The following is a 220,701-nucleotide window of genomic DNA, read 5'->3' on the forward strand; positions in this document are numbered from 1 at the left end:
TGTTTAAATGAAGTTTTTTTCCTCGTCTTTGTCCACAGTCGTCCTAACGTTTCAAGAAGCATAGTGACTTTGAGGAACAACTTAATTTGCTGCAAAACTGCTATTGCGCTGTTCTACGAACATTTTCATCATAAATGCAGCTCTTAGATGCAAAATCAAGTATTATGTGACTGAAAAGATATTATTTTGCCAAAAAGCGAAAAAAGGTACTTGGGTCAATATTCACTGTTATAATCCCCTCTTTTTGGCGAGGTACTTAGACCAGTAAGTGTGCTTACGTTGTTGTTGAGGCTTGCGAAGGCTATAGGCTGGACAATGTACCACATATTCCACTAGACCGGTGCTTTGGTTTTGAGTGGACCAACCTTATATACAGTTCAGGGTGCTTTGAAGTCTTTCGAGCATATCCTGGAAAAGGTCGTAAAAGCTGTTTATAATTAAACGGGCGGTTCGTCTTTTTCAAAGTTAAACCTTTGAAATAAATTTTAAAGCCTGTTACGAGGGCGATCAAAAGGACAGAAAAGTTAAAATACAGTATTGAAGTTTATCCCTCGAAGATTACCAATTGCGTATTTTGTCTTTTTCTGGGTGTACAGACTTACATAACGAACAATGATGAGCTAACTGTCATAAATTACGAAACTGTAAGTTAAAAATTGATCTTTCGATTCTCGCCAAGCAAAAGAATGTCTGGACAAAGAAGAAGCTTTTCTCTCCATCCGGAGGTAAGCGTTGAATTTTGTTGAACGTATGTGTGTGGGTAATTAAACCATTTGAGTTGGTGGTGAACAAAAACAGAAGTTAAGGTAGAACGTGGTACATTGTATGGATTTTCGTACGCGTTTTGTTTGTTATTTGTTTAATCTATTATTGATGAGTGGGTTGAATGCGTTATGGTCACAATGCCATCGAGCTCCCATTCTTTGCAAGTCCGTCAAACAATTATCGTTTAAGTTTTTTGTCTAAGAGATTTGGTGATTTGAAATTTGTTTAACCTATCTGGCTCTACTGACTACTCGGCTATCTTAGCGAGCACTGCAACATGACAGAAACCTGAAATGTATAGGTCGTGTTCCATCTTGCAATACCCGTACATAAATTCTCGATAAGCTGAATAGGTAAGCATTCAAGTTCACCCAGAAATCAAACAATCTGAAAAGTAAATACGCCTACTCCGTTTCTCCAATAACGCCATTGTCATAAAATGTGATGATTTGGCGTTTCTACAGAACAGTTTATGATTGCTAGATCAATGCATTAAAACGTCTGTTCCGAGTGTTGTTTAGTTTCTTGCCACATTTATTTTATGTTGTTTAAACAAATGTTAGTTTACACAATTTACTAAACTTTTTGTGAACTTCCGTGTCAAATCAAGTTTTGATATGATCATACATTTGGTATCTAGATTATCGACACTAGATGGAAAACCGAAAATGTGGACATTTAAAATGTTGTCCTTGAAACAGTCAGAACTGTAAAGCTAGGTATATTTCTATTGCCCAGCAGATGTCCCACTCGAGCAAATGCCACAATTGCGTAACTTGGCAACCATTGATAACATCAACCAAAATGCCGTAACACTGTAGTTTGACAATTGGATTTAAAATGCACGTTCGTGTATCATTTATTTTAACAAAATCTATCCACGGCCACAAGTAATACGTACTGACCAAGTTTCAGTACAGTTTTTGTTTGTTAAGCTATACCAACTTTGTCCTTTGGCATAGCCAAGGGGCTAGGAGTAACTTGGCCTCCCACTCTTTCCCCCTAAAAGTTGAGACTGCACATCTTTGGGACCATAAATCGACGTTTTAACGAAACTTGTACCTTTTTGGCCCCTTAATATTTTTTTAGGTCGCGATACTAACTTTCGCCATCAATTACAACTAGTAGTTGTTTGGAATTGCTTTACACCTGTTCTACACGTAACAAGTGTAGTGAGTTTTACAACTGACATTTAGTGTTGCATAGGGAATGCCTAAACACCTGCCAGTGATAATCCAAGCCCAATCTTACACAATTCAAGCATGAATATTTACTTTACAAATCTAATCGCGCCCAAGTTAACAACTGGTTCAGTCTCTTCCTATCGTTGCGCCAACACAAGTGGTTGCTGGGCAACGTTGTTTGATCGCCTGCCAGTGACAATATCCAATGTTTGGTAATAAGGCTATTGGCAAACATATCCACCTACAGACAATAGGACGAACACTGCTTGTGGCTATGGGAGACAGGCAATAAAATGACTCAAAACTGCGTATTAACCAATCTTCAGACCAGGGGTTTGCTAGACGCTTCTTTTGGGCGAGTATTTATGTCTATGGAAAGTTAGTGCCGATTATTCTACTTGTCAGGAATTTGCAAATCTCATGTTTATCGTATGGTTATTTGGTGTGGGTTTTTCTCTGGGAGAGTAATAAATATTACACTGTATAAACCTAACCTTTATGAGGATATACGTTTGTAGCTTTTGCTTGCTTGTTTACTGTGTTGAAAAGGTTGACTAAGCATACACTTTCATTCAATCTAAAATCGATACTGTTTGTGAACGTAATTTGCGCTATTGTGAATAACAGTGAAATAAATATATAGCCTACGATACAAACGCCAAGGCTGATTTGATATAGTTGACTTTGCCACGTCAAGGGTGCTTGATAAATTGTCAATAGGCCGTATACTAGTGGTAGATAAAGCACTTGACTCATCTGTGGTGTTATCAATCTACGAATGACAGTAACCTACCTGCTGGGACATAGGTTAAAATCTGTATTTCAAAATGTCTGACAGAGCTAGTCTCAACTCTCGTTCATCAACAAAGAGTAGAGATCGAAAGTCAAGCTCTTCTTCGTCTAGCTCCTCGGAAGACGAAGAATCAAAGGTTAAGGTAGAGGAGGGAAGCAGTATAAGCGAGGGTGCTGGCACTGCTGTAGATGTGGTAGAAAGTGGAAAAGTTTCTGCTGGCCCTCCAAGCAAAGCAGCTACGCCAGTGGAAGTGAAGAACGTTCCGTCAAGTCGATCATCTTCTGTAAGATCGACAAAGTCATCGGTCGCAGACAAACATGGAGATAATCGATCGACATCTGGCTCGAGAACATCTTTGCAGCAGTCTCGTCCTGGATCTAAACATAGCGTGGCTAGCCTGAAAAATGAAAGCTACTCAAAACCAAGTCGCGAGTCGTCGAAACAAAGCATCAGAAATTCGTCTCCAAAGTCGGTTCGCTCAAATCGTAGCAGCATTACATCTCACACTTCTTTAAAGCAAGTCTCGCCGCAAACGTCTCCTAAACCTGTACAACGTGCTGGATCGAAACAAAGTGTGACTTCTAATACTTCTAGAAAGAAGGAATCAACAAGCAGCAGCCGGCCTTCTTCCAAACAGAGTATCGTTTCACAAAGATCACTCAAACAAGATTTGCAGGGTTCACCCAAATCAAGCCGCCCCACATCGAAGCAAAGTAATCTCGAAAAGGCAGCGGAAAATAGTTTCGGTCCGCAGATTGTTATTAATGGAGAACAGCCAAGTTCTCCTGATCGTCCGCCTTCAGTGGACTCCAAAAAAGCAGCCGAAAACATTGAAGAACCCAAGGCTAGCGACAACGTTGCTGGTGATAGGGATACCACTATCAAGGCAGAAACCGAAGTGCAAGGGAATGGAGATGTAAAAAGTGACACAAGTTCCTCGAATTCTAGCACTAGTGATGATGAGGAAGAAAGGGTGAAGAGTCGATCCTCATCTCAACGTGCCATGTCAAAATCTGACTCTCGTAGCTCTGGCACTCACCGAGGTGAAGAAATTCAAGCTTCACAACCAGATTCTTCGGACAAACACAGCAAAGAAAACCACGTGGCAGCAGCTCCTCAGGATGACAAGGATGGCGAATACACTCCTATATCTTCAAAAACTCCTGTCCGAAGCAAACGCAGCGGAAGCAAGAAGAGATCAGATTCCTCATCTTCTTCAAGACCAGCTTCTTCATATAGCTCTCACTCCGAGAGGTCCATCAGTCGAGCAAGCACTCAAAGCTCAATGTCTCTTCCAGACGTATCTCCCGGCTCTCAACGAAAGTCAAACACGCCGTCGCCAACCTTTGAAGCTCCAGCACATGCTTCGCCAGATGATAGCAATAGTGAGCATTCTGTCCACTCAACTTTAGCCGAAATGCCAGTGCTTTCTCCTAGAAGCGCAGCTGTTAAGAGTGAAGTCAAATCGGAACTGAAGGACAAGTCAGTTGACGGGGCGTTTGTCGACACTGAAGACAGTGATGAAGTTAAGTTGAGTCGGAGGTTAAGCTCGACGGTAAGGCAAGTTCTTCTTGGTCAACATCTTCCAGAACACCTGAAAGCGCGCCACCAAGCGAGCTTGTTTCTTTCGTCTGTTGTAAGTACCGTTTTGTTGTTGTCTGAAGATCATATTTTCAAAGCATTAGTATTCAATCCGCCGTTACAAAACTTTTTTTAACTTGTTAACCTCTGTACAAATGGAATATGTGTTAAACATTTCAGTTCAATGCTTTATCACAAAGACAGTCTCGTTGTATAACTTGGTGGCGCCTCTGAGACGAAACCTAGCGTTGTTTTGGTTGTACGGATTATAGCGTTGCAGTCGACATAAAAGGGCAGCGTCCTTATTGGGCCATGTGAGGCCTTCGAACCGCACGTATTTTATACACTCAGTTAAAGCATTATAGCAGGATACATTTACACATTTTGTATATTTTTGTTCGGTCTCTACATATTTAACACCAAAATCAATCGCGAATGCTCAGATATTTCAAAAAACGTTACATTTTCTGTGTTCACACCAATTTCACCATGCAACTGCCATGGTATGTTGTCGAAATATTATGTTTATATATTTAGTTTCTTGTCACAAAGTGCGTTCCTGCGTTGCAGTTTGGCCATTCGTTACAGTCCGCAAAACGAATTCATTTCCAAGCATACAGAAAATTTCAGTTAAGCACAAAGGCGCAGATACAGCGATTGGCATATTTTGAGCCGCACAATAAGAGCTTTTGTCGAAATAATAGACCTGCAACAACACTCCAAAAGAAAAATCAACAAACACCACAAAGAGTTGCGCGCGGCGCGGACTAAGGAAGTCAATTTCCCCGTATGTGTATCTTTGCGCTAAGGGCAATATTCAACTCGTCACAAGAAAAGCTCGCGAAAAAAGGAAAACTGTCGGTCCGTCGGTTGCCAATAGATACTTTGCCTTATCAGTAGCACCAGTTGAGAAACACAGAAATGTCGTTAGAGAAAGTTGAGTGAGTTGTAAATTCTGCCGATTTCCTTGCACCAGTTAAAGAGACGTTTTTCAGTGGGTTCACTTTGCAAGTTATTGTAAGATGTTACAACTTACTACTATGATTTACTCGTTAACTCTGGTAACCTCTGAATTTAGTGGTTTGTTGCGGTTGTACCGCTATTATTTTGCCGCCAAGTGACTGGGGTGGAATTTAAGGTTTAATAGCTCGTTCTAGATACGTTCAATACCTTTACGTATATATTTGACTGCATCTTATCTATGTCATGTTAAACTCTACGTTGCTTCAGTTGTTTGTGCGTAATGGGTACAGGGTGTACACAAGTGTCTACAATTGCGATGACTCGAGACAATATAGGCTTTTAAACTAAGATTGGTTTTTCACAAGAACCAAAACTATGTCGGCTGACAGCGGCCAGAGATCAAGCAAGTTTATTGCTGTCAGTGGCAAATACAGACAGAGCACACACAATGTTGTTGAAGCTTTGGTAAGTTTTACAATGTTTTAGCAGATGTTATTTTGTTGTTGGTGAAGTTGATGTCAGTATCATGGTTTGAGCATTGTTATACTCGGCTCTCTTGTTTGGTAGTTAAGGCTAATGGACGCAAAGATTCAGTTTTTAACCACTTCAACTTAAGTGTGCGATAATATGACACAGGAATACAGTTTCGGTCTATTTTAAACTTACATCCATACACTCCGAGAATTTCTAATCACGATCCCACGGTCTGCCTTAATGTGTTCACTAAATTCATTTTGCCAGTTGAAGCATAAAGTCTGCGGTCGCATATTTCTTCTTTTGTCGTGGTGAAAAATCGTCTAACCCTTTGATCTTTGCTCTATTACCGGATTATCCTTCACCAGCCGACTTATTCGCACCATTCTGACGTGGCCGTTTGTAAACCGCTCACCACTCGAAACACCAGAAAACCGCTAAAGGACACTTGACAAATGCTTAAAGTAGAGCGTGACGAAAGTGTGACCGCGTTACGTCACAATTCAAGTACAGCTCTAATCTGAAACAAGTTTAATTGTAAAAACTTACATTCTGTCCATACTTCGTTTCTTTATGCCGAAATGTGAAATTCATTTGTTGCATAAATACATGAAGACAATACATAATAAGTAACCTACAGGCGGTGAACACTGTTTTGAAATGTGTGGTTTCATCAGTGCAACTGGTGACAAAGCATTGACCGCGCAGGCTAATGTATAGCCACATTACGGCAATCCAGTTTGTGACGAGTAACGCGTTGAAAAACCATGTCTTACTAAATCTGTTCGATGCTGCGACTGAGCATAGATAAAAATATGTTTGTTACTGCAACATTTTAACCCTGATTGGTTGATATTTGCTTTATAACACTTATTTAACGAACGTTCCTCAACAAGCATGGCCTACATTGAAAGATACTTCAGACTGCCACTAAAGTTTTTCCAAAATTGTTTTGACAAACTTATTTCACGCATTTTAAAGTGTGCGATTTAAGTTTTTTGTTTTGTTATGCAGCAAAAGATGAAGGAAGAAAAGGAGTCAAAGAGAGCACATATTGATGCACGTCACGAATACATCATAGAAGCTGTCGCCAGAAGCTTGTCGCTAGAAAGGTAAAATGAATATTCATCTCACTATTTCCATGATCTATTTTAAACATTTATCTTCCTTTCTAACATATTCTTTCTAAAGGTATTGGTCTAAGCATATTGCATGTATGTGAAGCGATTGTTGAGTCAACTATAAAAAGATATGTTTTCCCAAACCAATTACTTTATTTGACACATAAGCAACTTAACGGGATACAAGATTAAAAAGGCCTTGGAACAAAATAGTACCCCTTACAAGTGATGAAACATTACCCCCTCGCCACCGAGTGATTATAAAACAAAATATTTGAACCATAATCGTTTATCAGGTCGGAAGTGGAGGATGCTTTTCTTGAAGGTTCTCAACTGATGTTAGCTGATAGTTTTTTTGCTCCTCGTGGATCCAAAAAGCTCATGTTCTATTATCAGGAGGTGGAACCCCATCCAGAAAGCGGTAAGCTACTCAACTACTAACGCATTACCTAAACTTTGAGTTGAGTTTTTTTCGGGTTGTGAAGAAAACATAGCAGCTAGAATGCACTGGAACAATCACCAAGTCAGAAATAGCTTTATAAGGGGCAAAAACTTCGTAAGCTTAGCGATCTTTTATTGGATCAATTTACAAAATTTATTTTACAAGACGAAGGTAGTAAAACGGTAAACGGTCAAACATGACGCGACAAAATTGGTTCCTTTGCTGAGTCAATATAAAACGGCCTGCGTGACTTTAGATTGCAATGGGGGCGGGGGCTAAAATGGTAAATAGAGGTTAAACGAGCTATGCCATCAGTACAAAGCATTTTACTGCGGGGGAATAAATATCATCATAGTAAATGGAAGTTAGGACAATTGCGCTTTACTGTTGTATTACAGACAATTATAGTTAGTAGCAACTCGGTCTCCGAATCTTAAACCTTTACACAGCGTCAGGAAAATGTATCAGTTTATCACATATTCCGGTTAGTCGTACGTAAAAAATTGACAAATTAGAGCATTGGTTCGTTCATAAACGCCGAAAAAGTTTTAAAGGATTTCAGGCGAGCATAGCTTTCTGACATATCGAACGTAAGTCAGATTATGAATTGCTACTCAACTGAAACAATTGATCAGCCCAACCTTACCGAATAACCAGAATTGATTTATTGACACTTTTCTTCTAGCCGTCGCCTACCTTCAATTGGGAAGGGGTGAGAACAAACCAGTGTCTCCACGTTCGACAAGAATGAAACTGTTTGTGACTGATGGGACGGAAGCTGCTCTTACTGGACAGTGCGTTTTCTTTCTACGCACCAACTCAGAGAAACCTGTCACTGCAGAAAATATACATAGGGTAATTCAGGCTTGATATATAAAATTAGGTTTAAGGGCCACTGTGTGCGCTGTTTGATTAAGATATTGTTCCTCTTTATGTAAACTTGACAAAATTTGTTACTTTATATGTTAAAAGCTGACAGATTCAGGAATAAAAAAGCAACTAAATGTCAAAAAATATCCAGAATTTGTTAAAAATCCGAACGCTATCTTAAGTACTAATATGTTTCGAAAAAGATCATGAACAGTTATGCAAATGTTTACATTTCGGTTCAACAAATGGTCTGGATATTCTCATACGTTTTCTTGCAATACGTAAAAATTAGTTTACGCTAAGCCCCACAATGCTTTTGCCGCTGACCTTATTCAAATAGAAAAATCTTTATTTTTTTTTCAGGAGATAAACATGCAAATGATGGACGCAGCAGATGGAGGTGTATTGAAGGCCATTGAACGAATGCTTTCCGACATTTTTATTCCTGCCCTCAAAGCCAACAAAACTGGCTGGGGTGAGCTGTCCAAATCACAGAACGGCGAAGAGCTACAAAAGCAATTTCTAAACAACCTAGAGTCGTTCGTTGGTGTTCTATCAGGAGCAAGGGAAAGTTTAGATGAAAAAGTTATGCTAGAGGTAATTATTATACACCTTATGAACACATTGTTGAGCAAAATAATATATGTCACATGTAAATACAAAACAACTGTTGGTGTATACTTTTTTGTGAAACGTATCAGACAAAATTGCCTCATGACTCGATTTCTTCTGAGCTCCCGTAACATAACGCATTACCATATGGTGTAGCTGCAGCGCGTACAGCCATCCAACTGTGCCTTACACTATATTGTATTCCATAACGTTTTGACGTTGAGCACCTATTTACAGCTTGGTGATGTTTAGTGCAATTGTGTCGATATGTTTTCGTTCACCAATTTCGATATAAACTCAACAGATAACCAAGTGTCAAATAGGATATTTTTTCTTGTTCTGTATTGCCATTTTCAAAACAACGTCGACATTACTTTATGAACTATTTTAGCTTTTTCTGGTTGTACCTAGTACTTTTGGAGTTCAAACATTTGCAAAATAGTTTTGGTTTTCTGCAGGAATGTTACATTAACAACTTCGAACAGCTTCGTGGACCAAGCGATTACCCTGCGGCAGCAGCTTCCACTGAAATGTTGGAACAGGTTGAGAACTGTATGAGGGTTTGGATCAAGCAAATACAGCAGGTAACAGCTTGGTTTTCTTTTGACTTGTGTGTTGTTTCAATATGTTCAAACAAAACTCAAGCTTCACTTTATTAAACGTCAAATTTAAATGTATACAACGGAACATTGATTAAACGTTGTTTGTTTGGTATTTCATAGTGTGCCAGGCCTGTTGAACTGGCTGATTTAGTATGACGCCTTCAATATGCCTGGCGTACTGTGATTTATAAGTGATTGCGCCGTGATCGCTGGTTTGCATTGACGCTTCACGGCTGATCCCAGTATTGAGTTAATTTTTGTTTTTGAAACACCACTTTGAATGTTTCGTCATAGATGTGTTTTGTGACGTATTTAGGTGCTCGCCGAAGGGGAACAAATCAGAAAAGAGGCCGACAACATTGGACCACGGGCTGAACTTGAACATTGGAAGAAGAGAACTTCTAAATTTAACTTTCTCCTGGAACAGCTAAAAAGCCAAAGGGTTCGGGCCGTGATGGGAATTCTGCTTGTTGCAAAATCGAAACTCCTCCCGGTATAATGACGTCACTAACTATGACGTTTTAATCTGACGTCATGTGTTCTTTTCTTATACCGTTGATTTTTGTGTTTTTTGTATTTTTCGAAAATTTGTCTGTTTGTTTGAGTTGTAACAATAATCATTGCGTCATCCGTTTGCTACGTAATATATGACGTCATGTTGCTTCCAGATTTGGAGGGAATTGGATGACCGTATTACAGATGCGGCGAACGAAGCAAAGGACAATGTCAAGTATCTTCATACTTTGGAAAAGTTTTGCGATCCGCTGTACAACTGGTAAGTTAACAACCAATGTCTCCCGTAATACTTTCGACAAATGGCTACAAGCGCCAAAAATTATAACTCATTTGAGCTCACGACTTGCTACCATACTACAGTGACGTTCCTTGCTTATTATTGAACTTTAGAATTCGTTTTTTTGCTGACAACGTTTACATAACCGACCTTGGATTTAATTGACTTGTTCAAATACTCAATCTTTACCATTATGTTTGTTATTTACTATAGCGACCCTGTTGCAATGGTCGATGCTGTTCCCCATCTCATCAACGCAATTCGGATGATACACAGCATCAGCAGGTACTACAATACGTCAGAGAAGATGACCTCACTCTTCGTCAAGGTACTTTCTAGTTTGAATGTAAACTAGTATAGCATGCGCATCCAACATTGAAAGGAAATGGTTAATTATTATTATCGAATCGCTGATGTTGCGATCAGGGTATTTATTGACGCTTGTAATATTATGTCAACATATGTTTGATAAAAAAATGTTAATAAAGTTGCCTTCAGTGGTCCGTTTGAACGAAAACACGTAGTATTAACTCCCTCAAGTTCTATTTGCATAAGGTCAGAATTTCTTAAATGTAGCTTTAAACTGAAAACATGGAAGTCTGTAAACATGTCTGGATATAATAGATTGTTTGAATCGTAACTTCCTAATATCCAAAAGCAAACGTCCTGTAGATGGATCCGATATTTGATTGGTTGGTTTCAAACTACAGGTAACCAATCAGATGGTTTCAACCTGCAAGGCTTACATAACCGACAATGGAACTTGCACGATCTGGGACCAACCCCGAGATGATGTGATCAGAAAGCTGGAGGCTTGCATTAAGTTAAACCAGGTATTCTTTCGTAACAAAACATACCACAGTAAACAAATACAATGTATCACTTGTTGTATAAAGTGGGACAACCATAAACTGTTACTTTAGTCGATGTAACTTATGTAATGGTTTTTAAATACAAGTATCAGTTAAAAGACGCTGTCATTTTAATTAGATGTAAGGGATTTCAGGGCCTTATTATAATCCTAATAGATGTTGTGTTGGTATGTATTGGTAAATAGTAACACATTTACGCACTAGTGGTCTTTGAATATAACGTTATGGCAACTTGCGTTGAACTAAAAGCAAAAGCGCTGGACTGAATAATGATTTCAAAAATATAGTCAGTCCACAAATCCAACAATTTGACCATGTAACAAAAATATCAGCCAACGCTTTCCATATGTTTCAATATTAATCCTCCGTAATACGACGCCGAGGCATGTTATTAAAGCGAAAACATCGATTCCCGAAGCTGGGTCGTGTTTGTGTTGTCCCTAGCAACGCACAAAGCCGTCGCGCTCGACTGATTCGCTTAAACTGAGCCCAGCAGAGCAATGGCGCTTTTAAATCGTGTGGGCTCGTCATACCAAGGTGCGTTGACTTTGTCCCAAGGATATGCCTGGACATGTTGCCTCTTAACGATGTTTTATTCGAACTGAGTGTTGTGTTGTTGATTTAGGCAGCGAGTTAACTACCCTCATAGCGTTTTGTGTTATCGACTTTTATGGCAATGTGTTCTGATTTGTGAGTAACTAACTCTCATTTGGTGGAATGAACGAGTCAACACAAGTTTCGAAATACTTTTTTCCAAGCCGATGCAAGCAATAATGCTTATTTATAAAACCTGTTTTGCCGTAACTTGTATTTCATTCGTGTATGTTATAGTACGAAATGCATGTTTGCGCTTTAATGTCTGTGCAACCGGGCTTTTCACACAAACAGTGCTTACGCTGATGGAAGTAAAGCAAAACGACTATTCAAATTATTAGGATCGTTTCGTGGCAATGCAAAACATTGCGTAAAAATGTGTGGAAACGCACAAGGTACAGACATCGACTTCTGAGATGAATTTCGTATGAAACAGCGTATTGAAAAAACCTAATAGATCTTGTGCGGTACCTAGTGTCGAATACAATGCTATTCGTCATGATTTAAACTGGGGGTGTAGATCCTTTATCTCTGGTAGGCCCAAAAGAATTCACGTTATTAGATGACTGATCGAACATGCATATGAATCAAGTTCATTTTATTGCGTACCAAGCAGGCTTATATTAACGGCTACTAAAACTTGCATATTTGATTCTATTCGCATTTATAGGTTAAAACATGGCACCAAGCGCATTGATCTGCCCAGAAACAAAATAAGAATTGAAATCACTCGCATGGGGATTGGTGGAGCCAGCCACTGAAAGAAACCCTGTAGGATAGTTTCTTTTGGAAACTAAGAACTGTTCTGTTTGCGCAGGAGTACCAGAAATGTTTTCAACGTACCAAGCAGCGTTTAGAGGAATCGCCGAACGAGAGAAAGTTTGATTTCAGCGAGATGTACATCTTTGGCAAGTTTGAAGCGCTCGAAAGGAGACTGAAGAAAATTCTGAGCATGTTTGAAACTATCCGCATTTATTCAGCTCTCGAAAGATCTAAGATTGAAGGAATCGAACCAATGGCTGGAAAATACCAGGTCAGGACCTATTGAAGTTGTGGAAAAAGTTTTTGATAATGTTGAGAACAACAAAGGATTGAGAACCACAATTTAAAGAAATGTAATGTTAACGCGATTCTGTGTAATAAGTTAGTTATTTAAGTCACATGAAAACGAAATACTTCTCTATGTTATGACTTTTTTTTGTCTTAACCAGGTTATTGTGACGAATATGCGGAAAAAGCCTTACAACGCCTTAGACCAGAGACATGTGGACTTTGACAGTGATTTTGAAGATTTTGAAAACAATATTGCTGACCTACATTCCCAGATCATGATTTTCATGGATCAACAATTTGACAAATTGCACAGCACCCTCCGAGCTGTTCTGCTTCTTCGAAAATTCGAAAGGTAACATGTAGTGATTAGAGTTAAGTTGAATTGATTTGGGTGGGACTTTATAGGTTATAACTTGATCATCCAAATCTACAGAAAAAGGTTACAGTCTCCTTGTGCTCACAAGGCTGTGGGTTTTAATCCTGTTTCGGCCACTTGTGTTTCCCCTGAGCAAGCAACTTAAGCAATACTGCTCTACAACAGTGGAATCTAATGGGTTGATATAAATTGTAGTCACGAATTTCCGTAAAAAGTTGAATAACGTAAAAAATGATTTGTCGGCCTTGAATAAAACAGGTAGCTCGACGGCGAACTCTTTATGGGACACACAGCGTTCTTGCGTTACTGCCTGCCGAGGATAAAAATAAAACAATTAACAAACAATTACCAGGACTTTTTTTAAAGTATGGAACTTCTATATTTTTGGCACAGTAGACTAAAGCAGCAATTTTAAACCCGTTTATGCCTTGGAAATCCACAAAAATCTACAAATTGGAAATCTGCAAAAACTTTAACTTCTGTTTTCGGCAGTAATTTTCACCCCTGACTTTTTTGTTTTAAGGTTGGAAATTCCTGATCTTAGTATTGATGCCAAATATGAGAAGATCCTGCAGAACTACGGAAAAGATGTCGACGCAATATCCAAGATCTACAACAAGAATCGTCATGATCCCGTCATACCACGTGACATGCCCCCAATTGCTGGTAAGTCAAACCGCCATTATAACTCTTTGAATGTGTACTGATGTTTTTGGCAAACAAAGCTGGCAAATTTAAAATGCAGAATTATAAGACCGGAATAACGGAATAACAACTAACACTTGCAAAAACGGCTCAAAATTTATTTTCTGTTGTCACACAGTTGTAAGTGGGCTTAAATGCAAACCCAAAAGCCCCACCTAAACCCGTTTAATAGACATACCTACAAACAGAATGGCTGTACAGAAAATAATAAAGCAGACGCACACAATGCACAATAACAATGGCCCAAACACGATGTTTTAATGCTGTTTGGCATTAGGTTGAGTCCAACGCATCGCTACTTAGGTGGGTAATTTTATTGCTTTGAAAATTACGGACACAGAATGTGAAGTCAGGTCAAAATCGAGCCCGTTTGTTTAAAAAAACTAAGACCGAACCCGACCCTTTTTTATTAACTTAATATTTGTAAGTCTATCAACAAAAGGTCTCACGCACAACCCCAAAATACAAGTTCTCGAAACAACAACTGGTATTTTGTTTAGCATTACACCAGTTGAACGAAAAATTTGTTAAATTACCAATTGGTGAAACAAATTTTGATTTTACACCTATCTCTCTTTTTTTACAGGAAAAATAAGATGGGCCAGACAGCTATTCCGGAGGATTCAGGAGCCGATGGATCTTCTCCAGGAAGAAGCCCCTCACGTGCTGAAGAGCGCAGAAGCGAAACGTATCATCCGAAATTACAACAAAGTCGCTAAGGTTCTTCTTGAATTCGAAGTTTTGTTTCATCGTGGATGGCTTCGTCAGGTTGATCTCGCCAAAGCAGGTTAACAGTGTTTGCATGTTAAGTTATTACAAAATTTATAATTGATCTTCTTCATGAAGGCATCAAGTCATTAAATGATAAGTAGAGATTTTATTTGGATGTAGGACGATTTAGTCCATTATTTTTTTATGGGCGTGGATTAGTTTTAGGTTGTTTGAAAATCCAAAGTGCTTTGAACGCTTTTGTACAGTCTTTCATGTTGCAATTTATACACGTTTTGACTTCTAATTTAAGATAATTGTACCTTTTTCTGAAAAGGAAGGTTAATTGAGGGTCAACGAAGAACCTATACTAAATATTTTTAATCGCATTATTTGTTTTTTCTTATTGTAAAATTAACTATTTTTAAACACTTCTAGAAAGCATCTTGCTACTATATAGGACATCTGGTAATTTGAAAGCTATACTGACCTTTTTGTTCATGAATGAGTTAAAAACGGGAAAATAGGAATATTTTACCAAAACCTTTTTTCCAACAGGACTTCAAGCATCATTGCTCGTACGCCATCCAGAGACGAACGCGCTGTACGTGAACTTTGACCCGCAAATCCTCACACTGATTCGTGAGACGGAGAGCATGGCAAAGATGGACCTTGAAATTCCACTGACAGCAAATAAGATACGCCTTAAACAAAACGCCTTCAAAGAGCTGAACAACAACCTGAAGGTAAGCTAATGTTTTGTTTGTTTGAACGTAAACAACCAGGTTTGGGACAAAAAAATTATCATTTTTGATTGATTTGAATCATTTTTCCGACTTAACTTAACCTGACTAATATTGCTTCGATGTTTAATTCAAACTCTGCTCATCAATCACTTTTAACGATTTTTGACAAATTTTGCGTGACACCTATTGAACATATATGTTTCAAATACTATATAAACAGAAAAAAACAAGCGTTTTAGTAACAAACCCTTACCACACCAACTGATACATGTTGTTTCATTTTTTGCAGCCCTAAAACCGAAATTTTACTACACAATGGGCGAAAAATACCTTTGCTTTCGCACTAAACGTGACATGTCTTGCGAATCCAATTTTTGATTCTTACGTGTTTCTGACTTATAAAGTTACCTCAAAAATCCTAAGAACTACACTAGTATAAATAATAAAAAACTGTACATTTTACAGTTCCTCTTAAGTGAAAACAAGCGAGTACGGGATAAAATCACTCCAGCTATCGAACCTCTCATGGGACCACACGTGTCAAAAGTGGATGATGCCTTGGAGCCAGGCCTAACCGTGCTAAGTTGGACGAGCATTAACATCGAACAGTACATCGAAAATGCACATTCTGCACTTGGTAAGACTTTTTTTTGTGATACTGACTCAAAATTCAAATGTTGTTTTTTAAATTTGGCAGTTTGCAGATAGGCTGCTTTTTTAGGTTGTTGCCAAGGAAAGATGTGTTTCCCATTGTTCATTTATTTGATTCGCATGGCAACGCCAGAATCTTTTTAGTCAATTTTTGACTGCATGAAATGTACAATACCACCTTTTCCAAGTCAGAGTGGGATTAAAACCCACAACCTTGTGCCTGGTAGTTAAACTTATGTTTTCATGTCAAACGCGTACCGCACGACTTCGCGTGACGTCATAAATGATCGGTTGATTCGGCCGAATTTATTCGGCAAAACCGCCGAACATTCGGTTTCGGCCGAATCGAAATTTCGAAATTTCGCCGATTCGGTACATCACTAGTTTTACTCCTGTTTCGGCCACTTGTTTGTCCTTGAGCAAGCAACTTTAGCGACATTGGTCCACAACAGTGGAATCTGATGGGTTGATACAAATGGTAGTCACGAATTTCCGTAAAAACTTGTGAACACAAGGAGTTGTGCTAACCACCCTGTCATCTTGCCGCTTTACGCTTTACTAGAAAAATCATAAAACTGCTCTCATTTTGTTTGAAGGCGAGCTCGAACTTCTACTTGACCGTGTCACCGACCTTATTAAGTACAGAATTGACGCCGTTTTACTTGAGATGAGCAAGATACCACTTCTCGAATTGCCTAAAGATCAACCTATGCCTGTACAAGACTTTGTTGAAAGGACATGGGTGTGTTATAATATGTAACCAAATGAATAGATTAAACTTTATAAATCATTTTATGCTAAAACGTGTTTAAAGCCCTGTGTTTGTCTATAAGGGTAAAATTTCAGGTAGTTTTCTCACATCATTCCTTAAACTTAAACTACGCGGTTTATTATAATGTAATGCTTAGAATTACAATATTCGTTAAACTCATTTCCCAGTCTTGACTGTTTACATTTCACTTCTTAACGTGTTGACTTGCCTTTGTCAGGAACTCTGCACAGCTGGCGCCCAAACCCTTCAGGCCAAATCACGATTGGTGGAAGAGGCTGCCAATGAGCTGATTGATATGCTGCTGGATTTTACACCACAAAAAGCTTATCCTGAACAGGTAATATACAAAATCATACAAACCGTTACCGTTAACCGTGAATTTTCTATTTTTTACCATAAGATTGTAAAAAATAGGGTTAGTTTAAGTCCTTACAGAAGTAATTTTATAGATTTGGCACAGATTAAGTGAAATAGATTAACGGTATTTCTGTACTTGGCCTGTCTCAATACCAGTCTTTTTTTACAAGTAAACCAAATGTTAAGAAATGCTTTACATGTAAGCTCATATATACCTAGACAAAATAGCTCTACGTTTAACCAATGTTTAGGAAGAACAACCCGTCACCAAGCCGCCACCAAGTGCCCAAAGTCAGCGTTCCACTTCAACCATTTCACTGTCACGTGCTGTGAGTGCGCGAAAACGCAAGAAGAAGGATATCATGCAAGTTATGGAAGAAGAAGCCAAGTAAGTTATGTAAAAAGGCGAAAGGTCTTGGCACTGCAAGGCATTAGTATCGAATGTAGCGTACTTCTTTGAAAATCCAAGCAAAAACATAAACGTATGTTTTAACCGTTTTTCATGAAAAACTGTGCACAGTAGTTTTTTTTCTCAAAAGGCGGACGGCGACTAATTCCGTTATGCGCTTGGTTTTAAACGTTTTTGTTTGAGTTTTCGCAGTTTTACAAAGTTAGTGCCTTTAATTTAGTTCTTATTCCGCCGAGTTAAAGCAATGTTGCTAAACTTTCAAGGCTTTGGGTCGTTAAATAAGTTTACTTGTGTTTTGAAGGGAGCTGCTTGCCCATTTTAACCACCGCAACATGGAGGCACTGATGAAGGTGGTAAAAGCGACACTAGAGGCGCTGCGTAAGAGGATAATCTCTCCAGGACTACTTAGATATATACGTAAGAGCTATAGAGTTATCAGTTTATAAACGTGGTATTATTTTAGCAACAAAAATCGCCGTATAAAAACGATTTATAGAGAATTCACTTTAAGAAATCTTGATATGCGCTTAAATCGACAGAGCAACAACAATTGCTTTATAATATTGATATATAAGAGAGCAAGATTTGAGCTTAAATCCATAGATAATTTCTTTGCGAATATGTATTTGTAATGGCTTTAAATTTAGCAGCATTTCTCCAAATAAAACAGTTGCTTAGTTTTATCCCCAAATGGAGCAATTTTAGCCATTGGTTTTGTATGTTATGCCTGCTCATGGATTCTCACAGTTTTTTTTTTCTTTTTAGCTGATGAATCTAAAAAGGGTTCCCGCTTGGTGCCGCTGTTGAGATCAAACGCTGTGTTGGCAATTCCACAGATTGGAATGAACCCTCGTCTTGAGGAAGTGCAATACGGGATCACCCGGGCGTCTGATTATGTCCTGCTCGTTATGCGCGGGGTGGCGCAATGGAGCAAAGACCGACTGGCCTCAGTAAGTTCATGTAACGCATTTGAATTAAATAGGTTGTAAGTTATAACTATGTTCAAAGTATAGTACGCCAGGCCTATTAAAGGTGTGTACCGAATCAGCTGGTCTCCCAAGCATTCTCATATGGCAAGGCACGCGCTAGAAAATCTAGCCTGCGGTGGGATTCGAACCCCCCTTAACAATTGAATACATTCTCATTCCTCCCCAATAGACTACACAGTAGATGCTAAACAATACAAATATCATTTAACATTGGAATCAATTGATTGAGCAATTCCATATTTAGAGTAATTTAAACCGCTGCTGTAGATGAACAATTTCACTTCGAAAAATGCAATATCTTTATTTTATTCAAACAGAACCAACGTGGGTTTCATCGTCTTGAAGAACGGCGCAACAGCAATGAGAGTATAAGTGGCCTTTCCGACTCTTCCGCCTCAGCAGTCACAATCGGTTCAATGTCGGCTGTGACGTCACACACCCAGTCGAAGACCATTATGACGTCAACGACTTCGGCCATGCGTGCGGCTTCTCGAAGCAGAGTGTCTATAGTTGAGATTGTACAGCAACAGCCCACTCTAGGTGTTGTAACGCAACACAGGAATTATTACAAAGTAGTCAAGGATAATAAAGACGTAAACAAGCTGTATATACAGCTTTGCAGCTGCATCAATTCAACTCGAAAGGTAAAGTTTAAGCTGTTGTTTTTTTAGGGCAAATTTTGTTGAAGGTTTAGGTCAAATTAATTTTGTTTTGTCAACTTTTATCTACACAAACTACATAATTGCATTGTGTTATACTGGGGCAACTGTTGGGACGTAATTGTGTTTTTGTGTGTGTGTGTGTGTGTTTTTCACACAGTAAATGTAAAAAATTGCAAGAACTAATAATGTTGCCCGAACGAAAGTTTGATTTTAATTTATACATTTTGCAAAAGTTGCTTTTGTTACCACCTAGGTCTACACCTTTGAACAAGATAAAAAGCAAGTTTGCAAAATGCAGTGCAAATACTTATGCACCTAACTTTGGAACACTAGACACGGATCTGTTCAAACGTTTAATGACGAATATAAAGGCCCAAAAAGACGTAGAAAGCACAAACTTTTTTATTCAAACGTTTAGGCAAATGGCAAAGCATGGAGCTTTTTACGTCAAAATGGGTCGTTATATTCGCATTTGGGTCGTTACCAAGTTTTTTTTCTTATCGTGACCTTGCCAGAAATTAGGCCTTGCGACCAATATTTCAAAGCCTTGTTTTTTTACAGGAAGTGCAAAACGTCTTGGCTGAGTTTGAACGTTATCACCACGTTTGGAAGTTGGACATGGACACCGTTAAAGAGGATCTAATGCAACGATCACCTACTGTTGATGAATTCGAGCAGAACATTCTGTCCTACAAAGCTCTTATTGATCAAATCAATTCGGAACCGCTTTACCTGGTTGTCGGCTCGATTGCTCTTTTTACAGGTAAAACTTGTGGATTTATGTTTTTTGATTTTTTTAAAATTTAACATGTAGAATTTTAGCGTATGGTAAAACTAATTTAGAAATGTATTTTGACTCGGCTCAATAAAAAGTAACTTTGTTTTGTTCAGCCTGGAATTGAGGCTGGTCAGTGTTATAGATCTTGATTTTATACACTTAAGTTAACCAACAAAATTGTAAAGTTAGTTTCGTAAAATGAAAAAAATACGAATTTCGAGTTTTTTTCACAGGAATGTTGAAAACATTGTATTGTAATTTTACATTTTAAATTTTTTGTTGTACAACATTTCCATATCATTTTCAAACAACAAAATTCCATTTGAAGGTTTATTGATTTATAAAAAGAATTCCCATTTGCAGAGGAACTCAAATTAGCTCTCACTACCGAATGTAAGAACTGGATGGCGTTCTACGGCAAGCAATGTAACGTCAAGTATCGAGCCAAGATGGAGGAAATTTTTGCCTTCATCGATGACGTCACAAAGAGAATAAGCCGCCCCGTGAAAGATCTCGATGATATTCGAATCGTGATGGGAAGCTTGCGTGAGATTCGTGAAAGGCAGATCGACATTGACATGATGATCACCCCGATTGAGGTAATCGCTAACAACTAAATTTCGATATTTTTTTTTTATTTTTTTTATTTTTGGTTAATCGCATACCGATTTTTTTAAACTCGTCTTGCACGGTACGTGTTAAACCGCATTCGTTTACGCCGCAATTTTTTGCTTTAGTCAAATACACAATTGAATGTTCTTGCGTTTCTGAACTAATTTGTCTTCTGCAACTGATTACTCTAATTCTGGCGTTTAAATTACTAGTTGATATTTTGCTTTTTCGAAAAGTTTTTTTTTTTTGGGTGCGGGAAAAGTTGCTTTTTATACAATTTTTGAGTCCGCTGTTATTGCAAACTCCTTCTGATTTTTTTTCTATGTCATGTCTCATTTTTGGAAGTATAATGTCATAACAGACTACCTGAATCAACCTATGTAACAGGGTGATGACCGACGGCGTATAATTTTGAAGTTATCATATAATTAATTAAAAATATAAGTGGACAGACAACCTTCACTGATGATGGCAACAGCGATTGTTGAAACGTCTGCACCACGATGTATTCTAAATACACATGTTGTTCATATATCATATATTTATTGTCCAAGGGTTTGTTTAACGTTTTTTTCGCCATATTTCTTCCTAGACGTGCTACTCGATTCACAACAAGTTCGATCTCGCTGTAGCGAAAGAAGAGTCGGAGAGGGTCGATACGCTTCGCTACACATGGGAGAAGGTGCTGAGTCAGGCTACAGAGTATCAACATCAGCTTGGTGAAATCCAACCAAGTTTCAGAGGAGGCCTCATCAGCAACATTGCCACATTCCAAGTCGACTGCAGAACATTCTTCGGTGATTATGAAGAGGTAAATTCACCAAACGGATATCCAAAACTGTCATCTTCAACGAACTATTTCATTTAAAAATGTACTAGTATAAAAATAATAACGAAAATGAGGAATGAAGGGGACACATAATGTTTTCGTCCGTTCATTTTTTTTGTCTGTCTGTTACGTAAAAAAGATTGGGTTAATGCTCTCTCCTTTTGGAATCTAAATACATTCACACCATACTAATATCGTTACGAATTTGCACATACAGTTATATGGGGGTCGTTTTTACATGCAAAACCCATTATGTTAGTTTTTTTAATAAGAAACGCTTTACGATTTTGCGAATGGTGTGAATAGTAAATCGGTAAATAGGATATAGAATACATAAACTGGCAATATATAGGAAAGCCACATTTCTCTATGCGTCATCACGTAAACAATGGCGTTTTATTACAGCTTATTTCAAATTTGAATGTTGCATTTCTGCATTATTTGGGTCAACATCCCTGTTTAAAATAGCTTTTAGTCTTATACGGTGAAATGTAAGTTTCACGCATTTTTACTTTTACATTTCCTTGGCAGGATGGACCAATGGCTGCAGGCGTTCCACCACAGGAAGCAAGCGATCGTCTTATCATTTTCCAGAATCGCTTCGACACTATCTGGCGCAAGTACATCACTTATTCAGGTGAATTTCACAGTTAAACTTTCCAAGTCGCTTTGCGTACCCATTGAGGGGTTTGTACAGTGTTAGCGTACACCATCTATATACAACTAATTTATCAGCGTTTTAGAAGAATAGAAAAATATTTGTCCAGGAAAAAGGCTTCATTACAGCAGCTATGATCTGTACGGAAATCATTGCTTTGTCAAAAACGCGTCACATGCGAGTAGATAGTTTAGAAAACTTCTGACCTAAGCCATACGTGTGGCACCTTTGTTCACGTGTGTATCAGATTGTGTTTTTCAATCTTGGCTAAGGACAAGATGCTCTTTTTATTGGTTTATAAATAATGTATGTATATGTGCAAACAAACTAATCTATCTCAATTTAAAGAACGTTGCTAATTGATGAAAACAGGGTATAGTATTCTCATTTTGTGATTTATTTTACTGTCGATCTTTGTGGGCTGGATCTGTAACCGTTATGGGTTACCCATGCATATCGTCAGCCAAGCGGTGCCAGACAAAATCTGTTGGTGCTACTCAACTCTGCTACTAAGAAATGACATGCCTATCAATTCAAGTGTTATGTTTTTAGGCGGCGAGGAGCTATTTGGTCTGCCGGTCACCCCATATCCTGAACTACACGAAATTCGCCGTCAACTGAACCTGCTGCAGAAACTGTACGGACTTTACAACAACGTGATTGAGACAGTGAACGGCTACTACGACATTTCTTGGTCTGAGATTAACATTGATAAAATCAACGACGAACTAAGCGAGTTTCAGAACAGGTATATTGGCCGAAATTGTTGTGGTATAATATAACATATTGTTTTACACAAGGAAGTCATTGTTTGTATTCAAGACTTACTGTAACGTAGTGGCTTGTACTTATAACTAAGGTACTAGCAATGTTTTGTAATAGGGGTACCACGCCGCCTTTAATTGAATGCTATTTCGTAATTTAGGGATATCGCAAGCTTTCCATGTCGATTCCTGCTGTGTGCAAACGTATACCAAACGGTACCAAAAACATACTAGGTTTTCCGGCCCATAAGTATATTTTTGAATTGATAAAAAACAGTACAAAACGTGCTCAACGATGTATCCCATGTCGAGTACTCGAGTCATCATTAAAAATTGTTTTATTATTATTATTTAGATGCAGAAAGCTTCCGAAGGCGTTGCGAGAGTGGCAAGCCTTCCTTGACCTGAAAAAGACAATCGACGATTTCAGCGAGACTTGTCCATTGCTTGAACTCATGTCTAATAAAGCAATGAAGGAAAGACATTGGGACAGAATCGCCAACGTAAGTTTAACATCAATGTAAAACCACCAATACTCCATCAATGTGTTTTTATACAACGAGGAACTTATCATTTCACTGTGTTGAAATTGTGCCATATCACATTTTGACAGAAGCCTCTATTTATGTGTCCATGCAAAAGAAATTTTGGATTTTTGTTGCCGGTTTTATATTTCTTCAATTTGAACACGCAAAAAAGCTTTATTTTTAGCAGTTAGGCAAGCTTACTTGACCAAAATGTGCAGAAAAGCGACTTATTACTAGATGGAAATTCATATTCAACGTTTGCCTAGTTTCGGAAAACAAACAATCGCCTCATTGCAATTAATTGTTTTAATTCAACTTATGTTTTCTTTAGGTTACCAAGCACGAATTTGACGTGGAAAACGAATCATTCACTCTTCGGGGTATCATGGAAGCTCCGTTGCTCACTTACAAAGAAGACATTGAAGATATTTGCATCGCTGCTGTCAAGGAACGAGATATTGAAGCCAAACTCAAACAGGTACCACATTATTGTAAGAAAATCAATTCTACAATGCTACAACGAATAGTGGATGGCACAATTGGTTGGGATTAGAATCTAATCAGCAGTGTTACGTTAGGTTTGACAGGAAAATAAACCCTGTCGGATAGTTTTAAGCGCCGGAAAGAAGAGCACATATCAATTTTAGACAGGTGTACAGCGTCACTTTCTTTAGATTCTTTGTAAAAAAAATAAAAAAAAATAAAAAATATTTTACAATCGCAAAATTACTAAACCCCAGAAAAAAAGTCGAAACTGTATGAAAGGACACAGTCAGTGGCTTTTAACTAAATGTGCTGCAGTCACATCGCCACTATAAAGCATAACATGACTAAGTATTATTCAAACAGAACGTTGTTAACTGACCACACGAGAAAAACGTCAGCGAAACGTGCCCTCGATACCGACTTTTTTAGGATTTTTTGAATTTTTGATTTTTGATGAAACCATACATCATTTTAACCGTTGCCGCTTTTTTGCATCGTAATCAGTGTTGTTGTAATGAGTGTTGTCAATAGCAAATTATATAGCATCAGACAAAAAATACTCTATTGCAACACTTGTCTAATATTTAGGTGATTGCTGAATGGGATAGCCATGAGTTTGTATTTGCCTCATTCAAAAACAGAGGCGAACTCTTATTACGTGGAGATCACACCGGAGAAATTGTAATGGCAATCGAAGACAGCCTGATGATCCTTAGCTCTTTGTTGAGCAACAGGTAATCTATTATGTTTTGTTGTTTTTGTTTTGAAAGTTGTACCTTTTTACTTTATAATCTTGATTTCAAGATGTACTAACTTAGTACAGAAGTAGTTCTGAACCGAGAATGCAGAATAAATTTGACTTATGTAACTATAGTTACATATATTCCGTAATACAACTGAAACTTACAGCGTAAAATCGTAAATACTATGATAATTGCTGAAAAATTCGATTTGCTTGACAAAATAGCACAAGTTCTTTTTTTTATAATCCAGGCTTCTTTTTCGCTTATCTTTTTAACGTTTGACGAATTAATTGCTTCAATACAACAAAAAAATTAAGTTGTGTTTTGCGGCAACATTCCTAATCATTTTATATTCAAAAGATTTAACCTTGTTTTAAGCTTACGAGATATCTGTTTTCAAAGATGAAGTGTCTTCTAATTGTTTAGTTAAACGAAATCAAATGCTGAATGTGTAGTCAACCTTGTGCATTTCAGATACAACGCACCTTTCCGACCCCGCATTCAAAAGTGGGTTCAGAATCTGACCAACACCACAGAGATCATTGAAAACTGGATGACGGTGCAAAATCTGTGGGTTTATCTTGAAGCCGTGTTTGTTGGTGGTGACATTGCCAAACAACTTCCGAAGGTAAAGCATCTCAAGTAACTCACAGTTTATCCGCCCTATCACATTTACTAGATAACAAGTGTATGTATATTTCTTTGACAAGTAACTTGTCTTGCTAGTCTACTAGTGTAGATAAGCTTTCAACGAACTTGACATCTGTGAATATATAAAAGAAAACACAGAAAACCTTATCGAAGTTAAAAGTAATACCTGTCGTCGCGCACAATTGTCCATCTTTAAGATTTGGAAAATCTACTAAAATCCCTCAAGTCAGCCGCACATTTAGCTAAATTTCGATAGGTTTCGCAAAGAGCACAAATACATGTTGCAACATGTATGTCTCATAAAATTCTTATGTTTAGGGCTATCAGGGTTCGGGTAAGGTGTTTTTATTAAAAATTTTATATACATGAATTTTTCAACATCTTACTGCCAATCTTACCCTCTTCAGCTGCGAAATTAATAATTTTAGGTCTGTCGTGAGGCATAGTGTAAGTAGTCTACCTTAAGATTTAACCAAGTCCCTAATAGCTACAATCCGCATTTCGGTCACCTTAACTTAGCCCAACATTAATAACTGGGCATTAATATAACTTGTCTGCTTTTCAGGAAGCCAAGCGGTTTTCGGGGATCGACAAGTCATGGGTTCGAATTATGACTCGGGCACACGAGACACCCAAGGTTGTACAGTGTTGTGTCGGGGACGAAACTCTGCAGCAGTTGTTGCCACATTTGCTGGAGCAACTTGAACTCTGTCAGAAATCTCTCACAGGGTAAATTTTTTTTTTAATTTCTGGTTTCTTTTTTTATATGGTTTACTTTTGGTAAAAGAAAAAGTATGTGGATTAGTTATAGCACGTAGTAAATTATTTTTTATTTTAATATAGGTTAAATTAGTCTTTTTAAAGTTAAATAGCAGATTCATGTATAGCCTACTGTTCCAAGGCAGCTTTCTATTAAAACACCTACTTACTTAGTATGTGCATAACAAATTTGTAATTTTCAGGTATTCCCTTTTTTAAAGCACGTTTGAAACTATGTATGTACACTAAACTGTACCACTTGGTATTTTTTGTTGAAGCAAGGTGAAATTTTTTAGCTGTAAATTTAACATTTTTGTTTAGATACCTGGAGAAGAAGCGTCTACTCTTTCCTCGCTTTTTCTTCGTCTCTGACCCCGCACTGCTTGAGATTCTCGGTCAAGCAAGTGACTCTCACACAATTCAAGCTCACTTGCTGAACGTCTTTGACAACATTAAGACTGTTCGATTTCACGACAAGGTATTTATTTGATGTCACTAGCCATGTGATTTCGTTCTGACCTGTCAAACGAGTAAAGACGGCAGCGTTAAAGTTGGCTGTTTTTACTACATTCTTCTGTTGTGTCCGCTTTTGTTCATTTTTACTTAGTATTCCGGGATCCGATATACAGGTGTACAACAGCAAAAACTGTTCACTAACAAGCCAGATCAATATTCCTTATTCAAATAGAATTCAATAACCGAACCTTGAGTTGAGTAGAGTCGTTTACTCGCGAGTCTGAGTTTTGAAGACTTTACCTATTTGCGTATTAGAACAATGTCGGCTAACTTGTAGGTTACTGCTTTTTTGTGTTATATGCGCCAAGCAGGTGTCTGGGCTAGTTTTATTTACCTGAGAATATAGGCTATTAAAACGCTCTAATGTTTTTCACAAGCGTATTGGCCTTATTTTTTGGCGAGAATGTTACAACCGTAAACTGATACCAAAGTGGCTAGTTAAAACACACTCTCTTGTTTTTCGCAAAAACATGACCATGACTAACTTTATAGCCTAATTGAGTAAAACATTGCCTCAAGAACTTCTGAAACATGTATGTCTTTTTAAATTTATTAATGAGCATTCTACCTTAAAACCAGTAACATTTTGTCGTTTCACAAAGATCTACGATCGAATTTTGGCGATTTCGTCAAAAGAAGGTGAAACGATTGACCTTGTGCAACCGGTGCTCGCTGAAGGAAACGTGGAGATTTGGTTACAACACCTTCTTGACAAAGCTCGTCTGTCAGTGCACGGAATCATACGCACTGCGTACATGGCTATTCAGGACCCTAGCTTCAATCTCATCGATTTTTTGAATACTTTTCCTGCTCAGGTATAGTACAATTAGTAAAGTTTTTTAAAACGTACAAATGCCTACTGAAAGGTTAAGCGGGTAGTTATGCCACAACACTATTTATTTTAAAACTATTGTAAAGCTTATTAAAATTACATTGAAAAATAGGAAAACTTAAAATGTTGTTTTGAGAAATTTGGTCATTTATGAAAGACTAAAAAAGTTCTAGAAGCACTGCTCGACAATTAGGAAATACTGAAAGAAGTTTTCGAATAACTGCTTGACAATTAGGAAATACTAAAAAGTTTTTGAAACACTGCTTGGTAATTGGGGAACAGTAAAAAGTTTTTGAAACACTGCTTGGTAATTGGGGAATACTAACAAGTTTTTGAAACACTGCTTGGTGATTGGGGAATACTAAAAAGTTTCATAAACAATGCTCTACAATTAACAAACAGTCAAATAGTTACGGAAACACTGTTTACCCACTGTGGAAAGTCTAGAATAGTTTCAGAAACACTACTTGACAATTAAAAAATACTAAAAAGTTTTTGAAACACTGCTTGGTAATTGGGGAATACTAAAAAGTTTCATAAACAATGCTCTACAATTAACAAACAATAAAATAGTTACGAAAACACTGTTTGCCCACTGTGGAAACTCTAAAATAGTTTCAGAAACACTACTTGACAATTAAAAAATACTAAAAAGTTTTTGAAACACTGCTTGACAATTAAAAAATACTAAAAAGTTTTTGAAACACTGCTTGGTAATTTGGGAATACTAAAAGATTTTGTAAACATTGCTCTACAATTAAGGAAACAGTAAAATAGTTACAGAAACACTGCTCGATCACTGTGGAAACACTAAAATAGTTTTAGAAACATTGCTTGGCAATTAAAAAACAATGAAAAAGTTGCACTGCTCGATCCCATTTTAATTCCCACGTTTTTTAAGGTTGGTGTTTTGGGTCTTCAATTGCTGTGGACTCGAGAATCTACTGAGGCTTTGTCGAACGCAAAGTATGATCGCAAAATCATGCAATCCACCAATCAAACTTTTCTGAACCAACTCAACACGCTTATTGGCATGACAACCAAAAACTTGAGCCCGGTGGAAAGAACGAAGTACGAAACTTTGATCACGATTCATGTTCATCAACGTGATATTTTCGACGATTTGGTATGTATTCTTTGTTTTCTGAACCATCGCCAGTTTTTGGTTGCGTAAAGGGCGATTGGTTTAGCAAATTACTTTTTCCATATAAAAGCTACCATACTAAACGAATACGAAAGCTAACTAAGCGTTTTTTCTCATATTTATTGTCATGATCATAATTAGGCCCAAAACAAGTTCACGAAAAATATTTTACTTTTCTTGGTCTTACTATAATAGTCCAGGATAGTAATACAAAAATTTACCCTTTGTGAGTTCTAAGTTTAAGATATTTACGAAGAAATAACGGTACCTGTTTTTTTGTATTGTTTGCTTAAAAGGCTGAAAAGACCCACAAAATCTGTTTAAAACAGTTTGATAATCAGGATTAATTCAAACTAGTGAGTTTTATTTACGTCACGGCCGCCAGTACATCTTATTCAAAGATTCATGTTCACGGCCGCACAAACTCGTCTCTTCGGCCGCATGTAGCCTTACGGCCGAAGTCCAATCGTTCTCTGAATGTGACCCCAGTTAGATAAAGCGCATAATTTTTTTTAACTTAACCTTTGTAGGTAAAACTTCACATCAAAAGTCCGACTGATTTCGAATGGCAGAAACAATGTCGATTTTACTTCGACGAGGACCGCGACAAAACCATCACCTCAATCACCGACGTCGACTTTATTTACCAGAACGAGTTTCTCGGTTGCACAGAGAGACTTGTAATCACTCCATTGACGGACAGGTAAAAATATATAAATTTTCTGTTGCTAGCTACACAATTGAGTGTTTTCGGTCAAACTTTTGTGTGTTTTATGTTGTTTGGGAATACAGTTTACAATTTTAGTTTCACACTTAGTTCACAAATAAAGCAGCACAGTTTTAAATTGCTATCAAACGTTTTTTTTAATTTAAATGTTGCGTTCGAACATTTTTATCGCTCCCAACTTCGTACGCATGCGTTTATTGTTATCAATACATTTAGTTGTGTGAACTGTTGTTTACTAGACGAGTTGAGTTTATTTCGTTTGGATAACGAATTTGCGCTGTAACGTATTATTGTATTGTTGTTGTTTTTTATAGGATCATAAAATTCCTGTTTTTTATCTGTAATCTGTGGTCATAAGTGTACATTTTTATGAGCATACTTCACCATTTCCTCTCTAAAACAGATTATCAGTATGTGGTAAGATTTAAACACACAACCGCAATACTTTCGCGTTTTACCTCTAGTCTCCTAACTATTAACATAACATTTTTAACGTTTACAATCCTTGGTTTTGCTTTAGATGCTATATCACATTGGCTCAAGCCCTGGGCATGAGCATGGGTGGAGCACCCGCTGGACCAGCAGGAACAGGAAAAACTGAAACGACCAAAGATATGGGAAAAGCTCTCGGCAAATACGTGGTTGTGTTTAATTGCTCCGACCAAATGGATTTCAGAGGTTTAGGAAGAATTTTTAAAGGTTAGCATTGAGATCATTTCTGTAGACTAAAATTTAGATGGTGCAAGCTAGGGATGTGCCAAAACTGCAAATGCTCTGTTTGGTCGAGCACCGAGCATCTCACTTTAATGCTCGGTGCTCGGCCTAGCACGCTCGGTGCATTATGACGTCACAAAAAATCCCCTTTCTACGTTTTAGCTCTACAAGGCCTCTTACGTCACCGGCGGTGTTTTATTAAGCTGTACATGCCCATAAAGTACGCGTTTTCCACCATCTAGTCCATTTGAAAAATCATTCGTTTTTGTTTAAGACACCCTTTAGAACACTAGTTACATATGTTAGCAGTGCATGAATATGCAAATTTAACGCTCGGGTCAGTTTGTGCAACTGCTCGGCCGAGCACCGAGCATTAAAAACAGCGATGCTCGGTACCGAGTACTCGGGTTCTGGCTCGGCTCGGCGCATCCCTAGTGCAAGCATGAAACCGCATTTTGTCATTCAGAACAGTTTGCTTCTTTTAATGTAAATTTTAGCACCTAACCTATTCATGTGAGTGACAAACAATATGTTTTAACTAAAATAAATACTTAACTGACATTTAGTAACTAAGTATAGTTTTTTTGCAATAAATAAGTTTTTGTCAAAACTCTTTGGTTTTAGGTTTGGCTCAATCCGGATCATGGGGCTGCTTCGACGAGTTTAATCGAATCGAACTTCCTGTTTTGTCCGTGGCGGCACAGCAGATCGCGGTGGTGCTTCAGTGCAAGAAAGAGAGAAAGAAGAAGTTCATATTCACAGACGGAGACGAGGTAAAGTAAACAAATATTTTGCCCGATTGCTAAATCCCAGTAAATCTTAAAATCAGCGTCAGTTTAAAAAAATTAGTTGCAACCTAATTGGCTTTAAAAGGTTGGATTTTTAATGAACATGTACAAGTTTGCTAAAAATCTGATATTTGAAAAATACCATAAATGGCCGTGTTATTGGACATTTTTTGCAGGTAAATATGAACCCAGAGTTTGGAATCTTTCTGACAATGAACCCAGGATACGCCGGAAGGCAAGAACTTCCTGAGAATTTAAAGATTCATTTCCGCAACGTTGCAATGATGGTCCCTGATCGTCAAATCATCATCAGGTTGGTAATTTCATAAAATTGTGTTTTCCCCAAAAGATGGACCGCGTTGATCCAGGTATCATAACCAATATTGGTACTGTTATGTAAGTCCAATTAAAGTGCTCGAATTATCAAACCAGAGTTGCAAGTCGGGCCAGGCTTTTCGAGTCAGGTTAGGGTTCGGTGTCGAGTTTAGATAAAATCGTACCTAAATTTACACTCAGCCTCGTTCGTCCCTCAATTGTACCAACCTTCGGGCCTATATGGTGCTTTGTTTTAAATGAAGTTGGGTTCGGGTTTGGTAGCGGTTAAGAATCTTGTTTCAGGCCAGCTTACAGTTACAACTCAACCTATACTTCCTGCACTGTCATTTGTTCAACTATAATTAAAACACAGCCATTGAAGGCGCTATCTGAATTTACTCTGTGTTGATGTGTAGGGTGAAGTTGGCAGCCGTCGGTTTCATCGACAATATCATCCTGGCGCGGAAATTCTACATTCTCTACACACTGTGTGAAGAACAACTGACAAAACAGGTAAATGAGATCGGCGCATTAGGCAGGGTAAAAATTTTGAACACACTTTTAACCATTTGTGGATTTTTATTGTAAAATTTGTGACACCAGTATAGATTACCTCCTAAGCAGACTTTTATAAACACGTTTCACCCTTTTCTGAAACGCCAGATAAAGGTGTGTACAAATATATGTGTAAATTCTTTATGGGAATAAAACTTAGATTCACTTTCTCAACTCCTGTTCAATATTTCACAAACTCCTATTATTATTCCTTTACTAACTATGACCTTTTTTATGTACAGGTCCATTACGACTTCGGATTGCGCAATATCTTGTCCGTACTTCGAACACTAGGTGCTGCCAAACGCGCCAATCCCAACGACACAGAAAACATGACAGTGATGCGAGTTCTCCGCGACATGAACTTGTCGAAACTCATTGATGAAGACGAACCACTTTTCCTCTCACTTATTGGGGATCTCTTTCCAGGCATGTTGAAAAGAATGGTTGAAATTTTTTACCAAAGTTTTTTGCTTGCTTGTAACCAAAGTCTATGACAAGTTGTCCAACCTATTGTTATACGATAAAGCCTCGTGGACGCAGTTTTGGGTCCAAAACAATACAGCGGGTATGGGTCAATACACATTTGTAACTGAAAAATTTTAATTAAAAAAATAAAATTTTAGTTTATAATAAAATTAGACACTTGTATGTATTTCCCTAAAGAAATGACGCCCATGGGGCCAATAGCTCTATGCGTATTTATTGGTTGGAAAATTGGTGTTTTACGAAAACTTTTCTTGTAACTTACATGTAACTTTTATACCTTGGCCTATACGTGTGTACTGTGCAGTACGTACTTAACAGTGTAGCTCTCCTGTGAACCTAAGTGCTATTTGTGACGTCATCGATGATCAATTGATGTTTTATTATATTCAACAAAATCGATTTTTGCCAAAATAAAAAAATGGATGTGTACATAGAAAAGAATTTCAGTACAAGTTTGGTTGGTTTTTACATATTTTTTATAAGCAATATGATTTAATACAAATTTATTGGCTTTTCTCTTTCTTGTGTTCGAAACCTTAAATTGTGTGCATTTGCAATAAAGTTTACTTTAACAGAAAACAAGAATGTTAATATCCAAACAATTCTTTCCTTTGCGCAGGGATCAGTCTTGACAAAGGTGGTTACCCTGAGCTGGAGGCAGCGATCAAGAAGAGAGTGGAAGAGGCGGGTCTTGTCCACCATCCTCCCTGGGTTCTCAAGGTCATCCAGCTTTTCGAGACACAAAGGGTAAGACACGGGATGATGGCGCTAGGCCCAAGTGGAGGAGGAAAGACTTGCTGCATTCACGTTCTCATGAAGGCTATGACAGGTTTGTGAAAAGAGATGATGTTTTTGTTTGAGTTTATCCCAGTGGTTTCTAACGTAAGTGAAATCTATATTCAAGTGAGAAATTTAAAAGAATCTACTTGTCCAATTAATCTACTTGTCCAATTCCCCTTTTTAGTTTTTGCTTGCAGCTAGTACGAAACGTTGAACATAAATTCATAACTGGGATCAGCCCTGAAGCGTTTATGCAGACCAGCGATCACGGCACACTCATATATAAATCATAGTACGTCAGGCTCATTGAAAGCGTTGTACCGAACCAGCGGGTCACCAAGCTTTCCCGCATAACCCATTTGATATAGTGCGAGTCCCGGAAAAACTCCTGTCGTGAGTTCTAATCCCACCGCAGGCTATATCATGTTAGTCTGTGCCTTGCCATATAGGCAGGGTTGCCGACATGAAACCAAAAATAAGACAACCGAAAAACAAAATTTGCATACGAAACAAAATAAAACGTTTTTGAACAAATCTTTGCATTTATATGAGCCATGACATATCACATGCAATATGTTGGCCAGAAACAATCTGTTCCAGCAACCCCTTGTGCATAGAAAATATTTTGTGCATCTCACAACAGCCGGGATTGTAGCAGGGATTTGACTAGTAATTGTTGAAAATAAGACAAAAGATGGACTCAAGTCAAAAATAAGGACATTTCTTATAAATAATGACAATAAACTTTTCTAAGACATAGACCTTCAAAATAAGGACAAATCTTAGAAATAAGGACGGTATAGCAACCTTGCATATATGAATGCTTGGTGACCGGCCGATTTTGGTACAACGCCTTTAATGGACCTGGTGTTTTATGGTTGGTACAAAAATATATTCAGACAACACATACATATGTTTATCCTAATATCCCAACCAATTTCGCGTCACAGTCAAGTTTGTTTTAAATGTATTTCTGAAAAACGAAACACTATCGGTATTAATTATCAGATGTTAAACACAGTTTCGCAAATTCCCCACAAGGTGAACCCCCTTAAAATATTTCCCAGACTGTGGAGAGCCGCATCGCGAAATGAGAATGAACCCGAAGGCCATCACCGCTCCTCAGATGTTTGGTAGACTTGATGTGGCAACAAATGATTGGACAGACGGGATCTTTAGCACCCTCTGGCGGCGTACTCTACGATCTAAGAAGGGCGAACATGTATGGCTGGTCTTAGATGGTCCTGTAGATACGATTTGGATCGAAAACCTAAACAGGTAAATAGATATGACAACAAAACTTTGTCAACCAAAGTTTTAGGGGGAAAGCCCGAAATCTGGACAAAAATAAAGCCAGGATTGCGCCCGAAGATTAGATTTACTAAGGTGATGCGAGACAAATGAAGCTTTGGTCTCTTGGGCCAGTTTTCCCTATCTCTCTCTTTCAATAGAAATTCATTACATGTTTGCATTGCGCAGTTATAGGTAATAGTTAAAGTGTAGTTTTCTTGCTATGACTTTTTTACCCAGCATCATAACTCACACGGCTATGTGAAATCGTATTATGAAATGTATGCAACTTTTCAAGCAACTTTTGTTAAATATTACAACGTAGGGTGAATGATTTTACTAAGTTCGTCTTAAAAAATATTCAGTGTGTTGGACGACAATAAGACATTGACTCTGGCGAATGGAGACCGAATCCCGATGGCACCCAATTGCAAAATCATTTTCGAACCCCACAACATCGACAACGCATCACCAGCCACAGTGTCGAGGAACGGAATGGTTTTCATGAGTTCGTCTGTACTCGATTGGAGTCCTATACTCGGCGCCTGGCTGAAAACTAGGACACCTTCAGAGTCGGCGGTAAGTGTGAAGTATTTTTTTAAAATCTCATTCGAAAGCGTTAGAGAGTTATTTTCTATCAGGTGGCTTGAACAACCAATTTACTAAGTTACGAGTTAAAAACATATTCACTTTCTGAAAATGTAGAATGCATTTATCTCTAATCCCTAAATACGTGCAAATACAGACAAATGGGGGTAAAATTTGGGAATAACCATTTTTCCAATCTTTTGTATGCAATTAACTGAAATATTAAAATTTACCTCCCTATGCAGTTAAACAGATTATTCAAGTAATATTCGTTAACAAAGTATAGTAGAGTATAGTAAAACGACATTTTTGTACTAAAAATAGAAATATTGTCATTTTAACAATCAGCGTAAAATACCAAGAAGCTAAAAAAGTTGCTCCTTGTATTTCTTCGTCGCTACCTTTAACTTGTATTACCTTTCGAACAGATTATTCTTGACTTGTACGAGACTAGCTTTTCGGCGATCTATCGATTTGCGACTCAAAACCTCGTCTTCAAAATGGACGTCTTGGAAGCTTTCATCATACGTCAGTGCATCGGTAAGCTGTCTAACATTTATGGGACTGCAAATTGTAATCACTTTGCTAACGCGACATGGTCGTTTAAAACGTTATCATTCCAAAAAGCTAATCGCATTACCAATTTGGCAAGCTTTTTTATGCAATTAACCGGAATATGTAATTAAGCTGACGATTTCTTCCAGGCCACAGTTTCACGAATCCTATGCAATTAACCAGATTTTGTTTCTAGCATATAATAAGAAATTGACTAAACTGATCGGAGCATTCAATAACGTTTATCGTTTTTTTATATACCCAATCAAAAAAACAGATAACAAAAAAACAAACAAAAAAACTGCTCAAGACAAAATCTGCTCAATATTGTGTGACAATGAGCAAGACCTTTAAAGTCCAATTTACGGTACTGAGATTATCAAACGCTTCTTCAATGTATTTGATCAGTTACACCTTTAAAGCAGAGTTCTAAGAACGCTCGAATTTCAAAGTCCGAACCTGAAAGTAGATTACCCAAAACCGACTAAGACAAAAACAGACGTCAAAATAATGGAATTGCGGCACAAGTTAAGCCGAGTGTAATTGCAGGCTTTAATATAGCCTTTTTTCATTTCAACTTCTACTCATACCCGACACAAAACGCCCGGCCCGACCTAACACATTTGTCGTTCAACTGTAGTGATGTTAAACAAAATACTAGTTGTTTTTCAAGAACTTGCAAATTTGCTGACGTTTCGCCCACCAGACCGGTAGGGCTTCTTCGGAGCAATGAGGAGATATTTGCGAGCACTCGAAGTGAAAACGCAAATTACATTGTAGCATTCTAAACAAAATTTGACGTGTACCGTGAAATGAAATACATGTCTTTAGTGTTGATGGACGGCCTGATCACACAAGATAAGCGAGACGCAAATAGAGATCACTTGAACAAGATGTTTGTGTTTGTCATGATGTGGAGCATTGGGGCGCTTTTGGAACTGGAAGACAGAAGGAAACTACAGGACTTTATGTCAGGTAAAAATCGAAAATTTCTTTAAAAATCTTTCCTTGATTTTGTATCTTTGTTTAGCTAGAGTTCATTAAATGGGTAAAATATACACATATTTGTATTTTTTGTCTATATACTGCTGGTTTAAAGATTTTTTTTTCCTTTTGAATTAGAAACTACTGAGTTAGGCCTCGATTTGCCCCAAATTGCCGAAGGATCCGACGACACCATCTTTGATTTTATGGTGAACGATGATGGAAAATGGGTTCATTGGTCCAGCAAAGTATCTGGTGAGTTTAGGTTATGTTTTTTTGATTGGTTTAGGGGGAACCAACTTAAAGGTTTAGCAGTTCGCATAGTAATAAAAAATAGCACAGTGCTTTCTACAGTTATACATTTTTACAGTATTTTAACAACGTCACATTGCTCCCTAAACCTAAAAACTAATCCACTAGTCATGCGATAAACTTGTCAAAAAACAACTGAATCTAAAACAAACCAACCAAATGACGACAACCAAATAAGGTAAGCAACAAATCGGTTTCGTTTTGCAATCGCCTTGGTTTTAAGTTCGAATCATGCCGCAAGATACGCATAACCCTAAAGTCTTTGGTTCACAATTAACAATTTTAAATGTACAATTACAAACAGCTGAAGTACAAAGGAAACTTTGAAAGTGAAACACAGAGAAGACTCGAATTTATTATGTAACAATAGAAATATTGCTCAACGAACCTTGTGGTGAAATTGTTTATTTTTCGCTTTTAAAGAGCGTTTCTGTGCACAAAAATGTATTGTTAACTCAAACGTACTCTGTTCATTGCAGAGTACATCTATCCGCCTGACTCGACACCAGAGTACGGATCCATTCTTGTTCCTAACGTGGACAATGTGAGGACAGATTTTCTAATCAACACTTGCGCCAAACAAGGACGCGGAGTTCTTCTCATTGGTGAACAGGTATATTTGATTTGGTTTAATTATAAAAATAAAAATTACGAAAATTTTCAGGTGTATTTTCATCATAACTTTAGCTTTTGAGCAATAAAGACGGGTCTATAAATTCTAGTTTTTAGCTTTGGTTCATACAGACCAATTTGGATAATCGCATATTTATTTTTACGAACTTTGTCGGACAATCAACTAAAATTTACAATAAACCATTGAGAATTTTTATGAAGAACCGAAATATGTCATCAACTAGTATGCAATTAACCAGATTTGTCCGTACCTTATCCCAAGTATAAAATCGATGTAAAACATTTAACATTTGTATGCAATTTTGTCTAAACACTTCTCAAAGTTTTGTTGATAAAATATTCACAATTCCGGCTTGGTGATTGTTTTTAGTGCAATTCTGTCGCTATGTGTTCTTTCACCAAGCGAAATAAACTCAACTCAAGTCAATTTATCTGATGTAACTTTTCATTTTAGGGCACTGCAAAAACAGTTATAGTGAAGGGCTACATGTCCAACTACAACCCTGAAGAACACTTGTCGAAAAACATGAACTTTTCGAGTGCCACAACACCTATGATGTTTCAGGTAAAATAAAAACCTGCAAAAATATGCAACTTTTATTTAGCGTAAAATGTTGTTTTTGAATTTCCTTGTAATTGTTCATGTAGCGAACCATTGAGAGCTACCTGGAAAAACGCATGGGAAGCACTTACGGACCTCCAGCGGGCAAAAAGATGACAGTTTTTATCGATGACATCAACATGCCTGTGATCAACGAATGGGGAGATCAGGTATTTACGTGTTGCATAACTTGATTGGATAGGTTTGGGCAGACAAAGTGGTTTGAAATAGAGCTTTGTTTGTGCACTTTATATACATGAATTAAAGTTGTTTGGGTCTTAACTAAGAACAGAACTAAAGTTTTGTCGTGAAAAATTGTATCAATTCCCCCCAAAAAACACAAAATAATATATTTCAATGGTACACGGTAATGACAGTTTTTTTCTAACTTATTTGGTTTTAATGAAATGAAATAGCTAGCTATTAGTTTCTCTGAAAATACAACAAAAAATCACTTTTTCAGATTACCAACGAAATAGTGAGACAACTGCTGGAAACCAGTGGTTTCTACAACTTGGACAAACCGGGAGATTTTACCAACGTCGTCGACATGCAGGTGAAAACGACATAAAAAATCCTTTTGGATCCCAATTATGAAGTAAACATAAAGATTAAGTATACTGTGCAAAACAGCATTAATGACAAATTATATGTAGTTTGTAGACTAGCTGGTGTCATTACTACCCAAGATTTCAAATTTGTTTTAGTTTATTGCTGCGATGATTCATCCCGGCGGAGGCCGCAACGACATCCCACAGCGCCTCAAGCGGCAATTTGCAATGTTCAACTGTACTTTGCCTTCCAACTCATCCATTGATAAGATCTTCGGTGTGATCGGGAACGGCCATTTCTGTGCCCAGCGCGGATTTAACGTAAGTTAAGAAACATTGTTTACCGACCTGGTGTATTAGAACGGTGACACCAAACACCGCATGGTACCGCATGATGCTTAGTACCGCATTAAGCAAGTTTATTAAATAACATTAAATACACTTGGAGAAGCATCAAGTCAAGAAATGATAAGCAGCAGACAGTGCACACAGTACAGCTGGTGACAAGAGGTTGACCGTATTGGCTAGTTTAGCCATCCAACGACACTCACCAGCTGCACTGATATGACCTCATGTGGAAATCTATGAATTCGTGGGCTTGTGCAACGGTTAGGGATGTTTGGGTTGGGATGAGGATTTGTAATTAAAATAACAATATAATCTGGACTCAGATCCCCTTTTGTGGTTTATATAGTAAGGTTTTGTACCACATGTTTGAAATTGCATTATTCAACAGCAAACGTTATCACAATACTATTGCAATTTTACTTGATTTTTAGGTTGAAGTTAGAGAACTTTTATCCCGCTTGGTACCGCTCACCCGAAAACTGTGGCAAGCTACCAAAGTGAAAATGCTACCAACACCAGCCAAGTTTCACTACGTCTTCAACCTTCGGGACTTGAGCAGGATTTGGCAGGTACGGTATACGCATGTATCACATACGCTGCAAAGACATTTTTCTTTATGGAAGTGGAGCAAAAAATAAGTGTGGTTGCTTTCTAGGATAAAGAGCAATGTGCTGATACAATAATAAGTAAACTGCAGACTGTTCACATTGTTTTGACCTATAGTGTTCTATCAGTGCCGCTGGTGACAAGAGATTAATTGTAAAGGCTAGTGTAGCCAGGTTACGTTTGTTGGGCCTTAAAAGCTGACTACCCACAAACAAATCCCAAGACCTTTGAAGGGATGTTGTCAAGTTTTTCTATACATGGTGTTTGTATTTAGTAAAATTTCTGCATAAAAACACGATTAACGTTGAAGTTTCTTTGGTGAAAACAAATTAGGCATGTGTTTTAACGATTTACAGGGAATGTTGAAATCGATCAGTGATGTGGTTGAAGGCAGCAACCAACTCATTCAGTTGTGGAGACACGAATGTACAAGAGTGATTGCGGATCGCTTCACAAACCAAGAAGACAGATCATGGTGAGTATATATGACGTGCAAAAGTTTTTAAATATATTTCATAAAGATTTGAAGGTTTAACAAACAAAGTTATGATTACTGACATACCACAATTTCCTCCAAGTAAATAAAGTTAAGTCTGTTTATTTAATTTGTCACCACATTTTTTTTCTGTCGAAGTAGTGTAAAAGTGCATTTAAAAATTTTGTTTTCTATTTCCTAATCCTGTCCTGTTTCACATTCCTTCAGATTTATAGGAAATTTTTAACACCAAAAAAACTAAACAGTTTTAGACAATAACAAACAAAAACAACAACATTTCAGGTTCGACAAAGCAATGACGTCCGTGGTTGGGGAAGAACTGGGCGATGACTACGTCACGATGATGTCACAGGAGGAGCCATACTTCGTGGACTTCCTGCGTGAGCCTCCTGAGCCAACCGGTGACGAACCGGAGGATTTCGACTTTTCCGCTCCAAAGGTTTACGATCCGATTCCATCATTCGAATTTCTCCGTGAAAAGTTGATCGGGTCAGTCACGTGAAATTTAGATTATTATAGGTTTTTAGTTAGCACATTGATACTTGAACTGTGTGTAGTAGCAAACTAGTGGGCGGCGAGAGATTTTTAGGTGAGCTGCGAAATATTTGCTATTTTAAAGTTAAAACATTCTCTGGTGTAGTGTGGTGATGAAATGTCGCATTCGTGACAGCGTTTAAAGCTTATTTTTTACTTGTGTCATAAAAAAACAATTTTATCCTGCATACTAAAGTTGCAAATCAATTTAGTTTGTTAATCGCCCACATACTTAAAATGTTCGAGAACCACTGATTTGGTCCATAATTGTTGCAGGTGTATAAAACTTATTAGTGTCCTATTAATACATTCATTTATACGTTTTATCTCAAACTGGCAAAATTTGTGAAAACATTACATGTACATATTTTACGTAATATTGGTTCCAAAAGCTGCAAATTGTTATAATTGTTGATTATTTACTTAACCTTCAAGTCACGTTTGGAAATGTGTTCAGATAAGTATATGTTTGTGCATGTGTTTTTCGTAATTTCTAATTCTAGAAATCTAGAAACTCAAAGATGGACGTAAACAGAATAAAAAAATGTGTCCTATAAACAAAAATCTAGAATTAGATGCAGGCTACTGGGTCGCAACAAGCCAACTAATATATCGCTTAAAATAGAGAACAATTTTTTATGAATAATTTTAAGCTGCTCGTATCTTTTTAGTAGTTTTCTGTTCGTCCTAAGTTTATACTTGGTAATATGTTTCTTTTTCATACCGGTTCAGGTACATGGAGAATATGAACGAAACCATTCGGGGTTCCAAGATGGATCTCGTCTTCTTCCAGGATGCGATGATTCATTTGGTCAAAATCTCTCGCATCATTGCTACTCCGAGAGGAAATGCTCTTCTAGTAGGAGTAGGAGGTAAAAAAGTCAATTTGTATGAGCAAACTTACATACAATAATAACTCAAAGTTTATGACTTATTTATAAATTTTTGTTGTAAAAAGTATTTTCTACTTACGATACAATCTCGAGGTTAAAAGTACCTAGTTTTTCTTTTATACAGAATAATGTCTAAAACAGTCGAATAAGATTAATGGCATAATGCGCTTATTTGCATCGGAATCGTAAATCCCATCCGTACAGCCACTTGTTAAGAAAATCGTCTGGTTAATTGCATACTCCGGGTAATGGCATAAAAGAGGTTGACACATTGATTATCCTATTAACCGGATTCGTCTGTATAGCAACTAACACTTTTTTCACACATTAGGTTCCGGCAAGCAGAGTCTCACAAAACTTGCTTCATTCATCGCCGGCTACTCCAACTTTCAAATCACATTATCCCGTTCCTATAACACCAGCAATCTTATGGATGATCTCAAGATTCTGTACAGAAACTCCGGGCTGCATGTAAGTTTTCTCCTCACAATATGGCTAACATTTTGGTTTCGCCCTTGCTTAACTTGATTACTCTTGTGCTGTCAAAACACTGTATGAAGACAATGTTTACACAGTAATAACAGCAATTTATGCGTGTTTGTAGCGAACAACAAACTGAAAAAAAAAATAACATTCTTCAAAGTAAACAAAAACTGCTACACACAACAATCAAATTACAATTGATCTGCTACTTAAGGGTAAAGGAGTGACTTTTATCTTCACTGACAACGAGATTAAAGATGAATCCTTCCTGGAATACATGAACAACGTTCTCTCGTCCGGGGAAGTACCCAATCTGTTTCCTCGTGACGAAATGGACGAAATACTGCAGGTAAAACATTTATAAATAAAAGCGGCATGCTTGTATTTTAATGTATTGAATGTTATTAAGTCAACTTTTGTTTGTGGTGCGTAGGAGTTGATTCCGGTGATGAAGAAAGAGTATCCACGCCGTCCTCCTACCAATGAGAACTTGTACGAATATTTCATGACGCGCGTCAGGCAGAATCTTCACGTCGTGCTTTGCTTTTCGCCCGTCGGTAAGTCGATCGAATATTAACCCAATAAAAAAAATCACGAAAAAATGTTAACACAATAAAATTATTTACGAACAAACTTTGTCTTAAAACTTCAGAATATCTTGAATTTGTAGGATTTTGGGGCGCTACTTGAACTTTGCTAGGATCAATCATTTATTTTTTTGTTTACAGTGCCAATAATTATTCGTAATAATTCAGTAAACAGAACAAGTCAAAGCGCTAGGAACAACTCCTATAGTCTGTATACATATTAAATACTGATCCATTTCATGAGAAAAAATAAATGTACTTAACTCTGCAAACCGAGCACAGCTTCTCCGAGAACGACCACACATGCTAAAAACTAAAAACTGAGAGTGATTTTACTTAACAATATCCCTTCAACAGACAGCATGGTCATTGACGAACATTGTTTATGACAGTAAATAACTGAAAATAGAAAATTTTTCAAGTAACAGAATCAGTCAGTGAATTTACATGGAATATATATTTTGACTAATTGGCATTTTCAGTTCCTTATTCAAATAGAATCTATTAGAGAAAAACTAAAAACGTTTGCATTTTTCCAGGCGAGAAGTTCCGAAACCGATCTTTAAAGTTTCCAGCTCTTATTTCCGGTTGTACTATGGACTGGTTCCGACGATGGCCTAAAGATGCCCTGATCGCCGTTTCAACGCATTTTCTTCACTCTTACGAAGTTGAATGCACGGCCGAAGTCAAAAAACAGGTTTGAAAATGTAAAAGCATATGAGCCAATAAATGATAAGCTGCAGACAGTGCACACTGTTTCGACCTATAAGGTCTCATCAGTGCAGCTGGTGACGAGAGATCGGCCGCATTGGCTACTGTAGCCATCAAACGGCACTCCAGTTTGTGGTGAGCAACAGGGTACAACCCCATACATCACCCAGTCTGTGCGATGCCACAACTGGGCATACAGCACAAATGAAACTGGCTCACAGTGGCTTGTTTGAAAATACTAGACTAAAAAATAAGGGAATATTAATTGAAACTGTGTATAGGAATTTCCGATTTTTGTATGGTACAATAAATCATAGGCCTTATTGAATTTTTGCAATACTTGTTTATTATTCTAATATACTTGTTTATTAAAAACAAAACTATATGTCAGGTTCAAGAAGCAATGGGAACTTACCACGACGGAGTTGCTGAGAAGTGCACGGACTATTTCCAGCGTTTTAGAAGATCAACACATGTCACACCAAAGTCGTACCTATCCTTCATACAAGTATGTTATGTAGTTATATAGCTAACACTACAAACTAAAAGGGATAAAAACTGATGTCGAAAAAGTGTATGAATTGGTAATGCTTGTTTTTTATCTCAAAATATACTGATATTAACATAGGCTTACAATTTATTACATAGTTTTGTGGTTTGGAAACTTTTAGGGTCAATAAAGGTCCATGAATGGGTCCATGGAATACAGAAGGTGTAACAACCACTTTGTAAATGCTTGAAAACCTTTAACTCGGTTAAACTTGTTAGTTGGCTAGTGTTAACTAAATACTGTCTTATTACAAGTAGCACTGATAAGACATTATAGGTTGAAAAGCGTGAAGCGTGGACTGCCTTCATTGTTGGTTTGATAATTAATTAAAATGTAATTTTGGTCACCGCACTTGTTCCTAGGGCTACAAAGAGATTTACACCGACAAGAAAGTGGAATTGAACGAGCAGGCAAGTCGCATGCAACTTGGTCTTGAAAAACTTCACGAAGCTGGTGAGTCTGTTGGAATTCTGAGCAAGGAATTGGTGGAAAAGGAAAAAGAACTCGAAGTGGCAAATAAAAGAGCCCAAACGATTCTAGAAGAGGTATGGAAGATCTATATTATACTGAATCATGCACTATCATGGATGTCAAACACATTTTTTTTTCTAATTTGTTTAAAGTAAGTTTATGTCACATTTATTTATTGAAAAAAAAGTGTTCCCCTAAAGAAGGAAAAAAGTTCCCACAGATTTCGCATTGGCTTTAATAATAAATACTTTAAACAATATGATAATGGTCTGCGCAGGTTTACTCCAGCAAAATGTTTTGTTGAAAGTGCCTAACCTCTACGTATAAACACTTGATAAAATTAATAAAAGCAATTTTCTGTTCAGATAGACATAATTCATATGTGAGATCAGCCCTGAAGCGTTTATTATGCGGACCAGCGATCACGGCATGCTTATATAGAAAGCAGAGTACGCTAAATGTTTTTTAGTTTGTATGCCTTGCCTTAAGTGAATGCTTGGCAGACTTAGTTTCGTTCGGTTTAACGCCTTCAATAGACCTAGGGTGCAACGATTTATACAGGTAACTTTGATTTAAAACCTGCGCAAAACTAAAGGGTGACACTAAAACGCGGAATGGGCGGGACGGGCGGGAGATGGCGGGACGTCGTGAAAACCGCTGAATATCGGGTTAAATTGCTGACGGTTAGTGCTATTAAGGCTGTGATAAGGTTTTATAATAGAAAATCATTAAAAATAGTTCCCCCGGATACCTTCCGCGACCGAGGGAAACATTCAGCGGCCGAGGGAAACATTCAGCGGCCGAAGGAAACTTCCCGCCCAAGCATTTTTGCTGAATGTCAGGATAAAGCTGAATAAGTTTTAGGCAGGGACATTTTTTAATTCATATACTTTTATAAAACCTCAACCCAACCCTAATAGCACTAACCGTCAGCAATTTACCCGATATTTAGCGGTTTCCGCGACGTCCCGCCCGTCCCGCCCATTCAGCGTTTTAGTGTCACCCAAACTAAATTGTTATTTTCAGGTGACAAGTCAAGCACATGCAGCCGAAAAAGTCAAGCAAGAGGTGCAGAAAGTAAAAGACAAAGCTGAGTCGATCGTGAACGCAATCGCCGTCGACAAAGCAGCTGCGGAACTCAAACTCTCTGCAGCTAAACCTGCTTTGGAAGAAGCCGAAGCTGCCCTAAAAACGATTCAACCTTCGGATATTGCCACTGTCAAAAAGTAACGTGTTTTTTCTTTGTTCAAATGTAAGTTTGGTTTGAGTGGCAAAAATTTGTGCCCCGCTTTTAAAATCGAGTTTTGATATGCTATCGTTTTGTGTGCCGAGTAAACACGAAGTGTCGTAATTTAGTGAATCCGAGTATATGCTGAGCAAACAATACTTGAGCAAACAATACCGATGCGTAAATGCTTCCGTGTTTGTGTATGATAAGCAACTGGTTTTGCACTGATATTATTGTCACGATAAACATCATGATTGGGCTCATGTTTGAACTTTTGTACATTTAATGATGTTTGGACAAAGATTGCAATCTTTGGTTTGCAGCTAACTTGTTTCATTTAAAAAAATTCGTTGCAACATACATTATTTGCTGAAAATATACACTTGGAGAAGTTACGTTTTGGTTTTTGCAAGCTAATGCAAAACCCAAACAATTTACGCTTAAACTTTAAATTCAGACTACCGCACCCCCCTCATCTTATTCAACGCATCATGGACTGTGTGCTGATTTTATTTCAACGTGGTATGGACACAGTTTCGATGGACTATGAAAAAATGACAATGAAACCTTCGTGGTCGGAATCACTGAAAATGATGACTGAAAGCGGATTCCTCAATAAGCTACAAGACTTTAACAAGGATTCAATTAACGATGAGGTACTGTTAAAATGTGTAATGTCAAACTGGTTATAAACATCAATGATGATACTTCAGTCCTTTCCAACTTTTATTGAACAATTCTTTACATTTTTATTTCTCCCCAATAAACTTCGTAATATATGCTAAACCACCAAAAGATCATTTAAAATTGAGTATTTTACCGATTTCCCACAGCTAAATAGTCTATGTATAAAATGTAGAAATTAAACAAAAATCCTCCCTGAAGTTTGATCTCTGCATGCAGTTTGGTGCTTCATGCTCCAAGTTACCTCTAAAATGCTAATCAGTTCACGTTTTCAACGGCCTTTTGGACTAGTCTAGTTCAAACCCGGATTGAAAACCGTTATCTATTATTTTAGGTTGTTGAGTTGATGCAGCCTTACTTTGACGCCCCTGACTATAACATTGACGTGGCGCGAAGGGTTTGTGGGAATGTGGCTGGTCTCTGTTCGTGGACGAAGGCCATGGCCAACTTCTACGTTATCAACAAGGAGGTTCTTCCTCTAAAGGCCAACCTAGCAGTACAGGTAATTATGGGACCCCTAACCTGAAAGGGACACATATTGTTTTGTGCTTTTTTTGTCTAACGCTGGTTTGTTCCAACCGTATGGTTAAGAAAGAGTGTTTTAAACTAGTGATGCACCGAACCCCCCATAAAAAGGTTCGGGCCGAAACCGAATATGAGGCCATGAGGCCGAATAATTTCGACCCAATCAGGCCGAACCTTAAATCCCCTTTCTTATGGACGTTTTCAATTGAACCTTGTGTTGTTGATGCAAGTAAACTCAATAATGACAAACCAAAATCACTTTCACAATTCGGAAGCTTTAGTAAATTGTAATATTGTGCTGACAACATGGCTCGTATTTTATTGATACCACAAATAGTTAATTTAAGATGTTTCGTATTGGCGAAAATGAAAGTTTAGGTATTATTTCCATGCAATCAAAAAGTTCGGTTTCGGTCGAATTTTCAAAAAAGTTCGGGCCGAAACCGAAACATTAGAAAACAGCATATTCGGCCGAAATGTTTCGGCAAGCCGAAACTTCGAGGCATCACTACTTTAAACTTATTCAAACTTATAACTGTGTTCAATAGCTATCTAAAGTCGAACCTCCTAAAGTTTGATATCTGTAAGCCCACTGGTTAGTCCACATGCCTCCAAAACGTGAAACTATATGATATTTAACATGTCATACACAAAAGGTGCTATTTTAACCATTTGGTAAACCTAACATCAATTGGGTAACCGGTTTAACTTGGCATTTGTAGGAAGGCAGGTACACACACGCAATGCACGACCTCAAAAAAGCCGAATCCGAATTAGAAGAAAAGGAAAAGGAATTGGCGGTTGTTCAAGCTCGATACGACGCGGCTATGAAAGAAAAACAGGTAAGATTCACGTTTTCGAGTCTAAAACTATCAACAGCAATTTATATTCGGTGGATACATCGAATGGGTTTTATAATATTTAAACGATCAGTCGTATCTTTAAATTTGCTTAATTTATTAGTTGTTCTTGTATTTATGCCCGACTGATTCTGTCCAAGTGGCAACTTGCATGACCTTGCACTCAGTCTGTTTAGTTGCAGTTGGCATATAGTTAAAGTTGCCTTAATGTTTAGTTTAAACATGTTTCTAAGTCATCTATTGTATGTGTATTCTACGTTGATGTTTATTAAACATCTCAGCATGACTCTATTTAAATACGGCTATGCAATAAGTATATCCAAGAAGGTAAATTTTTAATAAATTTTAAAGTAAATAGCAACGACTAAAACAGACATGTACATTAATTTTAGCAGTCACATAACTACATATTAATGCGCAAACTGTATTTGTTAATAGAGCGATGCAATTTAACGCTTTACTGTTCGGAGTACCACAACAAATTTGTTTTTTCAGGAACTGGCTGCGAGCGCAGAGGCTTGTCGCAGGAAGATGCAGACCGCTTCCTCCCTTATCAGTGTCCTCGGAGGCGAGAAGGAGCGATGGACAGATCAGAGTCGGGAGTTCGCTGCCCAAACAAGAAGGCTCGTCGGTGATGTCCTCATGGCAACCGCATTCCTTTCATACGCTGGGCCCTTTAACCAGGAGTTCAGGAACGATTTGCTGTCCGGTCAGTAAATACTAACGTTGGTTAATGACCTTTATTGTGTGCTGTAGCAATATTTGACATGGTGATTTCAATAAGGACATTTAAACCGTGATAGCTAGTAAACCGTATAAAGTCCGTCAATGTTTGTCAACTCAATATTGAAACCCAAAAATGTATTGCTTTTGGTTAAAACTTATTGCTTCTGGTTCATAGGTTGTAAATGTTAGCATCATGCAGGTACATTGTGAAGCAGAGTTGCAAGTCGGGCCGGGCTTTTCGGGCCGAGTTCGGGCTTAGGTATTTATGAGAAAACGGGCCTGAGTTTACGTTCCGTGTCCGCCATTTTTTAAATAAAATCACTCAGCGAAGTAACAAGTCTCTGCCTTTGACCTAATGCCCACCCTACTCAAAAACATATTGTTTACGCCAATTGTCTACTATTGTTCATTGTGTTTGTTGTCTTTCCCTTTTTTATTTCTCATCCTTTGTTGCAAGGCTTTCGTGGATAGGCTTGTCAATCAAAATTTCGGGCCTAAACGGGCTTCTCAAAAGCGTTTCGGGTTCGGGCCGGGCTTCGGGCTTATACTTTCGGGTTCGGGCCGGGTTCGGGCTCAGATTTTGGGCCCGCTTGCAACTCTGTTGTGAAGCATTGTTTGTAAAACAAATCTTGGAATTTTTAAATTTTACTGACACTTTTTACCCATTGTCAGATGTTTGTACACATACAAATTCAACAAATCAGAAAACATTACGAGATCTGTGTAATAATTTTCCTGAGAGAAAATAGTAGAAGCGTTTTACTATTTATACAAACGACACAATGGTTTGGAAGTTTATGTGTCTTTCTAATTCCAGAGTGGCAAAGTGAAATGAAAAAGAGAAGAATCCCATACAGTGACGGATTAAACCTAATCGAAATGCTGACAGATTCTGCAACAATCACCGAATGGAACTTACAGGTTGATTAAATTTTGTACGACATTCAGTGTCTTAATTTACACAAAAGTCATGTGTTTTTTAGTAGTAAGTAGTAAAGGTAACAACACTTGTTGAAGTGGTAATAAGAATACAATTAAAGCTAAATTCATTATCACCTGTGGCTACGGGCATGTTTCGAAATTGTATCAACATTACCGTTAGCAAATGGTTGAGTTGATTTTGAGCAAATACTAAAGAGTCTTTGTGCCTATAACTCACAAAGAACGCAAAAGCAAGGATTTGTAGCAGGTACCAAACAGTCTATGTGCCTATAACTAGTAGAGAAAGCAAAAACCTTGAACGCTTGTAAAAAGAATGTACGTTGCCCTAACGTTGTCGTTAACCTTTTGAATGTAGGGTCTTCCGAATGACGAACTTTCAATTCAAAACGGAATTATAGTGACGAAAGCAGCTCGCTACCCATTGCTGGTTGACCCACAGGGTCAAGGAAAATTGTGGATTAAAAATAAAGAACAGAATAACGATATGCAGGTGGGTTATGTTTGTATTCTTAAGCCAGTGAACAATTGTAAAAGCGTTTCTATGCAAGAAACAAAATACGACGAAACATTAAATTAACGACGAAACACAGGAAAAAATACTAAAACAAAACCAAGGCATGACGCATAAATTGTATTCAAGCCTGATGTGTATGACAACAAACAAGTAAAGAAACGTAGCAAACGAACCTATTAGTTCTGGGCGGCGGGGTGAAACGTAGCTGGTTGTATATTAACGCGCTCAACAAACGGTGGCTTATTTTTTCTGTCCTTTGCCTTAACCACAACTGCACGTGATCCGACGCTATTACGTCAAATAGCGCAGCTCATAAGCCGAAAACACTTGGGCTGCCATATAGCCCATAATTGTTTAACACAAAAGATACGTATCCAAATCCGTTGCTGAAGTTGTTACTTATTTAGATTACCTATCTCAACCACAAATACTTTCGTAACCACTTGGAGGATTCTTTGTCTATTGGGCGTCCTTTGCTTATAGAAGACATTGGAGAGGAACTTGACCCCATGTTGGACAATGTACTGGACAAAAACTTCATTAAACTTGGATCAACTCTCAAAGTAAGTTATAATTTTTTTGTTCCTTTTATTCGCGCTGCCGTTACGAAAATTAATACACGACCTTTAAACTTAGAGAGAGAGAGAGTGGTTAGTGTAAACTTAGAGAGTGTCAGCGAGGTGTTAATAGCAAAACCTTTAACCACGAAGTTGTTACAAAGTTTAATTGCTACGTAAAAACATATTTGAAAAGGGGACACAACAACGTCAACTATTTACCTAACTAACACAGCTTTTCTAATGTAAATATCAAATAACGAGAGGGGATTTTAATGCGTTTCAAAAAAAGTCAACACGGAGAGGCACGTGAAAGCTAGAGTCGAAACAGCATGGGGTTGGTGGATTTTAAAAAGCTACGGTACGCCCATTTACTGAGTTAAGTATGAAAAGCGTTTTCTATTCAGTGCAAGAACATTGTTGGCAATACAGAAAGTTGTTGTTGTGTTACAAGTAGATTGTAATAACTAAACATTGTAAAATATAGATGAATTTGGAAAAAATGAATCAAACCCATTTTAGGGTGAACATATATGACGAAAACAGAAGGCAAAAGACAATGTAAAACAACACGTGAAAAATTACCAAAACCTTGTGTTATTAATTAAAAAGACTATGTTATGTACACTGATAATGGTACCAACGTGTAACAATTGGCAAAAAAATCACACAAAGTGTCTTAGTTGTTTTCTAAAAATGCCCGAATTCGCTGTGAAACCATAACTTCGCCGCTCCGTGTAACCACAATCCTCACTTCGAAAACGTATTGGTTTTCTCCATTTGTCACTAACATATAGAACTCCAAAACTGAATCCGCCATCGCTAAGATACTTGCGCTGCTTTTGGATGATTTGAACTGAAACTTCAGAAGGTTGCTCTATGTGCAAGTAAAAGCATAAACTTTCTTGCCTTTATATCGTTTATAAAAGTCAGACCAAATGCTTATCATCCAACTTATACTTTGTCTTCCATCAACTACCAAATCGTGCTGTTTCCAGTGGTGTCGACGAGTTGCAATGGGGGCTGAGGCGTCTCAATGAACACGTTACTTCCCAAACAAACCTTTTTTGTTTAATCTATCTAGATAAACATTGCTCCCCCTGATCCGTTATGTGGCACCATGTGTTACGGTTCTGACTTTCGGCTCCATGCTTTGACCTTTAGCTACGCTTGTGTCATAGCCTACGTCAGGGGTGGGCAACCTTTGTCACTGTGGGGCCAAATACAAGAAAATATAATAATTGGACTTGTTTGCCAGGACATTTGAAATCCAAGTGTCTCTGCGGGCCGCACAACCTTTAAACAAGTGCCGCATGTGACATGCGGGCCGTAGGTTGCCCACTCCTGGCCTACGTGTTTTGGCAACTTTCCGCCTTTTTGTCCAACATTAACAATGTACTTTGTCGATTGGACTTTAAAAACATTTCTTTTACTTCAAAATTTTGGTGTGAAAGCATTGTTTAAAGTTTACTTAGTTGGTCATTTTACTCCAACCTTTGAAAACTGATTATCATTTCTTTTTGCATTATATCAAAATGACAAATATGAATTTTTGATAATATGAAACCGAATTGTGGAATAACAATCAAGCAAACCCTTTTTATGTAGGTCAAAGTTGGTGACAAAGAAGTAGATGTAATGAAAGGTTTCCGTCTCTACCTTACCACCAAACTTCCCAATCCGGCTTACACGCCTGAAATCAGCGCCCGTTCGTCGATTATCGACTTCACGGTTACAGTGAAAGGATTGGAAGACCAGCTGCTGGGCCGAGTCATTTTGACTGAGAAACAGGTGCTTTTTAACACATTTTGCCACATGATAAAATAAGCAACGTGTGTTGTCAATGGTAATGCCTTGATTAGTATTGTTGTTGTTTTCCTGTTGACATAATGCAGGACTTTTACAGTTGTATTCTTAAATATCGACGAATCATAAAAATTCACACAACGGTACATTAAAAGGGGGGCGGTACATTAGTTGTTTGTTAAACTGTTTTGTGATGTGTAACGCATTTAATTTGATTGACAGATAGTAAAAAACCTTAAAAATCATTTTGTTTTTGTTACTTATTATTGCGTTTTTTTTTAATTTTCAACGCAATTTAACAGTAAACTTAATAGGCGCACTAAAAGCGACTGTCTAAAGATTTTTTAATGCAAGAAGTCATTACTTAATGCGAAGAACTAACGTAATATTTACTAACAACGAATAATCTTTTTTAGGAACTCGAAAAGGAACGAAACGACTTGCTAAGCGGAGTGACCTCTAACAAGCGTAAGATGAAAGAATTGGAAGACAACCTGCTATATCGACTCACATCCACCAAGGGAAGTCTTGTGGAAGACGAAAGTTTGCTAGGCGTGCTCCGTATTACGAAGCAAACTGCTGAAGAGGTTGGTGTTTTACACTCTGGATTGATGATTTGTGATTCTGAAATTAAAAACGATCATGAAATATTGACCTAAACTTCGTAGCTGCCAAAAAATGGCCTAAAAATTCAGAAGAATAAAAGTAAAGAATTGTATGACGTAAATGTATAAACATTTCGAACAATTTTGTGCATAGAACAAACATAAGTACTTTAAACAAGGTTTTCTTTTATGTTTATGAACTGATAAAAAACTGTGTGTAAGCATTGGTGTTTGCTATAGCCATACCTAGTGTTTGCAAACCTTGTGGCAGCCAAGAGATCTAGTTTGATCAGAGTAAACAAAACACTACCATTAACCCTTTAACTGCGGCGGGCGCATAAATGTACCCCGACACATGCCTGGTTCTGAACAGCGATAAAAATCTGTTCGTATTAGCGCGAATATTTTTTACAACTTGGGTGCGTTTGAATGCTTATGCATATTAGCTTTAATTTATTCGAAAAAAATTGTATGTTAGTATTTGAAAAAAATTAATTACACTAAGGAGAAAGTCAAAATTCAGAAAAAAACGTGTTTTTTTCTAATTTATGTTTTGCAGCCATTTTTTGTTATTTTACGCTTGGTTGATTAACACACAGCTGTTTGGAGTTCGTTTCAGGGCTCTGTAAGGGCGTTGTGGCGATCTTTGTTTACAATTTGATGTGTGTTCATCTGAATTGGGCTTGAAAGTGGGTAGTTCTGGGCAGTAAATTTGCCTTGGTTTGCTTGAATATACTGCTGTATCAGTCAGTTTAACTTTACTGTTCGTGGTGACAGCAGTTATTTATCTAGAAAACAACTGTTGTAGAAGCATTTTGACTTAGGAAGTTTGTGGTTGCTGACCAATATTTTGATTATATCTGGCCCTCAACTGCATTTACATTGTCAAATGGTAGGAGGATTTGGCCTCATGAATGGACAACAAATACAAAAGAATCAGTGCAAAGTACCTTGGGAATGCTTGGAATTATGTTTTTTCTGCTAACTTCTGTGAACTGTGTTTCAAATTTGCACATGTTGTGGTGTATAGATACATAATAAACATCCCATGTACAAACACTTGTAAATGAATTATGTGTGTACAGGTATTCAGTAAACGTTTGAATAAGTCCGTAAATTGTCAAGATTGCCAAAAATTATTATTGAAAACAAGTTTCATACGCTCAAAAACATTAATTTTATCCTTTAGCCTACTACAGAAAAATAAGAAACTAAAATTGATCATTATGACGTCATGAGCTAATTAATGACGTCATCGAAAAAACACACATCAAGTTTTGTAAGGAATTGTTTGTAAAACAACTTGGAACTAATAATTGCAACGAAAAACACCGATAAACTGCAATTTTATGGAAAAATAGAATTGAAATGACGTAATTTCGTAACTGATGACGTCATCGAAATTTTTTTATTTTTAAATTGTAGAAAATTTTATACCCAACAACTTTCCCGGAGAAAGTTTTTGCCTATCTTCTATCGATTTTGCATAAAACCCTAAAGAGCAAGAGCATGTCTAAACATTAATTTTTGTCAAAAAGAATTCAGCAGTTAAAGGGTTAAGCGTTAGGTCAGTGCTTCTCAACTCGTTTTAGGCCATGGACCACCGGCCCAGTTAAAATAAAATCGTGGACCATTTCATTTTTGAGCAAGTTTGAAGTACGTATACGAAACAACCATTTGAACTTGAAACATAATTCTTGTAAACCGATTTTCGAGAAGTGAGATACAATTATAAACAGCTAACATTTTGATGCTCTTTTCAACATGTAATATGCAATCATCTCTAGTTTAATACTTAATTTAGTGGACGTCTTGTGGACCACCCAAAATGTCATGATGGACCACTAGTGGTCCATGGACCACCAGTTGAGAACCACTGCGTTAGGTAAACTTTGTATAGGTGGTTTTTACATTTAAAAAAAAGTCTTCCCCGACTAAAGTTTCTCTCTTATTAAACCTCCTCATCTATAAAACTTTAACTTAATGCCATGCAGTCAATCGTTGTAACTGGCCCTTTCTCAGCACCCCTGAACGCTAAGTTCATCTCCAGCACCCGCAGTTTATCAACCTCATCCCATAGTTATGAACATATGCTTGTTTTTGTAAATAAGGTCACACAGAAACTACAAACAGCGGCGGAAACAGAAGTTCAGATTAACGCTGCGCGTGAGGAATACAGACCAGTGGCAACCCGAGGTTCTATCTTATACTTTCTAATTGTGGAGATGTCGATGGTTAACGTGATGTACCAAACTTCACTGAAGCAATTCCTCGGTCTCTTTGACCTATCCCTGGCCAAGTAAGTACTTTATCTACACAGAGCAAATGGTATTTTTGGCACCAATGTAACGCCCGTGGGTGAAAGGAGAACGAAGCCTAAAGGTGAAGGGTTCGAATCCCACTTAAAGCCAACATATGGTATTGTACGTAAGATGTGTTAAAGCGCATCCTCTTATTTGACACTGTGCATATCTCGAACACTGTATACAGACATGAACTCGATGATTAAATTGCGACAACCGCAGAACGCATATCTATACCTTTTTGCCTTCTTTTTGTGCTGTTAATCTCCACAGTGAGGCAAAAAATAGAAATACTTAAAAGTCGGCTTATTTTGGTATAACTTCTCTTTTTGGGCTGTTTGTTAGCCTTTAGTTTTAAAGCAAACTCTTCTAATTACCAACACTTTTTTAACGTATACTTAACACTTGCATCTTGTGTTTAACGTTTAGAGCTGGTAAAAGTCCCGTCACCAGCAAACGAATTCACAATATCATCACCGTGATGACGTACGAGGTTTACAAGTACGCCGCACGTGGTTATTACGAGTCGCACAAGATACTTTTCACACTTTTAATGGCGCTAAAGATCCAACTCACGTCCAAGGACATCAAGCACAGAGAATTTCTTACTTTTATCAAAGGTATGTGAAAAACATATATTTAGCAAAATTCGGTTATTCGCATATTGCAAGCCTGGAATCATCTATCATTTCGTTGTTTGCTACATTGCATAGAGTATTAAAACTTTAAAATAGTGGCACGTGTAATGAAAACCCAACCCTGCGTACTAAGTTCTAATACAAAAGTGGATAAAATTACTGCTTGTTTTTTGGACAAAAGATAGTTAAATAGACATGCAGAAAAAATGCCTTATTTTCGTGATGTACATAAGCAGTGTTTTTTTAAGGGGTTTCCCAAAATTTGCCAGTAGCCTAATAAATAATTCGTTTAAGCAACTTTGGCTATTTTTTGGTATTTAAATGAAACACTTGCGGTCTCTTAAAACTACTTAGCGGTCACCCAAACCAAACCTTAAAAAAAACCTGTACATAAGTATTGATAAACTCCTATTTTAGTGGTTGATGTGGCAATGACCCTATGATAACTAGTTTAAACAAAGACTCAAGATTTCCAAACAAGTGGTTCTTCAGAGTTCAACCATGGGTTCGCAAATCCACATTTCTGTCGACCAAAAACATCAAATATGTGATAATAAGCATATTTCGTTCTAGGTGGAGCTTCACTGGATCTCAAAGCCTGTCCTGCTAAACCATGCAAGTGGATTTTGGATATGACATGGCTCAACCTTGTAGAGTTGTCGAAACTTCAACATTTCCACGATATCCTCAGACAGGTATAAACCAAAGAGTCATGTAGTTTGTACTCGGTGATTCGATCAACAGACTAGACTAAATTATTCAAGCTTACTTTCTCTACCTTTGTTAAAGTATGAATTTTGATGACATTTGATCCAGTGGACATTTTGACTTTTTTATCGCCTTTTTGTTTGCAGATACAAAACAATAAAAAACAGTGGTAACAGTGGTTCGATCAATAGACTCATTTTTTTATGTTTATATCCTCTACCTTTGTTCTAAATATTGCTATTGATGACAGTTGATCCAGTGGATATTTCGACTTTTTTATCGCCTTTTTGTTTGCAGATACAAAACAATGAAAAACAGTGGAAACAATGGTTTGATAAGGAGGCACCCGAAGATGCCACCATTCCTGATGGTTATGAAGTGTCACTTAAGATTTTCCATCGCTTGTTGCTTATCAGATGCTGGTGCCCAGACAGAACTATGGTGCAGGTAAAGACCCATTGAAAGACGCAAAAATTTGAGACCAAATGCGTGATACGTTTTATATCACATATCCCTCTTTTCCTCTAAACTGTTTATGTAAATACAAAATTTTTAGCCAAACGAACGAGTTCTGAAGTTTCTAAAGGCATAAATTCGAATAGTTCATCATTTTTTTATTTGTTTACAATAGCTTACTTTGATTAAGCTTTTAATATGGATAATATAATTCATTACAATCAAATAATGTGAAAGTAGAATTCATTACAATCAAATTATAATCCCGTAATCTAACTTTTCAAATTGTTTATTTAACCAACACTTCATAAAAATCTTTTTTTTTTCGCAGAGCCGCAAATACATTGTAGAGACATTAGGGCCAGAATTCGCGGAGGGTGTCATCTTGGATCTGGAGGGAATGTGGAGAGAGAGCAATCCCCGGACTCCTCTCATCTGCTTCCTCTCCATGGGATCTGATCCCACTATCCAGATTGAAGCGCTGGCAAAAAAGATGAAGGTGGACTGCAAGGATGTGAGCATGGGACAAGGACAAGAAGTCCACGCAAGGAGACTGATTCAACACTCAATGAACAACGTAAGAAACCTAAACTTTTGTACAGTACTACAGTACGAGTTTACCTACGCGTTTGCTCCGCGTCCGTTGACTGCCTTGTATGGTGCACATGTCAGCTTCGTTGTAGGGAATCGCCTGTTTGACTATTGATTGGTTAAAATAAACAGGCATACTTAACTGGGATCGGCATGTATGTTCATCTTATATTAAAACGGTACTAACTTAGGTTACGTTACTTAAGGATGTTGGACTTAAAGATGCAAAGTTTCGCTATACTGATTTTGTAGGATTTTCAGCAGACCCGTGTATTTATTTTAAAAATAACATTTTGGTTGGTCTTATAATTTATGTCTAATTAAGTATGTGTAAATTAACACTATATTATTGGTTACTTACATATTTAGGCAGTGTCTTCAACCTTTAGAAATAAGCAACTAAATGCGTTTCAACAAACTTGTTTTGGCATTTTCAGGGAGGATGGGCACTTCTTCAAAATTGCCATCTGGCACTCGACTTCCTGGATGAACTTTTGGTGACTGTGACAGAAACGGAGGAAGTACACTCCTCTTTCCGACTCTGGATCACCACAGAAGTTCATCCCAAGTTCCCGATCACTCTTCTCCAGTCTTCCATCAAGTTTACGAACGATCCTCCTCAGGGTCTTAAGGCGGGGTTGAAGAGATCCTACACCAGTAAGTGTTGTCATTTCTTGACATATGCTGCTTATTTGCGCAAATCCAGTTTCAAATAGCACTGTCCAACAGATCAAAAAGAGTAGAGAATGTGGGAAAAAGACATGTTCCTCAATGGGCGAATTTTTGATAAAACAAGCTTGATTTGGACCTGACTTAACATTCAGCCGCATTTTCACCAAATTTCGGACCTAATGTGGGCTTTGTTTCTGAAAAAAATATTGTTCAGTCGGATTTTGGGTTTGTACTGTTGGGTTCTGGCCCAAACTCTAGGCCCTGCTATAACTCAGGTTGATGTAATTTGACTTTAGACAAACTATGGGGCATGTGAAGCTGTCCTTCTGTCGTGGCCTCAAATCCCACCGAAGGCTAACTATTTTGTCCCATGACTTGCCGCATGTAGGGAATACTTTAGTGAACGACTTAATACGCTACAATGCATTTAATAGGCCTGGCGTACTTGATTTTAGAGGCACTTTATACATTACGAGTATAAAATTGGGTATTTATGAAGATACGCCATAGAACCCTAAAAAATCGAAATCACAACCTATTTGCATGTGCTTGCAGCCATTACTCAAGACCAGCTCGAGATTTCCAACATGCCTCAATGGCGCCCTCTACTGTACGGCGTTGCCTTCCTGCATACAACAGTGCAGGAAAGAAGAAAGTTCGGTCCAATAGGATGGAACATCCCGTACGAGTTCAATCAGGCCGATTTCATCGCAACTGTCCAGTTTGTTCAGAATCATTTGGATGATATGGACATCAAGAAAGGAGTGTCATGGAACACTGTGAGATACATGATCGGTAAGGTTACGAAGAAGTATCTGTTAAAAGTTGTTGACAACTAATTTGCATAAAAATTGTTGCTATTTGATTCGATTATATTATTAATTCTTAACCTTTTCTGTACTTGTTATTGGTACTTTTACACTTTTTCGTACAAAGTTATCGACAAAAAATCAATGAGACTTTTTTTCACATTTAGTGACATAGTAAGGAAAGAGTTATTCAAGAAAAATTTACTTTTTGCTTGGATATTTTTTCTGTTTTATTATTAACTAAAACGTTTCATATTAAATCACGTCGTATTTTATGAAGATCTGAACCAGCCTATTTTAACTTAAATCATGTAATATCTCATTGTGCCCTTTTCTTGGCCAGGCGAAATCCAATATGGCGGCCGAGTGACAGACGATTACGACAAACGGCTACTGAATACCTTTGCACGTGTTTGGTTCAGTGAGGCGATGTTTCAGTCTTCGTTCAAGTTCTACAAAGGCTACGTGATACCGCATTGCAAGACCATCGCACATTACCTGGAGCATATACAGGTTGGTTTTCAAATATTTATTGTGTTTCAAGGTTGAAATAAATCACATTCCTTCAATTTTTATGAAATATATAAACGTTTGCGATAGGCTACTTAGATGCAATTTGGCGTCAAGGTTTAAGTTAAAAAGCAAGCAAGGCTTTAATTAACTGAAACCATTTTACAATATATTGTCATCTTTCTAAAACGTTATGTTAATTACCCTACATTGGGAAATAGAACAGAAAACTGCACTGTGAGGGACCATTTCGTTTACATCTTGATTTGAGATTATGTTCTTTGGTGATTTGTGTTAAACTACATCATAAGACAAAGATTAGATACGACAAAAATGTCACCACATGAAAGATTTTAGGATTTTTTAGAAGTTTTGGTGGAGCATGGGCAAAACATTTGGGAAACACTAATTAATTGAGTTGTTGTTTGTCTTCAGGCGTTGCCAATTTCTGACACACCTGAAGTATTCGGCCTTCACCCAAACGCCGACATCACGTATCAAACCAACAGTGCGAAGCAGATATTGGACACTGTACTTAGCATTCAACCGAAGGACAGCAGCACTGGCACTGGAGAAACACGTGAAGATGTGGCTTACAAACTAGCTGATGATATGTTGGAGAAATTGCCTGCCAACTATATTCCATACGAGGTAAAAAAGGGTGTGTGCTGAAAAACAACGCAGATTTCTATCTTTTAGGGGCTTCTATAATTATACAGTAAACTTTTTATTCGGTATATTACAGTCAAACTTCAGTAGTTTTAGCAATAAAAGCTTTTGTGTAGTATAACCAATGAAAATGGGTATATTGCTGAAACTACCGAAGCTATGCAAGCGCTGAAAATCGTAAAAAAATTGTCGTTTTTGATGTTCCAAGATATATATTTTAGAAATTTAAGCAAAGCCAAATAAAAAATGACAGTCTGCATAGAGGGAATAAACTTACGTTCTGTTAAATATACTAATCTCAAGACATAAACCACGATAGGTGAAAGAACGTCTAAAAGCGATGGGAGCTCTCCAGCCAATGAACATTTTCCTTAGACAGGAGATCGACAGAATGCAAAGGGTAAAATATTTGTTACGTTCAATACTTCTTAAATATTGTTCCAAATTTGAGGATAAAAATGTCTATATCATGCTACGACAGGTCTATTTAAGGCGTTATACCGAATCAGTTCTAGAATATACGCCTTCCCAAATAGGTATGCTTGGTGACCGGCTGATTCGGTATAACGCCTTCAATAGACTTGGCGTACTATGACATTGTGGAGTATTATTTTTATAACAAGACCATTTTGCAAACGACCAGTTCTTTTCATACCATTTACCAACAAATTGCTTTGTTGAATGTTCCTGATCAAGGATGAGCTTAAATCTATGATACTTTTCCATCTCTTAGGTGATCAGCCTGGTACGCTCCACCTTACTGGATCTGAAACTGGCGATTGAGGGAACAATTATTATGAGTGAAAACCTTCGCGATGCACTGGATTGCACGTATGACGCAAGAATCCCTGCAAAATGGTTAAAAGTGAGTAAAATTAAAATCCAACTGTTTTGTTGCACTTTTAAAAAAAAGAAAGTCAAAAACACGTCATTAATAGACCAAATTGTTAAAATCAAGAATAACAAAAGCAGCAAATATTTCTCCTAAAGGCCTTTTTTAAGAAAAAATAGCCCTAAAATTGATTAAACATACTGAATGAAAGACATAACTGTATGCACACGTGTTTTAAATACTTTTTTAAGAAATTTTAGGATTTTTGTAAAATAAATGTGAAATATAAATGGAATTGAAATAAAGCCTCTAATAAAAGCAATACATTTAAAAAACGTTTTCGTAAAATTTATACAATGCAACATTTTCGAATGATTTTAGGTTTCATGGCCTTCAAGCACTCTTGGCTTTTGGTTTACCGAGCTGCTGGACCGTAACAACCAGTTTCACACCTGGTGTTTCGGTGGTCAGCCTAAGTCCTTCTGGATGACTGGGTTCTTCAACCCACAAGGATTCCTAACTGCAATGAAACAGGTGTGCTTTCTGATTCATTTTTGTATAATGGCTGTGCAGTTTGCAATACTTAATTGGTAACACAGTTTGTGAGTGTGGCCCTCTATTGTTTTTTATGGGTGTAAGTTCCAAATCCCACCACTTAATACAGTAGTGATATAGGGTTCCGTTGGGAGTGTTGCGTTACTATTTCAAAGTACAATTTACAAGTGTGTTTTTATGACCTTTTCAGAAAACGGGTACATATTGTTTTTGTACGTTTTCATTTTACATACGTTTAAGCTCATTTCTTGAGTTTTTTTAAAGTTTTTATTTGACGAACGCATAGTAATATCTTTTAACATTTACTGACCTGTAAGTCGGGCCGAGCTTTTCGGGTCGGGTTCGGGCTTAGGTTTAGTAGCCAGTAGCTGGACCTGACCTAATGTCAAACATGCAGACCAAAAACGCCTTGTTCAAGACCGATCGTCTATTGTGTTTATTGTCTTGGCCTTTTGCGGGGCTTTAATGCCTGTGAATCAAACTTTCGCGTCTATACGGGCTTCTCAAAAGCGATTCGGGTTCGGGTAGGTTTTGGGCTTGTACTTTCGGGTTTTGGCCGGGTTCGGGCTTCAATTTCACTCCTGTTTACAACTCTGATTTACTGTAACCTTTAAATGCATTATTAGGAAGTAACCAGATCACACAAGGGCTGGGCATTGGACAGTGTTGTCTTGCACAACGAAGTCACCAAGTTCATGTCCAGCGATGATGTCCAGTTTCCACCACAAGAGGGCGTGTATGTGTACGGATTATATTTGGAAGGGGCGGCTTGGGACAAGCGCGGTCACAAACTGATTGAATCCAAACCGAAAGTGCTATTCGAACTGATGCCAATTATTCACATTGATGCCGTACAGAAAGGTGAGTAAACGTTTTTGAGAGAATATTTTTATTTTTCGAAACAAGTAAAAACTGCGGGTTGATTTATCAGTTACATAGGCTGTGCGTGTTGTGCAAACTGAAAGAAATGTTAGGCGGTTATACAATATTCCTTGAAAGCAGTTTAAATTTTACAAATTTCGTCTAAATTTTACAAATTTTAAATGAAGTGGTATTAAGAGAGAAAAAATATTTACTTTGTGTTTGTATACATGTTAATTATTTTGACGTTTAGGCAACAACAAATCCAACATTTGTCGCCCTGAAATCAATTTCTGAAATTTAGGTTGCTTTTATTTTCATTTTTGGTCACATGTTTACCAAATTTATCGAACAGGTTTAAGTAATGCCAAGAGAAAATGTGCAAACATCTACCATTAACACTTTGGAAAAACACCTTGTTAAAATAGAAATGAACAATTAGGAAAACATAAGGTTTTTAAATAAACTGTTGCTGCAAAAAAAGTTTTTAGAAGACCCTTAAGTCATTGTGAATTAAACAACAACGGAACGAACTAAGAGGCTTTGTCATCTTGAAAAAATCGGAAAAACAGACAAAAAAATAACTTTTGGTTACAACTACATTGTTAAATTACCTTTCCGAAAAGACGTAATACTTTTTGATTCTGGCCACAGGAGGAAAACAGGACAACAGGAGTTACGGGTGTCCGATCTACAAAAAACCTTCACGAACTGATCGGAATTACATCGCTGAAGTTGATCTTAAAACTACTGTGAATCCAGACAACTGGGTACTTCGTGGTGTTGCCCTCCTATGTGACGTCAAATAGTCGTCATCATGACGTGTAATGTAAACTGTGACGTAGTAGTTTTAGTTTTTGTGGGAAAATGCGTGCTCGTAATATTCGTACTATGTAGTTTATTTTTAATCTAGATGCCAAAATTATGTTTTTTTAAAAAGTGATTTAGTTTATAAATGTTTTATATGCTTAGTATTAGAATTTATGATGTATTTTTCTACAACTGATGCTTTATATATCCGGATAATGTTTATAGTGAATATGTGACTATGTATGAATTTCATACTTAATTGTTTATTCCTAAATGTAATTGTTTTTATCATGTAAAACTTGTATTACGTCCATTCAAATGCAGTAGTCAACTTTAATAAACAAATTATATTTTCTCTTCGTTGTGGGTATACTGTTCGAAGACTAGACATAAAGAAACATCAAAGCAGTTGCTTTTTGGACCGCTTGTTTCTGTATTACAATACTTCTGGAATCTTTTCATATAAATTTATTTGTTAGATTGTTTAAAAACTAAAGAGCTCTTAGTCAAAAATTAGTTGTGACCCTAAAAAATTAAAAAGAAAAATATGGTATTCAAAACACAATGCAAAAAAAGAGAGCAAAATCTGCTTCTGTCTACGATGTTAACCCAGCACAAATTTAAGTAGCGTTGAAACTTTTCCAAAGACTTGGCCTAGCGACGCTTAAATTTGCCTTTGAAGCCATCCGTCCCGATTTTTTTAACTTTAACCAACTGACGCCTGTCATTGGATTTACGTCGCACATACAATAATATAACAGCTTTATTTCACAAGCATCTAGTAAACAGGGAACAAACCAAAGTCAACAAGTGAAAATATAAAGATTGTGTAAAAAGTTTGTGTTACATCAATGCTTTCTAAAGATAGAACCGTGAGAGGAAAATATACTTTCAAAGAAAAAACCAGCGTCTTAAAGCCACAGTAAACAACAAAATGTCTTCAAAAAAGGATAAGTTTCATTTTTTTGGAGACAAGTGTATGCTATTATAAGCGCTAACTAACTAGCAAGCTTAATGGTGTAGGAAGAGTGAATGTTTTAAAAACGTGCAGAAAACACAAAAAACGCTTTATTTTATTCAATCCAGGTCACAGTATATAATAATTGGGTTTAAAAATACACAAAACAAAACGTAATACTTTTTTTAAATAATTAAAACAAGCCACTGCTTTCCAAAAAAATCTAAAACAACGTTTTCTGACGCTACTGACCAAACGAAAATTTGTTTCAAAAATCTCACGTAAGTTACAAACTAAAAAGCTAGTTTTAATTCCTGCAGTAAAGTATGTTATTGACATTAATTTCAATTATTACATGTTGGCAAAAACTCAACACTTTTTTCTGAAAAAGCAATCGTTGAAAAAGTCACAGACGAATAAACTGTTACTGGACAGTGAAAAAATAAATAACTTAGTTGTGAGCAAAGGTTGGGAAATGTACATTAGGTCTGCACAGGATTAGAATACAAAGCGATTTACACAATACAAAGCATATCTAGATGTTTTAAAGCAAATAAATATTCCTTTTTCAAAAATCACCAAATCAAAATTATCCTTTTAAAACAAAAAGTTAATACCAAAAATATTTCACTGTGATTTACTGTCAAGTAGGGTAAAAATAATAAAACCATGTACTAACAAAAACACAAAACCTAACTTGCATGTTTTCCTAAAAAAAAGTATTCAACAGACATTAAAAAAACTGCCCAAACAATATTAACTGTCAAGTGCACGAAATCACGGTGACTTCTCCGAAACGATTCTCCCTTGGAACTTTTCTGCGCAATTGGTTGAGACAACTTTAGCTTTTGTAATATTTGTTGCAGAACTCTTCCAGTCTCCCGCAAGCCTCTTCGGTCTGGTCTTCAGGAATTGTAAGAACGACACGAAAGTAATTCGGATATTCGAAACACTATGGGGAAAAACAGATGTCAAGATATCAGTTTAGAAAAGCTGCATTCTGTTTCAACCTATAGGGTCTCGATTTAGAAACCTTGTGAGTTTGCAAATGCCAGTACCGTGGTTGTAACCGGAGTGTTGCGTAATGCAACATGGTGCCATTTGCGACCCATGGTGTTGAAATAACACAGACAATCAATCATTTCCGTCATGGCACAAATAACAGGCGAACGGCAGAAGGATGTGACATGGTTTGTTTCTTTTAACAACGCAAGCCTAAACGTTTCCTGTCCCATCCGAGCAAACCGAGCAATATCACATCCTTCTGCCGTTCGCCTGCTATTTGTGGCATGACGGAAATGATTGATTGTCTGTGTTATTTCAACACCATGGTTAGCAAATGGCACCATGTTGCATTACGCAACACGGAGGTTAGGCCAATATTTTACACATAGTTTACTTATGTGGAAAATGCAACTTAAGGGAAATTTAGCGTGCAAAAAGTGCAGTTAAACCATGTTGTTAAATTCATGTTATTGATAACATGTACTGTTTTAAGATTATTGAAAAAGGTTTCATGTCAAGAAAGTGAAGGCATCAGAATCTTAGTGGTAATTAGGTGGGGAATTCTCTAAAAGAGTTGGATATCCTTGCCCTAACTCAAATCAGGTTTTAAAACAAACACGTCAAAGGCTATATACTTGGACATCAAAAACACAAACTGGGCATGAGGTTTTTCTGGTGTTTCCATTTGTGAAAATTTCTAATTCACACGAAACACTCGTTGTTATTAAAAAATACACAGTTCACATCGGAAAAATGTTTGCTGAACACCAATAAGTGGCGCTTAGCGGTTTGACTATGTAGATTGGAACATTTATTGCTACATTGTGTGTACCTTAGCTGGAAGACAGAAGACACTTTGTTCGATGACGAGTCTCTCTGTAAATGCCACGTCATCTTTTAGGTCAGGAAATCGGTCCCGGTCAAAACCAACCTGCCAAAAAACGTAGGGTTTAATTTAATTGAAGCAACCAACAGTTTAAAACAGAAGTTAACTAAAGCCTACCGCGCATGTGTAAACCATAGATTAACCATGTGTTAATATTCCAATAACTATACATCAGCTAACATATTATAACATTTATTATGTTTGAATACGAGACAGCATCCGTAATCGTAATTCACATCAGTTAAATAATATTGGACAAAACGAACAACTCATTTTTTTTCTGTACCAGTTTACGTCAGTGGTGGTTAGCGTGCAGTCTGATATTAGATAAGAGAAGGATTCCATGAAAATCACAATCAGTGCTGCCAACATTAAAGGTACATTATTTATCGTATTCACTTCTTACCATCATATACATGGCCGCAGTTGGTTTGATAGGACTTAAACCGGGAATGGCTTTGATCCTTTCATACAGGCATTTGGCGTTGACTTCGATTTTAGCGACTGTGTTGTCGTGGAAAGATTGAGGGGTGCTTAGAATGGCTGGCAGTGCTGCCTGAACGAGAGTGCAAGGTCCAAGAACGCGCTGTGAAAGTTGTACCAGACCGGTTCGGATCTAAAAAAGTGAAAAAAATGTGAAAATGTTTTTTTTTTGTGGTAGAACAACGTTTCAAGGCTATTTTTGCTTCTTTTAGCATTTTTTTAGATTATTTGTCTGTTGCAACATTTTAGCAATTGTTAATTTTGATTTCAGCAACATTCCGCAGCGTATTTATACAGAAGCCATTTCGCAAATTAGGAAACGCTTACATAACGCGCTAACCAACAGACAGAAGACGTACACATACAACCACCCGTACAAATATAAAATTTTCATAAAAAGTTCATATAAACGACATACACACATCAATACTACTCACATCTTTGCCGAATATCTCATTCCGGTCATGAACCACAATCCAACCTAACCTCCAGCCTGGGGCAAGAAATCTGCAAAAACGGAGCGTTTTAGCTATTCGCTTCTAAAAACTATCCGACTGTTTGACCCAAACCCTAGAATGCCACTAAAAGGTACATTTTCAAGCTGATTTTTGGGTTAAAACTTACGTTTTGGCGATGCCTCCACATGAGAGAATGGGAACGGTAGTGGACTCTGACGCACAGGAAATAAACGTTTGGCCGCTGAATACCTGATAATACAAAGTGCATATTTTCCAAAAAATACAGTTGATATCAGTTTCATTTGCACAGAAAGAAGTGTAAAACTGCTGCTTACTATTTTAGAGTAAATTTCATCAGCGATAATTGGAACTTTGTTTCTTTCCGCAACTGCAAAACAAAAAATCAAATGTTTACACGTGACCCAAATGAAAACATCTTAAATGCCACAAATTTGCACGTAACGAGCATTGAATATTTCATAATCCAAAACCCAGTGTATAAAACCCTAGGCCAAACAAAATCAACCGTTGTACATATTTTTTTCACAGAATATATATTTCACTAAATGTTTTTGGCATCCTCAGTTCCAATGTTGTATTCGCTCACGTGATATATTCTGTGAAAATACTGTGTACAACGGTTGATTATGCTTGGCCTAGGGTTGTGTAACATGTGTTTTGGATTATATTGATGTAGAGAACAGTAATTAGTGATGGGACAGGTACCCGGTACTCGGTATCGATGGTATCGAACGATTTCAGTGGTATCGATACTCGTACTCGGTATCGAAATATTTTGTCTCAGTTTTCGATACCAACGTGCGAGTACCGAAGGCCGATTTACACCATAAGAATACGGGCAACTTTATGCCAGTATTTGCTTCGGACAACACAAAATCGGGAAAAAGTTCCGCCAGTTTACGTATATATTTTTTGCTATCACTTGGTGATTACATTTTTCGGCGTGAGTGTGTGTGTGCACGTCTGTACCCCGACCATGGTAGATAAATTAGCCAGTGATATACAACTAAGTACAAGACTACACTTAAGTACTCGGTAATCGTACTCGGTATCGAAGGTATATACATGTGGTACTCGTACTCGGTATCGGTACTCGCTTCAAAACCTGGTATCGTCCCATCACTAACAGTAATCACTGGAAAATTGCTACTGTAAGGTTGATTTCATTTCAAACCAGACTTTACTTTTGATTATTTTATTGAACGCAGGTCTACTTAAAATACTTCCTGATTTGGTACCTTGGACAGCAGTTTGTCAAACCCCGGAAAACAACGCGGTAATTTCATTTCGCAATATGTCGCACAAAATATATGCTGTGTTTGGTGAAACTTGATACCGTAGCCCATATTATATTCACTTATTGTTTGAAACCTGGTTTAAATTTTACAATACTTGGATAACAGGTGGTTTGACCTACGTCAGCACCAGATTGATTTCCAGGTACAGTATTACGATTGAAACACAAATATCTGGCTTTATAAAAAATTTTGTACAGATAACATGATAGTACCTTGTCTGCAAACACTAATAACGCTATTAGCTTAATTGTGTTATAACTGCTTAACAGTAATTGTCATCGAAATTCTTGTATAATTTTGAATGTGAAAATAGACTTAGTTCAATACGGATTTGTGGTTGCCCTTTGTCGGATATACATAAGTAGGTTTGCCATACCGTTCTTATTTCTAGGATCAGTCCCGGCTTTGATAGATTTTTGAGCATAAGAAATGTTCTTTCGTATTCGTTTGAACGAGGTTAAATACATTTTTTCTAACTCACCGTACATCAGAAAAGACTTGATCTCATTCCAAACACGTAGTAATACATTTAAAACAAAATTTCACACCAAACTAGCTAAGAGAGTTGATAAGCTAACTTTGCTCTGAACAGTAGGCACTTTTCTTGGTATATTATAAGCAAAGTGCATAAATCTAAATATTGTTACGAGAAAGTTTCCGAGAAAGATTTTACAAAGATTTGAATTTAAATTACGAGCTGTTTCCCATTATGCTTATTTATAGCCCATGAAGGATGGTAACCGTGTACATCGGTAAAATGTTAGGCATTAGATTGGGTTTACATATGACCGATCAGGGACAAGATAGAAATCTTACCACTTAAAATATCGCGGATGTGTTTTTTGCTGAAATTCGATCCACAGGGATTGGACGGATTGACGACAACAATCGCTTTTGTTTTTTCGTCAATCAAACTCTCCATGTGTTCGAGATCAGCTTCCCACTGCTGTGCTGGCTGCAAAACAATTCAAGAAACCGCTATTTACCGAAACAATAGCAAGAACTGTTTTCTATTTTAATGAATTGAAGGTTATATATATATATATCTACTGCCTTTAGTGGATGTCTAAATCATTTTTTCTTTTACTTCTAAATACTCTTAACCCGAAGGACTGTAAATGGAGTAATTTCTACCAAAGTATTCTTTTTTGGGGATCATAATTATAAGAATAACGCGATTAGCCGAAAAGGAAAAGCAGGCGATGTACCACAATTATTGTAGTCGAAATCACTTCTTGGGATATTTAACACAGAGCTTATAGCAGGAACTACTAGCCATTTGTTTGTCTACAATTGGTTTATACCAGGAGTCGCCAACCTTTACTACTCAAAGAGCCACTCGGACCAGTTTCACGTAGTAAAAAACAACACTGGGAGCCACAAAGTCGTTTTAAAATTAAAAATAAAATGCAAAACATTTTTAGTCTTATGAATTTCGACTTTTTGTTGTTAGCTAGTGTTTCATTGCATATTAGACACACTGGTATACTAGTCTCGTCAGCAGAGAAAACAACTTTACGTAGCGTTGCATATTCTGTTTTTGCAGATGTGTATTCCTTTGTTAACGCGTTTGTTACGTAACAATTAACAAACAGCTATTGTTACGCGCGCACACACACTGCAAACAAAAACAGTATTGTCTCATATTGCGTATTAACTTGCGCGCCGCCAGTTTGCCTCTTTCAGACTTCACGTTTGATGGTATAGAGATGATGTTGCAGGTAACTACAACAAGCGAGTACAGTCATGCTACTGCACTTCAATTTTCGTGTTCGACTTTTGTGTTCGGCCTAATCGTCACATAATTTTTATTCAAATGTACAACATTTGGTAAATTCAAAAACTGAGCCGCATCAGAGGGATCAAAGAGCCGCATGCGGCTCCGGAGCCGCGGGTTGGCGACCCCTGGTTTATACGATTGGATCGGGTGGTGTGTTTGAGATACTGCAGAAACTCAGAATTAAAAGCAATATTATTTAGCAACAAATCATATTGAAGGCGTTATACCGAATCACCTGGTCTCCCAAGCATTTCCATATGGCAGGGCACAGGCTAGAAAAATGAAGCCTGTGGTTGGATTCGAACCCACGAAAGGCTTCTTTCCGGGACTTGCGCTCTACCAACCGAGCTAATCCCAGTATGCATGTATTCATAAAACCAATATTGAGAACAACTAAATGTGGGGGTCAAAAGTTTGCTTTCTGGTAATTCAAGTGTCATGACGCCAATGACTGCCAACACCGTTCAAGTGTCACGAGGTTTTCTTGAAACAATTTGCATTTTAATATCATTGCGTTGATTTGCTGTGCACGAATCTCGCCCAAAATAGAATTCAAATAACAGATTTAGCTGCTCTTTCTTAACACGTAGAAATACATTTAGTATTCGTTTGCTATACGATTATTTTATTAAAAAAATACATTCGTTTACAAGATAAAAAAACCTAAGTTAAAGGAAATGCAATAGGAATGTAAGTATTTAAATGGGCACAACGCACAAGCATACATTCTAGGCACTGATCAACCATTCTTGATTGTTATCCCATCGAAATGTTAGTTAATGTGCTGTAATTAGCCTACTTTCAGTCGGCGATCAATTTAAATCATTGCCATTAAATACATTGAAAGATAAGCACTTTGAGGTATAGCCAAGCCTCCGGGCTTTCGTCTAACAAACCATGACTTTGTAATATCGTGTAATTTGAATTAAACCATGTAGCTAAAAGGCATGGAAGAAGCGCTTTGGGGCAAAATTGTGGAATAAACATTCACAATGCTTTCAAAGAATGAAACGCAACCTTCAGAAACGACCGGACTTCGAATTTACGATGTCAATGTCAAAAAGATGGATGTTAAACATATAGTTTCCATTAACGTTTGTACATAAGGCCCAAGTGCGAATTTTTAACAATGTGCAAGTGAGGCATCTAATTGCGAACTAGGGGCAATAGGCATACAAACTATTTTAAAACACTTACATATCACAAAGGGGAACCTTAAATAATAATTAGGTCAAAACTATCTAAGTCAGAGCTTTTTTAATTAGAAATATTTGGCATTTGGTCGGCATGTACATTTATTATTCGGTAGAGTAGAGGTCTTTTAAAAAATTGAAGCAAAACTTACAGGTGTGTGCTTATAAATAGGCCAGGAGATAACAAATGTCGTCTCTGGGTGGCATGGTTGGGCAATTGGACACCTTTTAAACGTAAAATACGCCAACGCAAAACGGTGCTGTGATTGGACGCCTATACGGGCGTGCCTAGGTCGATAACGAAGCCTGTAATGAAACAAAGTAACCGGAGGGTGTGTGCTATTTCAGCCAATCACCTTTCAGTCAGCTGATCGAACGACAAAGACTCAAACATACCAAGTAATAACCGCAAAGCCTTGTGTAAACCTATGTTCCAGTCTTTTGAACGGGAGGATAAAATTGATGGTTTGATATGGAAGAATTTCAATTCATATAATATTGATAATATTATCATTTTTGGCTGCACTCGGCTAATTTTGACACGAGGAATTACAACGAAGTACTTTTATCTGCAACCAATTTTACCTTAAATTCATCAGACAATAAATTTATACAAGAATACATGCAATGCAAAACGACTCATAACAATTGCTCGAAAATTTCAAACTATTCGTAATGAGCTAAAGTCAAAATCATGTAAGGAATACAAAAATACGGTTAGATCTTTGAACCAATAGGTAGGTACACAATTTTTGAATTAAAAACGAACACCTATAACTCACCAGACAGTCATAAAACTTGACGCCAATGCCTTGAGACAGAGAAATGGTTTTGTAAAGTGAAAAGCCAGGCCTGGGAACGATTATGTTATCTCCTGGACTTGCGAGGACAGTAATGGCCATCTGTATTGCATCAGAACAACCACAAGACAGATATACATCCTGGAACAAGAGATAAATGTTTGAATTGATCTTGTGCTGTTCTGGGAAAGGCAGTAATCGTTGCATAGGTTACGGTTAGGTAATGTACAGAAGATAAGTTATTTGGAAGAAAGGTCAGTAAACGCCCGATGACACTATATTAAACCACACACTGGGACCCTTTTTGTATGCACTATTTTTAGCGAGTAGATAAAGCTAGCGAATTCAACATGACATTTCATTATGTCGGTGACAAATATCAATGAGGTGACCTTTAGTCTATCATTACATGTGAAAGCATACAAGCAATAAAGTTGGATTTGTCGTTGCATCCAAAAAAAATTATGTTTTTGCTCACAAGAAACCCGCTAAAAGCGAATGCAAAAAAACGATTACTCAGAATTGCGGATACGTCGAATTACACTCAGCGGTCGAACAATTCGCAAGAACAAAAGGCCTCGAATGCACTAAGCGCATTGTAAACATTTCTTGTGATATTTTGCAACCAACGCGTTAAAGAATTTTTTTGAGTATGATTAAAGTGCTTGATTTGTTAAGTCATGGTCTAATACTGAGAATTGACAACGCAACTAGAGTCACTTGCGAATATTTCTGGCGCTTCTATTCAATATAAGTATGCTACACAACGAAGTAACTTGTGCTATCCAAAGGTATTGCCCTGCGGTCTCGTTGTGGTAATTGTATAAGCCCATGAGGCAAATTAGGAATAAATCTTGCACAATCCTGCTGTGTACCATTTTTAGCAGTTTTTAGGTAATTTCACCTTCATACGAACGATGCTGCGTCATAACTCCCATTATTATGCCACTTGGAAACGAATTTCCCGTAATTTACCGCTGGTTCTTGGTTCTCAAAAAAGGAGCTGACTCAAAAGTAACGCAGCACAAACTCTAGGCGTAAAATTTTCCGATTTAGGTAACTTACCCCTGCATTCACAGTAGCACTTTCTGAAGAAACGAACGAGGCCACAGCAGTCCTTGCACTCTCATGCCCAAAAGACGGTGAATAGCCGTTGTTAGTTCCCTTCGATACTGCATCGATGATGCCTTTAACCGCTTGCTCGGGTGGCTGAAAGTTTCCAAATACCGTGGGATCGCCTGTATTTAAAATGATGTTGAACATAAGGATAAGTTGATGCACAATTTATAGTATACAAAAGGCAAAGAAAATACAGCATTAAACTAGAAGGGTGGCTTAGCACATATTGCCATTGCACATACACTGTGACCTATTTCTTAACATATATTTACATCCGACACTTATTTTATATTGGGTCCCATATCATCCACCATCTTTTATAACCTTAGTTGTTTCTGCAAGCAGAAACTCATGGGTCCCCACACATGCAAAGTTGTAAATAATACATTTTAAGAGATAACAATGAGAAAGTTTGGCATTGTAACGTAAAACACAGTGATTGGCACTGTGCATAAATAAATATGCTATATGGAGTACAAACTATTTAAATTTATTCCATTCATACATTTATTAAGGTTTTTCTATTTTATGACTATTTGAGAAAAAAGTGTTAAATAGTGACAAAATAGGCCAAAACACAACAATCAGCTGCTATTAATGGTGAATTGCACTTGTCTGTAGGGGTCTAGTGGAGTAAATCATAGGTACTACAGATTTTAAAACAATAACCAACACCTACAAATTATACACTCTACTAACTGTCCAAGTTTAAATTAATTCATACACTGTTTAAAAAATGAAACCATTTTGGGGGGCTAGTGGGGTAAATGTTGGAGCGACAGGGTTAAACATAACAAACAACAACCACAAATAGCACACTCTATAAGCCAGTGGTTCTCAAAGTATGGGTCGCGACCCAAACATGGGTCGCGCAGGGGCAAAAAATGGGTCGCGCTGTGGTCATGCAATTATGCCCAAACGAACTATTACTGCATTAAGTAAACACAAACGAATTAACTTAATGTAGAAGTAAATTCACCACACACGACTTCGTTGTACCGTAAAATTAACCAATCATTACCACATAGGACAATAGCCTTCCAACTTTACTGTTACGCACAAGGCGATTGTAACGTCATAGCACCGGAAATAATAGGACAAGTTAATCATGCGAAACTGAACTTGGAGATATAACAGTAAGCGTTTAAGGATGAGTAAGTATTCGTACAAGGAAACATTTTTAGATTTGGGATTCACTTCTATCAATGATCATGGTGCTGCAAAGCCACAATGTGTGTTGTGTTATGCAGTGTTGGCGAACGAATCGACCTCGTTAAGCCTGCAACCATTTCGACATGGGCAGACTCCTATGCGGCGACGGTGTGGCCTCGAAATTGCGTCTCGTTAATACATTTTTTGTGTTTGAGGCTTGGGTCGTGAGATGTTCATAAAACTCCGATTTGGGTCGCAGTCAAAAAAGTTTAAGAACCACTGCTATAAGCTGTCCAAATTTCATCAAATTCGGACAATGTTTTAAAAATTTACCCTTTTTAGGGGGCTAGAGGAGTAAATATTGGGGTTACAGGGTTAATCACAACAATTGACACCTATTTCACTAAATTCCGACACCGTTTAAAAACTGACCCTTTTTAGGGGGTCAGTGGGGTAACTAATGGGGTTTAACACCCAAAAGTATAAAATATGAAACCACGATGACCCAATTAACAGTCATGTAAAATTTTATCCATATCCAACAATGTTTAAAATTCTGACCACTAGAGGTGTTATTAGCAACGTTCCTCAACGCTTCTGACGTCATAAGGCTGTTAATACCCCTCTGACTTGCATGTGTGAAAACGTCCGCTAAGTAATGCACAAACACAAGTACCATATGTACTGGTGCCTTTACTATACCATTACACCACACAAATCTTTCGTTTGTGGTGCATAGCAACACACAAAAACGTTTTACATTTTGGGTTCTAGCGGGGTAAATACTGGGGCTGTCAAGTCAAACGAAACAGAGGACACATCTGCATGACCATATCTACCATCTGTGAAAGTTTCATCCAAATCCATCAAAGATTTGATGCCAAAAGTGCATGGACAAACTTCGGCGGAAAAAAAAAAAAAAACTGAGTGAAATCAATATGCGTCCCCTTCAGGGAAGGGGACCCATAATAAAGTTACATGTAGTATATATATATATGCTTAAGCCGGTGGCTTCCAACAGGGTAGGAGTTCGTCAGCAATTTTTAAAACTTCAGGGAAAATTTGTACATGTAGCTTTTAGAGTTAAACAAACACTTTAGGCATATAGCTAGTGAAGTCAATAAAAGACCCACTTTTAATTAATCTTTGTACGTTATTTAGCGTCTACTTTGTAGTCCAGGGGGGTGGAATGAAAATGTTTTAAATTGTAAGGGGAGGAATTCGTCGAAAAAGTTTGAGATCCACTGGCTTAAGCAGTAACTCTTAACTGCGCTATAATAACCGCCTCCCACAGAAAAGCCAATTTAGTACATGAGTAAAAATCGTATATACTAAAGGCAATTTTGATTTTTTCCTAATGATAGGGGATTCCCCATAGCCTAAGACCCCCTTGTGCTAACAGAAGCACTAAGGTAAGACTATAATTCTCAACGAGTTAGAGTAAAAGTACACAACACAAACAGACATGTAAAATGTACTGACCTAGTGACAGAGCAATCATGTGTTTGTTCGGGTTTGGAGAAAGCTTCATTCCGTCGACGATGGCACGGATTGGATTAAACGTATTTCTGGCCGTTACTGAAGAACTAACTTTCCATTTCGTTCGACTACTCGTATCGTTTTTTCTGCAAAAGATCGACAAGTTTTTACTTTCTAAACAAACATTTCTAGAAATTATTGGATATCTTAAGCCTGGCATTTTTACTGGTCATTTTGATCAGTTATGATAGAAAAAAACTTTAGATGTCTTAAAGTACACATGTAAGTTGTACGTTTTTTGCCACGTTTGCATTAAGAGGTCTACCTTCCAGTTGTGTTTGAACAAGTCATGCACACATAGCAGCTTGCCCAAAGTATAATAGTAATGACATAATTTACTATTTTGCCTGTAATAAAAGTCATATAACCTTTTTTTGAGTTAAATTATCAAACTATAAACGGTTGAAGGCTTGTTTATTCGTCGTTGGGACGCGAATTTTCTAAATAGGTGTAAATTTGCGGGGAAAAAACTATTGGAAACTTAAACTGTAAACTTACTGTTTACTAGAAACAATTTGACTTACTGTTGATGAATACCGTTTCCATTCCTTTGAACTTGCTCCATTGCGAGTCAGTGAAACAGACGTTACAAATAGATAAACAATATAAATTTTCGCTGCTGTATATTACTACTAAATTCTATGACGCAAAAAGAGATGCGGTTGACTTGCATACAAGCATGTTGTGGCAAGAAACGGGGGATAATGAAAGAGACGATAAGAAAAAGGAAAGAGATTCATGCATAATTCACACGAGCGTCTACCCGCAACAACATACTAATTGTGGCAGAAAAAATGCTGATTCTTTGGTTCCAAAATTTTAGGTCGGGCCAAGCTTTTCGGGCCGGGTTCGGGCTTATTTTTTTTTTGGTTTTCGGACTTTATTCGGGCCTGACTTTACACTCTGTGTCAGTTTTTTTGATTAAAGTAACTAGCTAAGTAGCTAGTTGCTGGACCAGACCTAATGCCCAATAGTCCTAAAACGCCTTGTTCACGGCCATTGTCTATGATTGTCTACTGTGTTTGTTGTCTTTGCCTTTCCAGAGGATTTCGGGTATAGATGTATAAATCAAATTTTCGAACCTGAAGTTTCGCAAAAACGATTTGGGTTCGGGCCGGGTTCGGACTCACATTTCAGGCCCCGTTACAACTCTGGTTCGTGCTATTTACACACCTTCACTAAGGTAATTTTTGTAAAAATAATACGTAACGTAGGTATTGTGTTGTAACAAGAACATTTTTTACTAAGTATAAAAGTAACTAAAATTACGTATTTGGTTGGCTAAGCCAGGGGTCCGCAAATACTTTTTGGTGCGACCCTAAAAAAATGCTCTAAATTCTCGCGACCCAAGCATTTTGTTGCATGTAGTTTGTGGAATATACTAAGCAACTAGATATCAATATTAAGACTGCTATTAAGCTATTGCCAGTCGCTATTTTCTTGCACAAAATAAAGCGAAAGTCAGCACATAGAACAGTAGGTAAACGAACGTTGCTGCTGCTAACCTCGCATTGCAAAATGGAAACAGAAAAGCATGACCGTTTGCGCAGGTTCGCTTAACTTATTGCATTGTTACATAGACTGTATGTAACATTTACGTAGTCGTATGTAACATAATTAGGAGGTTGAAAATATGTGAAGTTTATTAAAACTATAGATACTATGATCATGTTCATGGGAAATTTAAAATATTTCGCGACCCAGACTGGAAGGTCTCGCGACCCAAATTTCACTATTTGCGGACCCCTGGGCTAAGCAACAATCACATGAAATACATATCCTATCCATGAAACAAAAAGAATTTGAGTTCACCTGTTAAACAAATAGCTGCCTTAATTTCAATTTATTAAAGACAATGTCGTTTGCGAATAAACAGGCGGGTGTTTGTACGTCAAAGCTAGGAAGCTCGTTTCAGCAACATTTTACGCTTGTAGACGTGCCTTAATTACTGCTTTTAGACAAAACTACAAGTTTGCACATTTAGCTGCAATACGAACAAACGCAACATATTTTGACCGAACAGACTGGCAGTCAGATAAGGTGTCAACACGCTTTATCACTCAAGCAGAACTGTGGCATGGTTTACCAAATCATAACCCACTCAAATTTGGGACACCAGTTTACAAATACTGTATGAAGAAAACCACGCTTATAGTCATGGCGGGAAAAAGTGGGGAAATGGGGATGCTCCATCCCGGGAAATCGGTCACCCTCGCGGGAAATTTTTAGCTCTTTGTGTAAATGCGAACACAAAAGTCGAAAATAAGTTTTGCGGTGGAATAACGCAACAGCACCTTGTGTGTTGGCCTATGTGTCGCAACTTATTATTGGTTACATCCGGCGACGCAACGAAACGTGATGTAACTAAAACGCTGCGACACATAGGCCAACACACAAGGTGCTGACTGCTGAGTGTCTTTGTTCGCATTGTGTGTGTGTGTGCGTGTGTGTGTGTGTGCGAGCACGAGCACAACAATACGCATTTGTTTCACAACAAGTATAGCAATGGCGCGAAACAAAAACAAGCAGCAACATGAATGAAAAACAGGTAAATCCAGACGAACAGTAGTGATAGTACACATCGTTGTAACGAATTTTAATCTTTACTAATCGGCTGGAGTAATTTTTAGAACTTGACAGACTAATTATTGAGTTTAAAAATATACTGCATCTCAGTGTTTTGTTTTTTGAACACTTACGAATAGCGTAGTAGAAAGCAACGAAAGCGCATAAATAAGTTTGGAATACTCTTTGTGTGCGAAAATTACAACGTTGCTGCGTTAGTTTAGTGCTCCTGTTGCAGATAACAACTTGGGGGATTTACCTAAAAACGGCGGGAAATTTTGGTGGCTTCCCGGGAAATTTGCATTTTTTCTAGCTCTGCTTATAGTTTCACCGAGCTTAAGAAATATGAAAACTAAAGGTTAAGTTTATGTCATGTTTGACTTTTTGGCTGGTCATAACTCACAACATTTTTATTGAGGAACGCTTAATAAGAAGGCCAACACTGTAGTATACGACGCCAGCACAACATACAGACAGTTTCCAGACCAAATTTGTTTTTTTGTAAGACCACTTGGTCGTAAACGGACAAAATACAAAACTACAAACAATCATTTGCACCAATTTAGCCACTGCGACACTCAGCTGTTTTTTCAAATACGTGGCAAAAAATCAGATACATCAAATGATTTACGTATGTTGATGCATACTAGCTTCATTTAAGCATCATTTCCGTTACGTTTTGTGATGCAACAGTGGCAGGCTACACACCACTAGTGATTGTAAGGCCATGAGTTGCCCGTTTTAATGTAGTAATAATATGTAAATTAATGGCTGTGCGGTAACACACTGTTGATAGTGGCCTAAAGCATGTGATGCGTTTCAACAGACGAATTTTCTTATAAGCCATGCCCAAATCAAATAGCCAAAATGCCTTTAAAACTGGATGTTGCAATGAATGCTAAATTCAACTGGTGCCTGTTTAAACACAAGTGTAAACTTTAACGAACTTTTCTAACCGTGGCTCTAATTCGTGCTATTTATCACCACAATTGAGCATGAGTTTAGCTTAGGACCAGCATTGTGCCGAAACGTAATATGACACCGAATTTATGCTGCGACTTTAAATCACTTCCTCTCTAGTTCCATGTATGTTAGCATTATAACATCTATGTTTTGCCTGCACGTCCAGTCCAGCCATCAATTACCACTTATTTTTGTAAAGACTGATAATAGCCTGTTGCAGCGGTGTTTTCCTCTAAAGTCAATCAATAAGTTTGAATTCTCCCACACGTTATTTTTATAATTATGTTTTGCTTTTTTAAGACCTTCACACTTTTACTGCCCATAGTAAGAAACGTTTATCTTTGTTCGCAAACAAAAACCACTCGAAAAGGCTTCTCTCAATATTTACACACTTGTAGTAAACCGTAACCTATCCTAATGAGTGCTTACCTGGCAAACAAGCAACTGACCGTTACTAGATGACCAGTTGACCAGAGTACACACTTAGGCTACACAACTGCTTAAACTCAAACCATTATTTAAAAACCATAGCGTCAAGCTACACTCTACAGTGTACATAAAGATAAACGTTTTGATCAAACAGACAACGTCTTGTTACAAGTCCTCAACTGCAGTTCTTACACACTGCAGTTCAGATAAACACGCTAAATTTGTGACGCAACAAAGGCTATTATTGGTCACTATGTCGAAACACCCAAGTGTTTCAAAACTCGCTGCTGGGACAAGGCTAAGCTACCTGTAAGGAACTAGCCATTCATAATTTGACACCAGTGGTTTACAATTTCGAACGGGATTCGCGACGCGTGCCTAAGGGGGCGTGGCCTAGACGCCCACTTCGAATGAAACCAGCAACGCGAAAAAAAATTCCACGCGTCGCGACAGCTTTCAATGGAACAAAGAAAATTCCAAAGTTAGTAACTGACTGACTTTCAATCAATACTACCCAACTGAATTCATACACTAACAGTTAGCGATGTCAAAAAACAAAACGTTACTTCGACGCTTATAACTGCTGTGTGACTGGTAATAATCGATAACTGTACTACACAACAAGGCAGCACGTTTTATCAGAACCGCGTGATTACAATGCCGTGTTCTCATTGGCTAACGACGAAGGCGTGAGTCGGCGCGGACAATGAGGCCGCGTTGCGAAATAGCATGACGTAAAACGTGACGTAGTTTGTTATGTTGATGTATAGCGGTATTGCGGCTAGATAAGGTCGCTTTGAATGTCTTGGGACATTTCAAGGACACAAATAACCTGTTTTCATCTGTTTTGAGAGTTATGTGATAATATTAACAGTTCTAATTTTAACCCAGCACACGGAACGCGACATAATCCGTATCAAACTATTGTTTATTTATTCAAGTTTGCTGAGTATGATTGTTTCCAATCTTTCCATACCAAATATGTAATGTTATTTTGTAATTAACAATTCAGGGAAAGAGTTCTTAAAAATGCGATATAACTATAAGTTCTTAGAAAAGCCACAACATACATGAACGTGTGGCCAAGCTATGCAAATACCAACTGGTACTGTATTAGGTAATGGAAATTTTTGACAAAAGCTTAAAGTTAGGCCTACCATACGCGTTAGAATTGTAAAGGTAGCGTTTCTCCTTTATTGAATCAAGACAATTTTGGGAATATTTACCGAAACAATTTGCATTACAAAATTATTCACATGTTGAAGTAAAATGAGTCGTTGGAAATGACAATTCTCTTTAATCAATCCAGTTTGATAGTGGATTCTCCTCATAATTACCAGGAAGCTATAGAAACTAACCGATTCATGTCAACGCCACCGGGGTCCAAGAAAAAAAGGAGAATTAGATTGTGTTTTTATCAGTTTAAACTTTAAAGCTATAGGCTAATTAGGAGTAGGGCTACACATGTTTTTGTAATAATTTTGCTGAGTTAAAAAATTCTATATATATCTTGTTGGCGTGTACTCGGCCGATTAATTTAACGCTGTTTAGACAAACCATTCCAATGCCTTCCACCTATGTTAGGTGATTTGTGTTGTACGCAAAATGCAAACGAGAAATGCAGAATAAAGAATCCAATCAATCTCACACAATGGCAAAATCCAACAAACAAACACAATAAAATATATATTTTGAAGCACAGAAATAAGAATGAAGCCATTTCATGATTTTTTCTAAAAGCAAAAACAACAAATGAATTTACTACTCTGTTTTGTAGAAACTAATTATGGGCTCTCTACTGCTTCTATCCCTGCAGGAAACAACAAACACATTCGAAAAACTGGTCACAAACTGGGGTGATTGAAAATCACAAAGCGAAGGCAAAACGTCACGAAATTTCACAACGGAATTCTTGCTCTGCAGCGACATTACGCGATTTGATTTAGTAGAACATCCGACCACTGGATAACTTTGGCTTGTTGTAGTTGCTAAACCCTGAACTCCCTCTTGAGTCATAAACACCTACAAAACAAAGGGTCAAAATCAATAATAAAAATCGACTATAATGTTTTGCCGGACGTAAAAAAGAAAATGTGGACATGTTTGCATGCTGTAACAGACCCACATAAAAAGTGGGACATAAATATCTATTTTTTTATATTATGTAATACATGTGTGTCGTCAAAATACCAAAATAACATTAAAACACAAAATACCAAAATAAAAAACAAACATATCTTATTTGAATTACCCATCAGTTACTTACGCTTGTTTTTAGATCATCAACTGTGCATAGTAAAATGATACTGTTGACGTAATCAGACACCCATAGCTTGTTGTTCGCATCAAAACAAGCCTGTGAAGCGGCAGACAAACGTTTAGTATTCTCGTCCGTAATTTCTTCAAAAAATTTAAATCCCCCATCGTTCTCCTTAAAAAGGTGGATACTGCCAGAGACAGCGTCTACAACAGCTAGTTTAGTTTGGTTGGGACCGCTTACAGCAATTCCTGTAGGCCTAAATAACGTAGGGTGCTGAATTTTGCCACAGAACTCCACTGTTGGGTCTAAGGATTTCAAGTTTAGTTTTAGGTAAGCCACACAGCTGTGGTCGGGTAAAGAAACACATAGCCAACAAATCCCTTTTGCAACTTTGCAGGCCAATCTCGATTTTATATTCATTTCGGGCATAGTTATGGACCCTAGGTAGGAAGCTACTTTGCCATCGTCCAAGTTAATTTGCCACACCTCAATGGCAAAGTCTTTTGCGTTGCAAAGAAACAAATAACTTTTCTCGCCTGCACAAGCTGAAGCTAAACAGGGCGTATTAACTAAATAACCGTTTTGATCGTTTTTAAGAGTAAAGTGTCCAATGGATGAACAAAATCCAGTTTGGGTTGTTTGAAAGTCGGATAGGTTGGTAGTCCACTGATAGCTGCTTGTGACATCCTTCAAAAAACTCCAGTTTTGTTTGGTTTCCATTGGCAAATGCGGTGCAAATTCTGTGTCTAATGATCCACTATCCCAACAAACAAAAACACACAATAACAGCAAGTATAGTCAAATAAAATACAAAGACACAGGCACATAAAACAAATGTTGACTATACCAAACACACATTAACAAGTATAGTTGACCAAAATACATAGACACAGGTACAGAAAACAAAACGCTACCTATACCGACCTCCTTCACCTTGCAATACAATCAACATACTGTTCGTTCTGCTCAAATGCACTTAATATAACTGCGGAAATGATGCGATTGCCTTCGCTTCATCTGCCAGCCCAAACTCTGAATAGTAAAAGGCTTCGACGCAGGCCATTGTTATATCACAATATCCATTGTACCCGAAACTTGATGCTGATTTTGATGCTCTTGTGCTGGTGGTTTCAAATTTCTTCGAAAGGATTAGAAAGGTACAACATAACTTCACTTTCTAACAACAACGAAAGTAACTTTACAAACTGAAGCTACAACTTGTATCTGGTCTGTTGCAATTACAATATTAGGCGCTGCTGGGTTTGGACACGCCGTGTTGGTATCAAATGCTGATGTTTTGCTTTCAGCACTACAAAGCATTTTGCGTTTTTTGTCGGCGGAACAAAAGTATCCACTCACGCCGTAGCAACGCCTTGGCCTACACTTAATTGAACTTCGTCAAACACAGCTAGACCTACTGATATAAAAGGGCCCTTTGTGAGAAAAAAACATATACAGATGCAAAACATTTATTGACGCCGTTTTAAACACTAGGCATGGACAGAATGATGTACTCTACTGACCAATCATCACCACCATTTTTCAACTTCAGAGAAACTGTTAAATTAAAATAACACCTCCCCTTTCGTTAGGCCCGCCAGTAAACTAAAGTGAACTAATATAATTATATATTTTGTATGCAAAGAATGGCATTACGCATGTTAATCACAACAATACTTAGCATTTGGTAAGGACACAATAACGGGCACAAGATCGGAAGACAGGGTAAAGTATTTGAACTATTCGTTGTGTAATAGCTTAGATACATTTTGTTGACAAGTATTATTTCACCCCAAGAAACTTTACTTTGAACATGGCATTCGCGAATAAGAGACACAAGTCAAAAGTCAGATGATACTTTATTATCAATCTAGTTATTGTAGACTTTACACATAACACTGTAAATTGGTACTTGATAACCTAAATCACTGCAGATGATTAATCTTGGAAAAGAAATTTATACGTTTTGTAACACAAGATGCAGCATACAAAATACAATATGCCAAAGTGCTTAGGTCTTTCCTACTTTTACAGCTGTTTCCGAAACGGCTATTTGTTCCATGGGCAAACGGTGTGAGTGCCAACTTACAATACCAAACCATCGCGATGTTTCTTCTCTATCTACCATTTGGAACTGATACTGACGTTCTTTGGTTTGCACCCATAGCTCTGTTTGCAATTCCGGGTTAATGGAAGTGCCTTCACCTCGAACTTGAATAAAGCCACGTTGTTGAGCGTCTTCACTGTCAGATTTGTACCAAGAAAGCCGCCCGTCGGCTGAAAGACGTAAGTGCCTTTCTTCAAAGATTTTTTTACTGCCACTCAACTTTTTACACCAACCTAGAAATGTTAAATACACTCTGTGAACATTGTAACATTTTAAAACTGATAATAATAATTTGCAAATCGGAAGTAAGTGTAGGCCAAAAACCTTTAGATTACATTTAGCCTTTACTTGCAGGCCATTTCATAAATTTTACTTACAAATTATATTTTTATTCAAGTAAAACCCTTTGCGCCCAAAATTATTGACATGTAATATTGCTTGGAGACAAAAAAAGAAATTTGTTGTTATTTGAAAAAACGTGCAATTTGAAATCACGATGTTTGAGCCCGTACTTACATTCTCCAGTGGGAACAATCTTGCTATGTCGGGCAATGACACAGAACCAGCGATAAGCAAGAGCTTCTGATGCAGCTCTGAAGACGCGAACGCCGTTGCTTGAATCGACGCGAATCTGTCGTTTGGACTGGACAGAGACAAAGGCATTACCCAGCACAATTTCAGCCACAGCGTCCATCTTTTCTTCACGGCTGTTGTAAAAACGAAACTTTCCTTCCGCCACTTCGACATATTTCTTTACCCATCCACGGCCTCCTTCTTCTAGAAAATTACGCTTTAGGAAATGGAAAATCTACTAACATCATACCGCACGACAGCCCCACATTTAGCTAAATTCCGATCAGTATAGTACCAAGAGCACAAATGCCTATTTAAACCATATATCTCTAACAACGCTGACGGTTAAGGCTTCTTGGGTGGGGGTAAAGTATTATCTTACGAAATACAATAAAACTAATTTTACTTGGTTTGCAACATACGCCTCTTTGGGTGCTGATTAAATATTTCAACTCCTTGCCACTTATCGAAATCCACCTAAATCTAGGTCTGCCGTGAGGTATGGTGTTTGTGGTTCTGACTGAGGAAATTCTTGATATTTTTACCGCATTGTGACGCTAAAGAGCAGTTATCAGCAAGAGCTTAGGCTGTCACTCACTCATTAAAATTAAAGGAATTTTGGTTTTGATTAAATAAATGTTACACAGCATATTGACCTGTAGTGCTTTTTTCCAAATATCCGCTAATAATTGGGTCAGGTATCGGAGGGGTTGGGGTGTATTTGGGAGGTGGAGTTTGGGCTGGCTCCCGTGGCAACTAAAATAAAAAATGCAAATATTTATCAATTTATGCGCCAATATCACTATCAACTATAAAAACAATTAGCCTGCTTAAAAAGTTTACGTTTAATATATTCAACAATGGATGCACTGTTATGCAATATTGTGTTCATCATATTGTAGTGTTGCAACCGCAATTATTTGTATAACAGCATTATTTGTATTACAGCCTATCGAAATCTAAAAATACCTGTCTAGTCGGGGTCGAAGGGTGGTGCTCAAGGGTCTGCGAATGATTACCTAGGGGCACCCTCGGAAGGGGTAAGGGGGGCTTTTCGGCGATTCGTGGACGATTGCTTTTTGGCATATCATATGTATCCATTGCAACAAAGCACTACCACTACTTATGAAATCACAAATATGTTAAATAACCATTAGTCGTATAGTCCCAATGGTACATGGTATAATTTTGTTTATAAAGGCCACTTAACAATACATCTTCTTTCATGGGGTCCGCATCGACTATATTTTGGGTTTGTTAATTCTGGTCATAAGCCTTGGGGAGTTAAAAATACGTTCCTTTACATTTAGCTACATTAAACGCCATTGAAGGCTGCACTTATAGACTCAACCCCCTGCGGCTTCCGACCCTGTACACTTACATTGTTATTAGGTTTTAAACTATGCTTGCACTAAGAAATGCCTGTAAATAAGTCTGTTAATTTATTTCATAACAAATAGTTGTTTGTTGACAAACTTTTTTTCTGCTAAAACAGACTTATAAAGCATAATTTGGCAACCATGCCACTCTGATTTTATTAGTTCTGAAAATCCCTAATGCTTTTGAAAAAACAATTCCTGATGCAGAATAAAAACAATCAGTTATACATTCCTGCTAAATATAATAAAGACTGGGCGCAGAGCATCTTAAACTTTTAAAGAAGACAGTTTGCTACTTTATAGGCATTTAGCAAATCAAAATGTAATGATAATTCGATCAGCTACTAACAACAAGCAACTTAAGCTAAAGAAAATGAAAGCACTGACTGACTGACTTTGCTGGTCAAACATTGCACAACCCCTTTACAGTTTGTTTGCGGTGGCTTATTGGGCGTACGTCGGACATGCATGCAGGTCACCCAACTACTTTCTGTTTAGCAGCAATTAAAATCTGTACCTAACGCAAACTGTTTGAGTTTTAAACGTTTAACCGGAACTGCCGTGTCTGTTGCGTACAGACAAAGCAAAGATCCATCAGAATACCAGCACGGTACAAGGTTAAATCCGTTATCAATAGCAAACAATATAACTTTATGCACCAGAACAAACACTTCGTCTCTATGACGTCATATTGATTGCAACATAAACTTCGTTCTTTAAAAAGATGTTAGCAATGTCAGACGAGCGACCTGCGGGTCTTTAGTTTAAAACGATTTCAAATGCAATGGCGTAATATTTCGCTTTACAAAGCTAAGAAATACTTTTTAAAACTGATTTACATTCCAGCACGCCCGAACAACCGCTGCTGGAATAAAGTCCAAATATCAGCTGTTGTAAAAACAAACATTTTTACCTGTCCTGGAGCACTAGACCCTTTCAGTTAAAAAAACGTTGGCCATAAAGTTTTCTTCTGTTTCTATGAACATTACATTACGTGACCAACATACGCCATGTTGACTCTCTGAAGGTTTTTTTTTACTACAATACTGAGGCCATTGGCGGTCATCTAAGCCAGCATGGTCCAACTGCAGGCCCGCGGGCCAATTGTGGCCCGCGAGATAATTTTGTTGGCCCGCGAAAGTCCAATGTTTTATTGACAACCTTTAATTTTTGTTTTCATTGTTTTAAAATGTGGAATTAAACAACACAAAATGCTGCAAATCTCCTATTGTGACGCATGACAACGCACTGTGATGTGTAATAAAGGGTCTGTGTAAACAGACCTTTCAGGCATTTTTGCCAGAGAAGACTACTAGCGTCCCGACCAATCAAACGAACCATCAGGGTTCGGCCTGCCTCGGCGGGCCTGGACCCGCCTGAACAGGCTAAGAACAGGGGTGGGCCGCTTTAGATCATCCATGTACAGGTGGGGTCTGGCAACTTCTGCGGAATGTGAGTGTGGCGTGGAGGGACAGACAGCCGACCACATAATATCACGGTGTCCCCTATTCCGTCCACCAAGTGGAAAGAGCGGTCTGGCGGCCTTGGATGACGAGACAGTCCGCTGGTTGCTCGATAACTGCCCCGATATTTGAACGACAATAACATGTCCAACAGAAAGAAGAAAGCCAGAGAATAAACTAAATGTTTTTAACGGCTGCTACTTGGTATATAACTATAAAAAACAAAAAACAAAAATTATCTAGTGATTGAAAACGGTGTATATTTACCCTGCTGTTTGCGCCAGAAAAAAGTTAACCTGCAAAAAATTTAGACCTTGGCCCGCGGAGTAAGTTAACGATTTTAAATGGCCCGCAACAAAATAAAGTTGGACCACACTGATCTAAGCCATTGGTCTTCAACCTTTTTTATAGGCGACCACAATTTAAGGAAAAATGAAATCAGAATTTACATGCGACCCCATTTTCCTTTGGGTATTTTACTTTAAAGCAGTTAAAAGAAATGTGGTTTGTTGCATTAGCTGTGATGAATTCTTCCGCAACACTGAGAGGCAGTTTACGCAAATCTACGATCTACGATTCTGGAGTCACCTTGAATAACACAAAGTTAATCTTACAAAGTGATGAGTCTACATAATACACATGTGGTCCAAACCCATTGTTAATCGATAAAGCCATTTTTTGTTATTCCACTACCACGATTTAATTGTAACAAGAGGTAGCAAGCTGTACTACAAAACAAAAGTTGCGGTCTAAAAGAAAATATGTTTAATTGTTTTTTGGAAATCATTTTAATATGAAATGAATTAAATTCGGTGACTTATCGCGACCCCAGAAAAAGTTTAGGCGACCCCACTTGGGGTCGCGACCCATAGGTTGAAGACCACTGATCTAAGCGGAATTTGTATTTGTGAGGTAAAATTTACAGGCCAGCTGTGGTTTGCAACAGTTTTTTAAGGTAGCAGTATTTTGAGGTTGAGGTCGCGTAATAATTCCAAGCACTGGATGGTCGTGTGTGTGTGATGCAAATAGTCAGCAAAAAATGTGTCTGCTTAATGCGTTTATTTGGTCCTTAATACGAGTAGAAATCGCACTCCCTGCAAATGCTACTTCTTACGATTTACAATAAATTTAAGTACTTTGCAATAGAAAGAAAAGGCACAAAAGTATTCTCAATGTTCTGTATTTGGCAAAAATCTAAATTAACATCAAGTAAAAGAAAAACGCCGTTCGCACTTAACGACATTTTATCGTTAGATTTATTTCTAAAGATAAAATTTCGTTGTGTGCGAAATGCGCACGAAAACTTCAGAACGCAATGCAACTGTATTTTATTACAAAAAAATACTTTGTATGCTGTACACCTATACATGGTCCATTATACGACTTTGGTCCACAATAACAATCAATAATATATTTCGGTTAGAATGAGACTTGTACATAAAATGTAAGGACTATTTCTTCAATTTATTACGTACGGATATAGCGGTGTTAACTAGAGGCTTTCGTTTTGAATGATATCCAAGGATAACCATCCATTCGTTAGCTTCGTAAGAGTCGGAAAATTTGAACTCATATTTTCTGTCTTGTGTTTGCAGCCAAATTTCTGATGTTTCATCCGGATTAATGATTATTTCCTCTCCCCTGATCTGTAGCGCACCGCGTGGATCTGTGTCGCTCTCACTTTTGTACCAGGTCAGAATTCCATCAGCCGAAATGCGCAGGTAACGTTCCTCCAAGGTGTTCTTGCTTCCGCTTAGTTTTTGACAAAATCCTAGAAAAGTTAGGTACAATCTCAATTACAGATAAACACGGCAAAGCAAAAATGTTATAATTACGCTGAATTAACCAAAACATGGTTGAATTCAAGCATTACGATATAATGTGGTGTATTACAACTCTCTATCTAACTCCAAGCAAACGTCATCATGTTCATTGTGACAAAACAGTGAATACCCGTAATAAATATAGTTCATATGGCAACAATTTTGACATCCCAGGTTAAAAAAGAGTGGTTAATTTTCTTGTTCAGTAATATCAGCAATTTTTAGCAAAACGCTTAATACTTATATATTGATAAATTTTGTTACAGTAAATTGTAATCCGAAAATCGATGCAGCTAGGCGGGTTTTATAACTCATTTTTACAAAAGTCAGCCAACAACTAAGATCATAAACCCTATGGCAGTTTGGTGTTGCAAAAGGTTGAACCATGTTTGGTTTGCATTAAATAAATAAAAAATAAAGATATTGTTCTTTAAATAAGTATTAACAATTTGAAACTAAAACATTTCACTTTGCAATTAGTTAAAGTAATATGTAACAATTTGTACCTTCAGCTATTGGTGCAGTCATTGCGTAGCGGGAAATTACGAAGACCCATTGCTGGGCACGGGCCTCGCTTGAAGCGCGAAAAACTCTGATTCCGCTTTTTGATTCCAGTCGGATATATTTTTTCCCTTGTACAGAAACAAAGGAGTCGACCAAAGGTACAACCACCGCCGTATCCACTTTCTCCTCGCGACTGTTGTAGTAGCGAAGACTGCCTTCTGATACTTCGACAATGCGTTTCGCCCAAGTCTGCCCCTTATAACCTAATGTAGCATCGCCTGACGTTAAGATTGTAAAAATTTAGTGTTTGTTTGGTACTGAAATAAAGAAACCCTTTTATTTGCGAAACAGTGATGGCTTCAAACAACAATAGATTCAGTGGTGGGATTCATTTTTTTGTCAGCCGGTTCTATCACAAAAGTCACATTTTTCACGTGAGCTACTTGGATGAGCAACTTGGATCTCAAAAATCGGTGTATCAAATAAATTGAAGAAATCCAATGACAGTAACCAGTAATGCTAACCGGTTTGCTGATCTCATAAAATTTCGAGAGACAGTTCTATAGACTCGGTGCAAACCGGCTGAATCCCACCACTGAATAGATTTGATTATCACATGGTATTGTATTATCACATGGTTAAATTACATTAAACGCCAATCCTGAAATAGCCCTTGGCTTTAAAAATTGCCAGTACCTCATAAACATTTTGCAGGACGCTTTACTATTGAAGGTTTTTGTTTGCCTCTGGTTACCAGCGTGTTAGTGAATAATATTGTATGTAAAAAGCCAACAGAAATAGCCTACAGAACCAAAACGAATTTCACTAATAAACCTTATGTTCATTATACTTTGAAACGTTGACGTTAAAAAAATCGTAAATTGCAACAGTATTGACATACAGGTACCCAGCTGCTGTTGCACAACCACAAGCAAGTAGTTTAAACAATGCAACAAAACATTACAGTCAACATGGCATAAGTACAAAGGCAATTTAAAACATACTTGTTGACTTTTCCAAGTATCCGCTCATAATGGGGTAAGGTACGGGAGGTGGACATGGAGCAGGGTAAGGTGGAAGGGACGAACTGTGATTTCTTACCTGTATTATTGCACTGTATTTAGCATTATCGTACTGCATTGTAAAGCATACCACACGTTTAGACCTTGTTACATGCATGGCTTTGCGCTTCATATAGGGGAAAGCGGGGTATAATGGGACACTTAAGCGGAAACCGTCGTAGCTTCGTTAACACTGGTAATATTGAACCCAAACTTACCTGACAGGTAGTTTAATCTATCTCCTACAGAAACCAACCCAAATAGCCAAGCTTTACTTTACAAACAACAAGTTATTTTAAATTTCCCAAGGGTCCATTTTTTCCCATTTTGCCCCATGGGTGGGGTAAAATGAGGTTTTGTCAAACTGCACTAAAACGAAAAAGAACAAAACACACAAAATAGCAACAAATTGTTTTTTTGCATTTATAAACAAAGTATTTGCGAAAAACAACAACAAATCCAACCAATGAACACTTTTTTTCAGTAACAGGCCTAATCACTGACATAAATCGCAAATATAGCGAATACACCTTTCACACTCATCAACTCCAGCACACGAGTAATGTGCCCACCTATGACAGATACAGCAACAAATCCATCCTTCTGTAGAAGTGGAATATAATTCCTCACAAAATAAGCAGGCTGCATCTTCTTCCTGATCAACTTTCACATTGTTTGCAGCTTTTTTATACTTCAAAGACTTCTTGCAGTGTTTTCCTTTTTTAGGTTGTTTTTCTTTGTTTGGTGTTTGCAACTTCAGCTTTGACAGGTAAGGGGAGCTAGTTAAAATACTTGTTGAACCTCTCTTTCTTTTTTTTCTAAAAGTTGTTTGTTTGACTTTTGGAATTGGCATCACATCACAAATAGATTGGGCAAATGACAAATCAAGATTTGATGTAGTATCAGTGATACTGGCCGCATTGTCCATGTTTGGCTCAGCATTTAGCACTAGGTTATTTGAAGGCAGATCTTCTAGAGGTGTTGTGACTGAAGGAGTGGTTATCGTAGATGGGATAATATCAGTGGTTGTCGAGGGGGCATAATCTGCCTCATCGAAGACATTTTCATTTACTGGCCAAATACCGGTTGTTTTGAATCCATTAATAGCAGTACGCATAGTTGCTGCTTGCAAAAATGCCTCACTGACCAGCTTTGCTATTTGAAAAGCAGATACTACTCTACCCGGATTGCTTCTTAACCACTGTTTGACCATTTGAGCATAATAAGTGCTCAGTGGCTTCATAAAGCTCACATCAAGAGGCTGCAGCCGATGAGTGCAATGCGGTGGAAAACAAAGCATTATGACTCCATTGTTCTTAGCCAAATCAATAACGTCAATGTTCATCGTATGTGTGGAATGACCATCAAGTAATAACAAAACTTTAGAGTTCAGTGAAGCATGACTAAATATAATAATTTTTTTCATCCATTCAACAAATAGATCTGACTGCATCCATCCTGAGGGGTGGCATGTTGCCCATGCCCCAGACATTGCACCATCCATAAGCTCTGGTTTCATCCGCTTTCTGGGGAATATAAACATGGGTGGCATGTACTTTCCATCTGCGCACATGCATAATTCCAAGGTAATGGTTTGGCCTCTTTCTGCTGATGTTAATGTACCGACTTGGCGTTTACCTTTAATTGAAATTATTTTGGATAGGGACTTTGGTACGCTTGTTACACCTGTTTCATCACAATTATAAATTGAACCAGCCGTTAACTGATTTTCTTCAATAACTTTAACTAACAATGCAAAAAATTTGCCCACAACTACTTTGTTGAAACCAGCAGCACGAGCAGCAGATGTAGCTTCAGGTTTACGAACAGAGAGGCTTTGGTGTCTTTTTAAAAATCCTCGAAGCCAATCTTTGCCGGCTAAGCCAGTGTTTTGATTAAATTTGTTTTCTATGTTGTTTCTTTTAGCAACTTGAAATGCTAGTCCACGAAGTTCTTTTGGAGTAAGACCAAACAGTGATGCTTCCAAAATTTTGACATATTTAACCAATTGCTTTTCTTGTACAACAGAAAAAATTGGTCTGTATCTTCCAAGTTCTGCAAAATTTTAGTATTGGTAAAATTTAAAAAACACAGTGACAGTGAAAAGTAACCTAACATTAATCGGTAAATGCAGCTGATATACTGAAAAATCTGGGACAAACTTTCTGATGCCTCTCTGTAGCTCATATGTTTGTTTGTCACCTCTAATACTGCTGATTGCATGGCTTGCTTGGACCAGTTTTGCCTATTAGTTTTTCTTTTATATATTCTTGCCATGGTGGTTGTCTAATAAAAATACGAACTGCAATAGCTTACATTTAAATAAAAAATAATACAATTTCCAAATCCTAAACCAATTCTTTGTTTCTCAACTGTTTAGCAGCTAGCCAGCTATGCTATACCAATAAAAATACTACATTGCTTGCCATTGTAATAGCCGAAAACAATAAATATGGGTTAGTTGTATTGCAATACCACAGTGGGGTAAAATGAAGTGGGGTACTTCATTTTGCCCCCCGCCTGTACTGAACAGAAAAAGCTTTCACAAAAAATATTAGTAACTGGAAAACTTTTTGATTCATTACCAATTATTTTGTCTCAGCACTAACCAGTCCAAAATAAAGAATTTTTATTTCTAAACTGTGTATGTCTTGGGAAAAAAAGGATCAAACTTATGTCACTCATTTTAAGAAACAGGCTATTTTTAATTTTTTTGCTCCAAACTTTTTAAAGAACCGCCTAAATCAAAATCTTTCCTTGACAAGATTGATACTCAAAATGGCCGCCTAAACACAGATTCGGCGCACGGTGGCGTAAGTAGGTCGCCTAAAAACGGTCAACTTCATTTTACCTCACCACCTCATTTTACCCCGCTCTCCCCTACCCCAGGATGTCTGCTCAGTCAACCATAACAAAGTTTATGAAGTTATATAGTAGATTGGTAGCTGCTACAAAAGTAAGTTTTATCAAACTGTCATAGAAGAGCTGCCACCACAAGTCACTTTACAAATGTTATCGCTCCACAAAGGGAAACAGTTTTGAATCCTGGTTGTTTTCCAAAACAATTATTTGGCCTGCTAAAACGGACACAGCTTGGCTTTTTAAGATACTAGATTTAATTCTTACCATTTCCAGGTCAAAGCCCGATTGCTTACGCCTAGGTTTAGGCAACGGAGGTCGATCATCATTAAATTCTTCATCTGTCTGAAGGACTACAAACTAAAACAAAAATTAAGCGCTGTTTCGGTTGTCTTTTAACAACTTTTATGTTTGTGATTGGGTAGGATACGTCTTCACTGACAACATCACATTGAAATAGACAATCAATCGAATTAGTAAGGTGGCAATCAAAAACTGCAATCAAACAATGTTTCGCACAAACAGACTGTAGTATAATTTTGACACAAAAACACTTTTCACACAAAAATCTTACATTTAAGTTTTGTTCCAATTTCGACATTCCATTTTGACTCATTTTTATCAATAAATGCTAACTTTCATCGAATTGAACGCAGTAAGCTTGCAAATCCTGTTACACATCAACTGCGGAAAGAACAATTGCTTAACTTATGACTAACAAACAGTCGAACGAAAGTTGGTTGCTGTCTGCGTGAACCGACAACTGGATGACAGCATTGATTAACTAGGCCAGGCCGTGCGTAGGTAAACCAGTGGTTTCGCAAACTAAAATCAAACAGGTTGATTGACGTTGGTGTTAACACTGCAACAAGGCAATCAAACTCTTGTTAACCCGAATTAAAGTCTGTAAAACAAAACGAAACAGAAAGACCGCGTCCTTCCTGAAAATATTTTCCTGAAAATACGTACATGTAAATGTAACATATATAACAACGCAGGTTAGCAAATACTTGAAATGCGAAATATGTATTTGTGTATTCAAATCATACAGATGGGATTTTTGCTAGTTTAATATGTAAATACGTGCAATGTAATAAGACCATTATGCCATATTTGCTTATCTCAGTATATATTTTTTAAAGCCAGAAACTGTTGATGCATAACGGTAATTTCCCTCCTGTGCGAAAAGCATGAAAACTTTTACAGAATGAGGCCTGAGCCCTGAGGGTTTAAAATATAAATCCAAATGCCCCATAGCCGAAATGGGATCATTTGTTTGAAAAAAATTAATAAAACAACAGTACAACTTTCGTGCAAAAAACTCTCATTCAGATACAAGAAATTAAGAATCAAAAGTTTAATTCTGATACGATTATTTAAGTTTTTCCATACCCTTTGCAGCTTGTAAATACTAAATAGAAACATGCAATGAAGCTGAATAGCTGATGAGATAGAAAACAGTAAAATGGTGTCAAATATTGTAAATAGGACTGCAGTAGAGGTAAGTTCGTATTTATCAATACTTTGATAGATTATTGTAAAAGTTAATAAGAAACAATTGAAACTTCATGTTGATATGTTAACATCAACATTAAACATTTTCTCCCCAACAAGTTTAATATAAATTGGGTACTGGTTCAAGTCAAATGCTTATATTTACATATTTACTAAACACCCATTTTTGCTGTGTTTGAAGGTTCTTAAATTATTGCAAGAGGGAACTGTTTCCTTGCCTGAAGTGTATGCAGCATGTACAAAGCGAATGCAACAAGTGAAAGACCTCAACGCTTTTATAACTACAACAAACCATGAAAAAGGTCAAGACATTTCTCAGTAAGTATGATTTTCATAGACAACAATATTATGATGAAATGCCCATACAACAACATAATAAAATCAATGCAATATGAACTATTGCTGTTTTCTTTTAGGGTTAAGCTAAGTTAATTGAGTTAAGATGGTAAACCATACAGTTTTCTTTGTTTTTTGTTGTACAATCATTAACACATTCCTTGGGCAGTTCTAGAAAAGTAATACACAACATGAATATATTATGATGAGGGTGGGATGTTCTGTATTAAAATGAAACTATGATGTAACAAACAACAGCAGAATAATCTAAATTACAGTACATTTGCTAGACCATACAGAAAAAATATTTACATAATGTGTATTTTCATTCTGCATAACTTGGAATCTTTTTGCAGAGGTTCCTTGGCTGGATTGCCATTTGGAGTAAAAGATAATTACTGCACCAAAGGTGAAAAAACAACATGTGCATCCAATATGTTGAAACAGTTTGTTCCCAGCTACAATGCTACTGTTGTTGAAAAACTGTGTGCTGCTGGAGGTACAATAATGGGTAAAACCAATATGGATGAATTTGCAATGGGGTAAGTTAGTTTTGATTAACTTTTTTTGTCTATATGTGTGTTTAGTAATTATTCAAAATAAAGGATTTAATATCAAAGTAGCTGATTAGGTGTTGCAGTCAAGATATTGTTTTAAGCCCTATTTTTTAGCCAAAGATTGACATATGCAGTGATTTTTATGTAGATCTGGATCTGTTGATTCAGCCTTTGGTGCAGTCAAAAGTCCTTGGAAATACGATTTTGGCAAATCAGAGGATGAAAATGATTGGTACATTACAGGTGGAAGTTCTGGTGGAAGCGCAGTTGCTGTTGCTACTGGTTCATGTTTTTTGTAAGTGGTAAAAAAGTTTCTTATCAACTCACCTGCAAACTAAACAACTAACTTTGTATAGTACATGTTGCTCTCTGTTTGCTGCAGGCAGTTGCTTAAAGACATTTAATTAGAATCATGGTGTTTCTTATATTTGCGCTTATCATGTCATTGTTTGCGTTTTGTTTCCATTATTTTGAGTTTTCTAAAGTGTTATTACTTTGACAAAGGGCCTGAATAGGTTGTTAAAACGTCGGTTAAAACAATAAATTTGTAACTGATTCTGTAGAACAGTGCTCTTCAACCTTTTTTGGTGTGGTGAACCCTTAAAGTTGTTGTGACGAACTCATGCACCCTGTTTCCTAAAAGGTAAACTGAGATAAAAAGCGATATGAAAAATCATTATGCATATCATCTTGTCAACTAACTCCAAGCATATGTTTATGAATTTTCTATGAAACATCGGCGAAAAAACCAACACTCAATATCCTAACATCACCCGAATGTAACACAGCAACTATAGAACTAGACACGGGGATAAACCATTGCAAAAGTTTACCTGGGTTCATAGGCGCCGAGTTTTACAAAAATGCAAGGTGGCGGACGTAAATTATGACGTCACATGAAGTGACGTCACCAATGCGTACAACCACACAAGCTCCAATTAGAAAATAGAATGCAATGTTCGTCAAAAATTTTTGAAATATTATTCATTTGAAACACTTTGCTTTAACGTTATTTTTGGTTCAGCAACGTTTAGGAAACGTTTCGTCAAGTTGTTGCTCTCGTATCACCAAAATATAACTATTTATTACAGTACAATAGCATTGAACACAATACTGGCCATACATTCAATGCCAACAATTGTGTGTTTGACGTCATAAACAAGACACTAACCAAAACATTTTGCAGTTTCGGCACGTTTTGATGCTTTTTCGCCAGTACGCTTGTTTAAATACCAAAATGCTTCTAGATTTTACAATGTTTCATACGATACCGCTACAAACAAATCAAAATATCCACGGTGGCCGCCACTGTGCTTTACAAATCCAAGGTGGCGGCGCCACCCCGCCACCGCACACTCGGCGCCTATACCTGGGTTATACATAAGTTGAAACCCACATTTTTTTTCTAATATCTTGAAAGTCAAATATCAATGGTTCATTAAAAGTTTGTGATGCACCCTTGTATACCTTTTGGTACTGGCATCCCATGCATATTTTGGTGCACCCTAATGTCCATCATGCACATCGGTTGAAGAGCACTGTTATAGAATACTTATGCCTTGATTTGAGTCCTATTGTTACATACTACCAACAAATTTTTGTAGTGCATTAGGTTCTGACACTGGTGGGTCAGTACGAAGTCCAGCAGCACTTTGTGGAACTGTAGGGCTAAAACCCACTTATGGAGCATTGTCAAGACATGGTTTAATCAGCCTTGCAAATGCTATGGACACACCAGGGATATTTACAAGATCAGTGGATGATGCAGCATTATTTTTTAGTGAGTCAGCAAACGTAGCTGAATTATGTTTGCCACTACTGAGGTGACTAAAAGTTTTCTGTTATTAGATATTATGTCCGGACATGATCCATTGGACTCAACCAGTGCACAACACACTACACCAAATGTTAAATTAGCAGAAGTAGAAAAAGTAAAAGATCTTGTAATCGGAATTCCGAAGGTTTGAATTTTTTACCTTTTTTAGATTTATTTTCTATATTATTACATGAAAAAATATACACAGTTAATGGAATACTCTGTTTTATTTCACTGCAAAATCCATGCTTTAGTCTATTATCAGTAAAGATTTTAAGTTAATTGTGCAAAAGGTTGTTGTCTGAAAACTTTTACACTTTTATTCTATTTGTTCTATTTCACACTGGTTTATTACATATTCTGTTTTGCAAATTTTAGCCTGTTATCAAAAAAGATTTTTATTTGAGTTAATTGCTTACAAAAGGTTGTTGTCTGTAAATTTAACACTTTTTAGTTGTGGTGTTTACACTTTTAACATACATATTGTATAGTTTTAATGTTTCAGGAATATCATGGTCCTCAACTGTCTCCAGAAATACTTGATGCCTGGGATTGGATGGCTGGAAAATTTTCTGATGCGGGGGCCAAAGTTGTATCGGTATGATGCCTTGTAACTTTTCTAAACAAAATACACCAGTCAATGGATGTGGCACTTTTTGTTTATTTTCTAATTATTAGACCCTCAAACTCATAATTTTATTTTATTTTAAAAAAAATCTATACATAGTTTCACTTGTATGATTTTATTAAATGCTAATTTGTTTTGCATCAAATTGTTGCTAAATTTAAAGAAAGAGCCAAGCCTGGCCATTACCTGCGATTTTGTGTACCGTATTTTACAGACCATAAAACGCACCCGATTATAAGGCGCACTGTCAATAAATTGCTTTGATTAGTTTTTTGTTTATACATAAGGCGCACCGGGCTATAGAACGCAACGTATTTTAAGGAGTATGGGTTATAAAAGTTTACTTGTTATGTAATAAATGTAAGCAAGTCACAATAGTACAATGAGCAAAAGAAAAAATGAGCCTAGTGAATATCACAGTTGCTAGTTGCTTTTACCGTAGTTTGTTGTGTAAGACGGTGGTTTATTTATATAATAATAGTATCGGTACTGGAGTGTAGGCAATAAAGCACTACTTGATCCATACATTAGGCGCACCGGCTTATAAGGCGCACGATCAATTTATGAGGGAAAAAAAGGATTTAAATTGCGCCTTATGGTCCGTAAAATACGGTAATAAACATATGGTGTTTTTCTGTCATTCGTAAGTTTTGTCAAATTATCAAACATTGAACATTTTTATGCAGGTGAGTCTACCCAATACAATGCACTCCATTCAGTGTTATTATATTTTGTCAAGTGGTGATGTTGCTTCAAATATGGCAAGGTGGATATTTTAGTGTTTCTACACATTTTAACTGTGTGGTGCTTCAGCTTATAGACCAGTGTAATTTTTTTAAAATGGTTCTAAATTCCAAAGTGTGGCCTATCCTTACTTTAAAAAAACAATCTGGCCAATTACAAAAAGTTCGGGACATAAGGGTTGTCAAGTTTTAGAACAATGGTTATTGAACTTTTTGGTATAGTTTCCCTCTCATTTTTATGAGCATGTTTTGTGGCATAAATAACAATAATAATCTTTATTCGATTGAAAATGCTTAACTTTGTAACTGAATATTCAGATTTATGACCTTGAATATACAAGTAATACTTTAAGCAACAGTTCAGGTACCATTGACTAACACAATTTCCCTCTGCATGTGCACAATTCCCCACCAGTTAAGAAACACTGTTTTACAATATATGTCTAATTTTTTTTTGTCTTGGATCAAATATATGGATCAAACTAGTTCTTATTTGTAAGGTACGATGGCATAGAGTTTGGACATCGGGGTTCTGGTTCAAGTTTTAGTGAAATGCTTGCTGATGGAAGAACCGCTGGGTTTGGAAACACTGTTAAGCAAAGGATTTTGGCCGGCAATTACTTCCTATTAAAACAGTGAGAAAAATTCCTTCCTTTGTAATGGTAGTGAAAGTTTAAGCTTCGACCTATATAAAGTATCATCAGTGCAGCTAGTGACAAGAGATAGGCCGTTTTGGCTAATGTAGTATTTGGGAGTAGCAGGCTAAAAAGCCTAAATCATATAGTTTCTAAAAACGTTTACCGACATAAAGTTTACCAAAAAATGCTTACTTTTGAAACAGTAAATATTTTTTTCTTCTGTAATGAAAGAATAAATTAGGTGAAAACAACATGCCAAAACTTTGATTAATGAAATACCAAGAATTGATTGCATGTTAGGAGTGGGTATATCATTACATGTCGTGAATTCCACATAAACATTGTATGTACCAAAACTTTTTTTTCAGAAACTACACAAAATACTACGAACAAGCGCTTAAAATCCGACGTCTGATCGTCAACGACTTTCGAGCCGTATTTGCGGGAAATTCGACGGGCGGATCCGGCGTAGACCTCCTTCTCACCCCGGTGTCAATCTCTACAGCAGCCCGTTACAGTGATTTCATCCAGGCAAACAACCGTTCTAGATGCGCCGAACACGATATATACACACAGCCTGCCAATATGTCTGGCGTTCCTGGAATAAGCGTGCCGATTAAGATTAGCAAAGAAGGTCTTCCAGTATCCTTGCAACTTATGGCAGACAATTTTAACGAACAGACGTTACTGCGCGCTGCAAAGTTTATTGAGCAGGAGGTTGCCTTTCCAGGACTTCAGCTAGACTTTACCTCATGAACTGTTTGTTTCGTTTGCTTTTTTTGCTGAAGTTTGCACTAAAAATAAAATGCATAATACACAAACATTTTTTTACCCAGTTTGTCGAACAATTTTCGCAGAAGCATATACTGTATTGACTGCTCGGTGAAACTAAAGATGCATTACCGAATAGCAATATTCAATTTTGCCTTAAAACAATTAGAAATATTCGGATTCTGGACCAGGTAAACCCTCTGACCATACATATTTTTCGAAAAAAATGATTTTGGGACTGGCTGGCTAATTATGTAAATGCAGACACGAAGCCACTAACCGTTTGACATTTGCTCCCACTGCCTGCCCTGTCGGCTGTCTGAACCGAGCATTGTCAAAAAGTACCGCTGTCTAAACCGCGGGTTCTCAATAGCCAGCACTTTGGCCTGAGACAGAGGCATACCAAGCGGCGTGAACTGAAAAAACGGTAAAAAGATCAATAGTAATTGCTATTTGACACAATCCAATCCATATATTAATTGACAAGTAGCAGTCAGATACATCCTGGTCATGTTTTAGTGTGTTCATCATTTTTTTAGTGAACTGTATATCAGCTATTAGTAATGGGCTACGTACCTAGTCTAACTTCTTGTTGTCAATAATTTTAGTGCAAACGCCTTGTAAGTCGTCAAAAAAATAATAGTTATCCATCAGAAATGAAAGTTATTGTAGCAGGTATGCCAAAAACTGGCACAAAATCAATGTTCGCTGCTTTGACATTGTTGGGATATGAAGTTTATGATTGGATGGAGAACTTTTACTATCTTGGGGACGATTGGTTGACGATCAATGAAAAAGGAGGAAATATTAGCGATTTTCGAAGAATGTATGAAAACGTTGATGCTGTAACTGATTCTCCGCCTTGCATGTACTGGGAAGAATTGGCTGAAGCATTTCCTGAAGCAAAAGTATGAAACAGATTTTATTTTGTTGTTTAAGGCAGCGGTTTGCGATATTTTTGACTAGACTCAACTATTTCTAAAATTTAGTTTCGTGGTTTATGCACATGCATAATTTTATAACAGATAACACAAATTGCCAATAACTTGGATAACCTTTTTTCGCACTGAATATCCGATACATTGTTTGCAACTAGCCTTTTTCCAATTTAACACAAAATATAATCAACGTCATGTGGACCACCCAAAAGGTCATTATGGACCACCAGTTACGACCACTGGTTTGGATCGATGTGCATATAACTGTTTCACTTTTTCGTGTGTGGTTTTTTCAGAAAAGCTTTTAAGTTGATTTTCAAAAAAAATTACTACGCCCGTAGAATTTTGGCAAAAAAACGGATTTGTACGAGCTCAAAACACTATTAGCCTCAAAACACGTAATTTGTACGAGCTCAAAACACTATTAGCCTCAAAACACGTAATTTGTACGAGCTCAAAACACTATTAGCCTCAAAACACGTAATTTGTACGAGCTCAAACCACTATTAGCCTCAAAACACGTAATTTGTACGAGCTCAAAACACTATTAGCCTCAAAACACGTAATTTGTGCGAGCTCAAAACACTATTAGCCAGACAACCAATAGCAGGGAGCTAACACATAACATATGATGTTACAAAAAAACAGATTTTATGGAGTTGAATTAAATCGTTATGTAACTAATATTGCGCAACAGTCGCGAGATAAATATTTCGAAACCAGGTTAAAACTAGACGATTTGTTACAAAATAGGCGACCCAAAATATTATTTCAGCGACATTGCCTAGAGAAGACCTGTCCTATGTAGGAATTCGTTACCGGGCCGTAACTTTTTTAGGTTAAATGCTATATAACATTTTGCCCCCTATCTTGGGAATAATAAACTAATTTTAGCGTTTTTATTGCTAAATATTTGTAGATTTTTGAAGACCGGTCCGCGAAAAAATTTTAGTTTCAAAAACGGTCCGCAGTGCAAAAAACGGTCCGCAGTGCAAAAAAAGATTGCCGACCCCTGCTCTAAGGGACCGCAGACCCCAGTTTGAGAACCGCTGTGTTAGGGCCTATTGGGCATTAGCTAAAGTTCTGCAAAAAAGCAAGTTAGCTGGGTATATTTTTTTCAAACAATTACGGACACAGAAAGTTCGGGCTGAATCAAGTGCGTTTGTTAAAAGAAAACCGAATCCTGAACCCGGTCCGACATAGAACGCTGCTTTAAAATTTATATTTTTGCTAGTAATGTACTCAGTCGAAAACTGAGGCACTTTATAACATCCAGGCAAAATAAATATTGTCAACCAATGCTGTTTACGTTAAGCAAAACGTACAAACCTGCTTTTAGATTATTCTTACCATACGAGATGAAACCAAATGGTACAACAGCATGGTGGGACAAATGGAGAGTCTAAGCAATGATTATTTACTAAAATGCATGCTTGCATTCACATATACAGGCTGGAAATGCGTCCAGTATCGAAAGTTTGCATGTAAGTGATTTTAGCATTATTTACTTGCATCTTATTTGAAAAATGCATTCTTGGGTTAAGATGATTTATGTATGAATGTTATTGTACGAACAACAAACTACGGTACAAAAATACCAATATACTGCAACATTCTATTTTCCAAAGCCTAAAAAATTACACTTTGCCAATAATTAAATCTTTTACTCGTACGTTCGGTGGTCATATTGACACATATACTGTGCATTGAAACAAGATGTCCACATCACATTGCCAGTGCTCCGCAACCTTCTGCACTCAGTGTGCACAAACAAAGCATTTAGCAGTTTTTGTTCTATAATAGTAAGACACTGTAAAACATCATCCTTACACTAGACTAAAGTATGCAGAATAACAAAAAAACATTTTTAAATACAACCCTAAAATTTGATCTAAAACTTGGGCCGAATTTTCCTGACTTTAGTAAAATAAATTAGACAGCACTTCCAATTTTTTTGTTGCACTGCTTTTAAAATCACTTAAAATCAGTTTTGTTACGCAATGCAACATAAACGTACCGCAACACATGTAAGTTGTTATGATAGAATGTACAGTCCCAACACTTGCGTATTGCGGCTCAACTGGAAAACATCGAAACATTACACTCAATGTCATGATTGTGGTCATTTTAGTAACTTTTAATATTACCACATGTAGTAACAAACTTTAATAAGTTTTTAAAATTGCGACGGTAAGAAGGGTACACTGCGACAGAGCTTTGTTTCATGGAATTCTTGTTGTGGATCACTGTGCTAAGTTGCGGCCGCCTAATAGAACAAACATGAAGTCATAGACTGACTAGTCAAGTAATTAATCATAAAACAGCCCACGGTGATATCATCTGGTAACAAGTATTTCTCACACTTTTTTGAGTACGTAGCCTATCAGTACGTAGCCTACATGTGTTCGTTCTAAAAGACAAACAGCAAACGTCCGAAACCGAACGAAAAAGTTGTGTCAAGTGACTATTTGCAAAATATCGTGGCAGAAACTACAGGCTAAAGCACGTAAAAAGTATCTGTGTTTAGTCCCAAAGTATGGTACGAGAACCGATGGGGAGGGGGTCGTAGCTTGCCCACCCCTGCCCTAAACAGATTATTAATTTCAAACTGCACCCCTTAACACACAAAACCTGACGATAATTAAATTGGACATCAATTGAAATTAGCTTTAACAGATTCCGTTTCATCCACCTTCATTATTATATTTTTAAGTTGTTTGTGAAAGTGATATATGACCCAAATCCCTAGTATTTTGTTCTAAAACTGGATGTTAACAGCTTTGTGTGATATATTTCCAGTGGGCCTATTGGGAATCCGAAATGTTTGGCCCTGGACTCGACTGACGTTGTTTAATGAAGAGGCAATGCGAAGAATGTTTCGAAAACACAACGACGATGTTCTAAAGGTAAGCATATAAAAACATGAGACTATCAGTTCTTAATTGCCTTTGAATAATACCATGAATATATTCATACTGGGATCAGCCACGAAGCGTCGATGCAGACCAGAGATCGCGGCATACTTGTCGATAAATATATACAGTTTGCCGTTTGAAATGTCTTCGCATGTTAGAACTACTAAATCATGTAGGGTAGATTTCAAAACGTTATAAATGTTGCATTTCTTACTTTAATTCAACTTTTTTTCTGTAGAGAGCTCCAAAGGATCGCTTGTTGGTTTACAGAGTGAACGAAGGTTGGGAACCATTATGCAAATTTCTTGATGTCGAAATACCAAAGAACATTCCTTTTCCGCACAAAAACAAAGGAGCTAGCCTCGTAAAAGAGTTGCTAAAAGAAGATGACATTATGATCTACATGGAAAGACAGCTATATGTATTCTTTGCTATTGTGTTTTTCGTTTTGGCAGTGGTTTGCGTAAAGTATTTTTTCTAAATTGGTTTTAGACTTTTTACTTTGCAATTAGGTTTTATCAGAAACGCTATAGCACGCGTTATTTCACAAAATATGAACGATAAGATATCATGATATAGCCTATTCATTTTTGTTTGGAGGAATAAAGTTTTCAGCATCTACCCTACTAAACAACATGAAGTATAGTAACATTTTATACAAATCGTTGACAGTGACAAGTGCAATGCTAGTGGTCTTGTGTGCACAGCAATTTATCAGACAGCCGAATACACAGCTTAGAAAAACAAATGGTTTTGTTCATTCAATTATAACTGTGGTAAACACTTATAACACTAAGTTTTCTGTCACTTTTAAAACAAAAAAGAAAGTATTGGTGATCTCTTGCAAAAAAAGGTGGGATGCAATCTTCTGCCTAAAGGGTGCAAGGCGTAGCCGAAAAGGGACAAAAGATCCGCGGCACCATAGAGCGCCGTTAACTCCGGAACAGAAGAAACCACACTTTGTAAGTGACGCATATCATTAACCAGTTCGAATTAGTCCCCAAAGTAATGTAATTTCACCGTGCATGTCGTACCCCCTGCTTTGGTGCTTCGCACCCCCAAGGGGTACACGTACCCCTGGTTAAGAACCCCTGCCCTAATAACAGCATTCCTTTTTATATCGAAAAACAGGTAAAACAAATGGGGCAAGCCCCGTGAAAGTGCGGATGTGTGTACGACAACGCCACCGCGCGAGCTCAAGTTTTATGTTAGTGTGAACGTTACTACGCCAGCAGGGCAGCTCGTGGTCGTAAGCTAAGCCGAGGAGAAATCCTATACTAGGCAGCGGAACACTAAAGAACAAGTTAAATATGAGGGGATGTTTACAATGCAAATAATGTGTATAGTATTAAAGCGAAATATTATGATGACTAAAAAGCGTTCAGAGTAAAAGAAACTACCAAGTATGAGATCATTCATATCATACACAGAAGTAAGCTAAGCAAATAAATAGACCTGGCCAAATGTGATCATAAAAACAACAGGCAAAACCAGCATCCACGATCAAATCATTGATGCCTTGACTAAAATTAGGACATATATTGTTGTTAATCAATGCCTGTCAGGTGACTTTTTCGTGGGCCACAATGACAGTGATAGAGAGAATTGAGTCAGCTCTTTTTGACTTGATCAGTCGAGTCTCAGGTGTGAAAAGATTTACTTGACTCTGAGCTCGTTGCACTAGAGCAGGGGTCGGCCACAATTTTCTTACAGCGGACCATTTTTGAAACTTATTTTTTACGCGGACCGGCCTTTAAAAAACTATAAATATTTAGCAATTGAAATGTCTAAAATAGTTTATCATCCCTGGGACACATGGGCAAAATGTTAAAAAATTTAAATCTGAAAAAGTATACGGCCCGTTAACGAACTGACAAACTGCATTTGTCAGTAAAAAAGTGTAATGTAGGTGACGTTAGAAGTGTAAAAGTGGTATAACCATCTAATGCAGTGTTTCTTAACCTTTTTAGCGCTCGTACCCTTTGAGCTTTCATAAAATTTTCTCGTACCCCCTGTTTAAATGGCCGACGGAAGTAAATAAAATTGTAATAATAGGAATTAAACTCAGTGTATTTATAACTTGCGTGTTGAATGCATGCATTAAAACAGTATGCAAGTAGTACAAAATTAAGCCGTTCTAAAAATATATAACAAAGTAACTTGGTACGCTCATTGACAAATATGACTAAATAGCGGATAATTTCACCCTGCATGCCGTACCCCGCTTTGGTGCTTCGTACCCCCAAGGGGTACACGTACCCCTGGTTAAGAACCCCTGATCTAATGGCACCTAAAAAGCCTAAATTAATTTCTTACTTGACACAGATTGACAGCCTTAGTTTTTATGACGTCATAATCTATATTGTGACGCTTGTGGTATCTGCTTTTTCGCATTGTTTGCACACAATAGGCATAAAAAGTCTGGCGCATATGGCTATTAGGCTGGTAATACTCTTTTAAGTTCTACAAAATGTGTTTGGAGCAGTTTGCATACACGGGAATTATGTTTAATCAATAAATGTACGCACGTATACCATTTATTGTGACTGACATAATAACCCATAATGTTTCGCGACCCCAAAATTATATTACGCGACCCCAATTGGGGTCGCGACCCACAGTTTGAGAAGCCCTGCTCTATGCTAGTGCGCCGCAATTTTAGCATTTACTGCATAATCTTTACCAACGTAAACTAGAAAAAATGTTGGCTTATATTAGGCCAAAGTCTTGAGCCATTTTATCTTGGCTCAATTTCGAACAAATAAAAATGGCTTTTTAATTGTGACCAGATGTAAGACACTTGCTTGGCTCGAAATAAGCATTCTTGGCTTAAATCAGTTGGCATGGAAAAAGTCGAAAACCAGTTCATGAACTGGGATTGTCAGGATCCCATACGGCAGTGGTTCTTAACCGGTGGGTAATTACCCACTAGTGGGGAATTTGAGGATTTCAAGTGGGTAATTTGAAGTTGGGTTTGTTGTTCCATGTGTACTCCACTGGTTCTTAACCGCTGGGAAATTTCCCACCAGTGGGAAATTACTGAATATCCATGCAGTGGGAAATTCTTTCTGGTCTGGAAGTGGGAAATTGTTTTAAGTTTTACTCGAAAATCCAAGGAAGTAAATCTGATTAGTTCAGTGGTTCTTAACCGGTGGGAAATTTCCCACTAGTGGGAAATTTAATGTTTTTAGAGGGAAATTATGTGAGTCAGAAGTCACCAAACTCGGGCCCGTGGGTTGAAATCAACCATTGAAAGTTAATTTAATACAATATTTTCCGCAACAACATGTAAGATTAACTTCACCTAGTTTTACAAGGCGCATAAAAATCCAAAAATCGTTTGTTACGTCACAGACATTACTAAAAGCATCAATGACTTTGTTATTGTTTGCGAATAAATGCATTTGGTCTGTTGATTGTGGTGCGATAAATGACTGTTGCAAGCACATGAGATTTTTCAAAATCCCACACAATTTTACTTACCCACGAAATCACTAAATAAGATTTCAGTATACCTTTAAGGTGCCGACCAAATCGCTTCACAAAATTATTTTGATTAAAGAATCATTTTTTGTTGGACACAAAACATGATTATAAAATAACAGAGTGGGAAATTCGGACTTGGTGATTTACTTTAGTGGGAAACCACACCAAAAAGGTTAAGAACCACTGCCATACGGCGTTTCTGAAAACAAAGCTACGCAAGTTTTTATCTTATTTGTGAAAGTGGATTAACCATGAAACGTTTATGCAGGACAGTGACATATTTTTTTACACTATCTGCCCATTTTCAGCAACCTTATTTATTAATACAAACGCCTGAGAGGAGCGCTGGCCCCCAAAACAAATTTGTATTTTATTTTCTGTTTAATTTTTTCATGCAATCTAGCCCATCGGTTCTCAAACTGGGGTCCGCGGTCCTTTAGGGGAGGCAATTTTGGGGGGACCGCGAAGTAGTTCTATAATCTTACTTAGCGTCAGTTTGTGTCACTGAATAAGTTTAAATCAAATTAGACTTGATAATCGACAGTCTGTCTTTGGATCATTATTATGCGCAAGTTTGCATTAACTAGCTAAAATCCTGTAATCAACTTTCGTTTTCTGAAATACACGTTTGTGCTTAACGACCGCGAGCCCTCGAATTAATGGCAAAGGGACCGTTTTGAAAAAATAATAAAAAAGTTTGAGATCCACTGATGTAGCCTATAGTTTGACTGCATGACGATGGTATTAAAACCATTTGTAAACGTTATCTTGCTGAGTGTAAAAAAACTTTGCGCCACCCACGAAATTCATAAATGGCACCCAGCAGAAAACAACTAAGAGAAATCATATCGTTTGTCAGGCACGACTACTAAACGTGATACAATTGTCATTCATCCAGCTATGGTTGATTTGCTGTCGACAGGTAGCATTTAGGTAAAGGGTAAATATTCCGTTGGCAACAACTATTGTGAGCTAAAAAATGCTGTGCTGTTTTGATCACGATTGGCACAACCTAATTAAGTTGTATTTTTTGTTTTATTCAATTTAGAAGTTTAGGTTAAGAGGAAGACCGATTTAAGCATTTAGAAATATCAAAGTTTTAACCATAGCGTTGAAATCTTCGAAAAAGTGTTCAGAAACTGCTCGAAATCTTGTTTTCAACAGACTTAATGCAAAAGCGTGCACTTGTAAAAATACGCGTTTATTTGTATAGCAACGTTTAATAGACCGGAATAAAATGAAAGTTATAGTAGCAGGTATGCCAAAAACTGGCACAAAAACAATGGGAGCAGCCCTGGCGTTGTTGGGTTGTGAAGTTTATGATTGGATGGAGAATTTTTACTATCTTGGGGACGACTGGTTGAAGATCAAAGAAGAAGGGGGAAATATTAGCGACTTTCGAAGAATGTACAAAAACGTTGATGCAGTAGTTGATTCACCTGCCTGCATGTACTGGGAAGAATTGACCGAAGCCTTTCCTGAAGCAAAGGTAGGAAGAATATTTTTATTGTGTTATTTAAGGTAAGCCTATGTACTACATATATGTCTTTATACTACCCATTTGTCGTAGTTTATTGCCTGCGTAGTGAGTATATTGATAACGAATAAAAACAACGGTTTTAGTAATGAATTAAAACCACCAACAGCAAGGCTCACGGTTAGGGCTATTAGGGTTGGGGTAAGGTATTAGCATTTAAAATTCAACAAAACTAGCAAAAGAATTTAGTTTCAAAAGTAAAATTTTCAAAAACTTTGTTTCCAACCTTACTCCTCATTAGCCGCTAAATAATAATTCAGTTCTTTGCGCCACTTATCAAAAATTAGCTAAATGTGGGTCTGCCGTGAGGTATGGTGTAAGTAGCTTTAAAATAGGCGGACAGGTGTTACATTGCAGTTATTTCATGTGCACATCCTCTCTTCTAGGTCATTCTGACACTTCGGGACGAAAACAAATGGTACCAAAGCATTGTGAGACAAGTGGAGAGCCTAAGCAACGATCTGATAATGAAATGTTTGCTTGCATTTACACCTATGGGCTGGAAATGCCTTACATACCGAAAATTTGCACGTAAGTCGTTTGTAATTGTTTAAACCAGGGGTGCACAACCTTTTTGCTAGGGCCGTCGCATTGTAAATCCTTATTTCACCAACGGCCGCCAATATCCTGCTTGTTTTTGTTTTAAAATTACTGAAGTAAATATTACTGAAGTGTTTTGTCATGTATATATATATTTATATGTACCATCTAATGGCGCTTAAAAACCAGAAAAGGTCTAAGTTAGTGCAGTTGATACACAGATTGATCTAAATTCTAAACACCTATCTGAAGATCAGTCTGTTTATGACGTCATAATAAAGATTGTGACGCTTGTGGTGTATGTTTTTTCGCATTGTTTGCACACAAAAGGGGTACAAAAAGTCTGACCCATGGCTACTAGGGTGGTAATACTCTTCAAGTCCCACCAAATCCGTTTAGAGCAGCTTAAAAATGAAAATATTTGGAGAAATAGATTTCATTTGTCACGGCCGTCAGTACATTTTAGTATACATGTTCGCCGTTGCACAAACTTATCTCTGCGGCCGCAGGTTGTGCACTCCTGATTTATAAGTTAGTGCAGGGGTCACCAAAAACGTCCCGCTAAGTTATTTTATCTGACCCGCGAAAATTTGATCTTGATCTTGATATATATCTCATAAAAAATAAAGCTTGAGGTAACTATTTCTTACAAAAGTATTCCCGCAATAACATGTAGGAAAATTTTGATGATAATTGTGATGTAATAAATGAGTTTTACCCGCAGAAAAGACTCAATACGCCACATATTTCTAGGGCTTGTAACGTATGAGGCCCTCACGTGTAATTTTAATGTTATCCGACCCCTTGTAAATAAACTTTGGTGACCCCTGCTTTAGTGTAAGATTGACCTGGAATTAACTTTACCACGCACATAGCGAAATGGCTTTTAACTTACTTACGTTGATTAGTTGTAATTGTTGTGTATTAGTACAAAACGTCTCTTCTGTCTTTAGAAAAGTTACATGTAAATAAAGTAGGTTGCGACATAAGTAAATGTCAAAATTTGGATAAACTGGGACTTTCCTTACTGAGTATGGTGCGGGGGATAAAGTGATCACGCTTTTTACCTTGGTGCAATTTTCACAGTCGGCTTGCTAGGAAACCGTAACTACTGGCCATGGTCCCGAGTTACGTTGTTCAATGAAGAGACAATGAGAAGAATGTTTCGAAAACACAACGATAGTGTTCTTACGGTAAGCATATAAACATAAAAAACATTAGGAGATGAAATCATAAGACTCTCCCTTCACAATTTATTGAAGTATGTTATCAGTTTTCTATTCAGAACTGTCGGTGACTTTAGTGACTTTTTTAGAATTTCGAAATACTAAGTTGTGTCTATTTAAAAAAAACATTACCTTTGCAAAATTTTTTTAGTTAAATTTCTTTTGTGTAACCCACCTTTTTTTCCAGAGGGCTCCAAAGGACCGCTTGTTGGTTTATAGAGTCAACGAAGGTTGGGAACCGTTATGCAAATTTCTTGATGTCGAAAAACCAAAGGGCATTCCTTTTCCCCACAAAAACAAAGGAGCCAGCGTTATAAAAGAGTGGCTTAAAGAAAATGCAGTCATGAAGATAGCGGAAAGGCAACTATACACATCTTTTGCTATGATGTTATTGGTTTTTGCTATGGCAAGCGTGTATTTTTTCTCGTTTTTTCGTATTTTTTGATACACTGTTGTTTAACATGTAAGTATTAAGCTGCTAGTGTGTGGTTATGCAAAGTGTATAAAATTTTCACAATCTCTAATAAAAAAAATGCCTCTTTTATCTCAACTTGTGCGTATACCCTTAGAAAAACTGCGACATTGGTATTTGTGGCAGAGCTATACTAACATAAGAACTCACAACTGACAAAGTTTGCTAAATACCGATACAAGACGTAAATAGCACAAACACTAGGACTGTAAAAGAAACTACCAAGTATGTGATCATTCATATCATACACAGAAGTAAGCAAAGCAAATAAATATACCTGGCCAAATGTGATCATAAAAACAACAGGCAAAACCAGCATCCACGATCAAATCATTGATGCCTTGACTAAAATTAGGACATATATTGTTGTTAATCAATGCCTGTCAGGTGACTTTGCAAACAAAAAAGCATCAGCTTGAACCACACGTGGTTATAAGTTGTAGTTGATCCCAAATTTTAAAATAATAATCTCGATTTGTCGGTAAAAAAAGAGTAGTAGGTGACTTAGTTTAGAAATGGTATTGCAACTGTCGTATCGACAAATAAAGTAACTATTCATGAAGCACTGTGAGTATAAATCAACCACATGATGAAAAAAAGAAACAAGCACGAAAGTGTAATATTGCAATCAGCAAAGTTTAGGCTTCAGGCAATTATTGCGGGCTACAGAGAAAACAATCATTCGGCAAGGGTAATCAAAAAGAGCATTGGAAGAGATATAGGCAGTAATTAAAGGTATACACTTTGGTGTACAATATACCCGGTTGTAAAGCAATAGCCTACTAGATCATATCGTCCACAAACTACAAGTTTTTGTAGGAGTAGTAACGTGCAACTTACCCATGGTGTAACAGTAGACAAAAACCAAGTCTAGTAGAAACAAAAAGACAAACATTCAGCAAATTTTCGGTCCAGAAGTCAAGCATTTAGATTTGTGTTCTACTGTGGTAACACCATCTACCATAAGATGTGCAACATTCCGCATGACCAAGTGCGCGAAACCACAATGTATTTGCCCCATCAGGCATGCATTTGGTACACAGTAAAAAAAGCATAATGTTTTCTTCACAGCCGTACGTGTGGGTTGTGCACTGATGTATGCTCTAGGCTAGTGCTCCGCAATCTTTAGCATTTACTGTGCAATCTTTGCCAACGTGCACTAGAAAAAATGTTGGCTTATATTAGGCCAAAGTCTTGAGCCATTTTATCTTGGCTCAATTTCGAGCAAATAAAAATGGCTTTTTAATTGTGACCAGATGTAAGACACTTGCTTGGCTCGAAATAAGCATTATTGGCTTAAATCAGTTGGCATGGAAAAAGTCGAAAACCAGTTCATGAACTGGGATTGTCAGGATTCCATACGGCGTTACTTAAAACAAAGCTACGCAAGTTTTTATCTTATTTGTGAAAGTGGATTAACCATGAAACGCTTATGCAGGACAGTGACATATTTTTTTACACTATCTGCCCATTTTCAGCAACCTTATTTATTAATACAAACGCCTGAGAGGAGCGCTGGCCCCCAAAACGAGTTTGTATTTTATTTTCTGTTTAATTTTTTCATGCAATCTAGCCCAGCGGTTCTCAAACTGGGGTCCGCGGTCCTTTAGGGGAGGCAATTTTGGGGGGACCGCGAAGTAGTTCTATAATCTTACTTAGCGTCAGTTTGTGTCACTGAATAAGTTTAAATCAAATTAGACTTGATAATCGACAGTCTGTCTTTGGATCATTATTATGCGCAAGTTTGCATTAACTAGCTAAAATCCTGTAATCAACTTTCGTTTTCTGAAATACACGTTTGTGCTTAAGGACCGCGAGCCCTCGAATTAATGGCAAAGGGACCGTTTTGAAAAAATATTAAAAAAGTTTGAGATCCACTGATCTAGCCTATAGTTTGACTGCATGACGATGGTATTAAAACCATTTGTAAACGTTATCTTGCTGAGTGTAAAAAAAACTTTGCGCCACTCACGAAATTCATAAATGGCACCCAGCAGGAAACAACTAAGAGAAATCATATCGTTTGTCAGACACGACTACTAAACGTGATATAATTGTCATTCATCCAGCTACAGTTGATTTGTGTTTAAACCAAATTACTGTCGACAGCTAGCAGTTAGGTAAAGGGTAAATATTCCGTTGGCAACAACTATTGTGAGCTAAAAAATGCTGTGCTGTTTTGATCACGATTGGCACAACCTAATTAAGTTGTATTTTTTGTTTTATTCAATTTAGAAGTTTAGGTTAAGAGGAAGACCGATTTACGCATTTAGAAATATCAAAGTTAGTTGATTTAACCATAGCGTTGAAATGTTCGAAAAAATGTTCAGAAACTGCTCGAAATCTTGTTTTCAACAGACTTAATGCAAAAGCGTGCACTTGTAACAATACGCGTTTATTTGTATAGCAACGTTTAATAGACCGGAATAAAATGAAAGTTATAGTAGCAGGTATGCCAAAAACTGGCACAAAAACAATGGGAGCAGTCCTGGCGTTGTTGGGTTATGAAGTTTATGATTGGATGGAGAATTTTTACTATCTTGGGGACGACTGGTTGAAGATCAAAGAAGAAGGGGGAAATATTAGCGACTTTCGAAGAATGTACAAAAACGTTGATGCAGTAGTTGATTCACCTGCCTGCATGTACTGGGAAGAATTGACCGAAGCCTTTCCTGAAGCAAAGGTAGGAAGAATATTTTTATTGTGTTATTTAAGGTAAGCCTATGTACTACATATATGTCTTTATACTACCCATTTGTCGTAGTTTATTGCCTGCGTAGTGAGTATATTGATAACGAATAAAAACAACGGTTTTAGTAATGAATTAAAACCACCAACAGCAAGGCTCACGGTTAGGGCTATTAGGGTTGGGGTAAGGTATTAGCATTTAAAATTCAACAAAACTAGCAAAAGAATTTAGTTTCAAAAGTAAAATTTTCAAAAACTTTGTTTCCAACCTTACTCCTCATTAGCCGCTAAATAATAATTCAGTTCTTTGCGCCACTTATCAAAAATTAGCTAAATGTGGGTCTGCCGTGAGGTATGGTGTAAGTAGCTTTAAAATAGGCGGACAGGTGTTACATTGCAGTTATTTCATGTGCACATCCTCTCTTCTAGGTCATTCTGACACTTCGGGACGAAAACAAATGGTACCAAAGCATTGTGAGACAAGTGGAGAGCCTAAGCAACGATCTGATAATGAAATGTTTGCTTGCATTTACACCTATGGGCTGGAAATGCCTTACATACCGAAAATTTGCACGTAAGTCGTTTGTAATTGTTTAAACCAGGGGTGCACAACCTTTTTGCTAGGGCCGTCGCATTGTAAATCCTTATTTCACCAACGGCCGCCAATATCCTGCTTGTTTTTGTTTTAAAATTACTGAAGTAAATATTACTGAAGTGTTTTGTCATGTATATATATATTTATATGTACCATCTAATGGCGCTTAAAAACCAGAAAAGGTCTAAGTTAGTGCAGTTGATACACAGATTGATCTAAATTCTAAACACCTATCTGAAGATCAGTCTGTTTATGACGTCATAATAAAGATTGTGACGCTTGTGGTGTATGTTTTTTCGCATTGTTTGCACACAAAAGGGGTACAAAAAGTCTGACCCATGGCTAATAGGGTGGTGATACTCTTCAAGTCCCACCAAATCCGTTTAGAGCAGCTTAAAAATCAAAATATTTGGAGAAATAGATTTCATTTGTCACGGCCGTCAGTACATTTTAGTATACATATTCGCCGTTGCACAAACTTATCTCTGCGGCCGCAGGTTGTGCACTCCTGATTTATAAGTTAGTGCAGGGGTCACCAAAAACGTCCCGCTAAGTTATTTTATCTGACCCGCGAAAATTTGATCTTGATCTTGATTATATCTCATAAAAAATAAAGCTTGAGGTAACTATTTCTTACAAAAGTATTCCCGCAATAACATGTAGGAAAATTTTGATGATAATTGTGATGTAATAAATGAGTTTTACCAGCAGAAAAGACTCAATACGCCACATATTTCTAGGGCTTGTAACGTATGAGGCCCTCACGTGTAATTTTAATGTTATCCGGCCCGTTGTAAATAAACTTTGGTGACCCCTGCGTTAGTGTAAGATTGACCTGGAATTAACTTTACCACGCACATAGCGAAATGGCTTTTAACTTACTTACGTTGATTAGTTGTAATCGTTGTGTATTAGTACAAAACGTCTCTTCTGTCTCTAGAAAAGTTACATGTAAATAAAGTAGGTTGCGACATAAGTAAATGTCAAAATTTGGATAAACTGGGACTTTCCTTACTGAGTATGGTGCGGGGGATAAAGTGATCACGCTTTTTACCTTCGTGCAATTTTCACAGTCGGCTTGCTAGGAAACCGTAACTACTGGCCATGGTCCCGAGTTACGTTGTTCAATGAAGAGACAATGAGAAGAATGTTTCGAAAACACAACGACAGTGTTCTTACGGTAAGCATATAAACATAAAAAACATTAGGAGATGAAATCATAAGACTCTCCCTTCACAATTTATTGAAGTATGTTATCAGTTTTCTATTTAGAACTGTCGGTGACTTTAGTGACTTTTTTAGAATTTCGAAATACTAAGTTGTGTCTTTTTAAAAACATACATTACCTTTGCAAAAAAATGTTTAGTTTAATTTCTTTTGTGTAACCCACCTTTTTTTTCCAGAGGGCTCCAAAGGACCGCTTGTTGGTTTATAGAGTCAACGAAGGTTGGGAACCGTTATGCAAATTTCTTGATGTCGAAAAACCAAAGGGCATTCCTTTTCCCCACAAAAACAAAGGAGCCAGCGTTATAAAAGAATTGCTTAAAGAAAATGCAGTCATGAAGATAGCGGAAAGGCAACTATACACATCTTTTGCTATGATGTTATTGGTTTTTGCTATGGCAATCGTGTATTTTTTCTCGTTTTTTCGTATTTTTTGATACACTGTTGTTTAACATGTAAGTATTAAGCTGCTAGTGTGTGGTTATGCAAAGTGTATAAAATTTTCACAATCTCTAATCAAAAAAAATGCCTCTTTTCTCTCAACTTGTGCGTACCCTTAGAAAAACTGCGACATTGGTATTTGTGGCAGAGCTATACTAACATAAGAACTCACAACTGACAAAGTTTGCTAAATACCGATACAAGACGTAAATAGCACAATTATTTTGTTTAACATTAGGACTGGGATAAGGTTATGGGAATTACGTTTATAGGTTGGATTATTTGTTATTATAAACCTGTGGTGTTTGTCAGTATTTTGTTTTTTCTCATACAGTGTTCAAACTGCAAAGTGGTAGTTTATTGTTTTAAGCGATGATTTTGCTTGTTTTAAATATCATTTTCTTGCGTTGCTTATGTGTACTGAAAAAGGCTTTTATCACACAGTGGCTGAAAAAATACCAACTTTCAGCCGCTGTGAAACATACATTTGAAATGCCTTAGAAGTGGAATTAAAACTTTCTACATAGGTCAGCTAAAATATATGGACATACATTCTGGGATCAGCCCTAAAGCGTCCATGAAGACCCACGATCACGGCACACTCATATAGAAATCATAGTACGCCAAGTCCACTGAATTCAGTACGACGCCTTCAATGTGCCTCGCGTACTTTAATTGTTTGACATAGGTATTCTTCATCTGACACACAAAACAAAGAAACAAGCTTACCAGGCGTTTATTTTCGCGAACATTTATTGCCTTTGAGAAGGGAAAGCGGCGAAACAAAAGAGAAACTACAAACGCCAACACTTAGCGCCCTCTGATAGCCACGGCGACAACGTCAGCTTGGCCGAGTATTTCTCTGTTTTGCCGCGGTTTTGACAGCACAGTGAAGAATAAAATTTCCAAACGCGCTGCTGCACTAAGGACAGCGTGCATGCGGAGTGTGACATCATCACTATGACGTCACGAGTGTGTGACGTCAGAGGTGACGTTTCCGGGAATTGATAGCAACTTGTTTCGCTTTTGGTTTTGGAATTTGTTACGTTAGGAGGAAATATATTGACCTTTGATGAGGAGCGACTCCTAGTGGCAAATATTGCAACGACTAAGAAGAAAAAAAATATAGAAGAGCAAAAAACACCAAGGGAAGTTCTATAAGATTGAGACGAAAAAAGCGGGCGACCCAATTGAGGGCCAAGAAAACGCATTATGGCAGCGCAGTGGCAAAAAGTATTAGTTTCTGCCGAACGAAGTCATGTACCATTCGCCAACTTTGGTGTGACTAACAACAGGGCAAAACACGACTGTCATAAAAAGTAATATCATTCCAGCGATTGAAACACGCCGCTGGATACCAAACAATCACTAGGTCAAAAGTCAAATGATAACCCAATTGTATATGTCGCCCAGAAGTTGGGGAAAATCATAAAGTTTTGCAGTCTACCAAAAGGTTAAGGCAAAGTCCCATTTAAATTTCCTATATAATCCCGATGGTCAACGATTGGCTAAAGTTTTTTTGAAAAAAGATAAAATCCCAAGAAGTAAGGTACTATACCAAAAAGGAGAAAAAGGTTTTGCGAAAGGTACGGTGCCCCAAAACCAAAAAAACGCAACAACTTGCAAAAATGCTGTGAAGGGCATCATCGAGTAATAGAGGTTACGACGACAAATCAGCACTATCGGCTATGACGGCATAGGTACGTCACCGGCGCGGTGTTTCATTGCTGGCACTTGATGCAGGGGTGCGAAAAAATTATGGCAAAAATTGTTCGGTCATTATTTTGAAGCCGGGTCGAGCAGCCAACAGCAACCGTTGATGAAAGTATAAGGAAAAAATAATAAGACAATAATCTGAACAGTTGCATGCCAAAGGCCAAAACCTTGGTCAGTCTTTAATATGACCTGGATAAGTAAATGTTTAAAATCCATGGCCAAAATGGATAGGTAATTATTTGTTTTTTGCTGATTTGATCAAAAGCTTTTCTGAAAAGGGCCATTTATAGCAGGTGTTATAAAACGAAATTCAGTCATAGGTCAGCCCAAAGTAGAAAATACCTATATGTAGCTTAATTTATACTCATTTTAAATAATAGCTGATGATCAATGCAAAAACTCCCGTTGCAAGGCGTTGTAACTGACGACACTTAAGTCTGCCGCATTGCGTGTTGTTTCCACACGTACAGGCTCTTTCTTTGGGCTATACCGCACCAGTGGGTCGTGAATGTCGTGTTCTTCACCTAAATCCAAGTCCAAGATGCTGCGTTGTGTGTCGTAGCTCACAGTTTGCGCTTTGCGCTGAAAACGCACGGTTTTCACGGGCAGGGGCGGTGCCTGTTCCGAGCCCGAATCTGATTGGCTGGAATGCTGGGGGCGTGGTTTAGGCGACGGAAATTTCACATCGAACGGTGAAGGTTCGTCTTGTGGCGTTGTGTTCGGGCCGTGATGATGTGAAGATGTAACTAACGGACTCTGCTTGGGCAGCTGGTACACCGGGCCGGTCCGGGGTGGGGTTCCGCTGTAGGGGGTAAACTGAGGCTGGTAAACACTACTCGGGGCAGACTGGGGTGGGTAATACTGGTCAACATAGGGGGCTGGGTTTGGGGCCTGGGGTTCTCTGGGGAGGTCTGCGAAGCGTCTGGTGCCGACCGGGGACTCTGACCCACTCGAAGGGGACGACAGGTGCCGGGGATTCCCACTGGGTCGGGGCCGGGTAATAGGGAGATTACTGGGGCGTTCTGCGTTGCTCTTTAGGTCGATTCCTTGGTCGCTCTTTCTTCTTGAAGAGTTGGTCGGAGCAGGGAGACGACAGAGTTCGGGGTCCTTGGTTGCTTCCATAGCTAAAGAGGTAGAAAGATTTATTTACCGGGGTCATTTTTTGGGGGTTGTTAGTCAGGGCGGGTTCGGGCTTGGGTTTCTTCAACTGAAACTTGCTGGATTCGGGACTGACTTTACACTCTGTGTCTGTATTATTGTTATTATTACTGAATAAATTTTAACTAACTAAGTAGTCAGTTACTGAACTTGACCCCAATGTCAAACAGCCCTAAATAACCCTGTTCAAAACCAATTGTATGTTATAGTCTATTGTGTTTGTTGTCTTGGTCTTTCCTGAGGCTTTTTTTAAAGTATAGGCCTGTCAATCAAACTTTCGGGCCTAAACCAGCTTTTACAAAAAACGATTCGGGTTCAGGCCGGGTTTCTGGTTTGTACTTTTAGGTACGGGCACCAATTTCAGGCCCGTTTACAACCCTAACAGACAAGAATTATATCATACCTTTTTCAGCAGGGGTCTTATGGTGTTGCAAAACCTTCACGGCGTTATCCAGCGACGACTTAGGCAAGCGACCGTCAGAGGGCGTCCTACGGTGGCCCCTGGCTCTTGATGACGTCACGGCTCCACCGGTCCCGGTGTCGGACGTCATTCCGCCACCCATGACCTCTGTAGGGCCCCATGACGACCGCTTTCTCGCAGCTGAAGGCAGATCGACAGCCGAATGGGAAAATACTGGCGGTTTTCGATAGACTACATTTGTTGAAAATGAACTAGTTGAAATCGGTTGGACCAATGATACAAGACTGTCCGGTTGTCCTGGTAAAAAAAAATATTAATCTTTTTTAAGTAGTTTAGGAATTTAGGTGGAACCGACCCGTGAAAAAACGGCAAGATTTGGGCTTTCCTTAACACTTTGCAACGTTTGTTTGGAAAATTTACTTTTGTAAATAACTTTTGGGCCTATCACGAGTTCGTTATCGCACTTAAACAATGATAAATCTAATTTCACGCTAAATAACAATACGACTATCATCATACTTTTTAAGTTTAAACTATTTCGGTACTCATTTTTCGGTACTAAGTCCCAAGAAAATACTTTCAAGGCCTAAATATCAAGATACTTTCAGGCCTAAAAAACACCAAGAAACTTTTAAGTCCTAAAAAATCAAAAAACTTGTACGTCCTAGATAACAAAAAATCTCACCTGGGTTAGAATCGACCGAAATCTGAGCAGCGTAGTTTACCCGTCCCTTGTCGACGTCATCATCACCACGGAAACCCTGATTGGTACAATCGACAAGGTTCGATGAAATATGTTGGCTTACGACAGGGGTGGACAGATCAACGATATCTGGGGAATCACTGGCACTGGGAATACCCGGCGAATATACGGCAGTGTCAGGTAACCTAAAAAAATACAAGTTGATGTTGTTTGTGCGTGTCAGATGTATAATGTGAAGCATGGGCCTTGTAAAGCTACAAAAATAGAGTAGAATCGGGAATGATTTTGACGTCACAATGCAACGAGCGTGCTTGGCCGAGCATCGAGCATTAACGTGAGATGTTTGGAGTTCAACCGAACAGAACATTTTTTATTGGCCCATCCCTTGTAAGCAGTGAGTAAATAGTACGTGAGTGAAACAAATCTGGAAATCACTACTTTACCAAAACAGATTTTTAATCAAATACAAACCGTAATGATATCGGTGGCTTCTTGACCGGTAACACAGGTTCAGGGGTCACTAGGTCACCGGCCGCCTGGTACGCTGCCACCGCTGGTGTGACGTGGTCAGCAGTGGTCATCGAGTCCACTGAGGAAACGGACAAGAGAGTGGCCGAGGTGGAAGGTTCACTGTCCAGCGATGTCCGGGATATCCTATTGCCCTTTGTTTCGGGATGAGATTGTCTCTGTACTCGAGTTACTTGTTCGTTGGAAGGCTGCAGAAAGTGATGGAATCAATTTACTACTACGCTATAGGATTTTTTTATGTAACATAGTTTTTGGTCATATTAAGAATGTACTTGTAATATTTGTACTTCAAAAAAATACCCAGCTCGTTGGTTGGTGGTTTATAACTAAAACGAACCGTACGTTCGTAGATTTAAGTTCATGAAAAACACAAAGTCATTCGCTTTAAGTAATTCTTAAGGTTAGATAAGTCCCTTTTATAGCATCAACAGAAAAATCATATTCAAGAAACCGTAAGCATATTTGTAACATACGAAACAAACGAACACTTTTTGAAAAACAGTTTTAGATTCTTTCTACAACCTTAAATCTTTTACATTACAAATTAGATGCTGTAATATAAAAAATGAAATGCTGCAAAACACAATACGCCAAAACGGGTGATTTTTGTAACACTCAAGGTTTTTGGATTAAATTTTTATTGCTTGGTGGCTTATTACTACATTCCTAATATATACGTTTTTCCACAAACCAATAACACAGTACATACTATACAATCCCAGTCCTAATCCCCAAGATAACCCCTGTTCAATTACACAATAAATTTCAGTGCATTAAAAGCCCATTCCGGTGAAAACCTCCAAACCACAAACAAAACCTCGATCACTTACTTTTGCTTTAGGGGAACCCCCCAAGATAGCGGTGTTGTGGTTTTTTCCGGCGCTGGACTTTGACTCCGCGGAACCTGTGCTCCCCGAGTCGTCTGATGCCGGAAGCGGAAGGTGGGCGATCAGTTGGGCCACAGAGCACACGTCACGACCGAGGGCCACTGAAGCCAGAATCACTGCGGCTTCGATAAGAGCACGGTTCAAATTTTTCTGGACCCGTTTCAAGCTAAAAAAGAACATAGGTTTAGGGACGTTGGCTGTGCAAGTTTTCACCCACATAAAACTCAGTTAAGATTTGTTTTTATCAACTCTGACGATTTTCAAAATTAAATGCTTTTCAAACGAATTTTTTCAAACCAGTTGTTAGGACCGTGAGAAAATATGGAAGAAGATTCAGGACTTAACAAGCATAGATCGGAAAAATGTAATATATTATACACTTAGATTAAGCCGGTGGTTATCAAGGATGCCACCTACAATTTTCATCTATCTTGTGGTCTTGGATATTTTCGTTGCATTTTATCTGTAACTTTACCAAACATTTTTTCATGAAAATTACTATGTCATATTATTCAGTTTTTTGACCTAACATTTCCATTTAGCCAGAACCTGACAATGCTAAACAGTGCACTAACAACGTTTTTTTAACAAGTTACAATGAAATTAACATTAAGCGGCAGTTTAAAACTGCGGAAATCAAAAATGCAACAAAACTTAGTTAGAAATTCAGGCAAACCAACACTAGGGTATGACCCATACTTTGGAAAACAAATCATAACGTAATTTATAGCCTATAGACAGGGTTGCCATACCGTCCTTATTTCTAAGATTTGTCCTTATTTTGAAGGGCTATGTCCTTATTTCTAAGAAATGTCCTAATTTTTTACTGTAGTTTTTTTTAACAATACATCACTACCACATTTGTTTTGTTCAATAATTGAGGACCAATCAACCAGCAAAAGGAGATACAGGTCAAGTAAAGACATCCTTACCTATTTTCTCTGCTGCTTTGTGGGGTTGGTCTGGGAGTTGAAAACTCATCACTGTCACAACTGCCACGATTTGCTTGGACATGATTTAGGCTTGAAACAGACATTGGTGATGGTCCAGTAGTAGTTGATACTGGTATAAATGGAAGTTCTGTTGGCCGAAGAGTTTGGTCGTCATCGGTTTCTGATGCCTCACCATCAGCTATGAGCAAAATACATTTTATTAATTTAAAACATATCCGCCAGTGAACTTGTGTAAATTGAGTTCATCTTGTAGACATTTTAACATTTGCTGTTGTTATTATTAGTGCAGGTTGGCAACTGTCCTTAAACTAGGATGTATATAATAGTGATGGGACGAGTACCCGGAACGATTTTAGTAGTATTGATACTCATATCAAAATAGTGTTTTGCCTCTGTTTTCAATAACTAAGGCCGGTTTAAACTATAATATAGGCAACTTTTTGCCAACATTTGCTTCGGACAGCACAAAATCAGGAAAAAGTTCCGCCAGGTTACAAATATATGTTTTTCACTATCGTGTGGAAATCACATCTTTCTACATGCTTCTGCATGTGTGCGCATGCATACACCCCAGCCATGGCAGATAAATTAGCTTGTGAATGTGATACGCAACTAAGTACAACACTATATTTAAGTACTCGGTATTGGTACTTCAAAACCTGGTATCGTCCCATCACTAGTATATAAGCACTAAATGCATGTGGGATAACATCACTAATAGCACAGACTGTTGGTGGTAAAGTTTTCGTGTACAGCACAATGCTAAATTAATCTTGACATGTGTAAACAGATGTAACCTTTGTGTAAAGATACAGTTAGGCCATATAAGTTTATTCTGTGGTAGCTTACACAGTTAAAACTAACACTGCCAATCTGTTGCAAAAACAAAGATGAGTTCTCCATGGAATGTGTATGTGGTAACGGTATGTGACTTTGGCATAGGCATGACATTTTGAAAAACCTAACATGGTTCAAATCAAACCCCTAAAGCATGTTAAATTCACCCTTGTTGAAGAGCCTTGGACTCAGGCAGGAAGAACATCTTTAACATTGTTTTGTCACATTTTGCCAACAATTTAAATATTTAAAAATATGAAATTTCAGCTATGGTACTGGCTTCTTCCAACCCATTGTAACACACTTGTATACTTACATGCTGATTTTCCAGGAGATAAAACAGCCTTCTTAGTGGCAATTAATTGTCTTGCAGCATCTAAGGACATTGCATCATCGCGATTGGCTGGATCTGTAAAAAACAATAATATATGTAATTCAAATTAAAAGATTGCATACATACTCGCTTTATCCAAAATCACAGTGTTATAATTGCTTAGTTTACATGTATAAGACCTTTTTAAAATCATTTTGTCTAAAAGGCAGGAAAACACACACATGACATTGAAAGTCGGGGTTCATACTTTTTATTGTTTGCAGTTGTGGAATAGCAGGTGATGGACTTGGTGGAACAAACGGATTATCTGAATCATGTTCAATCATGCTCTGTAGCACACTCGTGTGGGTTTCTTGATTCACTGAAGCTTTCACAGATAGCTTGTGTTTGAAGTCTGAAACACAAAATAACAACATAGTGTATGTATGCATAGCGTATTTATAAACTTCATGCTAAACTTGCTAGTGATGGGACGATACCAGGTTTTGAAGCGAGTACCGATACCGAGTACCACATGTATATACCTTCCATACCGAGTACGATTACCGAGTAAAAGGATAGTAGCTTGAAGAGATTATATCAGTTATTCCATCAAACGTAATCAAGGTAAATCAGGATGCGACTTAACTAAAACTAAGCTGTAATTGACCCAAAAACTCTTTTTTGCTATTAAATGTATATTTTTAAATGGGAAATTGAGCTAGAATGCAAGTTACAAAGTTTTATGCAGCACCATAAGTTTAAGCCTGTTTATATGTCGGTAAAAATAAGCTATGGCACCAAAGGTCATATAAATGTTGATTACACAGCGTGCCAAGTAGAAATTGTGTGTACTGTGAGTCATTGCAAAATCCCCCTGCCTGCAACACATCATTGCAATGATGTACTGTTTAATTAACCACTTCACAATACCTTACCAAACTAACACCAAATGCTATATGTGGCTTTAAAAGCCAAGTTAAATGTACAAACAGGCTTATAACAGAAAACAGAAACGAGTCCACAAAAGGCACGAATTTCACGAAATTTGTTTACAATTTATTGCTTTTTATAAGTTTTTCTAGTTGATTGCTATTGGTTAAACTTTCATATTGGGGACATCTTTGAAAAACAATATTTCTGTTTCTGATAAATCTTTATTTAAACTCTGACTTGAAATAACCTCATGTATGTACACTTAAGTGATTTATCAATGATTTACAGCAATATCCAGTATTGTAACCTTCTCAAAGTTTTCCTAACCAAGCCTTAGCTAAAAAGTATATTCTTACAAATGTATTAAAAAACAAAACTTCGTTAAGCACATGTTTTTTCCTCACCTGTGGGTTCGCTGATGTGAATTTTTTGTCTCTTGAATTTGCCTTTCCTCTTTGCAGGGTGTGGCTTGTCTGTTACAGAAGGGGTCACAAGGTACATGTTCAACTCGCGCTGTACAATATCCAGTTCTCTTTCGTGAAGCTCCCGTTCACGTTCACGCAAGTATTCCTCATGCAACTTGTGCTGGAGCGTGGCTCGAGTCAATGCTTCCTCTCGACTGCAAAGCTCCTGTAAATATACAAACATTTCATTCATTAGAGGCACAATTATTTGTTATCGTGCAGTGTTTTCGTTGCATTGTGGCTCGGCTTACGTTTAATTCGTTTTTCGTTTGTTTATTGTGCACTGTACTACACATTCAGTGTTATTTACCCTGATGGAGGTGAACTGTATAGGCCGTCGCAACATCGGAATAAAAATACAATTGCCAAAAGAGCTCTATAAACTTGATTTCATTCATATTACACACCATGGAAATAAGTTAAAAAAACATGGTGTATTGCAGCGGTTCCCAACTGGGAAGGAATTTTGAAACTTGAGGGGAGGAATTTACATAAATGTTTACATGCTTTTCACTTTAGCTGTGGGAATACAACCTGTATAGTTGATAAAACACCCAAATTGAAATGATCTTTGCATTGTTTACCATCTACTATGTACTGTAATGGGGATGAATGCGCATGTTTTAATTGTTAAGGGAGGAATTGGTCGATAAAGGGTGGGAATCACTTGTGTACTGCAATAAAGGGTGAACAACATGTAAATCAAACTTAGAGTTACAAAATGGTGTAATTCTTGGCAATGCATAACCACAAAAATATTAAATTTGGAGGTCATAAAATCTAGTAAATACAAATGTATAGATAAAGAATTCATTATTTTGTGGGGCCCTTGGGTTAACAGTTATGGCAATCTAAGTCAAAATTTACATTGCACTTTGGATACCTAGCAATCAAATACGTAAATATCAATAATTTAAAGCAGTTTTTCTTGTCTAAGCAAAGGAACAAATGGACATTAGACAGTTAAGAACATATATGCTTAACTTGAGTGGTTAAATTTAAGTTTGGGGTCAAAAACTTGGTGAAACTTAATATATTGCTGAGATGAAGTGTTTTTTGGAAAGTTTGGTCAAGGTTTAGTAGTAGGATTGGTGAAACAGTTTTTGTTTTAGCATAACTATTCACATATAGCACCCTGTGGACTAGACTGCTTTTCAATTTGGGCCTAAAAGTTTTTCTCAAAATTTGTATTTTAAAGATTAGTATTGGATCAAGTTTACAAATGGTGCTCATTACACTGTAAAAAATATCATATCTAAACCACAACAGAACAGGATACAAAAAATGCCAGTTATGTGTTGGTAATTAACACATAGCCTTGCATTATATTGTTAATTTGCAGTGAAGTGGTAGATGTCAAGAAATTGATGATGAATCAAAGAGGTCGTGCACCCCTGATCTACACGATTTAGACAACCTGTCCACAAACCATGCAACCTTTTAAATTCAAATGTGACTTATGGACTAAAAATGTTCAAAAAATTGCTGAAATACTTTTTATAATTTTCAAAAGTGTTAATTAAACCAAGTGTAAACAGTGTTTTAAAATCAGCAACTGTGAGGGCTGGCTTTAATTCATGGACTGCCTTGGCAGGGAAGTTAATGTAGGCATAAAAAATTTGCATATTGTGTGTCAGCTCAAAAGTCGGAATGTAAGTTCTTGGCTTACAGGTTTAACCAACTCCTACTGCAAACGGCAGAGCTACTAACACAGGAACTCACAGTACAAAAGTTTGTGAAATTCCAAAAAGTGGCACAAAGAGCGTTCACAAATATTTAAAACGTGTAAAAAAAGTGTGTAAAAAACACTGACAGTTACCTACCGGTAGTTCATTAAGTTAAATTTAATCGCTAACCCTATCCCAGTCTCACTGTTATTTTAAATAACTGTGCTCTTTATGCCATCTATCAGTGTTAAGCAAACCGTTTGTAGTACGAGTTCTTGTGTTAGTAGCTCTACCCTTCGGCAAGGCATGGGTTTTCCAGTCATAAACAATATACTTGCAGGGATATGGCGAGTACAGCACCTAGCAAACATCATTCTGGTCCAATTTCTTGAACAAACAATGACACATGCAAGCACAAAGCATCACATGCATTTGCTTGCAGTTTGTAGTGACAGTTGGAGCAGTCAGTTGCTGTGGGACCAAAGTTAAACAATCCTGTTTGGACAGCCAAACCCACAAAGCATGGGATGGCAATAACCCTGTTTCCATTTTAGTCTGGCAGTTTTGGCAATACCAAAGTGCAAATGGAATACAGAGGTAAGAATTGAAATACACAAAAAACTCCCAAAACAAAAATCGACAGCTTATCAATGGGTATATATATATGGTGGTGGGATTCAAATTTTTTGTCAGCCAGTTTTATGACAAAAGTCATATGTTTTAGCCGGTTCTGTTACAAAAAGATTATTGCCAGCAATGCTAACCGGTCCGCTGATCTCATAAAATTTCGTGAAATGGTTCTATAGAACTGGTGCAAACCAGCGGAATCCCACCACTGGGCATATATATATTGTATTTGGTTGCTGCAGGAAAGGTTATGGGCAATTTGCAAGAAAATTGTTCTTAGTGCTGACACTGTTCAAAAAGATTTTCTAATGAATAAAAATACATCAAGAAATTCTAAATTGTGCTATTTCAAAATTTTAAACAAACAGATTCATTTTGTACTCATCATAAACCTGTGAAAATTAATTAAAGTGGTAAAACACAAAGAAATTACTAAAAAGATTGATCTTGGTGCAGGTAGTATTCAAAAAAATTCTAGGTTGTGTCACCCCAAAATTTTTAACAGAAGATTTATTTTGTACCATTCAAAGTTGAATTAAAGTGACAAAGCATAAAGAAATTCCATCTAACCAAGCATACAAAATAAACGTTTTTAACATTTTGGATTTTTACCACAACTACGTGAACAATTTTAAACCACTTGTCTGATTCATGGCAACTCAAGCAACACGGAAGCAAATACCACAAAAATACAATAAAACCAAAATGTCACAACAGTAAATTTCAAATTTACCAAAGTAAGCAAATATTTACAATTCCCAGCAGTTTCTACTTCAAGTATTAAAACCAGACACGCACCTTTTCTTTGGCTCTCAAGTCATCAAACATAGCTTGGATTTCTAATCTCCAATCCTCTTGCATGCTTTTAAAGGAGTCATCATCTACCGATGTAAAATTGGATTCCGCAATGGCCTGGAGACTGGTCAAGATGGAAGGAAATGTTGGCCGAGATTGTGAGTTTGACGCCCAACATCCTGTAACAGCATTTGTAATGTAAATATGGAACAAACTATAGCAACATTGGTTCACATAAAGGTCACTGTCAAAAGGTTTGCAGTTTTTTCGTGACAAGCCACTTCTGAATTTTACAAAAACATACCCTGTTCAATTAAGGATTTTTTTACCCGCATTTTACATTTTTGGTTATTTGGTTTGAATCATTAATCAACAAACGTTACTCAAAACATACATAAACTGAAGACGACCTGAATAGGATTGGTTAAAATAATACATTTGCCAAAGAGCATTATTTAGTTTATGTATATAACTAAAAACTATTTGTTAACATTTTAACACCTATTTCTTTTTTGCATTAAGCCATTTTAACACCAGCATGTGTTTTATATGAAGCCTGTTTCAAGATGAATAAATTGTAATGGTTGTGTTTTCAATTTTAAAGCCTTGTTCAAATATAGATTCCATCTAAACAAGCAAGTTAATTTCGACTCTGAACTAATTCAAACCAAACAGACTTAAAAAAGTCCAAGCAACAAGAACACTGGTATGCACTGAAATTAAAAGTGTTCGATTTGACTTATTTAAAGTCAGTGATTCATAACTGTAGAAAATTTCCCAATAGTGGGAAATAATGTACATACAAAGGAAAACTGTCAATGGTACTTAAATTGTTATTTGAAGTTTTACTCTGTAAAGTCAAATCTGATTATGGTAATCTGAGAATAAAGACCATTATTGTTAATGTACTGCATAAAACATGATCATAAAAAACATATGGAGAAATTTAAACTTGGTGACTGACTTTAGTTGGAAAACTACACCAAAAAGGTTCAAAATCACTGTTTTAAATCATGTATCCAACTTTAATGCATTAAAACAAAAACAAAACTTTTGCTGAAAAACTTACGTTCTAGAAGGTCCTTAAACTCCTTAGGGCATGTGGAAGGAATAGGTAAAGTAAGCTTGTTGACAGCTACTCCATAAGCAACAGCAAGGCCATCAATTCCCCTGTAAGGCTGCTCCCCAGTAAGAAGCTCCCATAATAGGATTCCATAGCTGTTTAAAATTATAGCAAATAAATTTTGGGTGATCTTGTCCTGTTGACCTTAATTTGTATCCCCATAAATAAAACAAAAATAGATTTGCAAGGTATATAAAAGTAGGAATTACATGACACTACACAATATTATGTCAGTGAAGATGTCATACCGAAGTAGTAAAAATTGTCATCTCTCATAATAGTTAAGGACCTTTACAAATTTAACATTCTAAACAACATTACTTTTATGGCCAAGCTTTCTTAGTAACACCACTAAATATTTTTTTGAGAAATATTGTAGAGATTAAACCTTTATGTCAAACTGAATAATTCGGATGTATTTAATCACTGTTAATAAAGTAAACCGCAGTTAATCTAGACCCGTTTAGACCCAAAAAATTGTCTGGGTTAGGCGAAGATCTGGACTAACCAATGTCTATTAGTTCTTATCACAATTTAAATCATTTGTACAACAAGTTTTGTCCGACTTGTAAATCAGAATTAACCGAATCTGTTTTTACCGATCCGATTTACTGTTTGAATGAACTTGATTTTGTTCTTAAAATAATTTTTACCTCCAAACATCGCTTGCTTTGGAATAAGTTGATGTTTTGATCACTTCTGGGGCCATCCATGCGTAGGTGCCAGCAGCGCTCATGCGTGTCGTCTTATACATCTCTCGAGCCAAACCAAAATCAGAGATTTTCATTGTCTTGTAGAAAATGTCATCAGCAGCACCCAGTGGCTCTTTGATAAGAACTAAACAACAAAAGGCTCAACGTAAAGTACTGAACCAGGTTTTCTCAAACAAAAATTTCCCACGGGTGCACAAAAGTGACCTGCTTTTCAGGGTTTACATTTTTAAAACAAAAAATTTTTCAGCTTTATTACTTAAGTGGTCTAAATAAAGACTAAGACTGTAAAAAGTTGGTTTAACACCAGTGGTTCTTAACCAAGGTTCAATCGAACCCCAAATACTGCTGAATCAGAGGTTCGATAATGGCTCGGCCACTGTTTTACACCTTAAAAGCAAATTGAGTTGCCTGATTCAATATATATATACTATTGTTGACCAGTTATCTGCCAGTGATTTGCAATTTTAAGGTTAGGGAATGGATTTTCCTCAAACTTTAACAATTATGAGTGTTAGAATTAGAACACATAAAATGTTTTCACTCCCGAAAAAAGTAAATTCAGGTCTTCAAGTTTAAGGTTTGTATTGGCATTTTGTTTTGGTATGTAACTGATCACAGACAGGCCAACAGAAATTACGTTGTTTATGTGAGAACACACCACACTACAAATATATATAGATAATTTTAAGACACCTAGTTTAGAATAATCAATCACAATTACAGCAAAAGCATTTTGGATCAATACTTATTAAATTAACATGCAGTACAAAGCCTTAATATAGGTCAATCCTAAGATATCACAAAATATACAGCGCCAAAAATAAGGTGACAAAAAATTAAAGAGAACTAAGAAAGATGTGGTCTTTTTGTGGGAATGAATATTACCTTAACAAATCAAATTGATTTGAAATGAATATAAAAGATGAAAACATACTCACACCCTAGTAAATTTGTATGCATAAACAAAATGCAAATTGCTATGCATGATATATTGTTACTAAAATACCAAGTGATTAAGGGAGGTAAATAGAGATAAAACAAAGAAGTTGCAGTTTTCACAAACTAAGGGTCAGGTTTGCTGAATTGTACAAAATATTTTTTCAGGCATGGTGCTTAAAGTTTATTTGCCTACGAAGACCCTTTGATCAGTGAATACAGTGCATTTCTCCACCAGAACATATAAATATGCTTAAAAAGGGTCGTAAATATGACAGTGGCTACTTTAAGACCATGGAAGATATGTACCAATGTACACAAGTGTGCCTTCTTTGTTGCTGGTGACCCCCCCACCCAGACACAAATTTGTAAGACAAATTGCTTTGCATATGCTGTAACAGGAAGTGCAAAACAAGAAACTTTGACCATCCCACAGAACATGTTTGGACCAGATTACAAACCCACCAAGGGTAAACATACACATATATTTTACATTCAAATCTATCCACTTCTGTCGACTTGCTATTTAAGAACTCATTTTAAGGAGGTAAGTAAGTAGGTAGGTATATTTGCACATAAAACATTCCATGAAAATAAAAAAAATTGAAAAAAAAGTGTAGGGTGGTGACAGTCTGCGGTAACCGTGTCAGCTATCCCCAAAGCATTTTGTTCTAAAATTGTTTGGAAGCTTTAAACCAGCGGTTCTGAGCAGGTGGGAAATTTCCCAAATTATAAATTAAATATATATATTAGAATGTATATATGTACGTACACACACAGAGGAAAACTACATGAGTCAATGGTGCCTAAAGTGTTATTTTAGGTTCTACTCAAATATATATATCTAAGATTATAAATCTGATTATTTAGTCACAAATTTAGGTATTTTTAATCAAGAAAAGGTCTTCATTGTTATGTACGGCACAAAACATCATCAAAAAATGTCGAAGGGGAAATTCTAACTTGGTCATTAACTTTAGTGGAAAACTACACCAAAAAGTTCAAAACCACTGCTATAAACTTTCAGCACAAATAGATATATAAATCTCATGTTAAAAAGAATTGTTTCTGCAGTTTGAACAAAATTGCAACACAAACAAAATCTTACCATTGCTTGATTTCAGATCACGATGAATTAGGGGCACAGGTGCTTCATAGTGAAGATACTGCATGCCTTGTGCTATCTGCAGAGCCCAGTCGACTAGAACCTGTGGAGGCAGTTTTCGTCCTTGTAAGCAGCGATTCAATGCACCACCTTGAGCGTATTCCAATACTATGCAAAGGTTAGGCTCCTGAAGACAGACACCCTCAAGGGCTATGATGTTCTTATGTGACAACAGGGAAAATGACCTGGCTTCAGATCTAACGCTCTCAACAGTGTTGCGGACGTCCTCATCAGGATCAACTTTGGCAGCTTTTATGGCTACTTCTTTGTCTCCCCAAAATCCATGATAAACTTTCCCGAAACCACCTACTCCTATTATTTCTTGTAGTTTCAGTTCATTGAAGTCAATTTCTTGGAGGTTAATGATGGGCTTTTGTGCAATAATCCCATCTTGCGCTTCAACCTCTGCCGGATCAGAAGGTGAGTCATCTTCACAGAGCTTATGATAAACCCGAGTCCTTGGCTGTGCTAAATGCTGTAAATTTGCTTTAGGTTGCGCAACATAGTTACTTGGAAACACACCAAGTCGATTAGCCACTTTCCCTGTCCACCAACCCTCGTCACCAGACACACCGGCATCTTTTGATATGATCTCCACTGGCTGCCCGGAATGAAGCGACAACTCATCCTCTGCTTTGGCATCATAATCAAACATTGCATACCAACATGGGTTGGCATAGTTTCCATTTCCCAACTGCCACTGGTCCGGATGGTTAGTGGTGTTGATTTGGTTGGCATTACTCATAAAGTTCACATTGTTTTGATACATGGCCATTTCCATCGCCCCAGGTGCAAGACCCATCTGGCCAGCATTGTTCATTAAGGAGGCATTAAGTGATTCGGGCCCAAGGTATGAAGCCTGTTGCATAAGTTGATGCTGAGAATTAACTGTATTGACCTGTGCTGGACTGATTCCATTTTGATGTGGACCAAACATCACTTTGCTAGTCCAAGCTTTTGCCTAATTTTGCTGCTCAATATGTGCTCATTTTGATTTCTGGGAGCACATCCTAAAAAACAGTTATGTACTTTATAATTTTGAAAAAGTGATATATAACAACTCGACTATAATGTTTTCATTTCGGTTTGCATTTTTCAAAACAATACTAACACCCAGGGGCATATCTAGAAATTTTAATGGGGGGGACAACAGTTCAATTAGGAAATTATTCTAATGGAAGACATTTATTCTGCTTCGGGAAATTTCCCTTACAAATGTGCTGGGCTGCGCTTGAATACTTTAAGTATACATCAAATGGTCAGTAGTTGTTTTGTTGCCTTTTCGGTTTCCTAATTTATAACACCGCATTAGACAGCAAAGTTTTTGTCCTGTCACATAATCACAATGAAGAACTATAACATTATTTAATCTCTATGAAACTTCTTGTACACCACCTCTTTTTTTTGTATTTTTCGACAATCAGGCGGCAGTCTGAGAACTGAAAATTGCCCTTTGTCGTTCACGGGATTCGAACCCAGGATACTCCCGGGGACGAAACCCGATTAGGTTTTGTATGTGGGTCAGGTGCGCCAGGCCATTCGGCCAAGTTTCCTGCCCATATGGAAAACCTCTAACACCACCTCTAATGTCAGTCAATAATGGTAAGCAACTTAGAAAGGGTTCAGGTATAGGAGTTTATCTCCAATGATGATGCCTTTTTACACTTTACATTCAAACAAATAGATCCAATCAAATCAATGATAGGGTGTAGTAATTACTTTCTTATCATTGAAATCTCCTTGCAAGTAAAACAACCGCGACAATTTCAGGGTCAGTAAAATCAGATCAAGAAACAAATAAAACACAAATAAATTACAGCGACAGATTTAGTGGTTTTCAGTTTTCACACAGAATTTTCTTCAATGATAGGGTGTTGTTATATAACAGACTAAACTTCCAAAAGAGAAAACATAACAGAAAACGGAACTGGTACTTGGAAGGGACAAATGCTGATTGACATTTCTGTCCTTAAAAACCTGTATGCCTACTATACAAAGACAAAAAACAGCTGCCTTTATGGTGATATTTTAAAAACCTAAATAAAACCAGTTTCAAGTAAACCAAGCGACAAAAGACACAAGGGTAGTATGTTTACAAAGTTAAAACGATTTGCTAGACTTTGCTGATAAGTTTTATCAAAACACTAAAAAATGTCAAACTATACAATTTCTCTTTTGTTCGTCGTCACATCATATATACACTCATAGCATCAGTAGATTAAATAAACACACAAAAGTAACCTTTATCACCTAAAACTAGACATTTCAATTTTAATTTTCTGCCCAGACCAAACACAGCGTTTTTTTCCAGACAACTTAACAAATATGTTTTGTCCCACAGTTCAGCTGATGTCACAAATTCACACGGACTGGATTTCGCCCAGTGCATTACAGTTTTCCCAAGATCGAATCGGTTTGAAACGCAGTGAAGTAAATGTAGCGGAACTGGTGCAATTCTGATTTCTATTCACGCTTCTTTGATAAAGAACAGGGTTAATCGAGGCGTATCGTTTCACGTTTCACATGTCGCAACGTATATGAGTGACCGCAGAAAAAGTAAAAGAGTTAAATAATAATAAATATTTTGTTAAAAAATTACAGTTCATGTTTATTTAGCTACGCTTTTGTAATTTGTGTATCATGTGACTTACCGGCACAAAAAATTTACATGATTACTTGAGTTAAAATTTAATTCCATCGACTTGAATAAACTTAATAAACTGAATATAGGTTTAATAAAATGTGGTACAACCAACAAGTAAACTACTTACTAACCTATTTGTTTCAGATATAATAAGATTTTTTCTTGTTTGGCAACCCAATTTGATTTTTATGTTAAATTCAACTAAATGATTTCTATATTTGAAATATAGGCGCTGTTGTCGCAGTGCTGGCCACTCCTGTTTTGCTAATGTGTATTCTTAAAGTTAAGTCACAAACAAGACTAGCTTCTCAAACAAATTAGGTAGAATTGCATAAAGTTTATCAGCTCAATCAGCGAAAAGTAAGTTTATACGGGCAGATTATAAAAAAGAGTAAAATAGCCATAATCTTTCTCTTGGCGAATAAAATGAAAAATAAATTAAAGAATTAGTAAAAAACGTCTCAAACGCTGTTAACGAATCAATTAAATTGGGCAGCCACCGCCGTTGGCAACCATATACTGAGCCATGTTTTTACAATAGTCCCAATTCAAATTGTAACTTTTCTGCAGTTTGCGGGTGAGCAATGTCGTCATGTCTTTTGGTAAACGATGAAAGTTTGTGATTCTAAAAATAGCACTTTCTCTTTCTCCGGAGAGGTAGAATTTGACTTTATGACCACTAAGGTCTTCGAATTCTTCTTGATATTCATGTTTTCTTTTCTCTGCAAGTGATCGCCTCATCGAGCGCAGAGTGGTGACGTCACGATCCATTCGTTCACGTCCATAGGCGTCAATTTTTCGCCATAAGGTGTCGTTAAAGTGCCGATATAGTGCGGTATCCTAAGGGGATAAAATTGTCACTTATTTTGCTTGTGAAACACATATTGCATTTGTATTATTATTAACAAAATCAATACAACTTAGTTCCTTGTAAAATTTGTAAAAACTTATTACCAGCCCTACCCAACTATCGAAATTTAGTTAATTTTGTGGCTGCCATGAGGTATGGTGTTAGTAGTTATACCGTGTTTGGTAGGACGGTCTATTCATACAGCTATAAAATTGTTGAAACACTACCTAGCAATACATTTACAGTAATACAACTTTTGTTTTACCAATTTGTAAAGTTTTTGAAATATTTTCTCGGCCTCCGGAAATTGTCTAATGTCAGTGAAGTCGTATTTATGCTTTTTGCCGTCGTCGTCTGCATTCAACAGATCTGCCCACTCCATGCACAATAACTCCTAAATAAAGAATCAACAATAAAAGTATGGGAACAAGTGAAAATAAAACGGGGACTTCTAAAATCTTAATCTCTTACTATTTGTCACTGCTTGGCCAAATTAAAACAATTTTTTTACAAGACGTGTCAAATTTGACTTTTAATATGCAACCTCTGGTGTCTAAGATTGTAACCGATTTTTAACCCAATAAAAGCGCCTAATCGATGCCTTCATTTCGTGTTACACCAAACCATAGACTTTTGCATCAACGCCCTACTGACATTTGTTGAATCCTGGATTTTTTTCTTTAGCTGCTTTATGAAGCTTTGATGGAAATTGTACTAAAATACACTTGTAAATAATAAAGGCAGAAAAGAGAGTAATTTACCTTTAAGAGAATAAGGGATTGATCAAAATAGTCGGTGATTAAAACCAGATCTACATCAAGTGAGATTTTGTCAACTGCCACCTTGATTTTCTGGTCGTCATCTATCATCGGATCAAGACCCAAATCGAACGACTGATAATTCCGGCTCCTAAATAAAACGACAAATGCGAATGTTTTTTTCCTTCACTGTTGCCTATACTGTTTCCTCCGCTGACATTACTAGTACACCAAGCATTTGACTTTGAAGACAGCACGAATTTGTTTTATTATCTTGGGATAGAGAGCTAATATTAAGATAGTTTGCTGAAACCCAACCTTTGAATACTGAAGCGGGCACTTGAAAAGTTATGATGCAAATAGGGACTAAACCCCCTGACCAAACTAATAAGCGAATATGTATTAACACGTATTTTGCATTAAAACCAATACTCCACAGTGTTTGGTCGATAGTTGTATACACTGGTCTACGGATAAAAGATATATATATGTCTGTTTAAAAGTGGCATAATTTCTACAATAAGCCTATATGTTCATGAAATAAGCTATTGCTGCCAGGCATAATGTTAGACCAAGTATTGCTCATCCAGCAGTTTTTATTGTAAACAATCGACGTTTCGACGTCCTATACAAGACGCCTTCATCAGGATAATGACATAACTTGCAAGACGAATGTCATTATCCTGATGAAGGCGTCTTGTATAGGACGTCGAAACGTCGATTGTTTACAATAAAAACTGCTGGATGAGCAATACTTGGTCTATATGTTCATGTCCACGTTTTCAGAGTTGAACATACTGTACGATGAATCTTACCTAAAAAACCATGGTACAGAAGAGTTCAGGTTTTTCTCGGTTTTGCGGAGATATTGAATAATGCTGGTATTGTGGTGACCTTCAGATACCTGATAAAACGGGTACTTGAAACACGTTTCCTGAAGCTCAGTGTTGTACGTTGCACTTCCGTAATAGTAGTGGAACGCTGACTGAAAATGGCGCCACGGGTCTCGTATGATCGTAAAGTACCTGGATAAAGGTAATAGTTAATTGTTTCAGTTTTTACCTAATCCAAACCAGTGGTTGTTTTATCATCGTTATTGGGTGTACATCCCCAGTAAGTGGTACAACGGTTACATGGGTGCATGAATAAGGGTGTTTAGAGTTTTGCCAAAAAAGTTGTATACCAGTGAGCAATTCAGAGTACCACCGTGTTGTTGTTTTAATCATAATTGCGTATGAGGGGTAGAACTATAGTACTAACACCATAGCCTTCAGTATTTTTAGAAATACATCGATTTTAATATGTTTGTGCTCTTTGCACCACCTATTGAAGTATAGCCAAATGTGCGTCTGTCATGAGGAATGGCGTTAGTAAATTTCCCATGCATGGTATCGCAGCTTCAGTTTAATTGTACACGAGAAAACATTTTACCAACTTTGTGTTTTTCGGCATCAATTTCTTCATAGAATGTGTGTAGCGAAAGTGGTCCGAAAAAATAACGTTGTCCATATCTTTTTGTCGGTCTATTGGTCTTGGTTGTTTATTTTCCGAGACTACGACAAATCGAAGATCCAGATGACCGGGGTAACCACCTAGAAAGGGTCGGATATCTTTTCGTGCCTGCAAAGTTTAAAGAGTGAACATGACTGTCCCTTAATTATTTTTTGTTTATGAGTTTACCTATACACTGACTCTCTAGAAAATACTTTTTATAATATTTTTTTATATTTTTTGTTGTTGAAAAAACGAGAGCAAAATCGAAACAAAAAGACAATTACGAATAAAATTACAACTTTATTAACAAATTTTGCTCTTCCAGAAGATATTTATTGTAAATTATTAGACGTTTTATAATTGTCCCATACGAAGAGCCTTTATCTGGATAATGGCACATCGTAAAAAATAATACAAAGCATCGTAAATTACAACGTCGTTGGTTTTGACAGTTGTGGATAAATTCAAGTTACCTTTTTTATTTTGTGTTTGCGTACAAAGTTTTCCACAACTTTGTATAAGGTTGTGCTGCCGGTTTTGTGTGTCTTGATGTAAACGAAATGCCGCTCTGGTGAACACTGAAAATAATAATTGCAAACTGTATGATACTGCTGTAAGACTATAGGCCTATAGGCTTATTAACTATGACTACAATACACACACTGGGCAGGAAAAGCAATAGTCACGAACTAATCTTTAGTTTAATTCCGGTTAAAACCAGATGAATAGATAATTGGTTGGTTTAACTAAATTTGATCACGATTCCAGTGTAGAGATCCAGATAACTATTGTTTCTGGGCAACTAATGAGAATCTTAGTGGAATCAAATAATTGAGGCCAAAATTAGTTGCAAAGTTTTCTAATGCAAATTTCCGTGTATCTGGTCATACATTTAGCTAAAATTGGTACCACTATAAGCGCTATATAAAATCCGCCTTTTGCCACAGACTATACTATGGCATGCGTAGCACGAAATGTGTTTTCGCTGAGAATGGTTTTGCAGTGACTTTCGACATTTTTTAAATACCGAAAGTGGCGCAAAATATAGTGCATAAGTCGATTTTTAATGAAATGCAAAAGGTAAAAGTAATGTACCCGTTTTCTAAGAGCTTTACACAAATATAAAAAGATTGTTAGGACCCAATATCAACTTTAATACAAGTGTTCTTTTGCGCCACCTATCGATGTTTACAATACGTCTGATTTAAGTTATGATGATAGCAGCTCTTGTAACTGATTAGCCATGTAACAAAGGTGGAACATTAAAAGTATTCAATGACAGGATCTAAATTGCAAGCAAACTGCCATTCAACCGAATTGTTGCCAACGAGGACGGTTTTCATTGAAAACTTGTATAGCAACTTGAATATACCTCTTGGTGATCTTGTTGTAGCTGCATATTTTCTGAATTGCTGGCAAAAGAAGGTTTCGAAATTCTTTGTGCTTGAAATCTTGCTTTTACTGTGTCATTGTCGGTAGAGTTTGTTACCATTGCAAACCAGATGACAAAACAAAACGTCGTCACAAGACAGATAAATTTGAGTTTTTTCAGGATGCTCATCATGTTACACGGTCAAAAATGCAAACCTAACCCAGCTGTTTTACTATGCACAGACTAATAATAAACAAACAATCAAGGAAAACGTGTTGTACAAACGTAAACCGCCTTTAGCGAGTGATTATACTGAAGTATCTAACAGACAGCATGGTTATTGATGAGCACCCATTCTGTTTAAATAAGGAACTGAAGATGCCAGTTAGGGGAAATATACATGGTTCAGATAAACTCACTGTCTGATTCTGTTAATTGGAAAATATTTTCCATTCTAACAGACGTAAAACTAGGCTATGACTTCCAGACAAATTAAGGAATGCACATGGCAATTTAGTTGAATCAATTCTTTTTGTTTGCCCGAGTTTAGAAAAACAATAATTTGTAATATATTGTTTTTTGATTCATCGATTTTGGGACTTTTACCATAGCGTGGGGATCCACAGACATAATGGATTAATAAAGGAGGTTCATTACTGCAGAAAATTTGAAAACCTACAGACACAGCTACCTTTGACATGCTTCAACCTAGCACCAACGTCACCCAGCTATATGCTACCGGAAAAAGAGCAGGGAGTATTTACCTCTCCGCCGCATCACCAGCTGCACATTTTCCCTTTAACAATACTTGCGCAAGTAGCTTTATGTCTATACGCCCGGGATCACCAACATTTTTTGTACTGCGGACCGTTTTTGAAACTGAAATTTTATCGCGGAGCGGCCTTCAAAAACTACAAATATTCAGCAATTAAAGCGGCCAAATTAGTTTATCATTCCCGGGATACGCGGACAAAACGGTTTGAAGCATTTAACCTGAAAACGTATACGGCCCGGTAACAAACTCCTCGCGGACCAGAACCACAAGTGTTTTTCACACATTTGGCAATCGCCGTTAACTTTCTAATCTTTTTTGTTATTTTACAACGTTCTTTTACTCTTACTCCAACCCTCTTTACCCACAAGGAGCCGAACTTATTGTTTCATTAACACTTGACTGTCAAAAATGCTTTGGAATAACATACTACAGTTGGTCTACTGTGCGTTGAACCCACATATATCAATTGGTCATTGCTTGCACTATGTAGCCTGCTTGATTGTTATTTGCAAAATTTCGCTGTGGTTTCTGCTGTCGCCAATCAAACTAAACTCAACAGCTTACCTCAACCGAATTTACTGTTTGCTGCTGGTTTTCCTAAATACTATGTATAAACCATAAATATGTAGGCTACTCTTATAGCCTTCTTGGGCATAGCTAGTAAACATGCAACAAAACGTTTGACAGTATTTGAATGCGTGATTTCGTATAGCGCGATTTCCAAAGGTTGCATTGGATTTACGAAAATACAAACGGCTTGACTAAAGACAAGCGAACTAAAATGCCGCGGGCCGTTTATGGCGATTATTGTGTCTTTTTTTCGTACAAACCAATTGTTCAATTTCTGACCTTTGAGCTAATCTGCCCGGACGGTAGATTATGCACTAGTGTATGGACTAAAGTGTACAAAAATTTTGTATTAACATGCACACGCTACTTTACACTTCGTAAATGCTACAAGGCTATTCTCGTATTTTTTTCACTATTTCTCGTATTTTTTTTTGACTTCAGATTGTACACAATACCGGTTACAAATTTTAAGAATAAAATTACGCAAATGATATACAGTATACACAGTTTACATAAAAGCAGTAGTTTGGTTAATTATATTTTGTTACTATGACATTTTTGTACCAAATAACAAAATATATTTCATGTGCATGCTCCGTTAAAATAAATCGGGTAATTCCCGTTTGGTGAAATCCCGCTGCACAATGACAATGCACATGTGCTGATTATAAATGTTGTTTGGGAATTGTGCTTGACAAGTTGATACAATTTTTGATCAATGGCTGCGTTTTTCGGTGAAGTTTTGCCAGTAATATCCCGTGCTGTAGAGGACGAGGAAAGTGAAGATGAATTCATGTAAGTTTTAATAATTACTTTGTTGCCATAAATAGAAAAGATTGTTGGCTAATTTTCTCTCACATATGTATCAAAACACTTAAATTGGATCTTATTTAAAGGACTAAGAATAAATGTAAAAGTATTCCGACACAGTTTAATGACTTTTGCTACACTTGTAGTGATGAAAATGGCAACTCCAATACCAATAAACACAAATAATGTATATTTAGCATAACATGTGTTGTGTTCGTGTGACTGAATGCAAAAAAATTACTGCTTGAAATTCAGAAGCAACACACAACATGCACAATAGTAAATCTAAAGCACAGACTAAAAAGTTATTGTCTACATCACAAGTTAGAATAGGGGAAAAATAATATAAACCATACTTTCATTACTTTTGCATTTCAACCACTATCTATTATGAAACTATTACCATACCAACATAGAAGTTAAAAAAGTTACACAGTTCGTGTGAATGTACTTCCAAGTTACTAAACTATATTATCAAAAAACAACATATTACTTGCTATGAAAGCCACATAAGTTAAACAAAGCTTTTATTACACACCCAAACTGCAATCGACGCGTCACAACACTACTTGTATTAGTTGTAACATCTTGATGCTAGAACTCTCTTTGTTAGCTTCATTTGGACCCAGAATACATCAAATACGGTTTAATAAAGGCAGGAACTGTGAGGCAAAAGCACAATGTGTTGAAACAGTGGTGCGCCAAAAAAATAAAAAATAAAAGTGAGCTGTGAGCTGGAAAAGGTTGGGAAGCACTGGTTTACAGTATGGTGTATCGTTAGTTCTTTGTACTTTTGTCATAGAAATCCTGAATTTATATGGAAACCATCTGATGATTCTGGATCTAAACAGTTTTCACCAAACTGGCTGGTAATGGCTGTAGGTGCAGTTCCTGCAGGTAGTGTTGACATGGTTGATTTGTGTTTAATTTTTTTGTATAACCTTTGCCAACCCATTGTTTTTTTAGGTTTTTTACAGTGTCATATGGAATTAACGAACTCATTAGGAAACATAGTAGAAATTAATGATTCTAAAGGTAATGGGTATTATTTGTATATTTATTTATCTAAAATATTTGGTAGATCAACCATTGATTAGCTTATGCTTAGTTTTGTACTTCCACAATTTTGCTGGAGCATTTTTGATCTTTGATATAAAACTACAAGCACAAGAGATTTGGGTTTTATTAGTATATTTAAATCCCTTACAGTTTCTTAATCAGAGAAACATTAGATATGTGAAAGTCAAGAATTTAGTTTGTTTTGTTGTAATCCCTGGTGGGTAATGCCTGACTGCATTATGCCCACAAGAAGTCTGCTATCGATGTGCCTGTTTTATTGTAAGTCTGTTAGATCATTTTTAATTTGCTTTTGGAATTTATTGTATTTTTAATTGAGTTTCTCTGTTTGGTGCAGCGGTTCCCAAACTGGGGTCCGCGGTCCTTTAGGGCAGAGGTCCGCAAATAGTGGGTCGCGACCCAAATTTGTGTCGCGAGACCTTCCAGTCTGGGTCGCAAAATATTTTAAATTTTCCATGAATATAAGCATCGCATCTATAGTATTAATGAACTTTCAGCTTTTTCAACCAAATTATTATTGCATTGTTCATATGACTACGTAACTGTTACATGCAGTTTATGTAACAATGCAATAAGTTAAGCGTACCTCCGCAAGTAGTCATGCTTTTCTGTTACCATTTTGCTGAATAAATACGTTCGTTTACCTACTGTTTTATGTGCTGAGTTTCGCTTTATTTTGTGCAAGAAAATAGCAACTGACAAAGGCATAATAGCAGTCTTAGTATTGGTATCTGGTTGATTCGTATTTTCCACAAACTTACATGCTAACAAAATGCTTGGGTCGCGATAATTTGGAGCAATTTTTTTAGGGTGGCGCCAAAAAGTATTTGCGGACCCCTGCTTTAGGGGTCCGTGAGGCAATTTTGAGGGGACCACGAAGTAAAGTAATTCTATAATCTTATTTAACGTCAGTTTGTGCCACTGAAAAAGTTTAAATCAAGAGAATTGAGAAATCGACTGTCTCCATTGCTAAACAATAGCCTATATTGAATGACAACTGTCAAAAATGCAATTGTTCGTGCACAATCGTACTGCTTTTTGTCTTGTCTGTAATGTCACAAGCTGTCTTTAGAGTTTAGATCGTTATTATGCGCAATTTTGCATAACTAGCGAAAATCCTGCATTTATTTTTCGTTTTTCTGAAATACACATTCCAGCTTAAGGACCGCGAGCCCTCGAAATAATGGCAAAGGGACCGTTTTGACAAAATAATGAACAAGTTTGGGAACCACTGGTTTGGTGCGATGTTGCTTAAGTTTTTGCTCAGGGTACACAAGTGGTCAAAGCAGGATTGGAACCCACAACCTTGTGAGCATAAGATGGTTGTGCTAATCACTCTGTCATCTTGGTGCAATGAAAACTTATATCTGATGTGTGGTTGCATTTACTTGGAATTTTTTTAACTACCTGACAATTCTGACATTGCCAGCCTAGATTGTGATTTGTGTTCATTATAGAAGTAGTATTTTAAATGAAATATTTAAAAATATATATTAACCATTATTTTTATTTCACAAAACTGTTTGTAGAAAAAACAATCATTGGTTTTTACTCAAGCACATGTGGCAAAGTGATTTACTGCATCTCATCTACATATATTCTGCCGGACAAGCTATGGTGCCTGATTCAAAAGGTAGTGTTAGTCTCTCCTAACAATCATATTGCAAAGTTGATCCTAATACTTTGTCTACGAATCCAACCCTCTTTTTTATAGGTTTTTGAAGTTGTGCATTGTGGTGAGAACACACAAGTATGCTTGCTGGATGCAGACACTGTTTACAATTACCATACACATTCAATTGCCAAACTGTCTTTGCCATTTTTGCGCCACTTGAAAACTTCCAAGCACCCTGATGTACCTGACATAGATGCACTTTCACAACCCAACATGGCTAAAGGATTAACTGCAGCAGGTATGGTTTTCTGATTTGAATGTAGTTTGTAGTAATGCACCAAATCAGTTAAGTTTGGTTCATAGTGAAAACAAATATTAGGCTGTTTGTGCGTTTGGAGTGGACAGACTGAAAGTTTTATTAGTTTTTAGGTTATTCTGCAGATTGTTAGACTGTGTGGTGTGCAATTAGGTAGAATAGACATGCTTTGCAGTTTAAATTGGGTTTCTCAAAAGATTTGTTATTTGCCGAATCCCAACAAAACGTTTAGCCGAAGCTTAATCTTAAAGTAAAAATGGCTAATTTGGTAAACCTTATATCCAGTACATTACTAGTTTATATTTTTTTGCAGTGATGTCATACTGCCAGCTCAACAAGATTGCAGCAGCTTTGTACATCTGCTACACTGAAACAGTTCTACCAGATGCTGCCACACTTCTTGCTTTTAGTAAACTAACTGGCGAAGAACCATTCAAGACCAGCAAAGTGGTAAGTAGAATACAAAAGCAAACCCGATATTGATAGCTCTATTAATTACTTAAAATAATGATAAAATGTGGCATCAAAGTTGAATTCTGCTTGCACCTATCAGTAATGTCCGAGCAAGGGCCGTTATATTTGTCAATGTGTATAGTGTTTTTGGATAATTTGCATTTAAAATACCAAATGAATATTCCTGGTTTTTGATACAATTCATATACCAGTTGTTAATATTGCTACTACTGCTGCAATTACAGTTTGCTGACAGGTTTAAAAAGCCAGCAAAACACAAATTTTAAAAATAATGAACTTATGTTGCAGCCTAAAGAGGAATCACTGTCAAGAATCAAGCTGTATCTTCAATCACCAGCAAACAACCAAACTCTGTACATATAAAACACAGCAAATATATCAAAGAAATGGAGTTTATTTGCCCTAACGCACTTCTGGGCAGGAATCGATCTACACAACCCAAATGAAAGCAGCATTTCAAGTCATAAGACTATTTTTTCCAAGTTCAGGGTCAAGTGAAGTTCAAAGTTCACTTGAAATTCCATGAAATCAAAGAAGTCCTTGTCTCTGAAGATCATCAAATGTTTTCTTTGTCACTACATTACCAGCAGAGTCCTCAAATTCTTCTTCATGCTCTGGGTTCCATCGTTCAGAGTTCTTAGTTTGTTTTATTTTGGTCCACACTAAAATATTGGTGTTGTATATGTTAGAAACGAATCACATACCAATAGTGAGGTTAAGCTTTTATCTTTACAAATAAACAAACAATGACTCAGAATTGGACACTGTCAGACAAAAACTATGATGTCATGGTGTAGCACTGATTTTGTATGTGCTGGTATTTAGAATAAGAGACTTCTATTCTATGTGTATAGCCAAAAGAAGAAGCAGGAGTTGTTAGCTGCTCCAGAGCGTTGCAGGCAGATTACAGGTTATAACTTTTTGCCAAGTGAAATATAACTAATAATTCAGCAGTTGCGAACAAATCACTTTAGGACTTACTAACCATATGTATTTTTAGAATTATGGCATAAATACAGCCTACGCCTTCAAATAATATGTTGATTTCAATGACTTGCTTGAACATTAGATGCATAATAACAAGTTATTCACTGGTGTGGCATGTGGGGTAAAATAAAAATATCTGAAAATTAGGACTTACAGGCAAGTGCATCCTCAATTTGAGTGACATTGGCAAAGTGAGCAGTGTTCGGAATTCCAAGACATCTCATTCCATGGGCATGTCTCCATTCCTATAAACAGGAAAGCCACATAGAATTTGTACTTGTAATCGCACTGTGTTATCCCTCAGTTATAAAAAAGTACATTTGTTAAAGTAATTATTCGATTATATTTGTTGATTTGATTAAAATTTAAAAACACATTGATTTTAGAAACAAAAAGTCGCATACTGAAAAATGTCTCTGAAATGCCTTCGGCCCCCTGTAGGTTTGATTTCCACATATTTCACAATTGTAGTTGATGTTTAGGCCATGCAGCTTGTACAGCCAGTAGGGAATCGGTTTTCCATCCCAGCCAAGAGGTAAGTTCTTAGGGTTGTAAATAATCTCATCTTCTTCATCATCACTGTCACTCTCTGTATAAAATGAACAGCTTATGGATTTTTTTACAATTAAGGGGCCTAATGCTCTCAATCATTGGGCCCCTTTAAGCTAATTAGTTGGACCAAACTCGGCATAATATTGGATGATGGGTTGATCTGAGCAAAGCCAGAAACCAAGCACTAGGTACTGAGCATCAAAAACAAAGGTGCTCAGTACAGTAGAGTTTCTTTCCCGGGATCCCAGACAATTTCAGCAAAAGAGAAAATCCCGAGATATCCAGGGACAAAAATTGATTGCTTTTTAAGTCGCACTCTTCAACCAGGGGTGCGAAACCCACAGAGTTTCCGTGAATTAAAGGATTTCCCGAGGTTTCATGTAACAATTCAAACAGGAATGATAAATAATTCTGTTGTTGCGAACATTACAACAGTGTTAGAACCCACGTTATAGCTATTTAGTTTGTCAAATTCGCGTTATAGCTCTCTCTTTAAAAATTCCAAGACGACCAAGTGGTTATAGCACCATCGATGTGTGTCACAAGCTTGTGGGTTCTAATCCTATCTCGGTAGCTTTGTTTCCCTGAGCAAAAAACTTGAGCGGCATTGCCCCAACCCAGTGGAACATGATGAGTTGAACTAAATTGGACTCATCAACCGCCTTAATCGAAAACTGATTTCAATAAAAAAAAATTATTTTAATTTTAAAAATATTTTTAAACTTGGAATATAACAGGCAGCTCTACGGCGGCCTCTAACATGGCGGTGAACATAATGCATTTATGCTTAGCCGGCCCACTAACAATAAAAAATTAAGCAAACAAACAAATGTTTTAAATTTGACAAAAATCGAATAAAATCCCGGGATTTCCCGGGATTAAGGTTGTTTTTGTCCCGGAATCCCGGGATAAGCCAAAGTGGCAAATTTGAGAAACCCTAGTGCTCAGCCAAACAGTTGCACAAACTGACCAGAGCATTATATTTGTGTGTTCATACCCTGCTAACATATGAAACTAGTGAACGAATAGGTATCCAAGAACATAAATGACTGTGGTTTTAAATGCGTTAGATGGTGGTACTGGGGCATGTACAGCTTAATACACAGCAGGAGAAGTAAGGGACTTTGGAAAGTTACAAACTAGCATCGAAATGTTTGTGATGTTACAATGCATTGGTCACTGAACATTACTGTGAGATGCTCGGTGTTCGACCAAACAGAACACTTGCAGTTTTAGGCCATCCCTAATTCTGGATCATTCTATTATTTAAGGCAGTGGTTCTTAACCAGGGGTACGTGTACCCCTTGGGGGTACGAAGCATCAAAGCAGGGGGTACGACATGCAGGGTGAAATTATATGCTATTTAATTATAAGCATATTTATGAAGAATGCGTAACAAGTTACTTTGTTATATATCTAGAACGGGTTAGTTTTGTCCTACTTACAATAGTGTTTTCATGCATGCATGCATTCAACACCCAAGTTATAAATACACTAAGTTTAATTCCTATTATTACAATTATATTTACTTTCGTCGGCCATTGTTGAAAGGGGTACGAGAAAATTTTATGAAAGCTCAAAGGGTACGAGTGCGAAAAAGGTTAAGAAACACTGATTTAAGGTGTACACTGTCATATTCACCTGACACAACTTCTTCTCCTTCATCTTCTCTTTCATTTTCGGTCCTCGCTTGTCGTCGTTGCACATTTTCACGAGTGGCCTGCCTCTGTTCGCTTAGCAGCTCCATTAAGTGGTAGACCTGGGCTTCCAAAAATGCAATGTCTTTGCCCCTGTTGGGATCTTCCCTAAACAAAGTTAAAAGATCAAACATCAAAGCCAATTGTGAAGTCCTAGGAGTCACACTTTTTAAGGTGGGATTGGAGTCAGAGTTTTTTTAGGTGACTCAAACTTTTAGCCAAGTTTTTGGAAAAACCATAATAAATTGTGCAAAGCCAACATTTAGGCTGGTCTATGAAAATTAGCAAGCTGAAAAGGCCTTTTTGTGATGCACTTTTTAATTGAACATCAATCTTTAAAAAAATCTTTAAATACGACGATGCCACTTTTTTACTCAGAAATTGTCAAATGTTTTTAGTTGCAGTTATAGTCAGTATACTTAAATTAATTCGCGTTAAATATTTTTCAACAGTGGAGTCTGAATTGAAAATTTATCGGACTTCACAACACTGCTTAAGGCACAGATTTTTGCATAATATTGCAGTTACCACTGTTATATGACAACAGTACTTACTTTTTTGACTGTTTGTTTTTGGCAAAAAGTGATGGTTTCAGTTCATCCATGGTCCTGCCTTTTGTACTAAATAATCTCTCCGCTCGTTGATCAAGGGTGCCCCCACACTTAAGATTGAGCGCCATTAGTGCAGATTTCAGTCGATCCAGCCCAAGTGAAGCTAATTCCTATTAACATAGTCTTGTCATTGATGTGAGGTTTTGCTCAAACATCTTTATGATTTAGCTTTCCAATTTATGAATTTTTTTTACACTAATAAATGCAAAGTAGTACTGTTTTGATATTTGGCATTGCCTAACAGCTGCATACTGCAGTTAACACTTTTAAACCATGTTTTGAAAGCAATACTTCTAAAAACAAGTTTAGTTGTATACAAAAAAATAATAATTTAAACCTGCATGCCTGATACAACTTCCAATTTGTAGTTACAGCTTCCAATTTGTAGTTACAGTTTTTTTAATAGTGAATTTTCATCAAACAGTTTTTGCAATGTTTAGACACAAAATACATTTGGCACCAGCCATTGGCACACACAACTCACATCGGCAGAGGAAAAAGCACTCAGATCAAGATGTGCTCCTGAGTGAGCCATCGCACTTCCCGCCTCTTTGCCCCAACCAGGAAAGTCGGCCTTCTCCCATTCTTCCTCAAAAGATTTTTCTACTTTCTTGTATTCCTCTTTTAGGTCGAGTAGTGGCTTCACCCGCTGGCAGAATGATATCAGATAATCCAATAAAGCTCCAATGTAACTGTAAGTAATTAAAATGTTTCATATAATCCGGATCTTTGTACAATTTTGACAAAACTTGAGGTACAAGTGATTTAAAATCTGATAAGGCTTGAAATAATTGACATAGGTTAATCTGGATCTTCGCCTAATCTGGACAATATTTTGGTCCAAAATGGGCCTGGATTAACCAAGGTTTACTGTATACTGTAAACAACCCAAACAGATAAATATATATTTACACAAATGGTGAGTCCATTTTATCAAGACAAGCCCCAAGAATTTTTTTTTAAGTGAGACATTATAGAACCTGTGGGTTAAGTGATGGGCAATATGGGTTGCAAATTACAGTGTATTACTTCAACACCTAATGATAATTGTGTACGGCAGTGGTTCTCAAACTTTTTTACCATGCGGCGCATTAAAGAACGAAAATTTCCTTCCGCGGCACACTTCGCAGGGAAACACAACAGAAGTTGATCATAAGCTTATAATTAAGTTAACTTTCAACTTTATTGTGGTGGGTAAGGATGCTTTTTATTACCAATAACAAAATATGGGCTTTAAAACCTTGTTATGCGCACCAGTATTTCGCCGTAAAGGCCTAAAACACTAGGGAATGTATTTGCACTTCAAAAAAGAAAATATTTCGCGGCACACTTGGATATCTCTCACGGCACACTAGTGTGCCGCGGCACACAGTTTGAGAATCACTGGTGTACGGTTATAACAATTTTGTAGCAGTTACATGACCAAATATGGGAACAAATCCACCTAAACAATTTTTTTCCATTATATAGTACAAGATCTGTACAAAATTGAAACAAAATGGTATATATTGAAAACTGCAAATTGTTACCACAGTATTTACATAAAACCATTTTGATATCCAATCATAGTACATAATTTAAAAAGTACACATGAATAGTAAACTTACTTTTTATAGGATTTGTTTTTCTTGTCTCTTGAAATTTCGAAGAGTTTGTCAAAATTTTCAAGGTATCGTACATAACTTATTTTTTCAACACCTTTAATATTGATGAACTTAGAATAACATTCATGCAAGTCCAGAAACTTGCCATATGACTCTTCATCTGAAAATTGAACCAGATCTGCAAAATAATACATCACAGTAATTGGTAACACTTATTTAATTTCAGACAACCAGGAATTTAAAATTGACAACTAAGATTAACAAAGCCTACTTGAACTTAAGCGAGCAATTTTCAATTTCAATTGCCTATGTTAAAATACAATAGGGAGTTCAGCCAATGCAACAAATACATACTATTCATGTCATCTGTTGGATTTTCTCTTGCTTTTTCAAGCTCATCAAACTCCATTGACATTGGCACAAAAATTTCATCTGGGTGTTTACGATGGAAGTCCTTTATTTCTTTTAGGCGTTTGTAAAATTCTTGAAATTCATTTGGTCCAGCAATTGCCTGTGTAAAAAGTTACAGTGGCGTGAAACTGTATACAAAGTACAGCATAGAAGTTGTTTAGGTCCAATACACGTTTTCAGTCTAAAACTAGAACCTAATGTTTTACACCACAAATATATATATATATATATATATGTACTACTGACACAATTTTACATACATCACTTTATATATATATTTGTCATAAACACCTTAGATCCCCAAAGGTTGAATCATGTGATAAATAAGCACCCCTAGATAATATTTAATGCAAAAACAACAAAACAGGGTGATTTTAAAATAACAATATTTGCTCTGTATGAGTACAGTTTGGGACTCCTAATGATCATGATTGAGTATTGGCTACAATACAAGACCAAGGAACCATTTTTTAAATGTTAAGATCGAGATACCTTAACTTCATCCTTTCTCATGTCATCTTTGTCCAAATAGAGATCAGTGAGTGTGGATGCAACCTCTGAAGTCCTCTGTAAAAATTAGGAAATGTTGTTACTGTACAAACAGGCAAAAAAGTAAGCACAACATCCCATACCCCTATTGAAGCCAAACAATAGGTTTCCATAATTTTTAAATATTCAAATAAACAAATGAAAAAAAGATCGGAACTGTGATGTTGCTCATAAATATGAACAGTCATGAGGCTTTGATCTTGTTTTTGCATTTAACGTTTTAATGATGATTATAAACTAGAGTTCCCTCTCGAGAAATTTCGAAAAAATCGGGTCTCGATTCTCGAGAAATAAATAAGAATTTGTCAAGAAAAATTACGTCACGAGCGGACTGGGTACATAACTTTCTTATTTTGCTTACGAAACAGCAATTTTTAATGTGCGTTGCCACTAAACTTTCACCTTTCTCAGGCAGTAGTCACACCTGGTCGCGGAAGATCTATAACAGTTGCTTCGGTTTTTACTGGTTTGCTACCAAATCACTACTTGCTATCGGTACTAGAAGCAAAAAAATACACAATCGGAAATTTTTTGGTTCGTTTTTGTTAGAAAATTGGCTTAAATAAAAAATAGAGAAATGGATTTTTAATTTCTCATTTTTTGAAAAAGTCGAGAAATAGAGGTACCCTATTATGAACCATTCATACTGCTCTGGAATCATTGATGAAGGCAACAAAAAGAACTTACATCCATGAGAAGTTTCAAGCGATGGTCAGAATTGATATTTTCACGGAGCTGAAAAAACATGTTTTTGTTGATTACAAACATGATTACAAACAGCATGTAAAATTTTACATTTGTTTTAGTGTTTTATACATTAAAAATGTAAAAAAAATATTAGAATTTTCACAATCACTTCAACTTACATTATTTATAATTTTCGCTTATTGGTTTTTTATACCATCATAACAAAAACAAAAAGTTTATATTTGTAAGCAGCATACCGTGGTCTTCGTATGCAAAGACTCTTTTCTCATTGCATCCATCAGTCGTTCCTTCTCTTCATGTAGTCGCCGTTGTTGTTCCAAAATAGTCTCCATATTGAACTTGATTATTGGCCTTGATTTTAGGCTTTTATTTTTTACAAAGATATTGGTACAAGAATAGCTGCGGGCAGGCTTGCAGCCGAAATCCAAAGTTTCTAATATTACGGGCTACGGCTATGTATTTTTATTTAGTTTGAACCACTTTGGAAGTCAAGTCAACAACTACAAAAAATAAGACCATGAATTGCTTGAGCAACTTTACTATTCAATCCAATACAAAACGTATTCACAGCGTCATGGCGCTAAACGTAACAATATATTCACACGTATCGATACCACATGCGTATCACTTTTCTTAAGTTTACGGTAAAACAAAACAGAAACGAGCAATAAGTTCTACACATTGAACAATTTAAAAAAGGTAAAATATAATACACATGTGAAAGAAGTTTGCAGTATGGGGGTCGTCTTTTTTATGTGCACTGTTCACGAATCAGTGTAAAATTTTTTGTGACGTTTGCCGTAAAAAGTTTGTGTATTTTGTTGTTTGTTGAAACTCTGATCTTATGTTTTTGGGGAGATATTTTATGGCAAACCGTCTTCTTTATTTGTTTGTGTGATGTAGTATGTTTGTGTAAATTAAAACTTTATGTTTAAATAGAGTCTGACCGGCGTTCACGCTGTTGATTTTCGTGTTGGCTTCACTGGACCGTGTCAATTCACATGGACATGGGTCTTTCCAAAGTCTATCTATCAAACACAAGTTGTCGCACGAGAATTCATGGAGCGTGAAATGGGGCGACTTTGCACGCTTTTAACAACGCAAAGGATAGGGTTTTGGATGTTTTTTTCAATAACCTGGCTTAACGACTAAATATTTTTTATTTCTAAATTGCCTTGCTGACAAGAAAATTTATGCGTGACGTAAAAATGACGTCATTGGTTGCCAGGCAACGCACAATGTTTGCAGGAAAGCAGTTTTATTGGCACGAGTTTAGCGAAAAAAATTTTCTGCATCGTTTGCTAGCAAATTTGTGAATAAAGTGTAGTAAATATAAATGATCCCGACCGTTTTTAGTAATAAAAAATGTTGATTGTACAGATATTTCAAAAACTTAGAAATATAAGTGTTAACCAAAGCAGTTTGTTTATCAAAGTTATACTTTTTAAAGTCTTTATTTAGGTTAACGGTATACTTATTTTTTTGCTACTGGAAAAAGTGCAAACCTACATAAATTTGCAATACATTTAACAGTTCTATGATAAGATGAATAAAGTGTTCATATATATAAACTTGCAACTTAAAATAGTAAAAAAAGTGGTTTGGTGGCCAGTTAAGTGCACCAATATAATGAAGAAACTGGTGGATGGGTGGGCTTTTAAAAGAACAAGCCGTTGATTTCAAAGTATCCTTACTGAAGAAGAATTATCTAGTGTCCCATCGCACCAAACCTGTGTAAGAAGTTGCTGTTTGGCATGGCTCCTGGCTTGCAATACCAACAGGCATATAGACTCAGAAAAAAGTAAAACATAAATGCCAATGTTTTATTTTGCAACAATTTTGATTAAAACAGACACAAATAATGACATAAAATAGTAATGCATAACAAGATGGAAAGACAAATAACATTCATTGATTTACATGTAATTTTGTGACATTTAGAAGGCTGACAGAGGATCTATTGGACTTCATGTAACTACTGTGTTTGAGTTTATGAAGCTTTAAAAAAACATGTCATACTGTGCAGTGTGTCTCTTAAGTTTTGACTTTTTTGATTTTATGGAATCACCAATTTTGAAAAATGCTAATAATTCTTGCATGTTATTTTATGCCCTTAATGAAATCATTTGGATTTTTTGTGATATCCTCACATAACATGTATTGTGGGAAGTATCAGCTGAAACTGAAATAAATGAAAAAAGTGCCACTTTGGATGCAAAATTTCCCACGAGACTTTTTGTGCTGTACAGGTGAATAGATTCAAGAAGATTTAACAATTTTGTTGATATTGGTTGTTTTATGCATCAATGTTAGTTGTATTTGTTTATATTGCATTTTTTCTTGTGGTTGTGTTGCATATGACAGTACACATATTCAACATGGTATATAGACCTTAATTAATGCAATAAATATTTTTATCACTAAAAAGTGTGAAATATCTTTCAAAAAAATTAAAAAAAGAGGGAAAGATTGTGCAACACCTTTAAAGGTAGTACCAAAAGCTTTCAAAATTCAGTATGTGCTAAAAGCGTCAAAATGCAGTAAATAAACGATGACGTCACTATTACGTCATGACTTTTCTGACCTTGGAGGACCATGGTCAAACTATTTATTCCAATTTTAGATGAATATACATCACAACCTTTTTATCTTTCGGGACTTAAGTAGGCTACATGTATATCTACTGGAAAATTTACCCGCTAAAACCTAATTTAAACTCTATTTCATGTTCATCAGTTCCATTTAAACATTATAAGTTAAGCGTAGTTATATTTTTATTCAAATTTTGCAGAAATTGCAAAATCAAACACCGCAAAAGTATCCAAATTAATCATTTTATAAATCGGCCCCATAAGGCGCAATGCAAAATTCGCGCTAATTTCGCCCCATTTTCATCCCCACAACTTGTGTTTTCTATGGCGTGCGACGGTAAGCACTTTTTTCCAAGGAAAGCAGCCTGACTACCATGAATAAAAATGTACGCATTATGACGTCACATACCGTTGTAAACAAACTGGCGCCAGTTTGTGTTCTTGGTTTTAGGTAGCTAAGTTATATTGTGTACGCTCTCAAAAGGAGTTTGAGGTACTTATTAAACATTAAATGCGTAAAAACACTCCCATATAAAAGATTCAATGTTAGGGTTGATTCTGATGAAGTTTTGCTCCTACTCGTGAACTTCACTGTCCTGTTTTTTTAATATATATACTCGAACTATTTTATTCAACATCGAATTTTTAACACAGTTGGGAGACCCAGCCATATTGCGACTTAAATGACTAACAAAACGGAACTGTTCACCCTTTTTAAATGGAAACTTTTTCTGAGAAATGAAGACCACAAAGCTGTGCAAATGCCTTTATATTTTTGGTATAAACTCCACCCAGAACCTACTACACCATACACAATGTTTTGATCATGCATTAATATCCTAACATAAAACACAGTTTACTGGCTAGTTTGAAGCAAACATGTTTGCGATTTTCTTGAAAAAGCATTTAATCATACAATTGTAATTACAGAAGCCATATTTTTGTTTTAAACAAAAAAATCCATGTTTCACATTCTCTTTCACATTTCTGTTTTGTAACATTTTACTGTTTGTGCCAGTGCATTGCAAAAGGCTGTTTTATTCATAAATTAAACACACATAAAATATGAGTCCTTTAGTTATATAGAGTACAAGCCTGTGACTGTCATTAAAAAGGCAAATTAGGTAATCATATTGATTTTGAAATTGTATTGTAAATGAATCAATAAACAATCATCAGTTTTTCAAAAACTTCAGAAAGAAAATAAGGAATATTCATTTTTATTACAATATTAAACTGAAAGTATACAATTTGATTGAAATAGGTACAGTAAAATTTGACCGTAGTGAGAAGGTTTTTACCAACAAAAATACCAAAAACACATTTGCTGAAAGATGTGGCAGGTTTGTCAATTAGAACAAAAACCTCAAGTTATTTAGCTCCTGATGTTAATTAAACCTTAACTGAGTCTTCCTCACAAAATGTAAAAATAACCCAATAGTACCAAGAAAAAAATCTGCACTCGGCATGCATAAAACAGTTTCCATTATATAAACTATCTTCAAATGTCATTTGTGGTAAATATCATACAAGGAAAAAAAACTGTTTGTACTACTGTATTCGACAACCAAGCTCTAATTGGTTGGAGGAATGATTAATTTATCAATGGGTAATAACCAACACCCAGACAACATGTAATCTTTATTCTGACTGCCTGTAGAATGTAGACCAGTGGTTCTTAACCTTTTTTTCGCACCCCCCTGGGTTTTTTAATTATATAGAATAGATCTAACCAACCTTAATGATTCAGCATCCCCGCACCCCCTAGGAACAGTTCTCACACCCCTTGGGGGTACGAGAACCCTTGGTTAAGAACCCCTGATGTAGACATTGCTAAAGAAATACTAAACTTTTCAACAAAAATAAAACTACCATGGCAACAGATTTACATATTGTATGAGCAATAAATTTTGTACATTGGAAGAAAATTTAGTATAGCCATATACACTGCAAAAATACCCGCGCACAATTATCAGCCCGATAACACAGGCGTGCATGCTGGAGATTTTATGTGAGAGTGGGTTGCACAGAAAGAAAGTGTACTGCAAGTCTGCAACCAACAAAATCTGTATTAGAAAATAGAAAAAAAATGTATTTCTAGAAGTTGCACTTTTTTCAGTCATAAACACCATGCACTCACTGGATGACAATAGTAACTGACCAAATTTCTTGTTGATGCTATCATCTTGTGTAAACATCACCTCATTGCAAGAAGCATCTTTTACTTGTTTATGAGATCTGTTTATAAATTCAGAATCAATATTGATGTAAAAACCTGAACTTTCTAAATTAGTAACTAAAAGTTAAGTTTTTATGAAGAACACAGTATGTACTATTTTGAGTGAGTATTCATTTTTTAAGGCAAGGGTCTTTGGTTAACTGGACATTTTTAATGAAGCAAAATCCTTTCAAAAATTAGGGTTTTTTTCTGTTAACTTGTGAAGTTTCTGTTATTTATGTCTGTTCTTAATCTGACACAAAAAATATGTTTGTGTTCTGCCATCCGATACCTACCTCACACTTATTGGTTGATTTCTTGCCCCTGATTTCAACACCATTTTGTTGCTTTTGTAATTGGCAGACAAAATTGTTAAAGTTGAGCAATATGTTCCCAATGGTGATGGCCATGGCATGTCAGTCAGGAAAAAAGGTTTCGCCCATCAGAACCAAATGCTTTCACCAGTGGCTGACTTGATGACTTTAATGCTGTAGACTTAAAGGGCACATGACCTGTATTATACTATTTCAGTATACTATAAAATATTTTAAAATTTTAGTAAACTATAGTACAGTGTAGCTGTTCTTTATACAGTCTTTCTAAAAAAACTAACAAAAATACATTGTGTGATATTAAACAGGTTGCAGACGATGTTCGCGACTTTGCGCAAAATAAATTATAATTCAAAATGTTATCCGTAAAGTTCTTTTAACAAAAATAGTTGGTGCAGACTGCAGACTACATATCACATTATAACAAGAAGCCACAAAACCGGTATCACCACGCGCCAAATTGAAACCAACTACCATGACGGAAACAATCACCTGGCTATAGTTACCGTAGTCAGGCTGCATTCCTTGGAAAAAAGTGCTTACCGCGTGCGACAACTTGTGTTTTCTATGGATTTTGGGTCTTTCGGTTACAGATAGGCAGTTGATGGACATTGGACAATAATGCCAATTGCCAATGTACTACCTGCGTGATTTCGTGCCTCGCGGGAGATCTTCTTTGCGTTCTGATTATAATTATTTCACGTATGCTTAGCGACAACAAGGACAATAATCTATACGTACGGGCTAAATGCAAGTTAAAAACTAAGCGCTTTACGAAACGTATTATTCTATTCTATTATACCGTGCATGCCATGTCCCATGTGTCAAAAAACGCCGATGCTCTTCTCGTTCTCCGCTGTTGGTGTTGGATCTTTTCTTGTTTTATGCATACAAGTATACAGTTTATACAGCATTAAGCGACGAAGTAAACAAGTTAATTACCACCACACGCACTAAAGTGATTTTGCTATAAATTTTGCTATTTATACCAGCATAGGAGAAGTTGTAGACCATGTTGAGTCAAGCTGGTTTAGTTCAACGCTTGGAGGAGGCAACACATGCCTCCCTTGCTCCCCCGGACATGATTTCTCCTGAAGCAAGGCAAGATGCTGAAGAAGTTCTATTGTCATTTCGTAGATCCAAGGCACCCTATCATGTTTGCAAGGATATTTTAGGTATGGCTGGTCCCTAATGTCTTTCACAATCACAGCAGTCCTAAGTGACCAGTCTGCAGAGTGTGGCTGCTGCACACTCAATTTTTTAAAAAAACAATTTTTGCACGCCAAGTTTTAAGGTTTTGCACCAAAGGCATTTAATTGGCCTGTCTCTTTTACTTGCTTTGTGCCTGCTAAAATAGGTCTTGCACGTGAACTTGCGGGTCGTGCACGCGCGCACGCGGGACATGTAGGTCCTGCACACACAAGATCTCGTCGGGAACTGCCATGTTCTGCAGACTGGCAAAGTGATTTATCTAAGCTTTAACATTGTTTTTAGAAAGAAGTACTGTAGCTTCTGTTCAGTACCAAGCTTCTGCTACCTTGAAGGATGCCATTATTCGGGAGTGGACTATCATTGATGAAGAAACACGCAACAACCTACAGCAGTTTTTGCTGACCTTTATCACTGAAAGACCAAAGTAAGAAACATGTGTTTGCTGATGGTTATATGCATTTAGTATGTGACAGGTCATTTTAGTTGATAGCTATGCTTTTCGCAGTTTTAATTACATTACATAACTTTTGTTATAGTTGTGATATGTTATATTGATATGTGAAAGCATTTTTCTACAAGTAATGGCAATAAGTTTTATTGTTGGGCCTTGGTCGAGTTTCATCTTTTGCCTCCTGCATTTTAGTCTAATTTCCAGTTTTTGTTGCTCATAGTATTACTGGATTTGTGAGGGAAGGACTGTCAAATGTGCTTGCTGTTATGATCAAGCGCTCTAGCTTGGCGACAAAAGATGCCAACCAGCGTCTTCCTTTTTATCAACACCTCACCATGATGGTGTCTTCTGGGAACCCTGTGTTGGTAAGTTTGCCTGAACTGTCCTATTCTGACAGGATTACTATTAATTATAAACTACACCTATTCTACCATGTACAATTTACATTTCTTTAATGAGTAATTTATTAAAATATGTCATGTTAATAAAAATAACCTTGATCTGCTCATTCTGTTTATAGTTCTCCATTATGTTATGTTTATACTATACATCTGTTTATCAGAATTTTCTGTACATTTTTAGACCTAAATTTGATTCCATTGTTATTTCGGCATGACTGATTTTTGTATCCAGCATAGCATTAAAAACTCAAGCTTATCAAAGGCAGATTTAATGCATTTGAAGTATATTAGAGCTATATTAGTCATTACAACATTGTTTTTTTTTGCAGGAAAAAAGTGCTTGCTCAATTTTATCAGCTCTTTGCATTGAATTCTCATCATCGGACAAGTCTAGTAATGTTGGAATTACATGGGAACAGCACGCAAAATGCAAACGAGAATTTGAGGTGATGTATTTCATGAACACATTAACAGACAAAGTGTGGTTAATTGTAGTTCTGTTGTGACAATCTTTTATATTCATTTAACTAGAATATATTTACTAATCAATTGCTAAACTTAAGATTTACGATCTATTATATTCAATAAACTAGTGCAGTGTTTCCCAACTTATGGGTCGCGACCCAAAGTTGGGTCGCCTGAACATTCTGTTGGGTCGCTTGTTTTAGTGACAATAAGAACATCTACTTTTTGATTTCGCCTTGTAGCGTTATTTTTATATATTTCCCAAGGCTTTAAATTGTTGCCCAACGATAATTTCATCACAACTTGCGGTGATAATGGTTAAAACTGTTTGTGACGTCATAAAGTGATGTGTCAGCTCACATTTAAGCGTTGTCTGGCTAATAATTCTTCGATTCAGCTCTAAGTCCTGGTTAAATGGAAATGTTTGGTCGAAAACAACAACACTATTTGTTCGTTATAAGGTTATTGATTTCCTAAACTTGCGTAGTAATTTTAAAAAAGCTTTCCGAATTTCCAGACAAAAATTCAACTAAAATAGTATGTCCATGGGTCGCGAGAAACCAGTAAACAAAATTTTGGTAAGTATTTGGGTCGCATCAAAAAAAGGTTGGGAACCACTGAACTAGTGTATCGATTTAACAAGAAACTCTTTTAATTGTAGCACTATATACGAATTAGTTTAATAATAAAAATAATGCCCCAAATAGATATAAAAAGTGATATGCTTTATTATTCAAACGTTTCGGTAAATGCTCATTCTATCATCAGTGATATGAAGGGGCTTAACAGTTTATTGTATTTGATACTTTTCATTTTATCTGAGTTCAACCATACAAAATCTGACTTATTTACCAATTTAGTAGTAAATTGCTCACAGGCAAAATTTATAATCACAGGCAAATGATCTTCAACAAATTTTCCATCTTGTGGTGCAAGTTCTTCGCCACATTGAGTCGTCAGCAGCTGCCAAGGGTGGATTACACGGAGCTGAAGCCAATTTGTGTGAAAAGTTTTTTACAATTGCCGAACAAATTCTGAATTGGCAGTTTTCCCCAGAAGCATGTAATTAGATTGTTGCAAGATTTTTTGCATGTTGAATGATTTTATTTTTTATTATTTTCCAGATATGAGGAGAGCAGTAATTTCTCAAGACACTACAATTAAAATTGCTTTCAAACCACCAAAACAATGGAAAACGGTTTTTCTTGATCCTAACTTTCTGGAGCTGTTTTTTAAGGTATTTTTATGAATATTTAATTTTTTTTCTATTACTTTAAAAATAACCAAATTCTCATTTTGTCCCTTTGGGAAAAATATTGTTTGACAAAAACAGGAATTGGGAACATTGTTGTACAATTTTAGGTTATGGGCAAAGTATTGCTTGTCAAAGCCAACAAAAACTGCAGAATTAAACATATATATATATATATATTTTCAACTTTTATGAAACATCTTGAACATCTTGTCTATTAAATGCAATTACTCGGACTGCACTACTCACAATGAAATTTTTAGTTAACATGGTAAATTTTTTTGTAAAGTTTAAGACAGCAATGCTTTGTCAGTCAACAATTTGGGGATTTCCCCAAACCAAGTATAAATTTAAAAAATGCATTGATATGCTTTACATTGTATGCAATTGTATCATGAATGAACGTTGTTTTCAAATTCAATGTAAAGTTATTTTTTTAATTTTTGAAATATGATTTACCACTACTGAAATTTTATTTATATGTTGTAGCTTCATATAAAAGTTCGTGAAAATGAGTCTCTATGTCATGGATCAGTATCATGTCTCGCACAACTTGCATCACTGAATGGTCCAATATTTGATGATGATTCTGTTGCTGTTCAGTTTCTTGTTAATTTTGTTCAAGCATTTCTTCATGTATTTTCCAGGTACTATTTAAATTAAAAGTCGTTTGTAGTTTTTGTCAATTATTTTTAGTTTTTTTATCAAATAATGATTTTTTGAGGTTTATAACCAGGGTTGCCACACCACCCTGATTTCTAAGATTTGTCCTTATTTTGTATTACAATGTCTCAGAAAATGTGATTGTCCTTATTTCGAAGAAATGTTCTTGTTTTTGACTTGAGTCCTTATTTTGTGTTATTCTCAACATTTACAAGTCAAAACCGTGCTACCAAAAAGTAAACCTAGACCTGAGCTGTCATGAGATGCACATATTTTCTTTTTAAAGTATTTTCTATGAACAAAGAGTTGTTGGAACATATTGTTTCTGGCAAAAAATATACCATGTGATATGTATGGCTCATTTCAATGCAAAAAATTGTTCAAAAACTGTGTTTTGTTTAAAAATAAAAAATTTAGGTTGTCCTTATTTTGCCTATGTAGAAGGCAGCCCTGACGAGCAAAATCATTTTTGCAAAAAAATTCAGGCATTGGCTTTCGTAAAACAAATTCAACCAGCTTTTACCAGGAACAAATATTATTTCTTTACAGTTACAAATGTATTGAGCATGAGGTTTTGGGAATTTCCAATATCATTCACAATTTATTGGATGTTCACAAGATTGAAGTTTGGGCGCTATTGGCCAAACAACACAACCTTTTTATACCTTTTCTACAAGCTGTCACAAAAATGACTTGTTTATTTGGTAAAGAAGCGTCACATGAAGAAGAGGTACTGTCGTATTTTGTTCTGTTTCTTATCATAGCAAACACAAAAACTATGTACAAACAATATTACCATTTTATGTTACATGAAGTTTCACATTTTAGGCTCATAGTAATAATTTTTTGGACAAAAGCAAAATTATATGTTTTTTGAGCAAAAAGATACAAGGCAGTATTTGAGTGTTATAAACATCACAACAGTTTCCATTGTCATCATTGAGTTGAATAAAACCAACAGAATTGATGCAAGTTGGTGCTGCACAACTGCCATCTTTGACTAGGCGTCACCCTTTTATTTACTGTTGTGCAGCACCAAGTTGCATTCCTTTCTTCTGTTATTTCACCACATGATAACAATGAAAACTGTCGAAACATTGCTATGTTCTACATCAAATGCTCAAAATACTTATATTTTTTTGCTTGTTTGGAACTGTGCATTGTGGTTTTATATATTGATCAGAATCATAAAATAACATTTAATCATAAACAGAAGTGCCATTGTTGAAATGTCTGCATGGTGTATTATATATACACCAGTTCCTTGACACTTACAGTTATGATGAAATTACTTTTCAAATCTATGTATAGTGTTCCTAAGCATAAAATAACACCTTTTGCCAGAAACAAGTATGCATTTTAGGATTTTAGTTTGTGTTTTTGTCACTTAAGTAAAATACACTTTTCGTTTAGCTTCATGAAGATGATCAAATATACATGGAGGCATATGAAAACCTGCTAGATTCCTGGACAACTTTAATTGAACGAATGGGAGATGGTGACAAAACAAATTTTATTGCACCATGTGCGAAGGAGATTGTCACCTGTTACGTGCAGTGTCATATTTGTCCACCAGAGGGAACCAGAAAGCCAGGATTTGATGGTAATTAAACAGCTACCGTTGTTGCCTTTACTCTGATGATGAAAATTATAGGGATGGGCCGAGCTGAGCTAGAACCTGAGTACTCAGTACCAAGCATTGCTGTTTTTGATGCTCAGTGCTCAGCCTAGCAGTTGCGCAAACTGACCCGAGCACCAAATTTGCATATTCATACAAACATGCGAATATTTTTTTGAATGGGTGCACAAGAACAAAAATGACGGTTAATTTAAATGTGTTATGATTGTAAAAAAATGCTTACTTCTAGGGCCTGTACAGCTTTAATACACCACTGGTGATAAGCGACCTTGTAATGCCAAAACTTGTGTGGAATTAGGGATGTTTGTTACGTCATAATGCACCTGAGCGTGCTCGACCACTTGCAGTTGTTCTGTTTGGTCGAGCACGCTCGGGTGCATTATGACGTTGGCCCATCCCTAAAAATTTACGCTACCGCAATGACTCAGTCTGCATGTTTCATGCTTGTTGTTGTTGGAAACTGGTTGCCGCAAATGTAAAGTGCCAAATGAAAGTTAAAAAGTTACTAACTTTCAGAATACAGACCAAACTTGTAAGCGCAACATATATCCAGTTTCTCACTTAACAGTTTAAAAAATTGTTTTCTCCCTTATAGACTACATGGTAGATGCTAAACCATAAAAGACTGTTTGAAATTGGTCTTTTTACCAACTTCACAGTTTATGTTCCTGTAACTAAAGTGTTGATTTACAAACCACATGTACTACAAATTAAAGTAAAGTCCTCCTCTTAAGGTTTAAAATTCCCCATGGTTTGGAACCACTGTCTTAGCGAATGTATTTAAGATAGGAATTTGTTTAGATGCGATTTTTTCACAGATGATGATTCTGATATTGATGAACTTGAAGAGGATGATTCTGAGAAGTTTGGTTGTCAACTGATTTCAGTCGCGTCGCTAGCAAGAACTGTACCCCATGAAACGATACCACTGATCACAAAGTGAGTAATTTGAAAAGACCTACAAGAAACACATAATTGTTTTGCTTGGTGTTTGAGCTCTAATCTGAGCATATATTCTATAGCATTATAAAAGTTGTACAAAAAGCGTAAGACCACAAACACAGTTAGACCAACACAGGTTGTTTAAGGCTGATACTGATTTTTGGTATTTTTTGCCATTTATCGTCTGTGTGATGACAAAAAGGATAATAATCGTAATATGTCCAATATCCATGCCGATATTCGATCTATCCCTATCAAAAACATGTTAAAAGTGCAGAACTTTTATTCCTTGGGATGCATTTGGCCCACAGATAATGGGTTGCACTCCATGATGTTGTACTTTTCGAACACTGACTGTATGGCAATAGACCTATAAAGTTATCAATGCATATTAAAATATGGTCACAGTTATAAACTTAGACACAAAGTATTTAGAGCTGTTGTGTAGCATTCAGTTAATTGGCAATCATTTAATTTTTTTGTCCTCTGTTGCCATTACTAGGTTGTTAGAAGAGAGAACCAATCGATTGAGCAGCCATCTACATCGCGTAAAGCAACATTCTAGTACTGGTGCCTACAATATTGCTGATTCATACTTAAATGATCTTTATGAAGACATCCACTGGATATTGTTGCTAGCAGGTAATTTAAAATCTTTTCTGGGATGTCACATACACTAAACCCTGTTAGTTCATATAAAAGACATCTAGTATGTAAAAATGTAATTTGGTATAGATTTAATTTGCTTATTCTTAATTTTAGAACTATTATATATTGTTAATCTCTGTTTATCACCAAAAGCTATTTTTTTAATTGAAACCTAACGACAAATTGCCCTGAAAAACACTCTGTTAGCTCTGTCCCACCATAGGGGAAGTAGAATCTTTGTTTCAAGTTATTAACTTTTTTAGGTCACATTCTTGCTGACGAGTGTGAAGGAGAGACGGCACTAATTCCACCAGAGTTGGTGAATTATTCCATTCAACAGAAGTCGACTGTTAATGAAAGTGTAACGCTGCAAGTACTTGGCTCACCAACTCAAAAGCTCAGTGAAATTCCTGGAGCGGAGCAATCCACTGACTTTATTGTCAGGTAAGATTGCTGAAAGTTTTTTCCATAAAACATTATTCATTTCTGGTGAAAAAATTGTGTTCCATTGCTCATGAGAGATCACAAAAATCTGTAATATTAGTTCTATTGGTAAAATTTTTCTTTTTACATATATTTATGTTACTTCCTTTGAATTAGGTGGAACAGTTGTACAATCCCATTAATCAGATAATTTGTTTATTTGGAAAATAATCTTAAATGCCAACCATAGTCAGTAGTTTAAAAAAGCAATTTCTTTTTCAAAAATTTTTCTCAATTTCATAAACCAGTTTGTTTGGTTTATTTGTATTTGACTTAAAAAGAAAAATCACATTACTTGTCCTTACTAAAATGAAAAAACAACAACACTGGTTAAACAACATTTATTAATTGACTTAAGACAGCTAGCAATTGGATTAAAAGAAACTACAGAAAACATTTAATGAACTGTAATAATATGAAGTCATGTTATTATGCCACTTAAGAAACTACTTAAAAATTTCAGAGATTTATATAGGTAACAATGTGGTTGTACATAAATAAATGTAAACTAAAATATCATTGTTCATGTAGATTGACATCAGCTGTGATTCGACTAAGCCAGGTTGAAAGTGATGCATTGGAATCTAACATGATGGAAATACTAAGTCCACAACTCGCTAGAGACCTAATGTGGTTTTTCAAGTTATGGGCGGCGACATATTTGCAATATGCTGAAGACTTCTATAAAGAGGTGGGCTACTTTTTGATTGAATTGTGTATTTGTGAAAAATTAGCAAAGCTGTAAGTAAGTAAATCTAAACCACTGCATGCTAAAATGCTGCGGTCTGAAAATTGTATATATCGTAAAATTAATTTGTAATAAGGTCTGCCGAAAGATGTATAAAATTACTATTTTTTGCTTATATATTTAATGTTTTTTTAACATTTTGGTTGCATAAATTTTAAATGTAAAGAAATGTAAACATGTATTGATATTTCTTGAACTTTTCAATGTTTAAAAAATGCATAGTGCCCACAACTAAAACATTTTTGAAACATTGTCAATGTATATTTTTATTTGACAATATTTTTGTCTCTTACTTTCAATGGCAATCAAAATGTTCGTACAATTCTAAACAGTACCAACTACAATTTAGCTTTTTCATGCGAATAAACAAAACATACAACTAACTGAAATTTTCTCTGAAAAATTATAAACTTAGATTTGGAATTCAACATGCAACAATACAGAATTTGCATTTAACTGGTTTTGAATTTGTGTTTCTCATACTAAAATTTGATCTTTTTCTATGTTTTTTTAGCTCAGCCCTGTACTGTCCAGTGCATTTGGCCGTAACTCTCAAGGTGCAAAATGGCTGACCAATTTTCTGATCACAAAAATCTACCTCTCATTGTCTTTTTGGACAGCTGAAATAGCTGTGCTAGACAACACAACAAGTCTTCTTCTTACATTAGTTGATCATCCTGAAAGGTAATAAACCATGCAAACTAAGTTACTGCAAGTTTATTCATAAATTATACCGACTAAAAGTATATAGTTTTGAGATAGGCAACATACAAACTCTGATCTTATGTTTTAGTATTAATGTGCATTTACAATCTTTATTCAAGTTATGCATTTTAAAATATTTGTTTAGCTTAACTTAAACAAATTACTTGGTTTAAACTAGTGATTTTGGCCGAATAAGCTGTTTTTCGATGTTTCGGATGCGGCCCGAACTTTTTTTGAAAATTTAGCCGAAACCGAACTTTTTGATTGCACGGAATTAATGCCTAAACTATCATTTTCACCAATACGAAATGTTATAATTTAACTAATTGTTGTATCTATAAAATACAAGCCACGTTGTCTACAAACTATTACAGGTTTAGTAAGTTTCCAAATTGTGAAAGTGTTTTTGATTTGTCATAATTCACTTCACTCACATCAACGACACAAGGTTCGGTTGAAAACATCCATAGAAACAGGAATTTTAGGTTCTACATTTAATCATTCGTCCTTAAGATTGTAAAAACATGTATTTTGCCTTGACATCTTATTTCGATAGAATCCGATTTTTGTTGTAAACTTTTCAATGAATTAAATATTTACTCAGGTCGAGTCAAGTTGTAGAATCTTCTGAATTCTGGAAGCTTGGAATGAAGTTTTGCTCAAACCAGCCTCCATTTAATGCACTACCTCATGTTGTAAAACAAAACATTATGTCTTCCCTTGTACTTGCCGGCTCCGCAAAGATGAATGTGTACAGGGATAAATACTGGCAGCAGGTACAATGTTATACATTTTTTGTGTGAAGCTTTTTGTTTTGGGGGTGCAATTTTCTTCTACATTGTAACTAAATCCAAGTAATCAAACAATGTCCTTTTAACTTTCAGCAGCCTCGTTTGAAAAAAATCAGAGACTTTTCTTCCATTGGTGAAACAACACATTGTGCTAAACTAATTTAAAATCTCAATTTAAAGAAATTAAAAATATAACATAAAAGGGCTGAACTAAAACCAGACTGACCATGGGCATTGTGTATTGTGGATTTTTTTCAAAGAAAACAACACTATCTTTAAATTACTTTCACTGATTAATTATTTCTTGTTTTCAAATCTGCAACACTTTCATTTGCTTTGCAGTAATTTTTAAAATATTCAATTTTTTAGACCCTTGAACCCCTGCCTAAGCGTTACCATGAGCTGGTGTCCAAAGACTGGTTCGTTAAAATGTCTCAGGAAAAGAATGTACAGATGGAAATTTCCGAAATCCTTACACTGCTGCAGGGTGTGGCAATTTCTTCACGGCCAGACAATGCCTCAATACTCTTCAGCTTTCTGTCTCCCATCATAGCAGGTTTTGCATTATATTTGTTGTAAATAATTATTTTTAGACACACGGTGGATGCCAATAGTCCAAGAGGAACAAATGTGGCAGTTAACTTCGAGGATTTATTGAGTCTATGTTCTTATGGTTCACAACATATCAAATTCAAGCCAACTCCAATTTTGACTTGACCTTCCTGCTTTCTACCTGACATTTTAGTAGAGAAATTCAAATAAATTAAAGATAATTTTTCTGCGATTATGACAGAAAAATATATGTATTGATTTGTTTCGTTCCCTTTTATTGTAAAAATGGTCAAGTTTATGTAACTATTATTTGCCAGGTTATGTGTTTTTATTTTATTTTTTTAACATGGCAAGTTTTTAGTGAAATTTTAAATAAATCATATTCTTCATTTCAATCATCTTTAAACAATTTCAGATTGCCCCAAGCTGTTGTCAGTCTACCACACTTGTGAAAATCTTGTCATTCTCATACTTGAACTTCTTGTGGAAATTGCGCACAAGCAGATGTGTTATCTAAACCAAGTAAGTAGCTTTACTATTTGAATTGTATTAAATTTTATTTCATTGGTTTAAAAAGTTTCAATTTGTTTGGTTAAGATGTCCACTAGGTGGAAATAGGGTGTAGAATAGCAATCACAAATCGGTAATCCCTTCAGATTAACAAAATCAGCCCCTGAATATTGCAGAATATATGTATTTTGCCACCCTGGCATCTTCTTCAAAACCACAGGATAAAACATCAACAAACGATGAAAGTTTTTCATTCTTGGTTATATAATCATATAAAAGGTGATTCTGATCATGTTACTTGTTGGAAGGTCTTATACTGTTCAGTTCAAACACACTCTTCCAAATTAAGTTTGTGGTCTGTGAAGTAAAATTTCCAAAAAAATGCCTACTGGTCATTACAGTCTTCACTGTTATCCAGAGTTTTTAACTTTTTCAAACAATCGCTAACATATAAATTATTGTTGAATTTGGAAATTTTTTACCTAAAACTATGTTCTGGTCCACTGTATGACTACAAGGTGTAGTACAAAAAGGTTTGCAAAAAGCACAGAAGGGAGCAGTACTAGCCCAGGTTAAAAGCCATGATCTATTGTTTGTTAATCTTTCCAGAGACAGTTGCTTTTGTCTGATTCATCAACATGATGTTTATCATTTTAAGTAGGTGGACAATGTGTAATGTCAGGGAGATTTTTGCATAATGATTCATCTATTTGGTAATTAAAGAGAATGTGTGACAGATGCAATTTTATTAGTTTCTGGTTAGTGTGTGTCTAGCAATTTAGTGAGAGAATTGTTTTTAAAGGTAAATAGAAATTGTTTTGCATAGTGATTCAATTTAACTCTTAAAGATGAGTAAGGTGTGTGTGTTAATCACTTGTGGAATCATAGCAATGTTTTGATTTTCAACAATATAAGCAAGTTGTATTCATTAACATGTTTAATATAAAGGTCTTATTGGGCTTGATAAAGCTTTGGTTAAGTTTATACAGTTAAAACTTTTTAAAATTATGCATTTTTAGGAATACATTTTTTATTAAGATTTGTTTGATAGTTAGAGAAAATGCATGCAAGAAATTGGATTAGTTGTTATATCGCAGGAAAGAGATTTTGTTATTACGGTTTACAAAGTAAAAGCTTGGTGCAATGAACCTAAATTTACTGTGAAGAGTTAACAATGTAATAAAGTGTTTTAGTGCAGACTTCTTTTCAATTTTAAGTTGTAATTGAAAACCGTTAACCAGCAACGCAAATACCCCATTTTTATCAGGTAACGCTGAACAGTGTTTGTGAAATGCCATTTTTTCCTTTTTTACATAATCCCTCTGTGTGCGTGCTTTCAACGGTGTATCAAAATCCAGGTATTGTTTGCGAGTGGCCTTTTTCTTGCTACACGTGTTTCAGTCTCATCAAACAATTTGTGTGTCTTCCTTCAAAGGGGGCAGCGTTACTGCCCAGATAGTGTTACAGAAAGGTTTTTAAATTGTGGGACTTTAATCTGTGCAGCTAGTGTAAAGAAAAAGCGACCTAGTTGTCATGTGAAGTGATACTGGCACAACATGAGGAGAATATGTGTGTGGACAAAAAGGTAAGCTATTTTAGTCATACTTTTTAACTAACTTTTACCTTTATATTGGTATAACTTGTTTTCGTTTGCGTGCTAAATTTTTTTTAAATTTATTTGTGCAGGTAGGAAGTTGTCTACAATTTTTTTTTCATTTTATAGGATTATCTATAAAAAGACCATTATTGTTTCATTTTATTAAATAATATACAAAAAGACCATTATTGTTGCATTTTATTGAATAATCTACAAAACTACCATTATTGTGTCTAATGTGTTAAGCTTTTATATTCATTTGTTGCAGAAAAAAGCAATATATTTTTGTGCTGGTCTGTTTGACTTGTATTCTCCTGTTGGTACAGCGTGAGGACCATGAGGACAACAATCATATAGGTATATATGCAATAAACACATATTTGTAATGTAACACTAGTGATACATTTTTTTATCTCTCTTGGAAAAAAGTGTGATTTCTTTTTAATTTTTTTGCATTTGCAATGAAAATCTTATGTGAGAAATCTCATTTTCTTATTTGTATACAATTTAAAAATTGCTAATTTGAGTGGTTCTTATTCGTTTTGTTGTTTCTTGTTTTTATCAGTTTTATATGTTTCGTTTTGATTTGTCCAGTGATGAAAAAATTTGAGTTATCGAGAGCCAAGACCAAAAAATGTTTCCTGGCCAAAAATGATTTTAATATTCATATTTTTTCAATTATAGAGAGATAAATCGCAAAAATAATATCTTTTGCAGCTAAATCAGCCTTGTCTAACTTTAATCCCTTTTCTGTTGCCTTTTGAGACAGTATGCCTTCATAAGCGAATTATATTTGTTTGGTATACAATACTTGTTTTAACCTGGAAATAAATATTTCCAAACTTGTTAAATGTAGTATAAAATGTAGATATCGTTACATTACCGTATTTTACGGATCATAAAGCGCACCCGATTATAAGGCGCACTGTCAATAAATTGCTTTGATTAGTTTTTTGTTCATACATAAGGCGCACCGGGCTATAGAACGCAACGTATTTTAAGGAATATGGGTTACCGTATAAAGCTCATTAAACAAAAATGCTCAATATTTTTTATGGTTATTGTATTTTAGTGTAGGCAATAAAGCACTATTTGATCCATACATTAGGCGCACCGGCTTATAAGGCGCACGATCAATTTATGAGGAAAAAAAGGATTTAAATTGCGCCTTATGGTCCGTAAAATACGGTAATAGTTACAGAATAGGGAATGAGTCCCAGAATTAATTTTTTAGGATTTTATAGCTATTGACAATATATTAAAGCTAAGTCTGTTCTTTGTAATTGTTGAAAATAAGGCAAAATAAGGACTGTAGTCAAAAACAAGGACATTTCTCAGAATGAGGGACAATAATTTTTTCTCAGACATTGCCCTTCAACACAAGGACAAATCTTAGAAATAAGGACGGTATGGCAGCCCTGATTATAGCCATAGAACATGGACACACACTTCAATTGTTAAATGTAACTTTATTCTTTTTCTAGTGGTGGAGGCGCAACCTACAACAACCACATCAATTTTAAAAGAAATTTTGGTCCAGCCCACCCAAACATTGCAACAATTAGAAACAAAACGCGTTCCACAAGTTTTGGACAATGAGTTCTTCTCAGTGTGTCAAGTTTCAGGATTTCTCGACACAAGCGCTTATCCCCTTGTTGATGCTCAAACTGTGTTTTGTGGAAGCATTCAACGAAACCCACGCAAAAAAATAGTTTTGCTGGGTATCATGTCCATCACTTTTGCTGTAAACTGTAAAGATTCTTTTATAAAGGTGAGCTAAAAAAACATTATAACTTGGAAAGATGGAAATAAATTTTGTGGAATTATTATATTTGTCATAAACTTAACTGATTTATCATGATTTAGCACATGGGTAAACAACTATTATAAAGTGGTCACAATACAATATAAAAAATCACAATACACCAGGTCCAAAAAAGGCACCATACTGAATCAGCCAGTCACCAAGCATTCACCACGATATGGCAAGGCATACGCTAGAGAAAAATCTAGCCTTCGGTAGGATTCGAACCTATGACCGGAGTCTTTCCTGGACTCATGCTCTACCAACTGAGCTATGCAGGCTCAATGGAGAATCCACTAAGAGTTAAATCACAAGCCTTGTATGCTGCACATGTCAGCTTTGTAGTAGGGGATCACCAGATTGACTAGTATCAGTACAATTCAAAAAAGTTTGAAATGCCAGCCCCAACCAAGAAAGTTGTAAAATACCTCAAAATGTAATTTATCAAAGTCAGAGTTATACTTTTATAATGTTTTTGCCTGCTGGCACATATGCACATTAGGAAATTACAAAATTTACTCCAGTTCATTTTATGCGTGGCATTTGTCTTGCTTGTAACAGGTGTTTGACCATTAAAAATTGCCTGACAGGCATTGGCATGCTATTGTTCGAAATAAAGCAGTTAATAGCCTGACAAACATTGTACATGTTTCTAAGTGCTTTACATATTTGCTTTGGTGAGTGGCCTACTGGACATTGGTGTTACGGTGCATATTCAAGTCATGTATGCTGCATGAGTCACAAAAGAGCATGTGTTTAAACTGAAAATGAACATAAGGAAGTAAATTTTACATGTACATCATCTTGTTTTAATGTCTGGACTTAAAACACCTAATGGGCCATTAAAAAGAGGCAGTAGGCATACAATGGCATCATTGTAAGCTTAAACTGTCCTGTAAAAGTGTCTGAAAATTGGCATACATTAGCCCTAACATACTATGGGAATTTATGACATTGTTTTTTTAGCAACTACAATGATCTGACCTGAAAAATTGGACCTCACTGTAAACCTTAATCAGTCTTCCACTGATTTTAAACATTTGTGTACATTTTAGGCATTCACACATTAAGTAATGGGCATTTTTAATATGTTTTTCAAATAAAATACCATCGGAACTGATGTAAAATGTAAAATTTTTGTTTTTTTTCCTTCAGGGTTGTGAAATGGCCATACTCTTGCCGGAAAATTACATGATTCTGCTGAAAAAGGTTATTGTGGAAAATGCACGCTCCATGATAATGGTAAACAGTGCAACCCTGACCAAGTCCAATAGCGCTAAAATGATACCTCTATCTCGGAATGGGTCAATATCAGACAGTTTTTATGTCTTGCCCAAAGACTTGTCATCAAAGCTTGTCGTGTTATCACTGCTTCGAGCAGTTGCCAGCTATTGTATGGTGCAAGTAAGTATGCAAAATTGTTTGTTTTAATGAATTTTTTATTATTTTGCTACTTTTGTGAAAAGTGATGCAAATAACATTTTGCTACCACCTTAACCATCAGTTTTTAATTTCGTATCGTTGATAGGAAAATTAATTTTCGGAAATTTGACTGAATTCAAGTTAAACCAATTTAGTCTGGTAAAAAATATACTGTTCAATGGCAGCATAGCTCCTTAAGCTGCCTGCAAAAGCCCTGAATCAAACCCACTAATCCATGGGATTTGGTAAATTGATATCCAGGATTTCCCAAGTCATTTCCTAACATAACAAGCAGTTTTATAGTCAATTGTATATTTCCATGGTGATATTTTTTTAGTTTGGGACTGCTAGTACAAATTTTATATTTTGCATCTAAGAAAGTTTCATTTTTTCGTTTTTGGAGAGTTTATGACTTAAATCTATTTAACTGTGGTGGTCAAATAAATTTCCAACACATTTTATTAGTAGTCTCCAATTTAAAAAAAAAATTAATTTATCACCTAAAAGCATGCAAGTGCAAATTGTCCAATATAAAATGAACAAAAGAAAATGGTTCTATAATACAATGGTTCAAAGTAGAGTTGTAAGCAGCCTGAAATTTAAGCCCAAATCTATTCCAAACCTGAAAGTACCCACCCAGGACCTGGTCCAATATTGACATTTTGTTAAAAAAGGACTTTTTTGTTAAAAATTTGTAAACATTAAAACATTTTGTTAAAAAGGATTAAAATTTACCAAGGTGAATCTATGACACCAACATTGCCTAGTGTAAGGTCAGGCTTTAATTCAACCAGGTTTGTTACCAAACACATAACAGGCCTAAACCTGAACCTGACCCCCGGAAGCTCGGCCTGGCTTACAATTTTGTTCCAAAGTCTCATTTCAGGAGGCTATATGTTAATTACCATGTATGCTAATAGGCTTTGTGTACATATGTTTAGGTGCCACTTTTGGACAAATATTATGTGACAATCAGCAACCTTAAACACAATGGAGTAGTTTATCAACCTTTTTGTCTCTTTGTTGAGAAACTTGGTAGCAGTATCAAGCAAGCTTATGTTGTGGCTCCCAATGTTTGTGAGGAAACCTTCAAGGACCATTTCTGCATTATACACAGTCTTCTGTTATAGTTTGTTGTATGTTTGTTTGCCTTTTCATCCAAATTCCAAACCATGCCCATACATGGAATATAGAGTTATATTTTTGTGTTAAAAAAACAATTTCAAATACTTGGGTAAAAATGATTCTGAAATTTCAAATGGATGACAACATATCAACTATTAAAGAAAATTCAGCTTTAAATTTGCTTTTGGTGTTCTTTATGTTATGTTTAAGCAACCTGTTAGTATGTTTCATTGCACAGCAAAGTTGATTACAATACAAGCATTTTAGGTTTCAGATTAACTTTCAAACAAACTTACTTAGGTTTTTAACACATTTCAGTAATATCTAACGGCTAATTAATGAAATGCATAAAAATAAGTTTAATAAATGTTAAAAATGTGTACAATAAATTCAATTTGACAAGGTACGTTCAGTAATTTTCCTCCAGTACAATTTCAGCATTGTTATTACATTACAAGAAAACAAACAATTTCCAATTCAATTGATCAGAACATTGTGGCAGTGCAGAGCATTTATTTTTTGTTTGTTTATGAACACCTGTTACTTTTTTATATGTTACTGGATTTGTTTTCCTTCTATATTTTATTGTATGTTCTCCTATGCAACCACATATTTCATGTCCTACTCTTGACATTGTGTGATCGTTTTGTGATGCTCATGATACATTCCACAATAAAACTCATATTTCACGAAATATTATATGTTTGAGTTACTGCTTTAGTAACTGGAAGGATTTCTTGTAAAACCAACATTATCATACATTTGTTTCATGTCAAAGTTTTTATACATATAGCTTTATCATCTATTAATGCAACTTATTTAATCTGTGCCAAACATTTAAAAATCTTACCATCAAATTGTTTAAGTATCTGCTATCTTTAACATTTTTCACAATATTCTTTGGTTTTGGTAGCTTTTCTAGTGATTTAGTTCTAAATCCAAAAGTATATGACTAAAATTGCGGTATTTGATGATTATAGCAATTTACAGTATTCCCAGCCAATATGTGCGGAATAAAGCTATTAATCCTAAAATGACTCGTAGATAATTTGCTCTTTGTGTCGCTCAACAATGCTACGTGTGGTTCGAATGGCTGATCAATCATCTTATCTATCCTTTGTATTTACTGGAATATTGGTGTCATGGGAAAACAAATATTGACATGTTTATGGGCTGTACAAATTTACTGGGAGGTGGCTGTTGTCATAGCAACATGGTAACCTGTTTTCTATTCAGCCTTTTTTGCCTGTTTTAGTTTACCTGTCACCTAACACAAATAAATAATAGTGTTTTTTGTGAATTATTGTCCCATTGTCATGAAATCAATTTCGTTTATGTTTAGCTCTTGGTGCTATACATTGATGTTTCAAATTAATGGTCAATGTCTGTTTTTTTTTAGTTCTTCAAAATTAATATTAGAACAAAGTTGCCAACAACTGAACCATATTTTACTTGCGCTTGTGAAAGTCTGAGACAGTGGTTTTCTAACGTGTTTGGTGTAGTTCCCCACTATGGTTAATCACCAAGTTTAAATTTACTCCTGTTGATATTGTAACAATGTTTTGTAATCATCTCAAGGCCGGGTCTGGCTCAGGGCTCTAGTTTGGTGACTCCTGACTTTTTCCCTCTGCATGCACTAAAATTTCCACCAGTTTATAACCGTCTAAGAAATTTCGATCTGGTTCCAACCCAATTTTTTTTTACTACTGGTTATAGATTCGGAGCTAAAATAACAGTGTTAAATGTGTGTTTTTTGTTCTTTTTCAGTAAAATGATCAATATATGTTTTCGGAGCCAATCAAAAAAGCTTAACGGGAGAATAAAACCTTTGAGTTTTGAATTCAGTGAAAAAAAAAGTTTTCGTTCCATAAACCTTGGTTAATACGAACCCATTTAGACCCAAAACTTTTTGTCGTTTAAAGTACATTAAACCTACGTTAATGCGGACCCATTTGGGCCCCAATATGCCTAGATTAGGCGAAAATCGGGATTAACCGATGTCGATTGCTTCAAGCCTTACCACATTAAAAATCGTTGACACTTTGAGTTTTGTCCGAATTAGACAAAGTTATGGATTAACTGAATTCGGTTTAACCAGATTTAATGTAGTAACTCTTTCTTTTTGCAAATCAGGCACAGTGTCAACAGATGTACGAGTGGTCTATGGCTGTGTTAAAAACCTACAGCAAGCACAATTTAGGCAAACACAGCCGCGAAGCCGAGGAAGAAGCCTTTCAGGACCTTTCTCTTATCATCGAACTATTGACACATATTCTATCCAAAGACTTTATCGACTTTAGTGACACAGGTGAGAGTTAACGCTGGACAGACTTTGTCGGAAAAATCGCACAGTTTTCGTTTAAACTGAGTCAGACCGGGCTATTCGGGTTCGAGATTGGGTTTTATTAAGATATGGTCTTGATTCGGGCCTGACTCCATATCTTTTGTCCGTAATTTTTTAAACCATAAATCACCTTTGCTAAGTAGCTAGTTGCTGAATATAACCTAACGTCCCACAGCCCAGAAACGCCCTGTTTAAGCCATTGTCTATTATTGTCCTTTGTGTATACCGTACGCCTTCTTTATTATAGGCCTGTCAGTCAAACTTTAAGGCCAAATCGGGCTTCTCAAAAACGTTTCGGGTTTGGGCTTCGGGCTCGGATTTTGGGCCCATATACAACTCTGGACCTGTCAGCTTTGTGAATTTAACTGTGACAAAGGCCTTATGAATATGCAAATATTGTTGCATCCAAGTTTAAAGCTGATGATCTGGTTATATACCGAAAATAGGCAAAAATGATCATATCTGAATAATGTATGATACTGGTTTCTCGAAGATGATTCAGCTTCTGGGCTGCAAACAACATTTGGTCTTTTTGTGATAGATTCTACAGCGGGTTCAAAGTAGGATTAAAAAGACAGTGTATCCGTTTAATTTTGTTCTTCTAGGGCAGAATCATGCAAAGGCCACATGCTTAAACTTGTAGGGTTCGGGCAAATTCTTTAACAATACCAAAATTTAAATTGTCAAAATTTTGCAATGTTGTGGAATTGTGATTAGGTTTTAACAAAGACTAAAATAAAGAGTGGAAAAATAAATGTTTTCAATGATTTTGGCAAGTCCTAGATTTCGATACAGTACTCGTTTTTGTGTGTGAAAGACCTTAGCTTACCGGGTCCGATAGTTTGGGGTCTTAGCTTTGTGTTTGATTTAAAATGTAACTGACGGTTTAGAACCACGTTTCATTGTAAACAAAACGGTATAGAACCACGTTTCATGTAAATTTTCATAGGAACTGGTAAACCCAAATCTTGTATCGGTATTAGATCAACTGTCGTATTTTGTTCGTAAAACCTGTTCTAAGCGAACAATTTCATCCATCATAAAAATCGATATGAAAGAATTTCCCCTACAATAGTCAGCACACATTCAATCGTTGTTATTGCCAAAAAAGGCGACGCAAACAGCTATTTGAAGGAGGTAATATTGCCAAATAAAATATTTATTCTGTTAACCATTATCGTATTACCTGCCAAGCCCATGAAATCCATATGGATATTTTTGGTATCATGTATCACATTGTGTACGCAGAAGACGTGCGACATATTCAGGACACGGTTCTTTGTGACAAGCAACGCGAAAACCACCTGTCACTGGTATCGCCTTTTTGAAATATTTGGAAAATAACGTATTTACTCGGTTGCAAGCCACATATTAAGGTGTCAAAAAATAATGTAAGCCGTATTTGTGATGTTGAATACATTTGTTCCTATAACTTATAACACTTTTTTTCTGTTGCTACATAGTAAAAATATTAGTCAACAATAGTTGGTCACGCAAATAATTGTACCAAGCATGGCTTATGTTGACGTGTGAAGCCAGCATGTCAAAAATTTTGAACGTGAAATTATTTAAAAAGCATGGAGGTGGAAATAATATCGGCATGATATTAAAATGTATGCCACTCTCGATCATAAGCCGCTCAAACTGTAGGGTAAAAAGCTGTATAAGCCAGGGCTTACTATCATATAAAAAACGAATCATTTCATTTCTATATATTAGAAAAATAAACCAATGATTTGGGTTCACAGCAACAGGTTCTTGTTCCTTAAGGTGCGTTCAAAACATGGTTTTATTGATACGCAACCGGAAAATGGCGTCAAAATTGATTGTTACGTAAACAAAAGGTTGTTTGTCCAAACACCAACACACGCTACTGTTACCTTTGAGAAAGTGATATTTTTGAGTTGTGGTTTACGAACCACGTCACTTATGCTATTTGCATTCCCATTTACGCTTAAAATTAGACTGTTTAATACTCTTTGGGTCAGAGTTGTAAGTCCGGCCGGGCTTTTCGCGACAGGTTCGGGCTTTTTTGTGTTTCAACACACGGGCTTAACACATTCTGTCTTCGCAATTAAAAAAACCTAGCTAAGTAGCTAGGCTACTTGCTCTAATGTTTAAATACTACATTGTTAAAATTAAAACTTTGCTATTTGCAGACAACGAACTACACGCAGAGGTTGTGATACGACAACCCGAAAACGAAACATCAGCTGCAGATGTTGTCCTCTTTGGACTTGGTATAATTCTTCCACATATGAACTCGCAACTTTTACTTTACCCTTCTTTGTGCAGGTTTGTATACATTTCCATTTTTAATACAAAAGACAGTTTTTGTAGTTAATGTCTAAAAAAAATTACTGGAGGTACATAAAAAGTAGAGACACACCTAATTCGGCCGACACCAAGCATATACAGTTAGTGACTTTTTGTCTGGAGTGGGAAAAACGCCAATGTTCTAAATATCATATTATTTAATTTGAATCATGATTTTTGTTATGGCGTTAAAGATCGAGGGTACCTTATGTAGGAGAAAAGGCACGTTTTACATGTAAAAGATTCGAATAATTTGTCACGATTCGGCCGAAACCGAATCTTTATAAAAATGTCCGATTCGGCCGAATAAATTTGGCAAACCGAATATTCGGTACATCACCAAAAAAATCACTTTTCCCACATGCCTGACAAGTTTCTTTATTAAAAAAAACAGAATGTTCAACTTTTGAAGATTAGGGAAACACAGTAATGTGTGAATACATAGTGCTCTACCAATCAGATTACTTTCAGTTTTTGTCTATTTTAAGTGAAAGATGTCTGGTGTAGTATGTGTATAGTAATTTTTTTTTCTTTTATAGAACTTAGCAGCCGATACAGAAATCTGATTTTATGCACCAGCGAAAGTTTAAAACTTACTCCAACCTTGTACGGTGCACATAGTTAAGCTAGGAACCGTACCACGTGTACAAATGCACGTGACAGAACGATTTTACTCTTATATACAGACTGGTTTCTTCATATTGTAATTTTTTTTTATTTCACTTGAAAACCGCCTCGTAGTTTCTTAACGATCTCTTCAGCAAGCAAACCCGAAATTAAACTTTCTTTCTTCTGTTTTTCAGTCAATATTACAAGCTCGTTACATTCTTGTGTGAGATTTACCCAGAGAAGGTTGAGAAGCTGCCAGCGGAAATGATGCTCGCCTTTATCCATTCTCTCCAGCTTGGTTTAAGCTCGTATCCTTTCTAATGTTTGCTCTTGTTACAATGTACACAATGTTAACCTACCTAACCCATCACCGCTAGATATTGAACAAGTGAATGTAAGGAGTTTGTAAAACGCCTTTCTTAATTGTTTTTGCGGTGATTGAGGTTCACCTGACCTGAGACAAATATCTTTTGTGGGTTTATTTGCACGATATGTTTGACAAGCCAACATGAAAGGTCAAAATAGATGTTTGTCCTATAAATAACTATACGTGAAATTATATTAAGGAAGTCCAAAACGCATGTATGAATGAAAAACAAGTTTGCCTTGATATCAATTTTCGTGATTGAGTGTTACTTAAACTCTTATGGGTCCGCGATTTTTAGCGGATTTGCTTGTCCAATGGCGATATAAATCTGTAAAGTTTAACCAGAGGTACCGAACCTATTTTGTCTCGTTTACAACTTGGGCGCTTTTGTGGTCTAGATGATTCGATTTTTAGTAATTCTTCTAGGCAAACAGTTGTGTTTTATTATTTTTTAGTTTTGTGGGGTTTAAGTTTGCCTCGGCCATGGTTGCCAGCCAGCCAATGAACTACTGAATTTTTGTCTTAAAAATTATAACAGTTGACGCGGGTTTAGTTATAGCGTATTTTGAAAGATTGTGTGGTACCTTATTAAGCAAAACAGACACGTTAAGCTCTTTATATTTGTGTTGGATTCGGAAAAACATTCGGTTTAGTACTCACAACAAATTATTCGGCCGAAACCGAGTCTTCCTAAAAATGGCCGATCTGGCCTAACAGTCGGTACATCTTTATTTGGACCCAGTGCAACAAACCAACTGTTTTCGGTGGCATTATTTGAAGCTGAAAACTACAGAACTCTGAAACCGAAAAATATAGATCCCAAAATTTCAACTGAAGTTTTTCTCAACTTCAAAACGGCGAGAGTTACATCTATCCAATCCTTAACAGTATTTGTGCTTTGTAATGTACTGTACGGTACTGCTGGACCGAATTTGAAACATTTCAGGTCAGTTTTCTTAACACTTTTATTTAACACAAGATATGGCAACGATAATTGCAAGTTGTGCTTGGAGGCTGTTGAAGGTCTCGCTTTGCAGTGTCAAAAAACCAAAGAACAACCAACGGAGCTTCATGTTGCAACGATGTCCTTTGTGCGAGTAAGTAAAATTCGTGGCTAAGCTAATTTTCTTGTCACTAACCCTGTTTTACATTTGATGAATATAAATTTATAACTGGGATCAGCCCTAAAACGTTCATGCAAACCAGCGATCATGGCATAATCATATATCATATAAACCACTGTAAACCAGACTGATAGAAGGCGTTTTACCGAATCAGCCGGCCACCAAGCATGCCCATATGGCAAGAAGTAGGCTAGAAAAATCTAGCCTGCGGTGGGATTCGAACCCACGAAAGGAGCCTTTCCCGGACTCCTGCCTCGTATGCTGCACATGTCAGCTTCGCAGTAGGTAATCGTCAGATGGACCAGTAATCATTAAGATAAATATACATTCAAAACTGTGATCAGCACTAAAGCGTTCATGCAGACCAGTGATCACGGCACAGTCATTTATAAAGGCTCATTGAAAGCGTTATACCGAATCGGGCAAGCCTGTTAAAGTGCGATTTAGAGTTAAAGTTGATTAAACCCTAAATGTAAAAGTTTCTTTGCGTTTTTGGAGACCATAAGTCAAGTAGAAAACAGTTTGAATCTACCTTTACATTAAAAATAAACTATTACATATTTATTCATTCTTTGCAGTCTGCTATATTTTGCGTAACAATGACCTTTCCATTTTGCCATTATCTGTAAATATAATTGCCACCTAAAACGATAGTGATACTGATTTGCTCATATAAATCATATCTCTGTAAGGCAGTAACGCAAATCAGTACCAATAAGTTAATTGTGTGGTATGCAAAGTTACGCATGCAATGTTTGCAAGAGGCAGTAATGTAATCACAGCATAGTTTTATTGCAATGCAAACAGTAGCTGAGTTAGCTCTCCTACCGCACAATGTAGTGAGTAATGTTTTTTTAGCCACACGCGCTTTGCAGATTTATTCAATAACTCCACTTTCCGGCCCCTGATTGTTACCATGGTATTTTTTTTATCTACCACAGACAGTGTCAATATTAATTCTACCAAAAGCACTGGGTAAATGTTTAAACCTAAGCTTTTTTGGTTTAAATATTGTTTGGGGCACTGCGGAATATGTGTACGCTAATATACGTAGGTTGACTTTATGCATTTGTTGGTAAAATGAAGCTTTCAGTACATTTTAAGCAAACTGTGTTTTTCGTTTTGCATTACCGATGTACAGCCCTGTGCATTAGGTGAATGTTTGATCTTCCTCGTTAGTGCTGGTGTGAAACGTACAATTTTGTTTTTCCTCTGTACATTTTATACCAAATCGTGTTAGTAGTTAACAAACGATTTTTTTTAAATCGTAGTACGCCAGACCTGTTGAAGGCTTTATACCTTATCAGCCGGTCACCAAGCATTCCCATATGGCAAGAGGTAGACCAAAAAACTACCTTGCGGTGGGATTCGAACCCACGACAGTAGCCTTTTCGGGACTCGTGCTCTACCAACTGCTTCAACTGATCTTTTTATATTGTTCTTTTTTTTGTTGATGATGTAATTCTTAATGCGTGGGTCTGTAAATTGTTGGCAAGAAAAAGTTTGAATATAAACATAAGTCACTGTTTGTTTGTGATGTTTCCACATGCATCAAATCTTAGTAGATGTAATAAGAGTCTGTTTTTCACGTTACTGTTTATTTCCAGTTGGTTTTTGACTCTTTGATTGTTCATGCCGCTGACCTTGACCTACTGAGAACTGCCGGAGAAACTTTTTATTCTCTTCTCTGTTTTCGGCCGGACCAAAGCATGATTTTGTTTAATCAGGTGAGGTTATGTTTGCTGCGTTTTTAGTTGCAACTCATAAAACAACAATTGAGTCTAGGATTAACTTCAGTTGTGTTGTTGTTTTTTTGGTGAAAAATAACCCTTTCAGAAAATGCTGCCGATTAAGCACAATTCGGCACAATTGTATCTCGATAAAACCGTATTGGCGACAAACGAACCATGGTTTAGACCAGTGGTTTCCAACCTTTTTGACGAATTCCTCCCTTAGAATATACTAACTTACATAGTAAATGCTAAACCAGGGGTGGGGAATCTGCGGCCTCCTGAATGTTTTTTCAAAAATGTTTTTAAATTCTTGAATGTTGTAGTGAGGGTGGAAATGTAGGGAGGAATTTTATTTTGCTTGGACCGTAAGTCCAATAGCACATCGACCAGTCTGTAAGTCAAAAAGTTTAAACACCACTGTCCTTGTTGTAGGAAATAGTCTGTGCGGGCTAAACGAGAGTCGATAAACCGTTTGGCGGCCTTCACAAACAAAAAGGTTCCCCAGCCCTGTGCTAAACCATACAGAAATTCCTTCCCTCAAGTTTATAGATACCTCATTTGGTAGGAATTCTTCCCCAGTTGGCAACCACTGGTGTAGACTTTAAGGGTTTAACAAGGACTAAAAATCGTTAGTAGCTTGTTGCTGCCAGATATAATGAATATATGAGAATTGCCCAATAAAAAGTTTTCACGAAAGGTAAGGTGTTCGACAAAATTCCGCCATAAGAATGTGTTTGTTTTTGTACAGGTTATAGAAAGCCAAGCTGATCCATCTTACAAACAACGTCTTGCAGAAGCATTTCATACATTAATACCTGATCCTGCTCAGCTACTGCCTGACCGTCCACATAGAACAGCTTTTCTTAAAACTCTTGAATCAGTGATATTTAATATTAGGGGAATCCTGTGTGTCAAATAACCGGGCCGTTGGAGGCTACTATGTATATAACAAAATAGGAAATTTTTTTTTCTGGCCTTGTAATTTGGCTGTTGCTGCTAGTTTACAAGACTGCTATGTTGTATGTTGTATAGTTGAAGTTTATTTGTTGTCCTTAGGAGACTGCAAGGTCTCATGTATGCTTTATATAGAACCGTTTTTGAAAGGCTGCATTAATTTAATGGCCAGTAAGTATAATTACATGCTTAGCTTCGTTTTTGCTATAATGATTTACGCCAGTGTCTGAATATTTAAGGTCTTTATTCATTTCTCTTTATAGTCTGTGTTTAACAAGTGGGCAGGGGCACATGCAATTGCTCTGTTTGGCCGAAAACCGCTGTAGTGATTCATGATTTTTTTGAATTACAGCACCACAAATGCGTAATGCATTTTAAAATTTCAGTAGAGCACCAAACATAAAAACAGGGTAATTCGGTACCAACTAACTATAATCTCCTCGCTCTTTTTATTTTAAACAGGGGTAAACAACATGAATCTCACAACCCCAGTATGGCTCTTTACTGGCTTAAAACTAGGCATATTAGAAGTGGGGTAACAAACTAAATGCCTTCGTGTCGCTTTGCTTAAGTTCTGGGTAAGTTTGTTGTTTTTGAATGAAGGGTCATTGTTTGGTTTGAATGAAGGATATATAAAACAAGGTTTTTATACAACACAAATTTATAACCTATAAATGTCAGGCGCCTAAAAAATAAAAAAAATTATACCCCGGCAAGCCATTTATGTTTTGCACCAAAATTAAGGAGACACTTTTTTGTGATAACGTTTTTAAATGTATTTATCGTATTGCAACTTAGTTTGTTATAATTGCTAAAGTGATCAATCAGTCCCTTAACATCGACGATATCTCTTGGATCTTTTACACCAGTAACTTGAGCCATCCACTTATTTCCAGTTTACACCGCCGTGTATGTGTCTCAGTTTTTTATAAACGGCATGTTATTGGTATTGTAACTTGTAAATTGCATTGTGTCACCATTTGTGCAATAGGTACACCACAAAAAAGCAACCCTATATCGAGTATGTCTTCAGAACAATTAAGTGCTTTACAAAAACAAGCATTTTTAAATTTTAAAAGTAACGTGGTAAAATACGTTTGACTATGTCTTCGCTATGTTTGTTTTATATCTATCATGCCACATTATTGCCCCAAAAGCGTATGTCAAGCATTTCAAAGTGGTATTTAAGCGCTTTATTGCATGTGATTTTGCCACAAAACACATTTAGATTATATATTGGTTGAGTAAATCCATACGTCGTTTTTGTGAAGAAAATTGTGATGATCAATGTCCCTTTTACCAGCTGTGGTACATTTTACATGTTGTTTTGTGCGGTTTTTCTGTATTAGAGTAAAACGCATTTGTTTGACACTGATACTTTATGTCATGAGTCGGCCATCTTGAACTAAATTTTGACATCGCATTTTCCTATTAAAAATGTTTTTTGACATGTGGTGTTCATGAACTGTTTTTTATTTATTTATTGACAACCCAACGACAAACTTGAGTATCGTTGCAACTGGGTATGACGTCATGGCGTGGATAGTAACGTCATTGACTTGCTTATGATAAAAGAATGCCTACCCGTGTCTTTCGAAGTGCAATTTACTTAACCCAACTGCAATTTTTGCGCATTGTTCAAAGCCTTTGTGTGAATTCGTGACCTGTATTGTGAAATTTGTGTATTTGTTCAAAAACCGTGCTTTGTCTTTTGAAGCAAGTGCCTTTTGTTTTCTTTGTTTATCTTTATTTAACTTTCGATTTTTACATCTTGTCAGTATGTAGGGCTGATAGATTTTAAGTAAAATGTCTCGAACATGTTTTTGGTGCCTTCGGTCGCGGGGCCCAGCATGTTATTCTCTTGCTTTCCACAAGACAACACCTTACATTGCCGGAATGGTTGTCCAGGTACAAGTGTGCTTTTCCATTTTAAACTTGTCATGTAGCGATAGAAGTTATGTTTTAGCCAAGATTTCAAACTGGGGAGCAACAGACAACGAATTTACACACGTCCAGCATTTTGCTTCGAGGTCTAATGCCGATCAGAACGGACAACGACGGCACGAATCTTATGAAGAAAAAACACGTTCGCTATTCCGAAGACTATATACAGTAAGTCGAAGGGTCGTGTGTTCGATTCCCAAACCCCGGGACAAGTTTTCATTGTCTTTTACATCTTACCTGAAAGCAGCACATATTTTTGACTGAAAAATGTTAAAGATGTTTTTTACAGTTTCTCAAATCTATAACCAAAGTTGTAGCACCGAAAAAGGATTTTGTAATTTTTGTTTTATATATTTCTTGTATTTTATTGTGTTGAATAATTTAAATACTATATGTTAACTTATTATAAGCTAAAGTGTGTACGTATGTGATTCAGTTCCAGTTCAGGTAGGGCCATGCGGTAACTTCGAGTCCCTCCCCTGGCTGTGTGTTTTCAACTTACGCCTTGCCACTGATAATGCTTACATGCAGGGTTGCCATACCGTTCTTATTTCTAAGATTTGTCCTAATTTAAAAAGACAATGTCTAAGAAAAAATTATTGTCCTTATCTAAGCCATATCCTTATTTTGACTGGAGTCCTTACTTTATCTTTTTTTCAACAATTACAACTCAAATCCCTGCCATAATTAAAAGTAAACCTACAACTGAGCTGTCGTGAGATGCACGGAAGTTTTTTCTACGAACAGGGAGGTCCAGAAACAGACCGTTTCTGGCAAAAAATATAACATGTGAAATGTCTTATGACGTCATAAACAGTTAAGGCTGATCTTCACACTGTGTAGCTCAATCTGTGCATCAAGTTGGAAATAAAGCTGGGCTTTTGGGGCGTCAATAGATGGTATATATATGATATAAATCAATTTCTTTACATCTGTAATTTTGTAACAAAAACCAGCAGGTAAATTGCGGCTGTTGGTGAAATAAGGATCTGCAATGCGGCCGTCGTTGCGAAACGGTTTTTAAGTGTATAAAACTAGATTCAAAATCACATGCGGCCCTTGTCATCATTTCCAAACTGCAATGTGGCCCCCGAACTCCACGAGTTTGACACCCCTAGACTCTAGGGACATGTTAATTTTAACTTGTATTTTACCATAAAATAAGACATGTTAAAGAAGTCGTCTTGAGAGTTTAGGTTTTATGAAAATTTCCACTAATATTTTTACAAAAACAAGCGACCTAAACAAATCTCCAGGTGACATAATCGCTTGGAAACACAGGGCTTATAGTTATACGATAAACCTCGGTTAATCTGGATCTGTTTTGGACCTGTTTTTAATAGTTAAAGGTGTAAAATTAGTAATAGTAGTAAATGAGTAGTAAAATTTTGAGTATATATGGTAGTAAGATTTTATTAAGTCTGCGTTTCTACCGCAAGCAAAATAGCCCGAAACCCTTTGAGAAACGCTGTAATAAATATAAATTGATTTCTTTGTCCCAACCTACTATAAACTATGCTCCTTTCTAGAGAGAAAATTGAAGAATACAAACTGGGAGTCAGAAGGCTGGCCGTTATGATGGGAAGGGACCCAAAAACTTTCACTGAGGACGACGTAAAGGTGATTCTGCGCGACTCTATCACAGCGGTTCTCAAACTGGGGTCCACGGTCCTTTAGGGGTCCGTGAGGCAATTTTGGGGGGACCGCGAAAAGGTTGAAGTTAATCTATAAACTTTTTGACAATCGACTCTATATTGCTAAACAATAGCCTTTATTGCATGACAACTAACAAAAATGCAATTGTTCGCGCACAATTGTAATGTTTTTTTGTCTTTTCTGTGATGTCACATGTGTCTTTGGATCATTGTTGTGCGCAGTTTTGCATAACCAGCTGAAATCCTGCAATCAACTTTCGTTTTTCTGAAATACACATTCCAGCTTGAGGACCGCGAGCCCTCGAAAAAATGGCAAAGGGACCGTTTTTAAAAATAATTTAAAAGTTTGAGAACCACTGCTCTATCACGTGATGCTTTGAAATGTAAACAAGTGTTATTTTTGTGCAGAGCTCGATTCGCTATCTATTTCCAAGCAGTCTTACGTCAGTTTCTGCTAGACCATCGTTGGACGTAAGTTTTGTTGGCAGACCTGAATCCTAAACATGTATTATGGGTCTCCTTCCCTGAAGGGGACGCATCTTGATTTCACTCAGTTTTTCTTTTTTCTCCGGTGAAATTTGTCCATGCACTTTTGGCATGAAATCTTTGGTGGATTTGGATGAAAATTTCACAGATGGTACATATAGTTATGTAGATGTGCCATCTGCTTTGTTTGACTTGATAACCCCAGTATTTACCCCGCTAGCCCCAAAAGTGTAGAACGTTTTTGTATGTTGCTGTGCACCACAAACGAAAGATTTCTGTGGTGTAATGGTATAATAAAGGCAACAAAACATTTGGTACTTGTGCTTGTGCATTGCTTGGTGAACGTTTTTGCACATGCCAGTTGTAGGGTTTTTTTTTTTTGTAGGGGTGTTAACAGCCTTGTGACGTGAGAAGCGTTAACGAATGTTGCTAATAACACCTCTAGTGGTCAGAATTTTAAACATCGGCCGATTTGGATAAAATTTTACATTAATGTTGATTGGGTCATTGTGGTTTCATATTTTTTAATTTTGGGTGTAGAACCCCATCAGTTGCCCACTAACCCGCTAAAATGGGGGAATTTTTTTAAACAGTGTCGGAATTGAATGAAATTTGGACAGCTTGCAGAATTTGTTATTTATTGCTGTCGATTGTTGTGTTTTGCTTTATTTTGCCACTATTTACGCCTTTCTTTCCTAAAAATAGAACAATAAATAGGACAATGTGTGAATTGAATCAGATTTGCATAATTTAAACACTTTGTAGCATGATTATTTAGGACAAGATGTGACCACAGTGTTTTGTTAAAACTCCAAACTGACTGATGGTTATCTCTTGAAATGCATTGTTTTTGACTTTGCATGTGTGGGGGACCCATGAGTTTCTGCCTGCAGAAACAACTAAGGTTATAAAAGACGGTGGCTAATATGGGACCCAATATAAAATATGTGTAGGGAATATATCAAGTTTCAAAATAGGCTATAGTGTATGTGCAATGGCAATATGTGCTGAGCCACCCTTCTACTTTATAATGAATACGTTTTATTCAGTGATGGGATTAAATTTTTTGTCAGCCGGTTCTATCACAAAAGTCATATTTTTCAGCCGATTCAGTTACAAAAAGTCCATTGACAGTATCCAGTCATGCTAACCGGTTCGCTGATCTCATAACATTTCGTGATACGGTACTATAGAACCGGTGCGAACCGACTGAATTCCACCACTGGTTTTATTGCAAACAAAATCATAAAGCTGCTTCTTTATCTTTATACAGAATTTGTTTAAAGGCCGAATTAGACCCGAAAGTTTAGTTGCACGAAAGAACCAATTTTGCCAAAGCAAGCATACATAAAAAAAATCTACCGCACACACCGTTTTTAAAATTTTTTTGTCGATAGATTTTTTACATTGAAGTGTATACATTTCGCATTGAAACAAAAAACGTATCTTTTTTTACAGCATCCAGCTGATCTTTTTCCTCGCGAAATTCGTAAGTATTACCGACAAAATGATTTAGATCTTCACCTTGAAATTTCTTTTTCTGTTGTATTTTGTTGCTTAAATTTGTTAAAAAGTAAAGTGTAAGTGAGTGTGGTTTTGCTGAAAAAAAATCTTAGTAATTTAATTTCATCATTTTATTTTGTAATGCCTCGATTAGGTGGTATTTTTTGGCATAAAGGTTTCAATTTTTACGATTACGTGCTTTAGGTTTTTATTAACGCATTTTTCAAATCCTTTGCGTTGTTTTTTCTTTACATTCCATCGGGTTGATTTAGGAGTGGAAGCTGACAGTCATGGCCGTCCAAAAAACTATCTCTTCTACACAATGTCCGATTTGTTTTATGAGGAACTACATTTCATATATTCCTGTCTGCTGGAAGCCCAACAGCTTGATGACCGAAATTACGAGAAAAAAATTGCACCTGAAACAACATTGTAAGTAGCAACGAGATATTTCCGAGTCATATGATTTTAACTGATCAGAAACTTGCAGATTGTGCCAGGAAATTCCTTTTTTAATTTAACAAAAATTGCCCCCGTACTTTTTTATTTCAGAAAAATGCCACCCCCCCTCCACGATTTTAACTATTTAGAAACTTGCAGATTGTGTCAGGAAATTCCTTTTTTAGTTTATGAAAAAAATGAAACTCTGCTCTAGTGGGTGAAGGTTATTGTAAACCGTTTATTCTCGGTCTAAAATACACGCGACTAAGCAAAACTGCAATCACGTATCTGGATGCGTTTGTTTGTTATTTAAATTTGGTAATTTTCTTAACAGAGATTTAAAAGGGTCGTCGTGGATGTCTCATGATGAAGTAAAAAAGATGTTTCACAACATAAAACTGCCAATGGTATGTACAAAAATGATTTTAATTTCCATACTTAATTTACCTAAAGTACCATTTAGTTCAACAGTAAACCTCGGGTAATCCGACCCGTTCGGCCCCAAATTTTGTCTGAATTGGGCGAAGATCCGTTTAAAAATCATTTGTACCTCAAGTTTTTTTTCCAAATTAGGCCAAGATTCTGGTTTAACCGAGATTTATTGTACTTAAATTCAAACGTAAAGCACCGTCCTCCGTTTCATTTCAATTATTTGCATTATGACAGTGTAATTTTTTTATCACAGATGCTAAATAAATACAAGTTTTCCAAATATCCTAAAATTGAATGGTTGCCAGGTTAATTTGAATATAACCTGTATTATTTTTGCAGTACAATCTGCTGATATCCCAACTCTCTCGTCTTGCGGAAGAACCTTACGCTTATAAGTATAAAAACCTGATTATGAAATACCGAGTCGTATTCCAGGTGCAGATCGCGGCAAAGCTTGACCAACTAGAGGTAAAACGCACTGCAACTAATGGATTTCAATTTGGTTTACTGCCCTTGGGTACACAATTCACGTTTTAAATATTCTCACGAGGAACAAACTGACTATTTGAGAATGACACAAGTTGCTGTCGAAACGTCATGTTTTATACAAATATACTGACTTGTTTGTTTCTCGTGATTTTACTGGCCTTTTTTTCAAAAAGTAATTTACCAAATTGGCTAAATTGGACCGAAACCAAATATTTGGAAAATCTGCTAATATCTTGCCTCACGGCAGTCGCACATTTAGCTAAATTTCGAACGGTGGTGGTTTTATGGTATAGCGAAATCTATATTCAATGCCTTTCTCGTATCAAGATGCAGCAACTGAAAGCAAGAAGTACAATTTTAAGCGAACTATTTTTTTTAAATCAACCTGGAAAACAACTAATCTTTTTTCTGAAGACAAAAGTTGACGAAAACGGCCGAGAATATTCTGAAGCACAAGGAAAAAGAAAAACTGCGGTAGCTGATGTACGAGTGTATAGCAAGGGAAAAGGTCGTATCACAATAAACGGGGAAGAATTTGACGAGTTCTTTCCTCTTATCACCGACAGGTAACACATGCAAATTACAAACATAATAAATAGGACTTGGCGTTTATTAACAAAATGTTTAATGCTTATAAATTCTTAAAATTCTGTTTTAAAAGTTTAGACACGGTCGTACTTTATAGCATTTTCATAAAAATGTTAAGAGATAACCCATAACTTTCCCAAAAAAGTTGTTGTATATAAAATTTTTATTCAATTTTTATGGGAATCATAGTACACCAGGCCAATATGATTTCTACATGAGTATGCCGTGATCGCTTGTCTGCATCGACGCTTCAGGGCTGATCCCAGCTATTCATCTATGTCTCAATTTTTATGGGGGGATGAACTAAAACCTGGCCGCATTTATTATAATAATCGTACCGTAAATGACCTTTTCTTGTACTAAAAGTTTTATATGAATAGCGTGTGGCTGAGAATTAAACATGTTTTGTTAGGTCTAATGAGAAATATAACGGTCCAAATGGACGTTAAAGGCGACATGGTGCATTGTTCAAACGCTTCGGCAAATGTTCATGTAATTACCATCAAACATTTTTTCTTTTTCTTTACACAATGAACGGTTTCAAATTTTCTGAGCCAAAAAAAAATCAATGCAAATATTTCTGACGACTTTATAAAGACAAAAAAATGTCGAAACGTAGTCTTGCTTCACACGTAAACACTGGCTTTGATTTTTTGCTCATGTTTTTTTACGTTGGCATTTTTGCTAAAATTCATCATAATCCAGCTATCCACTGCTAAGGAATAGTTTTTGACTTATATTGTACCATTGCAGGCAAGTGGTTATCACTCCGTTCAATTTGCTACGAATGAATCTGTTTTTCGACGTTGAAGCCAATGTCCGCGGCGGTCTTAGCGGTATCTGGATGAGCGAGAAAGGTTCTTCACCTCAATTTCCCACGAACCCCAAGACATCTCAGGCTGGAGCCATTCGCCTAGGAATTGCACGAGCCCTTCAACCCTTTGTTGGGGCCACTAACGCTGAGATTTTGCGAAGAGGTAACTTTGGTTTCTTTTTTTGAAAATGACTTATTTTAATTTCAGTTATGTTAACGAACATTCTAGCAGTGGAAAGACTTGCATCATACAAAGTAAAGGCTGTTCGGATTGGAGTGAGATTTTATAATAACAATGAATCTAACTTATAAACTTACTTCCTACGTGCAGTTAAATTAAACCTACCCCAGTCTCACTGTCAATTTAAATACCTCTTCTCTTTAACTTATCGATCGGTATTTAGTAAACTTTCTCTGTTGTGAGTTATTATGTTAGTAGCTCCACCTGCCTTTAACATACGAAACATAAATTGGTTTCTTCTCCAAATGCCCCTGGGTGGTCAATCTTTTGATGGAGTGTCGGTTTGGTAATTGTGGTTGGTTTTCATGAGTTTAACTATAAAATACAGTTTCATGCAATTACCCAGCAAGTTTCTTTAACTAGTTTAAATTTGTAAACAACAAAAATTTAGACAATCTGTAGGGTTTGAAAGTTTTTTTTTTATCCTGTTCCCCTATCATTTACCCAACAAGCGCCCCCCCCCCCCAAAAAAAATGGGTGAAATTTGTCAACATTTTCCGAATTGGTTAAAACTTTGGTAGTTGGTGTATTATGCTATTTTTAGGTGTCGGTTTTTTTTTTTTGCTGGTAGTTATTTATATAACCCACTGGCTTCCAAAATGGGTAAAATTCTTAAACAATGTCCGACTTAAATATAGACAATTTACATGATAATGCCATTTTAAGGTGTCAATTGTTGTATGTCTGCGACATTAATTGATATTTGTTCCTCAGCTGGTTTGCTTACACAAGATCCTCGCAAGAAAGAAAGGAAGAAGCCAGGACAATGGAAGGCAAGAAAGAAGTTTACCTGGAAGAAGAGATAACATCCTTTTTTGGCTAAAGTCTAAAATTGACTCAATCTTCTGTCTGAGACATGATTTTTTGGAAGCTGCTTACAAACTATTGTTGTTTGTGCCAGGCTGCTGCTGCTACACGCCTTTTGAGAATAAAATCGAAATCCTGTTTTCATCATATACTTTTTTATATTTAAGGTTCAGACCAGTGGTTCTCCAACATTTCAAGCATGCGCATTCAAAACTAAATTTTCTTTGTCACAAAAGTTGTCAAAAGGGAATAATCCGTAACTTTAGTTTGGTCGATAAGATTGCTTTTTCTGACAATCAGCCAAATGCGAGCTTTAAACCGTTGTCAGCCATGCCACAATTTGTCACCAATCCAAAAACCCTGGAGAATGTTTCTACTTCAAAATAGCAAATACTTGAAAAATGTTGCGTTTTAAATTTGCACAGTTTCACTCGCTCCGTCACCTCACTTTTCCACTTATGATTCGCTCGACTGCATTGGTATGCTTAAATGCACTTAGTGAAAAGGTACAGGCACGCACCATTAAACGCACGTGGTTACTATCACTTTACGCAGATCAGTTTTGCAAAACGACCCTTTTCACGTGTGCGGCGTTTGTTAAAATGCATTGATTCCCCCAGGAGGTTTAACTTTCGTTAGGGTTTATCAGTCGCTCGATAACTTTGCTTGATTATATTGTAGCTATATTGTAACAGATAGTCGAGAATTTTAAATGCAACGGTAATGTACTTACACTAAAATTAAAGGAAAAAACAAAAACGGGTGGAAAAGCAAATGGTAACAGAGAAGTGCTACAAAAAGCATACAATCTATCATTGTGTCAGTAAGCACAAAAATTTGACAATAAACTAGTCACAAACACTATTGCAAACAAGAAATAAACATTTTGTTCCTAAAAAAAGTTTCATTTAGCTTCAAATAAAAGTTTTATAACTGTTTACAAATAGTTTCAATTAGCTTAAAAAGCGTACCACAAGAGCATACATAGCATAGGTACATGCACAAAATATAAGGCAAAACTATACACCACTGAACGAATTGGGGCTGGCCATTTATACATGTAAGCACAAGTGTAGACGAATCGAAACAATGTGAAGCTTCTTAACAGCCATATGTAAATTGTAGGACTGGGGCCCGTCAAAATATACAGCATGGCTGTAAGTAGAAACGGAGGTATGTTTGCACCATCGTTAGCATGGATCCTATAAAATAAAGACATCAATAAATTAGTTTTCAAATTGACCACAAAACTTTTGTGTAAAGTATATGCCTTGAAAAACGCATGTTATAGAGTTTTTCAACTATTTTACTTTCGCCAACCCTTGGCAGAATATGAAGATAATTTACCCAAATTTTTTGCAAGCTAATTGCACACGCCCAAAAACATTTATCAAGATTTTCCCCAATAAAAAAAAGTTAAATTAAAAAAAATTCTCCTGTTTAGTAAATAGGTAAATATTGTAGAAAACAAAAGCGGTACTGCAACTGGTAATTTTAAATATATTATCCCTGATAGACCACACCCCAATCTGTCCAAGGTTTGTATCGAAAGCAAGGTTGTATGTTTTCAACATCCCTATAAACTTCCACCCGTTCAATGCCAATATCGTGCAGACAATCTGTAGAGCTATGTTATCGTTTCACGCCTATCGTGCTTGTGATTGACATGGAACAAGGGCTTTGATTAATTCTGAAAACAAATTAAATAATATAAAACAGCACTTCTGACATTTTGACACAACGCACAAATGTGCAATAAGACAATAAGTATGTTATTGTCACTTTGTTTGTTGCGTAACAATTGTTATTTTGGCACCAAATTTTGTCGTAACAACTACAATGTTTGTCGTCACAACTTGAGTGTTTGCAAAAACGAAGCAGTTGCTATTGATTGGGATGATTTAAAAGTTCCCATCACTGATTACTATGATAAAAATTATGTACAAATGCGACGTTTTATTCTTGTAAGAACTATAGGTGATGCTTGCCAATAAAACTCAAGACTATAAATATGTGGTAATCGTCAATCAAATCGCATGAAAAAAATTGTTTATTGCTTTGTGTTAGTGGTAGCGACTGATCAGTCGATCGCGTACAATTATGAAAATTTTCGTCGATCTTAACGACTGGCAAGTTGGCCACCCCTGGTATAGGCTATAGGGTTTGGAGTGCGGTTCGGGCGACTAAAGTCACCGAAACTACTCATGATGCAATCGTTTTCATGCCACGTTTACAGCGCTACAGCATCAACATCATAAGTCATTCGGCGTCTTACTTAAATAAAATGTTAATCAAGCCGTGCCCGTAAAACGTTTTGTACCAGTTACGTAGGTTTACTTAACCGAACCGCAGTCAGATACCCCTTACATCCAGTAAAGAATGAAATACACGTTTTAAACACCGAACCCAATTCCCTTCCGTATGGTTGGCAACCATTGTGACAACTGGGTTACGTTACAAAGTTGCCTGACCCAAAAATAACTTTCTACCAACGAAGTTTTTTTAATCATATATAACTGTTTTTTTGGTGCCATTTCGTGTCAGTAATCGTTTAGGAAACTCTAATAGCCATTTACAGCCTTATCCCAGCACATTTATTAACCTGTTTAAACGTTGAACTTCATCATTCTCTCGCAAAAATTGCAGGCCACCTTGTCTGACTGCATCTTCGGGATTGAGAAATGACTATTGCAACAACAAAACAAAAACAACATCATCACAAAAAAAACTGTTCTGCATATTTTTTGATAAATTAGTTTTATACAAAACTATTATTTTACTATTTGTATGGCTGCTATTATAACGAGCAATAAAATGTCGTCACGATACAAAATTGTGTCATTAATGTAATGATTTTGGACCCTTTTTCCTTGTCGACAGCCCCCTTGAACATTCCACAACCATAATTATTTAGTTTTTCTTACCCACAAGGAGCAACAGCAAAATTTGCCCTATTTTTTACAATATTTTAATAAAGCAACGGCATATGTAGCTTACCTTAGTCCTCAGCCTGGCCTGACCAGTTAAGAAGCTGATTGCAACGTGGTTTATTGTAAGCAAAGCCGCGTAAAAAGCAAAGACTCCCACAAGCTCATCTGAAAGGTTTGATAACTGAAGCATATCGTTTTTCAAATGAAAGCTTTGAAATTTTATATCCTAAACCACCTGAATGAAAAAGTTTTGTGTCAAGCGTTGTGGCAAAAACTTCTGTTGCACGTAAGTTTAAATATGTCAGTTTGGCGAGACACAATACAAAATGTGGCTTATGCATTAGACACGAATTGTTTGCCTTTGGGCCATACGCAGACACGTTTTAAATAGGTGTAATGTTTCAGTCATTTCAGTTTATCTCTGTAGGCCAAGGTTCTAAAACTTAAAGAGCCACGAACAAGTATATGCGGTGATAACATGACATCAAAAATAATCCATAATAAAAATGGAAAGTATGTATTCGATTCAGAGCAACATGAGAAATAACTGTGCCTGCAGAAAATAACAAACATAAGTACAGTATAGCCAAGTAAAAAAACAACTTTGCTACGTAACTATCTTTCAACATAATAACGCACCATATGACACATCAATCGCAAATGCTTATTCTAAGCAGCATGAGCTTTTACGAAATCTTCCTGTGAGAATGTTGCTTTCATTACTATCTGTCACTACTATAAAATCTATCATGATAACCTTGACCGCACATTTACCCTTGGGGCCAGGTGTTTAAAACTGACTGGCTGCAAAACAAATTTGCTGTTTTCTTTTGACAAACAGCTTAAAAATACATCTGTTTCAACTAAAATCAAACGATCTTTTTACAACTATTTAATCTAGTCCGAAAGAAGAACGGGCTTTGATTCCAAACCTAACAATGACCTTTAACGAGGCAAAACGATTAACGCAGTAATTGTGGCTTCATAATTCGAACCGCCTTGCCTTTTTCTTGCAAAAATTCTCCGCTATCTTGACTGCGCTGTTTTGAGTTCTAATTCTAAAGCCAATCTGCAGATTTGTACATGGCCTTGACGCTGAATTGAATTTGTAATTGCATACAACTCTCAGATAACCACTCCGGAAATATCAAAGGTGACACGCTTCCTGGATTTTGTCCTGAATTCAATGTGTGTTATTAATAGCGATTGCGTTAATAATGTGTGCAAGTTTGCAGTATAGTTGTTTACCAAGCCATCCCGTTTCAAACTGCAAGCTCAAAATCAAGGAAGTCAAATCGTGACCTGGTGTGATCCTTCATGCTTTTAAATTTGCAAATTTTCTGCAGCAATAATTCGGACGTAAATGTCACGTTCATAGGCGCCGAATAGGCGGTGGCGGAGTGGCGCCGCCACCTTGGGTTTGTAAAGCACGGTGGCGGCCACCGTGGAAATTTTGGTTTGTTTATAGCGGTATCGTACGTATCGTAAAATTTGAAGAAAATTTGGAACATTTACACTGTAACAGCAACGTGTTGCAATTGCGAACTAAAGTTAATTTTAAACATATAGTTTTTGTTCTGATTTTTACTTGCCAAATAACGAATATTTCAAACATATCGCTTTTCTCCTGAACGCTGCATTCTATGGGAAGTTTGTTGGGCTTTGAGTTTAAGTTCTAGTGGTTGCAAGCACAAGTGATGTCATTTTTTTACGTCTGCCACCCTCCATTTTTGAAAAACTTGGCGCCTATGGTCACGTTTTAAGCTCCTTGTACGTTTACTCTTACTGAGTTTGCTGGGACGCTGGCTTTGAAAGTTCAGAAATTGTTTAAGACCCAATCGCTTTAAAAAAGCAGTTCAAAAAACCCAAATGTGCACAGTTTAATGCAACGTATTCAGCTATTATTGTTTATCCCACTGATGTAATTTCTCACTACAGTTTAAGATAAATAGCGGTCCACTCGTAATTACTTACTTTAGCGCAGTGGTTCCCAACCAGAGCCCATGGCCCCCCAGGGGGCCACGAGCTGTGTTCCGGGGGGCCACGGGTGTAGATTCACAAGAAACACCCACTAAAAGCCATTTTCTTTTTAACTTTATTCCTTCATTCAATCGCCTATTTCACACACTATTTGTCTATATTGAGGTTTATCACGTTTGCGGATTCTTGGTTACTCTATTCGACCTGCATAAAGCCGAAATTAGTACCGAATTCCAACACGAGATTGCCTTTTACATTTTTCAAGGGGGGCACAGGTCCTTCAGGGTTACTTAAAGGGGGCCACGAAGCCCAAAAGTGACTTTTAGGGGGCCACGGTCCACCAAAGGTTGGGAACCACTGCTTTAGCGCAATGAAATTGTTTGCAAATACTTAAATAATATTCGAAAATTATGAAAGATTTCCAAAGATTGTTTTTTTTTAATTCTGTTCTATTTGAATAAGCATGCTGATTACATAAAAGACAATAAACAAGCTGAGGTGCTAAATACCTGTCTAGCGAGGCTAATGGCTTTCGTCAAACAACAAGTGCAAGAATCTAATAATGGAAACGTAGGTACTCGGTACAGGCAGTAATTATATCTGCCGCACGTAATAGGGCATGGCGTATCCCGCGTTTCGTTTGCTATTGTTCTACAGCAGCGGTTCTCAAACTGGGGCCCGCGGTCCTTTAGGGGTCCGTGAGGCAATTTTTGGGGGACCGCGAAACGGTTGAAGTAATTCTATAATCTTATTTAGCGTCAGTTTGTGCCACTAAATAAGTTTAAATCACATTACAATTGAGAGTTGACTGTCTCCATTGCTAAACAATAGCCCTTTACATGACAACTAACAGAAATACAATTGTTCGCGCACAATAGTAGTGTTTTTTGTCTTGTCTATGATGTCACAAACTGTCTTTGGATCATTATTACGCGCAATTTTGCATAACTAGCTAAAATCCTGCAATCAACTTTCGTTTTTCTGAAATACACATTCAGGCTTACGGACCGCGAGCCCTCGAAATAATGGCGAAGGAACCGTTTTGAAAAAAATAATGAAAATGTTTGAGAACCACCGTTCTACAAAAAAACTTGGGCGCTATGGTCTTGTGGTATATTTTAAACACGCCTAGAATGCATCTCAAATGCTTTTAGGCGTTTTGACGGAGACATTGCCAAACAAATAGATTCTTACAGCGTCCACCAAGATTACATTAAAACGGCGTTTACTTTCAATTAACTGATTACACAGGATTTAGAAGAAGCCTGTGCCAACGATGTGAATGCTATGCGAAAATTATCTACATAATTAGCCTAGTGTTGTTAAACCTCTGTCCTCACATATTAACTAGCGCTAAGTACAGCCAGTGTTACCTTACAGCAGTAGTTCTCAAACTGTGCGTCGCGACGCCCTGGTGCGTCGTTTCAATTTACCAAGGGCGTCGCAGAATATTTCCGTTTCGTGGCTTTTTGTTTTTGTATCAATAAACACAACTTTAATAATAAGTTTCCTCATTAACTTTTATCTGATGGTGCGTCGCAAGTCCAGAAAACTTTTCCAGAGGCGTCGCAACAAAAAAAAGTTTGAGAACCACTGCCTTACAGTGCCGACGTACATTTGCGCATGTTTGTGAAAGTTGAGGCAAACCGCGTCTGTTATCGTTCCATTGAAGCGAGTAAAAATACTGTAGGTCAATAAAAGATATTCTAGTTTATGCCGTTTTCGGAATTTGACAACTTACTTGAATACATAAATCACCAAACTAGAATAAATCTGCAACGTGGAGCAACTACACTGCTATACTGTATGTAGTCATATCAAGTTAGTCAACAATAAAGGAAATGGAGCATTGATAATGTTTTGCTCATTAACAAAAATGTTGACATGTACATTGTTGCCGAAATTTTGACTGATGGCTCATTGCGCGATGTCCGATTATTTCATTCATCATATTTAATTAGTTAGTCTTTGTTGTTATTTTATCAAAATTTATGCTAGGCATGTCAGATTGTTGTTTTGGCTGCTTGTAATTTCCCTTAAAATAAAAACGTCTTCTCATATTCCGTTATCATGTGATTGTGTGTCACTCTGTGACTGGGATATTGCGCAAAAACAATCTTCCTTTAAATTTACTTTGTATTTCCTCCACAAGCAATTACTTTTTACTTGAGGCACGTATGTTTTTCTATAAAACCAAACATTAACTGTCATCCTTTTTTTGCTTGCTGACTGCGAAGACTCTGAAAGCGCCAATAGCAGTAACTGTACGCCATCATTCGGAAGCAAAATATCACGAGGGAAGCTAACAAAATTGATTCATGTTTTGTGAAGTACATTAGATCTATCAAAATGCGTTAACGTTAACGCCAATTGGCGTCCTCACATGTACATGGTCCTGCGTTTCCACAGGTGCTTTGCGTTTTATTTTTATAAAATAACAAATCTAATGACCTTTAACGAGCCAACACGATTAACACAGTAATTGTGGCCTCGCAACCGTCTTGCCTTTTTCCTGCAAAAATTGTCCGCTATCTTTACTGCGCTGTTTCAAGTTCTAATTCAGAAAGCCAGTCTGCAGATTTATACATGGCCTTGACGCTGAATTGAATTTGTAATTGCATACAACTCCCAAGTAACCATTCCGGAAATATTAAAAGTGACCCGTTTTCTGTACTTTCTCCTGAATTCAATGTGTGTTATTAATATTTGTAACGAATGCGATAATAATGTGTGCAAGTTTTGCAATAGTAGTTTACCAAGCAATCCCGTTTTGACTTGCCAGCTCAAAATCAAGGAAGTCAAATCGTGATTTGGTGTGATTCATCTGGATTGCCAAATCGTGCTTTCAAGATTGCTATTTTTCTGCCGCATTAATTCGTCTGTTTGGACACTGCATGGCTTTGAAGTTACAGAAACTGTTTACCCTTAAATAATATTCGAAGATTATGAAAGATTTTCAAAGACTTGTTTTGTTGTGTCTAAACGTTCTGTTCTATTTGAATAAGCATGGTGATTGAAAAAAAAACGATAAACAAACTAAGGTGCAAAACACCTGTCTGGCGTGGCTAATGACTTTCGCCAGAAAAACCTCCTCGTCAAATAGCATGGATTAAATATAGTAATGCAAAATTTTAGGCTAACATTAAACCTTTTTCCTTTTTTGGTTATAGAATTTATTGTACGGTAAATGTGCAGTTTTATGAAGTTATAACGCCTTATTACAGAGCTACCATGTTTTCTCTCAGGTACCAACAGGTTGTGTTCTACATAAAGTTGTACCGAAATGTTTACCTTTGAAAACGATTTGAAATCCATTTTCCGTCGTTCTATAAAATGCTTTTGCACACGATAATGCAAACGTTAATGTACGCATTGTACACAATAACATGACGGAAGCTGCAGGCGCTATGGTTCTAAACACTATTTCATAATCTCCTAGAATGCATTCTCAAATGCTTTTAGGCGTGTTGACTGAGACATTGCCACACAAATAGATTCCTACAGCGTCTACCGAGATTACAGTACATTACCACGGCGTTTACTTTCAGTTAACTGATTACACATGATTTAGAAGAAGCCTATGCCAACGATCTGAATGCTATGCGAAAATTACCTACATAAGCCTGGTATTGTTCAACCTTTATCCTCACATATTTACTAGCACTAAGTATAGCCAGTGTTACCTTACAGTGCCCACGTACATTTGCGCAGGTTTGTGAAAGTTGAGGCAAACCGCAACTTTTATCGCTCCATTGAAGCGAGTAAAAATACTGCAGGTCAATAAAAAATATTCTAGTTTATCCCGTTTTCGGTATTTTGCAACTTACTTGAATGTATAAATCAACACACTATAACAAAGCTGCAACGTAGGGCAACTACACTGCTATACTGTACGTAGTCATATCAAGTTAGTCAACAATAAAGGAAATGAAACATTGGTAGTGTTTTGCTCATCAACAAAAATGTTGACATATGCATTGTTGCCGAAATTTTGAGTGATGGCTCAATGCGCAATATCCGATTTATTCATTCATCATATTTAATTAGTTTTTCTTTGTTGTTGTTTTTCTCAAAGTTTTTTCTAGGCATGTCAGATTGTTGTTTTGACTGCTTGTAATTTCCTCTCAATTAATAACGTCTGCTCATATTTCGTTATCATGTGCTTATGCGTCACGCAGTTACAGGGATGTTGCGTAAAAGTATATACGTTTATTTCATTAACAAGTAATTACTTTTTACTTGAGCCACAAACATTGGGTGTTATCCTTTCTTTTTTTGGCTTGCTAACTGCGAATACTCTAAAAGCGACAATAGCAGTAGCTGATTTAAAAAAAAAAAAAAAAAAAAAAAAAAAATTGGAAGCAAAATATCACGAGGGATGCTAATAAAATTGATTAGTGTTTTGTAGAGTAAGGCTTTCATTCGTTCAGCTGAAATACGTTGTTGTGCCCACATGTACATGGACCAGCCTTTCCACAGGCGCTTAACACTTTTAAAAGAACAACAATTCTGTTTTTATTCCTATTAAAACGTACATAGGTATAGTTCGGCTGTGTCCACCAAAAATTTTGTGAACAATCGGTCGATAGACACATTGCGGCCGTTATGGAGCACAAAACAGTGAAGGTCACAATTGGTGGGAAATGGCTAAGTTTGCTGCAGCTATACAGTTCGATCAAAAAATGTCTGTAATGGTGGTTTACGTGTTTCGATGTCGCAGTAATGTAGCAAGTTTGGACGATATGAATGAGTCGAAACAGCTTTGTAAGAGTTATTTAGAGAAACTTTTCAAACTCTCGTTGCAGCAGCCCGATTTGTTTTCCGTCATCCTGGAGGCCCACGCGGTGTTAAACATTCTTAGCAAGCATATGTAAGAAAAAATGATAGCTAAAGCAGGCACCAAGGAAAATATCCACAAGTATCACAATCGAGTTATTTGTTATTTAAACTGGTCACACTGTTTAGTATTAATTTTTACAAAGTAATTGCTCTGGTTTGAAGCTTTTTGTACTGATCACCACTTCATAAAGATGACTTTGTTTCATTAAATTGAAGCGTGGGATACTCTCCTGCTTATATATGCGCACGTGGCACTAGAGTTGTAAAAGGGCCTGTCAACCCGGCCCGAACCCGAACCCAAACCCGGCCCGACTTGCAACTCTGCGTGACACAGGCCCCGTCGCGTCCAGAATATGAGAAAGTGTTGCTTGGACCACCATGGTGCAGTCTCGGGCCACAATCGGGGCGCGGCCTATAGATTGCCGACCATTGGTTTGGACCCCACACGGTGGAACAAAATGGTTTACACAAATGGTAGCAGTAAATATTACTTCTTTTCCAAAGTGTACAACACGACGTGTGTTATAACAGTCGAAATTATTGCTGTCGGTATTAGATAAAACTTTTTTGTGTAAACATTTTATTGGAAACGCGCGGGTAAAATTTATGGTAGTTTCTGTTGTGTAATTGAATGTTTATACTGTGTGTTTTGTCGCACTTGAACGGAACCACGCACAAGCTGTTTGTTAAGTCCAACCAAATAAAAAATGGCCAACAAAGGTGAACAGTTTTACTTAACTTTCTGCTGTTTAGATACCAAATAAATGTCATTCATTTTTAGGGGCATTTTCGAATTTTACAGCGAATTAAGTTTTGAAACAACATTCAGGATTAGGAAAATAGTTTCATGGGCCTTTTCTTTGCTTCTGTCAATATAGCGGATTGACAGTACCCAAGAACTTAAACCAAATAGTTGCACAGGAAGAAGAAAGATAACAATCAAATAACACAGTCGAAACGATTAAGACAACCATCAACTTCACATTAACACCAACTGTCAACTTTTCCGTCTTGTATGGCCATGTCAAAAATTTTTATTGTTCGAAAATGTCTCTAGTTTCAAACATTAACGATCGATTGTATACGAATTTAAAACCTTTATCCACAAATGTATTTAACCCTCATCAACACCAAGCTGCACGTTTTATTACCCATATCGCTTGCAAATGTTAATAATTAACATTGTGCACATCATTTATTTTTTAATGTGTACAATTTGCCATTTTTTTACAAACTTTGGGTCGAAACGGTTTTTTTTTAAAACGATTCAGTTTCGGGTCAGGGTTCGTGCTTTCTTCTTCGGGTTTGGGCGCGAATTTTAAGCCGAATTTTTGAGACTGCATTAAACACGCAGTGGGGCCATAAAATCCCAAGGTCATCGGTAGTGGGAGTGTTACGCTGTGTAGCGTTTCTGCTCGTAACTTTGTGTAACCAACAAATAACAATGCAAAACTTTATCGCAAACTTGACATTGGAATTCTTGTTTAAACAGTTGTTTTTTATGCTGAACAACAAAACATTTGTTTCGCAGTCATTTGTTACGAGGAACGTTGCTCAAATGCACTAAAGCAGTCAGTTGTATGAGTTGATGTCGTTTTTTGTTGTTTTATTTTAGGCAATTTATCCTGCATTGTTTTTGCAAATTATATACTAATCGTGATCAAACAAATTGCAGCCATTAAGAATCAGAAATGACGGACGACAAAAACGCAACCCTTTTTACGGCGAAATTTAAAAGGGTGACAATAGCACTGGCTTACATAAGCCGTATACTTTTTGTTGCCGGTTTTGCGGTTCCTGCAACAGCAGGCAAGAAAGAAATCAGCATGTTCTACCTGGTCTTTGGCATATTTCAAACAAGCGCAGCTCAACTGGATGGATGTAAGTTCTATCAGAAAAGATTTGTCCTCCTAGGTTACCTTATTATCTAACTCCTAAATTGTCATAAGGGCCGTGTTTGGAATATACTACTAGTTTAGACAGACTCTTTTAATGTCCCACTTATCAGTGGTATGAAAATGTGTTTTCACCTTGCCTATAACCAGGGTTGCCATCGACTTGAAACCAAAAATAAGGACAATGGAAAAATTAAATTTTCATATGAACAGAAACATACGTTTTTGAACAAATCTTTGCATTTATACGAGCTATGACATATCATATGCAGTATTTTGGCCAGAAACAATTTATTCCAGCAACGCCTTGTTCGTAGAAAATACTTTGTACATCTCCTAGGAGCTCAGGTCTATAGGTTTATGTTACTTGGAGCAAGGATTTGACCAGTAAATGTTGAAAATAAGACAAAATAAGGACACAAGTCAAAAATAAGGACATTTCTAAGAAAAAAGGACAATGCATTTTTCTAAGACACTGCCCTTCAAAATAAGGAAAAATCTTAGAAATAAGGACGGCATGGCAACCCTGCCTATAACCTATCCATAGGCGCCGGCAGACATTTTTACAGAGGGGTGGGTGGGGGGAGGGGTCAAAATTTAGTAGATTATTATATTACTATATTAAATTACTTAATCAAGTAATTATGTACACATTGCATAAAACATATGCAGTAAATTTGCGTCAACGATGAAGAATCCCCGCAGAGCCACAGAACTATGTACCATTTTGTCCGTTTTAAAAGCATAAAAGCGGCAGAGGCTATGAAAACAATAACAGCTACGTAAACAAAGCAGACACCGTTAAAGTCGTTTGTTAAGGGGCGTGCCCCCTCATGCCCCATACGTGTCGGCGCCCATGAACCTAAAGGAAGATTTGTGGTGTTTTTGAAACGTTTTGGGTAGGATAGAGTCTATCTTCCGATTCGCTATGTCTGTAATTTTTAGATCCCCACATAAAGTTTTCTTCTTGGACACTAAAGAACAGATTGGATAACTTATTTGACAAGTCATTTGCACTAAGTTTTTTGTATGTAGACATTCCGTATACAGCGCAAGTTGGCTTCACTGTAGTGGGAATTCTTTATATTAGTCTTTCATCTATTTCTTGGATCTTAAACGGTTGCAACAAACCAAGGCCTGGAGCTTTTTTAGATCTTATTGCAGGTATTATGGATTGTGACATTACTACTTTAACATTTTTTGTTTAATTTTTGTCGCTTGATTCATAACTTAAATGTTATTGAGAAGCGAACTATAACTATTTTAAATGCTTATCTCAATACGAAACAAACACTTACAAAAATATGTATACTTTTGTAGTTTGGGTATTAGTTTTTTTTTTTGCAATTAAACCTTTTTGATGACAAATCTTGTTTTGCTGTTAATGTTTAGGATTGCTGATGTTGTTCGGTGTTTTTGCATATGCCCTATACGTGGATAATACCAAGAGCGACATCAGACCCACTCTATTGATCACCTTTTTTATCGGACTTTTAAAAATTTTCAGCTCTTTGTTTTCGTTTGCAAAGGTGAGTCGAGAAGATTTCTGGTAGTCTGTTGACACAAGTTCGTCAGGCTTTTAAAAAATACTTTAGTCTAGAAAAAATAATTTACCTAGATAGTGTGGCAGAGATAAAGACTTTCGTTGCAGTACGTAGTTGCACTTTATACATATAACAGAGAATGTAGCCTACAAGTAAAAATTATTACGAAAACGTTTCATAAACTGTACATGTTTGTACAGCTGTATGCTGACAATGAAAAAGATTATCTTGCAAAGTACCTTGAAAAAGCAGATGACAAATGGGATTTTATGTCATTTGGACTGTTGTTTGTGACATTCATTTTCATGATAGTCACCTTATCTATATGTGGATGGAAGGATCCACCTACACGTCTGTGGGTTAGAGGTGCGCTTGTTTGTGTTAAAATCTCGAACTATTTCAATGTTGGTTTAAGTACAATCTGGAAAAGGATTTATTGGGCTAACAGGGTTGTGATTTTTAACCTCGTTGAAACTACGTTTCTATCATTAGGAACTAGGTTGAACTTTTATAGCATCGAATTGTAGGCCATATTGCTTTGGGCTGCTTCAAAATTTTAAACTTATGATTCATGGTTAAGGTACAAAATTTATGACACAAATGAAAAAGTTCTAAGTAATCATGTGAAAATGTCTTCATATTTTATGCGTCTACAAATTCGGCACCAACACACTGTTTGTTTTTAGGTTTATATGATGAGAATGATACCGTCCGTGTTCTTTCTGGAATGCTAGTGGCTTCGTTTATAATATGTTTATTAGCTATGTTGGTTTTCGTTTTCGGTCCTGACTCAGTATATATTACAATGACGTTCAGAATACTGATGTTTCTTTCCGGTGAGTTAGTTTAACGCTTGTTACTGTCATAAAATAACAAATTAATATAATTCTAAATTGTGATTCAGTATTTAACAAAAAAAGTAAATTTAAATTTGAGTGAATGTTGTAATTTAAGACTGATTTTATTTAGAAACTAAATGTGGCCCCTCATATCATTGATGATGGCATAACTATTGAAAGAAACCTTTGAATAATAACCAATGTCTCTTTTTCCCTTTATTTGGGCAGTTTATTAAAGTTTATTAAAATGTAAACATATAGTTTTTTTGTCGAATACCTGAAACTGCAAGCTCGTTTATGATTGATACATGTAGACATTATGAACGACCTTTTTTGTAGGATTATGTTTCATCTTTTCTATGGCGGCCTTTACTTTCGACTTGTACCGACGAATATACAGCGGGGAATTGCGACCGGGTTCGGCGATGGATCTTGGCTGGGTGACCGCTTTATTATTTGTGATGGCATTCTGCCCGCAAGTTGTACTGTTCCTCAGTGAAGTTTTCGCAGAACGAAAGAAGAAAAGAAAGAAACTCGACCTTCTGCGCTACTTGGCTGGTGTAATCGAGTTTGTGTTTCTAGTCGCTACATTTTTTGTGCCGATACAGCGGCACGAAGAACCAATCAGCATGCTTTTTACCATGTTCGCCCGGAAGGCGTGTAACAGAGAGCAAGAGGCATGTGGGTATAAGCTTCCTTGTGGTGAAACCTAAGTAAAAACACACACTTTAGGATAATACCGGTATACGCAAATAAAGTGTTTTTCACTCAGCATATGTGGTGAATTAAGCTAAACTTTATTTCATAAAAAATACGACTAAAAGGTTTCTGTTCAAATTTATTTGTTGTTGCAGTCCTCAACAAACATGCTCAAAAAGTTTTTATGGCGTGTATAAATATTTTTATTTCTGTAAGAATCCTTCTTGCTCTACTTGGTTATGCAAAGAAAAAACGTCTGTGGAAGGTGCGGCTTCTTGGTCTTGTTTTCACCAATAGTTTTACCAACATTTTGAAGTATTTTTGTACTAATTTTCTGTTTGTTTAAAGAAGCTGAAATCATGGTGTGCTTGTAACAAAACAACAAACGATGGTGAAGAAGCTGTAAGTACAAATAGAACATTTTTTTCATTTAACTGAAAATACTCGATTTGAAGATTTTGACTCCTGTTACCAATTAAGAATATTGGTAAAGATGGTCTACTACAACTACATTATCAAAACAAACAATAAACATTGGCACAGCCAGGGTAAAATTGACCGTTTGGCTTAATTGACTTTGGTAGTTTTACATAGCTGATTTAAGTATGGTTTGTTTTACTTAAAATACTTATTTTTTTACAATTGTAACATGAATTTAGACAATTACCATATTTTTATGCTTTGTAGCCACTCATAGAAGGCGAAAACGAAGTAAGCAAACCAGCTGTTTTTTGTTTGATAAATATCGATCGCTATTTCAATGTGTTTGTAGAAAATGATTTGCTTTGTTTACTTTTATTTATTAACAACCTATGTAGACACCAAAGCAAAAGAAACAACAAGCGACATAATATGAAACTTGCGTACATGCAGATACAATACTATAAATAAATCATTTTAATTTTATTTTAAATCTTTTGTCAAAAACATATTGCCAGACGTGAGTGACATGCAAACCTACCAATTTTATAAAATTCGGTTGTAATGGTAGAAAAAATAATTATTAATCTAATTTTTTAATGTGCATATGTGGATTTACATAACTTAGGCCTATATAGTTTTTGCTTTGTTTGCTGAACTGCATTATTTTTTTTCATTTTTTTTTCTTCAGGTAGACGCTTGTTGTTTGTCAGTATTGAAAGTCGTTTTAGGTGAGTGCCTCGTTTAAAGGTTTTGACACGAATACTGGATATTGCTTTCTGTATGATTTTATTTTTCTGTATGATTGTCAGCTTTGTTTTGTTCCTCATTTTCCTTTTTCCATAGCTCTGCATAATATCAACCACTAAGTTTCAGTTATAATTTAGGTTACTGTGTAGAGATACACAAATTTTTATACAAAATCAAAAATCAAAATTACAAAAATCAAAATTTTTAAAATTAGTTAAACATGCAAAGAGTCTATTTTGTCTGACCTGTGTATAGTTGCAGCATAAATATAAAAAAGGTTAATTCAAGTAGTCATAATAAAGAAGCCAAGAATAATTGGGTTGTAGATGCTCAGGAACTTAGAGTAAACTTTTTTATTGCATTTCGTTAAGCTGCTTTTCTTTTCATCTGGAATTTATGCTATTGGATCATTTTGAACTCAGCCAAAGATGACATGACCACGGTGTTGGTGTGTCTGTTAGGCGCGTCGATTGCATTGTTTACACAAGCAATCATTGAATTACAACAGGTAGGCAAGAATTACGATCGGTCGTTTGAGCTTTTTTTATGTACTGATATGAAAATAGATGAAATTAAAAAAATGACAAAAAAATGTTAAAAAGCCTGAAACGGGGCCATATGAAATTTAGTATTTGTAGACTATCGCACTTTGACGTGTTTGTGTTAAATAGAATCACTTTGTATGGGCCACTAAGGTTTAGTTAAGTACAAGAAGGTATCACCCATTTAGTCACCTAAAATTACATCAAAATATTATCTGGACAATAGAAATTTTTGATACTTTGACTTCTAGCTTGTTCTAATTCTTATTTTTGTATTTGTCATATTTTACAATTTCTATTCTGAGTAGAAAACGTATTTTGTCAAAAATTTTATTACTAACATCTTTATGTTGAGATTCATATTATTATGAAAGTGAAAACATATTTTTTGCACAGGTTATAAACGCTGGAAAAATATTGTGTTGTCTTCATGAGGTAAATTCTTATGACATCGTAAACTTAGTAAAAACTGTGTTGAAAACGCTAACATCATCATTTCTTTAATATCTCATTGCGCCTCTTAACTGTACGTTTAATAGAGTTTGATTTCTGCAGAAATTTCAAAATATGAGGAACTGGGCGAAAGAATATTTCATCAAGGTGTGCGATTTGATATTTCTATTACTTTTAAAGTAAGCTAAGCTATAAAAGATCTTGTGAAAATAACTAAACAAGTTGATATGTATCTCAAAAATGTCGCTAAACTGCTTGGCTGTTTTGCTTATGTGTAACCTTAATTTTGTTTTAAAAGACAAGTACGATATTACAATATGTATATCGAATATACTAACGAAACAAAACTAATGGCTTAAAAGAATAAAATAAAACTGCACAAACTTGGTGAAGATTTAATTGTGATGTTAAAAAAGTTATATCTTAGTAAAAAATAATTAAAACTTTGTCAAAAACAAGATGCCATGATACATTTTGTCGGACTAATGTTTTGCACAGACATGCAATTGTGAAGGATGCAATACCTGTCGCAACCAGCAAGCTGGAACACAACAAAAGGTGTTTCTTAACTAAGTATATTTTTATTGTGTTGAACACTGCATTGATTGTAAAACTTGTTTCTATGGTAACATACTGATCGACTAAAAATGATGCATTAGTACAGTAACAAACTGAGTGTTTTACTTTTTCTAAAACATAGTCAGATGTAGGCAAACAAGTTCTAAATAAACTAACGGGGTGGTAGAAAAGAGTAATTAACACCAAGCGAAATCATCACAAAAGTTTACTTGAAATGTTAACTAGAGATTTTGTTTTTAAAGGTATACAATTAAATTTTGTAAAGGATTAAATTAGTTTATTGCTGAAAATTTTACCAAATTGTGCACAATATATACAATTAACCAGATATCTTTTTAAGGTTTTCTGTTGTGATAGAACTACAGCGTTATCCTGTTTATTGATTCTGTGTAAGACACTGAGCCAGGTAATTTCAAGTAACATTTTAGTTTGTAAAATTATTATTATTATTATTATTATTTTAAATATATACTGTGTAGTTGCAGTTTTTGTAATTGTAGTTTATACTTGTCAAAAAAAAATGTATTAAATGATAATAATCAAAACCACATTCTTACAACTTATTTTGGTGGTGCATTAATTTTTTTTTTTTTTTATTATTATTTTACGACAATCAGACGACAGTCCGGAAACTGAAAACTGTCCTTTGTCGTGTCACCATACGAGAAATAAACGTATTTTCAGATAAAGGGTAGTCGATAATAATAGTAAACAAAAGATGAAAAGCGAACGAAAGAGGTTAAAATGTCAATAAATCGGCAGCAGAAATCAAAATCTATTACACGCATGCAGATATTTGTGAACGGCATGGAATAATGACAGTGTATGGGCGTCTGTTAAATCAGGATGACCAAATAGCATGAAACGAATAATTGCACCAGGAGAAAGATTGGAAAGAAATGAAGCGTTAAACTTAGCGTATTCTGTCAGAATATTCGAAACAGTAGAAAACAAAATTGTGCGAGGACGAATCAATAGTGGACAATTGAGAAACAAATGTTGCGTGGTTTCTACGGCCTGACATGCACAAGGCATTAATTTTGTGACTAACAGTACGGACCTGACAAATACGTGTTGAATAGTTCATATTGTTTACATAAATATTTAAAATTCCCAAATATTGTTGTAACATTTTAGTTTCTTTGTGTATATTCAAAGGTGCTTCTTCCTTTTTTTGGTCTGGGTTTGGAAATTGCAGCTTTGGTAGTTCCCGGTTGGAAATATGATCATCCAATACCTCTTTACAAACGCAGTAAGGTGTTTACAAGATCAAGCCCTTACTCTCGTAACACTAGCTTACATTTTCAGCAAATCTATGTCACTCATTGCAAGGTTTTTCTACATTGGTTTACGCATCGCTAGCATGTATCTGTATTGCTGCAATTCCATATTTTGTCCTCTTTTATCTTCAAACCTGTCCGTACAAAAAAGAAAGAGGGGATTGTTTTATGGTTTTCAAATCTTTAATGTTAATTGGAGGTAAGTTAAAGGGACGTTGTGTTTTTTGTATAGCTGTGACGACATAGCTTTGTTAAAATAGATCCACGTTGTGAATTTACTATGTTTTTTTCGACAATGCATAAGGAGTGTGGAGCACTAAATATACCACCACAAATATTTCCAGCCTATAATTTTATCAGTAAAAAAATGTTGCCTCAAACAAGCATTGTTTTTTCAACATGAAACTCTATGCCGAATGGTATCAGCGCATGTTTATCACTTTTCATATCACAATTCTAAGACACATTTAAACTATTTTGTTCGGAATTTGACCACAGGTGCCATATTTGTGTTCGCGAATGCTGCCCTGCTAGTTGATGTGCTTACTGGTGTCGACAGAGGTACATGGATCTATGATGCGCCCTTTATTTGTTCAGCATTGTCTTCACTTATGTACACTGTCTGGATTCTACTTTACATTTACCAATGGGTTCAAGACATATTGGAGAAACCTGAACCTGACTCTAACCCAAATTCGTATGATGAAATTTTTTTTCATTATGCCTAATTTTTTTGAAATTTTATGAGATGTAGCTTAGTTGCATGTTACCACATTGGTGTACACATCGCTGGCATTGCAATAATTTTTTCATTGGTGCACGTTTGTTGTGAAACCGGCGATTATTATATTATCGCCGAAGCACAAATGCTGACGCAAAATGCATTTATTCAAGAAATAAAAAACAACGCTCATCAATTAGTCTTGTGGTGAACCATCAATAAAAACATGTAATCTTATTTTTGTTTCTTATTTTACATATTAATGACCTTAACCTGGTGATGACGGTGGTACATCGATTTATTATGTGCCCTTAATTCTCTTAATAATTTGGCCACTGGTGTACATGATCATGTTTGAATTTTATGTGTTTAAATCTTACGACACGTGGACGTGCTCATGTTACTACAGGCTCTATACACGCAGAAAAAATAAATTCATATGCTAACTTAGGTACATCAGTTTTTGCTTTTGATAGAATTTTGTCATGTAGTCCAGCGATTGTATTTAATACTTTGTTGAACCCAATCAGTACATGGTGAATACACTCATACTGGGATCGGCCCTGAAGCGTCGGTGCACCGTATCAAAATAGTCGTACCGTATCAAACCGGTCTCCCAGGTCAGTGGCGGACTGGATCTAAAAATTAGTTGCCAGGAGACATATAGAGGGGTCCACCTGCCAATACAATGTAAAAATAATGTAATTAGAATTGACATGATCATATCTCAGCGAGACAAAACTTAGTCAACAACTCGATGTTATTGATTTCTTGTGAAATACTATCGCAATATAAATGTAGATTGAAATTAGTTTAGTTTTAAAAATTTTCTGGAAATATTATAAATGTAGTTTTGCGTCACCAATAGGATATAAAATTATATGCGATATTATATACAATATTAAAATTATACGCGAACAACTGACCCTCTTTGTTACTTGAAAATCAAGCAAATGACCATTTCTTGTCATAGACGCACCACGTACTCATCTGTCCTATTTTTATTATACTGTCGCAAGATCTGATATTACATGAGATTGTAGAACACTTTCAAGCTCGTTGCGCTTCGTCTGAATTTGCATGGAGTACCCAGTTTGAGAACCGCTGGTTTAGGACCAAAAAACGCATATCATTCATTACATATAAAAAGTATTTTATACGCTAGCTGGATATAGAGTTACTAATATTTTGCATATTTTTAAGATTTTACACAATGTCTAATGTCTAAAAGGGGCCCACTTCCGCAGGGGCCCACTTGCCATCGGGAAAGTTGGCACCCTGGCCAAGCCGCCACTGTCCCAAGCATTCCCATAAGGCAAGACACAGGCAAGAGCCCTTAACGGACCTGATGTACTATGATAAGTCAGTATATGCTCTTAACATTTGTTAACATGCGCGGTTTCAAAATCAGCATCAGGCAAAGTTTTTGAGGGGAAGTATTCTTATAAGAATTACGATTGAGCGTATACAATCAATGTCTGGTGTCATGTGTCCATAACTATTGTTTGTTCCTAGTTGACTTTTTGTGCATTTAATGACACAATATTTAAATAATGGATTAAAGCAGTCTATACAGCAGCATGGGCACTGTTTTATAATTTGTTGTCACTAAGTAAAAGTAATTCCTGTTTTGTAATACCGTTTCTCAAGCACTTGCATATATGTTGCCTTTTCGACCTTAAGCGTTTGAAAAGACTGTCATTGTAACGACAAGCAGATACGCAGTGCGTAAAAAATAAATAGTTTACGATAACGAATCAATCACTAACCTCCCAAATCAAAAACATTTCACGCAAAGACCTAGCCAGGTAAATAAGTGCTAACGACGTATCTTACTGACTTTCTGGTTAACGAAATTATACTCATGCAGGATTTCTGTTGGCATAAACATGTTTTGTCCTCGGATTGATTACAAAATAATTTTGAGAAAATAAATTTGTTCAGGGGGAAAATACACTTTGTGATACAATCGATCCTAAAATACTTATAGTAATTATAGTATAGTGACACGACAAAGGGCAGTTTTCAGTTTCCGGACTGTCGTCTGATTGTCGCAAAAAAAAAAACTTAAGGATTAAAGACCTCGTAGAAAAACTATGTAATTTATTCTCAATTATAATCTGTTTAATGAATATTAACGTAATTTCAATCGAATTGCGACGCGTTTCCTGTAACAAATTGCTGAAATATCCTAGGAACTTGTTTTTCTTATTATTATTTTTTTGATAAATCCATAAACAAGGCATCTTTATGGCGATTATTGACATACTTTAATAAATATTATGTTTAAAAACACAGAAAAAATGGATATCATGCATTGACACCAGTTGATCAGTTTCGCATTTCATGCGATAATAATTCAATATTACAAAAAACATCTCACCAAATAAATGGCATTGATCGTTTCAACTGACACTGGTGCTTTGTTACCATTTCAAAAGCGTATTATTAGTGGCTTTTGCAAACAAGATTTCCTGTTTCGATGCGGTGTATGTTTTTATAGCTCTTTTTATACTGAAAACCACCCAAAGGCAAATTTTCACCCAATAAACTTTAGCGATCAAAAGTACGTACCAGGCAACCTATAGTTTGACGATTACTAATTTGGATCTCACGCTGTGTATCTTAGTAAACAAAAAACGAACCACTCAAAAATTGTGTTTGTGTTGACTATATCTGTCCCAAATAACAGTAACATTGATTCGTAACACCACATGCAGTAACTATTACGTTTTTTTTAAATATGTACAGCATGATATGTGTCATAGCAGTCTCAATTATCTGTTGGATTGAATGGAAATACACGAAGGGTTATTTACTTTAAGTTTCTGTTGTGAATTGAATGTCGATATCGAACGTTTTGTTGCATTTAAACCGAACCACATACATGTTTTTGACAAACTTATGGAAGTTGAACTAATTTTATTTTTTTTCTCAAGCTCTTTTTAAACGATTTTGGTGGCAACGTTGTGTACCTTTCTAACAATGGTAAGAAGTTTAAACTAACCTTTTGTTGCAGAGAAACTTATTCAAATAGTTGTTTTTGTCTAGCAAAATACGAAATCTAAAGTTTCTACAATAGCTCACGTTTGTTGTTAACCTTGCCCTTGCCTGGAGTTTACTAAAGGTTTGGTACGTGTGCGCAAGTGCCAATGGAACTTAATCAATCCGCAAATATAAACAAGGGATCTTTTTTTACTTTAGCCCAGTGTGGTGTTAAAGTTTACTTTTGTAGTGAACACCTTTAATTGTACGTTTTTAGATCGGAAAAGTTGCTTTAATTCCACAATTAAAACATTTTCGTCGAGATGTTATTGTAGTTCATTTACGTTTCAGTGTAGCTGGATTGTGGCTTTCAGTATCTGTATCGATTGTGTATTTGTTAGCTCTGTATTAGCACAACAATCATTTTTGTCGTATTTATAGAAAACATAAAATGCGACACCAATGCTATATCAGATTATGATTATACTGCGCTAAAGCGTTATAGGACAAGTGAGACGAAAGTTCATTTTAAAAGTGCACTGATCTCGTAAAATATTTTGTGCCAAATAATACTCACTTTTAAAATATTTTTCAAAACGTGTTCTTCTATTGCGTTAAATGCTAGTTTAAAAATGAAATTAAGCCTCAATGTCGCTGTTTTCCGTTGCTTTTTATTCTTTATCTTCTATTCTCTACAATCTACATCAACATAATTTGTATCCCAGTGTATGAAATCACAAGTCAAACAGAATCAACCGGTATTCACGATATCTGCCCAGAACAAATAGATGTATTTGAATAAGAAACTTTTGAGTAAAGATCTTAAGGTGACAATAAACACTATTGGTGAAATATAAATTCTGTGCAATTATGGGTCTCGTTACATAAGGAACTAAAGTTGCCAAATAGCTTTGGTGAAATATATATTCTGTGCCATTATTAATCTATTTTCTTTTTGAAAAGAGGAACTGCACCTGTACAAAACCTTCGGTGAAATGTATATTCTGAGAAAATATTGTGTATAATAGTTGATTCTGTTTGGCAAACGGTTTTATGAACTGGGTTTTGGATTATATGATTTTAGTTTAAATTAACATTGACTTGAACAAAATGAGCTATTTGGCACACGTGATAGTATGAATAATTATGTTATTTTGTATGTCATGTTGAAACACTGTTGTTGCAATGCTTGTTGTTGAGTTGTATTTGTCGAGGTTCTGGCCGTGGTCGTGTTGTATTTGTTTAGGACGCGTAGCGTATCTACTGTTCTAATAACGTAGCGTATCTAATAACGTATCTACTGTTCATAAACAAACAAAGCAATTCAAACAAAAAGCAACAACAAAAAGCATTGTTTTTTCTGTGTAAAATATTAGTTTAAATAATTTCCTTGTCCCAAATGACGAATTTTTAATCCCAAATTTACGTGTTATCTTTTATCAGTAAACTGGCCAATCATTACACCATAAAAAGCTTTGAGTAAATACGCTCATTAGTTATGATTTTGAGTTAAATTTTAAAGCTGGAATTATAACGAAAAATGGTTTAATAAAAGTACATTTTTGTAAAGCTGTATGCTGACAATGAAAAAGATAATTTGGCCAAGTATCTTGAAAAAGCAGATGACAAATGGGACTTTATGTCATTTGTGCTGCTTATGGTGACATTCATTTTCATGATAGCTACTTTATCCATTCCTGGATGGAAAGATCCAACTACAAATCTGTGGAATGGTGCGCTTATTAATGTTGAACTCGTTAATAATTAGTTTAAGTACAATCAGAATTTATTTGGCTGACAGGGTGGTGTTTTTTTAAATTGTTTGAAACTAACGTTTTTAACTTAGGACTTACCTTATATAGCATTGACTTGTATAGGCTACACTGTTTTAGCCAGCTGTTATGTAACGAAGAAACTTGTTTGTGTTGTGAACTAGGAACAAGCAATATGACTTTGTTTGGAGCTAAAGTGTTTGTTGGAGAATGTGCAAAGCTAGTTGGATTTTTTACCGAATACGTCTATTATAAAATAATACAATAAAATAGTTAGACATGTATGTAAAAAAAATTCCTGGTAATTAATTGTCAAAACCAACAAATATGTCTGAAATTTATTTTTTCTTTTATGATATATATGAATATACAAATTCTGTGCCAATACAAATTCTGTGCCAATACAATGAATATACAAATTATTTTATGAATATACAAATTCTGTGCCAATACAATAATTGTTTTTAGGTTTAGATGATACAAATGATACTATACGAGTTCTGGCTGGAATGCTAGTGACTTCATTATAATTTCTATATTAGCTATCTTGGTTTTCCTTGTAGGCCCTGACTCAGAATTTGTTACAATGACGTTCAGAATATTGACGTTTGTCTCTGGTTAGTTTTTTGGATGGTTATTTCATACTCTGTTAAATTGATACATGGGAAGATTTTGTTAAGTTACATTTCGGTCGCACAAGTGTCTACCAAAATTAATAACTTTATATTTTTAAATAATGAACACCGTAAACACTAACAAATTCTGAAAAGTGTTGATAGTAATTAGAACATTTTTTTCTCCAAACCTGTCGGCGTTCGATGTTGAAAGATTCGTCATTTCTTGAAACTGGTTAATACCACTTTATGAACAGCTTGTTTTTTGCAGGACTGTGTTTTTTTTTCAATGGCGGCCTTTACTTTTGATATGTACCGGCGCATATACAGCGGAGAGTTGCGACCGGGATGGGCAATGTCTCTTGGTTGGGTAACCGCTTTACAATATGTGATGGCGTTCTGCCCACAAGTTGTACTGTTTCTCAGTGCAGTGGTGTCATAAAGAACGGAAAAACTCGAACTTCTGCGCTACTTGGCTGGTGTAATCGAGTTTGTGTTTCTAGTCGCCACATTCTTTGTGCCGATACATAGGTACGGGGAACCAATTAGTATGCTCTTTACCATGTTTGCTTGGAAAGCGTGTGACAGTGAACAAGAGAGATGTGAGTATATTAACATTTATCATATCGACCTTGAGGAACGTAATTAAACATGACATTTCAGGCTAATGTATGGCAAGGTTATAACTTTTATTATATGCCCAATAGGCGAATAAAATAGATCAATTTGGTTTCTAATACAGAAGAAAGCATACTTCAAAATGAAAGTATTGTTTAGACAGATGGACTCGTGTAGATTAGTAAAAGGATGTCATTTGACGTTTTTCTGCGCCTAACACTTTAAATAAAAAATAATGTGAAGCTAATTAGATAACTTATAAGCTTATTATTTGTAGACCTTCGGCGGGATGCACAACTTTATATTATGATAGTTGGAAATATTTTTCTTATTGTAAGAGTTTGCTTGGTTGCGATTGATTTATGCACAAGATCTAAAAATAAAAACATTCGTGGAAGGATGCGGTAACTATATCTTCTTGCACACTTGGCAGAAATGAAGGGGAACGTACAGTAAGTATAAGTAACTTGTTTGTTTAGTTTTCGTGATATAACTCAAACATTTAAAAAGCACATAAACTTATGTGTTACATAAAGCAACGCGCAAGGAAAACAAAGAGAGAAGTAATGCTTAAAAAAATATTTTTAAAAAGTAAACTCCAGTTTTTACCTGTATTTGTGTGTAACGTAACTTGATGTACTCATTGTCTTAGGTTAAGTAGTTTTCTCATAAACATGACAGATTCGTCGTTAGTGATCGTATGGCGAAAACATGCACAAGATTATTGCTATATTACTTAAATACATTCTCAACAAATGTTTAACTTTTAAACTATACCAATATAATCTTTAACTGAATCTCTGAATTTTTGGCTTTGTAGCAACTTTTACCGGAAGGTGAAGCACAAGATAATCAGGTAATCTGCTTGTTGTAGCAAACAATCGGCTGTCAAACATTGCAGTTATGGCTCCCTTAAAGAGTAATGTAACGTTGTAAACATGTATTTTACCTTGGCTAAAGTGTTCCTGCAAATATTGGTATGTTTTTAAATCTTACATGGTTTGGCATTCAGTTGTGGTTTGAAGAGGCTCATGACTTGATTAAACAAATGTGAAAAAGAACACTTAGGTGTCTTTCCTTATTAGTAAAACAGGTTTTTATTACGTTGAATCGATGTACATCGTCTCATGCCTATTTTTTGCAAATAGAACGCCAGTGGATTGTTTTTAAAGTGCAAAGCTCTATTGGGTAAGGTGATATTTTACGTAGTTTGAAAATTGTTAAAAATTAATAATAATGGTGTTGTGGCGGGTGGAAATATTTTTTGTTGTTGTACAAAAAAACTATTTTTATTTGATTTTCCAAATTAATTTCCTGATTTCGCGCAATTAACAAATTTGAAACTACTACTACCAAACAAAAAGCTTACTTCGCCTAAAACAAATTTTGCCTTTCTCCCAACTAATGCACCCATATCCTAATTTTTAACAGCTGTTATACTTTTCGTTGTCAACTTGATCTATTGGAT

General features: G+C 36.4%; 19 protein-coding genes and 1 long non-coding RNA gene across 29 annotated transcripts; 11 read left to right on the forward strand and 9 right to left on the reverse strand.

Annotated features, from left to right (window-relative positions):
- Positions 1-5,558: 5,558 nt before the first annotated feature.
- LOC145232129 (dynein axonemal heavy chain 5-like) lies at positions 5,559-63,170 on the forward strand. The gene is made up of 86 exons (XM_080096640.1): positions 5,559-5,751; positions 6,775-6,872; positions 7,178-7,302; positions 8,009-8,178; positions 8,557-8,790; positions 9,264-9,389; positions 9,724-9,900; positions 10,076-10,182; positions 10,414-10,528; positions 10,911-11,033; positions 12,484-12,699; positions 12,878-13,071; positions 13,619-13,761; positions 14,387-14,587; positions 15,067-15,254; positions 15,720-15,891; positions 16,502-16,647; positions 16,895-17,014; positions 17,286-17,422; positions 17,745-17,860; positions 18,209-18,393; positions 18,750-19,076; positions 19,656-19,857; positions 20,236-20,471; positions 21,077-21,295; positions 21,845-21,950; positions 22,524-22,719; positions 23,091-23,238; positions 23,594-23,740; positions 24,337-24,482; positions 24,966-25,119; positions 25,708-25,871; positions 26,223-26,379; positions 27,020-27,232; positions 28,151-28,375; positions 28,924-29,096; positions 29,641-29,819; positions 30,459-30,607; positions 30,799-30,935; positions 31,354-31,450; positions 31,735-31,921; positions 32,601-32,810; positions 33,829-34,039; positions 34,417-34,630; positions 35,068-35,179; positions 36,026-36,169; positions 36,317-36,433; positions 36,970-37,103; positions 37,578-37,688; positions 37,772-37,894; positions 38,188-38,280; positions 38,432-38,596; positions 39,055-39,192; positions 39,586-39,704; positions 40,008-40,214; positions 40,992-41,131; positions 41,484-41,623; positions 41,850-41,984; positions 42,069-42,192; positions 42,762-42,919; positions 43,325-43,441; positions 43,846-44,028; positions 44,981-45,180; positions 45,640-45,838; positions 46,201-46,368; positions 47,114-47,233; positions 47,747-47,960; positions 48,795-48,898; positions 49,275-49,409; positions 49,841-49,996; positions 51,599-51,781; positions 52,213-52,383; positions 54,513-54,700; positions 55,134-55,324; positions 55,916-56,037; positions 56,348-56,497; positions 56,838-57,083; positions 57,535-57,754; positions 58,325-58,564; positions 58,922-59,091; positions 59,524-59,739; positions 60,077-60,157; positions 60,491-60,622; positions 60,971-61,123; positions 61,771-62,005; positions 62,660-63,170. The coding sequence occupies exons 1-86, from the start codon at positions 5,662-5,664 to the stop codon at positions 62,812-62,814; spliced, it is 13,989 nt and encodes a 4,662-aa protein (XP_079952766.1). The 5' UTR covers positions 5,559-5,661; the 3' UTR covers positions 62,815-63,170.
- An 877-nt stretch (positions 63,171-64,047) lies between these two features.
- LOC145233918 (tyrosine aminotransferase-like) lies at positions 64,048-76,142 on the reverse strand. The gene is made up of 11 exons (XM_080098687.1): positions 76,032-76,142; positions 75,451-75,593; positions 72,763-72,935; positions 71,680-71,838; positions 68,741-68,879; positions 66,941-66,993; positions 66,772-66,854; positions 66,585-66,654; positions 66,071-66,280; positions 65,611-65,709; positions 64,048-64,725 (listed from the first exon to the last, which is right to left on the reverse strand). The coding sequence occupies exons 1-11, from the start codon at positions 76,070-76,072 to the stop codon at positions 64,615-64,617; spliced, it is 1,281 nt and encodes a 426-aa protein (XP_079954813.1). The 5' UTR covers positions 76,073-76,142; the 3' UTR covers positions 64,048-64,614.
- Positions 76,143-81,137: 4,995 nt separating this feature from the next.
- On the reverse strand, positions 81,138-85,518 carry LOC145234633 (uncharacterized). 3 transcript variants are annotated; one of them, XM_080099347.1, is made up of 5 exons: positions 85,374-85,518; positions 85,061-85,160; positions 84,348-84,605; positions 81,731-84,064; positions 81,138-81,486 (listed from the first exon to the last, which is right to left on the reverse strand). In XM_080099347.1, exons 1-4 carry the CDS (start codon positions 85,503-85,505, stop codon positions 83,736-83,738), a joined length of 819 nt encoding a protein of 272 aa, XP_079955473.1. In that variant the 5' UTR covers positions 85,506-85,518; the 3' UTR covers positions 81,138-81,486; positions 81,731-83,735. The 3 variants fall into 3 exon arrangements, with proteins under 3 accessions (XP_079955473.1, XP_079955472.1, XP_079955471.1); XM_080099346.1 differs by having other exon boundaries at positions 84,348-84,608; XM_080099345.1 differs by lacking the exons at positions 84,348-84,605; positions 85,061-85,160; positions 85,374-85,518 and having other exon boundaries at positions 81,731-83,731.
- Positions 85,519-88,504: 2,986 nt separating this feature from the next.
- Positions 88,505-94,263, reverse strand: LOC145233757 (uncharacterized). Of its 2 annotated transcripts, none has more exons than XM_080098538.1 (5): positions 94,068-94,263; positions 93,761-93,853; positions 90,578-90,674; positions 89,576-89,836; positions 88,505-89,017 (listed from the first exon to the last, which is right to left on the reverse strand). In XM_080098538.1, the coding sequence occupies exons 1-5, from the start codon at positions 94,107-94,109 to the stop codon at positions 88,698-88,700; spliced, it is 813 nt and encodes a 270-aa protein (XP_079954664.1). In that variant the 5' UTR covers positions 94,110-94,263; the 3' UTR covers positions 88,505-88,697. The 2 variants fall into 2 exon arrangements, with proteins under 2 accessions (XP_079954664.1, XP_079954663.1); XM_080098537.1 differs by having other exon boundaries at positions 89,576-89,851.
- On the reverse strand, positions 91,034-92,722 carry LOC145233756 (uncharacterized). Its single transcript, XM_080098536.1, has one exon. It carries the CDS (start codon positions 92,205-92,207, stop codon positions 91,131-91,133), a length of 1,077 nt encoding a protein of 358 aa, XP_079954662.1. The 5' UTR covers positions 92,208-92,722; the 3' UTR covers positions 91,034-91,130.
- A 595-nt stretch (positions 94,264-94,858) lies between the features above and the next one.
- LOC145233681 (glutamyl-tRNA(Gln) amidotransferase subunit A, mitochondrial-like) lies at positions 94,859-100,557 on the forward strand. The gene is made up of 10 exons (XM_080098454.1): positions 94,859-94,994; positions 95,190-95,326; positions 95,701-95,886; positions 96,050-96,196; positions 97,506-97,681; positions 97,750-97,862; positions 98,223-98,315; positions 99,032-99,111; positions 99,589-99,723; positions 100,095-100,557. The coding sequence occupies exons 1-10, from the start codon at positions 94,959-94,961 to the stop codon at positions 100,480-100,482; spliced, it is 1,491 nt and encodes a 496-aa protein (XP_079954580.1). The 5' UTR covers positions 94,859-94,958; the 3' UTR covers positions 100,483-100,557.
- Positions 100,558-101,056: 499 nt separating this feature from the next.
- LOC145234202 (uncharacterized) lies at positions 101,057-104,831 on the forward strand. The gene is made up of 4 exons (XM_080098958.1): positions 101,057-101,405; positions 102,775-102,919; positions 104,235-104,341; positions 104,589-104,831. Exons 1-4 carry the CDS (start codon positions 101,154-101,156, stop codon positions 104,829-104,831), a joined length of 747 nt encoding a protein of 248 aa, XP_079955084.1. The 5' UTR covers positions 101,057-101,153.
- Positions 104,832-109,053: 4,222 nt separating this feature from the next.
- Positions 109,054-111,624, forward strand: LOC145233338 (uncharacterized). The gene is made up of 4 exons (XM_080098048.1): positions 109,054-109,325; positions 109,760-109,904; positions 111,000-111,106; positions 111,327-111,624. Exons 1-4 carry the CDS (start codon positions 109,074-109,076, stop codon positions 111,582-111,584), a joined length of 762 nt encoding a protein of 253 aa, XP_079954174.1. The 5' UTR covers positions 109,054-109,073; the 3' UTR covers positions 111,585-111,624.
- A 2,283-nt stretch (positions 111,625-113,907) lies between these two features.
- Positions 113,908-116,969, forward strand: LOC145233017 (uncharacterized). The gene is made up of 4 exons (XM_080097680.1): positions 113,908-114,294; positions 114,729-114,873; positions 115,968-116,074; positions 116,298-116,969. The coding sequence occupies exons 1-4, from the start codon at positions 114,043-114,045 to the stop codon at positions 116,553-116,555; spliced, it is 762 nt and encodes a 253-aa protein (XP_079953806.1). The 5' UTR covers positions 113,908-114,042; the 3' UTR covers positions 116,556-116,969.
- A 310-nt stretch (positions 116,970-117,279) lies between these two features.
- Positions 117,280-133,537, reverse strand: LOC145232427 (uncharacterized). The gene is made up of 13 exons (XM_080097048.1): positions 132,445-133,537; positions 130,341-130,524; positions 129,634-129,782; positions 128,568-128,743; positions 125,416-125,641; positions 124,344-124,490; positions 124,079-124,171; positions 122,905-123,103; positions 121,916-122,138; positions 121,029-121,273; positions 120,540-120,742; positions 119,837-120,151; positions 117,280-119,399 (listed from the first exon to the last, which is right to left on the reverse strand). The coding sequence occupies exons 1-13, from the start codon at positions 133,436-133,438 to the stop codon at positions 118,663-118,665; spliced, it is 3,891 nt and encodes a 1,296-aa protein (XP_079953174.1). The 5' UTR covers positions 133,439-133,537; the 3' UTR covers positions 117,280-118,662.
- Positions 133,538-134,507: 970 nt separating this feature from the next.
- LOC145232430 (galactosylceramide sulfotransferase-like) lies at positions 134,508-141,011 on the reverse strand. Of its 2 annotated transcripts, XM_080097051.1 has the most exons (7): positions 139,620-141,003; positions 138,721-138,825; positions 138,189-138,373; positions 137,569-137,778; positions 136,757-136,904; positions 136,261-136,389; positions 134,508-135,985 (listed from the first exon to the last, which is right to left on the reverse strand). In XM_080097051.1, exons 1-7 carry the CDS (start codon positions 139,809-139,811, stop codon positions 135,629-135,631), a joined length of 1,326 nt encoding a protein of 441 aa, XP_079953177.1. In that variant the 5' UTR covers positions 139,812-141,003; the 3' UTR covers positions 134,508-135,628. The 2 variants fall into 2 exon arrangements, with proteins under 2 accessions (XP_079953177.1, XP_079953178.1); XM_080097052.1 differs by lacking the exon at positions 136,261-136,389 and having other exon boundaries at positions 139,620-141,011.
- Positions 141,012-141,552: 541 nt separating this feature from the next.
- LOC145232434 (proteasome assembly chaperone 1-like) lies at positions 141,553-146,013 on the forward strand. Its single transcript, XM_080097055.1, has 7 exons — positions 141,553-141,759; positions 142,577-142,671; positions 142,741-142,809; positions 144,381-144,484; positions 144,566-144,764; positions 145,096-145,232; positions 145,545-146,013. The coding sequence occupies exons 1-7, from the start codon at positions 141,683-141,685 to the stop codon at positions 145,617-145,619; spliced, it is 756 nt and encodes a 251-aa protein (XP_079953181.1). The 5' UTR covers positions 141,553-141,682; the 3' UTR covers positions 145,620-146,013.
- On the reverse strand, positions 145,633-152,929 carry LOC145232429 (splicing factor 3A subunit 3-like). Its single transcript, XM_080097050.1, has 11 exons — positions 152,612-152,929; positions 152,355-152,402; positions 151,611-151,685; positions 151,062-151,218; positions 150,711-150,885; positions 149,588-149,795; positions 149,047-149,213; positions 148,437-148,600; positions 146,648-146,832; positions 146,398-146,488; positions 145,633-145,918 (listed from the first exon to the last, which is right to left on the reverse strand). The coding sequence occupies exons 1-11, from the start codon at positions 152,705-152,707 to the stop codon at positions 145,785-145,787; spliced, it is 1,500 nt and encodes a 499-aa protein (XP_079953176.1). The 5' UTR covers positions 152,708-152,929; the 3' UTR covers positions 145,633-145,784.
- Positions 152,930-155,303: 2,374 nt separating this feature from the next.
- On the forward strand, positions 155,304-156,002 carry LOC145232437 (uncharacterized). The gene is made up of 2 exons (XR_013860876.1): positions 155,304-155,417; positions 155,621-156,002. It is a non-coding gene; the product is annotated as an uncharacterized LOC145232437 (long non-coding RNA).
- Positions 156,003-156,094: 92 nt separating this feature from the next.
- On the reverse strand, positions 156,095-157,783 carry LOC145232436 (uncharacterized). 4 transcript variants are annotated; one of them, XM_080097058.1, is made up of 3 exons: positions 157,481-157,777; positions 157,107-157,204; positions 156,095-157,016 (listed from the first exon to the last, which is right to left on the reverse strand). In XM_080097058.1, the coding sequence occupies exons 1-3, from the start codon at positions 157,597-157,599 to the stop codon at positions 156,835-156,837; spliced, it is 399 nt and encodes a 132-aa protein (XP_079953184.1). In that variant the 5' UTR covers positions 157,600-157,777; the 3' UTR covers positions 156,095-156,834. The 4 variants fall into 4 exon arrangements, with proteins under 4 accessions (XP_079953184.1, XP_079953185.1, XP_079953187.1 ...); XM_080097059.1 differs by having other exon boundaries at positions 157,128-157,204; positions 157,481-157,775; XM_080097061.1 differs by having other exon boundaries at positions 156,843-157,032; positions 157,128-157,204; positions 157,481-157,783.
- A 688-nt stretch (positions 157,784-158,471) lies between these two features.
- On the forward strand, positions 158,472-186,151 carry LOC145232428 (exportin-4-like). The gene is made up of 23 exons (XM_080097049.1): positions 158,472-158,691; positions 159,011-159,152; positions 159,400-159,544; positions 159,910-160,026; positions 160,942-161,107; positions 161,170-161,282; positions 161,787-161,944; positions 162,510-162,690; positions 163,374-163,563; positions 164,418-164,538; positions 165,044-165,183; positions 165,453-165,633; positions 166,204-166,363; positions 166,935-167,104; positions 167,730-167,901; positions 168,286-168,472; positions 168,884-168,990; positions 177,060-177,234; positions 179,430-179,565; positions 180,390-180,503; positions 181,542-181,659; positions 183,294-183,413; positions 184,168-186,151. Exons 1-23 carry the CDS (start codon positions 158,529-158,531, stop codon positions 184,336-184,338), a joined length of 3,447 nt encoding a protein of 1,148 aa, XP_079953175.1. The 5' UTR covers positions 158,472-158,528; the 3' UTR covers positions 184,339-186,151.
- LOC145232433 (uncharacterized) lies at positions 169,002-175,625 on the forward strand. The gene is made up of 5 exons (XM_080097054.1): positions 169,002-170,563; positions 170,844-170,932; positions 172,060-172,346; positions 173,535-173,783; positions 174,743-175,625. Exons 1-5 carry the CDS (start codon positions 170,535-170,537, stop codon positions 174,929-174,931), a joined length of 843 nt encoding a protein of 280 aa, XP_079953180.1. The 5' UTR covers positions 169,002-170,534; the 3' UTR covers positions 174,932-175,625.
- A 24-nt stretch (positions 186,152-186,175) lies between the features above and the next one.
- Positions 186,176-193,917, forward strand: LOC145232432 (small ribosomal subunit protein uS9m-like). The gene is made up of 11 exons (XM_080097053.1): positions 186,176-186,281; positions 186,340-186,485; positions 187,847-187,937; positions 188,381-188,443; positions 189,917-189,947; positions 190,234-190,393; positions 190,737-190,809; positions 191,174-191,302; positions 191,738-191,889; positions 192,665-192,888; positions 193,681-193,917. Exons 1-11 carry the CDS (start codon positions 186,180-186,182, stop codon positions 193,770-193,772), a joined length of 1,263 nt encoding a protein of 420 aa, XP_079953179.1. The 5' UTR covers positions 186,176-186,179; the 3' UTR covers positions 193,773-193,917.
- A 513-nt stretch (positions 193,918-194,430) lies between these two features.
- On the reverse strand, positions 194,431-196,966 carry LOC145232435 (prostaglandin E synthase-like). The gene is made up of 3 exons (XM_080097057.1): positions 196,771-196,966; positions 196,376-196,458; positions 194,431-194,975 (listed from the first exon to the last, which is right to left on the reverse strand). The coding sequence occupies exons 1-3, from the start codon at positions 196,891-196,893 to the stop codon at positions 194,732-194,734; spliced, it is 450 nt and encodes a 149-aa protein (XP_079953183.1). The 5' UTR covers positions 196,894-196,966; the 3' UTR covers positions 194,431-194,731.
- An 11,699-nt stretch (positions 196,967-208,665) lies between these two features.
- LOC145233318 (uncharacterized) lies at positions 208,666-213,817 on the forward strand. Of its 3 annotated transcripts, XM_080098028.1 has the most exons (12): positions 208,666-208,764; positions 208,848-208,901; positions 209,187-209,210; positions 209,611-209,650; positions 210,041-210,177; positions 210,608-210,646; positions 210,767-210,811; positions 211,163-211,222; positions 211,584-211,649; positions 212,402-212,495; positions 212,552-212,722; positions 213,022-213,817. In XM_080098028.1, exons 1-12 carry the CDS (start codon positions 208,684-208,686, stop codon positions 213,249-213,251), a joined length of 1,041 nt encoding a protein of 346 aa, XP_079954154.1. In that variant the 5' UTR covers positions 208,666-208,683; the 3' UTR covers positions 213,252-213,817. The 3 variants fall into 3 exon arrangements, with proteins under 3 accessions (XP_079954154.1, XP_079954156.1, XP_079954155.1); XM_080098030.1 differs by lacking the exon at positions 210,608-210,646; XM_080098029.1 differs by lacking the exon at positions 209,187-209,210.
- Positions 213,818-220,701: the final 6,884 nt, after the last annotated feature.

Source organism: Phallusia mammillata, chromosome 6, assembly GCF_965637545.1.
Source record: "Phallusia mammillata chromosome 6, kaPhaMamm4.hap1.1, whole genome shotgun sequence".
NCBI lineage: Eukaryota > Metazoa > Chordata > Ascidiacea > Phlebobranchia > Ascidiidae > Phallusia > Phallusia mammillata.

What these genes read in the sequence shown, in the direction of transcription:
- LOC145232129 (XM_080096640.1), top strand. Translation starts at nt 5,662, where the DNA reads ATGTCGGCTGACAGCGGCCAGAGATCAAGCAAGTTTATTGCTGTCAGT. An exon ending in AACAGAATAACGATATGCAG is followed by an intron (nt 49,410 to 49,840) that starts GTGGGTTATGTT and finishes TTACTTATTTAG; the next exon opens with ATTACCTATCTCAACCACAA. An exon ending in ATTTCTTACTTTTATCAAAG is followed by an intron (nt 55,325 to 55,915) that starts GTATGTGAAAAA and finishes ATTTCGTTCTAG; the next exon opens with GTGGAGCTTCACTGGATCTC.
- LOC145233918 (XM_080098687.1), bottom strand. Translation starts at nt 76,072, where the DNA reads ATGGAGCAAGTTCAAAGGAATGGAAACGGTATTCATCAACA. An exon ending in GGAAACGGTATTCATCAACA is followed by an intron (nt 75,594 to 76,031) that starts GTAAGTCAAATT and finishes GATCTTTTGCAG; the next exon opens with AAAAAACGATACGAGTAGTC. An exon ending in CATCCGCGATATTTTAAGTG is followed by an intron (nt 66,994 to 68,740) that starts GTAAGATTTCTA and finishes TTTGTTTTGCAG; the next exon opens with TTGCGGAAAGAAACAAAGTT.
- LOC145234633 (XM_080099345.1), bottom strand. Translation starts at nt 82,444, where the DNA reads ATGGAAACCAAACAAAACTGGAGTTTTTTGAAGGATGTCACAAGCAGC. An exon ending in TTGATGATCTAAAAACAAGC is followed by an intron (nt 81,487 to 81,730) that starts GTAAGTAACTGA and finishes TTTGTTTTGTAG; the next exon opens with GTGTTTATGACTCAAGAGGG.
- LOC145233756 (XM_080098536.1), bottom strand. Translation starts at nt 92,207, where the DNA reads ATGTGCGCAGATGGAAAGTACATGCCACCCATGTTTATATTCCCCAGA.
- LOC145233757 (XM_080098537.1), bottom strand. Translation starts at nt 94,109, where the DNA reads ATGAGTCAAAATGGAATGTCGAAATTGGAACAAAACTTAAAT. An exon ending in AATTGGAACAAAACTTAAAT is followed by an intron (nt 93,854 to 94,067) that starts GTAAGATTTTTG and finishes TTTTTGTTTTAG; the next exon opens with TTTGTAGTCCTTCAGACAGA. An exon ending in GACTGCACCAATAGCTGAAG is followed by an intron (nt 89,018 to 89,575) that starts GTACAAATTGTT and finishes TAACTTTTCTAG; the next exon opens with GATTTTGTCAAAAACTAAGC.
- LOC145233681 (XM_080098454.1), top strand. Translation starts at nt 94,959, where the DNA reads ATGGTGTCAAATATTGTAAATAGGACTGCAGTAGAG. An exon ending in AAAGGTCAAGACATTTCTCA is followed by an intron (nt 95,327 to 95,700) that starts GTAAGTATGATT and finishes ATCTTTTTGCAG; the next exon opens with AGGTTCCTTGGCTGGATTGC. An exon ending in TTGTAATCGGAATTCCGAAG is followed by an intron (nt 97,863 to 98,222) that starts GTTTGAATTTTT and finishes TTAATGTTTCAG; the next exon opens with GAATATCATGGTCCTCAACT.
- LOC145234202 (XM_080098958.1), top strand. Translation starts at nt 101,154, where the DNA reads ATGAAAGTTATTGTAGCAGGTATGCCAAAAACTGGCACAAAATCAATG. An exon ending in AAGCATTTCCTGAAGCAAAA is followed by an intron (nt 101,406 to 102,774) that starts GTATGAAACAGA and finishes ACCTGCTTTTAG; the next exon opens with ATTATTCTTACCATACGAGA. An exon ending in ACAACGACGATGTTCTAAAG is followed by an intron (nt 104,342 to 104,588) that starts GTAAGCATATAA and finishes TTTTTTCTGTAG; the next exon opens with AGAGCTCCAAAGGATCGCTT.
- LOC145233338 (XM_080098048.1), top strand. Translation starts at nt 109,074, where the DNA reads ATGAAAGTTATAGTAGCAGGTATGCCAAAAACTGGCACAAAAACAATG. An exon ending in AAGCCTTTCCTGAAGCAAAG is followed by an intron (nt 109,326 to 109,759) that starts GTAGGAAGAATA and finishes CCTCTCTTCTAG; the next exon opens with GTCATTCTGACACTTCGGGA. An exon ending in ACAACGATAGTGTTCTTACG is followed by an intron (nt 111,107 to 111,326) that starts GTAAGCATATAA and finishes CTTTTTTTCCAG; the next exon opens with AGGGCTCCAAAGGACCGCTT.
- LOC145233017 (XM_080097680.1), top strand. Translation starts at nt 114,043, where the DNA reads ATGAAAGTTATAGTAGCAGGTATGCCAAAAACTGGCACAAAAACAATG. An exon ending in AAGCCTTTCCTGAAGCAAAG is followed by an intron (nt 114,295 to 114,728) that starts GTAGGAAGAATA and finishes CCTCTCTTCTAG; the next exon opens with GTCATTCTGACACTTCGGGA. An exon ending in ACAACGACAGTGTTCTTACG is followed by an intron (nt 116,075 to 116,297) that starts GTAAGCATATAA and finishes TTTTTTTTCCAG; the next exon opens with AGGGCTCCAAAGGACCGCTT.
- LOC145232427 (XM_080097048.1), bottom strand. Translation starts at nt 133,438, where the DNA reads ATGTTTGGTCCACATCAAAATGGAATCAGTCCAGCACAGGTCAATACA. An exon ending in AAGCCACCGATATCATTACG is followed by an intron (nt 120,743 to 121,028) that starts GTTTGTATTTGA and finishes GTATTTTTTTAG; the next exon opens with GTTACCTGACACTGCCGTAT. An exon ending in TTCGGTCGATTCTAACCCAG is followed by an intron (nt 120,152 to 120,539) that starts GTGAGATTTTTT and finishes TTTTTTTACCAG; the next exon opens with GACAACCGGACAGTCTTGTA.
- LOC145232430 (XM_080097051.1), bottom strand. Translation starts at nt 139,811, where the DNA reads ATGATGAGCATCCTGAAAAAACTCAAATTTATCTGTCTTGTGACGACG. An exon ending in TTGATGCCGAAAAACACAAA is followed by an intron (nt 137,779 to 138,188) that starts GTTGGTAAAATG and finishes ACCTTTATCCAG; the next exon opens with GTACTTTACGATCATACGAG. An exon ending in TCTGTACCATGGTTTTTTAG is followed by an intron (nt 136,905 to 137,568) that starts GTAAGATTCATC and finishes CGTTTTATTTAG; the next exon opens with GAGCCGGAATTATCAGTCGT.
- LOC145232434 (XM_080097055.1), top strand. Translation starts at nt 141,683, where the DNA reads ATGGCTGCGTTTTTCGGTGAAGTTTTGCCAGTAATATCCCGTGCTGTA. An exon ending in GAAAGTGAAGATGAATTCAT is followed by an intron (nt 141,760 to 142,576) that starts GTAAGTTTTAAT and finishes CTTTTGTCATAG; the next exon opens with AAATCCTGAATTTATATGGA. An exon ending in AGAAATTAATGATTCTAAAG is followed by an intron (nt 142,810 to 144,380) that starts GTAATGGGTATT and finishes AACTGTTTGTAG; the next exon opens with AAAAAACAATCATTGGTTTT.
- LOC145232429 (XM_080097050.1), bottom strand. Translation starts at nt 152,707, where the DNA reads ATGGAGACTATTTTGGAACAACAACGGCGACTACATGAAGAGAAGGAA. An exon ending in TGAGAAAGGATGAAGTTAAG is followed by an intron (nt 151,219 to 151,610) that starts GTATCTCGATCT and finishes CTTTTTACACAG; the next exon opens with GCAATTGCTGGACCAAATGA. An exon ending in AGGAGAAGAAGTTGTGTCAG is followed by an intron (nt 146,833 to 148,436) that starts GTGAATATGACA and finishes CATTTTATACAG; the next exon opens with AGAGTGACAGTGATGATGAA.
- LOC145232436 (XM_080097058.1), bottom strand. Translation starts at nt 157,599, where the DNA reads ATGCCATGGCCATCACCATTGGGAACATATTGCTCAACTTTAACAATT. An exon ending in AATCAACCAATAAGTGTGAG is followed by an intron (nt 157,205 to 157,480) that starts GTAGGTATCGGA and finishes ATTTATAAACAG; the next exon opens with ATCTCATAAACAAGTAAAAG. An exon ending in TCAGTTACTATTGTCATCCA is followed by an intron (nt 157,017 to 157,106) that starts GTGAGTGCATGG and finishes TGTTGGTTGCAG; the next exon opens with ACTTGCAGTACACTTTCTTT.
- LOC145232428 (XM_080097049.1), top strand. Translation starts at nt 158,529, where the DNA reads ATGTTGAGTCAAGCTGGTTTAGTTCAACGCTTGGAGGAGGCAACACAT. An exon ending in CTGAAGACTTCTATAAAGAG is followed by an intron (nt 166,364 to 166,934) that starts GTGGGCTACTTT and finishes ATGTTTTTTTAG; the next exon opens with CTCAGCCCTGTACTGTCCAG. An exon ending in GCATGATTTTGTTTAATCAG is followed by an intron (nt 183,414 to 184,167) that starts GTGAGGTTATGT and finishes GTTTTTGTACAG; the next exon opens with GTTATAGAAAGCCAAGCTGA.
- LOC145232433 (XM_080097054.1), top strand. Translation starts at nt 170,535, where the DNA reads ATGAGGAGAATATGTGTGTGGACAAAAAG. An exon ending in ATATGTGTGTGGACAAAAAG is followed by an intron (nt 170,564 to 170,843) that starts GTAAGCTATTTT and finishes CATTTGTTGCAG; the next exon opens with AAAAAAGCAATATATTTTTG. An exon ending in GTAAAGATTCTTTTATAAAG is followed by an intron (nt 172,347 to 173,534) that starts GTGAGCTAAAAA and finishes TTTTTCCTTCAG; the next exon opens with GGTTGTGAAATGGCCATACT.
- LOC145232432 (XM_080097053.1), top strand. Translation starts at nt 186,180, where the DNA reads ATGTCTCGAACATGTTTTTGGTGCCTTCGGTCGCGGGGCCCAGCATGT. An exon ending in TTGCCGGAATGGTTGTCCAG is followed by an intron (nt 186,282 to 186,339) that starts GTACAAGTGTGC and finishes GTTATGTTTTAG; the next exon opens with CCAAGATTTCAAACTGGGGA. An exon ending in CAAAGCTTGACCAACTAGAG is followed by an intron (nt 191,303 to 191,737) that starts GTAAAACGCACT and finishes TTTTTTCTGAAG; the next exon opens with ACAAAAGTTGACGAAAACGG.
- LOC145232435 (XM_080097057.1), bottom strand. Translation starts at nt 196,893, where the DNA reads ATGCTTCAGTTATCAAACCTTTCAGATGAGCTTGTGGGAGTCTTTGCT. An exon ending in AGGCCAGGCTGAGGACTAAG is followed by an intron (nt 196,459 to 196,770) that starts GTAAGCTACATA and finishes TTGTTGCAATAG; the next exon opens with TCATTTCTCAATCCCGAAGA. An exon ending in GAAGTTCAACGTTTAAACAG is followed by an intron (nt 194,976 to 196,375) that starts GTTAATAAATGT and finishes TTTATTTTATAG; the next exon opens with GATCCATGCTAACGATGGTG.
- LOC145233318 (XM_080098028.1), top strand. Translation starts at nt 208,684, where the DNA reads ATGGCGTGTATAAATATTTTTATTTCTGTAAGAATCCTTCTTGCTCTA. An exon ending in AGAAAAAACGTCTGTGGAAG is followed by an intron (nt 208,765 to 208,847) that starts GTGCGGCTTCTT and finishes GTTTGTTTAAAG; the next exon opens with AAGCTGAAATCATGGTGTGC. An exon ending in TCATAGAAGGCGAAAACGAA is followed by an intron (nt 209,211 to 209,610) that starts GTAAGCAAACCA and finishes TTTTTTCTTCAG; the next exon opens with GTAGACGCTTGTTGTTTGTC.